Source organism: Eleutherodactylus coqui, chromosome 6, assembly GCF_035609145.1.
Source record: "Eleutherodactylus coqui strain aEleCoq1 chromosome 6, aEleCoq1.hap1, whole genome shotgun sequence".
NCBI classification, from domain to species: domain Eukaryota; kingdom Metazoa; phylum Chordata; class Amphibia; order Anura; family Eleutherodactylidae; genus Eleutherodactylus; species Eleutherodactylus coqui.
In genome coordinates, this window is record NC_089842.1 from 204,944,857 (window position 1) to 205,215,109 (window position 270,253).

Below are 270,253 nucleotides of genomic sequence, written 5' to 3' on the forward strand. Positions count from 1 at the left end.
AGATGGATAGATAGGAGATGGATGAATAGATAGATAGGAGATGGATGGATGGATGGATAGATAGATAGATAGGAGATGGATGGATAGACACATAGATAGATAGATAGATAGATTAATAGATAGCAGATGGAGAGATAGATAAATAACAGATAGATAGCAGATGGATAGATAGATAGATAGATAGATAATGGATATATAGATAGATAGATACTGGATAGATAGATAGGAGATGGATAGATGGATAGAGAGGAGATAGATGGATAGATAGGAGATGAATAGATAATGGATAAATAGATAGATAATGCATGGATACATAGATAGAAGATGGATGTACAGATACATAGATAGATAGCAGATAAATAGATAGATAATGGATAGATAGATAGATAGGAGATGGGTACATAGATACATAGGTAGATAGCAGATGGATAGATAGATAGCAGATGGATAGATAGATAGATAGATAGATAGATAGATAGATAGATAGCAGATAGAATGATAGGAGATGGGTAGATATAAGATAGATAGATAAATAGCAGATAGATAGATAGCAGATGGGTAGATAGATAATGGATGGATAGATAGATAGCAGATGGATAGATAGATAGATAGATAGCAGATAGATCAATAAATAGATAGATAGCAGATGGATAGATAGATAGATTCATAGCAGATAGATAGAATGATAAATAGATAGGAGATGGATAGATAGATAGATAGATAATGGATGGATAGATAGATAGGCGATAGATAGATAGATAGATACATAGTAACATAGTATGTAAGGCCGAATGAAGACAATGTCCATCTAGTCCAGCCTGTTTATCCTCCTATGTTGTTGATCCAGAGGAAGGCAAAAACCCCAAGAGGCAGGAGCCAATTAGCCCTTTTGGGGGAAAAATTCCTTCCTGACTCCCTAATGGCAATCAGACTAATCCCTGAATCAACCCCTAATAGTTTCTACCTGCTGTATACCCGGATTAACAATTAACCTCATATTTATCTCCTGTAATATCCTTCCGCTCTAGAAAGACATCAAGTCCCCTTTTAAACTCCTCTATGGATTTTGCCATCACCACATCCTCAGGCAGAGAGTTCCACAGTCTAACTGCTCTTACAGTAAAGAACACTTTTCTGTGTTGGCGATGAAACCTGCTTTCTTCTAGACGTAGCGGATGCCCTCTCGTTACCGTCGCAGTCCTGGGTATAAACAGATCATGGGAGAGATCCTTGTATTGTCCCCTCATGTATTTATACATAGTTATTTGATCACCCCTTAGCCGTCTTTTCTCCAGGGTAAATAATCCCAATTTGGATAACCTCTCTGGGTATTCCAGTCCTCTCATTCCATGTATTAGTTTAGTTGCCCTTCTTTGAACCCCCTCCAGCACTGTAACATGTTTCCTGAGCACCGGTGACCAGAACTGTGTGTAGTATTCCATGTGAGGCCTGACAAGTGCCTTATATAGTGGGAGGATAATGTTCTCGTCCCTCACCCCTATACCTCTTTTAATGCACCCCAAGACCCTATTAGCCTTTGCAGCAGATGACTGGCATTCGTTAATCTAGTTTAGGCTACAATCCACTAGTACACAAGTCACGGGATGATATAGTGAATCCTGCACTGAGCAAGGGGTTGGACCAGATGACCCTGGAGGTCCCTTCCAACTCTACCAATCTATAATTTTAGGAGTTCCAAGGACTATTTCCAGTAGTGTTGACTTACATTCTAAGTTATATCACAGTATTGAGTGATGGGGTATCTTTTGGATATTGTTACTGATTGGATTGTGGTGGACTGCTGCTTAACTTCACAAGCTCTGCTGTCAGTTCTTCTAACACTGCACTATATGTATATATATATATATATATATATATATATATATATGTATAAAGAGACAGAACAAATCGTGACACTAAGGCCTCGTTCACGCGAGTCATATTGCAGCATCCTCTCGCGGTGAAGCCGTGACTATGTTGTGCTACAAAGTTGCATGTGGTGCTACAAAGTCGCGCCACTTTGTAACTCCACATGCGAGGATTTTCGGGGGGGGGGGGGGGGGTTTGAAATAAAAGCCCTACCCCAAAAATAAGCCATAGCTGAAGAAGAAAATAGAAAAATAAGGTTGCATCTCCCACGCTGTCCGGTGTGCCGCTGCAGCTTCTTCTCTGTCCCCGGCACTGTTTCACTTCCTCATCTTCTGGCCGGGGATTGAAAAATCCCCGCCTCCTGGAAGTGCTGGCTGTGACTGGCTGACACTTAGCCAATTACAGACAGCACTCGATGAATGCCTGTGATTGGATCAATCACAGCCACTCATCGAGCGCTGGCTGTGATTGGCTGATGCTTAGCCAATCACAGCCAGCGCTTCCAGTAGGCGAGGATTTTTCAATCCCCGGCCAGAAGATGATGAAGAGAAACAGTGCGGGGAGAAGCTGCTGTGGCATCAGAGAGCGTTTGTAAGGTGATGTATGTGTATTTTTTTCCCTGCAGTTAGGGCTTAGATTATAGCTTTGACAGCAGGATTTCCTCCTGTCAAAGTTGCACCGCACCACACGAAAACTGCGTTTTCGTGCGATGCGATGCAACAGAGAGGAAGGCTCCATAGGGAAATATAGGCTACAAAACCACAGAAGTCGCGGGCACATCGCCGGACCCGAAAGGTTTTTGTGGCAGATTGTCGCATGCTACAAAATATCACATGTGTGAAGTAACCTATATGAAAGCACGGGCTTCTCATACATGTGATTTGTAGCATTGTAGCAACGCTACAAAATCGTGCGAGTTTGTCGCCTGTGTGAACGAGGTCTAAACAATACTAATACAAGAAGTACATAAATACGTGTAAATATCAACAAAATTATTAATTTTAATCTATTTTCCTATTCATCCTCATATTTTACTATATTGTAATAGAAATTATTAATGAGTACAAAGTCTTAGTGGTCTCAAAAATGTCCAAAGTATTTTAAAACATTGGATGAAGCCACCTGCAACAGTTGTCATGACTCTCCGACAGGCAGTTTTAACTTAGGGCTGCATCAGACGAGCGTGTGCATGAATATGCATGTTTCAGCACAATGTATTTGCACAGTGAACAAGGTTGATTTGTGAGCGTGTTGCCGAACCCCGACGCCCCCCGTAGCCAAGATTTAAAAGGTTGTTTAGCCTAATGAGATTCAGATGGGTTTTCTTTTTTACAGAATTGTGTAGCATATTGCGCATGTTCTTGTGTTTTGCGTGCGTATTTACGAACCTCCCATAGACTTCTGTGGGGTTCTTGGTGCGCAAATATACAGGAAAATAGAGCAGGTCCTATTTTTTTGTGAGAAATGCGTGCACAAAAAATGGAAATAAGAATGAACCCATTGAAATCAATGGGTTCTATTCTCTGTGTTTTGCGTGCACAAATACGCACGCAAATATTGGCTTCTGAAGAAGCCCTTATATTGCAAAATCTATTATTCTGAACTAGAAAATCTTTATTTGTGTAGCTATTAGTTAAATGTTTGTCACCAGCAATTAAAGATGTTTAAAGAAGTCTTGTGTGACTGAATAATGTCTTAGCTTTGCTGATTTGACCTTGTTAAATTAGAGTATGTCCTTGACATAATCCTTCTTTGCAAGACTGTACTGGCAAGTACAAAATCATTCCGTTACCCAAAATTTGTCATTAACGACAGTCCATAAAATAAGAAATGTACCAGGGCAGATCCACAATAACAATAATATACTTTACCAGTGCCTAATCTAGTTACAGATTTAGAGAGGATCAGAGAACCCATGTATCACTACATTCGGTGTATCACTGCACCGAAGTCAAAGATTTTTACACAAGAAAATCAATCTGTTAAAATTAATGCTGATCGAGGATATACAATGTGGCAAGTTTTAATATTTGAAAGTTATACATTTACACTGTTTGTCAAGAAAAAAAATCCATCCCCTAGAAGACGTTGCTTTGCTGCAAAACTTGGCATGCAGTTACATCTCAGGCAGACATGCAGATAATTAGAATTGTGGAGTGATTAGATGAATAGCCTTGCTATCTCAGGGCCCTTAAAGTGGTTTCCCTACGGCCTATAAAGGCTCTCAGAGTCTCCTTGTGTGTCGTGACCTCTTCTTTCGCTTGTATAGAGCTTGTTGGCCACTAGACACCTCTACGACACACAGAAGAGATTTGACCTTGTTACCAGAGTCTGAGAGGGGGCGCATTGTTGGGATGTGAGAAACTGGATGGTCATATCAATGAATTGCCCCCAATCAGGGCTGTTCTGACCAAACTGTTAGGGAGTGTTGGACCAGTGGATGCGTGAGGACACAGAAGAGGACAGGGCTCCAGATGCCCTTGCCAGACCACCAGTAGAGAGGATCATCTGATTGTCCGACAAGCATGAGCAGCTCCAACTGTTTTGTTATTCGTCATCCAGAGTCAGGTGGAACCATTGTTAGAGGCCCCTGTGTCCTTCGGAACCATTTCCAAGTGCTCAGGTAAAGGATATTTGGTCTCACAGCACCCATTACGTGTACTGCTGTGAACAACAAAACTGGACTGCTACAGAGTGGAACCAGGTTGTCTTCAGTGACGAATCCAGGTTTAGTTTGGGCACGGATGACGGCCGTGTTCATATCTGCAGACCTAGGGGTGGGCGCCTCAATCCTGCCTTTAATGTGTAGAGGCACACTGCCCCCACTGCTGGTGTAATGGTCTGGGGGCCATCGCAGACAACAGTCGGTCACTCCTAGTAGTGGTACAAGGGACAATGACAGCTCAGGACATCCTGCAGCCAAATGTGTTCCTCTCATGGCGGCTTCCAAGGGGCATTTTCCAGCAGTATAATACTCAGCTACACAACAAGGGGGTCACAGGAATGTCTACACAACATTATCACACTTCCTTGGCTGTCCAGTGACCAAATTTATCACCAATAGAACATGTATGGAATGATCTGGGGTTCCAACTTCAACAACCTATGAGTTTGCAGGATCTAGCGATTCAGTTACAATAAATGTGGACTGATATACAGCAGGATACCATACAGAACCTGTATGCCTCCATGTCCGTCTGTATCTCATCGTGCATCCAAGCTAGAGACAGCCTAACAGGGTACTAGAGCCTCCATGCCTGCCTGTATCACATCTTGTATCCCAGCTAGAGGCAGTACAACAGAGTACTAGAACTTCCATGTCCGCCCGTACCACATCTTGTATCCAAGCTAGAGGCGGTACAACATTGTACTAGAGCCTTCATGCCTGCCCGTATCACATCTTGTATTCAAGCTAGAGGTACTAGCTTGAATACAAGATGCAACAGGATACTAGAGCCTTCCTTCAAGGGGTCAGTTTTCCGCAATAAATTCTCCTTTTGCTCTGATATTGTAACTTATAACAATGTTACAATCACACAGAGAAAGTAACATTTGGTTCTGGCAACTCCTTTTGGGGAGGGGATTATTTTTTGTCCATCACTTTGATGGGAATAATAGTACTGCATTCTTCCCATCAAATGTGATACTCCGAAGTGTCAACTCTCATGTTGACTAAAACTGTAGAAGAATTTAAAATATCATTTGGAGTTTGTAAGCCTGAATGACGATTATGCAGAAAGGCGGCACGAGATGTGATTGTTTAATGGTTAAGTGTCCTTTAAATATACTCTCAGTAATGAGGGTTTTAGGTATCTCACCTTTGTTTGAGTTCATTTCAGGGTCGAATGAGATCATTCATGGAAGATTCATGAATTTCTGCCTCAGTAACAGCTGGCTTGACAACAGGGTCGGATTGGCTAGAGTGAAAATGGCGGGAAGAAGAGGACAGGAACAGCTGGTCTAGCAACAGGGTCTGATTGGACAGCAGTAAAACAGTGGGAAGGAGTGGGGCTATAAGAAGTTTGCAGTTCAGTGATTCATTAGCAGTTAAAGAATTCAAGTCAAAACTCCCCCACTCTCCCCTTTTGATTCATGCTGTTGCAGTATTCGATTACGTGGGACATCGCTCGCTATTGTGGGTGAATTTAGTGTCTAAATTTATTGGTTGGTATGTGGACTGGAGTCTTAAAGACTTTCTCATTTAAGTTATTACATGGTTACTTGAGTTTGAAAGACTAAGGCCCAATATCCACGGCGGATCTGATTTGTGTAACCCGCTCTGGAAATCCGCAAATCAAACCACCTATAGCAGTGATGGCGAACCTTTTAGAGACAGAGTGCCCAAACTGTAACCCAAAACCCATATATTTATGGCAAAGCGACCACGTCAGGGGGAGGGGCTTATCATGACATACTATTTTCCCCCCGTCATTCTAAAAAGGACAGGGCCGCTTCAAAATAGACAGCGTGCAGATTTTGACTGCTTTTTGGATGAGGAAAGGCTGCAGAATGTCCTCAGCAGAAATTTCTGTGGAAAATTCTGCAGCATTTCCGCATCCAAAAAGCATTCAAAATTTGCACCCGGTTTATTTTGAAACAGCCCTGCACATTTCTGCCACATGTAAACATACCCCAGCGGTAATAGTGGCAACCCCCACGCCCCCCCATCCCCAGCGTCCCCAGCGATAATAGTGACACCTCCCCCAGCGGCCCCAGCGATAATAGTGACACCTCCCCCAGCGGCCCCAGCAATAATAGTGACCCCCCCCCCACAGCGGCCCCCAGTATAATAGTGACATCCCACAGCGGCCCCCAGTATAATAGCGAAACTCCACAGTGGCCCCCAGTATAATAGTGACATCCTACAGTGGCCCCCAATATTATAGCGACATCCCACAGTGGCCCCCAGTATAATAGCGATATCCCACAGCGGCCCCCAATATAACAGTGACATCCCACAGCGGCCCCCAATATAATAGCGACATCCCATAGCGGCCCCCAGTATAATAACGACATCCCACAGCAGCCCCCAGTATGATAGCGACATCACACAGCGGCCCCCAGTATGATAGCAATATCCCACAGCGGCCCCAAGTATGATAGCAACATCCCACAGCGGCCCCCAGTATGATAGCGACATCCCACAGCGGCCCCTAGTGTAGTAGTGACACCCCACAGCGGCTCCCAGAATAATAGTGACACCCCACAGTGACCCCCAGTAGTAATAGTGACACCCCACAGCAGCCTCCAGTGTAATAGTGACACCCCACAGTGGCCCCCAGTGTAATAGTGACACCCCACTCTGCTCCTCCTCTGCACTGCGTTGCTGCTAGCACTGATCCCGGTGCACACTGTGACGTCAGTGTGCTGCCGGACGCCTCCTCCCCCTGCTCTTGCGGAACCAAGTAGTAGGAAACGTTGGGGCAGGATGGAGGAGGATCCCGGCTGCACACTGACGTCACAGAGTGCGCTGGGATCAGTGCTGCTAGCAGCGCAGCTGAGTGAATGCCATCAGGGCCCTGCCGGAATTCACAAGTAGTGAGCCGCTGATGGCGGCGCGTGCCAGCAGGGAGGGCCCTGCGTGCCGCCTCTGGCACACGTGCCATAGGTTCGCCACCACTGGTCTATAGGGATGCATTAGCATCCGCAAAATAGTTAAAAACTTGCGGATGTAATTTTTTCCCAGTGTGCGGATCGCACGTGTGGGAAAAAATTGCAGCATTCTACATTTTTCTGCAGATCCTACAGTGACGGCTTCCATTGAAGTCAATGGAAGCCATCCGATCCGTGGCACACCCGCAGCTGACACTGTGGACGTGCCACGGATCTGCGGGAAAGCAGATGTGCTGAAGAAAGAAGATCCAGCCAACACGCAGGAGATCCACACTGGATCTGGACAGGTAATAAAATGTCTTATTCTGTCCATGTCTGCGGGCACGGCTGGATTCCGTTGAGGGATTCAGCAGATGGAATCCGTGCGTGCAAGTGGACATGAGGCCTTAGTCTTGGTTTGAGTTATTACATGGTGATTGATATTTGGTTTATGGAGATACTTGGTTTATGGTAAATCGTGTTGGGAGAAAAACTTCCTTTTTCGGGACCTTTTAATGAAATCCCAAAATTGGTGTCTGGTGTCTTATTTCAATTAAGGTTAATTTGGTAATATGACAATAACGCATAAGATCCCATGTGTTTATATGGGTTTTAAACATTTTGAACTCTCCTTCACACCTCAGATGAGACACTTTTTTTGTATTTACTTTGTAGTCTTGCATCATACTGTCTACCTATAATCCTAGCCTTAACATTTTTAGCTTGGTGCATGGGAAATCTTTTTACCCTTATCAAAGCTTTTTGCAATAACTGGGTGACTCACTGAGAAAATGACAGACACACAAAGCACCTAACATTATCTCCTCTATGAGTAGCCAATCCAGTTGACTGGGCTCTGCCAGGTGTATATGACATATACTGACCTCAAAGTTCCTGAAGCAAAGTATGAAGGCGTGTAATTTAACCAAAGTCAAAACATTTACTAAAAATATACAAAAAGCTGGGAAAAAATGTCTCATCTACGCGGTCATAATACAAATCTGTGGGGTAGAGACAGGGATGGAATCCTTTTAAATTTCCTTGGTTCCCCAGACCAAGTTGCTCATGCACTGAATTGTATCCACATTCTCAGAACATGGATAGAATAGACCAGTCTGCTTCACACGGGTGTAGTTGCGTGCGTAAAAATTGCGAGAGAATAGAACCCATTGATTTCAATAGGTTTGTTAACATTTTCAAATTTACGCAAAAAAAACTGCAGCATGGTCTACTTTTCTGCACACAAAAGGTGCGCATAGAAGTCGAAGAGGGGGTGCAAATATGCATGCTGTATGCAAGGAGTTGCATAATACGCTGCGTAATTCTACTGGAAAAAAAAAACTGGAACTAATTAGCCTTCTCAAGCGGTGCGTCTTGTTTGCCACGCACAAATAAACATGCCCTGCGACCGGAACAAGTACAGTAAAATACGCCGCTACCCGTGCAAAAACGCAGCACTGAAGCGCAAATGCACATACACTCATGTGAAGGAGCCCTAACTGGTCTGGCAGGGGCAGAAGAATAATCAGTTCCCATCCCTGTCATTAAGATCTCAGGCTAGCGCCACTGGATATTTGTATGGGAATGGGAACAGAGGAGTTTAAAATTCTTTTAGTGGTGCTTCATTTTTAGGCAGCACAGACTTGTCAAGCATTATTATCAGGGAGCAAGAACTTATCAAGCATTATCACTAGTGGAAACTGTGTGTGTGGTGCTGCATTTTCATGGAGCATGATGTGCGCCACTATTTTCAGGGGACGCACTGTGTGTATGGTGCTTTACCTTCAAAGGGCAGTGTGTGGCACTATCTACAGGGGGCTCTGTGTATGGCAGTATTTCTAGGGGACACAGTGTGGGGCACGTTTTGTTGGGGACTCTGTGTAGTGCCTTATTTTCATGTATCAGTCTGTGGCAGAAATTTCAGGGGGCACAGCATGAAACATTTTTAAGGGACATTGTGTAGGTGGTGCATTATTTTCAGGGGGCACAGTGTGTGACATAGTGTAGGGTGTTAAATTTTAGAGCTCACTTTGTGACACCATGAGGATTTTCTCTTAATATAATGTGGTAAAACAGTGTCAGATATGGTCAGTAGAGGTCTCTATAACAGTATTTTGGCAGGGAAAGGGTGCATCAAATTGTTAATAAGGTGGCAGCTGACGAGGTTTGGTAAAAACAGCAACTACAAGCATATCTATACTATTGTTCAGGCCATACTAGGAACTTAAAGGGGTTGTCCCACGATAGCAAGTGGGGTTATACACTTCTGTATGGCCATATTAATGCACTTTGTAATGTACATAGTGCATTAAATATGTGCCATACAGAAGTTATATACTCACCTTCCCTGCGCTGGCGTCCCCGTCTCTATGGTGCCGTCTAATTTCAGCGTCTAATCGCCCGATTAGACGCGCTTGCGAAGAAGGGTCTTCTCCCTTCTGGTCAGTCCAAGCACGAGCTTCGTTCTGGCTCCGCCCCCTTCACCGCATCATCGCGTAGCTCCGCCCCGTCACGTGTGCCGATTCCAGCCAATCAGGAGGCTGGGATCAGCAATGGACCGCACAGAGCCCACGGTGCACCATGGGAGAAGACCCGCGGTGCATCGTGGGTGAAGATCCCGGCGGCCATCTTGGTGGCCATCTGAGGAAAAGAAGGAAGAAGTTGCAGAGACGGGATTCGGGTAAGTAAAATTTTTTTTTTTTATTTCACCACATCCCTTGGGTTTGTCCTGCGCTGAACAGGGGGGGCCTATGCAAAAAAAAAAAAACCCGTTTCGGTGCGGGACAACCCCTTTAAGTTTTATGTCATGCAAACTTATATAGCAGAAAGGTTAAAAATAGAAAAACAAGGCATAATTCCTTCTTTCGTCAAACCCTGCCTTAAAAACCATATAATTTTAAATGAATATAAAAACACAAACACACAGTTGTCTAATATTACAATTAAAATTGAGAATTATGTAAGGAAATCTTCTCAATGAGTCTCAAGAGCTCAATCACATCCCTCCTCCTCCTCATTCTTCTCACAATGATGTGACTGGCTGCAGCAGGAGTTTCCCTGCTTAGTCCTGTTTTCAGTTCAACAAAAAAATTATTAAGCCACACCCCCTTGACTAAGTTCTGCTCCTCAGCTGTGTCGGATGCAAGAAAAGAAAACATGAGTGGTCATGCAACTTTAGTAGGAGTAATAAACGTGACTCAGAGCCAAGACTAAAACTCGACTCCTCTTTTATTCTGTCCAGTAAAGACACGTTTTGAGGTAAAGAAAACTTTACTGAAAAGCAGACCTCTGTAGTGTAGGTGAGGACCTGGCTGAATACCTACTCCGAAAAGGTATTCTAAGCAGGCAATTATCATAGCCAGCACCTAGTAGTCAGAAGGCGGGGTTTTTGTCTCGAAACATGTAATTTATGGAAATAATAAGAGAATTCAAGTTTTACTCTTGGTTCACACTTATTCCTTCCAGACATTTTTATGCTGGTAAATTAGTTATAAAAGGTAGAACTAGTCGTAGCTCAGGAGTTTTGTCTTCTTTTAGTGTTGCTGAAATATTGTCCTACAATGGATTTCCCATTGTCTTATGTTAGTTCCAGAGAAGCAACTAGTAGGGTTCTCTGCGGCGCCCTCTTCATTGTACAGTAGTATCTGACCATACATGTATCTCTGGGTTCGGCAATGCAGCTCAATTCCATTCATTTGCATAGGACAACCTGTAGTACCAGATACAACCACATAACTAATGGTACCTTTATACGGGGCGATTATGACCCAAATAATTGCTGCAGAAATCAAATTTGGACGATAGTGATCCCATGCACACATGGCCACCAACAGGGCACTGGATGTGAAAAAAACCAAGCAACTATCAGTCCTTGTAAACAGGCAGTTGTTCATATATGAACAACCGCCTGTTTGCAGTGAATGGAGGCAGATGACCGGAAGAGATTTTTGGTGCGCTCCGTCTCCATTCTCTGAATGACTATCACTCCTGTGTAGTCGGTGGAACAGCTGTAGGACACTTATGTGCCTGACTGACAGTCATCCTGTGTATAGGTACCTTTAGACTGGGTTCCCTCGGGACGGAAATCCCGCGGCTTGGCCGCACCAAAAGCATTTCGCCGCGGGTTTTGGAGCAGTTCAGCCGCTGGCATTCCGTTGCGGCTTTCTCTCCTATAGAGAGCAGTGAGGCTGCAACGGGGAAAAAAAAGAATTGACATGCTGCGGCTGTCAATTCCACACTGCATTGCCGGTTCCGTCTAGCTTTGCAGCGACGGATTAGCCGCCCCATGTGGATGAGATTTTTGCAAAATCTCGTCCTGATGGCTGGCTAATCCCCGGATTAGGAGCCGCGGGCGGATTCGCTGCACAGAAATTCCGCAGTAAATCCGTCCCGTGTAATCTCAGCCTTAGGGCTCTTTCACATGAGCGACATTTTAACGCAGAGTAGGTGTCTTACAAAAATCGCATCTAAAAGAACCTATGGTTTCCTATTGGTTTTTTCAGACAAGCAATTTTTTGATGCGTCTAAAAACCATGCGTCAAAAGATAGCGCAAGAGGCGCAATTTTTTAACACCGAGTTTTGACGGCATAACGCTGGTGACTCCTATGGAAGACTATGCGAGCCGGCTGGTAAAGGGAGGGCGAGGGAGTTTACTTAACACTGTGGGAATGAAGGGAGTCCCCACGAGGATGAAGGGAGTCCCTTCATCCCCACAGAGACTCCCTTTATCTCTGCGTGGATTCCCTATATCTCCATAGGGATTCCCTTCATTGTTTTGGCGGCTGAAGGGTTTCAGCACTGCGGCTTCAGTGTACTGCAAGACTCCACAGCCAGCCTGGTATAATCAGAGCGCTAAAATGATGCTCGTGTGAATGATACCTTAGGATGTTATGGTGTTAGGTGCTATAGACAAGGGGCTGTTGTACTCCAGTGTGTACTGATGCCTTTTTACTCTGTTGTTTGGTGGGGCTATCACAATGCCGTACATTAAACGTAAAGGCTACCAATGTAAAATCCCAGAAAAAAAACTCTTTTGCCTTTTAATTTATGAACATAACATCCCATTCAAAAAGTGTAAATCTTGGCTTATTGGATCAAACATGTATTTTTGAATAGAAAATCTATAAATTATAACAATCGATCTATATTAAGGTTAATAATGTTGCATTTTGACGAAACAATTATCGTTCAAAAATTAATCAAATTAGCAAAAGTGAATGTGAAACACTGAAGGAGAAGGGAACTGTTCTCAGTGATGTACAGAGTAAACAGGCTGTACAAGTGCAAACAAGTTAGCGCTTGTTCGCTCGTTCAAACGAGAATCAGCTGTCTAATGGGGGCTTTAGTTGAATAGGTATTGTCTCTAGGATCATTTGATCTTCATATCAATATTGTTACATTGTATTGCTTTGAACCCTTTAGGTTATCTCTTTGCTACTCATTACATGTTGAAGATAACAGATAATGTATCAGTTTTTTGTGTACATACTAGTAAATAATTCATGCTTCGGACAGTCAGTCTACTGGTCAAGAATGTGCATTGCCAGTCCAGCTGTATACACCATGGTAGCCTCTGAACAGCTGCTAACTTGACATCTATTACCAACAGTTGTTGCAAAAAATGTGATGTGCAGAATGGGATATACAGTAGTAGGACATTTGTTTTCCTTGAGCACTCATCCTCACATTTCTCCAACAATGTTCTCTGGACCTTGCTTTTATATTCTAACCTCTTTGTCTGCTACTATAGTTTCAAAGTCCAGATCCGGCCAAGGGTCAGTTTATTTAGCAGACGCCTGATAGGTTTGTCATGGGTGGTTCCTGATAGCACTTGAATGATGAAATGAGATTTTAATTCCAGTGCACACAGAAATCATTGTTTAAATAAGGTAGTACTCCACCAAAATAGTGGACATGAATGTCAGCCCCTGAAAATGATACGAGTTCAGTTTCTGTCATCTTTGTGGGTAAGTACAAAAAAGATAAAAAGTTGTTCTTTCCACTCATAGTGCTTGAAATTGTCCAACGCCCAACTCAAATGCTCCCAGGTGCACTGATCACTGGTGGCAAGCAGTACAGGACCATAAAAGGAGAACATCCGATACAACCAGGTGAAATAAGAAAAAAAATGCCTTTATTCAACTTTATGAGTCTGTATAAAGTATGCAACTACCATGCGTTTTAGGTCTTGTTCACAGTAAGTGCAGCAGAAATATTTCTTAGTACCCTTCTCTAGATCTGTGCCTCCACACAAGCCTGTCTCTGAGCCCTACAAGCAGTTCTTTCCTCCTCATGGCTTCGTTTTGGCTCTGATATGCATTGTGAGCTGTGAGACCTTATATTTTACAGGGATGTGTCTTTTAACCCCTTAACGCTACAGGACATACATTTACATCCTGGAGGTTAGGAATTTGTATGGAGGGAGATTGGAGATCAATCTCACACCAAACAATGCTGGTGGCGGTATGTTTCTTACACCCACCCACAACAGCTCCGATAAGATGCACTGTTGACCAGAGCTGTTAACCCTTTAAATTCTGCCAATTCTGACAGTGTTATTTAAATGCCCAAACCGTTGTTCGGAGGTCCCGCACTACCCACCGCGATAAGATCGCGGGTTGCCGTACAATTGCCATGGCAGTTGGGGCCTTCTGAAAGGCCCCATGGCTGCTATTGCAGATTGCCCATCAATCTATGCCTGTGGCATGGTTTGATAGATTGCCTGTCAGATCTTGTATAATGTAATGCTATGGCATTACATCATACTACAGGAGTGATTAAACCATCGCAAATTCTTAGTCCCTCTGGGGACTAAAAAAAGTATAAAAATTATTTTAAAAAGTAATAAAACCACAAAAAACATTTGGTATCGCTGCATACGTAAAAGTCCGATCTATCATTATTTATTCTGAACACTGCAGAAAAAATAAATAAACAATGGCAGAATTGCAGTTTTTTTTGATCACCCCATCTTAAAGAAAAAATGCTATAAAAAGTGATCAAAAAGTCATGCACACTCCAATATGGTACCAATAGAAACTACAGGATGTCCCGCAAAAAATGAGCTCTTGCACAACTATGTTGACCGAAAATTAAAATCGTTATGGCTGTCAGAAGATGGCAGCAAACAATCATTTTTAAAAAATAAATATCTTTGAAAAAAATAAAAGGAGTACAGCAAAAAAACCTTTATAAATTTAATATTGTAGAAATTGTACTGACCCATAGAATAAAGTTATCAGGTCATTTTTGGTGCAGTTTGTACACCGTAGAAACAAGACGCATGGAAAGATAGTGGAATTTCATTTTTTTTCCATTTCACTCCACTTAGAATTTTTTAAAAGTTTTTCAGTAAAATATGTGGTACACTAAATAGTACCATTGAAAAATACAACTCATCCCGACATCTACGTCGATGGTTAAGTAAAAGAATTGTGATAGAAAAAAAGGGCTGCGTCTTCAAGTGGTTAAAATTATGTTCAATCAACTGAATTTACCACCTGTGACTCCATTCAAGCTGTAGAAACATCTCAAAGATGATGAAGAGAAATGGGAGGCCCCAGAGTTAAATTTCAAGTGTCATACCAAAGTTCTGAATTACTATGCAACAAATTTTAAAAAAATTTTCATAACAGAAAGTAATTGATAAGTTTCTGTAAAATTAAAACCTGCTGATTCCACCGGTAAGATTGAATACTAGCAGCACCTCTCATTTTCAAGTTACGAACCATTTCCTTTATTTAAGATGATGACAGTTTGGACGTGCTGTTATATAACTACTGTTTTTGGTGGAAAATGACGCTTGGATCTTGACTTTCCCTCTCCAAGAACTGGCAAAAGTCGCCCATCATATTCAGATTGTACTTCCCTTTGTAACGGTCTTCATTGACTGAGATGTCTTGGAGGAAGCGTTCTCCTTATTCATCACTGACATCACTTAGGTTAGAAGGAAAGATATCTATATGTGAATGACGAAGGTGCATTTTCAGTGACATTCGCGCTCCAACTTTCTCGTAATCAGCTAACATCTTTGCCATCAAATCTTTATAATCATCAGATTTCTTCTTGCCAAGAAACCCATCGACAACCGTTTTGAAGGAGAGCCATGCTTCCAGTTCCAAATTAGCCTCTCCTAAGGCCGGCTGCAGACTGCCGGGTTGGATCCGGCAGCAAGAATTCTCGCCATGGGACCCGACCCGAGCGCCTGCAGAGAGCAGCGCGTACTCACCCGCGCCCCGCAGCTCCAGATCTTTCATGCCCCGCACAGAAATAGAACATGCTGCCGTCTGCCTAGGATTGCGTTTGCTAACGCAATCCTATGGCAGCTTCCAAGGGCGGAAATCCCGCCGCGGAATTTCCGCCCGTCTGCAGGCGGCCTAAGAAAAAAAAAGATTGATTACATTGAACTTTATTTGTACCAGAGACATGTCCTCAGAGGCCAATTGCTACAGAGACTGAGTAGCTGCCCCACATTAAGTTCGAAAGGTCGATTCTCTTTTACGAGTTATGTTCTTTCTAAAATTAAGTGTTACACAAGTTAACCATTCTTCCTCTGTTGTGCCTCAATCTCTCAACCGGTATTTTAGGAGGGCGACTGCCATCATTTTTCCTTCTCAACCATACACCTGCACTAATCAAAGAAATTAAGGGAATATCACATTATAGCCCCAAGTCACTTAACCATTTGCCCCCCAATTTTGGCCTACGTGACCAAGCCCAAGTTTTCAAATCTGACATGTATCACCGTATGATTGGTGGGGGAATTTCAGCACCCAGATCTCCACCGATCAAAACCTCTGATATGTCACTATGACATGTCAGAAGTTTTTAAAAAGTTTAGTTATACTTAAGGCCCCCTGTCCACGAGCGTTGCGGTATCCTGCAGCGGATCTCCGCCGCAGGAGCCGCCGCTGAATCTCCACCGCGGGAGCCGCCGCCGAATCTCCACCGTTCAGCCCTATCTGATAGTTATTGCTTTAAAACTATTGGTAGTTTTAAAGCATTTGGAAAAAAGCATCATTGGATTGGTTTCTTCCACTTAGGCTTTGTTCACATGAGCGCTGTGGGCGCACAGTATAGGCGTGTGAAAAGATCGCAGCTATACTGCAACGAAGATCGTGTGAACAGGTGAATTCTAGCTATTTCAATTAGCAGTGAAATTACCCGTTCAGACGATCAGAGGTGCACGGTGTGTTGTCCAGCTCCCATAGCAATCTATGGAAAGCACGCACCAAAGATAGGTCAGGTCCTATCTTTTCTCGCACCACGGACCTTAGATGCGAGATTTGCAGTCGCATGTCCTATCTTTGTTAGGTATGAGTATTTGAAACGTCTAAAATTTATTCATTTGAACGGTTCTCTAGGAACGCATCGGTTCTAATAGAAGCTCTTTCTTTGCGCGCCTCTAATGCGCTAAAACAGCGCTCGTGTGAATGAGGCCTTAGGCTAACTTTGTATGGGCGAATTCACGGACTGATATCGTGCTCGCCAACATGCGATATCCCCCACCTCATATCATTTTGGGGAAGAAGCGATCCTTCGGGGAGACCTTGCATCGAACGAAGTGTGATGCTACCGCCGGAACCATTGAAATCAATGGGCGATGCGATGGCATGCCTGAAGATAGAGCATGCCGCAATTTATGTGATGCTATGCAGGAAAACATCACGCATATGTATGATCCCATTCAAAAGAATCGTGCTCATATTCGTGTGAGATTTGTCCATCTCATAATGCACAAAACTTGTGCGATTTTCTTGTTCATGTGAAAACCGCCTTAGACCGCGCTCACACGGGACACTTTTTACTCTGATTAGTACGGCACCCCGAACGCCATGCTAACCGCAGTACAACGCTAACATTGATTTCAATGAGGCCTCGCAGACCAGCGCTCGAACTTTTCAATTTTCGAGCGGGTTTAATGTACCTCATCACCATCACAATGATGAGGTGTCTTACAAAACGCTGTTGAGTGCTGTAACCTGTTTTCAAAAACGTTGATCAGAATCGCGGTAAAACAGCGCTTTACCGACGCCATATGTGAGAGTGGCCTAAGGCTCCATTCACACGGGGCAGCTCGGTTGCAATAAAAACCACACCAAATAGTTCATTTGTGTTTTCTGCTTCATTTTACGACCAACACAGTAAAAACACACAAGGTTTTACCAATGCACTTTTTGGTGCTGGTGCGTTTTTTATTGCAACCGAACTGCCGCGTGTGAATGGAGCATATAGAGTACTTTTAGCATCCATCGAAGTGTAAATATTCAGTGCTATTAACTGTTTCGGATACTTTTCAACAAGGACGTGGTGATTTCTACTGTGCGTGACTTGTTTCATATAACCAGACCATTTACTTCATGCTGGGAGACTTTTCTCAATGAAAGTACCTCCTGAGTCTTGTGGTTAGAACTTCTAACAGACAAACAAGACCGATTCTATTGAAAAGCCTTAATGTTGGCAAAGCAAGGTGTTGATCTTTGATAGGCTGTAAACTTAGTAGGTAGTTATTCATCTTCCGGAATTAAAGGAAAGAAAAAAGTAATCCTAAGGCCGGCCTCACACGAGATGCACAAATCTCGCACAAATATGAACCCCGTTCTTTTGAATCACAGCAAGGCCTATCTTTGTGTGTGCTCTCCCATCGCATCTCCCATTGTTTTCAATGGGGCCAGCAGCGGCATCACACCTCGTGCTAGGTGCACATGACGCGATGCAAGGTCTCCCCATTGAAAACAATGGGAGAAACTCAGTTATCCTGATGCAAGGCAGTTTTGATACAAAAACGGCTCGCATCTGCAGGGAAATTGCATGTTGACAAGTGCAAAATCAGGCCATGAGTCATGGCCCGATATCGCGCTTGCTCGTGTAAAGTTAACCTAAGGCCTTAGTCAGACAAGCATGGTTTACACAATGCTAAGCAACGTGTAAACCATGCTGCTGACATGCAGGAATTATACATGTGAACGGGGCTGCCCTTAGCTGCGCAAAGCAGCCCGGTCACACATCCAAGGTGCGGGCAGCCTGCCTCCATGCTTCCATAGTTTCCATAGGAGCCAGGTGAATTTCTTGTCTATCTCACACCTTTCTACAAACACGTCCAGAGTCCAGGCACCTCCATATGGTCTGACTGTTGGGTGCATAAATGCTTGACAACCGTTCCAGCAACTATCATTCATGTACTTTTCCAGAGAGACCGGAGATCTCTTCTAGCTGCCTGCCTCCATTCACAATATATAAGAGTTGCTCAACGATTGAGCGACTCCTGCTCACACAGCGAGCTGAAGCGGAACGACTAGTGACTACTGAGCGATTTCTTGCTCGGTGCCCTGTTAATGGCTCAATATGTACACGGGCCGATAGTCACCCATAATTGTGTAGTGACCCAGTACTTCATCCTGGTACCCTCCATAAATGTCATACATATATGTCTTATGTTGATGCACTGTGCAAACCGGTCTTGTTATTTCCAGTATGTGTGTTGCACAGCTGCAGCGCCAGAAGGGTTAAGTGTTTAATAAAATCCAAAGCCGGCATGTAAAGGTATCAAGTCTGTCATGTCATGTGGTATGAGAGGAGGTTATAAGAATGAGTGATTGAGAGCAGGAAAGAGTCCATGTCGTCAAGAGGGTGACTGTTCAGTAGGTCCAGGTATATGGGGGTGTGATAGACATGATGATTATTTTGTATAAAATGTCTATCGATTTGTATAACGTAAATGTATTTTGCTATTGTAATGACTTTTAGCTCTGAGGAGTTTAAAGGACACACACACAATCTAATCATGGTATTTACTAGACAATGGGATGGTGAAGGATGTCTGACCTAATGTTGGCTAAGTACATAGAAATTGCACAACCAGCCTCTAAGAGTTAAAGGCTATAGGATTATATGTATATACTTGTCCAACACTGAGTGTTTTCCTAGCCATATTACCCCCCACACAGAGACCTCTCAAAACAATGGGTTGCCACGCACACAGAAATGACTGGAGCTAGGACAGAGTCCATGCCACATCCTGGCTAGTAGAGGGTGGGCAGAGAGGTGGGGGATTCTATATGATCCGACAAATGAGAATCTTATATGTTACTGATGTAATCTGTTGCACGCCCATTGAAGGGCGGTTGTCATGTGTTACAATAAAAGGCTTGAGCCTCTATACATTGTAGAGACTCTCCCGGTTTTAGACCAGCATTTGTGTCTGATTCTGGTCGATGATGTGTGCACACGATACAATTCGGAAGCTACAAAATACCCCAAAACCTGCTGGAGAAAACTATAATCCAGAACAGGGGCACCTTCAGCCCTCATGTACTGAAGCATGGAAAAGGAGGAGAGATTTCCCGTGTTGTTTGTGAGCTGGATGTGAATGGAGTGAGCCCCTAAGAGTGAGAGAGCATTTGTAAGTAACTACTTCTTCTTAAGGCCAGTGCAGAGGTACTATCTAATGGTCTAATTTTCCTACGCGGCCGTCTGAGGTCTGGATCACTGCATACAGGTACACCCTTAATTGTCACACCCACATGTCTGCAAGACTGGGTGCAGGTACTGCAAGATAATAATCTTGTTCACACACGTGCGTCCTTAAGCTTATGGAAGCCGTGTGGAGGTACTAAGTTCTGAAGTCTAGTCATTTGCCTGCACTGTGAAGTCTATAAGGGAACTGCCTTGTATTGTCTGTTTCAAGTTTTCAAGTACAGTTTTGCCGGGATCTAACTGTTCCTAGAGACACCTGGTACTAAGAACTGTTTGTGGCTAAATTTATTATCCACCAAGGGTCATACCGGTGTGGGTAGGAATGGTGGCATCACCTGTGACAATTAACCCCCTGTTATCCTGTGTAATGGGCATTCCCTATCCTAGGGGTGTCTTAGGTGGACTGCAGTGCTACTCTAGCTTTGGCTGCATGTGTCCCTCCAGGAAGGAGCCTGGTACGTGCCGCCATGACAAGCCAACACTTTACCCTCCCAGCTCCCCACGTATGTCAGGTGTCCGGGGTCTCCCTATGGGATGCTGCAATTGCTCTTTAAGCAGTTGTTCAGCAACTATCAGTCCGTGTAAAGGCATCTTAACATGGTGAGGTGAGAAATATCATTGAAGGCGTTGCCTCACTTTCTGCTGTTTTGTTGCAGGCAACTCCATACATTGTGCAGTGGCTTGGGTTGGTACTGCAGTCTGAGTCCTATGGAAATGAATGAGACTGCAGCACCAAGCCAGGCCCCTGCACAAAGTACAGAGTTGTCTGCTTCCTGCAACAAAACAGCTACAAGTAGGATGACCCCTTTAAAGGAGACCTACTACCATAAGTAATGCCACAGACCTAAAACCTAAGAGTGAATTACTGCTAGCCTCCAATGGCAACTTCTTGAAGTGAATGGTGATGCTAAGCTGCAATACCTGTCTTAAGAGTGGTACAGTTTCTTTCAAAAAAAATTTTTTTCTAATCATATTGCCCTTATAATTCTCTTATGCCCCATAAAATCTCATATACACAGGATGGGGCTGATTTACTATACAAATACCAGAAAACTGACTTAACACACTTTGCATCACAATTATGATGTGTTTTAGACAGTATTTTTCGTCAAGTCCCAAAGAGGGCGTGGCTTCATAGGAAAGGGGTATAGCTTTGTGAAAAATTATGCATGACTTAAATATGAATTTTTCTGCCAAAATACACCAAAATTTGGCTTAAAACCTTTCGGAAAATAAAGCCAACTATTAGGTGGTATGAACGTAGGTTAATCTAAAGATACACCAAATTTATATTCCTGCAGAATCACTGTGTTAAACGGGCACATTTTAAGATTATCTAGTCTAGGTTTACACCGTCTACGATATATTAGTGAATCTGCCCCACTATGGCCAAAACTATGTGATCACCCCTACTAATTATTGAGTTCCAGTATTTACGCCACACCCATTTCAAATAGGTGCATTAAATGCAGTCTTCACAGGTGCGCAGTAGTATAGGTGCTACTGAAGAACTTAGGGGCGTTTAACGTGGCCTTTTCATAGACTGCCAACTTTGCCATAACTCTTTATAATCTGCTCGCTAGATCTTCTCTGGTCAACTGAACGGTAACTGCTACTATTGTGAAGAGGAAACATCTAGAAGTAATGTCCACTCAGACAAAAAAACAGGGACCACACAAACTCCCTGTGTGCTGAAGAGTGGATTGTGTAAAAATCACCTCTCCTCTCTTGCATCACTTTCTACAGAGTTCCAAACTCAGCACAAGAATTTTGAATTGGAGGTTTATGAAAGGAGTTTCCATAGTTGAGTAACTGTGCACAGCAGCCAGGCCAAGTCTGGAAAAGTGTAAAGCACACTGTGATTGGACTCTATACCAGAGAAAGCATGATAAATCTCATTTCACTATCTGCAATCTAAGGAATCTCCCTATTCTTATAAAAGTCCCTGAGAGTACCAGGGGACTCGGTCTCCTAGTCTAGAATAGAGCCCTGAGGGTCAAAATCACTGATGGGAACCACTAATGGTAAAACTTAACTTTTATTAATAAAAATATATTAAAATGCGTAACCGGATACTTGTTTAATTTTTAGAGATGAGCGAACGTACTCGTCCGAGCTTGATACTCGTTCGAGTAATAGCGTGTTCGAGATGCTCGTTACTCGTGACGAGTACCACGCGATGTTCGAGTTACTTTCACTTTCATCTCTGAGACGTTAGCGCGCTTTTCTGGCCAATACAAAGACAGGGAAGGCATTACAACTTCCCCCTGCGACGTTCAAGCCCTATACAAACCCCCCTGCAGTGAGTGGCTGGCGAGATCAGGTGTCACCCGAGTATAAAAATCGGCCCCTCCCGCGGCTCGCCACAGATGCATTCTGACATAGAGCAGGGAAAGTGCTGTTGGTGCCGGAGCTGCTATAGGGAGAGTGTTAGGAGTATTTTTGGCTTCAAGAACCCCAACGGTCCTTCTTAGGGCCACATCTAACCGTGTGCAGTAGTGTGGAGGCTGCTTTTTGCAGTGTTGCACTTTTTTTTTTTTGTATATCGGCCGTGCAGAGCATTGCGCCTTGCAGTAATTATACATACTCCAGGGCCAGTAGTGGTGGTGAGGCAGGGACAGAAGACAGATATTGTGAGGCAGGGACAGAAGACATATATTGTGAGGCAGGGACAGAAGACATATATTGTGAGGCAGGGACAGAAGACATATATTTATTGAATATAGGCAGTGGGCCTTTCCAAAAACATTTGGGAAAAAAAATCTATTTGGGCTGCCTGTGACTGTCCTCAGTGTACTGGGTCTGTGCTGGGTGTAGTTGTCCTCCTAATTCATATGCAGCCAGCTAAGTGTTACAGCAGGCTTGCGCAAAATTATTTCCTGGCTCTGTGTTGGCTGTTACATCACATTCCAGTCCACAGTGCAACAGTCTGCAGTTACTTTACATACTCCAGGGCCAGTAGTGGTGACGCAGGGACAGAAGACATATACAGTGTATATAGGCAGTGGGCCTTTCCAAAAACATTTGTGGAAAAAAATCTATTTGGGCTGCCTGTGACTATCCTCAGTGTACTGGGTCTGTGCTGGGTGTAGTTGTCCTCCTAATTCATACGCAGCCAGCTAAGTGTTACAGCAGGCTTGCGCAAAATTATTTCCTGGCTCTGTGTTGGCTGTTAAATCACCGCTGTATTCCAGTCCACAGTGCAACAGTCTGCAGTTATTTTACATACTCCAGGGCCAGTAGTGCTGACGCAGGGACAGAAGACATATACAGTGTATATAGGCAGTGGGCCTTTCCAAAAACATTTGTGGAAAAAAATCTATTTGGGCTGCCTGTGACTGTCCTCAGTGTACTGGGTCTGTGCTGGGTGTAGTTGTCCTCCTAATTCATACGCAGCCAGCTAAGTGTTACAGCAGGCTTGCGCAAAATTATTTCCTGGCTCTGTGTTGGCTGTTACATCACATTCCAGTCCACAGTGCAACAGTCTGTAGTTATTTTACATACTCCAGGGCCAGTAGTAGTGACGCAGGGACAGAAGACATATACAGTGTATATAGGCAGTGGGCCTTTCCAAAAACATTTGGGGAAAAAAATCTATTTGGGCTGTCTGTGACTGTCCTCAGTATTCTGGGTCTGTGCTGGGTGTAGTTGTCCTCCTAATTCATACGCAGCCAGCTAAGTGTTACAGCAGGCTTGCGCAAAATTATTTCCTGGCGTTCCGTAAGCGAAGTCAGCCTCCAACCACAGGCCAATAAGCGGCACATTTAATTACAGCGTTCTGTTTCTGCACTACTGGTAATACACCATGCTGAGGGGTAGGGGTAGGCCTAGAGGACGAGGACGCGGCCGAGGACGCGGAGGCCCAAGTCAGGGTGTGGGCACAGGCCGAGCTCCTGATCCAGGTGTATCGCAGCCGACTGCTGTGGGATTAGGAGAGAGGCACGTTTCTGGCATCCCCACATTCATCTCATCAATTAATGGGTCCACGCGGTAGACCTTTATTAGAAAATGAGCAGTGTGAGCAGGTCCTGTCGTGGATGGCAGAAAGTGCTTCCAGCAATCTATCGTCCACCCAGAGTTCTGCGCCGTCCACTGCTGCAACTCAGAATCCTCTGGCTGCTGCTCCTCCTTCTTCCCAGCCTCCTCACTCCATTACAATGAGACATTCTGAGGAGCGGGCAGACTCCCAGGAACTGTTCTCGGGCCCCTGCTCAGATTGGGCAGCAGTGGTTCCTCTCCCACCAGAGGAGTTTATCGTGACTGATGCCCAACCATTGGAAAGTTCCCGGGGTCCGGGGCATGAGGCTGGGGACTTCCGGCAACTGTCTCAAGACCTTTCAGTGGGTGAGGAGGCCGATGACGATGTGACACAGTTGTCTATCAGAGAGGTAGTAGTAAGGGCAGTAAGTCCGAGGTAGGAGCGCACAGAGGATTCGGAGGAAGAGCAGCAGGACGATGAGGTGACTGACCCCACCTGGTTTGCTACGCCTACTGAGGACAGGTCTTCAGAGGGGGAGGCAAGGGCAGCAGCAGGGCAGGTTGCAAGAGGCAGTGCGGTGGCCAGGAGTAGAGGCAAGGCCAGACCGAATAATCCACCAACTGTTTCCCAAAGCGCCCCCTCGTGCCATGCCACCCTGCAGAGGCCGAGGTGCTCAAAGGTCTGGCAGTTTTTCACTGAGAGTGCAGACGACCGACGAACAGTGGTGTGCAACCTTTGTCGCGCCAAGATCAGCCGGGGAGTCACCACCACCAGCCTCACCACCACCAGCATGCGCAGACATATGATGGCCAAGCACCCCACAAGGTGGGACGAAGGACGTTCACCGCCTCCGGTTTGCACCGCTGCCTCTCCCCCTGTGCCCCAACCTGCCACTGAGATCCAACCCCCCCTCTCAGGGCACAGGCACTACCGTCTCCTGGCCTGCACCCACACCCTCACCTCCGCTGTCCTCGGCCCCATCCACCAATGTCTGTCAGCGCACCGTCCAGCCGTCGCTAGCGCAAGTGTTGGAGCGCAAGTACGCCGCCACGCACCCGCACGCTCAAGCGTTAAACGTGCACATAGCCAAATTTATCAGCCTGGAGATGCTGCCGTATAGGGTTGTGGAAACGGAGTCTTTCAAAAGTATGATGGCGGCGGCGGCCCCGCGCTACTCAGTTCCCAGTCGCCACTACTTTTCCCGATGTGCTGTCCCAGCCCTGCACGACCACGTCTCCCGCAACATTGTACTCGCCCTCACCAACGCGGTTACTGGCAAGGTCCACTTAACAACGGACACGTGGACAAGCACAGGCGGGCAGGGCCACTATATCTCCCTGACGGCACATTGGGTGAATTTAGTGGAGGCTGGGACAGAGTCAAAGCCTGGGATCGCTCACGTCCTACCCACCCCCAGAATTGCGGGCCCCAGCTCGGTGCTGGTATCTGCGGCAGCGTATGCTTCCTCCACTAAACCACCCTCCTCCTCCTCGTCCTCCTCCTACGCAACCTCTGTCTCGCAATAAAGATGTGTCAGCAGCAGCACGTCGCCAGCAGTCGGTGTCGCGCGGCATGGCAGCACAGCGGTGGGCAAGCATCAGCAGGCCGTGCTGAAACTACTCAGCTTAGGAGATAAGAGGCACACGGCCCACGAACTGCTGCAGGGTCTGACAGAGCAGACCGACCGCTGGCTTGCGCCGCTGAGCCTCCAACCGGGCATGGTGGTGTGTGACAACGGCCGTAACCTGGTGGCGGCTCTGCAGCTCGGCAGCCTCACGCAAGTGCCATGCCTGGCCCACATCTTTAATTTGGTGGTTCAGCGCTTTCTGAAAAGCTATCCACGCTTGTCAGACCTGCTCGGAAAGGTGCGCCGGCTCTGCGCACATTTCCGCAAGTCCCACACGGACGCTGCCACCCTGCAACATCGGTTTAATCTGCCAGTGCACCGACTGCTGTGCGACGTGCCCACATGGTGGAACTCTACGCTCCACATGTTGGCCAGGCTCTATGAGCAGCGTAGAGCTATAGTGGAATACCAACTCCAACATGGGCGGCGCAGTGGGAGTCAGCCTCCTCAATTCTTTACAGAAGAGTGGGCCTGGTTGGCAGACATCTGCCAGGTCCTTGGAAACTTTGAGGAGTCTACCCAGATGGTGAGCGGGGATGCTGCAATCATTAGCGTCACCATTTCTTCTGCTATGCCTCTTGAGAAGTTCCCTGCAAAGCATAAAGGCAGACGCTTTGTGCTCGGAAACAGAGTCGGGGGAAGACAGTATGTCGCTGGATAGTCAGAGCACCCTCCTGTCTATATCTCAGCGCGTTGAGGAGGAGGAGGAGGAGCATGAGGAGGATGAGGAGGAGGGGGAAGAGACAGCTTGGCCCACTGCTGAGGGTACCCATGCTGCTTGCCTGTCATCCTTTCAGCGTGTATGGCCTGAGGAGGAGGAGGAGGATCCTGAAAGTGATCTTCCTAGTGAGGACAGCCATGTGTTGCGTACAGGTACCCTGGCACACATGGCTGACTTCATGTTAGGATGCCTTTCTCGGGACCCTCGCGTTACACGCATTCTGGCCACTACGGATTACTGGGTGTACACACTGCTCGACCCACGGTATAAGGAGAACCTTTCCACTCTCATACCCGAAGAGGAAAGGGGTTCAAGAGTGATGCTATACCACAGGACCCTGGCAGACAAACTGATGGTAAAATTCCCATCCGACAGCGCTAGTGGCCGAAGGCGCAGTTCCGAGGGCCAGGTAGCAGGGGAGGCGCAGAAATCAGGCAGCATGTACAGCACAGGCAGGGGAACACTCTCTAAGGCCTTTGACAGCTTTGTGGCTCCCCAGCAACACTGTGTCACCGCTCCCCAGTCAAGGCTGAGTCGGCGGGAGCACTGTAAAAGGATGGTGAGGGAGTACGTAGCCGATCGCACGACCGTCCTCCGTGACGCCTCTGCCCCCTACAACTACTGGGTGTCGAAGCTGGACACGTGGCCTGAACTCGCGCTGTATGCCCTGGAGGTGCTTGCTTGTCCTGCGGCTAGCGTCTTGTCAGAGAGGGTGTTTAGTGCGGCTGGGGGAATCATCACGGATAAGCGTACCCGCCTGTCAACCGACAGTGCCGACAGGCTTACACTCATAAAGATGAACAAAGCCTGGATTTCCCCAGACTTTTCTTCTCCACCAGCGGACAGCAGCGATACCTAAACAATACGTAGGCTGCACCCGCGGATGGAAGCATTGTTCTCTATCACCATCAAAAACGTGGACCTTTTAGCTTCATCAATCTGTGTATTCTATTCATCCTCCTCCTCCTGCTCCTCCTCCTGAGACCTGACGTAATCACGCCGAACGGGCAATTTTTGGATATTGGGATATTGCCCAATTTAGAATAGATAAATCACTTTAAGTCACCGAGCTGATAGCTCTGTGACTACCTAATTGCTGTCTAGCTCACACAGAAGGACTGATTCCATGCTTATATTTTTTTCCCAAGCAAGGATAGTCACTCCTAGGAAAGAGGGAGAAATGAACTATTTTATTTTTTAGAGTTCATCTCCCCTAATGTAGGCTGCCACCAACGCGTTTCCGCAGTATTAAGAAATTACTGCTTCATCAGGTTGGTTTTATCAGGACAAGCAGGAGCAGCCTGACGGCTGCAAGGTCATGAGCATAGTTATATCATATATTGGTTCAGTGTATGTACAACAGCAATTCTTGCTGTATGTAGATTGTCATAACTTGTCACATCTAACAATCAGCAGAGCTGAGTGCAAATTTATATATACTTTTCATCATAATATATCAGTGATTTAAGTGACAACTGGCAAGAACTACATAACAACATATATATTGAGCAAAAAACTATATCATATATTGACTCAATATATATAGTTCTTTGACTGATCGTACATTTACAAGTGACATAATCCCAACTTCTTGAGCGCATAGAAAATTAAACAAGTATCCGGTTATGCATTTTAATATATTTTTATTAATAAAAGTTACGTTTTACCATTAGTGGTTCCCATCAGTGATTTTGACTTTTGTTCCAGTGGGAACTTTTCTGCCTCAGTGGTAAAAAGAGTCCTGAGGGTGTCCACAGTCGCAGACCGCTTGAATCTCTTGCAGGGTAAATGATGTTATGACCCAGCTCCATTTCTAGTCGGCCTCACTGTCTATATGTTTGGGCATCCTGCCTGGCATAATTAAACTGTTATACACGACAGTACAGTAGAGAACGCTGCAGACACAGCTCAATGCAGCGCCCTCTACTGTTATACAGCTACCCTGTCTCCCCGAAAATAAGACTTATCCAGATTTTTTTCTGGATTTTCGGGGAGGCTTAAAATATAAACCCTACCCCGAAAATAAGCCCTAGCTGCATTACATTAAAAAAAAAAGAATACATTACCTAGCAGGCACGGTCCAGCACCCTCCCACTGCTTTCTTCCTGCCGTCCTCGGCCGCCCACAGAATATCATAAATCCCACCTCCAGGAAGCGATGGCTCTGATTGGTTCCCAAGATCTGCTCAGCCAATCAATGCAGCAGCTCAGCCAATTCATAAATTCTGCCTCCACAACACGATTGGCTGTGATTGGTTCTTCGACCGCTGCTCAGCCAATCAATGCAGCGTTCAATGAACCAATCACAGCTATCACATTGGTATATCCAGCATTGCATTGATTGGCTGAGCAGCACTCAAGAACCAATCAGAGCCATCTCTTCCTATAGGCAGTATTTATGAATCCCGTAACCAGGGAGTGATCTCCTGTGGGCGGCCGAGGACTGCAGGAAGCCCCTCGGAGCTCTGGAGAGCAGTGCGACGGACCTGAACACAGCCTGCTAGGTAGGTATAAGACATCCCCCGAAAATAAGACCTAGTGCCTCTTGGTATTATTGTATCTTGACGCCACCAGAAGCTAGGGTTTTGAGAGGAGAACACCCCTGTCACACCTCTAGCTTCTGATTGGCTAAATTCGATAAGGTCCTTGCAGCAGCGGCTGCACAGATTTTTGCATGCCCTGGAGGGTTAGGTTTAGGGATTTGTGTTCGTGTTAGGCTTACTTTATTAGCTGTTAATGCTTCCATGTTACAGCGGTAACATGGAAACATTTACCACAAATAATGTAAGGCTAACACGAACACAAATCCCTAATCCAAAACCTGCAGCCGAAGCAAAAATGCATGCACATGGTGGCCTGGGAACATGCACCCCGCCGCTGCTGCTAACAAGCTCCATGTTAGGTGGGTACAGAAGAAGCCTGGGAGTCCCTAAAAACCACCCACCCCTCTGACCCTACCTACTTGCCTCGCCCTGGCTAAACCCAGGGGGACAACTGGGCGGCGGTCCCTATACTGTCTAGGGAACCCTGACCCTAACGGGGAAAAGGAGCACAAAAACAAGGAGAAACTGGAGACTGAAAAACCTACAGCAAGGAGGGTAGAGCAAGGGTTAAGGCAAGGTTTGAAGCACGGTTTGAAGCAAGGTTTGAAGCAAGGTTTGACGACCAGAGAGACCTAGTTAACCTCACTAGGTACAAACAAACACTGGCAATGAACCTAGCCAGCTGCTGCCTTTTATGTCTAGCAAGGGGGCAGAGCCAATGACATGCTAGGGGTGGAGAAAGAAGACCCACCCACTCACATCAGAAAAGACTCTCAGAGCCGCGCTGCCGCCCTAAGGGAACCGGCGCCGGACCGGGAAGGAAGAATGTCGTGCCTGGACATCAGCAGCAGGTCTGGCATGCTGCTGAGACCCGACCGAGCTGCTGGTAAGTCTCCTCCTAACACTCCGCTCCTTACACTGTGCCTTGCCCTTTTCCCCGGCGGCGCTGCGGGCAACAAGCTCTGCTCCTGACACTGAGCTCCCAGCCCCGCTCACCACCGCTCCCGAATGTAGTCGGGCAGCTGTCATCTTCCTGAACGCCCAGCGCTGAGATCTCGCACAGCAGTGCTCACTACTGCCGAACGGCGGCTCTGCCCTTCCTGCACGGGCAGCGCAGATAAATGCCGATCGCTGGCTGTCAGGGACCACGATGCACCCGGCAGGCTGAGTCAGCGGAGGGAGCGCAGGGCTGCAGATTCAGCGCTGCAGGGAGCCCTGCTGCACCTACAGGACCTGTGAGGTTGGGCACAGGAAGACAGGCAGCCAGCCAATCAGTAACAGGGGGCGTCAACCCCGTCAAACACACGGTATCTTGGCTCCACCACTACTTCCGGTGGCGTCAAGATACAATAATACAGTCCCTCTTTGGGCGCGAAAATTAATATAAACAGGGTCCTATTTTCATTGAAACATGGTAGGTGGAGACAAATTTCTCAAACTTCTAGTTGCATAGCAGAAGAGGGCAGTTTTTTTTTAAGAAGGGAGAAAATGTATAGAACAGACTGATAAAACCTATTGAAAAATGCTTAGAATCGCCTATTCCATACATTAAATCAAGTTTGCTACCACCAAAATCTGTCAGAAAAACAACTGCTTTAACCACTACAAGCCACCGCCATCATATAGCAGAAATGTATAAACCACTGATCTGCTTGGATCCTGAGGGATCAGCGAGGTAGCACTGACTACAACACTGCAGGGGGTGCTGCCCATAGAAGCCTACATTGTATTGGATTGTGCCTTCTGTGGTGGAACGGTTTAGCCTATATTTTGCAATAGTCACAAGATAGTAGCAGTTATAAATATAGGATATGCATTCCCTTTTGGCAAATAGTTACATTTGCGTTCTTTGCTCACACAAAACCAGCCCCACGTTATACCATACTATTCTGTACAGAGCCAAAGCAGTGGACTGTCTACAGGGCCCGGGGACAGTGGCTGTCAGCGCAGTGCAAGCAAACTGTTGACTTAAGTTTCCAACTAAACTTTGAATGAATGCTCCTGTACTGCGCTGGAGTTATGATGCCCTCTTGTGGGTGCAGCCGGTAATGCTAGTAAGGTCTCATTTATTGTATTCGCTTTATTTGACAGCTTTTCAAAAAATAATAAAGCAGAACCTGCAGAAGACAACCAGAAGCTATACTGGGTATATGGAGGAATCGACAAAAAAATCTCAGGCGCTCTAAAAGAACATTCGTATCTAGATATAAATGCAGGAGATTCCTGCTAAATTTATTCAGGAATAAATAAATAAAACCATGGCACAGAAAAAATGCCTATGGCCAATCTTGCAAAGTATACAAATATGCAACGCGTTTCGTCGCCCCTATGGCGACTTTCTCAAGCATAAAGATAAACACTCCCATATAGCCATATATATACATAAAATCAAACACTTACATTTAAAAAGTGACCAATCCTGGTACATCTATCCATAACCTTCAGAGCGTCCTTGTGGCAAAGGGCGCGCTGAGACTTGCCGCCCCGCACGGTCCACACCCTTCATTGCTAAAAGTCACGCCATTAGAGAAAATATTTGTGAAATCGGTTAATGGTTTGAGGATAAAGGAGATGTTCTGGATTTTTAAAATGGGTACACTCATTCCCCATGGTTTAAACGAAGTCCTAGAAAAATTTTAATAATATCATGAGACATTTTATGCTAAGGGTCGGTGTATGTGTATGTTTATATATTTATATATTTATAGGTACATATTTCTATATATCTCTTGTATATATTCATATACTTATTATTTATTATTTCTTATGTATATTATTTTGGTATTTATATGTATGTTTATGTGCACGCTGGTGCAATATTTATTTTTTATGTGTGTATATAGATTTTTTAGGCCCAATTATGCATTCATAGAGTTTTAATATACATAGAGAGAAGTGTTTTTTCCTTTCTTCCCCCCCCCCCCCTCTTACACCCATCTCCTTTCCCCCCCCCCCCCCCCCCTCCTCTTCCTTTTTTTTCCCCCTTCCTTTCCTTTCTTTCTCTGCTTCTCCCTGGTTTTAGGTGCAGTCTATAGTAGGTCTGTGGGGATATAGAATTTTTCAAAATTGGGTGGAATATATTAGCATATGTGCCCCCCCACTGGCAGAAATGAATTACGGAGAGTTTTTTGCCTTTTATGCTTGAATATGTTTTGTAACCAGGCATGGGTGATGTAACTATAGTAACTGATACACTCTAGGTGCGGTCACATGACCGAGGACGCTAGGACGTCATTGGAACACACCTCTACATAGAATTCCGTGGGTTCACTAGCCTACGTACATCCATTGTATGCCGCTTGTGACCAGTCACGGGTGAGGTAACTATAGCAACCGATACACTTTAGGTGCGGTCACATGACCGAGGACGCCAGCACGTCAGTGCATCACACCTCCGTATGGAGTCACGTGGGTCTACTAGCCCACGTACATGTATTGGACGTTGGTCATGACGCTTCAGGCGTCATGACGTCTGCTACGAAGCAGCCACAACCCGGAAGTCCTATGGACCGTGCGGGGCGGCAAGTCTCAGCGCGCCCTTTGCCACAAGGACGCTCTGAAGGTTATGGATAGATGTACCAGGATTGGTCACTTTTTAAATGTAAGTGTTTGATTTTATGTATATATATGGCTATATGGGAGTGTTTATCTTTATGCTTGAGAAAGTCGCCATAGGGGCGACGAAACGCGTTGCATATTTGTATACTTTGCAAGATTGGCCATAGGCATTTTTTCTGTGCCATGGTTTTATTTATTTATTCCTGAATAAATTTAGCAGGAATCTCCTGCATTTATATCTAGATACGAATGTTCTTTTAGAGCGCCTGAGATTTTTTTGTCGATTCCTCCATTTGCATTCCTCGTTGAGGAGTTGCATCCCCTTTTTTTGGGGATACAACAAGCTTGGGCACGCTCCTCCTCGTTTTTACGGGGGGTCATTGAAGGAGTACATTCATCAGTTTATTGGCTTCCACTGACATTCGCCGTTTGAGTGTACGTGTTAACGAGGACTTGGAGGTGTGGAGTGGAAGGGTTTGCCGTCCAGGGGTAGCACCCTCCACTCACACCGGGTAAGTCATCTCTAATTTTTACTACACAAAATTGTGTCTTCTGGATATCTGCAAGAGGAGCGCTGTCCTCACTGTTTTTCTATACTGGGTATAGGCTACAATGACTTAGGGCTCCTTGACACGGGCATATTTGTATGCGCAAAAAATTGCATGTACAATACGCAGTGAATAGAACCCATTCATTTCAATGGGCTCGCTCTCACTTTTTTTCTCTCCCCGTGTGCACAAAGAAGAAACAGCATGCCCTATTTTTATGCGCAAAAAGGTCCCCCTAGAGGCCTATGGGGAGTACGCAAATACATGCGTGATACGCTGTGCAAATTCCACAGAGAAAACACATCTGGAACTCATTTGACTAAATAGCTATTTAAATCGGAGTATGGTTGTGGCCAGTGTACAAAAAAAACATGCTTTGTGTGTGGAAAAAGCACTGTAACATAGGCTAGTACGTGCGCAAAAAAACCCAACTGGTTTACGGTGCAAATATGTTACGCTGAGTCATGCACAATTGCACATATCCATTGTGAAAGAGCCCTTATAATAGTGTGAGCCATAGTAAAGGAATTGGAGCCTCTCCTGACATGTCTGCTTAGTATATAATTCTTTTCCCCATCTGCAAGGTATGATCCCTTTTTTCCCCTTAGCATTTCTGAATAAATTGACAACTGGGTCTTAACTTAGGTGCTCACTCTGTCACCCAATTATGTTATTGCAAGGTGCCAATAGGTTGCTATTGCCTCCGGTGGACCAATAAGGGCCTTTGGGCCTACCATGAACTCGAGTATTTTAGACGCTACCACTTCATGGTGAATGATGGTAAAAGGTGGAATTGCTGGGTCTTTTTTCTGCTCCTCCCAAAAAATGGGGAAAAAAAGTTATACAGGGTGATTCAAAAGTCAGGGCCAGCACAAATATCTTCTGAACAAAGATACAAGTAGGAAACTTTATAGAACACTTGGATGGGGATGACTTTTGGGCAGTATGGCGGTGCCTGTCAACCATCTTGGTGAGCCATCTTGGATCCTGCCCAAGAAACTTTAATTGGAAAAGGGGTCATGAGTTACACCATTAAGGCCGCTTTCACATGGCTGAGAAAATCAAGTGAGATTTGTGCGTTGCAAGAGGCACGAAAATGAACCCCATTCTTTTGAAGTCATATACATGAGCGACTTTTTCCCTGCCCTTCATCGCAGCATTTCCTATGTTGCATCACCCAGTGTTTTTAATAGGATAGGAAAACATATCGCACAGCGCGCACATGAGTGCAATGCAAGGTTTCCCATTGAAAACAATAGTAAACACTTGTCGATCCTCCAGCATGAATGAAAGTCTCGCTGGAGGATCGCTACTTTGCCTGAAGTGATGGAAGGGCCTTTTAACCCCTTAAGGACCAGGCTGTTTTGTTCCTTAAGGATGAGACACTTTTAAGGCCCCGTGCACGGGCTTAAAATCCGCTGCGTTTTTCCCGCACGCGGATACGCGCCCCATAGGGATGCATTGGACACCCGCAGGTAGTTAAATACCTGCGGATGTGATTTTTCCTGTCAGGTGCGGATCTGTGTGCAAGAAAAAAAAATGGACATTCTCCATTTTAGTGTGGGTCTTCCACTGGGACGGCTCCCGCAGGCTTCTATTGAAGCCTATGGAAGCCGTCCCGATCCGCAGAAGACCCGTACCAGAATTAAACTCACCTGCCCCGGAGAATGCGGTTTTTCCCTTCTTCGCGGCCGGATCTTCTTTCTTCGGCCCGGCGGATGTGCACGACGCATGCGCACGGCACGCCGCCTGCTTGCCGAGCACATCCTCCGGGCGAAGAAAGAAGATCCGGCCGCGAAGGAAGGAAGAACCGCATCGTCCGAAGCAGGTGAGTTTATTCTGATTTTTAGGCCTCATGTCCGCGGGGCAGGAGGGACCCGCTACGGATTCTACATGAAGAATCCGCGGCGGGCCTGATTTTCCCCGTGGACAGGAGGCCTAAGGGATTTTACCCATGTGGCAGTTTTTTGTTTCCTTTAGCTATCAAACTTATTTTTACTGCGTTTTTTTTTTTTCCGTGACATATAGGGCAATTTTTTAAATATCTTTTTCACTGCCTTTGTTTACGTTTTTTTAGTCTTATTGGGGGTAAAATGCTTAAAAAATGATTTTTTTTTTAAACTTTTGCAGTTCTGTTTTTATTTAGTATATTTATGCTAAAATAAAGTATGGGAACGGGTTCCTCTATTTGTTTCGGATGTTTTGATATATAGTATGTATGGTTTTGGTTTACAGGGAGCATACGGCGACGGTTTTGGTTGGCATCGGCTTTGTGTTGTTTTCTTTCTTATGTATATATTGTTGTTTTATTCTGTAATATTGTTCTACTTATGTATGGAATTATGTTTTTTACTATATATGTCCCCCATGATGTCATACAAGACCTCTGGGGACATTTTTTTTTTTAATTTGACACTCTCCCACTGTTGCTGGGGCGTCCATAGGAGCCCCAGTTACAGGGGAAAGCAACTCCTGCAGTGACATTAGTCACTCTCAGAGCTGGCCAGGATCTAGTATGACCCTCCAGCTCTGCTATAGCAGGGAATCCCGGCAGTCACATGACCCACCCGGCCTCCCAGAGTGAAAGTTACACTGTAGTTTCACTTTCTAGTACTCATTGAGCGCTGTGTACTCGGGGAAGGAAAAGGCAGGAAGGGTTAAAAACCCCTCCTGCCTTGTCCTCCGGGTTATCAGCTGTTACTAACAGGTGACAACCCGTCCTGCCTCTAATTGATTGCAGAGCCAGGAGGCTTAAAGCGCCGCCGTAATTTTACTATTGGCGCTACTTTAAGCCGAGGACCAGGCGCCATAAATTTACGGAGCCTGGTCCTTAATGGGTTGAAGAAAAACACCTCGCATCTGCAGGTAAGTCACACTTTGGTGAGTGCGATATCGGTTCGAGTTTCACAGCCCAACATCGCGCTTGCCTAAGGCCTCATGTCCACGGGGAAATATCTGCAGCAGATCACCCGCACGCATGATGCATGCCCCATAGGGATACATTGAACACCGGCAGGTAATTAAATACCTGCAGATGTAATTTTCCCCTGAGGCGCGGATTGCATATGCGGGAAAACACCCGCAGCACGCTCCATTTTAGTGCGGGTCTCCCGCAGGCTTCTATTGAAGCCTATGGAAGCCGTCCGTATCCGCAGCACACCTGCAGCTGAATTTCTGCTCTGCCGTGGGAGAGCAGGAGTTCAAAAAAGAATAAAAGGGTGCACAGCGCAGAAGAAAGAAGATCCGTCTGCGACGGAGGGCAGATCTGCAGCGTCCGGACAGGTAAGTAAGATGTTATTTTCAGGCCTCATGTCTGCGGGAAAGGAGGGACCCGCTGCGGGATTCTGCATGGAGAATCCCCGTGGGCCTGAATCAGATCCGCTGCGGATTTGGGCTGCGGATGCACTGTAATTGTCTTTTATTTTTCATGCGGGAGATCAATTGAGCTATGTGCTGTATGAGCTCCCGCACGCATGATCCACACCTAAATTGAGCATGTCCATTTTTTTTCATGCTCCAGAAATATTTAAATTTACTTTTATTCACCATCTGCGGGTACTTATCTACCCGCGGGTGGTCAATGCATTCCTATGGGGCGCGGATCCGCGGGCGGGAAAAACGCTGCGGATTTTAATTCTTAATTTTCCCGTGGACATGAGGCCTTAAAGGGGTTGTCCCGCGCCGAAACTGGGTTTTTTTTTATTCAATAGGCGCGAGACAAACCCAATGCATGTGTTAAAAAAAAAAAAAAAAACTGTTTAGTACTTACCCGAATCCCCGCGCTGCGGCGACTTCTTCCTTACCTTACTAAGATGGCCGCCGGGATCTTCACCCACGATGCACCGCAGGTCTTCTCCCATGGTGCACCGTGGGCTCTGTGCGGTCCATTGCCGATTCCAGCCTCCTGATTGGCTGGAATCGGCACACGTGACGGGGCGAAGCTACAAGGACCAGCTCTCCTGCACGAGCGTCCCCATTTACCAGGGAGAAGACCGGACTGCGCAAGCGCATCTAATCGGGCGATTAGACGCTGAAATTAGACGGCACCATGGAGACGGGGACGCTAGCAACGGAACAGGTAAGTGAATAACTTCTGTATGGCTCATATTTAATGCACGATGTACATTACAAAGTGCATTAATATGGCCATACAGAAGTGTATAACCCCACTTGCTTTCGCGGGACAACCCCTTTAAGGGTAGAATTTCATCAGAAATTGATTGGCTACAGGAATTTAAAAAATGACATTTTTGAGTTATTCAGTAAACACAGCATTATAATGTGCTCATCTGGATCAGCACGATTACTGCGATACCAGGTTTATCTAGATTTTTTTGAAACTATTTTTGCACAATAAAACACTTTTTTAAGGAAAAACAATTAAATCTGCATTGCCACATTCTAAGGCTTCATTCACACGAGCATATATTGGCCGCACTTTCACACCTGGCCGATATACGCTGCCCATCTAATGCGTTGGTTTACAATGCATCAGTTCAGATGGGCGTATTCCCCGCCGGCCAAGATAGCGCATATGAACGCATTTTGGCTGGACATTTTTAGGCTGGGTTCTCACAGGACGGAATCCCGGCAGAAATCTTGCGGTTTTACCACAGCGAAAAACCGCAGCTTCAAAATCTGTGGCACTTTGCTGCGGGTTTTGGAGCGGCATGGCCGCATGCTTTTCCATTGCTCCTATAGAAAGTAGCGCAACTGCAACGGGAAAAAAAAATAGACATGATGCGGCCGGGGAATCCGCGCTGCAGCACCGTCTTCCGCGGGCTTTACCATGACAGATTGGTTGCCCCATGTAGACGAGATTTTTGACAAATCTCGTTCACTTGGCTGGCTAATTCCTGGATTAGCAGCCACCGGCGGATTTGCCGCAGCAAAATTCCGTCCGGAATTTCTGTGGCAAATCCGCCCTGTGTGAACCCAGCCTTACGCCAGCCAGGAAAATTAGTTCAGGAACTATCTTCCTGGCCGGAATATGATGGTGGCTACATAGACTCCTATGGGAACCTATAGTAGCTGCCCTTGTCGGCTGTTTGCAATCGGAGGGTCAGGAGCCAGTTGCTAAGCTCCCACCCAATCCCATTGTTGGCAGGCAGCGAGGGGGCGGAAAGGCCATTTCTGGGCTTGGCATTAATGCGCCAGACCTGGGCCATCTGAACGGGCGCACAAACGGCAGACGTGTCCGCCCATTCATACGCTTTTCGGTCACGCTGTGGATGTGATACAGGTCGACCAAAAATCACTACGCTTGTGCGATTGAGCCATAAGACCCATTTCTATTTTTCCAGCAATGAAGCTATGTGAGGTTGTGATTTTTGCGGGAGGAGTTGCAGTTATTATTGGTACCATTTTGAGGTACATGTGGCCTTTGGATTGCTTTTTAATTATGTTTTTCGGAAGGGGTACATATAATAAACAAAAATATATACTTGGTATCGCTGCGTCCATAAAAGTCTAATCAAAGTAATAAGTTATTTACCGCGCACCATGAACGTCGTCCAAAAAAAATAAAGAGATGCGTTTGTTGGTCACCCTGTCTCAAAGAAAAATTGTAATAAAAAGCAATTTAAAAAATAGTACCGTGTTTCCCTGAAAATAAGGCACCCCCTGAAATTTGCAGAAGTCCCCAATATAAGGCACCCCCCAATAGTAAGGCATAGTAAAGTGTGCAGGCAAGTCAAGAGGCCTGTCCCCTGCTGCCATCCCCGTTGTCTCCTACCTCCAGATGTATAGGTAGATCTGCAGACAGTCTGCTGTTATCCTGTCCCTGCTGTGCTGTACGAGTGTGCTGTTGTGAGCTCCCCTTGCTGGCTGGAAAAGTCCATACTGTACGTTCTGTTCCTGCTGTACATGTCTGCTGTGATGATCTCCCCCTGGTGGCCGGAAGCTGCAATACCATCCCTGCTTACAAGTGGTACAGGAATTTCTGTCTGCAGACAGGTACGTTACTTTATAGCCCTTATTTTTTTATGGCTCAGTGTACGAGTCAGGCAATCTGTGTGTGATTCTTAAGGCTGGGTTCTCAGAGAGCATATTTCCAGCGGAAATCTCGCAGTTTGGCCACAGCGATAAACAGCGATATTTCCGACGGGAAAGCTCTGCTTCAAAACCCTTGGCACTCAGCCGCTTGTTTCTGTGGCTGGTGAATCCGCACCACAACACCGGCTTCTCCCAGCTTTGCCGTGACAGATTTGCTGTCCCATGTGGACGAGATTTCTGAGAAATTTCGTCGACAAAGCTGGCCAATTGAGGGATTAGCGGCCACAGACGGATTTGCTGCGGCGAAATAAGACACCCCCTGAAAATAAGACATAGCGCATATTTGGGAGCAAAAATTAATATAAGCCGCGTCTTATTTTCAGGGAAACAGGGTATGTAATGCAGAATGACTACAGAATGTACCGCACAAAAATTGCCCTCACACAGGTACGTAGACGAAAAAATAAATAAAATTTAAAAAAAAAAAAAGCTATTGTGTGCAGAAAATGGAGACAGAAAATAATTTTAAAAATTAAATGAAAAAAAACACAACAAAAAATGATAATGATAGTAATCGTACTGATGCATAGAATAAAGTTATGTCCTTTTTGTTGGTTTGTTTCCATTTCTTTCCACTGAAAAATTTTTAAAAATTTCTTCAGTACATTAAATAGTACCATTGAAAAATACAACTCATCCCACAAAACACAAGCCCTCGTACAGCTAGGGTGATGAATAAATAAAGGAGTTACGATTTTTTAAATGGGGTGAGGAAAAACAAAACTAGAAAAACCAAAAAGCTTCATCACTAAGGAGTTAAAATTATTTTTACAGCATTCACTGTGTATGATAAATAACATTTTTATTGTCAGCGTTGTTGCCAATTGCATTGTTGCCTATTGCTGTTGCTTTTTAAGTCATTTTATCCATTCAAAGTGTTTTTGGGGGGGGGGGGGAATGTGTTGTTTTTTAAAACTTTATAACTTTTTTTTTAGTCTATAAAATGGGCTGGAAGCTGTAATCATACGATCATTTGGATAGTACTTAACTAGTGCTTTTTACTAAGCCTATGACAGAACTATTAAACTGCAAGAAGTGGTGTCTAATAGGCTTAAAGGGGTTGTCCCGCGAAAGCAAGTGGGGTAAAGCACTTCTGTGTGGCCTTATTAATGCACTTTTTTTGTAATATATATCGTGCATTAAATATTGGCCATACAGAAGTTATACACTTACCCTTACCCCGGAGAGCTGGTCTGCGCATGCGCAGAAGACCTGTGCGGCGTGAGCACGCCGGAGCGGCCCCATTCAACAGAACAGAAGAGCAGTGCAAGCGCCATGGAGACGGGGACGCCAACACCGGAGGGGGTAAGTGTATAACGTCTGTATGGCTCATATTTAATGCACGATGTATATTACAAAGTGCATTAATATGGCCATACAGAAGTGCTTTACCCCACTTGCTTTCGCGAGACAACCCCTTTAAGCCCCATTTACACGGAACGAATGTCAGGCAAACTATACCTGACACTCATCCTCGCACATACTCGCTCCCCTGCTGCTGCACCGGAGCGAGTATTGCGGGCTCGCTCACAGAGCGGCGAACAGGGGGCCAGGGCAGCTGGAGGAGATGTAGAGAACGAAGTCTATATATTTGGCCCCTCCATAATTGTCATACATGTCATGTCTTCAATGTAGATGGACTGTTCAAAGTGTCTTGTCTGCTGTTATGTGTATTGTACAACTGCAGCATGCAAGAGGTTAATGTCTGAAGGTGGCTTGGACATGTCTGGGAAAGTAACAGTTCTGTCTAGTCATGTGATGTCTATCCTCTAAATTATGAGTGTTTGAGAGCAAGGTGTGGTCCTTCTACCTCAATGGCTGAGAGAGGAGAAAGAGTGGCGGTCACTTGGTGGTACCTTCAACCCTCATGTGGTAAAGTGATGGAAGAAGAGGGGAGGTATCCAGATTTCCAGCATTCTAGGAACCACCTCTGAGGAGTGCAAGGAGTCCACCGTGCAGCACTCTAACAAAGCAAATACTGAGGGACTGTCATGTTTCTCCTCCCAAGTTATTCAGAGTCCCGAAGTGTGTGTGTCCAGGAGCGGAGCACTACAGATAAATTGGACTGTGGGGGCGGTTTCATCCTGTGTTCTCCCTGACCATCTACTGAAACACTGTCCTTCCTGCACGTGAGTAAAATGCATTTCTGCAAGAAGTAAAGTTCCAGTCACTGCCAGTTCCCAGCAATTGAGGTATTTAAAGTTAAATGTGTGTGGACTCTTATTTAACCGCCCAGGATTTGCCGGTGTGAAAGGAGTGTGTGACATTTTCAAGTCCACTACACTTATTCAGGTAAATACTGTCCCAGCGTTACCTGGAAGAGGCCTAGCGGTGCCTTGACCGAGGTTGTGTGTCCCTATGGGGAGGGGTCTGATAGAGCCACCTTGACAAGTGCCATCTCTACCCCGCCAGTTCCTCAGTGTGGGCCTTGTGTCTTGGTTGCCAAGGGACACCACAGAGATTACACTCTTTGCACTCCCCCACCCCTTTACATTAACTTAACTCAGCGGCTGTTCAGTACTGAATGGCTGCTGTTTATACTCATCATTCAGGATTTTATGAAGCATAAACGATGGACGATGAGCTGATCGCTGATCGTTCAGTGTAAGTAGCAGCTGTTTAGTATTGAATGGCCGCTGTGTTAAGTCAATGGAGAGGGGTAGGGGAGCGCCAGGAGACATCTCCTCAGGCCACCCCGCTGCGAGCCAGAGATACTCGCTCCTGTCTAGCAGCACGGGAGCAAGTACATGCAAGGACGAGTGTTGGGCATAGTTTGCCCGACAGTCGTCTCGTGTAAATGGGGCTTTAGTCACATGGCTGACATGGAGTCCTTTGTCGGGCTTCCAGCTGCCACGGCAACCTATTGGTACCTTGTAAATTGCAGTGTGCAGTACCGTTTGAGGAGCTTACATACTACAGTGGATATTGATTGTAGCATGGAAGGGGTTAAACTGTCAAGATCCGAGGTTTCTCTGATCTTGGCAGTTAGAGCAGAAGACTGTCAGTCAGCCAAGCCACCGAATTTAGCCACGGTTTTAAGTTGGCCGAAAATCGTGACCATCTGAAGCATTGGCTTCCAATGTATTCGTCCAGATGACCGCTTTTTAGCCGTAAAGAAACGTCGTGCACATGTGCGACTGAATTTATACACTGCCGGAAAAGATAGGTCAAGACCTATCTTCTGACCGATATATGCTGGCGGCTCTCATAGACGTCTATGTGAGCTGCAAAAAAAGGGAGGGTAGGGGAGAAAATAGACTTCTATGGGACCTGAAAAAAAGGAGGGGAGGGAGTTTAGCAGTGTCTAATGCAGGGAAAAGCTTTCAGGTGCCTCTATTTAGGCTTAGAAGTCCTTCCGAGGATTTATGCCCAGCGAGGGTTTTTTGTGCTACGGAGTGTTTCTACACTAACATGTCACACCTGGCCCTGTGAATGGACGAGAAAACGCTAATTATGCTTGGGACTTGATCGCATCTTTTCTTCATTCATGCGATTTTATGGCGCATGCAGGCGACCGTAAACACGCATACGCTCGTGTGAAAGAAGCCTTAAAAGATGTGCCGGTTTAAAGCCCATTAGTGACATCAGTAAAGAGGTGTATTGGCCATAACCAAGGGGTTAATACTCAACTCAAAAACGGTTGCAGGCATTGAAACAGGGGAAAAAAAACTGCACCCATCCATTTCTGATAAAAAAAACTCTACCCTTAAATCATGTATTCTATGACTCCCTTTCCATTGAAGTTTCTTGGGCTGCCACTAAGATGGCTGACAAGCACCACTAGTGTGCCAAAAAGTTTCTCCTCCCCTCATCTAAGTATGTACAAAGTTTCCTACTTTTTGCTCTTTGTTCAGAAGGTATGCTTACTGGCCCTGACTTTTGAATTATTGTACAATACATCATATGCATTTCAAAATTGGTGCAATTGAAGAAAAAAAAAAAATTAACAAAAAAACAAACAAACAACCCTTTCTAGCAACGAGTGCTCATACGACTATGATGTTAGGTTTACCGAAAGAAGCTGTTGGAATGAGACAAAAATTGCTCTGTCATTAGGATTAGGACAATCGCTTAAACTTCTGAAAGCAATAGTGGATAATATGATTTGGCTTCATTATGGAAAACTCTCCCTATAATGAATTTAAAAAGCTGTGCCGTTTTCAATCTCATCTGTCGCATGTAGGTCAGACGTCTATCAGCCCATTATAACGAACTGCAAACTAACTTTTCAGGTTCAGTCTAATTCCAGGACAGTGCTGACGAACGTTATACTTTGTAATCCGTTGCAATGGGAGCAACTGAAACCAGTTTAAAATGGCATGAGGTCAATTTCATTAAATCTTGAATTCAAGCACAATTCTGTACCAAATCAACATTTACAGCGCTGCAGAGTTGCTCTTTTTATTTCACATTATGTTAATAGAACAGACAATACAATACTTTGGCTTTAAAGGCTTAAAAGAAAATAAAACTATACAATCTGTTTAAAAACACAAACTATATATTATGCAACTGCTTTCAAGCTTCAAATGTTAGCAGCACTTATGCTGGCCATACAAGGTAATGCGTAGTCCTAGAAGAACCATAGAGTCAACAATAAATCAGGAAATAATTAGGAGGAGTCATTATGGAGAAGATGTGATGAAGAGCAGCCTAATGATCTGGAATAGATTGGACCGTATTCAAGTTATTCTGAATCCTGCCACATGGCTAACATCCATTATCCATGGTTAAACATCTATTATGACTGCTTATATACGTGGCAAAATTGGGATAGGACTTGACGTAAAACATACCATTATGTCTAGTGCCAACTTCAGATATTTTGCCACAACAGGGAGCTTTAACACAAACTTCATCAAGCCTACCTACCCTCAAGTCCTGTTGTATTGCCTGCTTCTTCTCCATGAGACTACTTTCACAAGGACGTTAAAAAAAGAAAGTTGTGACCGCGATTATCCAGCACAACTCACATTCGATAGCCCATTGACATCCCATCCATGTGCTAGGAAAATCGGACAGAAGGAGAGTGCATGTGAAAGTAGTCTTACTGTTGTGTTACCATACAGAGATTTTACAACATGATTTGTGGGTTTTTTCCCAAAATACTTTATGGTTTGTTGAGTGCCTATTGTCAAAACTAGTCAATAGCATCACCTAGATGGCCAAGTTCCATTCCTGATCCTTCCAGGCAACCATTAATGTAGCATTATTAAAAATAGGACTGTAATTTCTGAAACTACAATAGTTACCAGTTGCCTTAAAGGAATTATTCAGGCATCTTCTTCAGTAAGACTAAGTAGAAAGTCAAATATATATGTGAAATCATTGTAGTCCATACCCAGATAAAAGGATATAGTACTTTCATTTAGATACAGCAGACTTGCCGATCAAACAAAAAAAGAAGAAAAAAAAAACTCTTCTTCTTTAAAAACTAGAGAAACATTACGAAACAAGACATTTCATTGCAATGCTATCTACATTACGTATTAAATAAACAACACAGTAATGGCGGGCAGTTGCATAGTTGGGATGAGTATTCAAACAATCAATGTATAACTTAAAAAGGTCCATGTGATGCCATTAAATCATGCGACAGACATGACTGCACTATCGCTGGGCACATGTCTAATATTGCAAGAGTCAGGGGCTCGGGTCACAAATGCCTGATTTTAGCAAGCAGTGGCCAGGTGCACAAAGCCATCAAATAGTGATATTATATAGCAAATAATGGTCGCTTAAACCCCTCCCCAAGGCAAAAGAAAAAAAAATTCTGCCTACACCCTTGGCTATTGGGTTTTGTGGCTTCCACCATTTCTCAATGGGAAGACTTAGTCTTTTCCTATTAGACTTTGTAAGAGTTCAGTGCACTAGAGCTCAGCAATGAGTATTGAATAAAGTCCAATGGTAAATTCATTTCTCCGTACGACGGCACCAGCCAATCAAACTGGTTTGGTGGTCCGATTATATACAAGGTGTTCTGTGTCTTCTGTTGGGGGAACAGTAGGATTGTTTACGTTTGCTTGCCGCTTTCGACTTCCTCTCTTCTTTTTTAAAATACAGTATCCAATCACAGCAAGGACAATCATGATGCAGATACCAAGAAATACCGCAATTGCTATCTGTGCTGAGCCTATAGAAGAAAAGCAAAGAGGTTTTTGACCTACATTTCTTTTGATCTTTTTTGCCTAAATAAATCCATAAATCCAAATAAAATCCATTTTATATGCCTAAATAAATCCATATTCATCACATATTATCAGTCTCTTAAAAAAAAAATTCTACTCTAAAAGGCACCTGTCCCTTGCACAAATGGCAAAAAAAAATAAAAATATTCTGCAGTTTTGGCTAATACAGCTCATTGGATCCTGTAATATGCTGCACAATGGTTCAGATCCACTAAATAGATCGTTTTCCCAGGCACAAATACTATTGATGATCTATCCAAAAGATACGTCATCAATAGTTGATCGGCCGTGGTCCATAACTCGGGAACTGCCTATACACAGGGTTGGAGCGGGAGCTGCTGCTCCAACCCCTGTGTAGTGGCCGGCACTTGTAATTGCAGGCCCAACTCATCAGCCAGGTTCCAGAGCGGCGGACCCGGCCGATCAACTATTGATGAGCTATGTTGAGGATAGGTCATTAACAGTATTTTTCCTGGAAAACCCCTTTACGTTTGTGTAGGATTTATATATTTAATAAAACAGATTATATATAACGTATAGGTTAAATAAACCTTGGCTAATATAGTGAATTGGAAAAAAACAACTCACCTGAACTTGCTTCATGTGCACTTGGATTTTCCATCTCTACTTTAAAAATATCAGCATCTGTTAATGAGAAAAACATTGGTGGAAGTCTAAAGAAATGAAGCTTATTAAGAGCACAGTCACTAGCCCTTATGATAAAAGCAGGAGATGCACAACATATAGGAAGTATGGCAGGTGAAATACTTTTTCCATCTCATTGGGTACTATGGATACAGCCACCCTTTAAACATCCGGTGTTTACTCAAAGTTTTTAGGTGTAGGGGCGACTACTTAGTTCATGTTTATTTAATAACTGTCCTGTGGATGGCCATATTGGACACAAAGTGTGTATGCAATGTTATACAGCTCCAGTAAGGCTTTCTGCATTGTCTGTTTGCCTCTGGTTTACCTCTGTTTGCCACAGGTTGCCTCTGCTTTATGGCAGCTACAATGAATTCATTAGTTGACAGAGTAAAGGCTGATTTACATGCAACGATTATCGCTTAAAATTCATCCAAACAACGACTTTTGAGTGATAGCTGTTGCGTGTAAATGTGCGCCCATCGTGCACTTACCATCACGGAGTTCAGCTCAGCATAAAATCAGTCATCCCTGATAAGAGGGACGGCATGCTGTGTTCTCCACGGGCAGCGCTGATGGCAGCAGCCTAGACACAATGCTGTCGCCAAACAAAGCAGAAGTATTTAGAGAACAGAGTACCCACTGTTCTCTAAATACATGCAAATGAAGCTAGTTAGCTACTAATGGGCTGATAAGCCCATTAGTATGTAATTCAAAATGATAGCTCAAAACTGTCAGTTTCTGACGAATTTTGAGCGATAATCTTTGCATGTAAAAGGACCTTAACATCAATAGACTTTAAGGGTGTGTTCACACGTGGATGATTTACTTCATTTTTTTATTCTGCAGAAAAAGCAAATTGCCACTCTGTAGTATGGATTTTGTCACAGATGCACAGCAGATTGCTACCCCTTTAACTGGAATACAACTGAAGGATTTGCAGAAGAGCCACATCAAATGAGCTCCATATGAACATACTCTTAAATGCAAGTCCACACACTGTAAACACTGCGAAAAATCCGTGTTTACAGTAACAGCATAACGGATGAGATTAAACCAAGTCTCATCCGCAACGAGAAAAAGTCTGCAGTGTAATTTTAGATGGAACGATTATCATTCACAAACACTGTTCAAATGAGCAAAAGTGAACAATAATCGTTCAGTCTAAATGTGAGCCAACAACCGAACGAGAATGGCTCGCCTCTCGTTCATCGTTTAGTTTCTGCAGGACTAAAAATAATCTCTAGCTCTTTCGCTTTACATTCCGTTTAAACACGTGTTCTGCGTTTCACATAAAGAATGTCGACACTGAGGAAGAAGTGAATAGAGATGAGCGAACGTACTCGCAAACGCCCCGCCACAGAGCGCCCCCGAGTACTTTTCACCTGAGTAGTGAAGTACTCGAAGATCGCGGTGCTCGATTGCGAAATTGGCCTTACCGAGTACGTTCGCTCATCTCTAGAAGTGAACGATTCTCATTGAGCAAGTCAACAATGCCTATCTGAACAGGCTGCACGAGCGCGGACAAGCTAGTGAGGTCACTCATGGAAAGGAGAATCTTGCAGGATAAAAAAAAAGGGGAGGACACACACACGCACACGAAAAAGGCCATCCACTTTAAAAATGCATATGGTTTTTGACTCCCTAACGACCCGGCCTTCCCAACCCCCACACCCCCACCCCTGCCGTCTTCTTTTCTTCACCACTTTCATAAAATCATAACTCAAATTATTTATCCATCAATGTAGCGGTCTGAGAATTTATTTTTTGCAGGACAAGTTGTATTTTTCAATGGTACTATGTAATGTAGTGAGGTGGGGGAAAGAAATAAAAATTTTTTTTAAATTCTCAATTGTGCCCTTTTTGAGGGTATCTTTTTTTTCTACGGTTTCCCCAGTCAGCAAAAGTGACATAACTATTCTATGGGTCAGTACGATTGCAACGCTACTAAATTTATATACGTTTTTTTTTCTGTGCCAAGTTTAAAAACAAAAAATATACTCTGTCACCATCTTGACAACCATAGATTTTTTATTTTTCCGTCCACATAGTATTTTTTGCGGGATGTCCTGTAGCTACCATTAGTAAAATTTCAAAGTACATACAGCTCTTTGATCATTTTATACTAAACTCTTTTCTTGGCGACAGGGTGATCAAAAAGTGCAATTGTAATATGGGGGGGGTTATGAGGGATAAAAAAAAAAAAATACACAACCAAAAAACGTTATTTTGATAGATTGGACTCTTACAGCTGAAGCAATACCAAATTTGTTTTTTTAGATTAGAAATATGGGAGGGGGGGGGCTAAACTTTTATTATTTTTTTTAAATAAACTCTTCTATTCATTTTACTATTTTTTTTTTATTCTCCATTGGGGGTCTATTTTGGTGCAGTTTTTTTAGTCCCATGGGGGACTTGAACTTTTGATCGCTCCTGCAGTATAACAGGATACCATTGTATCACATTACCCTGAGATACCTGTCTGTCAAGCCACATCACAGACATGGCTTCATAGGCAATCTGCAATGGGAGCCCTGAGAGCCTTCAGAAGGCATCCAACTGCCACGGCAACCAAAAAGACCCTGCAATTTCATTGCGAGAAGGCCATTTGGGACCTCTGAACTCTAATTGGGGTATTTAAATGCTGCGGTGTGGATTGATGGAGGCATTTAAAAATGTTAACAGCTACGATCCAGCTTCATACCAACCCCCGAACCTCCATAAGGCAACTGTAAGTCATGAAGCGTTAAGTAGTTAACATTCGGTTGCAGATTTAGATGGGCATTTTGCCACTGTAGTTTTCAGCACTTTCTTTTCCCCAACTTAGTCAGATATAGAAATGCAAAAAGCGCATTCAAGTTTTTGCATGGGACAGAATATTGCACAACAATGTTGCCCTCCTGTGGAATACTCAACACCAAAAACCATACTGTTAACGTGCGGATATTGATGCCGAATTGAAAACAGCAGCAAGGTGCCAGAAATTCCACATCAAAATTCGGCAGATTCTTATGGCCGCCTGCAGATGGGCGGAAAGCTGCCATAGGATTGCATTAGCAAACGCAATCCTAGGCAGACAGCTGCAGTTTGTCCGCGCGAAATCCCGCGCGGCAAACAAACCGCAGCATGTCCTATTTCTGTGCGGGGCTTATGAATGGACCTTGACCTCACTTTTAGACTCCTCAAGTAAGTGTACTACACCTAGACTTTTTGTAGCACATGGCAAAAGCTGGAATCTACAGGTATGCATTCAGCAATGTAAAAAATTACACAAAGATTTTTTCTTTCTAATTACTACAGTGCCAATTACTTATTTTTCTCCATAGACCATCTCAAAATGTCCTGCAATTCTCAGAGAGAAAGAAATAACAGGCTCGTGAACTGTAGAATGTAGGAAGCATTAGCTTATTGTGACTACTACTGGCCCTTGTGAAAACTGCAATATTTCAAGAAATCTACGCATAATCGTATCATACAGTATATTTTATTTTCCAATGATACCTTTCTGAAGGCAATATATCAGCAGATGTAGCCCCAAAAATACATACACAACAGCAAGGTACCAGTAGAAAACTTTAAAAAGGACCAAAAGATGGTGTTCCCAAGAGTCTATGAAAGGCAGGCTATATAGTTCTGGGCCACCTTTTTTTTTCGCTCTCCAAAACCGCTATGGCTGATACAGAGCCTGCTGCACCCCATCTATAAAATATCAAAACTCTGAACTGGATGGACAAGGTCTTCCTTCGGCCTAACACACTATGTTACGAATACTTACCATTAACTCCACTGCAAAACTCTTCACAGTCGTGTTCATGAACAAAGTTATTTCTGTTTCCCTTACAGCCCCCGTAAGTAAAGCCCATGCACCTCTTCTCTACAGGATCAAAGTACCACCGAGAAAAGCTGGCTCGGCATGGACCAGTATCGGGCAATTCCACACATCGAGCTAAAACAAAATGAAAAGTATTCTTTTGAATAAAATTGTTAATGACCTGGTAGAAGGATTGCACAGTAAAATATCAATATTTGCAGATAATGCAAAAAACTATGTAAAGTAATCAACATGAGTTCAGTATACGGTTGCAAATGGATCTGGATAAGTTGGGGGCAGAAAAGTGTCAAATGAGGCACCACTAATAAATAGAAGATTATGCACAATGGCAGAGGAAATACATGTCACCATTACGCACTAAATGGTAAACCACTTGGAAACACCGACATGGAAAAAGACTTGGGGATTTCACTTAACTGTAAGCTTAGCTGGCAGCAACCAATGTCAGGCAGTTGCTGCCAAGGCAAATAGGATCATGAGGGTGCATCAACAGAGGTCTAGGGGCACAGTGACTTTACAAGTCACTGGTCAGACCACACATGGAATATTGTGGACAGTTTGGGCAATTAAAGTAAAAAATGGAATGGGCGAACTACAATACCCAGGGAGTTTAAAAAATAGCCGGTTGAGGGGCGACCTAATAGGTATGTATAATATATCAGGGATCTCTCATATCTTTTTATACCCAGGACTGTGACAGCAACAAGGGGCCGCCCTCTATGTCTAGAGGAAAGAAAGTTTCTGCACCGAAACAGAAGGGGGTTATTTACTGTAAGAGCAGTGAGACTATGGAACACTCTGCCTGAGGACGTGGTGATGGTGAACTCACTAAAAGAGGGGCCTGGCCACCTTTCTTGACTGTAACAATATTACATGTTAGAGCACTAATTACTTCAGAAGGGTCGGTGATCCGGAGATTATTCAGATTGGGATCAGGAAGGAATTTTCCCCCCTTTTAAAAATGGTGAAAATTGGCGTGAACCTCTGGGTTTTTTTTACCTTCCTCTGGATGAACAATGGGGGGGGGGGGGGGGGGACATGATTCTTTTCTTCCAACTTACATACCTTTGTTGTTTGGAACGTCTAGTTCTTGCAACTTCTGAAATTCTTTATCATCTAGAAAAAAAAATTATTATGAATATGCAAAGAGTAAAGTGCCTGCGGGGTCAATGACACTATATGACGAGTATCACTAACCGAGCAAACAAAAGCCTCTTACAGTTCTCACTTTACACAAACCAATAGAGAAGTCAAACATCAAACAGTCAGAAATTCACCGTATTGCTGAGGTTTAACAGTGAAAAGTGGATAGCACATTTTTTTCAGCACATTAGGGAGTGGGTTTTCAAAGTGGGCCAATGACTTAATTACTTTTTAGCCTTCATGAAATAATCACCAAAGTAGAAAATGATACTCACAGTTTTCACAGGAAGCCTCATCAGAGTTATCATCGCAGTTTTGAGTATCATCACATTCTAATGCAGCATCGATGCAGCAGCCGTCAGCACAGCGGAACTGGGTCTTCAGACATTTACCATTGCAAACTGTAAAAAGAGTGTTTTTACGTTTTAGAGCTTGTGAAAGAGCATAACACGTTTTATACAACTACATAAAAATATATTACACATTATTGCATGTAGCAGACAAGTGTAGGAATACAGGAAATCATTTCCTCTCCAGTATGGGCCCATTGGCATGACAGTATTTTGTGGCCGTGTGCTGTCTTTGTACTGAACATTGTTAAGAAACGCAGATAGATCTCGCCTGCCCCAGTCACTGGGACCATATACAGAATCATCCCCACACCCTGGTGTCCATATGCTGGGAGCCCGAACCTCCTATTGAATGCAAACCCTGTTTTGTTTTCTAAACCAAACTGAGGAAGAGGCTTTCTCCTCAAAACAAAAAAAGTTCCTTCTACCTAAACTGTTCTTCAAGAAGTTTTTTTTTTTGGAGGGTTGGATCCCAACCTAGCAGTCCTCTCTCTGTACGGCTTACTACCAGTTTAATGCCCTGTCCATACAAGCACAAGTCATATTGGCAGCACCTCCCACGAATTTCTGGATATAGACTCTTATCAAGAAACTAAATAGGCCTCCAGTGATAATATCTAGTCTACATACACCACCACGGGGTTACTCCATCTTCTTTATCACTCCAGTTATTACTGAAGAGCTAGTTCATGGCTCAATATTAGCCTATAAGTAGAGAAGTCTGGAATCGTATAAGACCAGATATGTCACTGGAGGGCAAGATGACCGGACTCAGACTCACAGATTTTGGTCATGTAATGCAAGCAGAGTCGCTAGAAAAATCTATAATGCATGGACAGATCAGTGGAAAAAGACCTGGCCGCCAAAGGACACGATGGCTGATACTGTCAGAGCTGATACTGGCATTGATATCACACAACTGAAAGAAGCTGTGCAAAACTGAAAAACATGGAGGGAGCTTGCCTGTAGGGTCGCTGAGGGTCGTGAACGACTAAACAGCTAACGACAACAATACTCACATAACTTACTGGTCCTTGGATTAAAAAAAAAAAAAAATTGCTGCATGTTACATTCTCGTCAGTTTTTAGGAACTAGAGTAGTAGCACATGGAGTTCTGGATCATCATACTGCACACGAATAAATAAGGATACAAGCCCAACTTACACATGGTCTTGCGAATACAGCCCAAGGGCCAGCTTTAGGTAGTACGGTGCCCTGATAAGGTGGACTCTTATACAGTGTACAAATAAACACACCTTGCCTAATTATAACCAAACATTATGGTTTTATATGTTGGCCTAAAGACATGGTCATACAGTTTGCTAAACAATGCTATTCAGCGCCACCACTGCCATTCACTGCAAAAATATTTTGTACAGCGCCACACAATGCCTAAGCAAATATCACTTCTCAACTGATACCAACTTACAGTTGCTAAAAACGACAGCTCTAGATATGTTCGACGTACAAGGCATCTGTGCCACCCCCTTCAGCACACTGCCGTTGATATGCCCTATATGATTTCACAGGTCGCATACCTATAAGCAGTGCCACTAACCCATGGACAGCCAGGTAGTAATATCAACCAGTTTAACTTTATTACGGAATATAGTGGCAGTAAAAGATTTCAAAGAAATATTTACAGAAGTCATATAAAGGTAGCCGGACCAAAAAGTTATTTACCTGGCTCCAGTCTCCTTCCCATACCGGTACCATCTACAAAACAGAAATGAGTGGAAATAAGGGCTTGAATTTTTTTTTTTTTAAAGTTACAAAATACAAAAATGCTACTATTTCGAAATACAAAACACTTGTTAAAAGGGGATGTCCTCTACGTCTAGAAGAAAGAAAGACTATGGAGCTCTCTGCTACAGAACATAGTGATCTCACTAAAAGAGTACAAGAGGGGCCTACACACCTTTCTGGACTGTAATATTTTTTAGGCTGGATAGAGCACCGCCCCCTAAGCCTTTCTATTCAGCTACAAAAACTAATAGGGATGGAAACCTTGAAAAGAGACCAAAATGATGTTTTTTTTTCACATATTAATGGCAATAGTTCCATCCAGGTTCCACTCTCCATGCCACTGCTATGAAGTTAATTAATTAATTAACACAGAATTTTAAACCTATTAAGATATCTAAAAAAAATTATATATATATAAAAAATGGTTTGTAGGGTGAACATACCACAAAAGGGGGCTTTCAGTTGTAAACTATTGATTGCCTACACTCAAAATAAGTCATCAGTCATAGCTTGGGAGGGGGGGGGGGGGGTGTTGCCTGGGACTTCCATAGACCAACTGTTTTTCAGGCTAGCATGCTTGTGCACTGAAATGATTCCTTAAGGAAGCAGACAACTCCATTCCCAGTACAGTGGCCAGGCTTGGTATTGCAGGCAAAGTTCCTATTCATTTCAATGGGAACTTAGCATGTTATACCAAGCCCGGCCACTACAGTAAGAATGGAGTTGTCCGCTTCTGCAGAATTCAGTTCAGTACATAAGTGCGCATAGTTGATCGACAGGGGTCCCAGGCAAAGAACCACAGCCAATCTACTGTCGATGACCTATCCTTTATGGCGGCGCTTCCCAACTCCAGTCCTCATAGACCCTTAACAGGTCAGGTTTTCAGGATTTCTTTGGTATTGCACAGGTATTGTAATTGTCTTTGCCTCAGACATTGCCACAGGCGATCTCTCCATAGAATATCCTGCAAACGTGACCTGTTGGGGTCCGTGAGGACTGGAGTTTGGTAAAGACTGCTTTTAGGCAAAACATCACACGAGAGGGTAGATTTTTTAAGCTATACACATTTTTAGTTAAATTTGCTGCTTTTTATTGCTGCAAATTTACCTCCATGTTCACCAGAATTTACGCAGGTTTGTCTACAGTCCTCTTTTTTGACATAATTGTTCCTGTTTGGGTTGCAACCTCCATATACAAACTCTTCGCATTCATTTTGTGCCGGGTTATAATGCCATCGCAGAAAGGAGCCACGGCATCGACCAACTTTCTTAGGAGCAAGACAGTATTCTGCAAAATAGGAATTAAAAAAAAAAAAAAATTAAAAAAAAAAAAAAAAAAGATTGTTCGAAACTATCATTCTTTTCTACAGCAAGATTATCATTTCCTTAGCCATTATATGTATTTGCTGAAGTTTAATGCTATGATCTTCAAGAGAGTGAATGTAGACACCCGTGAAATGAACAGAATCAAGTGAAAAAAATATTGTACAGTCTGTCTGCCATGTGTGGTTTTGTGATTTTACTTATATGTAAACTCTACAACAATGAAGGACTATGGTTATATGTGTATATGAGAGACAGTAAAAGGCTCTTTTACAGGGAGCGATTGTTTAAAATCACTGGACCATTCGAATTTGAATATAACTCATTCAGTGTAAATACGGCCAACAATTAAAAGAATTCATTTACTTATCATTTATTTTATAAAAGCATAAAAATCATTGTAAGCTCCTTCGCTAACCGTTCAGTTCAAACACCAATCATACGATCCTGTTTAAATACAAAGATATAGATTTATTACACTTATTTATTATTTAAACTGACTGCCTGAGTCATGTGTGCCATCCTTTTCCAAGATGAACGATTTCTCGCTACATGTAAAAGTTCCCTTACAAGGAATGATAATGCTTGGAAAAAGGTTGACTCATACATGACCTGTCCATCTATGTTAATGACAGTGTACAAGCACGGAATAGTTGTAGCAAACGTCACAGGGTGTGACAGAGAGCAAGCATGTCAGTCAGCGCTCATTCCCTGCTGTACTGGAATGACCGATCAATAACACAATAGCTGTTTGTGAATGAACTGTCAATGATGGGGTGCACACTTTCCCCATCTACATGGAAAAGTGTGCAGCGAGTATTTTTATGCTTGCATAGACTAGCGTTTGCTCATTCGTCAGCTGATCGTTGCTCCCTTTACGCAGCCCGATTGTCAATCAAACAAGCGTTCATAGGAACGATCTGGCCTGATAACCAGTAGGACCACTAAAGTGAAGAGCACTTTTAACTTCCTGAAGTAAGGCAGGATCCACATCACCTATTGGACAAATCTATGTCCAATAGGTGCAGCTTCCACCTCCAGGGCCTTGCATGTTACTCCCTCCACTGAAGATTATGGGTGTCGTGGGTACAGTGTAGCATTTCAGAGATAACAGATCTGCACGAAAAGATCTCCAAATCTAATGCTTATACTCCTTTCTGGAGTGCCAAAAAGAGGTCAAGGAACCCAATTCTCTTGATATAAGGGACATCTAGATATGGTTACACATTGCACCATTCCATTGGTACTTGCCCATCCCTGCTCTTGACCTATGTGTCATTCCTTTTCTCTTTAGTATGGGAAGTATATGAGAGCAGAGACAGACACACAGACACACCTCTATCCAGATTGTGAGGGCTGCAACGAAGGGCATGGTGGGCCACGTGTATGTGCTAAATGCATCCATAGGGTTCCAATAACCAAATGAAGGCTAAGAGAACGTCCCTTTGCCTTGGCAAGAATACCGCAAAAAAAATATATACCATGTAGTATATACTTTATAAAAGTTACATAATTTTCTATGACTATAAAATGTACGCATGTACATTGGATTTTATCCTAAATTACAGAGGAGTTAAAACTAGTTAGGTGTTCGCTTTAAGATAGCTGCACACATTATGGAAATGCTGCTGCAGAGTTTGTTAGGGCTCATGGCCACCTAGCTCCATTTCGTATAGAACCATAATAAGGCTTTCATTGAGGTAGGGCATGACATACAGACTCACCCTCAGTCTCTTCCTGTGTTAGCACAGTGATGGTGACAGTGGCGGAGCTCTGTTGACTTGTAGTGTCTGTAACTACCAACACAAAGGAGTACTGTCCATTCAGAAGATTAGACACTTGTAGATATGCTGGTTGGTCTTCAACTTGCTGCAAAAGAATTAACTTCTATGAAAATAACCGTTAATAACACTAATCCAGATAGAGAGAGGTCCACTGTAAGTATTGCTGCTCACTCATGTTTGTATAACTGATATCACAGGTGAAGATTGCTTCTTTAAATTATGGTAGGCAGAATGAACATTTTCCAAAGGAAGCATAAGACCACCATTTTTACCATTTGCATACATTTCCCAGAGGAGCATGCAAAATACCACGGCAAATGACCCCAAAGATAACATTCTAAGTAGACCCAACATCCAGCCAGATAATAAAGACTACCTCCAAACATCTTACAGGGATGCATGCCCATGATGCATCTCCTCACCCAATTTAACCACCAACTCCAAGGACACCACTTGCAGCTGTTATGGCAAACCGACAAGACCCCCAACACCCCTATACAACATGGTCACTATCCCACACAATCCCCTGTGGCCCCATCTCTATCCTGCAGCCCCATCCTAATCCATGGGAAGAAAGCGGCAAGGAAGAAAACTCCATAGAGAGTATGTGGAGATGTTCCTCCTGTGCAGCCCTAATGGAGAGTAACCTGCAACTGGATTAACACAGTTCCAATACCTCTAGAATTTTCTTCCCATCCCCCCCTCCCCTCCCCCCCCCCAGTCCCCATCATGGAGGCCTCCCATGCACTATGCCGGGCAGTCCAACCTCTCCTTACTTGAGCTCTATGCGACATAACATGATATATGGGGACCTTTCATCCTGTGGCTTAACAGCTGTTGTGCAACCATACATTTCAGCATGTGTTGCTGAAGAAACACTGCTCTGTGCTAACCCATGACCACTGAACCACTAATCTGTTGTAGCTGAAGCATCTAAAATGTTGGTAAAACTATGCACATTATGGCATTGCATATAACAGAACTTGCGTATTATAGAATACATTATTGGAATCAAGCTCTTGAAAAGTAAGGCAGATAAAAGAGCAATTAAGGCATAGAAAGAAAAAAAAAAAAATTCGCACACACACACCTCCAGGTTTTCATGTAGGCAGAGATGGCAGATAGTGTTGTAACGATAGGAAGTATATAGACTGTATTTATGAGCCCTGAAGCCTCAGGAAACCCTATAAGGTTGCTCTACCACATATATGAAGACTAGTATATTAAAGACTCCTAACGTAGTTCGGGCCAGGTTACAGATTTTTCTCCAGGGCACAGGAGCTTGAATTTACACCACTAACGGTAGGCTGTATACCATCATAAATATCTTGCAGAGAATTGGATCTCTTCACCTCTGATGGGTGCAGTTTCGATCTCATATATTGTATATTATTAGGGAAATGCATGTAACAAAGTCCTAATATTTGAGCGCATTCAGAAAAAGTGAACTAGTCTTTAAATTGGTTCTTCAAGATGCATTAACTTAAAGTGTATGAGGTATAACCTCATTTCTAGCTATTATCTATCCTGTATTTGTTTTTTAATATGTTCCCCTCTGCAGGCTGTATCTCCAAAAGTTCAGTTCTCTAAGCAGGTGGGGGAAGCAGGTTTTTTGCTGTGTTCCATATAATATGCACAGAGAACTACAGATTTTGCCCCCCATCAGTGACACACAGACATATCATAGAGGACAGAAGAGAAGTACTGAGCAGTGGAGAGGTTATTCCAGTAGCTGTAACACAATAAACACTCACACAAATGTGCCTGCAACTGTCTCCCTCTCCCCTCCCCGTTACAGACTACAGACTTCACTTGACAGTCAGTAAACAGGGAATTAGACGGGAGATCCTCTGTTGGCCAACTTTTCAGAGGGATTTTTTTAGCACAAAAGTGTGATTTTAGCTAAATAAAAGGGATTTGCACTCCTGCTTATATTCCCATTGGCTATCATGGTTTGAAAAGTTAGTGACTAGAGATGAGCGAGCATACTCGCTAAGGACAATTACTCGATCGAGCATTGTCCTTAGCAAGTACCTGCCCGCTCGGAAGAAAAGGTTCGGCTGCCGGCGCGGGTGAGAGGCGAGTTGCGGCAGTGAGCAGGGGGGAGAGAGGGGAAGAGAGATATCTCCCCTCCGCTCCTCGCCGCCGGCACCCGAACCTTTTCTTCCGAGCGGGCAGGTACTCGCTAATGACAATGCTCGATCGAGTAATTGCCCTTAGCGAGTATGCTCGCTCATCTCTATTAGTGACCATTACATATTTTTGTAAGTTGCATGCAAGAAAATGTGGGTTATTGTATGTTCTGCTTTTAGCAAAAAATGTGTTGGAAATAGATGTTCTCTACAGACAGACAACCACGAAAAGTCCGTTTCTCAATCTTCTTCCTTCTCTCAGTCTGCTCACGCACACTGCCAGGTAGTTTCACATGTTATAGCGGAAGTGAAATGTACAGAGACACCACCATTCTCAGAGAACATAAGGATGTGCAGACAAGTGGTCTACTGGTGGAATAAAAATGTATAAAATTATATTTACAATAAAGCTAAATTTTAACACTTCTGTAGACACATAGCCCACCACATACTGCTTCACCACTGATAACAGTTGGTTACTTATATATAGGATATAGGTGTGCATTGGATTGCAATTACATTTTAGTGATATTTACCGTATAAACAACGTCAGGATCCCCGGAGAGCAGGCTCCATTCATAACTTACAATCCCCTCTTTATCCCAGCTTTCAATGCCACTCAAAGTGACTTCTTGGTTTGGCTGAGTTTTCACATCCCGGCTTACTCGGGCTAAAGGAGGATCATCATCTCCTAGATAAATGAAGGTTGACAAATACAAGGTCAATCACAACGTAGAATGGTTACAAATGTAAAGTGAAAATAGAAAGCCCATTTATAACAAGAAAGGATTAGAAATTCAGTTTAGGGACAGTCATACAAAAAAGTTAAAGCAAGAAGTAAGACTAGAGGTACTGATTTTAAGAGTATTAAAGTTTTACAAATTTGTCTCAAAGTTTCATTTTAAAATTAAAGTGAAAAAATTACGTCTGTAGGACTAAAGTCACACTTGCGGTAGGGATTCCGTTTACCTGGTGCATTATGGGAGCAGGAAAATGGTATCCCCTGGATGAACGGATCAGTTTTATAACGGAACCAAACTGTGCCAAACAGATCCCATTGACTATAAGGGGTCCATTTGGTTCCTGCACCTGTCCAGCATTTTAACTGGATGAAAAATTCCGGTATGCACAATTTTTTTGTCCAGTATTTCATGCCAGATCTGCACCAAAGACTATGGGCATATCCTTCGATGCAGGTGTGTATAGAACCTAACAGGGCATGACTCGAACCTGGTAGAGAGCTGTTAACCCCTCTACTCATCAGCTTAAGGCCTCATGTCCACGGGGAAAACAACATTTAACCCCTCCATGACGTGGCCCTTTTTTTCCCCCCCCCAATTTCGTTTTTTCCTCCCCCCCTTAAAAAATAAAAATAAAAATCATAACTCCTTTATTTATCCAATCGACGTCGTTGTATGAGGGCTTGTTTTTTGCGGGACGAGTTGTAGGTTTTAATGGGGCTATTTAATGTACCATGTGATGTACTGAAAAACTTTTAAAAAATTATAAGTGGAGTAAAATGAAAGAAAAACCAAAACACAACATTCTGCCATCTTTCAGTGCGTCTTGTTTCTATGGCGCACAAACTGCAAAAAAAACGACATGTAACTTTATTCTATGGGTCAGTACGATACCAAACTTGCTACGATACCAAACTTGTATAGTTTTTTTTTTTTTTTTTACTATACTACGGTACTCTTTTTTTTCAAAGACATTTAATTAATTTCAATTATTATCTGCGGTCATCTTGTGTGCGCAATTACTTATTTTTCCGTCAACGTAGTTCAGCGACAGCTCATTTTTTGAGGGATATCCTTTAGTTTCCGTTAGTACTAATTCAGAATACGTGCGTTATTGATCGCTTTTTATTGCGTTTTTTCTAGAAGACAGGGTGACTGAAAAAGTGCATTTCTGGAGTTCTTTATTTATTTATTATTTTTTCGGACAACGTTCACCGTGTGGGGTAAATAATGCGCTACTTTGATAGACTGGACTTTTAAGGACGCGGCGATATGTTTTTTTATTTTATTGTTTAGACTTTATTACAGATATGGCAAAAGGTAGGTGATTTAAACTTTTATTTATTTATTTTTTTTTAATTGTAAAAAAAAAAAAGTAAGTTTATTGCTCTTTTTTTCACTTTATTTTTAAGTCCCTCTGGGGTCTACAATATGCAATACTTTGATCGCTCCTGCAGTATGACGTAATGCTATAGCTATAGCATTACGTCATACTGCATTCTGACAGGCAGCCCAACAAGCCACTCCACGGGGATGGCTTGATAGGCAGTCTCTGAAGGCAGCCCTGGGGCCTTTCAGAAGGCCCCCGGCAACCATGACACCTGCACGGCTCCCCCGAGCATATTTCTGTTTTCAGCCGCACTTAAGCAGCGCTGCTGATTAGAGCCACCTGATTGGCTCTTCGGCACCACGTGACTACACAGCGTGCACGCGGATTGCCTTCAGCAGCCGTGTGCACTACACACTACAGTTAAGCAGACGTGCACTACACACTACACTTAAGCAGCACGGGGTTAGGGTTTAGGGTTAGTGTTTAGGGTTGGGGTTTAGGTAACCCTAACCCTAAACCTAACCCCGTGCTGCTTAAGTGTAGTGTGTAGTGCACATCTGCTTAAGTGTAGTGTGTAGTGCACACGGCTGCTGAAGGCAATCCGCGTGCACGCTGTGTAGTCACATGGTGCCGAAGAGCCAATCAGGTGGCTCTAATCAGCAGCGCTGCTTAAGTGCGGCTGAAAACAGAAATATGCCTCCCCCAATCTCACCCCTGTCTCAGATGCTTTTGGCCTCTGCCAAATCAATCATTTTTTCTGTACCATCTTTGGCACCACCACACCTAACCTCATTTGAGTGCATCTGTTCCCCTCAGGCTTGAGCCAACCAACAGGAAAACAGGAGAATACCCCGGTTGGCCAAGAGCATCAGTGGGACCCCAGCCCTCAGACCTCTGGAATCCTCACTTATAGGGGGTCCACCAATTCCCACCCGCTGAATTCTCCATATATTTTGGTGGAGCCTGGGCTGCACAAAAACATAGCAACCTTTCTATTGATGTATATGGGAGAATGCAGTGGCTGGGAATTTGCAAATGTGGATTAGGTAATATTTGTATGTCGCTGCAGGGCGGACCCCCAGAATGAATTTTACTCGTGGGCCCTGGGCACCCTAGTCTAACACCGGTTTCCATGGACCTCCTCAATAATTTCCTCTGTTTACATACCTATTTGATTGGGTATATTAGGTCTTGCCCCACAAACAAAGCTATGCAGTGAAATGGGAAAGGCGAGTGGGCAGGGAGCTACCCTCCGTTCTCTAGGAGACAATATAGTTCAGGTTCTTTTTGCACCCTTTTGAAATGAGGAGGTGGAATCCGAGGCAAAATCTTCATGTTACATATACACACATATTCATAAAGGGCTCAATACAAGTCATGAGCAGTACAAGTGTGTGTTATTAGTTTAGTTAGATTGTGGTTGTCTAGAACTGTGACAGATTACTTAGAGATGAGCGAGCGTACTCGTCCGAGCTTGATACTCGTTCGAGTATTAGGGTGTTCGAGATGCTCGTTACTCGAGACGAGTACCACGCGGTGTTCGGGTTACTTTCATTTTCTTCCCTGAGAAATTTGCGTGCTTTTCTGGCCAATAGAAAGACAGGGAAGGCATTACAACTTCCTCCTGTGACGTTCCAGCCCTATACCACCCCCCTGCAGTGAGTGGCTGGCGAGATCAGGTGTCACCCGAGTATTAAAATCTGCCCCTCCCGCGGCTCGCCACAGATGCATTCTGACAGAGATCAGGGACAGTGCTGCTGATGCCGGAGCTGCTATAGGGAGAGCGTTAGGAGTTATTTTAGGCTTCAAGAACCCCAACGGTCCTTCTTAGGCCATAGTCAGAAATCACAGATCGCACCTATCTGCGATTCCTGTTCTCTTCTCTATATGCGCTCAATGGGGCCGGCGGCAGCAGCGCCGACCCCATTGAGAACATATAGAAGACAAATCATTCTTCTCTGCCACAGCTGTAACAGCTGTGGCAGAGAAGAACGATGTTTGCCCATTGAATTCAATGGAGCCGGCAATACAGCAGGTTCCACTGAAAGCCAATCAGGGGGCAGGTCTGACTCACACCCCCTTCACACCCACTGTAGGCTGCGCTGAACTCCGTCTGCCGGGACAAGGTAAGTATATATATTTTTTTTATTTTTACACATTTCTGGATGAATTGCAGGGAAGGGCTTCTATATTTAAGCCCTTCCCGACAATTCATCCCGCGATCGCCGGAAGCCCATTGCTTTCAGTGGAACCGGCTATAAGCATGTAACCCAGGAGAAGTGGCAGCGGAGTGTCATGCAGGCAGTGATTGTGCTTTGTTGGAGGTAGTGTGGTGCTTAGCTAAGGTATGCATTGCTAATGAGGGTTTTTCAGAAGTAAAAATTGTTGGAAGGGGGGGGGGGGGCACTCTTGCCGCTATTGTGGCTTAATAGTGGGACCTGGGAACTTGAGATGCAGCCCAACATGTAGCCCCTCGCCTGCCCTATCCGTTGCTGTGTCGTTCCCATCACTTTCTTGAATTGCCCAGATTTTCACAAATGAAAACCTTAGCAAGCATCGGCGATATACAAAAATGCTCGGGTCGCCCATTGACTTCAATGGGGTTCGTTACTCGAAACGAACCCTCGAGCATCGCGATAATTTCGTCCCGAGTAACGAGCACCCGAGCATTTTGGTGCTCGCTCATCTCTAATTACAATCAAACCACATTTCATCACTAATCAATGCAGAAATCCAGGTACAAGAGTTCAAAAAGTGTGTTCACTTTTTCTTTGAAAAGTAGTATTTTATTTAGCATTAAAACATAAGTTGTACATTTAAAAACTATTTCAGACTATGTCCATACTACAGATTTTGACATGAAAACCACCCCAATTGTGAGCATATTCCATATCTCAGGTTTTCAATAGGTAAGTCCATGTCATTATCTGTATGGCACAGATCACAAAAAAAAAAAAAAAATTGGATCTCCCAAAGGAGAATTATCCGTAGCTCAGTGCAATTTTGTGGTGGACTAATAGAATTCTAGAACACATTGGAAAATTAGTAAAGAAAAATACAAAATGAATATATAAAAGAGGATGGAATATTGTTATTAGGGTTTGCTTAAATTGTAAGCATTGAATGCCTTTTTAATTATTTTCAATACTTTGCTCTACAAAGTCACAATAATTGGTCGGACTGTAGCCAGTAATAAATATAACTGAATCAAAAGATATGGAAAATATTAATGGGGCTGTCCCATCAAAAGACCTTCTCTTCTATCCTATGAAGACAAGCTTGGGGGCTAACCTTTTGGATTCCCGTCATTCATAAGAAAGGGTGTCCAGAAGGCTCCCACATGTATGGAATGGTGGTCCAATCTATTGGATAGGTGATTGGTTCTTTTCTTTGGCGGAGGAGGGGGGAAACAGCCCCCTTAAAAAGAATCTATACAAAACATTGCTACCCACCTGTGTATGAGGTCATAATCTACCACATTAACATGAGGAGATCTAAGCAAGGGTCAAAACAGCCAGAGGAGCAAAGCAAGTCTATGCCAAGACTTAATCTGTTCTGTGGAAGACGTCATAAGTGTCATTCACTTTGTGCTGGAAGGTGGGGGAGTTTTTCTAAGAACTGAGCAAGAGAAGATACTGTCCAGCCCACCCATTCGACCAAAGCAATTGCTATTAGCGTACGACACAGGAATTTTTAAAATTCAGTTTTCTAAGGTATGCGGCTACCAGTACTTCTACCATAAGCAGATTTGGAAATTGCTACACTTAACCGTCACGTTGGTACAGACGGCTCAACATGCTGGGGACTGCCGACAGGTTCCCTTTAAGAGCAGTTTCTGTAGAATGTGTAAAAAAAAAACACCCCAGATTGTAAGAGGCAATAGAGTGAATGAAGGTAGAAAAAGTGTCCCAGGATTTGGAGTTGAAGAGGGTATTAAAGGCTGGTCAGTAGTTTACGGCAGAGGAGGAGTCAAGAGACATTTTTTGGAGTACCAATATTACAACATGTTCAAAAGGGGAGGGAAAGATACCAAAATAATTTGGAGGACGACACATTTTACACCCAAAACAGGAGTTATGTTCGTTTAATATATTTACTTTTTCCTTTTCTGTCCTCCTTTCCATATGAAAGTGATTGTTTGTCTCACCACTAAAAACTAACCTACTGTAATCCCTTTAAAACAGGTCTCATGATCGAGGCATCTTGTGACTCTTGACTCAGATGACAGCAACAATTAGTGGACATAATCAAATACCTTCCTCCATACAAGTATAAAAGAAGAGTAACTACAGCTTTAAAATATTTGGGAACCACAAAAAGGTTAATCATTCAAGGACCAAAAATTAAATTCAACCAATATAATCATTCCAAATATAGTATCTCCCTAGCCAAATAGGGAAACAATCTGCATCATGTCTATAAGAAGCACCACTATCTGACACCTGATCTCCTCCCACTCTTAAGCCTTATTCACACAGTTGTGCCCATGTTGTACCTGGGAGGAGCAAGTGCAAACACAACAGGATGCCACACAGATGCTGTCCAATACTGCATGTGCTATCCTCGTCCACGAGCGTATAGCGGAATAGGACATTGGAGTGTGTATAATAAAATTTATACATACACAGTCACCTAATTGGCTATTGTAGGTTTATCGAGAATGCGGACAACAATCGGGTGAGATTTACTCCCATGTGAATAAAGCCTTAGCCAATAGAAAGCGGCTGTATCAGGCTTCCTGCCCACAGCCGGGTCGGATTCAGACTGCGAAATCTAGCAGCGGAATCAGACCTGGCGCCCTCCAGAGACCCTATACTCACTTCTCCGGATCCGCATGACGCGGATTCTTGTGCAGTGCTCACTGCCGGAGTAGTGGGAGACGGATGGATTCCATTGACTGCAATGGAAGCCGCAATTTTGCGCATAGAAGATGCGGTGATTCTTCAGGAGGGGGGGGGGTGAGATCTGATAAAATGCCAGGTGGCTGAACAGAAACCGAATGGACTGCATGATAGTCAATGGGGGGGTCGATTCGCCACTGGTCGGTTCCATCATAAGATGGATCCGTTCGGCCAGGGGATTCTACTTTCCAACTCCACGAAGTACGAAATAGAACCCCCGATGCAGAGGTTAAAACAACCTTATGGGCCATGTACATGTAACGATTATTGCTCAAAATTCATTCTAATGAACAAATTTGAGCGAAAATCATGCAGTGTAAATACGGAAAAAAAAAAGCGCACTATTCATTCACTTGTCGCATAAAAACCATTACTGGCTTCTTGTTCTGTGTAAATCCTTCTCACTCAGTACTTTAAATAGAAGGTGAAGCGCTGAGCGAGAAGCCTGCGATTCAGCGGTGATGTATGTCAGTGTAATCGCCGACGACCTTAGCATGTGCACAAGCGCTTGTGCAGTCATTTGGATGACTATCGGCCCGTGTTAAAGGAGCATTACATGGTCAAGCAGTGAACTTAATTGTCTTTATGCGATAGTACATTGTTTACCTGCCAGAAGCTTTCCTTTACAGCCAATTTAAGCTGGCCATTATGTAGTTGTTGGCCAAAAAAAACAGTTATTCCTCGCGAACCCCATGCACATGGACACTTTGCAGAACACATATGTTTGCAATATAGGAAGGGGAGTAAGCCATTGCAAGACACCTCTGGTGTATATCATGAGTTTCAAACTCAAACGCATTCAGCTCGTAAGACTTGAGTTTGACTAATGTGGTTTATATCCTCTGAAAACAAAAAGGATAGGGATACAACATCTCAATCCCACTTTCCCCTTACATTTGCCATCAGTGAAATATCAGGAGCTCCTATATAGATAAAATGGTCTGCCCATCCTGACGAAATCAGCAGGTTCGGCCAACAATCATCTAATGCGTTTGGCCAGCTCATTACTTCCACAAGACTGCAGCACTATGGAACACATATACGTACATTTATGCTGTCTGAACATGCACTATATAAATAAGAGCTGGAAAAAGTTGTCATGGTGGCCTGGGTCCACAGAGAAGAAAAATGAAAATGGAGGCCAGTCAGAAGATGCTACCTGTGAATGCTGGAGGTAACTATTATAATCTCTATCTCTGGTATCTGACATCAAATGGTGAGGCACAATTGATCATTAGCAGTTATGTCATATTACAGATCCATACAACCCTATTCTGTAATACAAAGTGCTCTTAAGGGATTAAATTAATAGTTCCTTATAAAAAGGCACCTTCTTGTCTTCCCAATGATGCATAAACGGGAAGTCATCATGTACTATTTGTTTTGGTTTTTATTTGTCGCTTAATTTCAGCCAGCATAAAAAAATCCTCGCTGTTCGCTGACTTCTCGCTGAGTCTAAACTCTCCCCGCTCTTATAGAATGTAAAGCATTAAGCAAGAAGTTAACGATTCTCAGCCTGTCGAAACATTCTTCAGGAGCGCTAACAACTAGCGGGGATGCCACCTACTCATGCACTCCTTTAGATGACAGTCATCCTGTGTAAATGGCGCATTACACACAAAGAAGGAAACAAGACTTGAGGATATCATCTTGCCATGTTCTTGCTCTACCTGCACAAGATTACATACTGGTACCCTACAGCAAGTGGACAAGAAGTCTTTAACCACGTTCGAGTTGGGCGATTTGCGGAGAATTGCTTGGCTGCTCAGAGTCATTCAATTTTACCACAAAGTTGGTCATACTCCTTATAAAGTTGTTCGGGCAGCTCTGTTCATGGAGCAAGGAAGGTAATAATAAAAAAAGTTTGGCACAGTGTTAACCAGTAGAGAAAAATCTGAGCGAAACCAAGTAATCTTGTAGATATGATACTTTTTAATGACTTACAAAAATACATAATGTTATAGCAAACTTTCACACCCATTTTTGGGTTTTCCTCAGGCTTATTCAGATCTATTCCATAAGGAGGAAGAACCCTGAGAGGTTGGAAAGCTCACTATAACATCATGTACTTTTGTTAGCCATTAAAAGGTATCATATCTACAAGATAACCTGGTTTCTCATGCTGAGAACAATCAGATGGAGCTCAGAACACACCAAAGAGACAATCATAGCAGCAATAGTGAACAGGAGGCGCATCTTTTTTACAAAGAAATTCAAAGAACAGAAGGCACTGGTATCTACATGGTTAACCCCAGCAGTGTTTAATGCATTGGACATAGGAAGAACATGTTCCCTCACAGAAAGGTAAGGTAAAGTCCCTTGGTCATGACTGACTCCTCGGGTGACGCCACATCATGACATTTTCTTGGCAAACTGTTTTTGCGGGGTGGTTTGCCTTCCCTAGTTATCTTTTACCCCCCAGCAAGTTGGGTACTCATTTTACCAACCTCAGAAGGATGAGACAAAGAAATATTCTTTCCGAAGAAAAAAATAAGGCGATCAAATCTCCAGCAGGAGCTGAAACACGTCCTTGTTTGTTTCTTAATTGGATATGTAATGGCACAACTTCATTAAAGCAAGGCATGTTCCTTTTTTCCCTTTGAGAAACCCGTATCCTAGGTTTTTCTTCGGAAAGAATATTATTTTTTGTCTGTTTCCGCTTTGGACTGGGCGGTGGAGCTGTGTTTGCAAAGGAAACCTTGCTGGAGTCAAGACAACAGGTTACGGGATCAAGGCAGTGAGCAATTTTCTTTCGGAAGGATGGAAGGATGAGTCAACCTTAAGCCTGCTACATGAAGCACGTGGGGATTGAACCCACAACCTTCAGGTCGTGAGTAGGGATGAGCGAGTATACTCGCTAAGGCACTACTCGCTCGAGTAATGTGCCTTAGCCGAGTATCTCCCCGCTCGTCCCGAAAGATTCGGGTGCCGCCGCGGGGCGGGGAGCTGCGGGGGAGAGCAGGGAGGAACGGAGGGGAGATCTCTCCCTCCCTCTCTCCCGCCCGCTCTGCCCCGCTCCCCGCCACAACTCACCTGTCAGCTGCGGCGGCCCCCGAATCTTTATGGACGAGCAGGGAGATACTCGGCTAAGGCACATTACTCGAGCGAGTAGTGCCTTAGCGAGTATACTCGCTCATCTCTAGTCGTGAGCGAAAGCTTAGGACTGCAGTTCTCCTGCCTTTAACCCACTTGCAATGTGAAGGGGAACTTCTGAAGAGTTTTAGCATTACTTTGTCTCAGTTCCTTATGGCGTAATTCTGTAGTATATAATTCCTAGGTTTAAGGAGACCGCTATGTAACGGCAAATAATCAGCACCAGAGACTTCAGGGAGCAGAAGCTTTGAGGCTTAAGGTGCATTTACACAGAATGCAAAAAAAAAAACAAAGTCACCGTTTCATTCAAATGTAAACGATAATCGTTCAGTGCGAACACAGCCAACGATCAAGCAACGAACGGGAATTTGTTTGCTTCATGCAGGCATGAAAATCATTGTTGGCTCCTTCGCTAATCGTTCAGTCGTTCTCATTCATGCAGTGAATGACTTGTGACTGAATAAGCCAACAATGTATCTGCCTGTATAAACAGGCCACATAAGTGAACTCTGAAATAGACTGCTAGTACGAGCAATAAATTGCTCCAACTACGGTAAAAGCAACCATAGGTTGTAATCACAAAAGCATATGTGCATTTGCGTGCATCGGGTATTGCATATTTACGTGCAAAACTGCGTTTTAACTGTACCTTTTGCACACCCAAGTGGTGCACAAAAAAATTAAAAATTCTGTGATGCTCCAATCTTTGCAATGGCCAATCAGTTTAAGGAGTTCAAAATGTGTTTTCCCCCTGCGCAAATACACAGTAAAATAGGGCATGCTGAGTATTTTTTTGTGTATGACCGAATTGCGCATGCCAAATACACACATGAATGAGCCCATTGAAAGCAACTGTTCTATTTTCTGCATATTGCGCACACAAATTGTGTAAATTTGCGCAACTTCCCCCCCCTCATTAGCTTTGATGGGGACCTTTGGTGCATAAATACGCAGAAAAATAGAACATGTTCTATTTTTTTTTTGCACTACCAAAATACATGTGCAAAATAGGCTTATGTTAACGAACCCATTCGAATAAATGAGTTCTGTTCTCTGCATATTGTGCGTGCAAAGATACCTGTGTAAAGCCGGCCTTAAGACAGGGTTTTGCGCGCAAACTAAGCAGTTGCTACAACACATTGTTTTCAATGGGTTCGTTCCTAGGGCAAAAAATTCGTAGCATGTGCGCTCAGAAAGTACCACTGGAAATCACAGCATTCTTACGCTTTTGAACAAATGTCACAGCGTTTGACGGTGCTTTTTAAGACATCCCATCTTTGTGAGGGGTGTTAAAAAGCACTAAAATGCGCAACGATAGTACAGACAGCACTCGAAAATTCTAGCGCATGTCTGCGAAGCCCCACCAGGCCAGTTTCACACAGGCGATAAAAATCGTGCCATTTTCGCGCTATGTGAGAGCGCGTGAAAATACAACATTTTGAAACTAACGATTTTCAATAGTTTGCTTCACCTTTGTGATGTCTTGACTCATGCGATGTTGAGATAAGAAAAAAAAATTAAAAGCACATGTTCTATCTTTCTGCATTTTTTACTGCATCGCACGAACTTGCGTTTTTCATGTGATGTTTTTAACATTAGAAAGTCCTATTGACTTTCACGTTTAAAAATAGTAGCAGAAATTGCGCAAGAGAAATTGCATGCAGCACCAATGCTTTTACAAGAAAAAGCACCCCTGACACTCAAAAATTGCAGGGAAAAAAAAAAAATAAATAAAAATGTTGCCACGTTATCGTGATCACCCGTGGTTGCGTTTTTTTTTTGTTTTTTTTTTGGGGGGGGGGGGGGGGGGGTTGAGCGTGCACAAAAGTACAGAAAAACATGCAAATATGCAACAACCATTCCGGCATAGTGCATGTAAATATGCTTACGCCCATGTGACACGCCAGTCTTACTCCTGGTGTATCCCAAGCAGCGCTCACCCCCACCTGTGTCCTCTGCAGAAGTCGCATGAACCTAAAAAGACTTCTACTATTGAAGCAAACTGAACTTTAACCCATCATTTGCTGGCTAAGAAGACAGTACATCCAATGTTTGTTGCTAAAACCAGGCAGGAAGTGAAGTTGTACACGTAATGCCTCCTCCTTCTCACTGAGTCACAGATTCCTTGGTTGTTAGACACTGTCACCCCAGGGAAAGAAGATGACGTATATGGAAACCAGCCGAGGCCGGGCTCCGACCAGCAGGATGCCTTAGTAGTAGTAGAGATTACTATGTAGCTGGAAGTATCACTCACTTTAGGTTTCAGGCAACAACAATGTAAACATAACTCCCAACTTATAAAGGAAGAAGAGTCCATTTCTACGGCACACGTAGTCCATGACGCTTTCACTCTAAGCAATGTAAAGTCCGTTAAGTCCTCTCACAGTATTAATCCTTAACAACAACCTTTATAAAACATGACAGCCTCAGATACAGCGGCTCAGCTATAGAACACCTCTAAATAGTCACAATATAGTCAGACACCAGCGATAGAGATTAGAATAGTTACCTCCAGCATTCACAGGTGGCGTCTACTCAGACTGGCATCCATTTTCATTTCTCTTGTCTGTGGACCCAGACCACCATGACAACTTTTTTTAGCCTTTATCCATCTGTGCACACTTTCTCCATCCTACTGTTATACCCCTGAACCTTAGTGACCCCCCTAACTCACTTATCATCCCACCTGCTGCTGTAACGCTCATGCATTTCATCCAGCAGCAATAAAAACTCAACTTGCATACAGGGTGGTCACTTGCTGTGCTCTTTAATGGAGGATAACATGACTCCTTTCTCCAGCTGTATGGGAAGGAGTCATTCTCCTTCACTGTAGAGGACACTGAGCAGCAGTCCTGTACAAGAGTTGAGTTTTTACTGCGGCCGAAATACATAAACGGGGGACAAATGGACAGGGGAGGGAAAATTGGGACGTTTCTCCAGCCTCAAAATTTGGGGACTGTGCCACCAAAACCAGATTGGTTGGTAGACATGGTGTAAGGAATGAAATATATATCAGACTATACAAAGTTAGAGGAGCTATCCGGAATGAACATTCGTTAAAGGATAGGTAATAAGTGTCGCACTACTAGATCCCCCACCAATCACAAGAATGGGGACCAGTGTACCCATTTCCTCATCACTACTCCCCTTTCTCCCATGCAGCGAGGAGGAGCTTGAAGGGAGCAGAGGCCAGGATGTGCTCTGCTATCAGCTCTATAGGGCAGTTAGACAGAAGCTGAGAACAGCGCTCGCCAACTCCAGTAGTCCCACAGAGAGTTGAATGGATGGCCTCTTACTCTCTGGTAGTTCATCATAGAGCACCTCCTTACAGCACTGTGTCTCTCCCCAAGGGTGCCTTCACAGGAGCAGGCCACTATTACGCTTGTAAAATTCTGATTTTGAATGCAAGTACAATGTGTTTTTACTTTAAAAAAAAAAAAAATTTTAAGACGAAAAACATATCGCCTCCAATCTATGCGCGCACGTGAAAAGATCATAAGTGTTACAATACTTTAACAGTAAAGATGGCATCATACTTGAATACAAATCACATGGCCTGTGAGTGCGTCCCCCCCACCCCACCCCCCCTCCCCTCCATAAGAAATAATGTTTGATTCCTTGCAAGGAATCACACCAAAATAGGACACATAGCGAATTTTCAATCTCACAGCAATGCTGCAAAAAACGCTCAGGTCAACACATTGAAATCAATGTATTAACAAACATGTATTATCAACCATATCGCTATGGGCCGGAACTCGTGCATGAAACTTACCCGAGCTATCAAATTCATCCTCTGTAGTGAAAGTACATATAGACCGGAGTAAAGATTTAACATTCGTAGCGGTCAATAATGATCATATGACATTAGTAGGGGACACGACATCAATGGGGTTGTCCCATCTTCACAACTCAATTGCATCAGCATGAAAAACGTATATTGGCAAGCATAATATCGGACCCAGTTTCTTGGCCTGATATTGCGCTCACCCGTGTGAATGTAGCCTAAGGCTGGGGCCACACTACCATATTTTCAGGGCCAGCTTTAGGTCATATGGCACCCTATTCAAAGTTTTCATTTGGCACCCCCTCCATTTATCCCTGGTGAGCAGACGTTGTACTGATTTATATGACTTTACAACACTCAGGTGAGAATACCTGTAATGCCTGGAAAAAAATTGATATGAGGTCTTTGAAGAAAACTTCTATATGTAGTTTTTGGATCTATAAACACATCCTACGGCCCCATCCACTTACTCCAATACAGTTGTACATTATGCCATATCCCCATCAACTGACCGGCGGCGCTGCACCCACTAGAAGCTGCCGGCAGCGCGAAGAATTTGGGAGGTGAGGGCGAGCGCTGTGTCTGCTGAAATCAGCTGCAAAGACGCAACCAATTTCTAGTCAAATTGCGCACATATGGTGCAGATTTTTACTCTATCCTTTGTGGAAATGCTGCGGATTTTGCAGCATTCTGCTACGTGTGAACATACCCTAACACACAGACACAGACACACATCCCCTCTTCTCTGGATATCTTCGTACTTCACTCACCATAGGAGACAGCTGGGGAGGGGGCTGGTCGCAGAGGAAGGGGAGCAAGCAGTCGTCAGCACAGCAGCTTTGCTGTCATCATCAGCCTGCGAGCTAATGAAGAGCAAAGCTGCTGCCGAAGCAAATCAGAAAAGCGCTCACCTAGTGTTCCTTTCTATGAGGCCATATGTACCTTACAGAAAGTATTTACCAAATGGACACTGAGGTCCCAGAGAAGAGGGTACCGGTGCCACATTTGTGTTCTCTGCTACTTCTATTTAGGGTGATTATGTAGGTACATGCGGCACCCTCTTCTCTGTGGGGTGGTGTGCCTTGTGCAGTCGCACAGCTTGCACACCCCTAAGGCTGGCCTGCAAGTGATCTTGTAAAACCACTCTACGAAATGTGATGCAGAAGTACATTCCGACGTGGGGTATGAGGCATTCTTTTGAGGGTTACATGGTGAGATAGTCATCCGAAGAACCACTTTAATAAAAGTTTATGGGTGACTGTCAGCCCGAGTGCTTAGTGGGGAGTCGATTACTAGTCGCTAGTTGTTACGTTTTAGCCCACTGAACAACTTCTCGCTAAGTGCAACCGGGAGTCATTTAATCTTGGAACGACCGGCTGCTTACTGTGAAAGAAGGTGGACAAGCTGGACTAGATCCTCCAGCGCGCTTCACCTCCATTCACTGAACGACTATTGCTGCTGTGTGGAAGCATAGAAGCAATAGTCGCGAGGCGCATAACTGTGCGATAGCCATCCTAACAGTTGTCCTAAAGCATGCGAGCTTTAGCGCGGGCCTTAGCACCACAGCATTGCACTGCGTGCGATGATTTTTTACGTGCGCATCATTGCATTTTACGCTCCCATAGGGCCTGTTCATATGCGTGCGCAACACCCCCACCACCACCACCACTGTGATTTGAAAGGCTAATTAGCCTAATGAGGTCCAGATGTCTTTTTCCTTTCACGGAATTGCGCTGCATTTCACACATCTCATTGCATATTGCGTGCATAGACTTCTATGGGGCCCTTTGTTGCGAAAATGGATAGCAAATAGAACAAGCTATATTTTTGGCACATGCAAAAAAAAGGGAAAGAGAATGAGCCCATTGATATCAATGGTTTCTATTCTCTGCGAATTGCACAAGGAAATACGTCCATGTGATGCCGCCTGTAGTAAATTAAAGTTTGCACTGCAATATCACATAGTATGCAATTTCAAAAGAGCACTAAGGGCTCATGCACATGAGCGTAAATATTATGCTGCGTAATATGCAGGAAATAGAGCTCATTGACTTCATAGGATCCGGTCACGTAGCATGTCCTATCTTGGTGCGTATTACACACCGTAATAACTAATTGAAATCAATGGGTGTGCGTAAATACCCAGTTAATATGCATAGAACCTATTGAGGCATGACATCAATGGAATTTTGTCCTTTTATTACACATGCAACCTTCCCCCCTAACGCCCACCCAAAAAAACATGCTCTATTTTCCTGTGTATTTGCGCACCCAAGCCCCCATAGAAGTCAACGGGGATGTACAAATGCGCTCATTACGCTAGGAGATGCATAAAACACTGCATAAGGGCGCCCACCCACTGGCGTTTTTTTTCACTGCGAAATTCGCAGGTTTTTTTTTTCTGCAGGGGGTCTATGGGACTTGTAATGTAAAAATCGCGATTTACCGCGATATCGCGATTTTGCGCGATCGCGATTTTAGCTTTGCATGTCCCATAGCCCAAAGACCCCTGCAGAAAAAAAACCGCTGCGAATTTCGCAGTAAAAAAACGCTAGTGGGTGGACACCCTAATTGTGAAGAAAAGTGAACACATCTGGAACTTATTAGACTAAATAGCCTTTTAAGCAGTGCATTTTTTAACTTTTTTTTTTTTTTTTTTGCTATGCTCAAATGAACATGTCTTGTGAACGCATGAAGTATAGTAAAATATGCAGATGTGCACACACAAAAAAAAAAAGCATTGTTCACTCTGCAAAAATGCTATCCTCAGGTGCGTGCCTACAATGCTATGAAGGGGGCCTTAAACGTGTAAAAAAACAAACAAAAAAAAAAAACGCAGATAGGCGTTTCAGCCCGTCAATGGTAGGTTAAAGGTAAAGTCCCTTGGTGCAGGCACTGAGTCATGACTGTCACCTAGGGTGATGTCACAGCGTGATGCTTTTTTGACGGACTGTTTTTTCGGGGTGGTTTGCCATTGCCTTCCCCAGTCATCTTAAACCCCCCCCCCCCTCCCCCCCAGCAAGCTGGGTACTCATTTTACCGAACTCGGGGGGATGGAAGGCCGAGTCAACCTTGTGCTGGCTACCTTGGAATACGCATACGGTGGTGTGAAGGCACGAAAACCGCAGGGGGAAAAAAAACAAAACCATGCAACCCAATAGAAATCCACTATATGCAAATATTACACTTCAATCTATTGTGCCAAGTAAGCCGGGCTCACACAAGCGTCATTTCACTGCGTATTACACACGCGATGTGCGGTAAATGGAGTCAATGAAAGAACATTTTCATTGATCCATTCACATTTGCGAATATTCTTTGCATGTGATACTTACGCAAAAGAAGAACGCAGCATGTTTTAATTTGCCGCGTATTATGCGCAATAGAAACCTTTGTTCTCTATGGGTGCATAATCAACGCTGTACATAAACAATTATATATGGCCGGCATTTATACACAGCGTTGCGAAGCGACAGAGTGGAAAATTTAAACAAAAAATAAATAAACAGGAAGACCGCGCGTGACAGCATACACGGGATACATTGTCATGCGCAGTCCAAAATCGCTGCCATACACAGAGACAGGCCAGCTCCACAGCGGTAATATCCCTTTAAAGCTGCGGTAAAAAACTTTTTCAAGAACCATATCCGAATTTTAACATTACATGCAGTTATTAATTATTGTTCAAAACCAAAAAAAAAAGTGAACGCAGCACAATATTCTGGTCTTCGTATACAAGGCTTATTTAGAATCCCAACAACTGAAGATACTTACCCCATAACCACCCTGCTAGCCTTTATATATCTGTATACAATAACATTTTGTCTCAGTACAGCCAATCCCTATTTGAGTTGTCCATTGGTTTGTTACTATGTTTCTGTTCACGAACCCTCAGAGTCGTTGCGGAATATCTTGGCACTATATAAAGATTATTATTCTCGACAGTCATATTAGACGAACAATTGTTTTTTTGTAAAATACTAACCTTCCTTGTTCTCCCAGGGGTGCAGAAACTTGCTGCTGACGTCCAACATGAGGTAATTGACGAATCCCTCCTTCCGGACAAACTTGCACACAAACTCCTTCTGGTAGACGCAGTTAAGGAGGAAACAAGATTTGATGATATCATCTTGCCCATGCTCTCGCTCCACCAACGCCAAATTACAGAACGGTACCCTACAGCAAGCAGACAGGCAGTCTCTGACCCGGTCCAAGTTGGGCGACGTGAGGAATGTCGCTCCACTACTTACAGAGTCATTCAGTTCCAGCACAAAGTTGGGCATGCCCCTTGTAAAATTGTCCAAGCAGCTCTGTCCATGGCGCTCCGAACACACCAACCAAAAAGAGCCCACCGTAGCAACAAGAACGACCAGGAAACGCATCTTGGGGCCAAGAGGCAAATAAAACAAGATGGAAATTGGAGTCGTCAACTTCTATAGGAGTAATATCTACAGCAATATCCAAGTTAAGAGCTTTGATAGGCTTATGTTCCCTTACGAGGAACCTTACATGTAGACCGAAGGTGAAATAGTGATGTTCCCCAATTCCGGTTCCTTACGCTGCGTGATTCTGTCTACCACATTATTACGTCCATAAGTTCCTAGGTAAGGAGGCGTCTCTGAAGGTTAAGAACTTCCCCTATAGCAGCACACGGTTGGCACAGCAGATGTCCACTCAGTTGGGTGACGCTTTGGGGTACATTTCCGGCAGATTCCAACAAGCAGACGTTACCCCCCTCTTTGTGTCCTCTATAGGTTTCACACGAAACTAAAATGGGTGTTTCCTATGACCAGGTATCCACCTTTAACCCCTCACCTGCCAGCAAGGTAGATGGAGTCCATCTGAAACCTGGAGTTCAAGGAGGAGCCAGGAAGTGAAACTGTACACCTGAGAACCCTCCTCCACCTCATACCTGACTCACACACAGAAGGAAGGAATGGGGCAGAGAGAAGGGTTCTGCTTTGTCCTCTTGTAATATGGTCACTTGGCTGTGCCTTCCTATTCATTGCTTGTGCAATAGGAAGAACTAGCACAGACATTTGTTAAGTAGTGAGACAAGCAGCTTGTATAGGAGGGGTTTATTTCTGAGGAATGTATCAGTGATTAGGGAAGGTTGGTGCTAAAGGAGTTAATGTTTTGCAGGGGCATGTAGCCTGCTGCTGCTATGGGGAGTGCCCAGGGCTGACGAGGTAATAAATGGGCTGTTAAGGACTTGCACTGCACAATTTGGTGACTTCACATGGGTTGTATTTACTGCAAGCTTTCAACAGTGTGGCTTTTCTGGGAGCTAATTCAACTTTGCCAGGGACTTTTAGCCCCTTGCATTTCAAAAGTTGCAATCTGCAGTATTGGCATTGTATTCCAAACATGCTGTGAATTCCAGGTAGATGTTTTCCAGGATGAGATTTTTTAAAAGATCTTGTTCATATAGCTTGAATTGTAGAGGCTATGGATTTTCCCCAGCAAACGCCGCTGTGACTAATTCTGCAGAGTTTAGGTTCTTGTGTGAATTCCCCTTTAGTGAGCAGTCCATTTTTTTGCCTTTAAGGACTAAGCAATTTTCATTGTTTCATTGCAAGGATCATAAGACATAAATGTATGATGTTTTTTTTTTAATTGGATGAGTTGTAGTTTTTAATGGTACATATAATGTGTTGTGTGCCTTTTATTACATTTTTTGGGATAGACGGGGGGGGGGGGGGGGGGAGAGAGTCCTAAAAATTCTGTCACTGTTTTTGGGTTTTGTTTTCACGGAGTTCACCATTCAGTAAAAATAACATGACCATTTTCTTTGTCTGGAGCAGCATGATTACGGCGATACCGAGTTTATATGGATTTTTTTAAATATTTTATTACTTTTGCACAATAAAAGCACATTCTTAAAGAAAAACAATGCAACCTGCATCACTGCGTTCTAAAACCCATGACATTTCTATTTTTCTAACAACGGAGATGTGTAGTCGTTTTTTTTTGTGGGAAGAGTTGCAGTCGTATTATGCTCTCGCTCCACCAACGCCAAATTACAGGATGGTACATGTGACTTCTGGATTGGCCTGTATTGTGGGGTTTTTTTGTTTTGTTTTTTTTTGTGGGGGGGGGGGGGGGGGGGAGGCAAACAAAATCAATTAAAATGATATTTTTGGTGTTCACTGTGTGTGAAAATTATTATTTGTTTTCCTTTTATATTAAACTTTGTTTAACTTTTGTTTGCTGTTGTTTTAGTGCCTTCACTGGACTCTGTGCCGGGTTGAATGTCGTCATAAATGATCATAGGAAGCAGGGGCAGTGCTGGCTTCACTCCCATTGAAATCAATGGGAATGCTGCGCTGCTTCCTGATGATGGAGGGGGAGGGGGGGGGGGTCGGGGGGTCCCCACTGCTTGAGTTCCCTGTCCATCAACTACTGGAGGATAGGTCATCAGTTAAAATAGACTGGAATATACCTTTAATATAGCCGTGAAGGGCTGAGGAGCATTATTAGTTAATTTAGGCCATGAGTGGCATTAATTATTACTTAATTTAGGTTGTGAGGGGGATTTTTACTTCAAAAGGTTTTCTGGGACTGTACTATTGCTGAATTATCCTCAGTATAGGCCACCCATAGTTGATCTGCGGGGGGGGGTTTCACTCAGGATCCCACCGATCTGCTAACTGATTGAAGTGATAGTGGTGTTTGGGTGAGTGCAATAGTTATTTCAGTCCATACGAGGCACAGTGTCATAGGTTGTAAAGTGACTGTGCCTGGTATTGCTGCTTAGTCTCATTCATATGAATGGTAGTGAGCTGCTCTCAGACCATGTGACTAATGAACGTGACATCACAGACCTGAGAAGAAGCCACAGCGCTCACTTGGGAGCCATGACCCCGTCAGTAGGCTGATTGGCATGGATTCCAAACAGCCACCCCACCCCAATCAGCTGTTGATGACCTATCCTGAAGATAGGTTGTCTATAGTACTGTCCCAAAAAAACCCTTTGAAAAACAAAGCCAGGTGCCAAGAAAAGTAAGGAGTCAAAGATGTGTGTGCCAACTTCAGCAGACAATTTGTGACCAGGAGGAGACGTCAAGGCACCTGGGCCAGATGCAGAAGAGAAAGTAAAAAACTCCAGTCAGAGAGGACATCACCTGTGATCACTGGATATAACAGTACTGTGATGATTGCGGCTACCTGTCCACGGGCGAGTTGTCATTGCATTATCTGCAGCGATAATCTGGCTGCGGGTAACGCAGTGAATGCTTTCCATAGGAGAACTATGGAAAGGGCAACCCGATGTCCACTAGTGGAGAATCATAGCGGCATGCTGCGATTTTCCGCAGTGAGCCTATCTATTAGATAGGCTCACTGCGGAGACCTGTCAATTCTCCCCCGTGGTGGAATATCGCTAGCGATATTCCGCTTTGGCTATGGACAAGAGGCTTTATACAGTCTGCAGAACACCTTGATGCAGATTTCACCAACTCTTTGATGGGTTGGAATCTGCACTTGAAATACGCAGTGTAAATTGACATGCTGTGAATTTAAAATCTTCACCCTCATGCTTATTCTTTGAGCTGCAGAAAGGCCATGTTAACAATGCATGTGACATAGGCTGAAGAAGTGGCTGAAACATTTTCCCCAGTATTGCATCTCCTTCAAACAGTTGATTGGTGAGGGTACTAGGAGTCAGACTGCTGCTGATATGATATTGATGTCCTATCTTTAAGATAAGTTATCAATGTTTAAAGGAGCTGTCCAGGATTAGAAAAACATCGTCCAAAAATAGCACCTCTCCTGTCCATAGGTTGTCAGTGGTATTACAGCTCAGCTCCATTGAAGTGAATGAACCTCGATACCAAACACAACTGATGAAATGATGAACAGATGTTTCTGGAAGAAAGGAGCTATGTTTTTTAAATTAATCTGGGAAAGCCCCTTTTAGTCTTGGAAACCCCTTTAATTCAGCCGAAACCTGCTTAAAGGGGTTGCAATGTTTCAGAATAAAACACACTTTAAAGTTTAACTAAGAACAGAGCTCTGAGTCAAAGAGGCAGGCCCTGCCGACTTCTCCCCACCCGCATCGTGTTAACCGACAGCTTCTCTCCATGCTTGTATATAGGGAGAGGGCTGCCAGTCAAAATGCAGCACGTGGGGAGAGTCCAGCGGAGCCGGCCTCATTGACTCGGAGTTCCGTTCCAATTCAAACTTTAAAGTGTGTTTATTCTTAAACGCCGCAGTGTTTCAGAATAAGACATACATAGGGCAATAGGCATACCTGTCCAAGGGTTCATGCCTCCCGTGGTTGAACCCAGTTGCAGGTTCCCTTTAAGTCTACATGGCTACTGCACTTTTAAAGAAAGCTCAGCACAGGATTTATTTACAGAACACTTCTCAAGGTACGAACAAGTTGAAACTTGGTCACTGCCAAACAATCTGTCCTGACGACATCAACCCCCCACCTCTTCCCACATACCTAGGTCTGTATTGATCTTTGTTAATGACGTATGATACCATTGATAGGAGCAGATGCTACACTTGATTTTAGCCGAAAGACAGAGAAACAATGAAAAAGACATTTGTATATCTGACCCCCGTTAATGTGTTTTGCTTGGAGTTTTTTTCTTCATAATATAAGAACTTGAATGTGGGTGGGACTACTGTGTATGTTCCTCCTGGTAGGCTCTAAAGGGGTTTTCCAGTTTCATTGCAATAAAGTTTAAAGTGTAACTTTTCTTTCCATGAGCTTTTAACCCTTTCCAATCCATGGTCTGGTGTCTTCCTACATTCTGATTGAAGCCTGTGCAGCTCCGATGTCTTAATATGTCCAGCAGGGTATTCTCTTACTATATATTGCCGGCCGATTTGTTGTCGGGGCCTCTCCGGCGTGTTACATACTGCAGTACTGGCTCTAGCCAGCAGATAGCGCCATTGTATAATGGTAGAAAGAGAAAGCCCCCTAGGAAGCCCTGAATCCAAAATTGGATTGCAAAGGGTTAATAAAACTTTTGACATGTCACTATGGTATGATTGCGAGGGGTTTGAGTGCTAGGACGCCCACTAATTGCTCTAATGAAGCAAATGAAGTGTTTATCCAAGCACTGTCACTGCTCACTAGCTGAAGACGGGCTCAACAGAAAGTCTTCAGCTAGTGAGCATTTAGTGCACATGTGTCAAACACAAGGCCCACAAGCTGAATCCACCTAATTTTATGTGACCCACCGCCCGTACAACAACCAAATAGGCAGTCCACTCACACAGCCTGCTGGGAAAGGCCAGCAGTTACAGGTTCAGGAGCTGCTGCCGCCAGACTGGAGATACAGGCCGGGTGAGTGGAATGTCTGTAGGAATGCTGGCCAGCCAGGGGCCAATTACTACTGAGGCTGATGTGGGGATCACTATTACTACTGTGGCCACTATGGGGGTCACTATTACTACTGGGGTCACTATGAGGGGAGTCTCTTATTATTGGAGCCACTCTGATTACTGTGGTCACTTACCACTGGGGCCATTATGGAGGTCACTATTATCACTGGGATCAATATGCAGGTCACTGTTACCACTGGGGCCATTATGGGGGTCACTAACACTACTGGGTCCACTATGGGAGTCATTGTTATTACTGGGGTAACTATGGGGGTCAGTCTTATTACTGGAGTCACTTACAACTGGGGTCACTATGTGGGTCGCTGTTACTACTGTCGCCACTATGGGGTTACTATCACTACTGGGGCCACTATGAGGGTCCCTATCACTACTGGGGTCACTATGGGGATCACTATTACTACTGCAGCCACTATGAACATAACCGTAGCATTAGGGGTCGCTGAGGTCGCCATGGCAAACCGTATAAATGAAAAGGCCTGGCTCACACGACCGTATCGTGATATGCAGCGTACAATTCACAGCGTTGTACCTGTGTATTGAATTGCGTATCGCCGTGCGTGCATGCATGCCTTTTTATGCGCGTATGCTTGCGTATGTACTGCAAATTTTAATCGCACAAAAACGAACGCAAGCAGGGAATGATGTTAGAAGTTGCTTAACCACATGGGAATGCCCTTCGAGCGCTGACATGATTGCACAGGCACCAATTTCTTGTGCTTTCTTGAGTTGATGAGAGCTGCTAGCAGCGCTCTGAGAACCGTTACTTCACTAGAGGATGAGACTTTTTTAGCTTGGCTGTTTTTTTCCACTTTTGCACAGCCACACCCGATGCATCACATTTATGAGTTTGCCCAAATCAAAAGCAGCCATGGTATTATTATTATGGCCTCCAATATGCACGGACAACAGCTTGAATGGGTCGGTGGTCTCTAGACGCTTCTGCACCGTCTGCCTATAACTTCCTGGTTTTCTATTTTAACTTCCTTCTCTTGTCTCCTAGCAATATGGGCAAAAAAATGTTACAAATACACAAAGTGATTGCGTATGCATTGTGTTCGGAATGCACCCATAGAGAATAATAGGGCTCTTACGTGCTTAATACAGGAAAAAATAGAAAATGCTGCATTCTTTTTTACGTGCATAACACATGCATTAAATGTATGCAACTGTGAGTTGAATAATGAAAATCAATGTACTTTCGTTTATGCTATTTTGCGTGTATTATACGCATGCACATTGCACGCATAATACGCAACCAAAATATGGTTGTGTGAGCCCGGACTAATCAAAACGGCCTGAACTACAGACTGATACATTGTTTCAAATGATCAGAAAGATCTGTACTACTGCTAATGTGCAATCATTGTAAAGAAAAAAAAACTATTTCTCCCCTAGAAGAAGTTGTCGGAATGGGACTTTCTGTGTAATTGTAATGTTGATATAAGTAAGTGATTATTACATATCAGACCATAAAGATCATTTATGACAGAAAACGGCCTGTGAATGGAGGCTCTAATACCCTGTTCTACCACCTCTAGCTTGGATACAAAATGTGATACAGGAGGGCATGAAAGCTCTATTACCCTGTTGTACCGCCTCTAGCTTGGATACAAGATGTGATACGGGTGGGTATGGAGGCTCTATTACCCTGTTGTACCGCCTCTAGTTTGGATACAAGATGTGATGCAGGCTGGCATGGAGGTTCTAGTATCCTGTTGTACCGCTTTTAGCTTGGATACAAGATGTGATACAGGCAGGCATGGAGGCTCTAGTGCCCTGTTGTACCGCCTCTAGCTTGGATACAAGATGTGATACGGGCAGGCATGGAGGTTCTAGTACCCTGTTGTACCGCCTCTAGCTTGGATACAAGATATTATACAGACGGGCATGGAGGCTCTAATACCCTGTTGTACCGCCTTTAGCTTGGATACAACATGTGATGCAGGCTGGCATGGAGGTTCTAGTATCCTGTTGTACTGCTTTTAGCTTGGATACAAGATGTGATACAGGCAGGCATGGAGGTTCTAGTATCCTGTTGTACCCCCTCTAGCTTGGATACAAGATATTATACAGACGGGCATGGAGGCTCTAATACCCTGTTGTGCCACCTTTAGCTTGGATACAACATGTGATATGGGCAGGCATGGAAGTTCTAGTATCCTATTGTACCGCTTTTAGCTTGGATGCAAGATGTGATACAGGCAGGCATGGAGGTTCTAGTATCCTGTTGTACCCCCTCTAGCTTGTATACAAGATATTATACAGACGGGCATGGAGGCTCTAACACCCTGTTGTATCACCTGTAGCTTGGATACAAGATGTGATATGGATGGGCATGGGAGCTCTAGTACTCTGTTGTACCACCTCTAGCTTGGATACAAGATGTGATATGGACGGGCATGGGAGCTCTAGTACCCTGTTGTACCACCTCTAGCTTGGATACAAGATGTGATACGGATGGACATGGATGATCTAGTACCCTGTTGTACCACCTCTAGCTTAGGTACAAAAAGAAATGTCACACGAGATGCGGGGGGATAAAACGAACCCCCCACAAAATATTACCTGCCTAACTGAGGAGGAAGTGCAGAGCCAGTTAAAAAAATATATTAAAATCAACAAATCGCCGGCCCAGATGGAATACACCCAAGGGTTCTAAGGGAACTAAATGATGTGATAGTTTCTTATATGTAGGCACACTATCAAGACTGGGTTGTACAAAAAAGGGGTATAGAAGGAAGCCTGGTAACTACAGGACGGTAAATTTCACTTCAGTACGTGGAAAAATATTCAAGGGAGTATTGAGAGATGCCATCCTAGAATACCTTAGTATAAACAACGGCATAACTCTTCATCAGCATGGGTTCACAAAGGCGTCGATTATGTCAGACTAATTTGATAAGCTTCTACTTCTTTTTCTGGGTAAAGAACTGGCTCAGAGATAGAAAGCAGAGGGTGGTAATAAATGGTTCATACTTGATTGGGCCACCGTCGCTAGTGGGTGCCACAGGGTTCAGTATTAGGCCCCATACTGTTAAATATATTTATCAATGACCTGATAAAAGGGACTGCACAGTAAAATATAAATATTTGCAGACGATACAAAATTATACAAGATAATTAATATAACAGAGGACAATATATGGCTGCAAATGGACTTAGATAAGATGGGGGCTTGGGTAGAAAAATGGCAAGTGAAGTTCAATTTTGATAAATGTAAGGTTATGCACATGGGCAGGAGAAACGGATGTCACCAATATACATGGGGTACTGCTAAGGAAAAGTGATCTGGAAATAGACCTGAGGGCGTGCTAGTTGACTGTCGATTTAACTGGGGCAGTCAACGCCAATCAACCGCTGCAAAAGCAAATAGTCTTGGGGTGCATTAAAAGAGGTATAGGGGCGAAGGATGAGAACATTATTCTACCACTATATAAGGCACTTGTCAGGCCTCACATGGAATACTGTGTACAGTTCTGGACCCCAGTGCTCAGGAAAGAAGTTGCAGTGCTTGAGGGGGTTCAAAGAAGGGCAACAAAATTAATAAGTTCTCTAAACCTGCTAGTTTTCACAGAAACATGGATACAGCAGACTGACCAGGCCTCCCCTGCTGCACTTACAATGGCCTGCAGTTCTTCCATACCCCAAGACCGGAAGACAGGCATGGTGGAGGAGTAGGTGCTCTTCTTTCCCCAAAATGTGCCTACAAAGTCATTTTCTCCGTACTATCACTCACTTTTCCATCATTTGAGGTACATATACTACTTTTCCGTCCGCTGTCCATGCTAATAGCAGTTATCTATTGCCCCTCAGGTGCTCCTCGCCTGTTTCTGGACCACCTCGCTGCCTGGCTCCCCCACTTCCTATCCTGTGAAATTCCAACCCTCATCTTAGGTGACTTTAACATCCCCATAAATTACCCCATCTGCCTCTCAGCTTCTATTGATCACCTCTTCCCTTGGTCTCTCACAACTCACAGCCTCTCCCACTCTTAAAGGGGTTGTCTCGCGGCAGTAAGTGGGGTTATACACTTCTGTATGGCCATATTAATGCACTTTGTAATATACATCGTGCATTAAATATGTGCCATACAGAAGTTATTCACTTACCTGCTCCGTTGCTAGCGTTCCCGTCGCCATGGATCCGTCTAATTCTGATGTCTTCTTGCTTTTTTAGACGCGCTTGCGCTGTGCGGTCTTCTTCCTGGTGAATGGGGCCGCTCGTGCCGGAGAGCTGGTCCTCGTAGCTCCGCCCCGTCAATCAGGAGGCTGGAATCGGCAATGGACCACACAGAGCCCACGGTGCACCATGGGAGAAGACCCGCGGTGCATCGTGGGTGAAGATCCCGGCGGCAATCTTGGTGAAGGAAGAAGAAGGAAGAAGGAAGACATCGCAGAGCGGGCATTCGGGTAAGTAATAAAAATTTTTTTTTTTTAAGACAACCTTTGGGGTTGTCCTGCGCCGAACGGGGGGCCTATGGAAAAAAAAAAAACCCGTTTCGGCGCGAGACAACCCCTTTAAGGATGGCAAAACTCTGCATCTGGTCTTCCTCCGTCTCTGCTCTGCCTCCCACTTCTCTAACTCCCCTCTCCCGCTCTCTGACCATAACCTCCTCTCTTTCTCTGTCAAGCTTCCTAGTATCCCCCCAGACCCTCCTACCTACAGGAAACTTCAGGCAGTTCACACCCAATACTTTGCTGAGTCCCTACAGTTCTCTCTGTCCCCTATCTCTCTTCCCTCCTGCCCCAACCTGGCTACTGCACACTACAACACCACTCTCAATCATGCCCTGAATGAAGCGGTGCCCCGTGACCCAAGCTATCTGATGCAGACCTCGGCAACCCTGGCTCACACCTCAGCCGTGCTTCATGTGGCGGTGCTCTAGATTTGTTGAACAGCTGTGGAAAAAATTGCAAGCTGTGGAAGAAGTTGCAAGCATCCGCAGACTTTCTCCATTACAAATTCATGCTCACAACCTACAACATAGCCCTCCACCATGCCAAACAAGTCTAGTTCACCTCTCTTGTCTCCTCAGGCAGGAAATAACTTCCCAATCTCAGACTAGCCCCGACCCTAGTCTTGTCAGTAACAGCGCCTGCTCACTGTCTGTACTTCAACGACAGAGGAAGAAGTCTTCAGATTGCTTTCCTCTGCTCGCCCTACCACCTCAGCTACCGACCCCCTCCCCTCACTCCTCCTCCGGTCCCTCTCCCCAGTAGTTATCTCCCATCTCACCACTATATTCAATCTCTCTCTTATCTCTGGCATTTTTCCCTCCCCTTTCAAACATGCTATCATATTCCCACTTCTAAAGAAACCAACTCTGGGCTCGACTGATACTGCCAACTACTGACCCATCTCCAACCTCCCCTTCATCTCCAAACTACTAGAACACATGGTTTACTCCCACCCTATAAGCTATCTAGCAGAAAACTCTCTTCTCGACCCCCTGCAGTCTGGCTTCTGTCCCCAACACTCATCAGAAACCGTCCTTACAATGGTGTCAAACGACCTCCTGACAGCCAAATCGAGGGGTGACTACTCTCTGTTGATCCTCCTCGATTTTTCTGCAGCATTTGACACTGTTGACCACAAACTCCTCCTCAGTATGCTATGCTCCATCGACCTAAGGGACACTGCTCTCTCCTGGTTCTCCTCCTACCTATCTGACCGCTCATTTAGTGTCTCCTTTGCTGGCTCTACCTCCCCTCCTCTTCCCCTTGCTGTTGGGGTCTCTCAGGGTTTGGTCCTTGGCCCCCTCCTTTTCTCTATCTCCACAGCTCCTATTGGACAAACCATCAGGAGATTTGGCCCCCAATACCACCTATACGCTGATGACACCCAGTTATACACCTTTTCCCGTGACATCTCTGCACCTTTCTTCCAAAACATCACTGACTGTCTGTTCGCGATCTCAAACACTATGTCCTCTCTCTACCTAAAACTGAACCTTTCAGAAAATGAACTACTGGTGTTTCCGCCCTCTACTAACCGACCTCATCCTGATATTTCCAACTCAGTGTGTGGCACCACCATAACTCCCAGACAGCACACCCACTGCCTTGGGGTCATATTCGACTCTGATCCCTCCTTTACCCCCCACATCCAATCTGTGGCCCAAAAAGTCAGCTGCACATCAAGAACATCACAAGAATCTCTCCTTTCCTCACCGTGGACACACTAAAAACGCTCACTGTTGCCCTCATCCACTCTCACCTCGATTATTGCAACTCACTGCTGATTGGCCTTCCCTACTCAAGACTCTACCCCCTCCAATTCATTCTGAATGCAACAGCCAGGCTCATCTTCCTGTCCAGCCGCTACTCTGATGTCTCTGCCCTGTGCCAGTCACTGCAATGGCTGCCTGTCAAATACAGAATTTAATTTAAACTCACTACCTTCATACATAAAACTCTCCACAGCACTGTGCCACCCTACATTGCCTCCCTCATCTCAATCCACCACCCAGCCCGTGCCCTCTGCTCTTACGAAATCAGACTGAGCGCCACTCTAATTCAAACCTCTCATTCCTGCCTCCAAGACTTCTCCAGAACAGCACCAGTCCTCTGAAATGCGCTACGCAAAACTATAAGCGCAATCCCTGATTCACAAAACTTCAGGTGAGCTCTAAAAACGCACCTCTTTAGGGAGGCATACCATATCCCCTAAACCAAACCCTTCTGTACTCCGCCTGATAACGTGCTCCCTGTGCTAGCGACTGCAGCCCCTGCTATCCGTAATCAACCGCCCCCTGAAGTCACACCGATTCAGCCACCACACGGCTTAATGTCTGACCATTGTTTGTGTATAGCATCCCACACTCTCCACCTCACCATACCATGCACATATCCAGCCCCTTTTTACCTTCTGTATCACCCCATTACTTGTAGTATGTAAGCTAATTGGAGCAGGGCCCTCACCCCTACTCTTTCCATCAACTGATTACTATGTAACCGTGGTTTTTGTACCTTTGTCTTTCTGTATCCCCCCAGGGTTGTTGATCTGGATCTTGGAGTCAGGTAGGAACTATCAAGCGTTGATCCAGGGATTATTCTGACTGCCATTATGGAGTCGGGAAAGAGGCTGAATTAAATTGACATTGTCTCTCTTCAGCCTAACATACTATGTTACTATGTTACAAGATGTGATACAGGTGGGCATGGAGGGTCTAATACCCTGTTGTGTTGGTTCTAGTTTGGATACAAGATGTGATCTAAGCAGGCATAGAGGCTCTAGTATCCTGTTGGACCGCCTCTAGCTTGGATGTAAGATGTGATATGGGCAGGCATGGAGGCTCTAGTACCCTGTTGTACCACCTCTAGCTTGGATACAAGATGTGATACGGGCGAACATGGAGGCTCTAGTACCCTGTTGGGCTGCCTCTAGCTTGGATACAAGATGTTATATGGGCATGCATGGAGGCTCTAGTACCCTGTTGGGTCGCCTTCATCTTGGATGCAAGATGTGATACAGCCAGGAATGGAGGCTCTCCAACCCCGTTGTACCGCCTCTAGCTTGGATACAAGATGTGATATGGGCATGCATGGAGGCTCTAGTACCCTGTTAGGCCGCCTCTAGCTTGGATACGAGATATGATATGGGTGGGCATGGAGGCTCTAGTATCTTGCTGTACCACCTGTAGCTTCAATACAAGACTTGATACGGGTAGGCATGGGAACATACAGGTTCCGTATGGTATCCTGTTGCATATGGCTCCACGTTTGCTTTAACTGACCCTCTCGATCGTACAAACTTGTAGGCTGTCAAATTTGGCTTCCCAGGGACACCATCATAATTGACTGCTCCACACTGCGGACAGCCTTAGGCCCCCTGCACACGGGCCGAAATTCTGCGGCGGGATTTCCTGTAGAATTTCCGCCCTTGGATGCTTGCATAGGATTGCATTGCAAAACGCAATCCTATGCAGACTGCTGCGATTTGTCCACGTCCAAAATACACGCGGAAAACAAATTGCGGCATGCGGCTGTCTGAATTTACTCTACTGGGGCTGGGAAGCCTGTAGATCTCATCAGTAAATCTAGTTGGTTGCCTGTCTAAGGGCTCATGTCCACGGGTGGGTCTGAATTGCGGAATCCACGGTTCAAGCCGCCCATAGGGAGACATGGGCATCCACAGCTTAATTAAAGCATGCAGATTTATTTGCAGACCATCTGTTCCAGAAAACAAATCGCAGCATGCTGTATTTTGCTGCGGATCCCGTGGTGATGGCTTCCATTGAAGTCAATCCTCGTCACACCCACAGCTGTCATTTCAGACAGGCTGTGGATCCCACGGGAAAGCAGGAGATTAAAAAAAAAAATCTCCACTGTGCATGTGCGGTGGCATGGTGGTTGGCTGGCCTGCCCACATGCCGACGCGCCCGCCCACAACCAGGAGAAGACAGAAGACCCGCACAGACACGCAGAGGATCCAGAAGGGTAAGTAACGACCTCTTGACGCGGGCAGGGTGGGATTCCACGGTGAGCTCCCGCCCACAGAATCCAACCCGCCCATGGACATGAGGCCTAACGGTGCCCATACATGTCAAACTAAAGATGATGAGAATATCAACCAAAATGATCATTCAGTTGGTCATCATTTGGAAAGAAATTTGCCATGCTTTAACTTTGCGTCCAATAGTCAGACGAACGATCTTTCATTCGCCAACGAACGATCTTTCATTCGCCAACGAACGATCTCTCTGAAAGAATATTCCTAGCAAAATGTTTCAAAATGTCATTGAACATGTATAGCCAGTTTAAATGACTCATGGCCAATAAGAAATAAAATGTGTATGACTGCTTCTGCTCACCAGACAATGGTTCATTCAGCTGTTGTTCAGCTAATGTGTATGGCCACCTTAAAGGGGTTGTCAGAGACATAATTTTTACTGTAAAACCAGTTCCCCATGTACTAACATAACAAACTAGCATATACTCACCTCTCCCCGCTCCTGTTGTGTCCTGCAACACTGCTCACTCTTGTTTGCGTGTAGTAGCAATCCTGCTCGGTTTAGAGGACGTTGCATATGCTACAGTCAATAATAGACAAGATAAGTCTTATGTTACTACTGCACACTGAGACAATTTCTGAAATTGAAAAGTCTCCCTAGATAATCCCTTTAACATTATCCTGACAACTAAGTCCACATCTCTTGGCAACCCCCTTTAAAGGGCCAAATTATGGTCAGCATGACTTTCTGCCCAAGTAGCTTCAGTGTCCTTTACATTTCCAGGAAGGAATGTACCCTTGCCTTTCACACCTTTTTGAGACCTACTCTTTCTACTATCCCTTAGCCAATCGCCGCACTGTAAAGGGTGAAAACTGCAGCAGGTCCATGGCAAATCCTAATCAAAATTTGGAACATAGGCAGATTATGCAGCAGCTTCACTGCAGGTAAATCCATAGTGGATAAATGAGTCATAGGTGTATCCAAACTTTGATCCGTCTGGAAGCAACCCTACTGTCATCACCTCCCTGTCTAGACCTAGAAAGAGCTACTATGACCTCAACATGATTCATCAACATATTTAGAGTTTCTATCAAGTGTTCATGTTTTATCATCTAAAAATGGCAAATAAATACAATATTGTAGAGTTTTGTTGGAGCAATTTTTTAACTGATACATCACAAAAATGTCCTACCTTTTTATAGGCAATTTCCATAGAATGCCTTTAATTTTCAAATGGGCACTTTACAGTAAGGGTCAGATGTTCTAAAAACTAATACATGTAGTGTGACTAAAAGCTGAGCATTATGTTTTTTTTCTTTTGTGGAAGAATGTATTGGTTGTACCGGGAACAAGGCCGTCTCCTAAACGGATGCATGTGGTTCAGTGTACTTCTCTACTAGTCGATCACATTTAGTAAAGATACATTGCAGCTTAACCGTGCAACTCCACAACTCCCTCTGCTGACAGATCTTTTTTCATTGGCAGTAAACAGATATACACTATGTTGCCAAAAGTATTGGGACACACATAGAAGGAGGTGAAATAAAATTTTATTCACAGTTTCCAACGCGGTGTTGGGCCACCTTTGGCCTCAATGACTGCGGTAACCCTCCTAGGCACGCTTTCTATCAAATTCCCATAGATGTCTGGAGGGATTTGCTTCCATTCTTGAGGAGAACTCCAGATAGTGATGTGGGGCCCAAAAAAGTATTTTGTCTACTGTATATGTAGGCATATGTGGAGTATTATGGCAACATAAAAGTAGATAAACATACTGACAATATTTCAATTTTCATTAGATAATCCAACATATTCAGGACTGGTAGGATGCCAATTTATCAGGTATTTTTGAAAAACTGAACATATTTTACATATATATGTATATCTATCTATTTATATGTATATATATGCTAATGATCCGTGAGTGTGTGTGTTAGTGCTTCACATTCTCTGCCCCCCGATCACATGACGGTGACGTCATCGCAGGTCCTAAAGCATATATAAAAGACAGAGCCTGACAGCAGCCATGTGCTCACAGAACCTGTGATGATGTCACATAGTCTCTGAGCTCTGCCCCTGATCACATGACAATGATGTCATCGCAGGTGCTAAACCAGCAGAGCCTGATCACATGAAGGTGACATAATCACTGGTTCATCATCCCTGTGCACTGAATGAGGGATTATGAGTGGACTAGATCCCCCAAAACCCCCTGCAGCCTTAGTTGCTATGGATACAGCAGTAGTCAGCCTGGCAGTTTGTAGCTGGTTGTGAGACAACTGGACACCTGTATGGAGACTCCAATAAATGACACCTCACAAATGTACACATACATAGCTGAAGGTGCATATCAACCAACATCATTGAAGCATAGTCCTTCACCACTATCTTCACATCTCCTGACCGTGATATCATGTCATCTCAAGTGCTCATGCCGCCAATACCAGTCCAGCCTTCATCTAATTGTCAATCGTTGTGCAGTATTGAAACTAACCGTAGTACACGGAAGAAGTTAACCAACAGCACACTATTACACCCAACAAGGGTGGGATCCTGAGTAAATGCAAAAGCCACAGAAAGAGGGACCTGAACCTGTGTACCCTCTAAACAACCGTATACTTAAACAAAAGATCCGTGGCAGCATAAAAAGGTGCAGAGATAGATGATAAGCGACTTTATTCCTTCATCATAAATGCTAAGTTTCGGCCAGAGATGGGCCTTTATCAAGCTTAAATGTTATACAAAACACTCACATATTTATATCCAAACCTAAAAACAACCTCACCAATCACCTTCAGACTGTGACGTATTCAATTAATCTCATCCTATTATACACAGCTGCAGTCTAATATTATCACATTATAAACATACCCCTGAATACAGGAGCACCCAAAATCAGGTGTGATTCCATCCACATGAGCTCCGTCCTCTACCTTGTGGCATCCTACGTCATAGGTCTGTGCTCCAAACCGGCAGAGTACCACACCCCTGACAAGTATATACAACCTCGCGATATCCTGGCCAAGTGTAATCTGGTATCAGAGGCAAGTGTCAGTGTAACACAGTGCCCGAAGTAAGGGGTGTATGCACATAGTTTCAAGTGGTATCGCGTTGCTTACTTGGAGATAGGTGTCAGTGTATATTAGTGCCCGATGTAAACAGCGCATAATCTTGAATGGTATTGCAGTAGTGAAGTCGCATGTTGCTTAGTGATGTGATACATTACACTATTATACATCAAGTATGCACGCACAGGCACAGCAGCACTTCCACTCTGCGCAACTCAGTGATAGCGAACCACACATACGCCAATCACAGAGTCTGGCATACCTCACTAATGATGATAATGTCATACTAAACGGCTCAATGTGCCAATGTTCATTCTCACCAACCACAACCGGGCACAAATTATAATATGAACTTTTTATTATACTTGCCCATCTCAATCCTATATTCTTCATCTGTGCATTAAAGGGGTCACAACTATTAGCAGATTTCTATATCCAATATGACTACTATTGTAGATACCCCAAAAAAATGGTGCGACTATAATGTAGGCTTTTAGTATAGATCACTATCATTAATCACTATCGTACTATATGAAAATCAAGACATTTCGTATTAGCTAAATAGAGCACTACCAAATAGGCAGAAAACTCAATCACATAAATCAATATATCCTATTTTTATTTCTAAATTTAAATTCAATGATTTGCTTTAAAATATAGTGTGGTGTTACAAGGTAAATACTCCATTACCATGTGATAGAGTTGAAGAGGCAGGGGAAGATGGAATCACATCCGATTGTACAAAAAATTATCTAAGGAGAAAAAGGAAAGTGTTAAAACCATAAAATATATGACTAAAATCTTGTACAGTACGAGAACATGTCAGCAGTTAAAGATACAGCTTATAATGATATTCTAAATTTAAACCTTTAGGTGTCATGGTATCTAATTAAAAGATCCACCTTAATTCCTTACGTTTTATTAATTTCAATCGATCTCCTTCCCTCGCGAGTATTGGGCATTGTCAATTATTCTAAATTTGAGCTGGCTAATTGAGTGATTTATATTCCAATAAGTGTTTAGGTATTGGTAAATCTGATGGTTCTCTTGGTACTTTTATGTTTCACAATACGTGTTCGGGCGTCCAACATATGCGAGCCCACATGTACATGTAATTAAATATATGATATACGAAGAGGTACAAGTATACCTTCCTGTGATGAAATAGTTTTTTTCCTAGTAATGGATACCTGAAGGTATCACCATTCTGTATATTTCTGTAGCAAAAACACCCTAAACACAGGAAGTTACCACTCCTAGCTGGCATCAATGTGCGTTGTGTAGACTCAGTTCTCAAGTTTACCAAAGGCCATACCAACTTGTCTCTGAGATTGGGGCTACTTTTGTATCCTATAATAGGGAAATCAGAGAATTCTGGAACCTTAGCACAGCATCTCATCAGCAGTGGCCAGTGTTTTTTAATGATACTCGTCACTTTATGACTCATATGTCTGTATGTTGATATAAACGGAATCCATCTATTTTTCTGTGTATGTATTCTATCAACCAATAGGTCCTATTGCGTTAGTCCCCTCACCTTACCTACAGTATCCCTCAACAAGTATGTTGGGTAACCTCTAGCTGCAAATTTCTGGCACATCTCATCTAGTCTTCTAGCAACTGTATCGTCATATCCATCTAACTTGGAGCAATTGGCTCCAAGGAATCGATTTGATCATCCACTTTGGCTAGTGGCTGTCGGACATAAGGAGGCTATTCCTATCAGTTGGTTTTGAATACAGGTCCGTCTTCAAGTCAACATCAGTGGCAATCACTTTAACATCAAGATATTGTATTTCACTCCTTGAAAATGACAAGGTAAATTTCAATTCTGCATGAATGGAGTTCAGGAAGGTTTGGAACTCAACCAATTCCAACTCTGTTCCCAGCCATATAATGACGATGTCATCGATATAGCGGTACCAACACATCACCTTTTCCAAAATGTTGAGGAATAGACATGGTCTTCTTCAAATATGCTCTTGACATCTATCAATGCACCTTTTTATGCTGCCAAAGATCTTGTGTTGAAACTAACCATCGTTGTTGTGCAAACATGTCACCACAGAACGTTCAACGCCACCGTGAAGCTAATGCAGCTTACATGACACAACGAAAAGCCACAATTTCACCTCAGTCACCAGCTGAAGTTTGTAAATCTCGTGCAGCAGATATGTGAAAGCTACAAGTGAACATCTCTCCTCAGCGGGCTGCTGAGGTTTGTAAATCTTGTGCAGCAGATATATGAAGGCAACGAGCTAACATATATATCTCTTCAGTGAGCTACTGAAGTTCGTAAATCACTGTTTGCAATATTTTGGAAAATTGTAAATAATGCCAATAGTTTACTATTTGCAGAGAAATATTTGTACCAACTCCAAATCTTTACAGTGTATATTAGTAAGTAAAGCATCGCGCCACCAGAAACACGGATTGTATCCCTTCGGAATGTTCACAGGTTTAAATGTTACAGTATCGGTATTGCTATTTTGGACATTTACTGACGTTTTCTTATTCATAGGTGTTTGCACTGTTCAGCAAAATTGCAAATAATGGAAGTAACTTACTATTTGCATGGAAATATTTTGACCAACTCCAATCCCTTTCACTATATATCACATTAGTAACTGGCACATTGCGCCACCAGAAACATTGATACTGTAAATAATAGCAATAACTAGTATATATAATATAATATACATTCAATATATATATTTGTTCAGTTTTTCAAAATACCTGCTAAATACAATTTATAATGTTCACAAAAATATGAAACTATATTTGACTATTCTACTAGTAAATTTTAACTATATCAAAAGGGCAGCTCAGTGCGGACCATCCTAATGGTCCGGGTGTTATCATGCGGCAGCTGCCGGGGCCGCGGGTGGCTGGTCGGCGCTGTGCGCGTGCTCGTGGTGCACAGGCGTCTGTGAGTGCAGCTCTATGCACGAGTCCCTGTCTTGAGATTCTGCTGGGAGGTGTCACCTCCTCCTCTCCGCCCCTGGGCGGAGGCTCCTGTTTATAAGGCTGGCAGTGAGGTCCATTCACTGCCAGTTATTCGTTTCTGTTCTGAGCATTTGCGTCCTGCCTCTGACAATCTCCACTGTTTCAGCTTGTTTGCGTTATCTGCCAGGTTATCCATCTGCCTCGGTCTGTTTATATTTCCTGGTGGTTTATTCATCTGCCCTTCCTGTCGGTATCCTACCCTGTTCCATCTTGGTACGCCAGCGTCCCTCCTCGGTCCCTAGCGAGTGTAGGGACCGCCGCCCAGTTGCCCGCCTGGGGTTAGCCAGGAGTGGAGGCAAGTAGGCAGGGACAGGGGTTGCGGGTAGTTCTAGGGCAACCCAGGCTGGCGTATCATCGGGTAGGATACCGTAACATAATAACTGGCCCTTAAAATTTCCCTACGGGTTTTGTTTGGTCTCCAATGGAGACTATGAGCGTCCTTGCTAATCATGTGCAGGAGCTAGTGGGCGTGATCCAAGACCTGTCCGGTCGTATGGTGGCCCAGGAGCAGCGGAGGTTGGCGCAGGTTCCTGCCGCCCCAGCTATTCCTGAACCCAAATTTCCTCTCCCTGAGGTGTTTTCTGGGGAGAGAAGCAAGTTTTTTGTTTTTCAGCAGGCATGTAAACTGTATTTCCGGTTGCGGCCCGGATCCTCCGGATCTGAGTCCCAGAAGGTGGGATTGATTCTGTCCTTGCTGCAGGGTCCCCCCCAGACATGGGCCTACTCCTTACCTGAGAGTTCTGCTTGCCTGCAGTCTGTTGATTTATTTTTTCAGGAACTAGTAGGTATTTTTGATGAGCCGGACCGGGCGGGGTTAGCTGTATTTCACCTCACGGCTTTGCGTCAGGGGCAGCAGTGTGCTGAGGACTACTGCTCTACGTTTAGACAGTATGCCGGTAAAACCTCCGGGAATGATGGCGCCCTCAAAGATGTGTTTTTGTTGGGCCTTTCCGATGCTGTCAAGGATCTAATTATTTCCCATCCCTCTCCCATAACACTTAATGAGGCGATGGTATTGGCAGTAAAGGCTGACAGGAGACTGAGATCTAGAGAAAAGGAATGTCAGTTCTGTAAAACTAGGGAGTCCTGTAGATCCGTTCCCATTTCCCCCATGCCAGCTCCAGGGGCCAAGCCTACGGAAGTGGACCAGCTAAGTCCCGGGGAACGGCAACGGTTCCGGATGACTCACCATCTTTGCCTCTACTGTGGGGAAGACGGACATCGCGTAGCAACCTGTCCACAGAAGCAACGGCAACATCAGTCTGAAGTGGCGGAAGAACTACCGATCCTAGGCGATTCTCTGAAGGGTCGCCTAGGGTCACAGGTACTCCCTAGGTTGTTGGTGCCTTGTCAGATTGGCTTCCGGAATTTTAGTCGGTCCGGTCAAGCCTATATTGATTCAGGTGCTGCAGTCAATCTGATTAATTTAAGTTTTGTCAGACCTCTAATAACTGAATTTTCCATGCTGAAGCCCCCCATGCGCTTCATTGGTATTGATTCAACCCCTCTCTCCGCAGGTGTTGTTAAATGGTGGACTCCCATTCTGCAGTTTACTGTGGGTGTTCTCCATTCTGAGAATCTGTCTTTCCTAGTTATGGAAAAGATGTCTGTTGATGTGGTGCTTGGTATGCCCTGGTTGGCACTGCACAATCCCCAATTTGATTGGTCCACCCGGGAATTGACTCATTGGGGGTCATCCTGTTATAATCACCTAACTACTATAGCCATGTGCTCCGCAGATACTGTGCTTATTCCGGAATATTTGTCGGATTTTCAGGACGTATTCTCCAAAAAACTGTCTGAGGCTTTGCCTCCCCATAGGGAGTGGGACTGTGGTATTGATCGGATTCCCGACAGTCCCATCCCTAAGGGAGCCATTTTCAATTTGTCAGGGTGTGAGCACGAAGCCCTTAAGTCCTATATCTCGGAGTCTCTGGTCAAACGACATATCCGGCCGTCCAAGTCCCCTGCCGGGGCAGGCCTCTTCTTTGTTGAGAAGAAGGATGGGACATTGAGGCCTTGTGTGGATTATCGGGCCTTGAATAAAATCACAGTGAAGAACCAGTGCTCCTTGCCCCTAATTCCTGACTTGTTGAATCAGGTGATAGGGGCACACTAGTTCTCCAAACTGGACTTAAGGGGGGCTTACAACTTAATTCGCATTCGAGAGAGAGATGAATGGAAGACAGCGTTCAACACCCCGTTAGGGCATTTTGAATGCCTGGTCATGCCCTTCGGACTCTGTAACGCCCCCGCTGTGTTTCAGGGTTTTATGAACGCAGTTTTTCACGACTTTCTGGGGGTATTTCTGGTCATATATCTCGATGACATTCTGGTGTATTCTCCTGCCTGGGATTCACATGTGCAGCACCTGAGGTTGGTTCTGACCCGTTTGCGCGAGTATCAACTTTTTGTCAAGTTGGAGAAATGTACATTTGGTTCTAAACAAGTATCTTTCCTTGGTTATGTGATTTCACCCACGGAGATTCAGATGGAGTCTGACAAAGTAGCAGCAATCTCCCAATGGGTCAGACCAGATAACCTTAAGGCTCTCCAGCGGTTCTTGGGTTTTGCAAATTTTTACCGCAAATTCATTAAGAATTACTCGGTTATTGCTCAACCCTTGACCGATCTGACTAAGAAGGGGGCCAACTTAGTAAAATAGTCGCCTGCAGCCCTAGAGGCCTTTAGTCATCTAAAAAGGGCATTTACAACTGCCCAGGGTGTTAATACAGCCAGACGCGCGACTACCCTTTTTCATTGAGGTAGATGCATCTGAGGTGGGGACAGGGGCAGTATTGTCGCAGGAAGTCAGTGGGAGATCTGGGTTTAGCCCATGTGCTTTCTTTTCGTGGAAGTTTAGTTCAGCAGAACGCAACTACAACGTGGGTAACCGTGAGTTACTGGCAACCAAATGGGCTTTAGGAGAGTGGTGACATCATCTTGAGGGTGCTAGACACCCTATTACCGTATATACTGATCACAAGAATTTGGTATATCTCGCCAATGCTAAAAAACTCACAGCTCATCAAGCCAGGTGGGCGTTGTTCTTCGCCAGGTTTAATTTCGTCGTGACATATATCCCAGGAGAGAAGAACGTGAAAGCGGACGCCCTGTCACGGAGTTTCGGGGTGCAGGAAAGTGAGACTATGACCCCCGAGAATATCTTGGCACCTGGCGTGGTGGTGGCAGCTGTAGAATCTAACTTCGTCCCTCAACTACAGAATGCTCAGCAGGACGGGGGGCAGATGGTTTGTGCCAGAGACCTTACATCTTAGAGTCATGGATGAATCTCACTCGTCGGTTCTCGTAGGTCATCCGGGGTTTCAGGGAACCATGGATCTCTGTTCTAGACACTTCTGGTGGCCAGGTATGTCTCAGGAGATCCGCAACCTTGTTAAGGGATGCTCTGTCTGTGCACGCAATAACAGTCGGCGGCGTCCTCCGGAGGGTCCTCTGAGACCGTTACCAGTACCTTCTAGTCTGTGGTCGCAGTTATCGGTAGATTTTATCACTAATCTACCAGAATCCCAGAAGTGCACCACTATCTTAGAGGTTGTCGACCGGTTCTCAAAGATGACACATTTTGTGGCATTAAAGAAGCTACCTTCGGCAAAAGAGTTTGCTCAGATTTTTGTAAAAGAAATAATTTGCCTACATGGGGTTCCCCAAAACATTGTATCTGATCGCGGGGTTCAGTTTGTGTCGCAGTTTTGGCGTGCCTTCTGCAGAAACCTGGGAACGTCGCTTTCCTTCTTCTCAGCATTCCACCCGCAAACTAATGGTCAGACTGAGCGGAAGAACCAAGATTTAGTGCAATATTTACGGTTGTTTGCTGGCGAAAAGGCTCATCTGTGGGCAGAGTTCCTGCCGTTGGCAGAGTTCGCACTAAACAACCGCACTTGTTCTTCCACTGGTGTATCTCCATTCTTTTGTGTATACGGTCAGCATCCTTGCTTCCTTACAGCGATCCCTACTCCATCTGTCTGTCCTGCAGCTGATGCCGCCACAGATACGCTGCAGGGAGTATGGAAAGAGGTACAGAAAAACTTGGAAGCAACGGGGGCTCGTATGCAGTTGCGTAGTGGGAAGAGTCTGTCTGTATCCGAACCTTACAGGGTGGGAAAGAAGGTATACCTGTCTTCTAAAAATCTCAAATTAAGGGTCCCATCTTTGAAGCTGGCGCCGCGTTACGTGGATCCCTTTGCCATCACACGTGTGGTGAACCCGCTGGCTTACGAACTGGATTTGCCAGCTACATGGAGGGTTCACAGGATGTTCCATAAGTCTTTATTGAAACCTTTTGTCCCTTCGGTGCCACATGATCACCTAATGCAAAAGTCGGCAATGAACAATGGCACCAACTACTAGCAGCCGGTGGGCAACAGAGGAGGTGAGTACGGACTGTTCCACACTGTTCTGTGCCCTGTGCGACCCCACAGGTTGCACATATTTAAGGCCGCCCATGACAGCCATATTGGATATCAGTCTTAAACCAGCAAAATGTTGCATCTGAGAACTCCTATAGACTTGGGTTGATAGAAGTGACCAGTAATACAGCCTGCAAGAACATCAATGTGAGTGGATGGAAGAGCAAGCTTGCTTCCGAGTATATTCTGAATTGGAGTAGTATTTATGAAGCTTAAGTTGAACCTCACTTTATCTAGCGACGCGTCTCTGATGTGAAAAGGTAATACGTGATCATTTGATCGCTATCTATACTGGGATAGTGAAACTGAAGAAGCTGGCAGGCAGCTTGCTTCCTTGTAACCTCTCCTGTTGTCGCAGTTGTTTTCTGTCCCCAGCCTGATCACATCAATTCTGTTCCTGAGCTATACCAGGAGATCTGTTTCATCCTGAGCAAGCTTCTATACAAAGCCAGTGACGGCCTTAGAAAAGGGTGACTATGGCTACTAGCAACAGCCGTCCAACACAGGTCACCTTCCTCGCTCCAGAAAAACAAGATGAAGATGTGACACCCAGGAAGCTTGGTAAACTAACAGTGAAATATAACCGCAAAGAGCTACAACGCAGGATTAAACTGGAGGAGTGGATTGATGCTCAAATTCAGGAGCTCTACCCGAGCCAAGTGAGTCTGAGAATGAAATGTTTGTTCTGGTGACTTTTATATAAGTTAATGAACTAGAAGCTTATAGTGCTAATACAATGATATGTTGACTGTATTATATTATTGGGGTCTTATCATTAATCACTGTAATTAGTATATTAAAGCTGGTAATGTAATAAAATTTGCATATTGCGCTGATGTGAACCTGCCTTGAATCAGTATTTCTAGTATCTGCATCATATAACGATTATTAAAATCTCTTTTGCCAACAAGAAAATTTATTATTATTATCATCATTATGTCTTAAATGTTTATCTCGGTTTATACCGGCACCAAGTGGTAGGCCGGACAATGGTCAAGGTAGAGCGAACAAAGCAATGCAGAAATTAAGCCTGTGTCCCATTATTATCTTTTGGCGCATCATTGATATTCAGTTTTATAAACTTTAGTAATTAAAATTATAAACTGGCATTTTTTCCCAGGGATTTTATATAAAGTCCCAGTAGGATATCATAATTTTAATGTGTATTTATTTTTCTTGTACATTTTTTTTTTTATTTTCTTGCTTTTTAAATGTGTTTTTACATTTAAACATTTTCAATTATAGTTAAGACAGATGGTTACGCTACATGTCAAAAACATGTAAGGCCGCCTGCACACGGCCGGGTTGGATTCTGCATACGAGATACCGCAGCAGAATCCGGCCCAGTGCCCAACCAGTGACCCTGCATACCTGTCTGGATCTGTATTGCGGATGTGCGACCTGCGCACATGCACAGCACAGGTACTGCTGCGTCATCACTGGTCGCAATCGATTTCCACTCGTGTAGAGGAAATTGCGTTTCGCCATAGCATGTTATGGACGGCATTTGCTGTGGAATCCAGAGGCAGATGACCGCTCTGGATTCCATAATGTAAATCCACCCATGTGCAGGCAGCCTAAGGTGTATAAAAAATTAAGAGTGCCCTATTTAAAGTTTTCTTTCCTTAATGTATTTTTTTTTTACACGGGGGTTTTTTGCCTTCCTGTGGATCAACATTGCAGGAAAATCGGCTGACCTGGATAAGCAAAAGTCTTTTTTCAGTTTAAAATACCATGTTACTTTAGCATTGCAGTGTATTGCGGAGGCTGAATCACATAGGCCACCATAGATGGCAGACTTGGAGTCCATCTTCAAGCCTCCGTGTGCTTAAGCAACCCATCAACACCCAACAATCACATTGTGAGGGTCCGATGGTTGACAGAGGCAGAAATATACATTGCGTATAAACACTGCACATACGTAATGTAATTGTGTATGTACAGCATTTTGTACGCACCCATAGAAAACAATAGGGCTCAATCACTTGTAATATATGGTAAAATAGAACATGCTGTGTTATTTTTTACTCGCATGTTATACGCTAAGAAAAAATGCTAGTGTGAGTGTAAGGCTACGTTCATACGGAACGGATTTCCAGCGGAATTTTTGCGCATTGGCAGCAAATCCGTCCCGTGTGAACCCAGCCTAACAGCCTAAATCAATGTATTTCAATTACTGCGGCGTACCGCATATTATACGCACGCGCATCACACGCGTAATACGCTATTCAAATATGTTCATGTGAGCCAGCCTTACACTAAACCAGTTACTGACCAACTTGCACACATTCTCACCCAGACCAAGCATTCTCATTTTATATACCAACCTTTTATATGGCTCAGTATCAAACATTTTGGAAAAGTCCAGATACACAAGATCCAATGACTCTCCCGATCCAGTCTAGAACTTACCTCCTCGTAGAAGCTGATCAGGTTGGTTAAATAGAACCAATCACTTGCAAACCCATGCTACTTGTTCATTTCGGTCACATATATCTTCATATAGTGTGCACTTTAAATAGAACTTTACATAAAGAGAAACCCCTCCCTCTTCCCTTTTTTCATGACTGCTTCTGAACAAACAGTAAACCTGTAAGCTAACTGCCCAGCCACAGCTTTCGTCCAACCAGGTCTCTCTAATTCCCACTAAGTCATATTTTTGCTCAGACATTCTTACTTCCAGTTTATCTGCTTTATTAGTCTGATTTCTAGCATTTGTCACCATACAGTTTAAATATTTTTAGTTATTTTTTATTTTAAGTGTATCTCTAGTAATTGTTCTGACATTTCTAAAGGCCAATTTACACCAGCCGATGATCGCAAAAAAAAACAAAAAACGCCAATCGGCGATCGTTTTAGCGATAATCGGTGCGTGTAAATGTGCGCCCATCATCCGCTTTTCAGGTACTGTTAGCTAATCCTTAAATTCAAACTAACCTACAAAACATCCTTCACTTTTATCAGTAGTTCTCCACTGGGGTGGGGGGGGGGAGTGCTGATAGTATTGTTTCTCTGTGAAGAAAAAAAGGATCTGAGCTCAGATAACAGCCTCAGGCTATTAACTTCATTCAGGGAATGCTTCATTTGCATACCTAATTAGTATTTAAAGGGGTTGTCTCGCGAAATCAAGTGGGGTTATGCACTTCTGTATGGCCATATTAATGCACTTTGTAATATACATCGTGCATTAAATATGAGCCATACAGAAGTTATTCACTTACCTGCTCCATTGCTAGCGTCCCCGTCGCCATGGTTCCGTCTAATTTCGGTGTCTTCTTGCTTTTTTAGACGCGCTTGCGCAGATCCGTCTTCTCCCTTCGGCTCCGCTGTATGGCTCATATTTAATGCACGATGTATATTACAAAGTGCATTAATATGGCCATACAGAAATGTATAACCCCACTTGATTTCGCGAGACAACCCCTTTAAGTAACTGAGTAGCTACCTAAATACCAATGATCGCATACCAATGATTTATGCAAAATGATCGCTCAGAGCTGTCACTCAAGCTGTCTTTGAGCAATCTTTGAGTGATCATCAGCCCATGTAAACCAGCCTTAAAGGGGTTGTCCCGCGCCGAAACGGGTTTTTTTTTTTTTCAACCCCCCCCCCCGTTCGGCGCGAGACAACCCCGATGCAGGGAGGTAAAGAAAGCTCACCGGAGCGCTTACCTTAATCCCCGCGCTCCGGTGACTTCTCTACTCACCGCTGAAGATGGCCTCTTCCTCCGTGGACCGCAGCTCTTCTGTGCGGTCCACTGCCGATTCCAGCCTCCTGATTGGCTGGAATCGGCACGTGACGGGGCGGAGCTACACGGAGCTACACGGAGCCCCATAGAAGACTGCAGAAGACCCGGACTGCGCAAGCGCGGCTAATTTGGCCATCGGAGGCCAAAAATTAGTCGGCTCCATGGAGACGAGGACGCTAGCAACGGAGCAGGTAAGTATAAAACTTTTTATAACTTCTGTATGGCTCATAATTAATGCACAATGTATATTACAAAGTGCATTATTATGGCCATACAGAAGTGTATAGACCCACTTGCTTTCATGGGACATCTCCTTTAACTGTGCTAACCCCTCCCACTTCCCCACCCAGGATCACTGACTACTCTATCTATCCTTCTATCTCTGTAGTTGTCCTCCCGCAGTCCTACATTCAAATACTCTTCCAACCTTCTAGCACAGCAGCACCCTCCCCATTGAGATGCAGCTCATCCCTATGGTAGAACCTGTAACCAACATCAAAGTTTGGAGCCACTTGTTTACCTCCCTAATCTCCCGCTGCCTTTCTGGTCTGGCACGTGGTAAATCTAGTATTTCAGAAAATACTACTTTAGAAGTCCTTGCGCTAACCTTATGGCCTAGGTCCCCGAGATTGTTTTCAAGGAACTTCCACCTACCTCTATCTTTGTCATTGGTGCCAAAGTGTACCATGGATGCTGGGTCCTCATCAGCCCCTCGCAGTAACTCTGTCAATTCGATCCATGATTTGTCAGTGCTAGTTTGCTTGTGGCACAGGGTCCTAATTTCTGCAAAACTAACTCTATGCGATATGTATGAAGTATTAAGGGGCAAATTTACCTAAGACCAGTGTTTCATGCTGCAGTGTTTCAAGATGTCAAAAATTTATTAAGAGGCATACACCTCTAAATACATTTGTTGCATTTCTGTCTATCTACACCAGCTATGAGTTGGCATGGATTTGCACAGTAATTTTTACCATTGTAAATCACAAGAAATTTGTTGAGCCATGGTGGCCCTTCCTCTTCCACTATTTCCCACCCAACCCGCTTTTTAAAAAGTGGAGGATAAAAAGTTTCAGGTTTTTTGGCAAGTACATTTTTACACCAAAAATTACCACAAGTACTACAATTCTGGTGCAAGCACCTCCGTAACGTCCCCCCTGAGTGTTGCAAACCATAGGATACATTAGATATCTATTAATATTGACACTGTGTGAGCAATATGCCAGTCTTTCCCCCAGTACAGCGACCACCATATTCTTCAATAAGACATATACTCTTCTAAAAAAATCTGGGTTAAATTTTGCAGTTATTTTAATGCCAAATGCTGCTCAAATTCATTGATTGTATATAACAATTTCTAAGAATCTAAATTTAGTTCCGCTGCTTTCTTACCAAATCTTCAACTTTGCCCTGGTTTTAAAAGATCATTATTATATTATGCGTGTTTCAATTTTCCTTTCTCTTTCTTATCTGGCATCAGAAATTATAGTGTTTTTTTCTATTTTGCTTCCTCATTACAGTTTTATTTACACTATAAAAGAATTGTAATCAGTGCAAAAATAAGATAAATGCAGCAGGTTATCTGCTCAGTTTATCATTCACAGGTGTATTATGTGGTGGTATAAACAGTAGACCATAAAGTACATTCACATTTCGCAGTTAAATTCCATTTTTCCCCCCTTCAACATTTCTGAAATCAGATGGGTAAGTATATCTCTTTATCGTGTGGCAAACTAAGCACAGGGCACACACAATCGCAACCAAAGGAGGACTGGGTACGCACACGGGTCACACAAGTTTCAAGCAGCTGGCCCTGGCTATAGGGAGGTTGACCTGGCCCTACCTAAGCGGGGACATTGCCCCAAAAAGGGCAGCCCAGCGGTCTTCGGATCTGGGCCATAGCTGATCCTAGGAGCCACGCACAAGAACAGGACACATTCACATGCCACATGACAGGGACTGAACAACAGGACACACAGAGCTAGAATACACAGCATACAACAGCCAAAATATAACACTAGTAACAGATAGGAAGCTGAATATAAATACCAGGCATTAGTTGACATTTTGTACAAAACGTGAAAGCTAGCAGGCTACTTCACGGCTCCTGGTTATACTGCTACTCCCTACACTAACCAGGAGTCCGGCAGAACCGGACAGAGTTCACAAAGAACGCTGCACAGGACAGGACACAGATAGCAGCTCACACAGCAAGCTAACACAAAACTGACAGAAAATAAACGAACAAACGGACATGAACCAGCAAGACACAGATCACACAGCAAACTTCAATAGACAAGGATTCATGACTGCTCACCCTGAACACCAGGCAGAGACTGACCAGGAGCTGGGTTTATATGAAAACACAGACCCAGGAGATTGGCTAGCAGGAAGTACCACACCCAGCCAGCTCAATCAATTAACACTGTGAGGGCTATGCTGCTAGGAAGCTTAGAACTACAGATTCCCAGCAGTACACGTAACATCTCTGTTTATTATTTTCATACAGGAGGTCCAGTAACCTACTGTTACGTGTGCGGCTGGGATCTGTGGTACTATGTACTCCTAGCAGGACAGTCAGGCGGTTGAGGGTTAATTGAGCTGGCTGGGTGTGGTACTTCCTGCTAGCCAATCTCCTGGATCTGTGCTCACATATAAACCCAGCTCCTGTCAGTCTCTGGCTGGGTTCCCTAGGGTGAGCACTCATGTTAGTTCTGTGTCCTGTAACTTGCTATCAGTCATGGTCTGTCTTGTTCCCACTCTGATCTGTGTTTGCAAGTAAGTCTATTGTGTGGCTCTGCTTCCCCAAGATTGTCTGGACACCTGTCGTCCTAGTCTGCAGTACATGCAGCCCCCTTTTCCTTCCCCCTGTTCAGGTGCAGCCTCTAGAAATCTTATGTCTTACTCTGGGTGTCAGTTGGTGTAACTGGACACTCCCCTATGTCAGCTTGTGTAGCTGACTGTCTGCCCCCCCCCCCCCCCGGTATGAGGACACATAGACTTGCGGTGAGTTCCTCCTGTGTGCATGTGATTTGAGTGGAGTCTGTCTCGCTGTTTGCCCTGTACTCTGTCCTGTTCCTGATGCAGCTGTCTGTGTGTCCAGTGCTCTGTTCTGTCCTGTTGCAAGCTTTGCTGAGTAATCTGTCTTGCTGGTTCATGTCCGTTTGTACGTTTAATTCTGTCAGTTTCTTGTCAGTTTGCTGTGTGACCTTCTATCTGTGTCCTGTCCTGTTTCAGCTTTCTGTGTGAACTCTGTCCGGTTCTGTTGGACTCCTGGTTAGTGTAGGGACTAGCGGTATAACCAGGAGCCGTGATGTGGCCCGCTAGCTTCCAACATCTTGTACAACATGTCAACTAATACCTGGTATTTATATTCAGCTTATCTGTTACTAGTAGTTGCATTTTGGCTGCTGTATGCTCTGTGTTCTGTCTCTGTGCATCCTGTCCTGTAGCATGTGTATGTCTCCTGTTCTGTGGCGTGGCTCCTAGGATCAGCTAGGGCCGAGTTCCGAAGACCGCTGGGCTGCCCTTATTGGGGCAATGTTCCCCGCTTAGGTAGGGCCATGCCATCCTCCTGGTAGACAGGGTCAGTTGCCTGAAACCTGTGTGAATCCTGTGTGACCGTGGTGCTACCTGTGTGCGTCCATTACATTTCCCATTTTTGGGTGCGATCGTGTGGGCTCCCGTGCTTAGGTTGCCCACACGATCGTAACACCTACAACCCCTTTAAGTCTCCCCCTGATGCAACTTCCATTGCGGAAATACACGGCACAAATGCACGCATTAATAACATTGGCCTTAGGATATGTTCACAGATTGCGAATATACTGTGGGAGTTTTTGCAGAGGAAAATCCATAGTGTATTACAGTAGCACCAAAGTGCATTGCGTTGCTGAAAAAAATCTATGAACTGCCTGGTGGTGCTGATTTTAACTCCATATCAATTTTAGCTGAGGGTTTTTACTTCTGATTTCACTTCTGCAATAATTGAGTAAAAATCTTCATCAAAATCCATGTGTTACATGCAGATTGTGACACAGATCTGCACCAAAATCTATTGCAGAAAATCCTCTACATGTGAATATAGCCTTAGCCTGTGAACTGCAGAAAATATTGTAAATTAAAATTAAAAAAAGGAAAAAAGCGGTACTCACCTACTCAATCTCCTTCCAATCTAACACATATGCTCCTGTAGATGCCCACTGGACTCCCATTACAGGCTACCAGCGATGTTGTACTGTAACGGCACATGACTAATGCAGCTAATTACTAGCCACAGTGCACATGCCATGCTTTCTGGCTTCATCCTCAGCAGGGAGGAGGTTTTTCTTTTTTAGGACAATTTGCTTTTGCTTTTTTGAACTGCTAGACAACTTCCCCAATTAGCACAATAGCTCCAGATGCCAAGCTGTACTCCATGGTTAGAATATAGGCTACCAAGTGTGCACCAGGCGTTGTTCTGGGAGCCGAGCTCTACCTTTCAAAGCCTTCAGAAAGACGGCAGTCGGAGGTAAAGCAAACATGGTCAGGGTCAAGCAAAGAAGAGCTCACCCTTGATCTGTCATTCATATATACATCCATGCCAGGGTCAGGGTCAAGCAAAGAAGAGCTCCCCCTTGGTCTGTCATTCATATATACATGCATGCCACCAAAGCTGTATGGAGCCATCACACCCACCGTACAAGGGGAAGGACAGCTAGAACACCTATCTGGCCTATAAGGAAAATTGTGTCCGGCGTCACCAGTTCACCCTGTTTCCCTGTAAATAAGACATATCCCAAAAATAAGACCTGGCATGATTTTTCTGGATTTTTGAGGATGCAGAATGCTTTTTCAGGATTTTTGAGGATGCTTGAAGTATAAGCCCCAGTCCAATATTGAGCCCTAGTTACAATTAATAAAAAAAAGACAATATAAATAGTGTCCAGGCAGCTATACATGTAAAGTAAAATCTATTGGAGCAAAAATTAATATAAGACACGATCTTATTTTCGGGGAAACATTATATATATAAAACTTTTGGGGAGGGCATGCTATTTCGTGTGATTGTGCAAATGCTCATTTGGGTGAGAGCAGGTAGAACCCCCTTGTCCTCACTAAATAAATATGCTGATAGAACGAGGTTGCACAGTGATTTTCTTTGAAAATATTAGTGTAATGGCAATGATACAAATACAAATACAGCAGCCGGCTCAACATAATTAGAACCCTTCTGCACGGAGAGCTCTTTCTACCAAAGAGTGCAGATAGAACCGTATTGCTCTAATGCTGCAGTTCATCTACGTAACATGAATACGAAACTATAACTAACCTCAGTTTTTATATACTGCTCCAAAACTAAGTTTAGAACATAAATATGGTACCAGAACCAAACTCAGTACATAAATACAGTTTCAGAACCAAGATCTATATACCTTTTCCATATGACCAATTTCAGTTGAACATACTACGGGCACATTTTTGAAACTATATGGATCTTTCACAATGTAAGTTCAGCGGTTGGGTCAGGGCACTTATCCATATTACAGGCACATTTGAGTTTGAATCAAACTGGCCTGACAGTAATTACAGTGCATTTATCCCCAGTGATCACAGGTGATGACTTCTCTGATTGGAGTTGTCCCTTCTCTTCTCTATATGGGTCCAAACTGCTGGACTTCTTCCAGCCACAACTCATCTCTGCATACTTTCCCCATCCTGCTGTGAACTTTACTGATCCTCTCAGTACACTCCCTATAGTTCTAGAGATACCTCTGTTGCCCCACTTTGTTATAGTGACCTCTCTGAAGCCCCACTTGGTAATAGTGCCCCCTCTGTGGCCTCACTTGATACTAGTGCCCCTCTATGGCTTTCCCTAGCCAATGGTTTCCCCTCTAGGTAATAGTCCCCCCTTGTGAAACCTCCTATGCATAATGGTGCCATCTTCTTCCGAACCTCCAGAAACATCATATCAATCCTCATAACTCACTCAATGATGTACTGACTATCTTGTGATGAATGCAGAGAATCTGACTCTTCCCCCATCTCTTGCTCTAAAAAGTACAGAGTATTCAAGAAACAGGGGAGGAGTCAGGTTCTCTGCATATAACCGCAGCATCTAGAACTACACTGAGTGACTTACAAGGATAGATGTAATGTGTGGTGGTGACAACAGCAGATATAGGTTTCCCCTGGTCCAGCAGCAGGGAGAGCAGCAGGCAGGAAAAAAACAAGTCATCCTCATAGAACTGTAGGAGTTTTTTAGACCAAAAAAAGTTGTGTCGATGAAAATTGTAAAAGTGTCATCATAAATTTCTTAATCGTTTCATCCAACAGGCATCTCCAAAAAGAAATGTGAGGCATATAATTAGTGGTCATGACTTATAGACATCATCATCAATCTATCGATTTAGTCGTGTCCGACTCTCGGTGACTTTATAGGTGAACAATAAAACATTATGATTATGTGATTGGCTGCTCTTAGGACTAGTTGTAATGTCTGCAACAGTCGCTTGATGATGACCTGTAGGAACTCATACTCTGTCCCATTCCCTAGATAACGCTGTTTGCCATGTAGGGGGAACACTTGAGCCTGTAGAATCTTAGTGTGTCTTGTCAGCAACTATGGGGACTAAAGAAAAGAAAAAATAGAATTAATAAAGTTTTATTTTCATTATTAAATTTATAAAATATTAAAAGTCCTTTACAGATTCCACTGATTAGTTAGGATGCTGGCAATTGTTACTCACATATGACTGAGCATAGAGCTGCTGGTGGTGGAACTGCTGCTGCTCTCCTCTGCCGGCTACTCCTAAACAGAAAGCACAAACATCTGTAGCTGTACAGCTTTTCCTTGGAGAAGGTCCATGCTTGGCTGTTCTATTCACCAGGTTGAATTTGTCATTCACAAACTTTATGATATTGCTTTTAAAACAAGCAGCACACCTGCTGTCTTGTATAGCTAAATTTTTGGTAACTGTACAGCTGTTCCTTGGAGCAGGCCCATGCTTGAGTGTTGTGTTCTTATTATGTTTTCAGTAACACACCTGGGCTACAATTGACCCTTACACCATTGTACACTGTTTTGACCAATTTTGGGGAGGAGGACAGTGTTCCTTGGATGTGTGGCTGTAATGCCATTAAATTTGGGGGGCTTTTGCTGCATTGTCGAGCAAATTAGTGAACCCAATTTTTACTCTCATTGACTTTAATGAGAGTCTGAACTGACCGTCCCAATTGACAATGATTTTCGTGAAATCAGCCCGTTAGTGAAACTGATGTTTCTACTAGTCGTTCATCACTTCTGAAATGAAGATGAGTCCGATGAAGCTCATACATATTTATATATACACACTCTCCCCACCTTTCTTTTTCCTCCAGATGCTGATTTTCTGGTCCCTCTGTGCACACAGTTGGATTTATGTCCAGTATGGCCCTGTAAAGCTTCAAAAGTAAGATTTGTAAAACTACTAAACTGATCAGTTTAAGTGTCAGACTGCTGATATTAGTGTGTCTGTCACTATACCCTGCTACCTGCATCTTAGAGGACCTGATGGGTTCTCTTAAAAAACACACCCACACCCACTTAGTATTGTCATATAGCAAAAACCGTAAACAGCGTAAAAAAAAGTCCAAATTGCTGTTTTTTTCATTTCCCCCCCCCCCCCCCCTCCAAAAAAGGAACACAATTTAATCAATAAACCCCGGAGTAACCTAAAAACTACAACTGGTCCAACAAAAATTTGCTCTCATATTAACTATGTCAAGAGAATAATCAAAAAGGTAAGCTCTCAGAACACAGTGATGAAAAAGCAAACAATTTCTGCGTTCTTAAGGCTAGAATAGCTGTGTACTTAATGGATTAAATATATGTATTATTGATGCTTTTCAGATCTAGATCGAATATAAAATGAAACGACCAAGATTATTTTTTTTTTCTCCAAGAAAAATCAGACTGCTCAAAGAAATCAAACAAAATGCTCTAATTATCTCATGTTTGCCCCAAATGTCCTACAACAGGATGAGCTCCGGGATGAAGCCGATGAGCTGGACATTGATGTCGATGATCTACTGGATCTTTCATTTGAGGAGCAAAAATCTAGACTTCAGGTACTGGATCTACAGATTATAATTCATAAGTAAGATTCACAAATGACTACCATGGGCCTAATCCCCAATGCAGACTGCCCAAGTTGCTTGATGAGTGCAGGCACAATCATGCATACGTTTTGGGAATGCCATGTTTTACAGACCTATTGGAGAGATATCCTTGAGTTTATGGAAGCGCACCTAGGGGCCCCCTGCATCCTAAAATTTGTCTCTTTGACCTTGTGGAGGACATTCCGGTTGACACAGTAACACGCACTTTATATAAATTGCTGTTCTTTTACGCTAAAAAACTTATAATATTATTTAACTGGAAACATCAAAAAAACCTACAAGGGCTGCTTGGCAGCGTAAAGTAAATGGGGTATAAATTGACATATACGGCCCGAGATTTCCCCGCCAAATTTGCTAAGGTATGGGGCCGATAGGTTGACTGCCCTAATACTGCATCAGACGTATCAGACTAGCTTCTTGGCCAAAGGGAAATTTGGAGGTTTTTATTTTTCCACTCCTCACAATGGGCAAGGATATTGAATGCTTGCTGTGATGACGGTCATGTCGTGGGTGAAACTTTTGTTTTTATATTTTAGTTACTACTATTTCTCAGGTTGGGAATCCTGGGTTCTGTTTTTAGGGGGAATTAAATAAAAGGTTATACGTAATTACAAAGGACGGGAACAGTATGCTGCTGCTATTTCTTCCTATGCATGTTTGTATTATATTGTATGAGAATACCACATAAACGTTCCTTTAAAAAAATTAAAAAAAAAAAAAGAATTCAAAATGACCTTTTTTAGTAACACTGCGGGCTTGTCTGCTTGTTAGATGATATTTACTTATACATTGCCAGTTGCATAGTTTTGGTAACTTATCCTGTGGTAAGTAAATAAAGGTGATTTATTGTAATAATTAGAGATGAGCGAGCACGCTAAGATAAGTCAGTTACTCGAGCGAGCCTTGCTCTTCTCGAGTAACTGCATTCTTGTTAGAGCGTGCTCGGGGGTGGGGTGGGGGGAGAGAGAGAGAGATCTCTTTCAATCTCTCTCCCGCTACCACCCGCTATTCCCTGCCGCCCCTACAAGCACGCTCTGACAGGAATGCAGTTACTCGAGAAGAGCAAGGCTCGCTCAAGTAACTGACTTATCCAAGCGTGCTCGCTCATCTCTAGTTATAATCTATTATAATGTGATTATCAAACTGTAATTTAAATTATCTGTTGTAATTTGATTCTGAAGAGGTATACTTAGAGATCGCTGTTACAAAAGAGGATGCTTGCTTAACTCGATAAGGACCAAGTGCTATAAATTTACGGGGCTTGCTCCCGTGCTTTAGTCCAGGCCGATAGTAAAAATACGGCGCAGAAGTAAGGGTCCTTTTACATGCCAAGATAATCATTCAAAAGGTTGAAAGATTAAAAGATTTAGTGATGTATTTGCATAAAGTATTAATGGATTCAATGGCTTTAAACCTCTTCATTTGCATGTAAGAGGACCTTTAATCACCTTTTTCTTCCATGAGTTGTTTGCTCAGCTGGGTGTGTATTAAACACACGCCCAGCTGAGTAAAAATCTGCTGGCAGATTCCATTGTTCTCCTCATGGCAGAGTACACTGTGTACTCATTATGTATGCAAAGCAAACACAATCAGTACACTGTTATCCTGCAGTCTTTTGAAAGATGAGCGAAATTCATTCAAATGAAATGATTTTGCTAAGTCTTTCAGCGGCTTCAACAATGGATTTATGCGGAGCTAAAATCCACAGTTCAAACAAAAAGCGCACAATGCCTGCGTTTACATGTTACGACTATTGCTCATTTTCGGCCGTTTGAATGAATTTTGAAAAATAATTGTTGCGTGTAAAGGAGCCTTGAAGCTCCTGCAATGTAGCAGGTCAGGTCCTGGGCTGTTTTAACCACTTCTGCCTTCTCTCTTGCAGGCTGATGATGAACTAATTCCTGTACTTTATTTTAGCACAAATTCTATTAATTTAAAAAATAAGCAACTATAAATTAAAAAAAGAATTCCTAGCTTTTTACCTCCAATAAAACAAAAAAACAGGAAACAAATTCAGTTAAAAAACATATTAAAAAATAGCCTCATATGTCATGGGAAAATGGTTGCTGTAAAACCATCACATGGGTAAAAGGCCTTAAAAGTGTCTGGTCCTTTTGGACTGAAACACCCTAATCCTTAAGGGGTTAAGGAAGACTTGCAGCTTTGGCCTCAGTTTCAATAAAAACAGAGTAGGGTTGTATCTAAATGCTGTTTTTAACATTACTGATAGAACTCCAGGATGAAGACCATAGACGGGGTACGCAACGCAATATGAGTGAAGCCAAAGTGTCTTGCATAGGTTCATATGAACGCATTGTTCTCCATAATAATCATATCACTAGTTTATATTTTTATTCTCAGGATATCCTTCATGAATGTACCAGACCAACAGAAGTGAGTAACATTCTATTAGAATGGAAAATATTGTTTGCTAAATCTATCATATCAACAGATTGCATCATATGCAAAACAATAGAATTTTTGGGATCTAAGGACCCTGACTGATCAACAGAACAATTGGGTCACGATGCTTGCTGGAGAGCTGCGGACCCTTTTCTGCAGTACCAGGCACAACTAAGTACTGCAACTCACACCTGTTCAGTAAAGACATATGTGTATAAACATCACAATGTTGGGTACTTTACAGAAAGGGCTGCAGTGATCCAGTGAGTATTAATTCTCGTGAACAGTTGAGCTCTGGAGATGGGAAAACCAATAATCATACATTGATAGCTTAATTCTAAGGCCATCTATTTAAGATCCCTTTAGGCTGGGTTAGGCATATCACCTCAGTTTTACATGGGTAGCATAGTCAGAAGGGAAGACAGAAGTCAGCAACAGGAGGTTTCGGTTTGCAGTACAGATTGATGACACGGGTAGTGTATTCAGAAGGGAAACCAGAAGTCAGTACCAGGAGGTCTTGTAGAGATAGCAGACGAGCAGGCAAAGTGGAGCTTGATCAATTAATCACACACACTGAGGGAGTAGCAGGGCCAGGCTTTTATAGGAAGTGCAATCAGGAACAGAGGTGGTGTCAGGATTGGGAGGCAGGGACTTAGATAACTGGGACCAGGGAGCAAGACTGAGAGTCATGCAAGTGAACTATCCATGGGCTGGATAGCTCAGTAGTGAGAGCTACTGACTGGAGTGCAGGAGGTCTCAGGTTTGATCCCTGACAGTGTTTTTCTCCCATCTGGCTAAAGTTACTTTTAAAAACTAGTACATTTCAATATATCTTAGTATGATAATCATGTAGAGAAGCTGTACGATAGGGACGCTAAATATCATGTTTTGCTTTCCAGGAATTTACTATGGAGCTGCTTGGGCGTCTAAAGGGATTGCGGAAACTATCGGACTTACAGCACAAATAACACAAGAAATTTTTCAGATTCAGATCATTATGGCAGGCAGGAGGATCAGCAATGTATTGCGTTATGGTGCAGTCCTGTTAACACAAAGCTAAAAGAAACACAAATGATAGACCAATGCTGTGATGCTCCCATTAGTCCTTCTCATCAGTACGTCAAAGTCATATTAAGTATTCAATTCATTTCAATCAATACAATATCAATATTACTGTTCAGTATACTGTGAAGACCTCAGAAACTGGCTAAACCAGGTCATCCAAGTCTTGGCATCATTTGTCACCTGCATTTCAATTCATTTTAATTTAAAGCTGATTTAAAAGGGGTTGTAACAAAATACAACCAGTCTTACTAAATGCCGCTGAGCTCAGTGTGTATGTACCAAAGAGGTCCCCATAGCAGTGGCTATGGGTCTACTGGAAGAGAGGATCATCCTTGGTTAAATTCATTCCCTATGCTATAAGGTGGCAAGTACCTGAGCTGGACTCCTTCTCGACTGCTAGCATACAAGCGGCCTAATGGAAGTGGTAAAGAGTATGGAGGAAGAAAGAAGACTTAGAACTTTCTTTCCAGGGTGATAAAACCTGACGCCATAATACGGGCCCTGTTTGAACTCTGCTATGAGACCACTGTGCGGATATGCAATACCAGACAAAGCTCATAGACAAAGATAGTGCTGTTTATGGGAAAATCATTTCTAATATACTGTATTACGGTTTTGCCTCCTTCAGTGGCTTTTGCTCCTTGGCTGTTAATGGGAGGTGGAGGCAGATAGGGCTTACACTGACATTCTTACTTACGGTAGTAAAAATTAAAAACTATTTAAGGCTATTATGTTAGAATCTGCTAAAATATTACTCACTGCGTTGTATAGCAGCATCCTAATGTAATTAGACATTTTAGAAAACCTAGGACAGAACTATAGGAAGAAGTACAAATAAAAGATAAAGGTGGTTTCACACCTGCGCTCCAGAGTTCCGGTTTCCTGCTCTGTTCGGGGAGCAGGAAAGGGGAGTCACCTGGCTGAACTGGTGAATCTGCAAGTCAAGTTGGTTGAAGATAGGGTTTTTTTTTTACAGACATCAGGCTTGTTCACACCGGGTCAATTTCTGTCCATAATAATCAGTTTGCATCATATGAATGTAAGTCTACATCCAGCTGTACTTCGGTTTTGTGGAGCATGGTGCCATAATAGGGCACTTACAGGGGTTCATTGCACCCTACTGTACCTCTATATGATTTCAGTTTTATACAAAGGCATATGGAGGAGAAGCTATACAGAGATTGTTGAATATTGCATACTGTATCTCCAGGGTAGAACATCTCCAAGATAGATCACTTGACACAGCCTAGGTCACAGCACATGGAGTGTCTGCAGTTGCATACCAGGAAATCTGACAATTAAATTTATTACTACAATTTATTGGCGGATCATTTTATTAATTCAGTAGGTGGGCAATTGCACAGAGCAAATTCCTGTCCACATTTTTTTTAGAATGTCAACATTACTGGAGTTTTTCCACTAATGATATTTATCTCCTATCCCCAGCAATCCTAAGATTTGTGCACCCAAGGTTCCCCATGAGAATGGAACAGTGATACAGTGGATGGAGAAGTGATCATGCATTGGCAATACCACTCCATTCACAGCTCCCACTAGTTCTAACCACCAGCGATCAGACATTTAACCCCTTTCCTGTGCATGCCATGTTTTGTAGGAAACCGACAACTCCTTCTAGGTGCTCGATTTTGTTTCTTACAGAGAGTATGCGTGTGTCTGTGTGTATATTATATATATACACACACACACCAATAAATTTGTCTGAACCGCTGTGGTTCCCTCATTCGAATTAACTCAGAATTATTTATTTGCCATGGGTGCCAGGTGATGTTTGTGCTGAGCGACATGTTCTGAAAGGTGCTCTGTCTTATATCACAACCCCTTTAAGTTTTAAGTTCAGTTCAGCTACCTTTTCCTCTCTTCCATACCCCCCCTCCCAAAATTATTTTATATACACACACACACGCATACACAGTGTTGATGTATAGCATATGATGTATCTACATATGGTAGATACCGGCTCTACTGGGACACTCTGTAAAGTAACCATATAACTGATTACAATCACAGAAATTGGCCGTTACTTACTGGGTGAGGAGTGCATATAGATGCATCCTCTCACCATGCAGGTAGCTGACTACCAAATGGAGGAGCCAATAATAATTTGGTAGTCAGCTACCTGCATGGTGAGAGGATGCATCTATATGCACTCCTCACCCAGTAAGTAACGGTCATTTTCTGTGATCGTTTTAAATTTTTTGTTTCCCCTTCTGTGACATATAACTGATTACAGTGCAGTTACCTCCAGTAATCATTGAATTTCTCCAATCAGCCCAGACCACCATGATGGCTTCCCCTAGTCAAAACCTGTTTCTGCAAAATGACACACAGACATATTTGGTTCCTTGCTTTTCTAGCATTCTCCTGACTTTTTCCACACTTCTACACGAGATAGTAATAATGCCACCTGTGATACCCCACGCAAGAAAAATAGTATCCCACTTTTTGTGCCCTATTCAGTAATAATTCCCTGTTTTGCCTCCAGTCAGTAATAATGACCTTTTTGTGCCAGTTAGCAATAATACTTCCTTTTGCCACCTTTTAGAAATAATGTCTCTTTTTGTCACATTTAGAGATAATGCTACCTATTGCCCACTTTTAGGTATAATGCTATTGTTTGCCTCTTTAGATATGTCATTTTGCCCCCATTTAGATATAAATACCACTCTGCCCCCTTTGGATATAATACTACATATTCTCCCTTTTAGATATATTGCCACTAGAGATGAGCGAGCACCAAAATGCTCGAGTGCTCGTTACTCGAGTCGAACTTTCAGTGATGCTCGAGAGTTCGTTTCGAGTAACGAACCCCATTGAAGTCAATGGGCGACTCGAGCATTTTTGTATATCGCCGATGCTCGCTAAGGTTTTCATTTGTGAAAACCTGGGAAATTCAAGAAAGTGATGGGAACGACACAGAAACGGATAGGGCAGGCGAGGGGCTACATGTTGGGCTGCATCTCAAGTTCCCAGGTCCCACTATTAAGCCACAATAGTGGCAAGAGTGAGACCCCCCGCACTGTCAGCGTAAAGATCGTTCTCCTCTGCCACAGCTGTAACAGAGCTGCCCCTGAGCCAATCAGAGGCAGCACTCACTCACCCATTCATGAATTCATGAATGGGTGTGAGTGAGACCTGCCTCTGATTGGCTCAGCGCTGAGCCAATCAGGGGCAGGTCTGACTCACACCCCCTTCACACCCACTGCAGGCCAGCCGAGCTGAACTCCGTCTGCCGGGACAAGGTGAGTATATATATATTTTTTTATTTTTACACATTTCTGAATGAATTGCAGGGAAGAGCTTATATATTTAAGCCCTTTCCGACAATTCATCCTGCGATCGCCGGCAGTCCATTGCTTTCAATGGAGTCGGCTGTATTGCCGGCTGCATTGAATTCAATGGGCTAACATCGTTCTGCCGGGACAAGGCAAGTATATATTTTTTTTATTTTTACACATTTCTGGATGAATTGCAGGGAAGGGCTTATATATTTAAGCCCTTCCCGACAATTCATCCCGCGATCGCCGGCAGCCCATTGCTTTCTATGGAGCCGGCTGTATTGCCGGCTCCATTGAATTCAATGGTCAGTGCTCGTTTAATCGAGACGAGTACCGCGTGGTGCTCGTCTCGAGTAACAAGCATCTCGAGCACCCTGAGGGTGAAGTCACACGAACGTATATCGGCTCGGTTTTCACGCCGAGCCGATATACGTTGTCCTCGTGTGCAGGGGGGGGGGAGGATGGAAGAGCCAAGTGCAGGAACTGAGCTCCCGCCCCCCTCTCTGCCTCCTCTCCACCCCTCTGCACTATTTGCAATGGAGAGAGGCGGGGCGGGGCTAATTCTCGGAACTTAGCCCCACTCCCACCCCGCCTCTTCCCATTACAAATAGTGCAGAGGGGCGGAGAGGGGGCCGGGAGCTCTTCCATCCTCCCCCCACTGCACACGAGGACAACGTATATCGGCTCGGCGTAAAAACCGAGCCGATATACGTTCGTGTGGCTTCACCCTAATACTCGAACGAGCATCAAGCTCGGACGAGTATGCTCGCTCATCTCTAATTGCCACCTTTTTTCCTCATTTAGATTAAATGCTACCTCATGCCTGCTTTTGGATATGCCACATTTTGCTCCTTTTACAATATAGATGCCACATTTTGCTCCCCTTTTACAGTATAGGCATCACCTTTTACCTACAGTTGCTACCTTTTGCCCTTTTTTTAAACTTACAGATGTCACCTTTTGTCCCTTTCAACCTACAGTGTACTCTTATATATATGGTAAAAAAAAAACAAAAAAAAAACAGTACATACTTCCCCTATTGCTGCAGTTGTCGTGCTGTCTCTAGTTAACTTTTGGGTTGTTCAATCACATAACACACACGATCACAGCACTCAATCCATAGTCTCAGCATTAGTGATGCCAGGGAATGTCTGCAACAACCATTTGTGTGTCACATGATCACAACCAGCAAGTCAGTTGCAGACTATGCGCCAACTACAGTGCCCGGGAAGCAACAGTAGGTGAGTATATACTGTTTTTTATTTCATTGATCAGGTTTTAACTAAAATAAAAATAGGGAAGGTGGGGGGGGGGGGGGAGGTAGAAGTGTGCCTGACCCAACAGTCTGGGACCCTTCCCCTTCTAGGATTCTATGCAGCTGATCTGATGTGGCATGTCCTCCCTATGCAGATTTGTTTGGTGACCTTACCCCCTCCTTTGAAGGTGTGAAATCCATTGTGAAAATCTTCATTATAGTGCCACTCTCATGCAGCCTGCTTTTTACCGTGATTAGCACAGTATTTGAAACGCAGAACTAAACGCGGTACAATGCCTCCATTGATTGCAATGGGGCTTCACAGTCTAGCACTTAAAGGGGTTGTCCCGCGCCGAAACGGGTTTTTTTTTTTTTCAATAGCCCCCCCGTTCGGCGCGAGACAAACCCGATGCAGGGGTTAAAAAAGAAAACCGGAGAGTGCTTACCTGAATCCCCGCGCTCCGGTGACTTCTTACTTACCTGGTGAAGATGGCCGCCGGGATCTTCACCATCGGTGGACCGCAGGTCTTCTGTGCGGTCCATTGACGATTCCATCCTCCTGATTGGCTGGAATCGGCGCGGGGCGGAGCTACGAGGAGCCGCTCTCCGGCACGAGCGGCCCCATTCAGAAAAGAAGACCGGACTGCGCAAGCGTGTCTAATCCGGCGATTAGACGCTGAAAATTAGACGGCACCATGGAGACGAGGACACTAGCAACGGAACAGGTAAGTGAATAAGTTCTGTATGGCTCATAATTAATGCACAATGTACATTACAAAGTGCATTAATATGGCCATACAGAAGTGTATACCCCCACTTGCTTTCGCGGGACAACCCCTTTAAACGTGGCATTTCTAACAAATGACGAAGCTAGGCTGCTATGTTGTGAAACTAGGCTGTCATTAGTAGTAAATCCAGGTTTACTTTGGGCATTGACGTGATCATGTCTGGAGACCTCGGGGTGAGTGCCTCAATCCTGCCTTTGCTGTGAAGTCGGCACACTGCCCCCACTGCTGGTGTGATGGTCTGGGGGGCCATAGCATATGACAGTCGGTCACCACTAGTAGTGGTACGAGGGACAATGACAGCTCAGCGATATGTTCAGGACATCCTGCAGCCACATGTGTTCCTCTCATGATGGCTTCCAAGAGGCATTTTCCAACAGGATGATGCTCGGCCACACCCACACACACACACACTCAAGGGGGTCACAAGAATGTCCCCACAACATTGTCACACTTCCATGACTGCCCGGTTGTCAGATTTATTACCAATAGAACATGTGTGGAACAATCTGGGATGCCAACTTCATCAGCCTACTACTTTGCATGATCTAGAGGCTCAGTTACAGCAAATGTGGAATGATTTACCGCAGGATACTATATGGAACCTGTATACCTCCATGACCAGCTGTATCTCAACTTGCATCCAAACTAGAGGCGTTACAAAAGAGTACTAGAGCCTCCATGCCCGTATCACATCTTGTATCCAAGCTAGAGTTGGTACAAAAGAGTACAAGAGCCTCCATGCCCGCCTGTGTCACATCTTGTATTCAAGCTAGAGGCAGTCCAACAGGGTAGTAGCTAAAGTACACGACAACTGCAGCACTTCAAGGATATAGCATACCCTCTACGTTCTTCAAGATTGCGGTTATTACAGCGAGGAGATCAATGCAAAGCCCAGTAGGGTCCGGATCAAGACCCAAGATCAAAGTCCAACAGGGTAGTAGAGCCTCCATGCCTGCCCATATCACATCTTGTATCCAAACTAGAGGTGGTACAACAGGGTACTAGAGCCTCCATGTCCGCCTGTGTCACATCTTATATCAAAGCTAGAGGTGATACAACAGGGTACTACTAGAGCCTCACACCTGCCCGTATCGCATCTTGTATCCAAGCTAGAGGTGGTACAACAGGGTACTAGAGCCTCCATGCCCGCCTGTAACTCATCTTTTATCCAAACTAGAGGCGGTACAACAGGGTACTAGAGCCTCCCTTCAGGGTTTCAGTTTTCTGCAATAAATGATCTTTTTGCTCCGATATGTAATCCCTTACTTATATCAATGTTACAATCACATATGGAAAGTTTCATGGGATTCCAACAACTTCTAGGGGAGGAATTTTTTGACAAGAAATGCATACCATATTAAACTTTTTCACATCCATTTGTATCTCGTGATTAAATATATTGGGCTGTAATCCTTTCACTGCTGGAAAGGTGACCTGTGCTCTGCATGCTACAGTGATGACAATTTCGACTTTAAGGCCACTTTCACAGGATCGTGAAAATCGTGCAATATTTGTGCGTTGTGAGATGCACAAATCTCACAGGAATATGATCCCCATTCTATTGAATGGGGTCATATACATGAGCAGGAAAAAAAAGTTGCATGTCCTATCTTTGAGCGTTTCCTCAGAACACATCACCCATTGTTTTCAACTGGACCGGAAAACACATTGCCCGGCGTGCGATGCGCGTTTTGCCATTGAAAAGAATGGGAAACACTCGTCAATCCTCTGACGCGGCTGAAAGCCACGCCAGAGGATTGTAAGTATACTGAAGTGATGGGAGGCGTTTTTCACAGAAAAATGCCATGCATCCGCAGGTACCTCACATGTTGGCGAGCGCGAGAGCATGCTTGTCCATGTGTAGGAAGCCCAAGGATTATTCAATGTAAACATTCTATGGCCACTGAGCCCTGTAGCAGGTAAAACACTACAACAGGGCTATGAAGGGGCCCCATTACACACTAAGTCTACTGGGGGATTTTCAACAGACAACAGCTCAGGGGGCTTGTACGGTGACAGGAAGAAGGCATCATATTGGCTGTCATTTGTAAATTCATGGCAGTGGTGAAAGGAACCCTTGGACTCTTCTAGCTTCTAGGTCCCGCAATTGCGACCCCTATTGCTATGCCACTGCTCAGGGAGGGTGTTGCAATCTGTTTGTACACTTGCACAATGGCAAGCCCAGTCACAGACTTGACTTGCCTGTGGATCCCCATGCCATATTCTTTCTAAACTTAATAACCCCAACTTTGATAAGTTCTCTGGGTATTGTAATCCAGTCACTCCATTTATTACTTTAGTTGCCCGCCTTTGTATCCGCTCAAGCTCTGATATGTCCTTCTTAAGTTCCAGTGCCAAAGACTGTACACAATATTCTATGTGTGGTCTGACCAGTGACTTGTAAAGAGGAAGAACAATGTTCTCGTTATGTGCCCCTAGACCTCTTTGACGCACCCCATGATCCTATTTGTCTTGGTAGCAGCTGCCTGACACTGGTTCTTTCAGCTAAGCTTACAGTTAACTAACCCCCCACCCCAATTCCTTTTTCATGTAAGTGTTCCCCAGTGGTTTCCAATTTAGTGTGTAATGGTGACATGTATTTCTTCTACCCATGTGCATAACCTTATAGTTAAACCTCATTTGACACTTTTCTTCCCAGCCTCCAACTTATCCAGATCCATTTGCAACTGTATACTGTCCTCTCGTGTTAATTACTTTAGTTTGTATCATCTGCAAACATTGATATTTTACAAAGTCATTAATAAAATGTATTAAAAAATACTACCCAGTACTGCCCCCCCCCCCGTAGTACCCCACTTGTAACCGTGACCCATTCAGAGTATGTACCATTTATAACCCCCTTCTGCTTCCTATCACTGACCAGTTACTTACCCGCTTACACACATTCTTCTACAGACCAAGCATTATCATTTTATATTCCAACCTTTCATGAAAGCAGGAAAACTAAAGACCCCCTCAGCACAGGTATGAGGGTACAGTATAGGACTAAATTTAAATAAATGTTTAGAAAAATAGGCCAGTCAGTATCTATCATGAAAAATATTCTTAGGATAATCCACAGATCCAACATTCTATCCCTTCAATCACCACATATATAAATCCCTAAAACTTTGTGAGCCTCAAAGTATCCATGATTATTAAAGAGCTAATGAATCACACGCTCATAAAATCTAGAAGCTACATTATATGAAAGAGAGTGACCTAATTCATGTCTGGCGATCCTATGACCAGTAGAGGCACCAGGTAGGGAATCGTCCTTTACTTGGCAGAAATTTGCACTGCTACCATCTAGTTAACAACTAACACTTTGTCTCACAGTAGAATATTCATAGCTGACTGCACACGTCACCATCTGAAATATTGAATGTTTTTATTTCTGTGATGTGTACTAATGAGCAACATGTATAAAGAAAAATGGTTGTGGAAGTGACTAAGCACTCTGGCCTGCCAAACATGTCCATGCGAATATTGTAGCAAATAAGGGAGATGGAACAATACCTCTGCAGCGCCACCTATTAGAAGGCAGCATTCCTCCAAGTCAATGTCAGACTCTTTATACAAGCCTTGTAACAATGACTGGGAATTGAAATCCATTGTCACAAGGCTTGTATAAAGAGTCTAACATTGACTTGCAGGAATGCTGCATTCTGATAGGTTGGATAAAAGCTAGCAGGCTAGTGGACATGAATCCGACCAAATTAGGACATGCTGCGATTATTTTCATGTGGACCATTGGTTCATGTGAAATAACACTCATGTGAATAGCCTAATTGGCTACAATGCATCCAAGTTCTGAACTTGAAATATACAGAAGCACTCAGATGGGAAAAATCTGCCCTCCGAATGGGTGTTACATGGACATGTGTTTGCCAATGGGTTGCTCCACATTTTGCAGTTATTTTGAGATGCTCAGTACCTTCCTAGAATTGCTCTTTGGGAGACAGGAATTCCTTCAGTTTTACACAATCTTAATTTTTGTTTTCGTTGTTCCAAAAGAAGGTAACTCTTGCACCCACCTTCTAAGATGCTTTAAGTCGTTCATGCACAGGTTGGATGTTCCAGCTTTCAAAGACAAGGCAGAAGGTTTGGTTTACAAGATATCATTCCCAAGTGTTGAGATCAATACCTTATACAGGGTGGAGCGCGGTAATTTGCTAATTTGGGAGTGAAATAAAAAAATAATGAACTTGTAAAAACTTTATTTTATATTTTATTTACATTGAACAGTAGTGGAATTTACAAATTATTTGGTTTTAAATATTGTATCTGGCAAATGTTGACCTTCGCTATCCACACACTGCTGCATACGTTTTCTGAAGTTCTCATGCACTCTTTCAAGCATGTCGACTGGTATTCTGGCAATCTCAGCGTCAATATCATTCCTTAGGTCTTCCAGGGTGTTGCTTTTTTGAGTTGCAGGTTGTGGCAGCGCTGTTGGTCGAAGAGAGGGGAGAGTGGGCGTTGCTTATAGTGGCTGACGGGAAGTTTGTCTGCAGCTGCTTTTCAGTTGCCATCATGCAGTGGACACGTGAGGAGCGTTCATTTTGTGTTGAAGCGTATTTTTCAAATAACCACTTGATCATTGCAATGCAACGTATGCAGCAGTGTGTGGATAGAGAAGGTCAACATTTGCCAGATACAATATTTAAAACCAAATAATTTGTAAATTCCACTACTGTTCAATGTAAATAAAATATAAAATAAAGTTTTTACAAGTTCATTATTTTTTTATTTCACTCCCAAATTAGCAAATTACCGCGCTCCACCCTGTACATGGATTTTAGATTACAGAAGATAAGCGATTAGATTTATTGCTCAGCATCGATCAGGTAGTCAGGGCAAAGGTGGTCATTAGAGATGAGCGAACGTACTCGGTAAGGGCGATTTCGCAATCGAGCACCGCGATTTTCGAGTACTTCACTACTCGGGTGAAAAGTACTCGGGTGCGCCGTGGATGAGCGGGGGGGTTGCAGCGGGGAGTGGGGGGGGGGGGGGGGGGAGGGGGAGAGAGAGAGGGCTCCCCCCTGTTCCCCACTGCTACCCCCCACTCCCCTCTGCAACCCCCCGCCCCACAGCACACCCGAGTACTTTTCACCCGAGTAGTGAAGTACTCGAAAATCGCGGTGCTCGATTGCGAAATCGCCCTTACCGAGTACGTTCGCTCATCTCTAGTGGTCATCTTGCGCCAGCTTCCATCTTTGTTGGTTTTCAGTTGTAGGAGCGTTCCCGTCTTTGCAGATACCGGTCTCTGGCAACAAAAAGAATTAAGCAGCTCAAATCATTTTATTTGGGTTAACAGAAATATGAAAGAAGATCTACTGGTTTGGCAATCCTTCTTGTTTAATTACAATGGGTCGGGCATTTTGCCAGCATTTTGAAGTATCTTACATCTAGTGACATTTGATCGCAGACATAGCTGGCTCACAGGTTTTGGTGCCATATTTGGTTCCATCTGCTGCAAGGCACTTTAGACAGAAAAATGGACCAATGTGGGTTTGACTAAAAATCTTTCCTTACCACAGTTCCTTGCTATTGTGATGGTAGTGGAATTATAGGATTACCATATGGCCAGTAAGAGGATATGTTTTTGGTTAGATAACATGGCTGTGGTGCAGCATTTTAACAGTATAGCATTAGGTTCTTTGCCAGTGTTGGCCTAGTTACGCCATTTAGTTTTGTGATGTTCAATACTTTATTGACATCTGAGACTTTTGGTCATCATTTGGCTAATGTAACCCTACGGACCTGTGTAGCATGTACATCGGGAACCTTTGTTGAATTTTATAGTACATTATTTATCCACCATCAGCAATTTGTGTTATAGCTGATAAAACTGGGTGGTGACATGACACATACTTTGATGCAAATCTTTCCATTACACTGTGTGCAATCACATATTTGTTACTCATAAATAATTACAGAACAGTAATTATAACACAACTTAAAAACTGTAGCCTTTTATTAAACGGTTACTAACACCAGAGTGTAAAATACAACAAATATTCTAAACAGAAAAAAAACTGCTTAAATGGGTTTTTCAAGACTACACCATTGAGGACCTATCCTTACGATAGGCCATGAAAAGTTGATCAGCAGGGGCCTGGTGCTCAGGATCCTCACCAATCAGCAAACTGAAGTGACAATGGCACTCAGGTAAGTACTGCTGTCACTTTAGACCATACCAAGCACAGCGCTGTACATTGTATAGTGGCTGTGCCAGGTACTGCAGCTAAGTCCCAGTCACTTGAATGGGACTGAGCTGCTCTCGGACCATGTGACATGCCTGAGATGAGACTAACGCTCAGCCCCTTCAATCAGCTAATTGGTGTGGATCCCAAGCAGCGGATCGCAGCCTGTAAATTATTGAGGACTTATCCTGAGGATAGGTCATCAATAGCATAGTGCTTGAAAACCCACTTAATGTAATCACATGACATTACTTCCTTCCAATTGGTAATATGCAGTAGTGAAACAGTCAAAATTTAGAACACCAATCCCCAAATTGTGATTCTTCAGCTGTTACAGAACTACAACTTCCGGAATGCCCTGATGATCAGCAACTACCAGGAGATGCTGGGAGTTGTATATTTGCAATTAGTAGGGAGCAGCAAAAGTTGGAGACAACCAAAGTATGTGTTTAGATTTCTTAAACAATAATAAATACATATATCTCTGTTCTTTTGAAGCCGGCATATATAAACCAAATCATGATTATGAGCAATAACTACTAATTCAGTCCCTTTTATTTTCCTTTCTTTTTTCGAGGAGGGCGATATACAGAGGTCTGATGCTCCTTCCGGTCAAATTCATCATGTCCTTCCCTTGAACAGAAAGGAACAATAATCACTTAGGTGCAGGCAGTAAAATGACTAAGCAGTCAATGGAAGGGTATTACCATTACGGCCATTTAAGCCATCACCATAGGACAGGACATATGAGTTTTAATAGGCAATACCTGAAGCATCTCTTACAGTACAGATCATCATCGCAGTCCTGACATCGTAAGGCAGCGTTCTCATTACAGATACAACACCAGGGCAGCTCTTCCTCATCACTGTCTGGCTCTTTCAGTTTTCCTGCCCTGCTTCTAGGAGGTTGGATCTGTCCTGCAGATGATTTCTATAGGAATAATAGGATATATTGTTAAACATAGAATAAGTGCCAAAAGACATACAAACAAGGCGTAAGGTCATCCAAAGGCTTCCTGTGCATTTCTAATAAACATCTCAGGAAATAATAAATGGAGGCTACTTTGATGCTAACGCTCAAATTCAATAGACAAGACAATGATTTACTCTTTGTGTAATAACAATACGTTTGAAGCCATACCAGTTCCTTTTGTCAGGACTACACAATATGCTGTGGATTACTTGGCAAGGGGCTCTGTACAGTCAAAAAACACATTAGTATTGTACAAAGAGAAAATAAAAGGACCTTTTACACAGACCTTTTAAACAGACACTAATCAGCCAACAAACAACGCTCAGTTATTGGCTTATCTGATAATTCCAGTAAACATAAAAATGCTTGCCGATAGTCTGTACATCTCCCCTTGTGAACAGTGAGATTTACAGCAAGCCTTTCTTGAAGAACACTTGCAACTACTATAGTTTTTTACCCCCGTAAGCAAATTCCCAATCTGGGTAAAAGAATATTACATGAACGCCAATCTGCGCTAGTTCCATAGGGCCAAGAATTTGGCCGGTGTAAAGACCTTAAATGATTATTTCTAGAGATGAGCGAACGTACTCGGATAGGCACTACTCGTCCAAGTAATGTGCTTTATCCGAGTACCTCCCCGCTCGTCCTGAAAGATTCGGGACGCGCTGCGGAGCGGGGAGCTGCAGGGGAGAGCGGGGAGGAACGGAGGGGAGATCTCTCTCTCCTTCTCTCCCGCCCGCTCTGCCCCGCTCCCCGCTGCGACTCACCTGTCAGCAGCGGAGCGCCCCGAATCTTTCAGGACGAGCGGAGAGATACTCGGATAAAGCACATTACTCGGCGAGTAGTGCTTATCCGAGTACGTTCGCTCATCTCTAATTATTTCCCCTTTCATATGAATTGACATCAGAGTCAAAGTACCCTCCATTACTTCTTATGGAGATACATTCATGAGAAAATGTATATATACACACTCTTTGAATTCTATAAGGGCATAAAAAAAAAAATCAGTTCTTTACAAGGTCTTAAAATTAGGTATATACAACATCAATTGAACAACCGCACATTACATTGATAGTTTTGAATGAAACAGCAGAAGCAGTGTGTGAACAATTAAGTACATCCCTACTGTTTCCATAGTAATTAAAAGGACACAAAGCAGTCAAGTTGTGCTAATCAAATTCACTTAATTAACTGATCATCAGCAAGTGTGGCCACCTTTAAAAAAGTAGAAGTTTTAATAGTTTGCTTGTCTGGAGCCTTCAGGCATGTGTTAATACAATACCAAGAAGGAAGGGCATCAGTAATGATCTCGGAGAAGCAGTTGTTGCTGCCCATCAATCTGGGAAGGGTTATAAAGACGAGACGAGCACTACGCGGTACTCGAGTCAATTCCCTTTCCTTCCCTGCATGTTAAGCGCCATTTTCTGGCCAATAGACATGCAGGGAAGGCATTACAACGTCCTCCTGTGACGTTCCAGCCCTATCCCACCCCCTGCAGTGAGTGGCTGGCGGCATCAAGTGACCGCCGAGTATTTAGAGCGGTCCCGCCCGCCCGCGGCTCGCCTCAGACACGCTGGCAGAGATTAGGGAAGGTGCTGTTGCTCATTCAAGCATAGTGTTAGCATCTTCAAGAACCCCAACGGTCCTTCTTAGGGCCACATCTGACCGTGTGCATTACTGTTGTGGCTGCTGGGAGCAGTTTTGCACCAATTTTTTTTCATCTCAGGCTCTACAGGCTATTACAGCTATAGCGTTCTCAGTCTGCAGTCAATTATACAGAGTATAGGGGCAGTACTGATGAGGCAGGGACAGTGGCAGCGTAGAATCCTTTCTACAAGAACCCCAACGGTCCTTCTTAGGGCTACCTGTGACCGTGTGCATTTTACTGCGTGGCTGCTGGGAGTTGTAGTGCTTCACTATTACGCAGCTAGGCCTTTTTGCAGCCTTGCGTATAATTTTTTTCTTTGCGTTACATAAACGCTGTCAGCCTCCAACTGTACGCCAATAATTCCCTATTTTTTTTACACCGCTCTGTGCCTGCCGTCAACTTCAGGCACAGCGTGCGGCGACAACCCCTGATAGAGGGAAAGTCATATACACGCTATATAGCCTGCATTCTTGTTCAAAAAAATTACAAGAAAAGCTCCTTCGTTGGGCTACCCCTGACCGTCAGAAATTGACTGGGTGTCTGGTGGGAGTTGTAGTGGATCACTATTGCACGGCTAGGCCTGCTTGCAGCCTTCTGTATTCTTTGTTTCTGCCTGGAGTTAGCGTTACAATACCGCTGTCAGCCTCCAACTGTACGCCAATAATTCCATAATTATTTACACCGCTCTGTGTCTGCTTTATTCGTAATCCACCATGCTGCGGGGTAGGGCTAGAAGACGTGGACGCGGGCGAGGATGCGGATGTCTAAGTGAGGGTGTGGACACAGGCCGAGTTCCTGGTCCAGGTGAATCGCAGCCGGCTGCTGCGGGATTACGAGAGGCAAGTTTCTGGGGTCCCCAGCTTCATATCACAATTTTTGGGTCAACGTAGTAGACCTTTATTACAAACAGAGCAGTGTGAGCAGATCCTGTCGTGGATGGCAGAAAATGCATCCAGCAATGTATCGACCACCCTATCTTCTACGCAGTCCACTGCTGCAACGCTGAATCCTCTCGCTGCTGCTCCTCCTTCCTCCCAGCCTCCTCACTCCATGAAAATGACACATTCTGATGAGCAGACAGACTCCCAGGAACTGTTCTCGGGCCCCTGCCCAGATTGGGAAAAAATGGTTCCTCTCTCACCTGAGGAGTTTATTGTGACCGATGCCCAACCTTTTTAAAGTTCCCGGGGTCCGGGTGATGGGGCTGGGGACTTCCGGCAACTGTCTCAAGAGCTTTCAGTGGGTGAGGAGGACGATGATGCTGAGACACAGTTGTCTATCAGTGAGGTAGTAGTAAGGGCAGTAAGTCCGAGGGAGGAGCGCACAGAGGATTCGGAGGAAGAGCCGCTCGACGATGAGGTGACTGACCCCACCTGGTTTGCTAAGCCAACTCAGGGCAGGTCTTCAGAGGGGGAGGCAAGTGCAGCAGCAGGACAGGTTGGAAAAGGGAGTGGGGTGGCCAGGGGTAGAGGCAGGGCCAGAGCGAAGAACTGTTTCCCAAAGCACCCCCTCGCGCCAAGCCACCGTGCAGAGGCCAAGGTGTTCAAAGGTGTGGATGTTTTTCAGTGAGAGCGCGGACGACCGACGAACAGTGGTGTGCAACCTGTGTCGCGCCAAGATCAGCCGGGGAGCCACCACTACCAGCCTCACCACCACCAGCATGCGCAGGCATATGATGGCCAAGCACCCCACAAGGTGGCCTGCACCCACACCCTCACCTCCGCTGTCCTCGGCCCCATCCAGCAATGTCTCTCAGCGCAGCCTCCAGCTGTCGCTAGCGTGAGCGTTGGAGCGAAAGCGCAAATATGCTGCCACGCACCCGCACGCTCAAGCTTTAAACGTGCACATTGCCAAATTGATCAGCCTGGAGATGCTGCCGTACAGGCTTGTGGAAACGGAGGCTTTCAAAAACATGATGGCGGCGGCGGTCCCACGCTACTCGGTCCTGAGTCGCCACATCAATCTTGCCCTCACCAACGCGGTTACTGGGAAGGTCACCTTAACCACGGACACGTGGACAAGTACTGGCGGGAAGGGCCACTAAATCTCCCTGACGGCACACTGGGTCAATTTGGTGAAGGCTGGGACCAAGTCAGAACCTGGAACCGCACACATCCTACCCACACCCAGAATAGCAGGTCCTTCCTCGGTTAGGGTATCTGCGGTGGTCTATGCCACCTCCTCTAGACCCTCCCCCTCCTCCTACGCAACCTCTACCTCTCAATTAAGAAATGTGAGCAGTACGTCGCCAGCAGTCGGTGTGGCGTGGCATGGCAGCACAGCGGCGGCCAAGCGTCAGCAGGCAGTGCTGAAACTCCTCACCTAGGTGACAAGAGGCACACGGCCCCCGAACTGGTGCAGGGTCTGACAGAGCAGACCGACCTCTGGCTTTCGCCGCTGAGCCTCCAACCGGGCATGGTCATGTGTGACAACGGCCGTAACCTGGTGGCGGCTCTGCAGCCTCACACACGTGCCATGCCTGGCCCACGTCTTCAATTTGGTGGTTAAGCGGTTTCTGAAAAACTACCCGCACTTGTCTGACCTGCTCGGCAAGGTGCGCCGTGTCTGCGCACATTTCCGCAAGTCCACCACGGACGCTGCCACCCTCAGGACCCTGCAACATCGGTTTAATCTGCCAGAGCACCGACTGCTGTGTGACGTGCCCACATGGTGGAATTCTACGCTGCACATGTTGGCCAGACTGTATGAGCAGCATAGAGCAATAGTGGAATACCAACTCCAACATGGGCGGCGTAGTGGGAGTCAGCCTCCTCAATTCTTTACAGAGGAGTGGGCCTGGATTGCAGATATCTGCCAGGTCCTTGGAAACTTTGAGGAGTCTACCCAGATTGTGAGCGGCGATGCTGCAATCATTAGCGTCACCATTCCTCTGCTATGCTTGCTGAGAAGTTCACTGCAAAGCATAAAGGCTGACGCTTTGCGGTTGGAACAGGAGACGGGGGAAGAGAGTATGTCACTTGATAGTCAGAGCACCCTCATGTCTATATCTCAGCGCGTTTTGGAGGAGGAGGAGCAGGGGGAGGAGCAGGAAGAGGAGGGGGGAACAGACAGCTGGGCCCACTGCAGAGGGTACCCATGCTGCTTGCCTCATCTGTTCAGCGTGTATGGCCTGTGGAGGAGGATCCTGAAAGTGATCTTCCTAGTGAGGACAGCGATGTGTTGCGTACTGGTACCCTGGCACACATGGTTGACTTCATGTTAGGCTGCATTCTGGCCACTACGGATTACTGGGTGTAAACACTGCTCGACCCACGGTATAAGGAGAACCTTTCCACTCTCATTCCCGAAGAGGAAAGGGGTTCGAGAGTGATGCTATACCACAGGACCCTGGCGGACAAACTGATAGTAAACTTCCCATCTGACACCGCTAGCGGCAGAAGGCACAGTTCCGAGGGCCAAGTAGCAGGGGAAGCGCGGAGATCAGGCAGCATGTTCAGCGCAGGCAGGGGAACACTTTCCAAGGCCTTTGCCAGATTTATGGCTCCCCAGCAAGACTGCATCACCACTCCCCAGTCAAGGCTGAGTCGGAGGAAGCACTGTAAAAAGATGGTGAGGGAGTACGTAGCTGATCGTACCACAGTCCTCCGTGCTGCCTCAGCTCCATACAACTATTGGGTGTCAAAGCTGGACACGTGGCACAAACTTGCGCTGTATGCCCTGGAGGTGCTGGCTTGCCCTGCCGCTAGCGTCTTGTCAGAGAGGGTGTTTAGTGCAGCTGGGGGAATCATCGCGGACAAGTGTACCCGCCTGTCAACTGCCAGTGCCGACATGCTTACACTCAAAAGATGAGCAAAGCCTGGATTTCCCCAGACTTCTCTTCTCCACCGGCGGAGAGCAGCAGAACCTAAAGATTCTTTTCGCTGCAACCGCAGATAAAAGCACTCCTCTCTATCACCGGGAAAACGGGGCATTTCTCTTTGTCAATCTGTCTCTGACATTAGTCCTCCTCCTGCTACTCCTCCTCCAGAAACAACATGTCATTGCGCTGAACGGCCAATTTTTCTGCAGCCCAAAAGGCTCATCTACCAATGTTTTTACAATTTTTAAAAGTTTCAAAAGTATTGATACTTTAACATGAACCAATTTTTTCAACAGGGCTGCCTACAGTCTGTTACAAATTAAGCAACAGTGAGCTGTATCTTTCCAAAAATATTTATGGGTTTCACCTGCCCTTTTGGTTGATAAATTTTACAGAGGTACACTTGTACTCTTGGTACACTTATTTTTCGGGCCCATGCCTACACTCTTATTCAACCAAATTTTCCGGCCTTCGCCTACGCTCATGGTACCCCAATATTTCAGAGGTTGGCCTATACTATTACTACAGAAATTTTACTGGGGTCTGCCTGCCTATACTTCTGCTACAAGAAAGTTACAGGGGTCTGCCTATACCGCTGCCACTTGAATGTTAAAGGGGTCTGCCTATACTTCTGCCACGTAAATGTTACAGGGGTCTGCGTATACTGCTGCCACAAGGAGGTTACTGGGGTCTGCCTATACTGCTGCCACGTAAATTTTACAGGGGTTTGCCTATACTGCTGCCACAAGGATGTTACTGGGGTCTGCCTATACTGCTGCCACGTAAATGTTACTAGGGTCTGCCTATACTTCTGCTACAGAAATGTTACTGGGATCTGTCTATACTGTTACTACAGAAATGTTACAGGGGTCTGCCAATACTGCTGCTACATAAATGTTACTGGTGTCTGCCTATGCTCCTGCTACATAAATGTTACAGGGTCTGCTTATACTGCGGCGACAGAAATGTTACTGGGATCAAAGAAAAGGAAGTGGCAGCATCCGTTGAGGGTTTTAAGTAAAAATATTGAAATTTTATTGCTCCATATCTAACAAACAGGTACAGGCAACATTTCGACTAAAGGTAGTCTTTATCAAGCCTGGCCCGATTCCTCCTCATGGCAGACGCACTTATAAATAGACATGAGGGTGGTGTGGCTATGAAGCCAGCGTGTGGCATGAGGGCAGCTGAAGGCTGCGAAGGGACACTTTTGTGTGCGCTGCGGACGCAGAGTCGCGTGGGGGGGTGGGGGTGGGGGGGTGCAGCATGTAACCCAGGAGAAAAGGCAGCGGTGTGTCCTGCAGGCAGTGATTGTGCTTGGTTGGAGGTAGTGTGGTGCTTAGCTAAGGTGTGCCTTGCTAATGAGGGTTTGTCCAAAGTAAAAATGGGGGGGGGGGGGGCACTCTTGCGGCTATTGTGTCTTAATACTGAGACCGGGGAACCTGAGATGCAGCCCTGCATGTTGCCCCTCGCCTGCCCTATCCGTTTCTGTGTCATTTCCACCACTTTCGTAGGTTTTCCAGATTTTCACAAATTAAAACCTTAGCGGAGCATGGGTCATATACAAAAAAGCTGGAGTCGCCCATTGACTTCGTTACTCAAAACGAACTCTCGAGCATCGCGGAAAGTTCGACTCGAGCAACGAGCACCTGAGCATTTTGGTGCTCGCTCATCTCTAATTAAGAGGAATTTATTGCATTAAATTGCCTTTTAATGCATTTATTGCATCTTGGGTGCCTGTGTTCCTACTTCTGAAATCTACAATAGGTTACAACCCAGTGTAAAATTACAGTGAATTTATGAGGCCCTGCCTCGTTCCAGCAATCCCAGACCTCTTTTAATACAAAAAAAAAGGGGTAAGGGCGGTGGAGAATTCCAAAAAGTTGCAAATGTTTAATGCCAGAATTTTGGCGTAAACCCCTTTTTTGAATTTCCTTATTGTATCCAGATTCCATCAAGAGCTGACTGGACTGAGCAAGAGAGACGGTGCTCTAATATACAATATAACACATTTGCCAGACTGTACAACCAAGCATGAGTTAAAAAAAAAATAAAAAATCAAATTGGTGATCGCTATAGCTAATAGAACCTAATAGCTGCATTATTCTGCTACGGATTTATGCCGAGGAAACCGCGGTGCAAATCTGTCCGCGGCATTAGCCCTAAGAGTTCTCGGACTGGAATGAAACTTTCTCTGTGCAATTGTAATGTTTATATAAGTAAGTGGTCTTTCCAGCCTATAATTTTAATTAGGCCATGCCCAACCTGGTTTTATATTTTTTATTACTACCTGCTATATATGGACATGCCTATATACAAAAAAAGGTAGATAAAAACAGATATTGCATTAATTTAAGCATTCTACAACCAGCACAAATAATGGCAACGTCAAGCGTGTCAGATGTTTTTCTGCAGTGAATCTGCTGCAAAACTCCATGTATTACATGTTTCGCAAATCAGCATCATGATAGACGTGCTGCGCAGCATGCCTTCGTGTGTGACCTGGGTGTTGAAAGCCTCATTCATATTGTGCTGTATGTTGTTGTGGACTTTTAGTGCATATTCTAAAATTCTCAACAAATGTGACCAACAGAAGAGAAAGCTCTGCGATTCCTGTCTACTTCACGTGAAATTAAGGAATGAAGCAATTGCAATTAATCTTCATTAATAGCAAATGTCTCATAAAAATAGGTTTACAATATACCGTTTGCATTGAGGGCAGTTTATTTCCTGGTTGCAGTTCTTTGCAGTTGATGACAGTTTTGCTTTGATCAGAGAGAACATTGTAGCCACTTGCTTCATCTAGAAAAACCTCTTCAGATAGCTGCAAAGAGCAATAAAGTCATAAAATGTGTTAGCTACGCGATCCATCATAAAAACATAATATGGTAATTTTAAAAACAATAAATCTTATAGATAATGTAATTGTGGCACATTAATAAGTCTTACTTATCACTAATCAGAAGGATTTAGAAGTTTAGACAGACTTTTGAGAGATTTGCACCATATCACAAGTATGGCTCAACGGTTTACTTGCATTCAGCTCCAAAGGAAGTCGTCTTAAAGGGGTTGTCCCTCGCCGAAACGTTTTTTTTTGTTTTTTTTTGCATAGGCCCCGTTCAGCGCAGGACAAACCCAAGGGATGTGTTGAAATTTAAAAAAAAAAAATTTTACTTACCCGAATCCCCTCTCTGCAACTTCTTCCTTCTTTTCCTCCAAGATGGCCGCCGGGATCTTCACCCACGATGCACCGCGGGTCTTCTCCCATGGTGCACCGTGGGCTCTGTGCGGTCCATTGCCGAGTTCAGTCTCCTGATTGGCTGGAATCGGCACACGTGACAGGGCGGAGCTACGCGATGACGCGTAGAAGGGGCGGAGCCAGAACGCCGCTCGTGCCCGGACCGACCAGAAGGGAGAAGACCCTTCTGCGCAAGCGCGTCTAATCGGGCGATTAGACGCTGAAATTAGACGGAGCCATGGAGACAGGGACGCCAGCGCTGGAGTGGGTAAGTGTATAACTTCTGTATGGCTCATATTTAATGCACGATGTACATTACAAAGTGCATTAATATGGCCATACAGAAGTGTATAACCCCACTTGCTTTCGCGGGACAACCCCTTTAACTATTGCTTACCCTCTATAAGCTTCCACAGTCACACTATACTGTCTTTTTGAAGTTTTTACAAATTTTGTTTAATGAAGTACATATGAAAGATGTAGATTTGGACTTTGGACTCTTTTAATGCTGGCCAAGAATTGGCCGATGCAATAACCACACTCAGTTAGGTTTTTTTCTTACACAGGACGGAAATTGCTGGAATGGAGACGAATCACCATTACTTCTATAGTTTATCACTATATAGTTGTCATCGGTTGGCTGCACATCTTCTCTTTCACACTGGAGATGTAAGCGTAACAAGTCTTACTGACTGTACATGAAAAAAAAAGTAAAACTAGCAGACTGAACGTTTGATCATTCTTCGACGAATCCTCTATCCTTTTATGTAGCCCAGCAATCTAGCAAAATACTTTTTTTTGGGCCAGATAATTGGGCTTTCTCTGGACAGTGATTTTTTTTTCCTCTTTTTCTTTGTGGCTTGAGAAAAAAATGGGAATTTGGGAGAAAGGAAGCCTGGTGTATATATTTGTGCCTATCGAAGACGGATATATATTACTATAGGCAGCTCTCGCCCGTCATTTATTCGTCGAGAGCTGCCTGTGATTGGCTGAGCACCTCAGCCAATCACAAACAGCTCTTTCAGCAGGCAGGGATTTTAAATCCTCGCCTGCTGATAGATCAGCACTACAGAGCCGGGGACAGCGAGGAGAAGACTCTGCTTATATTTAAAGCACTTCCCTGAAGTCAATTGATGGGGTGCCGGCAGCAGAATACTCTATCGCAGCTGTCATGTGCGACAGCTGTGGTAGAAAATTAAAGAATTCCTCTGCTGCATCTGTCACAGATGTAGCAGCAGGGAATTCTTTTTACTAGCGGGGATGAAGGAAACATCTGCCGCATGCAGCAGATGTGTTCTTCATCCCTGCGGGGGACACGGCAGCGGTGGACAGGTAAGTTTATTTTACTTTATTACTAAAATTTTTCTTTTTCAGGGAAGAGCTTATATGTAAAGCCCTTCCCTAAAAAACAATGCAGGGGTGCCGGCAGACCATTGTTTTCAATGGAGCCTACGGCAGCAGCCGCAGCGCCATTGAAAACAATGCGTGCATTCCCTATTGTGCACGCATGCCCTATCTTTGCAGGCACACACCTGTAAAGCACGGACATGTGCACACACCATAGGGAATGCATTGGGGCTAATAGACACGTGTTTTTGTGTGCGGGTATGCGAGCACAAAATACACGCTCGTCTGAAGCCACCCTTATCCTGTAACAAAGACAACTGTCAAATACTGCAAAGTATTAGACTGTACCATATAAGTTAGGAAATTGGCGCTGCTTCGTCCATGAATCAAACCAGTAGTCTGCAGCTACAGAATTGTCAAATTTTCCTTGGGTGGTCGGCAGGCTTAAACTTGTATGCAGCAGGATCCACAGATATGTAGAAGCTACCGGCAAGCATGCTCCAGCAATAAATGTCCTATGTTCACATCCTATGACTGCAACGTCTGTATACAGACTACAGGCAGTCGCTTATTGTTAGTTCTTCCAACACACAGACAGCAGTTCTTGAAGTTTAAATGTGATAAAGTGTGGAATAATGTGAAAGTGTAAGGCTGGGTTCACACGGGGCGGAATTGCTACGGAATTTTCATGCAGACTTTCGGCACGAAAATTCCGTCTGCAATGTTAAAACCCGAGACTAAGCAGCAAAGTGGACAAGATTTTTGGCGTGTAATTCACATTCACAGCATGTCAATTCTATTTCTGTTTCCGCTGTAGGCTCTCTTCTCTCTTTGGGGAGAGATTCCCGTAGCGGAATACAGGCGGACAAGCTGCTTCAAACCAGCGCCCGTTTTGAAGCTGGCTTTCTGCTGCGGAAATCTCACACAATTTTTCGTGCGGTCCCGCTGAGTATTCTGAGCATTCTGAGTACAAGCAGGATTGTAGATATTTAACAGTATCTCTTCAATTGGCTGATGTCAGGCGTCCTTGGTGGTTGTGATAAAAAGAGGTCAGGGGACACAGTGCATCACAGCTTCCTGTATGGCTGCAGAACGCTCCCTCTGACCACCTGCAACGGGCGCATGAGCATCAGAACTGGAGTACGGAGCAGTAGGAGAAGCGGTCCTGGTAGAGAAAAACATCTTTTCTTTAATATCACATGGACGGTCGGGCATATATGATGGATTCACTGGAAAATTAAATCTGATGCATGGAGGCCACCTCAGAGGTCTTATAGAGTCTTTTCCTCCCGTTATGAAAAGGTCAACATCAGCCCTACAACAGAGCAGTATTTTTATAAAACCACTTAAAGAGCCTGTGCTACTTTGCACCCATAAGCTAAACTTATGGGCTCAAAGTAGCTGACTTGCAGAGTCCAGGAATGTACGTTTTGCACTTACTTACCCGCCATCCCCCCAGTTGTCCGTGCTCAAACCAGTCGCTGGATGCCTTGATAGGCTTATATCCCTCAACACCAGATTATTCTAGTAGCGAGACCAAATAAAATAAAACAGGAGTCTGACCTGCTTTAGGATTCTCTGCACTGCTTCCTCCTCCGTTTCTTCATCACTATCAGGTAGTTTTAAAGTGTCCATTGTTACTGAAAGACATTATTTCACAACGTTTATAAAAGTTTATATTCTAAAACCACAGGCAACAACGTCACAGAAAGCAAACTTCAGGCACAGCCAATTCTAAGTGACATAGCTGGGCCCGTACACAGAGTCCCTGTGACTATGCACTGCTTTATGATGCCACTATATGGCACTGTATCATCGGGGTATTCTACCCTAGACGATACCAGGGAGAAATATATCTAATACAGCATCCCATTCGATTCTTTTCTGGTCTGTTAGATGAAAGCAGAAAACAACCTTCTCCCATTCACTTCAATGGGAGAGCAATGCACTACTATATACCATGGTACTACGGAAAATGTTTTGAGTCTTCCAGCTGGCCCGGGAGGCAGACTCCTACCGATCTACTACTGATGACCTTCTGAGGATAGCCATCAATAGCATTGAACTGGGTAAGAAACGCTATATTTTTTCCTTAGGTAGAAGAGTGAGTGAGACCATTCATGCTCCTCTGGGTAATACGCAAATAAGGGAAATTGAGCAATACTTCTGCAGCGCGACCTATTGGAAGGCAGCATTCCTACAAATTAATGTTAGATGCATTATACAAGTCTTGTAACAATGGCTAGGAATTTTTTTAACGCGAATGTCAATGGGACTTTCTAATGTTAAAAACGTATCGCACAAAAAAAAAAAAAAAATCCCAACTTTGTGCAATGCGTTTTTAATAGAGATGAGCGAGCATACTCACTAAGGCAAACCACTCGAGTGAGTAATGCCTTATTAGAGTACCTGCCCGCTCGTCTCTAAAGATCCGGGTGCCGGCAGGGGGAGAGCGGGGAGAGCTCTCTCCCCCTCTCCCCCCCCGCTTACCGCCGCAACTCACCTGTCATCCGCACCGGCAGCCAAATCTTTAGAGACGAGCGGGCAGGTACTCGAATAAGGCACTACTCGCTCGAGTAGTTTGTCTTGTCGAGTACGCTCGCTCATCTCTAGTTTTTAACATTAGAAAGTCCCATTGACATTCTTGGTAAAAAAAAAAAAATAAAAAAAAAAGCTGCGATATCGTAGTGTAAAAAAACGCAATTGGGTTGGCACCCTTAGTGTATCTATTAATAATATTATGGAACTGTAATAAATGCACATTCCTAATATTTACTGAACATGTGGACAAAGTTCCACCTTCAATCCCTCAGTGACAAAGCCGGTTTGCGCCTTAATGAATAACAAATTTTCCTGTTTTTTTTTTTTTCATAGTCGCATTCCAGGAGTCATAACTTTTTATTTTTGTCGTCGACATATGAGGGATTGTTTTTTGCAGGACAAGTTGTGCTTTTTAATTGCATAATTCTTGGGTACATATAATGTATTGTATAGCTTTACTTTTTTTTTTTCTTCTCTTTAGGAGCGTTGGGGAAAAACAAATTCTGCGGTGTCTTTTTTGGATTGTGTTTTTAGTTCAGAGTGCAAAATAATGAGATAACATTATCCTCTGGGTCAGCACGATTCCCGCGTTGCTAAGTGTATACAGTTTTTTTTATGTTTTGCCATTTTGTACACAAAAACCCACTTTTTTTTTCTTAAAGATTCACTTTTGTGTTGCTGCATTCCTAGAGCCGTAACATTTTTAATTTTCCATCGTCGGCGCTCTGTAAGGACTTGTGGGATGAACTAGTCTTCATTTATCCAATTTTTGGAAATATTTAACATTTTGATTGCTTGTCATTCCATTTTTTTCCTGGATGCAAGATTAACCATTACTTTTAACAGTATTCACCGTGCAGTATAAACCAGGGGTCCCCAACCGCCGGGCCGGGCCGTTGGGTGTTTAGCGCCGGTCCGCGGCACCGGCGGGAACTTTTGCTCTAAACACAAGGCCCGCGGGCCGAATCCAGCCCGCTGCCTTGTGCTATGTGGCCCGCGGCGTGCCGACGCCGCTGACCACTGAAGCGATTACCAGCGGGGGCGCCGCAGCTCCCCGCTGGTAATCGCGCTGATCCCAGCGCACACACTGACGTCTGTGAACCCAGGATTCTCCTCCCTGAGTCCCCTGCTCATTAGTTCCGCAGGAGAGGACTCAGGGAGGAAGCGTTCCGGGCTGACGTCAGGGCAAGCAGAGAGAGAGCGACAGCAGGGAGGAGGTAAGTATATGGGTTGGGGGGCTGCCTATTACGGGGGGGGGGGGGTTGGGGCTACTTATTACAGGGGGAAGGGGCTGCCAATTACTGGGAGGGCTGGTTATTACTGGGGGCTACTTATTACAGGGGAAGGGGCTGCCAATTACTGGGAGGGCTGGTTATTACTGGGGGCTACTGATTACAGGGGAAGGGGCTGCCTATTACTGGGGGGGCTGGTTATTACTGGGGGTGGGGGCTACTTATTGCAGGGAAGGGGCTGCCTATTACTGGGGGGGCTACTTACTACTGGGGGGACCCGCCTATTACTGGGGGGTTGCTTACTGGGGGGGATGCTTATTACTAGGGGGAGGGCTACTTATTACAGGGGAAGGGGCTGCCTGTTACGGGGGGGGGCTGCCTATTACTGGGGGGGGGGGACCTGCTTATTACTGGAGGGGTTGCTTACTGGGGGGGCTGCTTATTACTGGGGGGGGGCTGCCTATTACTGGCTGGGGGGACCTGCTTATTACTGGGGGTGTTGCTTACTGGGGGGGGCTACTTATTACAGGGGAAGGGGCTGCTTATTACTGGGGAGGCTGCCTATTACTTGGGGGGGGGGGGCGCTGCCTATTACTGGGGGGGCTGCTTATTACAGGGGGAGGGGCTGCTAATTACTGAGAGGTGGGGGCTGTCTATTACTGAGAGATGGGGGCTGTCTATTACTGAGGGATGGGGGCTGTCTATTACTGAGGGATGGGGGCTGTCTATTACTGAGGGATGGGGGCTGTCTATTACTGAGGGATGGGGGCTGTCTATTACTGAGGGATGGGGGCTGTCTATTACTGAGGGATGGGGGCTGTCTATTACTGAGGGATGGGGGCTGTCTATTACTGAGGGATGGGGGCTGTCTATTACTGAGGGATGGGGGCTGTCTATTACTGAGGGATGGGGGCTGTCTATTACTGAGGGATGGGGGCTGTCTATTACTGAGGGATGGGGGCTGTCTATTACTGAGGGATGGGGGCTGTCTATTACTGAGGGATGGGGGCTGTCTATTACTGAGGGATGGGGGCTGTCTATTACTGAGGGATGGGGGCTGTCTATTACTGAGGGATGGGGGCTGTCTATTACTGAGGGATGGGGGCTGTCTATTACTGAGGGATGGGGGCTGTCTATTACTGAGGGATGGGGGCTGTCTATTACTGAGGGATGGGGGCTGTCTATTACTGAGGGATGGGGGCTGTCTATTACTGAGGGATGGGGGCTGTCTATTACTGAGGGATGGGGGCTGTCTATTACTGAGGGATGGGGGCTGTCTATTACTGAGAGGGGAGATAAATTATTTGCTGCCCTATGTGTGGGGGGATTGGTTACTGGGGTGGGGGCTACTTATTACAGGGGAAGGGGCTGCCTATTACTGGGGGGGCTGCCGCCTAGTACTTGGGGGGGGGGGCTGCCTATCACTTGGGGGGGGGGCTGCCTATTACTGGGGGGAGGGGACCTGCTTTTTACTGGGGGGGGAGGGACCTGCTTTTTACTGGGGGGGGAGGGACCTGCTTTTTACTGGGGGGGAGGGACCTGCTTATTACTGGGGGGGAGGGACCTGCTTATTACTGGGGGGGGAGGGACCTGCTTATTACTGGGGGGGAGGGACCTGCTTATTACTGGGGGGGAGGGACCTGCTTATTACTGGGGGGGAGGGACCTGCTTATTACTGGGGGGGAGGGACCTGCTTATTACTGGGGGGGAGGGACCTGCTTATTACTGGGGGGAGGGACCTGCTTATTACTGGGGGGAGGGACCTGCTTATTACTGGGGGGAGGGACCTGCTTATTACTGGGGGGAGGGACCTGCTTATTACTGGGGGGGAGGGACCTGCTTATTACTGGGGGGGAGGGACCTGCTTATTACTGGGGGGGAGGGACCTGCTTATTACTGGGGGGGAGGGACCTGCTTATTACTGGGGGGGAGGGACCTGCTTATTACTGGGGGGGAGGGACCTGCTTATTACTGGGGGGGAGGGACCTGCTTATTACTGGGGGGGAGGGACCTGCTTATTACTGGGGGGGAGGGACCTGCTTATTACTGGGGGGGAGGGACCTGCTTATTACTGGGGGGAGGAACCTGCTTATTACTGGGGGGAGGGACCTGCTTATTACTGGGGGGAGGGACCTGCTTATTACTGGGGGGGAGGGACCTGCTTATTACTGGGGGGGAGGGACCTGCTTATTACTGGGGGGGGGGGACCTGCTTATTACTGGGGGGGGGGACCTGCTTATTACTGGGGGGGGGACCTGCTTATTACTGGGGGGGGGACCTGCTTATTACTGGGGGGGGGGACCTGCTTATTACTGGGGGGGGGGCTGCTAATTACTGAGAGGTGGGGGCTGTCTATTACTGGGGGGGGGAGATTATACACTGCCCTATGTGTGTACTGCCAGGACATTCTAAAAGTCATAACTAAATAAGAATGCACTAAACTCCAACGCCCTTCATAACCCCACCCCCTATAACCAAAGCCCCGCCCATGTCCAGCCCAACCCTGCCGGGCCTTGTAAAAATGGTCTTGCTTGAAGCCGGTCCCTGGTGCCAAAAAGGTTGGGGACCACTGGTATAAACGATATGCTAAATGAATTCTACAGGTCAGTAAGTCAATACCAAATTTATGTTATGTTTTCTTACAACTTCTTACCTAACACTAACAAAAAAAAAAAAAGTATTTTTTGTTTTATCGCTTCATTCAATGACCCCAAACATTTTTCTTTTTTTGTCAACTGTACTGTGACTTTTTTTTTTTTGCAGGAGGAGTTGTACTTTTTAATGATTCCATTCGTTAATCAATGTGACATTTTGATCACTTTCTGTTCTGTTTTTTTTATAAGGAGAGTTAGGCAAAACTAGTTATTTTCACCCTGTTTTTTTGATTTTTTTTTCCATGACGTGCATTGTGTGGGTTAAATAACGTACTAACTTTTTTCTCTGGGTCATAACGAACGCAGCAATACCACATGTGATTTTTTTTTAACATAGTAAATGGGGAAAAGTGGGGTTTGACAAACTTTTTTTTTTGAGGATTTCATAATAATTATCACCATATTTTATCATTCTTCTAACAGACTACTATACGTCAGTAAAGCAGTGCATCAGAAAGCCTATGACATTGGCCACCATAGCTGGCAGACCCAGAGGCTATATCCAAGTCTCCGGGTGCAACCCATCGGGACCCCATGATCACATTCTAGGGATCTGATGGGTGACAGAGGGAGCCCCTTCCGTCTGCCAAACTTTTAAATGCTGCAGTCGCAGAAACCATGGTGTTTAAAGGGTTACATTACAGGGATCAAAGGTTTCTTTGGTTCCCACTATTAGAGGAAGTGCCAGGTTGTCACCCGATAGCAGAGCACCTGCACCCTGCACAGAAGACCCACACCGGGCTTCTATTGCAGCCCTGTCTTTTGACAGTGCTGTAGAATAAAGTCCTTTAACCCATTCCCGCTGCAGGGCGTAAGTTTACGTCCTGGGAGCGGGGTACTTCCCGCAACAGGGCGTAAACTTACGTCCTGGAGATAGCGCTGGATCATATGTGATCCAGCGCTATCCCGCAGCGGGAGCCGGCTGTCAGTCACAGCCGGCGTCTCGCTGCAGCAGCGAGGGGACATCGGAGATGCGCCCGCCACTGTTAACCCCTTCCCTGCCGCGATCTAGGTAGATCGCGGCAGGGGAAGAGTTCACAGCGGGAGCGCGGCTCCCTCTGTGTCTCCGGCCAGAACTCGCGATGTCATCGCGAGAGCCCGGCCTGTCACCATGGCAACAGGACGCCAGACACTGGCGTCCTGTATTGCCTATGCCTGAGATCGCTGTATGAGCGATAAGGCATGGGAGAGCAGTAGCTCTGCCATGCCTTATGACAGCGATCATCAGGGCAGTGATTAAAGTCCCTCAGAGGGACACAATCAGTGTAAAAAAAGAAAGATTTAAAAAATGAATAAAAAAAAAATGTAAAAAAAAAAAAAGAGTAAAAAAACCATTTTTTATGCTTTTTCTCAGATTAGCATAAAAAAAGGTTAAAAAAAAATAAAACCCCACATATTTGGTATTGTCGCGTCCGTAACGATGCGTACAATAAGTTGCAAATGCTTTTGACTGTGCACCGAAAAAAACGCTAAAAAAAAAAGCTAAAAAACTGAGGCAAAATGCTCATTTTTAGCATTTTGCCTCACTAAAAACGCAATAAAAGTGATCAAAAAAGTCGTATGTACGCCAAAATGGTACCAATAAAATCTACAGCTCGTCTCGCAAAAAATAAGCCCTCAGAGAGCTCTGTACATCAAAAAATAAAAAAGTTACGTGACTTTGAATGCAGCAATTTAGAATAGAAAAAAGATTTCCAAAAAAAAAGGGTTTTTATTGCAGAAAAGTGGGAAAACCTAAAAAAAATGTTAGAATTTTGGTATCGTTGTAACCGTACCGGTCTGCAGAAAAAATGGAAAGTCTCATTTATGCTGCATAATTAACGGTGTAAAAAAAAAATAAAAAAATCTATGGCAGAATTGATGCGTTTTCTCTCTCTGCTATCATTAAAAAAAAAAATAAAAAATTTACAATATAGTCTATGTACCCAAAATTGGCATCGATAAAAACTACAGTTCGCCACGCAAAAAACAAGCCCTCATACGGCTGCGTCGACGGAAAAATAAAAAAGTTATGGCTTTTGAAAAATGGAGATGGAAAAATACCAAAAAATCGCTTGGTCCTCAACGCCAAAATAGGCCATGTCATGAAGGGGTTAAAGGACGCTGCCAAAATAAGTATGGGCTGCCATTTAGGGGTTAAGTCTTTACTTGAAATGATAAAAAGTTGTCTCACCTTCTTAGCTGCTTGCAATGCTTGTAGTCTGTGCATGCAGAGAAAATCATACTTACATCCGTTCTGCCATTCGGTCCTATGGCTTGTTTAAATAATAGTGGATACATGGGAATATGGACACATTAGATGATTTTTCTTTGCTTTTATTCTTCCATTATGCTTGTATGATCAGGTACATAATACAAACAAGAACGCGTTTCGGCGTAATGCCTTGTTCACCTCAATCTATGTTGTGTTACTTCCTGATTTACAAGTTAAAAACAATTCTCTCTAATTACAAACTACCTGATCAATTAACTCATTCATGATGTTTGGTTTGTCACTAGTTCTCTTCCCTCAGAACATGCTTCCATATTAAAACTTTCATGATGGTTAATAATTAGAGATGAGCGAGCACCAAAATGCTCGGGTGCTCGTTTCTCGGGACGAAATTATCGCGATGCTCGAGGGTTCGTTTCGAGTAACGAACCCCATTGAAGTCAATGGGCGACTCGAGCATTTTTGTATATCGCCGATGCTCGCTAAGGTTTTCATTTGTGAAAATCTGGGCAATGCAAGAAAGTGATGGGAACGACACAGCAACGGATAGGGCAGGCGAGGGGCTACATGTTGGGCTGCATCTCAAGTTCCCAGGTCCGACTATTAAGCCACAATAGTGGCAAGAGTGAGACCCCCCCACCCCCACCCCCCGGCACTGTCAGCATAAAGATCGTTCTCCTCTGCCACAGCTGTAACAGCTGTGGCAGAGAAGAACGATGTTAGCCCATTGAATTCAATGGAGCCGGCAATACAGCTAGCTCCATTGAAAGCAATGGGCTGCCGGCGATCGCGGGATGAATTGTCGGGAAGGGCTTAAATATATAAGCCCTTCCCTGCAATTCATCCAGAAATGTGTAAAAATTAAAAAAAATATATACTCACCTTGTCCTGGCAGAACGATGTTAGCCCATTGAATTCAATGGAGCCGGCAATGCAGCCATGAATTTATGAATGGGTGTGTGACTGCTGCCTCTCATCTGATTGGTCCCGCTGAGCCAATCAGAGGCAGCAGTCACACACCCATTCATAAATTCATGAATGGGTGTGTGAGTAGAATCTGCCTCTGATTGGTCAGGCTGTGACCAATTAGAGGCAGCTCATTCAGCAGGCGGGGATTTTAAATCCCCGGCTGCTGAATACTACTCACAGCTGTTCAGAGCAGTTCAGGAGGACTGCCGCTGGCCGCGCTGAACTCCGTCTGCCGGGACCAGGTGAGTATACTGTGTATATATATATATATATATATATATATATATATATATATATATATATATATATATATATATATTTTTTTTTTACTACACATTTCTGGATAAATGGCAGGGAAGGGCTTATATATTTAACCCCTCCCCGACAATTCATCCCGCGCTCGCCGGCAGGCCATTGCTTGCAATGGAGCTGGCTGTATTGCCGGCTCCATTGAATTCAATGGTCAGTGCTCGTTTAATCGAGACGAGTACCGCGTGGTGCTCGTCTCGAGTAACGAGCATCTCGAGCACCCTAATACTCGAACGAGCATCAAGCTCGGACGAGTATGCTCGCTCATCTCTATTAATAATACATAAATGCGACTCTCATACTCCTATTGTTTGATATAATTTCCTTACAATTAAGGGTGACTACCCACTGGAGTTTTTTTTCCCTGCGAAATTCGCAGCATTTTTTTTCCTGCAGGGGTCTATGGGACTTGTAATGTTAAAATCGCGATCGCACAAAATCGCAATTTACCGCGAAATCGCGGTAAATTGCGATTTTAACATTACAAGTCCCATAGACCCCTGCAGGAAAAAAAATGCTGCGAATTTCGCAGGGAAAAAAAAACTCCAGTGGGTAGTCACCCTCTTATTCAAAAAGGGTGATTATACCTACCCGACAATCGGGTTTCCAGGAGTCTCCACGACAGCACCCCCTGAGATCGCCTCCTCCTGATAGGACAGGAACACACCGAGAGGTTAAAATCCCCCCCCCCCCCCCTCCTCCCCTCCTCAGTGTATTATAACAAAACTGCCGGGGTAGGCGCTAACTAAAACTTTTTACCTATCTGGTATAATAAATTTGAGATTATATATATATATATATATATATTTTTTTTTATTTTTTTTTTTTTAGGGAGGGAATGTACGGGTGCTGTCGTGGAGACTCCTGGAAACCAGATTATTGGGTAGGTATAATCACCCTTTTCCCAGGTCGTCTCCACGACAGCACCACCTGAGACGTATCAACTAAAGTTATTTTAGGGTGGGATTGCCGCTGAGAGGACCTTACGACCGAAGGACATGTCCTCATCAAGCTGCACCTTTACCCAATAATGTTTGACAAAGTGTGGCTTTTTCCACACTGCTGCCTTGCATATCTGCTCTACTGACGCCGAGCTACACTCGGCCCATGAGGTCGCTACTGCCCTCGTGGAATGGGCTTTAAGAGCCAAGGAGGCCTCCTTCCCCAATGTCTTGTATGATTCGCTAATGGCCAGGCGGATCCACCTAGCTATAGAGCTTTTAGCTGCTTTTTTCCCCGTTAGGGCCTGAGAACTGGACAAACAGGTTGTCGTCCTGCCTCCATGGGCCTGTGGCCTTGATATACATCAGGACCGCTCTCCTGATGTCTAGGCAATTTAGGGCTCGCTCTTTCTTGTCTTTTGGGTGATTATAGAACAAGGGGATTACTATGTTTTGGGCCCTATGGAATGGGGATACTACCTTAGGCAAGAAGGTCGGGTCCGTTTTGAAGACTAATTTGGTGTCTGTAATTTTAAGGAGCGGGTGGCGGATAGATAGGGCTTGTAGCTCGCTGACCCGTCTGGCTGAGGAAATGGCCACTAGGAAGATTGTTTTAACTGTGAGCATTTTTATGAGAGCCCCTCAATTGGTTCCAAGGGTTCCCCTGACATGGCCCCAAGACTAAATTCAGATTCCAGTCTGGGCATATGTTGGTGGATCTAGGTCGCAGCCTATCTGCTGCAGTCAGTAATCTACTGATCCATCTGTCTCCTGCTAGCTTAGTGTCAAATAGGGCGCTAAGGGCTGCCTTTTGGACCCTTAGGGTGCTTGGGGGCGAGGCCCATATCCAGGCCCTCCTGCAGGAAGTCCAGGATCAATGGGATGTCAGCGCCGCTGCTCGAGGAGTCCCTCTCCTGTTTCCAAGAGATAAACCTCTTCCAGATTTTCTGGTATATGCGGTTGGTAGTCTCTTTCCTACTTGCCATTAGCGTCCTGACTACCTTGTCCGAGAATCCCCTGCCCCTCAGTATGGATTCTTCAGTAACCAGGCTGTTAAAAGGAGTCTGCTTATGTCGGGGTAGTTCAGGGGCCCCTGCGTTAGGAGATTCGATTGAGCGGAAGAGTGACTGGCTCCTGGATGCTCAGGTTTCTTAGAAGGCTGAACCAGCTCCTTCTTGGCCAAAAGGGAGCCACCAGGATCAGGGTGCACGCCTGTGACCTGAAGTGCTGCAACACCCTTGGGATTAATGGAATTGGGGGAAAGGCGTACGCCAGTTCTCCCCAATCCTGGCTCAGGGCGTCCTCTTGTCTGAGGGAGAAGAAGTTCTCCACCTTAGCATTTTGTCTTGATGCGAACAGGTCCAGTTGTGGGAGACCCCATTTGTCCGTCACAATCCGGAATGCCTCCTGGGATAGAGACCATTCCCCTGGGTCTATACGCCTTCGGCTGAGAAAGTCTACCCTCTGATTCAGGGATCCCTTCAAGTGTACTGCCGATAATGAGAGGATGCGGCCCTCCGCCCAGCGAAATATTCTGTGTGTGATGCTCTGTAGAGCTGGCGACCTCGTGCCCCCCTGGTGCGGAATATGGGCTACTGCCGTGGTATTGTCCGATAGCACTCTTATGTGCTTGTTTTTTTCAGTGTCCCCCAGGTGCTGTAGGGCCTTCCAGATCGCCTGTAGTTTTCTGTAATTTGAGGACTGATGTTTCATCCCCAGCAGCCATGGGCCCTGTAGGAGCTGGTCTCCGACGTGCGCACCCCACCCCCAGGAGCTTGCGTCTGACGTGACCTGCACAGACGGATTGAATATCCAGTGGACTCCCTTCCCAGATTTCCTGGGGACATCCACCATCGCAAAGATATTTTCACTGAGTTTTTGATCTGCATTCTCATTTCTAGTGAGGATTGCTTGCCGTCCCATGCTGAGAGAACTGCTGCTTGCAGAGGTCTGGTATGCGCCTGGGCCCATGCTACCCCCGGCATGCATGACGTTAGGCTTCCCAGGAGGGACATAGCCTCCCGGATTGAGCATGACCGTCTCCGAATGAAGGATTCTACTATCTGTCGGATTTTCTGCACTTTTGACTCGGGGAGGAAGGAGCATTGAGCTTCTGAGTTGAGTGTTATGCCTAAAAACACCTTCTCCTTGCTGGGGTTTAGGCCGGACTTCTCCCAATTTATTATCCAACCTAGGAACTCTAATAGGTTGAGCACCGTTGCCAGGTTAAGATGTCGTCCAGGTAGGGGATTATCAGAATCGACCTCTGCCTTAGGTAGGCTGCAACCTCCGCCATGATTTTCAGGAAGATGCTGGGTGCTGTGGAGATTCCGAAGGGCAGGCATCTGAATTGGAGATGTCTTGTCCTCTTGCCCATCTCTAGCGCGAACCTTAGGTACTTCCGTGAGTCCCTGTGGATTGGTATGTGAAAATAGGTGTCCTTCAGGTTGATCGATGCCATGTAGGCTCCCTTGGGGATCAACCTTACTGCTGAAGTGATTGATTCCATCCTGAACTTCCGATATTTAATGAAAATGTTCAGGGGTTTTAGATTTATTATCATGCGTGAGCCTACGCCAGGTTTTTTTTATTAGGAAGAGTCTGGAGTAATGCCCCCAGGTCTCCTCTCTCTGTGGCACAAAGGACACTGCTTTTAGATGTTGTAGGTCCCATACCGCCTGCTGGAGTGGGTGCAGTTGTTGCGCTGGACCTCTAGTGGTAATGTTTCTTCTCCTGGGGAGGGATACCAGCTTGATTCGGTATCCCTGCTGCAGGATCTCCGGGATCCACGGGCTCCTGCAAATTGAGGCCCATCGATCCGCGAAGCTCCGCAGCCTCGCCCCCACTGGGATGGCGTCAGGGCTTCTGCTTGGCTGGATCCCCCTGGTGCAGGTTGAAGAGGAAGTTCCTCCCTCTGCCCCCCTTGGGGTAACTCCAGCGGCCCGTCTTGCCTTTGCCCCTATACAGTTCCGGCTGTTGTGCTGGGGCCCAAAAGAAGGTCTTCCCTTTACACTGTTTTTCTTCCGGGAATCCTTTCTTTTCATCTGACGCCTTTTCTAGGATCTTGTCCAGATCCGGACCAAAAGAGGAACTGGCCATGAAAGGGGAGCGAGCATAATTTATTTTTTGATGCCAGGTCACACGACCATGACTTCAGCCACAGGACTCTTCAGGCCGAGTTGGTTAGGGCCGTTGTTTTTGCCAAGAGATTCACCGACTCCGCTGCTGCGTCCGCCAGGAAATTGGTGGCCATTTTTAGTATAGGGAAGGAATCTATAATTTGTTCCCTCGGTGTTTTGCTCGAGATATGCAGTTCCAGTTGCTCTAGCCATACTCCCAGGGTTCTAGCGACACACGTGGCTGCAACCCCTGATCTAAGCGTACTGGCAGCTGCCTCCCAGGATCTTCTTAATAGGCCCTCCGCCTTCCGATCCATTGGGTCTCTAGGCTGTATGGCGTCTTCAAAGGGCAAGGTTGTCCTCTTAGCCACCTTAGCCACTGGGACGTCCACCCTGGGTACTTCTTCCCAATTCGCGCATATCTCTTCCTCAAACGGATAGCTCCTCTTAACCCCCCTAGAGGAGAAGGATCCTGTGTCGGGTTTCTTCCACTCCTTGTGTATTAACTTAGATATATTGTTGTGGACCGGTAAGGTATGCTTCCGCCTTTCTCCTAATCCCCCAAAGACCTCGTCCTGTATGGTGCGGGGTTCCTTGGGTTCTTCCATCTTTAGCGTGGCTCTAACGGATTTGATAAGTTCCGTTAGGTCTTCTCTGTCGAAGAGGTACTTTTTGTATTCCTCTTCCTCTGAGGACTCCTCGAGCACCAGCTCTTCTGGTTCAGATCCTGAACTCTCTTCAGAGAGTGAGTGCTCCTCTGGGCTGTACCCTTTCTTCGGCGTTTTGCCCCCGATGCCCCCTTTGGTGGCGTTTTAGGAGTCATCAGGGCTGACCGTACTTCTTCTTGGACAAGCTTCCTGACGTCCTTGAGGAATCCCCCAGATTCCTCCTTGACCAGCTTGGCTATGCATGTTTTGCATAATGATCTTACATGCGAAGCCGGCAGTCTTGCGCTGCATTCTGCGCACTTTTTCGTTTTGGCTCTGGGAGGGGCATCTCTTTTATCCCCCTGGCAGATAAACAAAGTTTGCGTGTAAGGATGCAACATTTACCAATAACGTACATGAATATGCATGCCTTATTTTGCCCCACTGGCTACTTACGGTTCCTGCCGTGGTTGAACATTCCGTGACCTCCGGTGCTGGAGCACTCATTGCTTGTTACTGGTGCTGCAGACACTTTTGGGGCAGTAAGCCAATACTTACTGAATGGCGCTTAGTCGCTCAGCGCCATCTTCTCTCATGTTCATTTTACATTTTGTGAAATTGGTGCCTTTAATTTTAAGCCCCGCCCTCTCCGAGCGCCGGCTGCGCTTGCCGCGATGACGTCATTGCCGGCGCTGAGGAGAACTGGAGCCCCGCATTGAACCCCCCATGGGCCACCGCAGGAGGAACCTGGCCCGGGGAACCACCCCATGTGGCGTCCCGAGAGTCGCTCTGCAGGAAGGGAGGACAGGCTGGACCACTGCCCTCCGATCCGCTGGTAAGTTCTTCTGGCTGGCGTCTCCACCAGCCCCTCTCGGTGATCCTGCCTCCTGGACAGGAAAACACTGAGGAGGGGAGGACGGGGGGGGGGGGGGGGGGGATTTTAACCTCTCGGTGTGTTCCTGTCCTATCAGGAGGAGGCGATCTCAGGTGGTGCTGTCGTGGAGACGAACTGGGAAAAATCCATTAATTTTTTTGGTTTTCTGCTTAACGCAATATAATCGCATTACAATCGCATAAGAATCGCACAAAGGTCGAATGTAATGAAAATTCTCAGAATTTTCTCTGAAACAATCTCTATGTCTCAGTTTATCAATAGACATTTGTTTTTTTACTAGAGATGAGCGAACGTACTCGGTAAGGCCGATTTCGCAATCGAGCACCGCGATTTTCGAGTACTTCCCTACTCAGGTGAAAATATTCGGGGGTCGCCGGGGGCGAGGCGTGGCGTGGTGGAGCAGGGGGTAGCAGCGCGGAACAGGGGGGAGCTCTCTCTCTCTCTCACTCTCCCACTCCCCTCTGCAACCCCGCACTCACCCACGGCGCCCCCCGAATCTTTTCACCCGAGTAGTGAAGTACTCGAAAATCTCGGTGCTCGATTGCGAAATCGGCCTTACCGAGTACGTTCGCTCATCTCTATTTTTTACCAATTTTCTACTTGCCGCAATATAATCGCATGAAAATTAGATATAATGAAAATTCCCAGAATTTTCTCTGAAACAATCTCCATGTCTTAGTTTATCAATAGACATTTGTTTTTTGCTAATTTTCTGCTCATCGCACTATAACCGCATTATAATCGCATGTAAATTACATAAAGGTTAGATATGATAAAATTTATCAGACTCTTTAGAACCGTCTCTATATCTTAATTAGGGATGAGCGAGTATACTCGCTAAGGCACTACTCGCTCGAGTAATGTGCCTTATCCAAGTATCGCTGTGCTCGTCCCTAAAGATTCGGGGGCCACCGCAGCTGACAGGTGAGTTGCGGCGGGGAGCAGGGGAGAGCGGGCGGGAGAGAGATCTCCCCTCCGTTCCTCCCCGCTCTCCCCCGCAGCTCCCCGTCCTGCGCCGGCCCCCAAATCTTTAGGGACGAGCGGGGAGATACTCGGCTAAGGCACATTACTCGAGCGAGTAGTGCCTTAGCGAGTATACTCGCTCATCCCGAATCTTAAACTATCAATTTCCTGCTTAACGCAATATAATTGCATTAAAATCGCACAGAGGTTAAATATAATGGAAATTCTCAGAATTTTCTCTGAAACAATCTCTAGGTCTTAGTTTATCTATACTAGTTTTTTACTAGTTTTCTACTTGCTGCAATATTATCGCATGACAGTCGCATACAAATCGCATGGAAATTAGATATAATGAAAATTCCCAGAATTTTCTCTGAAACAAACTCCATGTCTTAGTTCATCAATTTTCAAAGAGCCCTGGTACAAATATAGTAGATCTGTTTTTATGTTTAACCCTTTTGGTTGTCTCGTATTTAGAGTGAGTATCCAATAACCCTCTCGTTTCAATACTGCTGAGCGATCAACTATCTGTTTTCTCCTTCTAGTTATCCTTTCTATCCCAAAATATATAAAATCTCTGATATTTCCACTATGGACTTCTATGAAATGTTTCGTTACTCCTGAATGGTTTTTATTACCCTTTTCTATGTTCCTGATGTGTTCTGTCATTGTTTTTAACTTCTAACTCAGGAAGTAACACAACATAGATTTAGGTGAACAAGGCATTACGCCGAAACGCGTTCTTGTTTGTATTATGTACCTGATCATACAAGCATAATGGAAGAATAAAAGCAAAGAAAAATCATCTGATGTGTCCGTATTCCCATGTATCCACTATTATTTAGGGGTTAAACAACCCTAAACAGGTGAGGCAGGTTCGAAAATTCTGCTGCAGATTCGGTTCACAATACGGTCTCAAGGCCAGGCAGCTGAGTGGAAACCAAGCGGACCCCATTAGAGTCAGTGCTGTATGGTTCTGTCCTAAAACTGCGCCAGTCAGCCATGGGGATTCCGAAATAAATATATACATTATATATGATAAATAATACAAAGGACGGCTTTTACACAACAGTTGCAGCCTCTCACACAATTTATAAAAACTAATTCTATTTAAAGAGCAAAACAACTTGAACTTGAGATCCACCGTGCAACCTGAGAATCAGTGAAACTAAAGGCTTGGTTTCTTTGTACACTCTGCAAACCTGTGGTTATGTGCAATTAGAGATCCTCCCGAGCATGGCAGAGCAATGGGCACAGAAGAAAGGAAAAATGTAAATTCGTTAAAATAAAAACAAAAGTTAAAAAAAAAAAAAAGGACGCATAGAACCTGAGCTCCGCAGCGACCTCACCATCCCGAGCTTATCCTGACTGCCTACACTCACAGAGGGGACGCAGATTACACTTACCCGGCGGTGATCATCTCTGGCCGTGCTGAGGGAGCCCTGGCGAGACATTCACAGCGGTCTCCGCTGGCTTCGGCGTGGGCCTGTTCCCGCCGACTCCGTCGGCCGCCATTTCCGGGCAAGGAGGAGGGAGAGAGGAGAGACCCGCGAGTCGCCCGCTTAGACCCACGAGCCGCTTGCTCAGAGACCAGCGGTGCCGCTGCCCCCGCAAGACCTGGGGAGAGGAGAGATCCTCACAGAGAGAGACCAGTGAGTGACAGAGCCCTCCAGACTGTGCCGCGACCATCCGGAAGACCCTGCTGCACCGGAGGAGATAGAGGAGGTGTGCAGGGGAGGAAAGGTCAGTGCTGGAGCCCTCCTGGTCGGCGCAGCAATGCTGACTCGGCTCCCCTGTTCGGGTGCTCCAGAGCTCTTCTGGGGCATTGGTGTGGAGCAGAGAGATTATCCTAAGGGAGGACTGCTTGGGGAGACCTTGCTGGCCGGCGCCGTGCTCCGGGACAGAGTCCCCCACCTTCACTCCATTCAGTGCACCAGAGGGACGTGTGTGGACCCCCCTGCCTCAGGAACTGTATAAGAGGCAAAGCACAACTGCTGCATGCCGTTTTTCCCACTTCTACAGCCCCAGCTAGTTACGTGGGCCACATACTGCAGCGACTTTGAAGCTTGGGGCAGACGGAGTGCGATCCCTCTCATTTGTGGACCCCCACACAAATGAGAGGGATCGCACTCCGTATTATGAGTCATAATACTCCCCCATAGCAGAACGTCTCAAGGCCTTTGTGCTACAGCTGCCAGCCGACACTTCGCGCCAAACTCCCAGCCCAGACAAAGACTCTGCTAAAGTGTCTGAGCACGGCCATGCCTCGGCCGAGGAGCCTACACTGCGGCAAGTCACAGCCCAACTTCTAAAGGCCATACATTCTAGCACTACTTCGTTGACAGAAAAGATTGAGGAGGTCAAAATAGACGTAGGCTTACTAAGGCAAGATATGCACAACCTCAGGGGCTGGGTCGGAGAGGCAGAAACACGAATATCCCAACTGGAGGACGCGGCAGCTCCCATACCGGGCAAGCTCACCGAACTGGACAAGGCAGCAAACGCTTGGGCCCAACGCGTAGATGACCTGGAGAATAGGCTGCGTAGAAACAATCTGCGGATCCTGGGCTTGCTGGAACGCGCTGGAGGGTCAAGATCCCTGCTCGTTCATGGAATCATGGCTAAAGGAGCTCCTGCCAAATGCCAACTTCTCCACAGCCCTCGCTATCGAGCGCCCATAGGGTACCAGCCCGCCCCCGACCCCCAGGTGCACCTCCAAGACCAATGTTAGCAAGACTCCTCAGCAGTAAAGACAGAGCCACCGTTCTTCAAGCGGCTAGACGCAAGAAGATTCTCCAGTACCAGAACACTAACATTTCTATTTTCCCGGACTTCTCTGCTACCCTTCAGAAAACCAGAGCGACCTTTGCGGCTGTCAAATGTCGACAGAGAGGTGTACCCAGCCAGGCTGCGCGTGGTCCACAACGAGCGCACCTCCTTTTTTACTCCGGAGGAGGTTGAGGACTGGCTTAACCGCATGCCGAGATCACCCAGATGCCAGTAAACTCACGGCAGGTATACCCGATGAGATAACTTGTCAGGACAGTGTTGATTACTAGTTCAAGCTCCATGTGGGGGAGAACTATGTTGCTTGACTGGCTATGATCTCTATTTGCTTATTCTCCCCCTTCTGTGTTTCGCATCCCTTCCCATCCTGCCTCCCCCACCTTCCCCACATGCCTCCTATTCGCCCTGCTTGTTGATAGTCTGGAGAAGGGCGGGATTAGTTACATAACATTTGTAATACTCTAGTTATCCTTAGTACAAATATTCGACCCCTGTTGGGCAGTCAAAAAATGAGTACCTGTGTTGATGGGGTCCTTGAGCTCACACAACAGACTTGATCGGTTTGACTGTGCCCATATTAGTCATCGTACTTTAGGTGCACAGTCTCCCCCGTTACCACACGTAAGTTTGTGTTCAAGTTAATGGTTACCAAGTTGTTTTTACTTAAGCAAGTCTTCAATATTAGTAATTCAAATTCAAAATTACATGGAGATACTTTCACAGCATATTGTTTAGATCTAACCTAAGAGATAATCAAGAGGCACAGTACTGGATTGGGAAACAAAAAAACCTGACCAGGAGCGACACGCAGGGCGTGCTCACTTCGAAATGGGAAATTCCCCAATCTATTAATATTAATCTCCGGGTCAATGACTTATATCACTATACTCTCCTGGAATGTACGGGGGATGGAAACCCCAGGGAAGCGGTCTATGATTTTTTTTTCTTATATTAGGGGCCATAACCCGCATATAATATGTCTCCAAGAGAGACACTTGATCCTGGAAAAAACTAGACTATTGCAGAAGGTTCAATGTTCCCTGCACTCCACTCATACATCCTATTCCAGAGGAATATCAATTCTGATCTATAAAAGACTTAGATAGGAGCCGGGTCGTACTGTCAGGGACCCAGAGGGCAGATTCGTCCTTATACAGGCGTGGATAGAATCTCTTCCTTACGTACTCATACGAGTTTATCTCCCTCCGCCAGCCAAAATTGCAATTCTCCACCAGGCGGCTCAATTCGCTACCCAATATCCCAATGCTTCTATCCTATGTATGGGAGACCTAAATACGGTACTAGACCCTGAAATCGACAGGTTTGGTGCATCGCGCGCTTCTGTGGCCCGGCCTCCCCCTGTTCCTATTTGTGCAGGAAGTGGGTTGGAGCGATGCTTGGAGGGATCTGCACCAGTTAGTGCAAGAGTTCTCGTGCCATTTCGCCAACAGGAACGTACTTTTCCGAATAGATTACTGTCTAGGGAACACCAGACTCTGCACAGCTATAACCCACATTGAACACCTCCCTAGCGGCGTTTCAGATCACTCCCCCATACGCGTTGATATCACCACTTCGGACGTACGAGCCCACAGGCATAACTGGAGCGTGCATCCATTCTGGTTAAGCCTGTTTGGCCCTAATGACAGGATCCCCGATCAGCTCACTGGCTTTCTAGAGGTAAACCTACCAGATGTTGACCCAGCGGTGATGTGGGAGACAATGAAGGCCTTTTTACGGGGTGCCTTAAAATCCACTATTTCATATATTAAAAGGGACTCGTCCCCAATCGAGCAAGAGATGGCATCCCAGTATACGCGACTAGAGGCAGCTTACGTGGCGGACCCATCTGATGAGTACAGGGAACAGTGGCTGGGGCAGGGGAGACAATATCTAATACTCCTGCAAGAGAAAGCCCGGAGAGCATCCTTATTTGTAAAGCAGCGATTCTATGAACTGGGCAATCAATCCAGTAGCCCATTAGCGCACTTCGTGCACCAAATCTCAGCATCTCTGTCGATACTCTGTATCAGATCTGAATCTGGAGAGATACTACATGAAAAGAAGCTGATAGGGGAGAGATTCCAACGCTATTACAATAAACTATATGCTACCGGATTCTAGGTCACCCAAAAAGAACTCGTGGACTACCTTTCGGATATCAATTTCCCGATGCTTACCCAGGGCCAACAGACCTCGCTAGACGCCCCATTCACAATAATGGAACTGACAGAGGCCTTTGCAGAAATGTCCAGTAGTAAGGCCCCGGGCCCCGATGGCCTACCGATTCAGATATATCTAAAATACCAAGAGATTCTCCTTCCTAAACTACTAGAAGCATATAATGCGGCTTATGATAGTGGGTCCCTGCCCCCTCCTTTTAAGAGGCTACAATTATACTTCTCCTTAAGCCAGGAAAAGAAGCTTTAGATTGTGGATCATATAGGCCCATCTCCCTCTTAAACTCAGATTATAAGCTCCTAACTAAAATGTTAGCCAGACGACTTAATACCATAATCTTAGATATAATACACCCCGACCAAACCGGATTTATGCCCGGGAAATCTACGAGAGAAAATCTACCACAGGTCCAAGTAGTAACGCAGATCGAGTCAACTTAGGGGAAGGATTGGGCACTGGCCTCCCTAGATGCTACCAAACTTTCGACTATCGAGTGGCCCTTCCTGTTTCAGGTCTTGGAGAGATTCGGATTTGGAGACAGATTTATCCAATGGGTCCCTCTAATATACAGAGCACCCCTGGCCGCCGTCTAAGTCAACGGTACCCGCTGCACATACTTCCCTTTACACAGGGGCACGAGACAGGGGTGCCCCCTCTCCCCACTCCTTTTCGCCCTAGCTGTTGAGCCGCTGGCTCTCATACTTCGAGCGAGCCCGACGTACCATGGGATTGTGGCGAGAGATAGAGAGGAACACGTGGCATTATATGCTCATGCTTTTTAGGTCTAACCCGGTGGTCTCCCTGCCTCGTGCCATGGATATCATTAACAAATTTGGGTCGTACTCAGGTTTACATATTAACTGGGCCAAATAGTCTCTAATGCCAGTGTCTGCGCAGAGCACCCTGAAACATATGGATCTCTTCTGCGGTCTTCAAATAACCAATGATTACAAATATTTAGGTATCCAGATCACCAACTCCATAGGCCGAGCACTGGACCTGAATGTATTCCCCCTAGTGGATTTGCTTAGGCCCAAGTTTCGTGTTTGGGGATCCCTACGATTTTCAGTGGCGGGCCGTATCAACCTAATTAAAATTATTGTTCTACCCAAATGCCTCTACATCCTACAACATGTCCCAGCGCCTGATCCGGGAAGTTTTTTTTGGAACATAGACTCCCTCATGTCCTCTTTTATATGGGGAAACTCCCGCCCAAAACTCAAAATCTCTATCCTTCAGAGACCCAAGAGAGCTGCCGGGTCGGCACTCCCAGACCTGCGTCTATACTACGTAGCCAGTCAACTGATTCACTTGAAATGCTGGCTGGGAGATAGCCCACTACCTAATTCTGAAGCCCACTTGGCGCATGTCCTTAACACACGGAGTCTTTGGCTGGTGCTGGAGTTCTCTGCTGCAGTGACAGGAAGGATGCTACCCATACACAGACTGGCGATACAGGTTTGGCACCAGGCTAAGGTGGCGGGCGGATTCTCTGACATAGTCGCATATGTGCTGTTGTGGGGGAATCCTGGGCTGCGGGGGCTATGGCCACTGGCTGACTGTGATTTGGGGACAACATGGTATAATGTGCCTGGGCGACCTTTACAACTCCAATGTACTGCTATCTTTCGAGCAACTGCAAAACCAGTACTAAATACCTCGATTGCATTTCTATAAGTACCTCCAAATTAGGCACGCCCTGCAGACGATATTTCCACCCGCGAACAGTAACATATACCACTACCCTCTAATAGGAATTCTGTTGTCCCAGGGGCCCCTGGGTCTTATTTCGACAATTTATTCCCACCTAATAACATCAAAGACCACCCGGGCAATTCCCCCTTCCTTGACCAAATGGAGATCCCTGATCCCAGCACTAACTGATGACACATTTCAAGACTTATTAGAATCTCCTTTATTTGTCTCCCCTTCAGTAAATAACAGAATGATCCAGTTATATACATAGTGCATCAGTGCTACCTCACCCCGGCGAGGCTGCAAAGAATGGGCAGGAACCCATCACCGCACTGTATCAGATGCACCTGTACCGTCGCTGATTTCTGGCATATGATCTGGGACTGTCCGTTGATCCGGTCGTACTGAGGTGACGTCAAAAGACTGTTGTCTGACATCCTCAGCATCCCAGTCCCCATTGTCCCAGAGGTCTGCCTTTTCGGTATCCTTGATGAAGAGCAATGGCAACACCATGACAGAATCTTTCTACGAGAGGTCCTGTTCCTGGCTAGGAAGGTAGTCGCGTTGATATATATGGACCCGAAGGGCCCTTCTCTGACGCTGTGGAGAGAACTCACCAACGCAACTATTCCCCTCAACAACCTGGTTTATAAGGCACGCAAATGCCCAGATAAATTTCAGAAAGTATGGGGCCGATGGTGTGACTCCTCGCTTACTCTATTCCCTCCACGATTGCTTTCCTCTGCCATATCAACCCTGCGAAGGGGATATCAGTAATTAGAGGAAGCTGGGGACAGATTTGGGAACGGAGAACCATTCTGTGAGGAGGGCCTGTGGTGAGCTGCGGACCGGTACCCGGGTGGTTTCACTTCTGTCAAGCCATGTCCCTTCCATATGTGTCTCCCTTTTTTCCTTCTTTTCTCTTTCTTCTGGGTTGTGCAGGAGTCACTATTCGCTGTGATGACAAGTTGTTTCTTGATGTGTTTTACTTACTGTATTTCCACTACTGATATGTGATTCTAAAATGCTATTGATTTGGCATGCTGTTTACATTTCAATAAAACAATTTAAAAAAAAAAAATTTATATGTTCCAAAAAATTTGATAAATGAAGACTAGAGTTCATCCCGCAAAAAACAAACCCTTCTAGAGCTTTGGCAATGGAAGTAATAATTAATACGGCTCTTGGAATGTGGCGACACAAAAGCAAACCTTTAAGAAGAAAAAAATGTTTTAAATGTACAAAAATAGCAAAATATATAAAATTAAAAAAAAACTGTATAAACTTGGTATTGCCGGAATCGTGTGACTCAGAGAATAATGATATCACACTATTTATTCTGCACGCTGAACGCTGTAAAAATGAAATCCAAAAAACAAAATGGCTGAATTTTCCCCCAATCTCCCTACAAATTTTTTACAAAAGTTATGCAATACATGATATATACCCAAAAATTATGCCATCAAAAAATACAACTTGTCCCCCCAAAAAACAAGCCCTCATATGGCCGTGTCAATGGAGAAATGAAAAAGTTATGGCTCTTTATACGTGACTGGAAAATTAGTTGAAATTAAAGGATTAGACCATTTAAAAAACCTGCCCTGGTGGGTCTGACAGGGTGCTAAGAAACCCGCCACTCAAGGGGTTAATGTTGCCTTCCAATAGGTGGCGCTGTAGAGGAGCATTGTTCCATCTTTCTGTTTGCATTTTTCCCAGAGCAGCATGAATGGCCTTACAAGTCTCCTCATACTTTTTAGACGCGCTCCCCAAGGAGAAACAATACTCATCCAGACCCACCTCTATTGGCCTCTCACCAGCCAAGCCAGAAACCTGCTGTACATTGTCCTGTAAAAATACACCCCAAACACAGCTGTCTGTATATGGTTATTCTGGTTTTGTCTCACAATTTCCAGTCATTGTTACAAGGCTTGTTTAAAATGTCTAACACTGACTTACAGGAATGCTGCCTTCCAATAGGTGGCACTGCAGAGCTATTGGTCCAGCTTCCCATTTGCAGTAATACATAGCAATCCACTACAAAATGGATGGATACTAACTCTTAATTGTGTTTTTATCGGGGTGTAGATTTTTTTTTTTTTTATTGTAGCAGTAAATTGAACCACATATCTCAGTATTAGTAAATACCTTTATCTGGATCTCTCCCTTGTAATATTGCCAGCCTCTTTGCGATCTCTAGCATTTTCTCTTGCCTTGTATTCTCATCCCGTAGCTCTATTGCTGCTTCGCTCAAAATCTTGTCTTTTTCCTTTTCCAGCTGTGTTGCATCTCGTTCAGTACAAAGGCCGGTCCAGCCATCGACGTTATCAGTTTTACTCAGGTCGTTTACAGGTTGAGAAGGAAATTCTAAAAAAAATCAAAATTATACAATACAGGAGAGTAAAAATAACTGTTCTGAAGCACAACCTTTAAGACAGTCCTGTCCGAATCCCAGAGTCATTATGACGCGTCAATAGTTATTTGAAATAGCAGAGACATAAAATAATTAGTAGGGGGTTCAAACACAGGGAACTCCACTGATTGCCAGCATGAAAGGGCTGCAACGGTCTGATCAGTGCTGCGCCACCAGCCATAAATCATTTCTGGCTCGTGTGAGCAGAGTTTCAAGATGCCATCAGAATAGATCATCAATAGTTGATCGGCCAGGGTCTGCTGTGCGAGCGCATGCTGTCAATGCCGCAATAGCAGAGGTCGGCGTGGAAGCCTCCACGCCGACCTCTGTGTAGTGGCTGGCACTTGTATCTGCAGGTACGGCTTTCATTGAAATCAATGACAGCCATGCCTGCAGTTACAAGAGCTGGCAACTATAAGGAGGTCGATGCAGAGGTTTCCGCGCCGACTTCTGTGTATTTAGAGTGGAAGTCTCCTTGCCGACCTCCCATGTAGTGGCCGGTGCTTGTAAGATTGCAGAGTGGTTAGGCCGGATTGACACGGCTGTTTTGTGACTTGCACCCAGTGACCATGAACATTGCAGTGAAAACGGATGAGAATAGAATATGAAGAGATTTTTTTTTACATGGAACATCAGTCTGTGTGAAAAAACTAAACAAACAAAAAAAAACGCTCATGTGTATTGCCTCATAGGCTATAATGGGGCTGTGCGATGTCTGTGGAAGACACAGACAAGACATAGAACAAAAATACAGCTATGTGAATAAGGCCTTACAATGAATATCTCATGCACTGAAGGATCTGTCTTACAGTAAACAGACAAAACATTGATTTTAAATGGGCACTGTGTTAAGGGATATTAAACACCGAGGGAGTGTTCTTCATTACGCTGTGGAATTCCATCTAAAGGTACCAAAAAACACCAGTGTGATAAAACCCCCTAACAAGACCATCCACTTTGGAGTCCCTTTGACAGGGTTTCCATTCATTTCCGTTATATTTGAAGTATAGAATAACGTAGCAATACGTTATTCCATACTCCAAATATAAAAGAAACCCAATCAAGGGGATTCCAAAGTGGTGTCCCTTTCACTAATGACAGTGAATGGTCCTGTTTCTTTCAGCACCTTTGATGTACCGCGAGACGGAATCCCACAGGATAGTGAAAAACGCAATGGATACGCTCCCTGGCCGTCAGTTTTCCTGAAGATCATAGATGATCACCAGGATACTAGCAAGGGAACACTTCTTGGTCAGCCTACAGACAATTATTTTGTTTATACTCCACTATGGTAAGGCCTCCTTCCCACGAACGGATTTCCGCCGTGTAATTCGCGGCGGAAATCCACTGCGTTGCCCGCAGCTATTAGGTTCTATTGAGCCTAATAGCTCAGTGCTCACGGTGCGGAATTCCACCGCGGAATTCCGCACCGTGAATTCACCTGTCCTCACCCGCAGCATGCTCTATTTGCTGCGGGTGTACGCGCGGACGGCTTCCATTGCAGTCAATGGAAGCCGTCCGTTCACGCTATCTTCCGCTGTAGCACAGCAGAAGATAGCGTGAAAACGCTTCCCCGCCCACCGCCGCCGCCGCATTATATGACGGAGGTGGGCGGGGAAGCGTCATGCGGGAGCGAGGACGCCGGATCCGCAGGTAAGTATAGGATCTCCTGGGGGACGCCGTGACGGGCTCCGCCGCGGAATTTCACAGCGGAGCCCGTCACGGCTGTGTGCAGCCGGCCTAAGTGAAATTGTGACAACCAAATCTACATATAAAGAGTTAAGCAACTTCCTTTCTTGACATATTTTGTGTCAATTTTCACTTTGTTTGTGTTTTCTCCATTTATAACTAGAACTACTCTCAAATATAGGACTTAAAGGGGTTGTCCCGCGATAGCAAGTGGGGTTCAGCACTTCTGTATGGCCATATTAATGCACTTTGTAATATACATCGTGCATTAAATATGAGCCATACAGAAGTTATACACTTACCCCCTCCGGTGCTGGCGTCCCCGTCTCCATGGCGCCGACCAAAGCTGCCTTCTCCCTGGATTAAACGCGCTTGCGCTGAAGGCACTTCTGTTTGGCCAATATTTAATGCACGATGTATATTACAAAGTGCATTAATATGGCCATACAGAAGTGTATAACCCCACTTGCTATCGCGAGACAACCCCTCTAAGGAATGACTATTCTCAGACTGTGGCTGTCATATGTACTCCAAAACCAGGAGAATTCTCAATTTATCTGTAGACCTTAATAAGGAAGTAAACCTGCAAGGCTATGTCCACACTAGCATCATAGAGTACGTTTATTAAGTGGCCATGACAGCTATGCTGGAACCATGTTCAAACGGATCCTGGCAAGTCCCAACAGACTTAAAATGAGGTTTGTTTGTGGTCCTGGTATTTTTCATGACAAAAATAGCAGAATGCAGACTGCTCTCATTTTGCTGTCACAAACTCTGACGGAATCCCCCATGGATACTTTAAAGAAATGTTACATTACACACTTTCTTTCATCTGGCGTATCAAATAATCTGGATTAAAATGTACAGAATTTAGGCCAAGAGGAAACTCACTTTTTAGGAAAAGAAAACACTCATAATAAAAACCTTGCTGCTATAAGTATGTTGTTTAATCAGATGACCTTCATATATTCTGTGAAGTTCTGTGCTAGGAAAAAGTGTGGGATTATTAAGTGTTCTGGATTATTTGATCCTACAAGTTAATGTGGACATTCCCGCTCTTCTTACTTACGTTGTTGAGACTCTGGGTTACACTGTTGATCTATGGCTACTTCATCTTTCAGTTGGCTTAGCAGGTCATCAGCTTTTTGCATTTGACTTCTGGTGTCAGGTGGTTGATGCTGCTACAAATTGAAACAAAAAAAAAATTTAAAAAAAAAAAAAAAAGACGAACAGATTTCTGGTTTCAGCGCCTTATAATCTCAAGACAATTAATCACAGGTGAATATTATGTTAACTCACCTGGTGCTCAGTGGGACTCCCGAACGTGGGGACTCACTGGCACCCGATATCCACCATCTCCTAAATGACCACCCTGGGTTCCAGATCCGGATAACTGGAGAGTCGTCTAAGGGATACAGCCCTCCTTGGGACTGTAGTTCAGTAGGCAGAGGAAAAATTGAAAAAATCCCCGCGCTTACGGATCCCGAAAGGTTTACAAATGACTTATTAGCCGTTAAAGAAAATTGTTAAAGGCTAATAAGTCATTTGTAAGCCTTTCGGGATCTGTGAGTGCGGGGATTTTTTCCATTTTGCTCTGCCTACAAAATAAAAAAAAAAAGACAATTTTTCTAAGCACTACAATTTATGCACACTCCAGCCCAATTGTAATGGCTCCATTGTGGCCTGGTTTTGCTAGGATGTCGATCTTGCACATCTACAAAGTTTGCGGTGAGACAATAGTTTAGGAGAGATGGGCGGCAATTGCAGGTATAATTCAATGGGCAGTAAATATCTGAACTGGACAACACTTTTAGGCCGGCTGCACACGAGCGTGACGGGCTCCACCGCGGAATATTCTGCGGCGAAGCCCGTCACGGCGCCCCCCAGAGACACCATACTTACCAGCGGATCCGCTGTTCTGGGTCCCACATGACGTTTCCCCGCCCACCGCCGCCGCGTCACATGACACGCCGGCCGCGTCACGTGACACGCCGGCCGCGTCACGTGACACGCCGGCCGCGTCACGTGACACGCCGGCCGCGTCACGTGACACGCCGGCCGCGTCACGTGACACGCCGGCCGCGTCACGTGACACGCCGGCCGCGTCACGTGACACGCCGGCCGCGTCATATGACACGGCGGCGATAGGCAGGAAAGCGTTTTTACGCTATCTTCCGCTGTGTTACAGCGGGAGATAGCGTGAACGGACAGCTTCCATTGACTGCAATGGAAGCCGTCAGCGCGTACACCCGCGGCAAATAGAGCATGCCGCGGGTGAGGACGGGAGATTTCACGGTGCGGAATTCTGCGGTGGAATTCCGCACCGTGTGCCCTGAGCTATTAGCTTCAATAGAACCTAATATCTGCGGGCAACGCAGCGGATTTTTGCCGCGAATTACGCGGCGGAAATCCGTTCGTGGGAAGGAGGCCTTAAATATAGGGCCTCTTATTAGTTAACCCCTTCAAGACCTGAGTTTTTCGGTCCTAAACTACCAGACACTTTTTAGTGATTACTATATTTACGTTAAAGTACTGGAATTGGTTTTGGACGTTCTGATATACAATACGTATAATCGTGGATTGCTTGTAAATATGGTGACCGTTTAGATAACCGTCAGCGATGGGTCTTTTTTTTTAGTTTGACTAATTTTTCTTTTTAACATCTATTTCCCCCCATGATGTCATATAACACCTCTGGGGGACATTCATACTGCATTTTATTTTATTGTAGTAACAGTAATCACTGGTAGAGCTGATGAGTCTGCCAAGACCTTGCAACTCTGACATGCCGAGGGTCACCGGCTGCCATGTAGGAAATGGCACTGCTACTCCCTGCACTCTCTACATAACGCTCAGCGAGTGCTAAGTAGCTTGTAAAGAAGAAGGCAGAGACGGTTAAAAAACGTGTTTGCATTCTACTTTGGGCCCTCAGCTGTGTCCGATAGCAGAGAACCTGTCCTGCTAGATGCAGGAGCTTTAATCTTGTGACGTATTTTTACTACTGGCTGGGATTAAAGCCCAGGACCAAGCGCCGTATATTTACTGTGCTTGGTATTCACGAAATTATTATGGTGCCTGATCAGAAGGGAAGTGGGCACGATATACTTTACACAGAGGAAGTTCAGAGCTTGAAAAGACAATTATTTTGAGGGGGGGGGGGGGGGGGGGCACGACAGTACGTTGTGTCTCACATGATTGGCACAGACTAATAACAAGTGTACTTTTTCTGTGTGGTAGTTAAAGGGGTTGTCTCGCGCCGAAACGTTTTTTTTTTTTTTTTCCATATGCCCCCCGTTCGGCGCAGGACAACCCCAAGGGATGTGTTAAAAAAAATAAAATAAATTATATTACTTACCTGAATCTCCGCTCTGCGACGTCTTCCTTCTTCCTACTTCTTCCTTCACCAAGATGGCCGCCGGGATCTTCACCCACGATGCACCGCGGGTCTTCTCCCATGGTGCACCGTGGGCTCTGTGCGGTCCATTGCCGATTCCAGCCTCCTGATTGGCTGGAATCGGCACACGTGACCGGGCGGAGCTACAATGACCAGCTCTCCGGCACGAGCGGCCCCATTCACCAGGAAGAAGACCGCACAGCGCAAGCGCGTCTAAAAACGCCAGACGAAAGCGAAATTAGACGGAGCCATGGAGACGGGGACGCTAGCAACGGAGCAGGTAAGTGAATAACTTCTGTATGGCTCATATTTAATGCACGATGTACATTACAAAGTGCATTAATATGGCCATACAGAAGTGTATAACCCCACTTGCTGCCGCGAGACAACCCCTTTAAGTTACTTGTGACCCATTAGCTGAGCAGCATTAAATCTGATATTATGTTGTCAATATGCCACCATAAGAAAATATTACTACCATCTTGGTTGCTTTAGTTGGCGGAACCCTCCCTTGTAATACAGCCAGCCGATCCTCCATCTCCTGCAAGGATGGTGCAGGCGCTTGTGTTTCCTGACGTAAAGCCTGTATCCTGGACTCTATTTCAGCTGTGGAAGGGATCGCTTCTATGGGGAAAAAAAAAAGGAACAAACATATCCATTATATCTATTTACAAAGCCGTCTAGTTAGAAAAGTATCTAATTTTAACACACCAGTTGTGTCTATTCAATATTGCAACGTGATGGATGCTCACTCTGCAGGATCAGTCTATACGGAGCAATGCACACGCCATCATCACACCTAGCCATCCTGATTACTGTGCACAAGTATTCTTCTGAAGAACTCCAATGTGATTGAGTCATGGAAACTTGTGCACTATTGTGTTATGCAGGTCTGACCAGTGGTGCATCGCACAGGAATCCTCTTTTGCTGTTCTTAAAATCTTTGTTTGGAAGGGTATCATTTCTGCTTAGGGAGAGCACTTAGAAGACTTATAAGACCATCCATGCTCCTCTGGGAAATAGACCACTACAATACCTCTACAGCACCACCTATTGGAAGGCAGCAATTCTGCAAGTCAATGTCAGACTTTTTAAACAAGCATTATAACAATGACTGGGAATTAAGCCAAAGCCAGAATAACCATACACAGACAGCTGTTTTGGGGCAATTTCTCATCATCAATGTGCAGCAGGTTTCTGGCTTGGCTAGTGAAAGGCCTATAGACATGGGTTAGGAAGGGTACCGTTTCTCCTTAAAGGGGTTCTGACATGAAAAAAAAAAAATTGTACTCACCTTGCCTGGCCTGGCCCGATCGCCAGGCATGTCCCCTCCAGCCGGCATCTTCTTCTGTGCCTTTAAAGCAGAGCAGGAGCGGTCAAAAAGACCGCTTCCTGCTCTGGTCCGTCCGTCAGGCACTTCCGAGGTCAACGGACGGACCGCCACAGCAAGCACGTCACAAGCAGTGCTTGCTGTGGGCGGCCCGTCCGTCCTGGCTGAACTCCGGAGTGCTGAGCATGCGCAGTGGAGACGCGGCCCGTCCTGACTCCTGTCAGAGAGCACCTCTCCACTGCGCATGCGCGCGATCACGGAGCGGCGCGGCTGCTGGAGGAAGAAGACTGCCTGCCGGGAGGCATACTAGCACTTTCTGCTTAGGTTAAGCAGCGCTGCTGATTAGAGCCACCTGATTGGCTCTTCGGCACCACGTGACTGCACAGCGTGCACCAATCAGGTGGCTCTAGTCAGGCTGCTTAACCTAAGCAGAAAGTGCTAATATGCTGCCGGGAGATGACCCCCCGATGTCAACAACAACAGGAGACAAGGTAAGTATAAGATTTTTATGCTTTAGCAGCCATTAACCCATGGGTTCCCTGGGTCCATTAGGCAGACCAGGGAACAATGGCTGCTAAAGCATAAAAAAATTATTTGTGTCAGAACCCCTTTAAGCACTTAGGAGGTGTATAAGGAGAATCATAGGCCATTCATGCTCCTCTGGGATAACATGCAAATGGAACATGCTTCGCTCCTTCATGCTTTTCTGCCACTTACATTTGGAGGGGCTTTTTTTTTTTTTTTTTTTTTTTTAAATACCAAAGTAGTGAAAAGTTAACCAGTTGCACATCTCGAACAGCTCCTGTGACTAATCAGGACATTTGCTGACTCAAAGACAAATGTTTACTGGCATCTTGATCATGGAGATTTTTGGAATACGTTCTGGCAAATATGCCAAGCTTTCTGCCTGTAGACATTGGCATGAGTGGCATGTATGACCCCTGCAAATCCTAAGCTTTCATTTTATGACACCTTGAAAGTCTTTGGGTCTGCCTGAGACACATTTTTCACCACAAACCTGAATTTTTAAGCATTTTTTTCCCACAAAACATTGCACGAAGGCACCCATGTTTGGAAAGTGCTGGATGGTATTTTTACAATGCTTTCAAAAAAAAAAAAAAGGATGGGTATTGGGGTGTAATAAAATATATCTTATTTCTGGTTTTATTTGTGTTTGTCAAGCGTGTGAAAACTGTCCTAGCAGAAAAAAAAAGGGTTAGACCTCCTGCACGCGGGCGGTTCGACCCCGCATGCGGGATTCCCGCAGCGGTGTTTGACCAGGAGCCGGCCGGTGACCCCCAAATTTACCTGTCCAGCCGCTTCTTCACACGCTGTGGATGTCGGCCGGCACTTTGTCGCGCATGTGCAGTAGCTGCCGACTCTGGGGTGTGTGGGGGATGTGTATCCTGCGATACTTCCGAAGTGCTCACTCCGATAGTACCGCGGGACAGACGGCTTCCAATGACTTCAATAGAAGCCAGCTGTGCATAACCTCCACAAAAAAAAACAAAAAACGCAGCATGCCGCGATTTATTCTTTGTGAGCGGAAAATCACAGTCAATTTCCACTTGTGGAGATGAAATGGCATTTTGCTGTTGAATACTCTGGGCTATATTTGCTGCGGAGTCCGGACGCAATCAAATACACCCGTGTGCAGGAGGCCTTAATTATGTACATATTACTGAAATTTACATATTTTCCATACTCATGAGGTTATGCAATGCTCCCTGGAAAAAAAGCTATGCAAGTGAGAGATGGAATAATCCTCCACAGTGCCAGCTATTAGAGTGGTAGATACCCTATAAGGCAATATCCTGTACTGACCAAATATTGATCTAGGCATATACTGTAGATCCAGTATTGTAAACCTACTTACTTGGTTTTGTTTCCTGTTTCAGTTTTGCCAATCGTTCTGCAATAGCTTGGTCTTCGGGCGATAACCCCTGATACCTAGTAGTGTTTCCAATGTGCAATTCCCCTTGACTTCTTTGTATCTCTTTATGCTGACTTTGTTTGGCTTCCAAGGCTGCCATTCTCCTGAAACAAAGATAATCATTTACAGTACCAGGAATATATGAATGTAGAGTCCCGAGCTCTGCTTTGGAGCCTCTTTAACCCCTTAATGACATGGCCTATTTTGGCGTTGAGGACCAAGCGATTTTTGGTATTTTTCCATCTCCATTTTTCAAAAGCCATAACTTTTTTATTTTTCCATCGACGCGGCCCTATAAGGGCTTGTTCTTTGCGTGGCGAGCTGTAGTTTTTAATCGGTGCTACTTTTGGGTACATAGACAATATCGTAAAACTTTAATTTTTTTTTTATGATAACGGAGAGAAAACGCATCAATTCTGACATAGAATTTTTTAAATTTTTTTTACAGCGTTAATCATGCAGCATAAATCACACACTAACTTTTTTCTGCGGGTCGGTACGGTTACAATAATACCAAAATTCTTATTTTTTTTAGGTTTTTACACTTTTTTGCAATAAAAATCCTTTTTTTTGGAAATCTTTTTTTTTCTCTATAGCTGCATTCAAAGTTCTGTAACTTTTTTATTTTTCTATGTACGGAGCTCTATAATGGCTTATTTTTTGCGACGAGCTGTAGTTCTTATTGGTACGATTTTGGGGAATGTACGGCTTTTTTTATCACTTTTATTGCATTTTTTGTGAGGCAAAATGCTAAAAATTAGCATTTTGCCTCTTTTTTTTAGCGTTTTTTGTCGTACAAAATAAAAAGTGCGCTCAACTTTTTGTACACGTCATTACGGATGCGTCAATACCCAATATGTGGGGTTTTAATTTTTTTTTACCTTTTTTATGCTAATATTAGAAAAAGCATAAAAAAGTGTTTTTTAAATTTTTTTTTTTTTTTTTTTTTTTTTTTTTTTTTTTACACACACAATTTGAGTCCCTCTGAGGGACTTGCAGCACTGTGCCTATGATCGCTGTGATAAGGCATGGCAGAGCTACCGCTCTGCCATGCCTTATCGCTTATACAGCGATCATAGGTATAGGCAATACAGGACGCCAGAGTCGTCCACTCCCCCCCCCCCCCCCGCTGTTGCAGCGGGACTCCGGCTGTGACTGACCGCCGGCTCCCGCTGCGGGATAGCGCGAGGTCAGTCATGATCTCGCGCTATCCCGATGCCGTACCGGTACGTCCTGTTGCGGGAAGTACCAGGCTCCCAGGACGTACCGGTACGTCCTGGGGAGGGAAGGAGTTAAAGGGAACCTGTCAGCACTTCCAAGGTAGAGTAGAGAAGCTTTCCAAATCTCATCCAGTTACAGATCCCATGGATATCAAGAAATTGCCTTTTAAAATGCTGCATGCAAGTCTCAGCTGACTGGTCCACTGGAAGGGCTGGACCATCTCTGCTGCCCAGAGATCCTTTAAGAACTCCATCTCTTTGACTGTGCAACATGGATGACATTTCCTACATCGTCCACAGGAGGATCGAAATCTTGCACATGCGTTGGTAGGCGCAGATTCAGCCAAGTCATCTGTACATGCGCTTGCATGGATCCCGCCGGGAGGATGCATCTCTGATTAGTAGGTCTGCTGATGTAGGAGACATCAAAGAGGGGTGGAGTTCTGGTTGGAACATCAAGGAGCAGAGAAGGTCTGGCCCACCCAACGAATCGGTCAGCTAAGATTTGCAAGTAACCAGATGAGTTTTGGAACCAACTCTACTTCAGTAATCTGTAGCTGTAGACGGTTTAACAGGCTTGGAAATGCTGACAGGTTCCCTTTCAAGTTTATATTTAACGTTTGCATCATACGAACGATCCCCCACAGCCCCAGGGGTCCATGAAACAGTAAGATAGTAATACTATATTAGGGAATTGCTGATAATGCAACTAATATCTTCATAATGGCTCTTAAGTTACGCATCACTGTATTATTTGAAGGTGTATTCCCATCTTAAGAAGTAGTACCAAATGGCTGGAATCACTGCATGGGAGTTTTACCTCTGGGATCTGTACAGTTTGGGTCTGTCCACCCGCTGCGAGATATACAGCCCTCAGGCGTCACTGCATTAAAAACAGGCATGATTCTGTAATGAAATCGCTGCGTGGGCTCAAGAATACTTCCAGGAGTCATTGACTGCGAACACAGTCACTGTGTAATCCACAAATACAAGTTAAAGTTGTATCATGTAAAGAAGAAGTAATAAATCACCTGCGCTAGCATCTTTACCTCTTCTTTCAAACATGACATCAAAATCCCCACTGCTAAGGAAGCCGACTCTTGACGTGACCGATGCTACCAACTACCGATCTATCTCTAATCTCCCTTTCATCTCCAAAGTATTAGAACGCCTGTTTTACTCCCGCCTTGTAAGCTACCTGTCAGAGAACTCTCTTCTCGACCCCCTACAGTCTGGCTTCCGACCCCTACACTCGACAGAAACTGCCCTTACAAGGGTGTCAAACGACCTCCTGACAGCCAAATCGAGGGGCGATTACTCCCTACTGATTCCTTTCGACCTCTCTGCAGCATTCAACACTCCCGCCTCGATTATTGCAACTCGTTGCTGATCGGCCTCCCCTGCGCCAGACTCTACCCCCTCCAATCCATCCGGAATGCGGCAGCCAGGCTCATCTTCCTCTCCAGCCGCTACTCGGACGCCTCTGCCCTGTGCCGGTCACTGCACTGGCTGCCTGTTAAATCCCAAATTCAATTTAAACTCACTACCTTCATCAAGCTCAAACTCAAGCCCTCCACAGCGCAGCGCCACCCGATATTGCCTCCCTCATCTCAATCCATCACCCAACCTAGGCTGTCTGCTCTGCTAACGAAACCAGACTGAGCGCCCCTTTAATTCAAACCTCCTATTCCTGCCTCCAAGACTTCTCCAAAGCAGCACTAGCCCTCTGGATCGCACTACCAAAGGCTATCTGGGCAATCACTGACACACTAAACTTCAGGCGTGCACTCAAAACGTACCTCCTCAGGGAGGCATACCCTAAACCAAACCCCTCCGTACTCCACCTGATAACATGCTCCCTGACCTACTGACTGCAATTCCTGCTAGCCGCCATCAACTGCAGCTGCAGTCATACCAATTCTGGCCTACACAGTAAGAAACTCTCCACTTCCCGCAGAAATCAGCCAAGGAAAACAGCAGATCTCAGAAGTAAGAAGACCCCGCCGATTTACTATTAATGACATATAGTGGGATTGATCATCCTATAGTAACCTATAGTCATCATCAGCATAGGCCACTGATAGGTTACAACTGGAAAACCCCTTTAAGTAAAGAAGAGGCTGAGACTAAAAGGCACTCTGATATTGCCCAATCAGTGCTGACAGTGTGGATGCTAATAGTAATTTTGGTGGGTATCAGACTAAAATCATTTTGCTACCATACAAGAAGAACCACCTACCTAACCGTTTACAAGGTGACGATGGATAGTACAGAAGTGCATCCTGGTAATGTGTTTATACCGATATTAATATGCTGAATCAGTCTCCAATTGTGAATCTATTAATTGATGTGAAAACAGGAGGCCATAAAATAGATGAAGGGTACAGATTTGTTTAAAGCCCATCTATGCTGAAATATCAAATTCTAGCTCTGTGGAGAACTCTTTGTTCCATAATGGTGTCCCACGTTTTCTTCCTACGTCAGAAAGTGCGATCTGGGGCTTTTTTTAAATCATCCTCTAGCTAGGCCAAAAAGTAGGTAAGTTACAGTACAAATGAAGTTAAGTTTGCAGATTTTAAATGCACTGGAGCAAAAACAAAAATGTATAATAACTAGAGATGAGCGAGCATACTCGGCCACGCCCCTTTTTCGCCCGAGCACCGCGATTTTCGAGTACTTCCATACTCAGGCGAAAAGATTCGGGGGGCGCCGTGGTCGAGTTGGAGCGGGGAGTGGGGGGGAGAGGGAGAGAGGGCTCCCCTCTGTTCCCTGCTGCTACCCCCCGCTCCGCCACGTCCCCCACCAGCCCCCCGAATCTTTTCACCCGAGTACGGAAGTACTCGAAAATCGCGGTGCTCGATCGAGTAATTACTCGAAACGAGTAGGTTCGCTCATCTCTAATAATAATTTTCTTAATCATTTCTGATTAAAAAGCTTGGTGTTCACACAGCTAATGTATCAACAGATCATGCAGCAGTGCACATCATCGCCATCTGCAACAAGCACAACAATTTACCCCAGGAAATATCATCTAGGCCATCATGAACCAATTGGATTCCGCATGTGGGGGGCCCACAGTGTATTCCGTCTGTGAGCTTGGCCCTGCGTTCTGCAAGTACCTGTATTGCAGATGGTCGCGGTGGCTCTCAGGCAGTCATAGTAGTACAGGGTTTTTTTATTCTTGGTTCATACCACCCATGCCGTTGCTTAGCGATGACTGGCACCCGCAGCCCATACAGCATGACTTCAATAAAAGGCCGTCCGTACAGATTCCTCAGCAAAATAGTGCATGCTGGGATTTTTGTTCTGCTTGCAGAATATGCAATTTGGTTGCCCAAATTGTACATGCCTTTCAATGTCTGCGTTTTACTGTGCGGACGGCGAGCGTGCAGTTCAAATCCAGTTGTGCGAGACCAGCCTTAGGTTTTTGCACATTTTCTGCTATGTATGCGCTCTTAGAAATTAGCATCAAAATCCTTGAGTATGGGCAGCTTAGGGCTAGGGTTACATGATAACTTTGGCCAAGACACAGGATTTTCGCCAAAATTTGCAGAGTAGCCTGGCAAAAATCGCTAAGCAATAGAAGTTAACGTGGTTGTCTTTCAGCTCACAGCTCATCATGACCACAACCTGAAGATTGCAATAAAAATCAAACACTCACTGGCTTTCTTGCAATTATTGGGCTGCTGTAACGTGCGCACAGCAAAGCGATTATCTTCCATTAATTTTTGATGTTGCCAGGCTGCACTGCGATCTTTGACCACTTGATCTGAGTCGGGGACAAAGTTGCAGTGTAGCCAAGGTCAAAAAACATAAAGCAGCAGAGAAGGGGGGTGACTGGAACCATTTTCATATTGTGCTTAGAAACCCATTCAGGGTTTCCATTCCGGATGGCTGAGAACGGTGTACAGAAGAAACCCTGAGCAGAAACATTGGCTGTTGCGTTTTAGCAGGCTTCCGTTCATTTCGGCCGAGTTGGATGGACAGAATAATGTAGCTGCCTCAATTAAAAATAATTAGGTTCACAGGGCTTTTTCCAACTACTGAATTTCATCATAATTCAGGCTACTGTGCACGGGCGGGTTTGATTTGCGGAACCCGCATGGGACACCCACGTGGGGGATCCGTAAATCAAGCCGCCCATATGGAATCATGGGCGCCCGCAAAATAATTTAAGTATGCAGATTTGTTTTGTGGACCTTTTGATCTGGAAAACAAAAATCACAGCATGCTCCATTTTTCTGCGGTTCCACGCTGACGGCATCCATTGAAGTCAATGGAAGCTGTCCGATCCGCGACACCCCCCCAGCTGTCACTGCAGAAGTGCCGCGGATCCCGCGAGAAAGCAGAAGTTTGAAAAAGAAAAACTCCTACTGCGCATGTGCGCCGAACACATCCACCATGCAGAAGAAAGAAAATCTGTCCAGGACACAGAAGACCTGCACAGACCCGGAACAGGTAAAATAATGTCCTTGGCCGCAGGTAGGGTGGGATTCCACAGTGGGCTCCTGCCGATGGAATCCGACCCGCCTGTGGACATGAGGCCTTGGACATGCAATAAAAGCATGATTGCCCACGTACCACGACCTGTGACAATGACTAATCTCAAGAGCCAAAGTTCCTTTCCCCAGTTCTTGCTGAAGAGATGGTCCATTGTGTGCAGCCCTAATTCACTGTAAAGAGTAAAGTGTAAGGGATGTATAGAAACATCTCAATGGTAGCGGTTCAGGAACGTTTAACCCCTTAACGACCAGCCCAAAGTGTTTTTACGTCCTTCCGAAGTGGGCTTTATTTTCTGAGGACGTAAAAACACGTCTCCTGCAGAGAATAAAGCCCCTCGGGCTGTGGACGTGACAGCTCCATGCGGTCGGTGTCCGCAGGTAGTCGACAGCATGGAGCTGTCATCCCGGGCTGCGGGGACCCCCCCTCGGCATTGCGATCGGCGCTATCCAATGGATAGCGCCGATCGCAAGAAAGTAAATAAAAGTTGAAAAAAAGTTACATATTCGGCTGCCCTGATGGATCGGATCCATCGGGGCAGCTGAAATTACTCACCGAGGTCCGCCGCACTGCTCCCCGTTCTCCCGATGCTCCGGGCCCCGTAGCCATCTTTCTGCGCATGCGCGCCAGGTGGTATTACGTCAGCCGCATGCGCAGAAGGCCCGGCGGCGCGGGAAATGAAAATCTCCTGGCTCCCGTAGGTAGCCGGGAGGCAGGAGATGTTAGCGGGGACCGTGGTGAGCGGTCCCCGGTACCGCGATCGCCGTTATCCTATGGATAACAGCGATCGCGGAAAAGTAAACAAAGATGCTAAAAAAGAAAAGTTTCACCTCCCCTCATGGATCAGATCCATGAGGGAAGGTGAAAATACTCACCCTGCTTCCTTCACGTCCTCCGGCCGGTCTCCGGACCCCCCCCCCCCCGCTGGCTTCTGCGATGTGCCGATGTGGCGCGCATGCGCAGAAGGCCAGCGAGCCCGGCAAATTCAAAATCTCCCTGCACTCGGCTGTCACAGATAGCCGAGTGCAGGGAGATATGACTGGGGACCGCTGTATGCGATTTCCAGTCATATGATCACCGTTATTCATCGGATAACGGTGATCATATAAAGTTAAAAAAGTTTAAAAAAAAGTTAAGTTTAAAAAGTTAAAGTTTCATCTCCCCTTACGGATTGTATCCGTAAGGGGGGATGAAATTACGTACCCAAGGTCCCGGATTTGTTCCCTGGTGGGATGTTCATCCGCGGACCTTACCCCAGCTTCTGCGCATGCGCCCGTCAGCATGATGGTGGACGCATGCGCAAAAGTGAAAGATTGCCCAAGAAATTTAAAATCTCCCTGCTGCTGGCTACCAAAGGTAGCCAAGAGCCTGGAGATGTCACGGGGAGCTGCGGTATGCGGTTACTGGTCACGTGATCGCCGTTATCCAATGCATAATGGCGATCACGTAAAAGTTCGTAAAAAAGTGGAAGTTTCATCTCCCCTCACCGATGCGATCGGTGAGAGGAGATGAAACATCTTCTCGGAGGCTTCCACATTTGAATCCAGATGCGATTATCCTCCATGGACCCGTCCGGCTGCTGCGCATGTGCATGCCGGACACATTCGCAAGAGCCAGGGAGCCCAGGAAATTTTAAATCTCCTTGCTCCCAGTGACCAACTGTCGCTGAGTGCTTGGAGCAGTGACCGGTGACCTCGTTGAGCGGGCCCCGATCACGTGATAAATTAGCGATATAACATTAGGCCGGTTACGCATGACCGGAGAGGAATTATGGGTTCTGCATGCGCTTGATCAGCGGTAATCCACGGATCAATCACATGCATTGGATTACACAATTCCCCCCAATTACTGGGTCGGAATTACGGAATCCACTCGCCGAAACAGAACACGGCATGCTATATTTTACCGCATATATCCGCGACCTAGAGCCCATTGTGCTCTATGACCGCGGATATACCCGCAGCCCATATGCAAACACATTGTGTACAGGCTGCGGGTACCCGGGTCATCTCTACGTGGCAGCGCGGGAAATAAAAACAAACAACGGTGTACTGCGCATGACCGCCTGTGTGAGTAGGCAGTTATGCGCAGTACATTACGCGGCCGTACGCAGGGTCACAGCCAGGCTCACAGATGGGATCCGCTGCGGGCCTCCGCAAGCGGATTCCACCTACGGCCGTGTGAGCCCGGCGTTATTCAGACCGCTACCTGTAATCCGTAATTTACAAGAAATCCCGGGAACGCTCGCCCGCATGCAGTTCCAGGAGCAGCTTGTTGAGCGCCTTCTGTGCGAGACCGCCGCACCGCAGCAAGCTTACGGAGACTCACGGAACGCCACTTTCTACACCCTATACCTGCCGCTGAGGTTACGAAATACCCCCCAAAAAGCATGAGAGGAGGGGGGATACTGGTTTTTTTGCCCCATGTGTCCAACGCAACCAGCCTCCGTAATTACCCCTGTCTTCGGACATAAAACGCAGTTTATATTATTACCTTTATCTAATATTTAGGGAATGCTAAAAAATGGGGATGGCGGGGGGGGGGGGGGGGGGATTATTTTTAGGAAGTCAATTTTTTTTCCGTATAAGTGGGCAATGGGGCCTGGAATTTATTCCGTTGTACCCTGAAATCCAGCGGGCATTCCCTCCATTATGGGCCTAGCCATGTGTCCTGTAAGTAGATTAGGGCCACAATGGATATGTTTCTGAACACGGGACAAACAGGGGGATCCATTTTGGGGTGAAAGTCTTCATTCCTATGTACACTGTACAAAAAAAACTGTCTTTAAATTGACAAAATTGCCAAAAAAATGAAAATCGTAATTTTTTCCTTCTGCTTTGCTTAGATTCATTCAAATACTGTGGGGTCAAAATACGCAGTAGACCCCTAGATGAATTTGTTAAGGGGTCTAGTTTTCAAAATGGGGTCACTTGTGGGGGTTCTCTATCGTTATGTCCGCTCAATGGCTCTACAAGTGGGCAATGGGGCCTGGAATTTATTCAGTTGTACCCTGAAATCCAACGGGTGCTTCTTCCATTATAGGCCTAGCCATGTTTTCTTTAAGTAGATTAGGGCCACAATGGGTATGTTTCTGAACACAGGACAACGGGGCTATCCATTTTGGGGTGAACGTCTTCATTCCTATGTACACTGGACAAAAAAAAAACTGTTTTTAAATTGACACAATTGCCAAAAAAAGGAAAATCATATTTTTTTCCTTCTGCTTGGCTTAGATTCATTCAAAAACTGTGAAGTCGAAAAAGTCATCGTACCCCTAGATAAATTCATTAAGGAGTCTACTTTTTAAAATGGGGTCACTTGTGGGGGTTCTCCATCGTTTTGGTCACTCAATGGCTCTACAAGTGGGCAATGGGGACCAAATCTCCTTCAAGCAAAATTTCTGTTCCGAAAGCCACCAGTTGCTCCTTTCATTTTGGGCCACATTGTGCATACAGACGTAATACTAGGGCCACAATGGGTATGTTTCTAAGCACAGGACAAACAGGGGTACCCATTTTGGGGTGCAAGTCTTCATTTATATATGTGTTGTACAAAAAAAAAACTGCTTTTGAAATAACAGAATTACCAAAAAAATGAAAACCGTAATTTTTTTCCTTCGGCTTGGCTTAGATTCATTCAAAGACTGTGAAGTCAAAAAAGTCATCGTACCCCTAGATAAATTCGTTATGGGTCTACTTTTCAAAATGGGGTCACTTGTGGTCGTTCTCCATCGTTTTGGTCACTCAATGGCTCTACAAGTGTGCAATAGGGCCTAAATCTCCTTCTAGCAAAATTTCTGTTCCAAAAGCCACCGGTTGCTCCTTTCATTTTGGGCCCCATTGTGTATACAGACGTAATACTAGGGCCACAATGAGTATGTTTCTGAGCACAGGACAAACAGGGGTATCCATTCTGGGGTGTAAATCCTCATTTTCATGTGTACTATAGAAAAAAGTCCTGTCTTTAAAATGACATATTTGCAAAAATATGAAATTTTAGTTTTTCTCTTCTAAATTGCATTGACTCCTAAAAAAAACCTGTGGGGTTAAAATACTCATGGCACCCCTCAGTGAATACGTTAAGGGGTGTAGTTTTTAAAATGGGGTCATTTGTGGGGGTATCTATCATTTTGACTCCTATGAGCCTTTCCAATCTTGGCTTGGTGTAGGAAAACAAAGTGTTCCTCAAAATTCTGAAAAGTAATGTTAAATTTGTACATCTCCTAAATGGTTAAAAAAAACGAAAGTTTTTCCAATGTGCGCCCAAAATAAAGTAAACGGATGGAAATACATATCTTAGCAAAAAATTCTATATTATGTTTGCACATATTTGAGATATTGCAGTTGGAAATGTGAAAAAATGACGCTTTTTTCAAAATTTTCCCAATTTTGGCGCTTTTAATAAATAAACACAAATTCGATCGGTCTTTTTTTCCGCCTAAATGAAGTACAACATGTGGCGAAAAAACAATGTCAGAATCGCTTGGATATGCAAAACCTTTCTGGTGTTTTTCCATGCTAAATTGACATGTGCAGGATTTGCTAAATTTGGCCTGGTCATTAAGGCGCAAACAGGCTTGGTCACTAAGGGGTTAACAAAAGGCTGAATGCAACAACTTCTTGAGTGGAAAAAAAAAATAATATACATTATATATTATAATTTTTTATATAAATAATCACAGAATCTGACTTACTTCTTGTAGTTCTCTGGTGGAGACCATTTATTTGCATTGTTCCTTGGTGGCGTGGCACTAAATAAAAAAGTGCAACACAAACGTTAGCGTGTGAGACTATTCAATGACACTACTTTTCCCCCCAGAAGAAGCACCAATCTTGTCCATAAGCTGGTACAGAGACTAATCCTCATTCACTTGATTATAGCTAAATTGTGATAATGTTTAACTGAGGGAGGGACCTAAAGGACTTGTCCCACTTATGGATGTTTTACTGCAGGAAACTGATAGTTCCATATACTGTGCAGTGGCCCGGGTTGGTACTGCAAGCCAAGTTCTATTCACTTCAACAGGACTCATATTGTGCTGTTGCCAGTGTTGGTACTGCAGTCCTACTGAAGTGAATGGGACTAGCCTTGCAGTATCAGCCTGGGCCACTGAACAATATATGGCGCTGTCTTCAACAAACCAGCCAGAAGTGGGATAATCCCTTAAACAGTGTTAGTCTCCTATTGCAGACAGTGCAATGGGGGGGGGGGGGGAGGCTCCTGCTGAAGCCACCTTGTGCTCATCTCCTACATTGCCAAGAGTAACAGAAAGGCTACAAAATCGCATTCGCCAACGTGCATTTTCAAGTCGATGTGAGGCATTTTTCTGGCAAGAACGCTTCCAATCATTTCTGCGAAATAGCGTCCTCTGTCGCGGCTTTCAGGAGCGTTAGAGGATGGGCAAGTTTTGAATGGGAGACTTTGCATCACACTCGCATGCACATCACACGGCATGGCATGCGATATGTTTTACTGTCCCACTGAAAACAATGGACGATGTGTTCGAGGAAAGCGAAAGGATAGGACTCCATTCAAAAATATGGGGTTCATATTTGCCCAAGTTGTGTGCTTCTTGCAACACACAAAAACTGCACGAGAGTCACAGCTGTGTGAAACCGGCCAAAGAGTAACATTACATGCCGTAAGGCCTCATGTCCACTGGTGGGTCGGATTCCATGGGTGGGTGCATACAGTGGAATCCCACCCTGCCCGCAGCAAGAGGACATTACTTACCCGTCCGGATCCCCTGCGTGGCTGTGCGGGTCTTCCATCTTATCCACTGCGGATGTGGGTGGGCGTGCCGTCGCAGTGTCCGCAGATTGGACGGCTTCCGTTGACTTAACTAGAAGCTGTCCATGCAGGACCCGCAGCACAATGGAGTATGCTGCGATTTGTTTTACGGACCAAAAGGTCTGCAAATCAAATCCACATGCTTAAATTCAACTGCGGGCACCCATCGGTGGCTGGATCTGCAATTCAATTCCGCCCGTGGACATTGTGCCTAAATATCTGATGTGTGCGGTTCCCACCCCTGGGACATGCACCTATCGCCAGATCAGGGGTCCACAGCCCTCCATCTTGCTGTCTACTCTATCTAGACAGAATGAATGGGAGAGATGTAGAGATGAGCGAACCTACTTGTTTCGAGTAATTACTCGATCGAGCACCGCGATTTTCGAGTACTTCCGTACTTGGGTGAAAAGATTCGGGGGGCGCCGGGAGGCGTGGTGGAGCGGGGGTAGCAGCGGGGAACAGGGGGGGAGCTCTCTCTCTCTCCCTCCCCCCCCCCCCGCACCCCCCCCCGAATCTTTTCGCCCGAGTACGGAAGTACTCGAAAATCGCGGCGCTCGGGCGAAAAAGGGGCGTGGCCGAGTAGGTTCGCTCATCTCTAGAGAGATGACCAAAAAAAGCACAAGATTGTCCGTTTTGCTGACTTCCGAAGAAGTGAAGGAAGGGACCAGCACACTTGCACCACGGCTACCTGTTAATTCTGCTTGCCCAGGTGTTCTAAACACAAGAGCGGGTTATAGGGGTGGGATCGTCATCCATCAGACGTTTAGGGCATAAACTGTGGATACACCAGAAATTTCTAAGATCTTAAAGTATTGTCTTGAAAGTGGTAAATAGCGGGTTTCGCTATCTCCATTCCTTAATAATGTTGCAGCCTGAACTAAGATACATTGTATACATACTCACTTGCTGATAGTGTCATGACATTTCTTGCAGACTTTCTGCTTGATGTTACCGTGTGCAGGTAAAAGAGCCGTGCATGCAAGGCATTCTGCACAGAACGAATGCCCACAGGATTTACAGCCACGCTTGGAAAGAGAGAAAAGACATCATTAATATCACGTTATTGACTTTATTTCAAGATTCCCTTTCTAAAACATTTTTTAGTTCAGTGAATGGAACCAATGGGAGTTCAGGTAGAAACCCCAGCTGGCGTGCAACGAGACTGTCTCCAGCCGCCTCCATGCTCATCTCTTTCCTCAGTTGGACTACTACTTGGCGCCTAGGTGGATAGACCAAAGGAAGTATTGCTAGAATACAAATAATTTATATATAAAAAGCCTACTGCTTGCTGCGCATACACTCCTGATATATCGTATACTATGTGTGGATTACGGGATCCATTCGCTGCTCTGCATGTGAATTCTGTATTACGCATTTTCGACACCACGTGGATGAGACCTCTTAAAATCGCATCACTTGGTTTGTATCCAGAGAAGACAATCGGCAGCCTTTACGCCACGTGGGAACGTACCTGGACACCTCCCCAAAACACGAAGGCTTGATGTCTTCAGGTTGGTGGCTTTATAAACCTGAGGCTGGCTTCACAGATGCGGTTCACGCGGGGCGGATTTGCTATGGAATTTACGTGTGAAACCCTCCGCATGGAAATTCCGTGGCATTTACAGTAGCAGCAAAGTGGATGAGATTTCCAAAATCTTGGCCACAAGCTGCGGAAATAACCTGCACAAAACCCGTGTGGAACTTGACATGTGATGTGGAATTCAATGACAGCATGTCAGCTTTATCGCCAATTCTGCTGCGGAATTCACCTCCCCTCAACGAGAAGGTAAATTCCGCACAGGAATACGCAACACAATCTGTGCCAAATGGCGCAGTTTGGAAGCAGGCTTACAGCTGCTGATCTGATGCAACATGCCCGCTGCTGGCATTCCATGGCAAATCCGCCCCGTGTGAACGAAGCCAGTCACACACCAGAAGTGGGGGCAGTGTGCCCCTCCAAGTGAGAAGTAGACAATAGGCGTCCTAATGTACTATCACAGAGCGTATAGTAGGTCCTGATGTGTGTAGATGCTTCTGATTGGCGAAGGCAGTGTAAACCGCACGCTATAGGGCACATTCATACAGGGTGGAAATGTGCGCTGAAAATCTACATTTATAGTAGCAACAGAGTAAATGGGATTTTACTAAGGGTCCGTTCACCCCAAACGATTCTCCTTTACACGAGCCTTCAATGTCAGCGATCGCTCGGCAGTCCGTTTATACAGCAGATACACTGTTGGCCGTTCCCACGAGAAATCGTTCACATTCGCTCTATTAGTGACCGAGAAGGACTGAATGAGCGCTGTTTAAACCGAATGATTAGTGAATGAACAAACATTTTATGCCTGCAAAAAATGAATGACAAATGAAAAGTGAACGATTTATCAATTGTCGGCTCACAATTAGAGTTTATTCTTCACTTTCGCTCATTGTAACGATTTTTTGAACGATTTTTTGAACGATAATCATTCTGTGTAAAAGGTCCTTAAATCCCATTCGCATCATTTGTCTATTTTCTATATTGCGAATGACCACAGACACACATATTAGAGATTTAAAAATATATATATATATATATTTGTCTTTCTCGCTAGGCAATAACGAGAGTACCTGCAACCTATTCACAATGACAATTGCAGATAGACTGCAGGTCAGACGGCTTCCATTGACTTCAATGGAAGCCGTCCGATCGGAGCCCGCACAAAAATAGAATGTGGTGCGATTTTTCCTCCGTTTGCGAACGTAGCACGTTCTAAACGGTATTTGCTGTGGATCCTCCATGCGGACGCCAACTGCAGATTCCGCAACAAATATCTACTTGTGTGCAGCCGGCCTAAGACCCCACTAAAATACTTGGCAAAGCTACACGTAACACCTGCGCATTTTACTGCAGAATTGCAGCGCAATCCATGGCGGATTTGTTTCCTGTGGAAAATGTGGATGTACAAATAGTGTCTCGGTAGACATCACGCTATAAACACGCAATTCTGCCCAGTTGGTGATGATAAAACTATGTAGCGTAATTCCATGCCCTGTGACAGATACGGACATGCGGAACATGAATGGTAATAATATAATATACCACTATGGAAACACTCACCTCTTTTTTGAATATAGAGAATTTGGAGGCACAGCCAAAGCACCTGCCGTCCATAGCGCTTATCTAAGTGCACCATGTACTGAGTTTACACCTGATAACTCTCCTTTCCACCAGCCCTTACAACTTTCAGGAAATCGCTTCTTCTACCCTTACAGCATAGCATATTGGGAAATGTAGTTCGTTCACTGTTCTGCCTCGACGTATGACACGTATGCTTAGACTACATTTCCCAGAATACACTGTGTGATTCGCTAGCAGCCAACGAACAACTCACAGCCGAATTGCTTCTTGGGAATTATAGTTTTTTGCATTAACGCCGTGTGCAGAAGGTAATCGGATTTGTCGCTTAGAAGAACTACATATCCCAATAGGCTGTAGGTACGGGAAGCTGGACGTTACTAAGATTCGTAACTTCATGTGGTATTAATTGCCATTTAGGAAAATAATACGATGGCTGCAGGAAAGATGTCGGCGTCTAAGGAGTTAATGCAGATGGACTTGTACGGGCTGCTGGGGATAGACACGGAGGCGTCTGTGAAAGAGGTGAGGAACCCCGAGGCTCAATGGTGGAGGGGAAACAGCTGTCCCTCTTCTGGGCTGGTTATCATCTCCCTATGGAGGACACTGGTTTAGAATTAATTGATAATCAAGGAATCTTCTATCTATCTGCGCAATCACGCAAACATATTGTATTTAGATCATGCAATACGCAGGAATGTGTGTATTCTCTGCATATTTTGGCCCATTTATGTGCGAAAAAAAAAAAAATTGCGCAAGAATGTGTGAGATGCATCGCCTTTCTTCCTGCGTAAATACGCAAACATTGAGCGTTTTTAATTTTTTTTCATGTGTGTGAAAACCTATATGCTGTACTGCGCATGTCTGACGGCGGTTCGCTGCAGCCATTTGCAATGCAGAATATACAAGGTACGCGCAGACGCCGGCGGCAACAGGGCCGGATACTGCTGCGGGCTCTCGTAAACGGAATGCCACCTGCCCGTGGGCATCGGGCCTAATACACAGACGTGTGAGTGAGCCAGGACGGTGTGCTCACTGCATACTACGTGTGCGTTACGTTGCGAATTGAGTCAATGAAGGTCAGCGGACTATAATTGCCCCGTGTACGTGAAAACACTGCGTCTAGGTACGTACGAGAAATAGATCGCAGCGTGTTCTATATCTCGGCGTAGCACGCAGCGTGAGCTATACACATTGGTATAGGCACCGTACACAAACGCCGTTCGTACGCAATACATTGGGGTTGGGCGGAGTCTTCATACGCACCCCCTTATGAAATGGTGGGAAATTGAGAAAAAAAATGTCACACTGCACAAGCCCGTGTGATACGCAGGCATACGCAGAGCCCTTAGGGCGCTCTCACACGGAGCGCTTTTTACCGTGATTAGCGCAGCGTTGTGACCGCCGCGGTACAACGCTCCCACTGATTTCAATGGGGCTTCGCAGACCTGCACTTAGAAACGCACTTTTTGAGCGCTGTCTGCCCTTTTTTGTTGCGTTTTGTTTTTAACGCGCCTCATCAACCATCATGGTGATGGGGTGTGCTGAAAGGCGCTGCTGAACGCTGTACAATATGTTCAAAAACGCAGCTTGAAGTCGAGGTAAAATGCCACGATTTCAAGCAGGGTTTTTTGGGCAAATGTGTGAGAGCCTGCATTCATGGAAAAGTACCCCAACGCCACGCTAATAGCTGTCTAAAAGAAAATCTGTCTCTGTTGCTCATAGCAACCAATCACAGCGCAGTTCTCATTTCTAATTCTGCTGAGGTACAATGAAAGCCGCGCCGCGATTGGTTGTTGGATCTTATACTGCTGAGGTACAATGAAAGCCGCGCTGTGATTGGTTGTTGGATCTTATAGTGCTGAGGTAAAATGAAAGCTGCGCTGTGGTTGGTTGTTGGATCTTATACTGCTGAGGTAAAATGAAAGCTGCGCTGTGATTGGTTGTTGGATCTTATACTGCTGAGGTAAAATGAAAGCTGCGCTGTGATTGGTTGTTGGATCTTATACTGCTGAGGTAAAATGAAAGCTGCGCTGTGATTGGTTGTTGGATCTTATAGTGCTGAGGTAAAATGAAAGACGGGCTGTGGTTGGTTGTTGGATCTTATACTGCTGAGGTAAAATGAAAGCCGCACTGTGGTTGGTTGTTGGATCTTATACTGCTGAGGTAAAATGAAAGCCACGCTGTGGTTGGTTGTTGGATCTTATAGTGCTGAGGTAAAATGAAAGCTGCGCTGTGGTTGGTTGTTGGATCTTATACTGCTGAGGTAAAATGAAAGCCGCGCTGTGATTGGTTGCTCTGGGCTACAAATATGTTTTTACAGACCGCTTTCATTAGAGTGTGGTGCCGGCTTATGACCCATCCTGTGCAACAATCTTCATTAGAATGTTGTTTTATCAGGAAATATTTTTATTAGAATTGCAAGAAATGAAAGCAAAGCCTCCGAGGCTTCCGGAAAATTCTACCAGTGTCTACAGTAGTCCAGTGGGGCAACATGCAAAGGGACCTCCACATTGGTTTCCTCCGGGTATTTAGTGTAGTCAAAACGGCTGATGTCTTTAATACGTGGCCATGGATATATATATGAGAAGGAACCGACAGCAGGGGCTGTTTACATGAAGGCAAAGTGGGAAATTGCTCGGCCCTGATGGGCCCCCCTTCATGTAGACAGAGGGGGTTACATCTTGTAAGTGGCCCTGCAGCAACAAGGGAGGGGGGCTGCTTGGTGCAAAAAAGCACTTTTTTGTAATTAATTTTTTTTTAACTTTTGGTGCAAAATATTGGTGTAAATGTAAGCGAGCCGTGAGGTGGCCAAGGAGAAAACGTTGTCTAACCTGCTGGGTGAGCTCTACAGAATTTATCTTGCCACATCTACCACTTTCATTTTCGTTGACCCCTAAACACGGTGCTGACCAAACTCCCCCGTTCTGTCCACAAAGACAAATGTGTGTTCATTAGACATCCCCGCAGTTGTGCTGGAGGTGATTTGGAGATCTGACACAAGTCAAGCCCATGTTCATCCTCTGACATGTCGGAGTGTTTCCCAAGGAGTACCTGTGGCCGGTGATGCAGGTGATACGGATGTGATGATGAATCCTACCGGTAAAGGCAATATTCTTGCGATGCGCACAAAGCCGAAATCCATTCTTTTGAGCGGGTTCATTTACACGATCGCTGTTTAACCCGAGCGATTAGTGAACGAGCCAACGATTATGTTTATGCCTGCAGAAAATGAACGAAGAGCCAACAAGGTAACATTCGTCATTGCCTGCCCATTTATCATTTATTTTTGGATGATTTTTTTAAACGATAATCATTCTGTGTAAAAGGGCCTCCTGACTATTTCAGTCCAGCTAATTGGTGGTGGACTTGAGCAGTGGACCCCCATCGATCAGATATTGGTGACCTATCCTGAGGATGGCCCATTGGCATCTTACTCCCTTTTAAAATGAGTACAATTTCATTTTAAATATTGTCGCATATCACAGCAGAAGCATTTACGGTTTTCCCTACTTTTTTATATTTTAGATTAAGAAGGCCTACAGACAGAAAGCTCTAACTTGTCACCCGGACAAGAACCCCGATAACCCACGAGCAGGTGAGAACATTGCACAGATTGTGAGCCCCCGGTAAAAGCCAGTTGTTTGTTTATAGATCACATTCCGCCAGTTTCTTCTTGGAATCTCCGTGCTGCTATACATATATACCGGCGTATAAGATGACTTTTGAACCCCCAAAAATCTGCTCTGAAGTCGGGGGTCGTCTTATACGCCGGTAATACAAAAAAAAGAAAGTGTCAAAAAAGAAAAATCATTACCTCCCCCGGCGTTCTGCGGCGCTGCTGCAGGCTGTCGCTCCCTCCTGGTCCCCGGCAGAGCATTGCTTTCTGAATGCGGGGCTTGAAATCGCCGCCTCCGGAAAGCTAATACTGTGATTGGCTAACACACGCTGTCAGCCAATAACAGCCATTCAATGACATCATTGAATGGCTGTGATTGGCTAAAACACACGTGCCATTCAGCGTCCAGAAAGCAATGCTCTGCCGGGGACCAGGAAGGAGCGACATCCTGCAGAACGCCGGGTGAGGTGAGTAATCTTTTTTTTTTTTTTTGCTCCGCTGTATTCCTGGCGTATAAGGTGACAGTTGGGGGGTTGTCTTATACGCCTCGTCACCTTATACGCCTGAATATACGGTAGGTATTTCTAGCTGTTTGATTGATTTTTACTCGTCGACAATCATCTGTATTGTAGGAAATATTGTGCCTTTACACTTTCTCAGGTAGGGAAATAAGTGATATAACATTTGCTACGGTACTTCGCGTGCTTGACAGTCATCCCAGCGATAATTACTTCTGTGCTTTTACCAAGGAGCAAGGATCGCTCAGTGAATGAGGGGGATTGGGCCGGAGGTCTCTTCCGCCCGCCTCCATTCCCGATTATTATCGTTCAGATTCCCGTGATCCAGCGAGCATCAAAACTATAATCATTCAGTGTAAAAGGGCCCTCACGTCTGAGAAACATGAGTAAATAAGTTGATAGGAGCAAATTTCTGTAAAGAAAACAATAATTACTAATAATTGTGATCAACTGGAATGGTAATTGGGTTCTGTGCAGAGCTCCATGCAGCAGCCATATATTCAGTGTCCGTGACTGGATCAGATCCTATTCTGTGATTTTAGGAGAGGTCTTCTTCTAATAGAGCATATCCCTGTGGCACCAGATTGTACGTAGCACAGTCTGAGGGGGGGAAAAGTTTGTCTATTACTGTGAAGGGCTCTAGATTTTGGTTATATAGACACTCTCTGCCTCAGTGAAAACATTACACATGGAGTCTGTTTTAATATGCGCTCAAGGTACTTTTAGACAAGCCAATTTCTCGTTTGAACCGGCGTGTGGCGTCACCGTTGGCTCGTTAGCTCTCGTGCAATCTGTTTTATACAGGCAGATACATTGTTGGTTCGTTTAAAGGAGCATCGTTCAGTGTTTCACATTCGCTATATTAACGAATGTGAAGGACTGAATGAGCGCTATTTAAACCCACTGATTAAGTGAACGAGGCAACAGTAGTTTTTATGCCTGCAGAAAATGAATGAAAAGCGAACGATTCTTGTTCATCTGTCGATCGTTGGCTCATGTTTAGACCGAACAATTATCTTTCACACATTTGAATAATCGCTCTAACTAAAAACGCCCTAAGGCTGCATTCCCACGAACGTATATCGGCTTGGTTTTCACGCTGAGCCGATATACGTCCTCCTCGTGTGCAGGGGGGGAGGATGGAAGAGCCCAGGGGCAGGCTGCAAATAGTGCAGAGGGGCGGAGAGGAGGCAGAGAGGGGGCGGGAGCTCAGTTCCTGCTCCTGGGCTCTTTCTCCCCCCCCCCCCCCGCACACGAGGAGCCGCCTTTTGAGCGATAATTGTTGTGTGTAACTACACTGACATCATGCAGTTTTCATTAAGCCATCACTCATCATTGTCTTTTTAATATGATCACACAAAGAAAAAATCCTCAGAGCTCCGTGAACTCCAAATATAGGAAAGATATTGAGGGTCTTACTTGTTTAGGGGTGCCGGCTCCATGGCACCCCACCCCTATCCAGGAGAACTTCTAAGGTGCAAGGAGATGCTTCTTTAATACACTTCTTTCTTTTATTGCAGTGTATTAAAGAATTTCCTTGCACCTTAGAAGTTCTCCTGGATAAGAGGGGTGCCACGGAGCTGGCACCCCTAAACAAGTAAGACCCTCAATATCTTTCCTATATTTGGAGTTCACGGAGCGCTGAGGATTTTTTCTTTGTGTGATCATATTGTTTCTTTCTCCATAACAACATTGGTTTTTGGAGCCCCTCAAAGCTGCTCTCCCTCAGGGATGTCATATTGTGACTGTTGATCTACTAATGAACAACACATGCCGATAAGCTTTTGTGGATAAGACGACTAACCGGTACCTCCCAGGACCGGTTTAGTCGGGGTGAGTCTGCATCCTAAACATTAAATATATATACAGTTTTCTATCTTACACCATTGGAGCGCCGCTTTCCTTTATTGTTGTTCTTCATCATTGTCTTTTAGCGTGCTGAAAGACAACAATGAGCCTCATCAGGGATTCACAGCTGGATACAGCTGATACTATTTTTTTCAGCTGTATCCTGCTCCCTGATGACAGGCTGGGTATGAAGAACAGAATGGTCCAGCTCTGTTCCCCATACTTAGCACGGAGTGTTCGGCTGTATAACAGCCGGGCGCTCCGTGCAGAAAACGGCGGGTGTCCCCGCTTGTCTTCTGCATCCTCCACTCAGAGCGCTCAGCTGTATAACAGCCAGGCGCTCCGAGCAGAGAACAGCTGGATGCAGAAGACAAGCGGGGACAAGCTTGTCTTCTGCATCCTCCGCTTCGAGCACTCAGCTGTATAACAGCCGGGCACTTGGAGCGGGAAACGGCTGGATGCAGAAGACAAGCGGGGACAACCCGCTTGTCTTCTGAGTCCTCCACTCGCACCGCAAGGTGATCGATCATCTTGTGCCGTAAATGACACAACGATTATCGCTCAAAAGACATCTTTTGAGCGATAATCGTTGTGTCTAAATAGGCCTTAAGATTCGACTCTGGTAAATTGGCATTCCTCTATTCTGTTCTGTGCAATGTGAGCTGTCACATGTGTAACTTGCTAGAAGGAATTCCAGACGATGCGAGATTGACCTAATAACTCGCTAACGTCACTGCTCTTGTTATGTTCCTGCTGTATTTCACATTGTGACTGCTATGTGTAATCTGATGAAGGCCCCGTTTGTGCTCCACTACTTCTCTGTAAAGCAGTGCTGAGGGTCTATTTCTCTATATGATCACATGGAAGTTATCCTGTCCATCCATCCCAGGATGGCAGAAACTGTATATACCATTTCTGCTGTCGTGCCTGGACTGCACAACCCGACCAGTGAGCACCACAGTAATTAACCCCATTATTTGGTGATATGCTACTCTAGAATGCTTATTTCTTTTGTATGTCAATATCTAGCTGTGTGACAATGGAAATAAGGACATTCCAACATTTCATTCTGTCAGATTGATTGATTGGTTTAAATATTTGTGATTTAATAAATGTAATTACTACCTATTAAATATCCTTTTTCTCTGTGCTTTATTGTTTTTAGCTGAACTATTTCACCAGTTGTCCCAGGCTTTAGAAGTATTGACTGATGGAGCAGCCAGGGTAAGCACGTATGAAATCACATTGGGGCTGGTGTATATAATGTTTGCAGGCTATAGGCCAAAATGTCCATTGACTATTTTCCTTATTGCTGCCCTTATTGGTTCCCTACCCTCAAAAACTTGACCCCTTTCCAAAATAGTGATGATATTTGGTTATGCTTTTCTTCTTCCTTCCAGTTCTTCTAGTTGATTAGGTCAGAGAAAATATATGGTTGTGAAGTTGTCATTCGATTAAATATTCCACCCCTCAGAACATAACCATTTTTCAACTGGGATCACTTTTTTTTTTTTTTTTTTAAATGATTCCAATTAAAAAATTATATTTTGCGTAATCTAACAGAGCGGTGTAATAGTTACTGGTGGAACAACTCCTTTTAGGCCCAATGTCCATGAGTGGTTTTTTGCTGCGGAATAGAGATCAGGCGTTCTGCTCAGGATTCTGCAGCAATAATCCTCTATAGCATGCTACGGAAAAATGATTTTTCATGTACATGAGTGGAAACCCAATTGCAGTTTCCGCTCTGGGATGAAAAATCGCACCATGCTTCATTTTACTATGAATCGCGCACGGACGGCTTCCATTGAAGTAAATGGAAGCCATCCGATCTGCGGCCCATCCGCGATTGACATTAACTCTGGGATGAAGAACACATCTGCCACATGAATTCATGAATGGGTGAGTGCTGCCTCTGATTGGCTGAGCGCAGGGACCAATCAGACGCAGCTCTCAGCTGTCATTCAATAGCTGAGAGCTGCCTCTGATTGGTCACAGTGCTCAGCCAATCAGAGGCAGCCCATTCAGCAGGCGGGCCTTTTAAATCCCCGCCTGCTGAATACTCCCCACAGTAGGAGTAGGAGAAGGGCCGGCTGGACGCTGCTGAGCCCTGGCAGCTGAAGAAAGGTGAGTATAGATTTTTTTTTTTTTTTTTTTTAAGAGCTGTTTGTTTCCTGTGCAAAACAGCTAGAATTGGGACAATTATTTTTTTTATATTTAACCCCTTAATGACATGGCCTATTTTGGCGTTGAGGACCAAGCGATTTTTTTCGTATTTTTCCATCTCCATTTTTCAAAAGCCATAACTTTTTTATTTTTCCGTGGACGCGGCCGTATAAGGGCTTGTTTTTTGCGTGGCGAGCTGTAGTTTTTATCGGTGCCACTTTTAGGTACATAGACAATATCGTAAAAATTTAAATTTTTTTTTTTTATGATAACATGGAGATAAACCGCATCAATTCTGCCATAGATTTCTTTTTCTTTTTTTTACAGCGTTAATCATGCAGCATAAATGGCACACAAAATTTTTTCTGCGGGTTGGTACGGTTACAACGATACCAAAATTGTTATATTTTTTTTTAGGTTTTTACACTTTTTTTTTGCAATAAAACCCCCTTTTTTTTGGAAATCTTTTTTTTTTCCTCTATAGCTGCATTCAAAGTCCTGTAACTGTTTTTTTTTCTATGTACGGAGCTCTATGAGGGCTTATTTTTTGTGAGACGAGCTGTAGTTTTTATTGGTACCATTTTGGTGAATGTACGGCTTTTTTGATCACTTTTATTGCACTTTTTGGGAGGCAAAATGCTAAAAATTAGCATTTTGCCTCTGTTTTTTAGCTTTTTTTTTTACGCTTTTTGTCGTACAAAATGAAAAGTGTGTTCAACTTTTTGTACACGTTGTTACGGACGCGTCAATACCAAATATGTGGGGTTTTCATTTTTTTCCCCTTTTTTTATGCTAATATTAGAAAAAGCATAAAAAAGGGGTTTTTTTCCTTTTTTTTTTTTACATTTTTCTTTTTTTTACATTTTCCTTTTCTTTTTTTTTACACTATTTGAGTCCCTCTGAGGGACTTGCAGCAGTATGCCTATGATCGCTGTCATAAGGCATGGCAGAGCTACTGCTCTCCCATGCCTTATCGCCTATACAGCGATTATAGGCACAGGCAATACAGGACGCCAGTGTCTGGCGTCCTGTTGCCATGGCGACAGGCCGGGCTCTCGCGATGACATCGCGAGAGCCGGCCGGAGACACAGAGGGATCACGATCCCTCTGTGAACTCTTTCCCTGCCGCGATCAACTTAGATCGCGGCAGGGAAGGGGTTAACAGCGGGGGCGCATCTCCGATGTCCCCCCGCTGTTGCAGCGGGACGCCGGCTGTGAGTGACAGCCGGCTCCCGCTGTGGGATAGTGCGGGATCTTATGTGATCCCGCGCTATCCCCAGGACGTACCGGTTCGTCCTGTTGCGGGAAGTACCAGGCTCCCAGGACGTACCGCTACGTCCTGGAGCGGGAAGGGGTTAAAGCCCTTCCCTGAAAAACAATTACTGGATGCCGGCAGCTTGATCCACTACCGCAGCTGTCATTTGTGACAGCTGCGGTAGGAAATTCTTTATTCCCTGCAGGGATGAAGACTTCCTTTGCTGCATCTTTCACAGATGTGACAGGTGCAGCAGGGAATTATTTATTCCCCGCGGGGATGAAGAAAGCATCTGCTGCATGCGGCAAATGTGTTCTTCAACCCGGCAGGGATTTTAAATTTCCATACTGCATCTGTGGCAGGTGCAGCAGGGAATTTTTTTTCATGCGGGGGTGAAGGACACATCTGCCGCATGCGGCAGATGTGTTCTTCATCCCCGCGGGGACACGGCAGTGGCGGACAGGTAAGAATTTATTTTTTTTACACTAAAATTGTTGTTTTTCAGGAAAGGGCTTATATGTAAAGCCTTTCCCCGAAAAACAATTACGGGGTGCCGGCAGACCATTGTCTTCAATGGAGCCACCAGCAGCAGCCACGGCTCCATTAAAGACAATGCGTGCATTATTATTATTATTATTATTATTTTATTTATTTTTACACTTATATTCGTTTTTTTCAGGGAAGGGCTTATATGTAAAGCCCTTTCCTGAAAAACAATTCAGGGGTGTCGGCAGACCATTGCCTTCAATGGACCCGCAGGCAGCAGCAGCCGCGGCTCCATTGAAGGCAATGCACAGACCTACATTCATGCGTGTTTTTGCACGTACATGGGTGCGCACTTATGTATGCACCTATGTACACGCACAAAAACACGCTCGTGTGAAGCCACCCCTAGAGTTTCCCTGCAGTTTTTAAAAAATAATTATAATGAAAATCTACTTATACAATTACATTTATGCTGGTTAAGGTGTAGTGACTTGCACACATATATGGATTTCTTTTTATTTTACTACCACACTTTAAACTAAGAACTGAAGATCATCTTTTCCTGCGTGTTTGCCTGATTTCTTCCAGGCAGCGTATGACAAACTTAGAAAAGCCAAAGAAGCTGCAGCAAAGAGAACTCAAAAACTTGACGAGAAAAGAAAGAAGGTGAAACTTGGTAAGCATATGTCTGGTTCTTTTAATCCAGGGGTGGACACTCTGTCTTTATTTTGGGGGGGGGGGGGGGGGCATGGGGGCCGTATTGTCATATTGTCTTACTCTAAGGGGTCGCAAAAAATGTTAGTTGCTCACAGAGCACAGTCCCCTGTTTCACAGAATTGTATCTCCCCTCCCAGCACAGTAATCTTCCCAGTGAACCATGTCTCCCCTCATATCAGAGTCCCTCCTTGCTATAAAACCACATAATCGTACTTATAAGGCAGCCCTCCCCTACAGTCCTGTTTCCCTAATACATTCACCGCTGCTCCATCTTTTGCTATTGATGGAAAGCATTCATTGGTTAATTAATACAGGCTCTCGCTCACAACCTGAAGGTTGCAGGTTCAATCCCTGTATGGTTCAGGTAGCCAGCTCAAGGTTGACGCAGTCTTCTATCCTTCCGGGTTCATTAAAATGAGTCCCCAGCTTGCTGGGGGGTAAAGATGACTGGGGAAGGCAATGGCAAACCATCCCGCAAAAACGGTCTGCCAGGAAAACGTCACGATGTGACGTCACCCTTGGAGTCGGTCATGACTTGGTGCTTGCACCAGGGGACTTTACCTTTACCTTATTACACAGACATGGCCTGTAAGTGTGTCACAGGAGCCTGTATTAACCCAGAGCCAAGAAGAGTGCTCATTCCAGCCTTCAATACAGCGTCCGGCTCCAGTGATCTTATACAGAAACACAGCTGATCGCACAGGCAGGCGCCCGGCCTTGTTTCTGCTTAGCAGGATGGGGGTCACAACCTGCTGTAGTGCTAGCTGTAGGCCGTGCAGCCCTGCATTCGTCTATTGGACAGGAACTACTATTGTGTAGGACTCCCTCTAGCCCAGCGCAGTGCAGCAACTCAGTGTGTCATCAATTCCGCAAGTGGACAGACAATGTCTGGAGGCATTGTGAGCCATGCTGTCTAAGTAACCACCTACAGCTCTGAGGATGCAGAATATCAGCTGCTCTCCACCACGTCTCATAAATGTGTGGTTGGGCTCATGTCAGGCGAACATGCAGGCCACACCATTCTTAGGAACTTTCCAGATTGCTCCTCAAACCAATTCTGAACAACTTGGGCCCGATGGTACGATGCATTATCCTGCTGTAAGTACACTAAGGGCTGCAAATGGTCAATAGGCAGTGAAATGTACTGGGCACTGCTCAATGACCCAGCCCATGCCATGAGAACACATCCCATACTAGTATGGAACCACCACAAACCTGCACAGTGCTTTGTTGGCAACTGGGATCTATGGCTTCATGGAGTCTGCACCACACACAAATCCTATTATCAGCCCGAAACTGTGACTCATTGGACCACCCACATGTTGTCAGTCCTTCAGGGTCCAGTTAGCAACCTCATGAAACCAGAAGTGCTGTGTCTGGTGTCAACAGAGGCACTCTGGTGGGTCATCGTCTTTCATATCCCACCGAATCTAAAGAGTGCTGCACTAAACTGCAGAAGGTGTATGGGGCCTCCTGTGTTGAATGTGAGTAGCTCATATATTCACACAGAGTTCTAGCCAGTTGCCACTAGTCATAATAGAGGGTTGTACCAATTCTAGCTGTTTTGCACAGGAAACAAACAGCTCCATATATTGTGTAGTGGCCAGGGTTGGTACTGCAAGATTTTTAATAGGACTCGGCCTGCAATAATGACTCGAGCCACTCCACAGTGTACGGAGATGTCTGCTTCCCACAGCCCCTTTAAGCACCCGTGGGGGTGACCACTGCGCTGTCCATCATGGTTGTTAAAGCCTTCAGTGATGTATTCCAGTGCACACGTGATACTATGGATTGAGGAATTGTTTATTCCCACACAACTTCAGCAATGGAATGTCCCATCCATCTGGAACCCAGTGGTGTTCAACTTCACTCGCAAAATAACCCTTCGCAAAATAGGGCGGCTTCATACAAGCGTATGTGCAATTGCACGCAACTCAACTACACTATGTATTTGCGCGCATATTGGCGTATTTCACTGTACCTTTTGCACCTGTTTTTTTTTTTTGCGTGCACCAGACGTAATCACTCCCCGACTTAAATGGCTTTTTAGCCAAATGAGTTCCAGATGTGCTCTTTCTCCAGCAGAATTGCGCATCTCCCATACACTTCTATGGGGACCTTTGGTGAGCAAATGCATACAAACGTAGAGCATGCTGTGTTTTTTTTGTTGTTTTTTTTTGCACGTGCAAAAAGAAGTAATATGAACAAACCTATTGAAATCAATGGGTTCTATTCTCTGCGTGTTGCGTCTGCAAATTTTGCAGATGTGAATGTTCTACTTACTAGTATCCCATTACTATTGGCATGTCACTAAACGTGCTCAAGTGTTAACATAAAACATAGTGTGTAATGCTGAAAATAGGTCAGAAACGCTATCTTTTCTTCTTAGGGAGAGCAATGAGTGAGGAGACTTGTAAGGCCATTCATGCTCCTCTGGGTAATATGCAAAGAAGGGAGATGGAACAATACAAGATGTGATACGGCCGGGCAAGGAGGCATACAGGTTCTGTATGGTATTCTGTGGCATATTGGTCCACATTTGCTGTAACTGAGCCTCTAGATCATGCAAGCTCATAGGCTGTTGAAGTTGGCGTCCTAGATGGTCCCATACATGTTCTATTGGTGATAAATCTGGCGACCAGGCAGCCACGAAAGTGTGACAATGTTGTGGTCACATTCCTGTGACCTCCTTGTGTGTGCGGCCAAGCATTATTCTGCTGGAAAACCCCTCTTGGAAGCCACCATGAGAGGAACACATGTGGCTGCAGGATGTCCTGAACATATCGCTGAGCTGTCATTGTCCCTCGTACCACTACTAGGGGTGACCAACTGTCTTATGCGATTACCTTCCCGGAACCATCACACCAGCAGGGGGCAGTGTGCCGCTTCACCACAAAGACAGAATTAAGACACTCACTCCGAGGTCTCTAGACACGAATATGGCCGTCATCAGTGCCCAAACTGATCCTGGATACACTCCATAGCAGTCCTGTTTCATCTTTCACAACACCACTGAAAACAGAGACAATGGTGGGTGTCAAAGGCCATAAATGTAATGGTTGCTATGAGACCAAATGTCTTTCAGCCAAGTGCCTGGAAATGGTTCTGACAGACACATGGGCCTGTAACGATGGCACCACCTATCTCTGGATGGTGGACAATGAAACCGTTTGAGCTGCTCGTGCTTGTTAGGTGATCCTCTCTACTGGTGGTCTGTAGGGGGCGTCCTGAGCCCGGATGCCTTGTGTGCCCTCACACATCCACTGGTCCCAACACCTCCTAACAGTCTGCTGAGAACGGCCCAGGTGCCTGCAGTTGGTCAATACAACCATCCAGCTTCCCTTTCAGGCTCTTGTAAGAGGGTGAAATCTCTTTGATTGCATTGGATAGACACGTCTAGCAGAAGAAGAGGACACTACACACAAGTAGCCTCTGAGAGCCTTTTTTATAGGCCAAGGGTGTAACCACTCGTAGGGCCTCAGGTGGCAAGACTGTTCATCTAATCACACCACAACTCTCATCATTTACATATCTTCCTGAGATGGAACTGTATGCCGAATTTTAGGCCTCATGTCCACTGGCAAAATCGAATTGCGGATTCCGCTGCGGAATCCGCATTCGATTTTGCCCATAGGGATCCATTAGCCATTAAATTGTAATTTGCACCCGCAGATGGCATCTTAATGGATTTGCGTTTTCTCCCACACGTGAGAGAAAATGCAGCATGCTCCATTTTCTGTGGGTCTCCCGCAGGCTTCCATAGAAGCCTGGGTGGGGGGGGAGGCACGGCGCATGCGCGTGGCACGCTGCCGGCGTGCCGGGCACAGAGAAAGAAGATCCGACCGCGACGGACAGGAACCTGCAGCGTCTGGACAGGTAAGAAAATTCTATTTTCAGGCCTCATGTCCGCGGGAAAGGAGGGATCTGCTGCGGAATTTTGCATGGAGAATCCGCAGGGGCCCAAATTTCATAGTGGACATGAGGTCTTACAGTAAAGCAATAATTTCTTCTAGGGGCAGAAATTTTTTATTTATTTTTTTTTTTTACAGAGAATGTGTGTGTATATTATATATTCATCATGCAGTGAGGTCAAATTCAGACATCCTGGGTTACTAGTGTGTAACTGGTTTTTGCATTGATCAGTTACCATGTCGTAGACTCCAATTGAACTCTGACTACCCAGGATTTCATTCTTCTTAGTCCTCTTTCACACGGGCGATGTGTCTTTTACCTGGCTTGCCTGTCCACTTGCGATGATCTGCAGGCGGTAAATCACCCATAGATCACGCTCTGTAAAGCTTTCCATAGCGTTGCTATGGAAAGTGCAGTGGCGGCGTCCATGAGTGGAGAATCAAAGCAATTCTCCGCTCGCAGGATTTAAATAGCGGCATGCTGCGATTGCCGTGATTCTCCCGGTGAGCCTGTCTGTTAGATAGGCTGATCTTGGAGACCTGTCAGTGCTCCCCCCTCCTCCCCCGTGGTGGAATATCGCTAGCGATATTCCACCTCAGCCGTGGACAGGGGGCCTTAATCTCATGTTTTCTCACACATTCACATGCCCATGTGTTGCGTATAAATGGTGCACCCCAGAATTCCTTTGGTCCGGAGAAAATCCTTCTAATGGCTCATAAGAGCCAGCTGACCTGTTTTAGCAGCACTAGTCGCTGCTGAACTCTTTCCCCCTCCCTTTGCCGGCAGTTCCCTTAGAAGCCTATGGGAGCCGCCAGCTGATCGCAGACTAAAGATTGGGCCAAACCTATCTTTTCCAGCCGCATCAAAACATTTGATCGCCAATGTCCTATCTTGGCCAGCCGGACGTTTTTACATGGCTAATTATCGCTTATGTGAATGAATACATTGGAATCCAATGCTTCCGATGGTCGCTCGTGTGGAAGTAGCCTTATACGGAGTGGCTATCCTACTGCTTAGCAATTCATCCTCCTTGGGCTTAATTCATACAAGGCAGAAATGCCATAACCTGAATAGAGTTTGCAGAAAACCATATACATGCTGCAAACATTAATGTAACCAATCTGCTGTATGTGAATATACCCTTATATAGTTGGACACTATAACTTAATGAGCCTGACCGCTCTACTGCTGCAGCACAATGTGGGAAAGGACTTGTGAAAACTGAATATTCTGCATTTTCTTTAAGATCTTGAGGCAAGAGAGAAAGAAGCCCAAACCCGTTTAACAGAGGAGGTAGAGGCGCAGGTTGCTCGCACGTTAGAACAAGAGGTAAAACTTTCAATCCATACCACTGAGCAAATGAATATGTTAATTATTTTTAATTGTTTTATTGAAATATGCAGATATTTGGTAAGTGTAAATAAAGCTTATAGAAGAGCAAATGGGATGTAATATATTGTGTGAAGCGCTTCAGTCTTCAAACTGCTGCCGCAGCTAATTCTCAGAAAGCTCTTTATGTGGAATTATGGATGCGCTCCATGAGATTAAATACATCCTTATCTCTAGTTGCAGTCCCCAGGATCTGCTCTCTGGGAGCAAAATGTTACACATAACCCTACAAACATGTTCTTCCCTTCGATATACCTTATGCAAACCCAATAAGGTTCCATTAGCACAAGCAGATCTCATGCTGGGTGACTAGCACTGATCGATGATTAGAATAGCATCTCCTATGATACAACATTCAAATGAAGCAATTATCTATAGCATGGGGACAAATGATTGTTTGTTCCCATACAACTGGGACATTGTCTGCAACTCAACTCTTGTTTATATGGGAGATGATGACAAATTTAAGGATTGCCATCTTAAACTCTTGCTTCTCACTACCACATTTACATGGGGCGATGATCAGGAAGGAACACTCTTGATTCATTTGGCTGGCTATCCATTTAAAAGGCCCTCATTTAGGATTACAAATCCAGCCTCTATACCCTGGCAAATGAATCTGTGTAAGGCCGGCTGTACACGACCGGGTTTGAATTGTGGAAAAATTGTAGCATGCTCCATTTTCATGCGGGCTCCTCCTGGGTGGCTTCCATTGAAGTCAATGGAAGCCGTCCAACCAGCTGCTCTTCTGCAGTAATTAAAAGGTCGCAGGACCCGTGTCATTGCCTAACGATGGTGTGGGAAAATCTGTACAGTGCATGTCCGACGGCTCACTGGCCAGACCATCCACAGTACAGAAGGCTGCTTGCACATGACAAGTACGTGGGGGCCACCAGCCGGGCACAGGGTCTGATTCCGGTGTGGAATCCTGCATCCGGAATTCGACGTGTGTGTGTGTGTGTACGAAAGCCCTCACTGACTCACTCGCCAAAAGTTCTCCAACTTCCCGATGTCGTAGAAACATGAATTTTGGCACAAGCATAGATTATCTCCAAAATAGGTAAAGTAATTGGGTCCCAACTCCATTATTCAATTCTAGCGCAAAAGAATTAGCGTCGAAATTTTACGTACGGAATCTAATTCTCTCACTTCCCGGTGTCATAGAAACTCGAAATTTGGCACGAGCATTGATTATGTCCTAAATAGGAAAAGCTCATGGGTCCCAACTCGATTATTCAATTCTATGCGCAAAAGAATTGGCGTCCAAATTTTACGTGCGGAATGTAATTTTCTCACTTTCCGGTGTCATAGAAAGGTGACATTTGGCACGAGCATCGATGTCATAAATAGGAAAAGTTCATAGGTCCCAACTCGATTATTCAATTCTAGCGCAAAAGAATTGGCGTCTAAATTTTACGTGCAGAATGTAATTTTTTTCACTTTCTGGTGTCCTAGAAACGGGAAATTTGGCCCGAGCATTGATTATGTCATACATAGGAAAAGCTAATGGTTCCCAACTCGATTATTCAATTCTATGCGCAAAAGAATTGGCGTCGAAATTTTACGTACGGAATGTAATTTTCTCACTTTCCGGTGTCATAGAAACGTGAAATTTGGCACGAGCATTGATTATGTCATAAATAGGAAACACTAATGGGTCCCAACTCCATTATTCAATTCTATGCGCAAAAGAATTAGCGTCCAAATTTTACGTACATAATCTAAATCTCTCACTTCCCAATGTCATAGAAACATGAAATTTGGCACAAGCATTGATTGTGTCATAAGTATGAGAAGTTAATGGGTCCCAACTCGATTATTCAATTCTAAGCGCAAAAGAATTAGTGTCCAAATTTTATGTATGTAATCTAATTCTCTCACTTCCTGATGTCATTTTATATAAAGGAAACGTCGCATGGTTACCTCCACGTGGTGTTTCCTGGGTAACGCAGAGAACTATGCAAAATGGTGAACATATGTTTTTCCTCAGTATCTCTAAAGTAACCACGACTTCATAAGATTTTCCGTTTGAACACCAGATAAACACCAGTACCAAATTAACTCGGGCGAAGCCGGGTATATCAGCTAGTGTGTGTGTGTATGTGTGTGTGTATGTATATATATATATGTATATATATATATATATATATATATATATATATACACACAATGTGTGTATGTAACTTTTTTTTTTCTTCTTTTTTTAGAATAATATTTTGTATAGTTAAAGATTTTGTTTTTTTCTTTGTAAGATAATGCGACTGCGTGAAGAAGGGTCAAGACAATTGGAAGAACAGCAAAGGTTGGTGCGAGAGCAGATCAAGTCGGAAAAGGTGCCGAATACACAAGGTACTAGAAATGATACTTTGGTGTATCATTGAAACATAGCAGCTATGTCCCCCTCCTTCCTGTATGGGGAGGGAGTTAGAGTTGACCGTGGAGGTTTCTAAACCTTTTTAGTGAGCCTGCAAGAAAAAGAGGCATTGGAAGATGCTGGTCAGGCAGATGCAAGTTTGCCTTGATAAGATGTATTCACTTGCACTAAAGATTTTTTTTAAAGTCAAATAACACGTGTAATGAAGCTTTAAAAAAATAAATAAAAATTGGTTGTCCCACTTCTGTTTTGCGTGAGGAAGCAGACAGCTCCATACATTGCATAATGGCCCCATTTGGGCTTTTTGAAGTACCAAACCAGGCAACTGCGCAAATGTACAGAGCTGTCTCTGGAGCTAACTTTGGATATTTAATTTGCCTTACCATTTTTTTTCACGTTTACTGAATGATATAACAAAATTGAATTGGCACTGGCCGTTAACCCTTTCCAATCCAATGTCGGGCCTGCCCCGACATCATAATTTCCCTCCACAGCTCCGATGTCGGGGCAGGCCCGTCACTGCAGTGCAGGAGTGCATCTGCACCCGATCGTCAGACACATCGGGTGCACATGCACTCCTGCACTGATCCTCATTGAGGACCCCCGAGTAGAGGGCAGAAAGGGTTTTTAACCCTTTCTGCCCTCTCCTTTACACATTACATAGCGCTCAATTAGCGCTATGTAATGCACGGAGATTCCGGCCGGCGATCATGTGACCGTCGGTGTCACCTGACCCCCAGCGGTCACATGAACGCCAAGCTGGGAGCCTGCACCGTGGGGGGGACCTGCTTACTTGTCCGGCATCTTCCGCATTCTCTCTTCTGTCTCCTGGCTCGGCGATCATGTGACTGCTGGGTGCCACCTGACCCCAGCGGTCACATGATCGCCGAGCCGGGAGACAGAAGGGAGAATGCGGAAGACGCCGGACAGGTAAGCAGGATCCCCCATGGTGCAGTGAGCACCTGCACCCTCCTGAACTCTGTCAGTTCAGGAGGGTGCAGGAAAATGTATTTTTTTTTCTCCCCCATTCTCCCCAGCTCCAATTTATTTGGAGCTGGGGAGAATGGGGGAGAAAAAATAATTGGATTGGAAAGGGGTAAAGAGAGATTTCTGCCAGAAGCATTTATCACCACCTATCCACTGGATAGGTAATAAATGCTAAATTGATGGTAGTCCGCCTCTTTGGACCTCCACGGATAACCAGAATGCAGTCAGCAGCATGTTCCGCTGTTTCCACCAGTGCCATTGAAATTTGAACAGGGCAGCAGGGTGCGTGCACGATCACCACTTAATTGAAACTCCTCCTAACCGCACTTTGGTGATCAGTGGAGTTCCCAGTGATCGGTCTTCCCCCACCAATTTACCACCTATCCAGCAGATGTATGATATGAGTTTGGCTGGAATAACCCTATAAGTGTGTTTGACACCTTTTTTCCCTATGTACTTGACAACATATGTCAATATATGTATTAAGTTTGTGTAATTATGATAATTTTAAATTCCCTGCGGCTGCCGTATATTTTTCAGGTAGCTGGAATAGTAGCACAGAAACTTCAGGACCTGCGAAGCTAAAGGTACATACTGCCATGTGCTTCTACAGACTCGTATTGAACACCCTGTAAACCCCTGCTCCAATACACTGTTAAGTACATAAAAGCCTCACATATTCTTCCTTCTGGAAATAGAAAATATTGGTTATTTTTTACTCTTTTAATTGAAACTCTTTATTTAGTTCTAACATAATTCCTATAAAGTGCCCAAATTACTTGTAATCAGCAGATGAGTCAGAGCATAAGCGTAGCCATTGTTCAATATAAGCTTATAGCTTAAGGTAACGTTAGAGCAAACCTGTTCATTCCTTGACAGCCAAGATCTTGAAAATTAAAATTTTTTTTTTTTTGTTTTACAAGAGTGTTTCACATAAAGCTGGCTAACTTAACCCTTTTCAACCCAATTTCCCTGCCACCTGCCCACTCCTCGACTCTTATTTACTTTGAGTGGGAAAGCGTGTTGTGGATTCCTTGGGATTACTCAACAGAAATGCATAAAAATGATATCACGATGATCTTATTAGCATTTTTTTAAATTAAACATGAATTAGTATAAATACATATATTCTTTATGTATTATATAAATTGCACTATATGTATTTAACACTATGTAGAAGAGAGCTCCAATGTCAGAGTTCTCTTCTGCATAGTGTTAGAAAGATGTGAAGCCCAACAGTGGATTGGAAATGGTTAATGCTAATTTGTAGACTTCCAAGTAACTTTTAGTTATGGCAACTATATAGTTTCAAGTGCCATCTACATGAAAAACACTGCTCAGTCAAATGATCACATAAGAAAAATTGCACATCACCAGGAAGGCGCACTCATATTACATGCAGAGAGGCTCCTAACTTTTGCTCAATTTTGGGTGTGTTGCTTGCATGCAGATCGAACTATGATAATGCATAATGTGTAGAATTCTATAACGTGTATCTGAACCAGCCGTTGTCCCCTTGGCCTTAGTGGTTCCTGCAATCACTGCTGCTTCTTAGATGGACCACTTAAGCAGCTGCCTGTTTGGCTTTAGGACATGCCATGTTGTTCATTTGGCTCAATAGTCTGAGATCATTTTCAGAGCTTGAAATCCGTTATTGACTTAGAGGTCTCCACAGCTGCTCAAATGCAAACTGTCCTGTTATTCCTTAATGGGTAACTGCGTCCATTTTGCCATCTTCAGGCCACAATTGTAGTTCTATATCATGGGGGAGTTGCGGTAATATTTGTAGTTGTGACAGATATGTGGGGCTTACCTGTAATTTATCATTAACAGCTGAAATGGAAATGCAAGAAGGATGACAAGACAAGAGGAGGATACACAGAAGATGTTCTTCAGGGGCTGCTACAAAAGGTTGTCATTTAAAAAAGAAAACCCTAATGTTTTGTATCATTGTTTTCTGACAAAATTGACGTTTTTCCCGTTTCCGCTGCGCCATTTTCTACTTCAGTACACTAAGGGCACTTTTAACCTGAACGATTACACTGTGCAACACAATTTTTGTAACCGATACGCAGATAGGCGCCTTGTAGTAACTTTAGTGCGCTGAATTCAAATATGATATCCGGGTTTTTTTCTGCCACGTAAGGTTTTCCGATTATGTGGAATAATTGTAATCCAAATGCCGTTGTATTGTATTTTTTGGAAATATGCCTATACAATTAATCCAATAGGCTCGCCATTAACCTTGACTAATAAAAAGAATAACAAAAGTGATTGTGTAACTATTTCGCAATCTCTGTTACGCACCGCTTGCTAACTAAACACTATAAGGGTAGGTTTATGTAACATATAGGGTATGTTTCCACGTGCTGCGGATCATCCACCAGTAAGTTGTAATTAATGAACTGTGTTTTTGCAGATCATTGGTTAAACTCAATAAAAGAATCAAAATCATTAAACAAAAATACATATTTGGTATCGCTGCGTCCAAAAAAAGTCCGATCTATCAAAGTAATGCATTATTGACCCCACACGGTGAATGTCGTCCGAAAAAAAAATTAAAGAAATCCAGAAATGCGCTTTTATGGTCATTCTGTCTCCAAGAAAAAATGCAATAAAAAGCGATTAAAAAGTTGTATGTATTCCAAAATAGCTCTAATGCACACTACAGGACGTCTCGCAAGAAATGAGCCCCTGCACAACTATGTGGACGGAAAAATAAAGCAATTGTGCCAGAAAATAATTAAACAAAAAAATTTAATGTCTTTGAAAAAAAAAATAGTACAGCAGAAAAAAAAACTACCTAAGTTTGGTATCGTAGTAATCATACTGACGTATAGAATAAAGTTATCGTGTCACTTGTAGTGCAGTTTATGGGCCGTAGAAACAAGACGCACCGAAAGATGGTGGAATTTCGGTTTTTTTTTGTTTGTTTTTTTCCATTTTACTCCACTTAGAACTTTTTAAAAGTTTTTCAGTACATTATATGGTACATAAAATAGCACCATTGAAAAATCCAACTCGGACCGCAAAAAACAAGCCCTCATACAGCGACATCGATGGATAAATAAAGGAGTTATGATTTTTTTGAAAGGAAGGAGGAAAAAACAAAAAAAAAGCTTTGTCACTAAGGGATTAAATAACTTGAAAACGAGCTGTGCAGCTATTACTCAGCTTTACCAGTGTAATCAGCAAGTTTTAATTTTAGGGAAACATATCAATTACTTTTTTTATTTGTTGCACAGTGTGATCATTAAGATTATTGCTGGATGATGCGAATCCTAACGATAATCGTTCAGTATAAACGCTGCCGGTGACTGAGCGGCGAACAATAATTCATTTGCTTATCGTTTGTTCAGCTTCTGCTGGCATAAAAATCAAATGACAGTCAACCAGTGTAAACAGGCAGTGGTTCATCCATGAGGCTGCTGGAAGGCGCTAACAGTACCGTGTATTCCGAGGTGAGGCGGAGCGATGTAGCTATTAAAATCAGCTGTGGACACATAGCTGATTCCTGGCCCAAATTCGCACTTGCAGTGCGGATTTTGACTTGGGTATTTATCCATATATTCCGCAGCTTTTCCACCTCACGTGGCCTAAGGCTGCATTCACACATCCATTGTGAACACATGGTACAGTGTTTGACAGCATTTTTTTAATGCACCCCATCATTGTGATGGGTGGGGAGGTGCGAAAATCATGGAGTTAGAAATGCTGCGTTTAAACGCTATTCTGTGAAGCTCCACTGAAATCAATGAAGGCATTGTACCGCGGTTAGCGCAATGTTTAAAACACTGCAGTAAAAAGCAGGCTGTGAGGGCGGCCTTAAAGAGGTATTCCCATCTCAGGAACCGTGTTGCAATGTGCTTCAAATCGGAAAATAAGATACTCCCGGATTTACATGTGCACTTAAAAAAATCCCCCCTTCACTTTAAAAGTCTCAATCTTCGCTGAAATTGTTTTATAACTTATTGCTAGGGTAACCAACCACCTCCGCTATGGGCTATTGGGCATTCATTCCAGCGATCCTGGACATCAGCAGATCATCTCACACTCCATAGCAGAGGTAGTCCGTTCCCCTAGCAATGAGCAGTGAACCACTTCAGTGAAGAATGATGCTTTTAAACAGAAGGGGGCATTTTTGATACACACATGTAATTGGTCAGTGCTCTATTATTGGATTGCAGCACATTGATACTTAAAAGGGTATTCCCCATTCCAAGGTCCGCCTTCACTCGCTTCACACCGGTGCCAAAGCTTCAGATTTTTTGGATCCCATTGAAATGTATGAAGATGGTAATGGAAACAAAGAGAAAACACTAGTGTGACTAGGGCCTTATAGCTTAAAAAAAACTAAATCTATATAGTTTTTATTGGTGCTATTATTACACCGGTGGGGGGGGGGGGGGGAATCACGGTGCCTGGAATTTTAGACCTTATTCTGGGTATTTTTGTGCTGCTGATTACGAAAATCCCATCCATATCGTTCTAGGAGCTCTAGTAGTTTTTGAGATATTTCTGATGTCATTATCTATTTTAGTCATATTCAATTTTCCCGCCAGCATTGGCCTACTATTAGTACATATGGTACATATCGCCACCGCTGCACATCAAACTAAGGTTGATGAAAAAATGTGTAAAGAAATGGAACGTGTTTTGCTACAAATGTAGAATATTCCTGCGATGAGCATGGAGAAGCTAAAAGCTTCGATGAAGTGCTCATGAAAGGCCGTCTTTTTTAGGATTCGGTGGATGGCTTTGCAGCACGTGCGCGGCCGTAGGGTTGTAGCATTTCCTTGGGAACCATAAGGCCATAAACTCCAGTGAACTTGTAGAGAATACGCTTACTTCTGTTCCTGAACACTTGGCTGTAACATCAGCATCAGAGTGCAGGACCTGCAGGCATTGTGGGTGGACTTCCAGATTGTCTTGGTGCAGAGTGAAGGATTTCACCAGGTAATAAGGACGGTGGAAGAACAGGACTGTGGACGAGGGGATACGGATATGATGGTGGACTACTGATAGCGCGAATGTCCAGGAATATCTCTTCGCAGGAAATCATGGAAATGTAGTTTCATCGACATCTTAATGAAGAAACTCTTGTGTTTATTCGTGTTCTCGGCTTCTTGGGATTTATCTTTGTACCTTCAGCTTTTGATTGGCCGTCATTACATGTACAATACAATATGTGTACATGCATACATTTATATGGACATATGTCAGATCTTGATAATCAGACCTGATGGAGAAAAACTAATGTCATTTTCACAATGTATAACCCCAAAATACCTCAAAAAAGTTCTAACATCTCAGTCACCAAAAATTGTGTTCCCGGTGTTATTGACCTTATTTTACTTATATTTCTATTGCAGTATGGGGAGGTGCTAAACATGGTTGTGTCCAGCAAGAAGAAAGGATCGGCGATAGTTGAATTTGCTACTGTTAAAGCTGCGGTAAGTTACCATGAATATAAAGCATTCATTTTTATCCTCATTGTGACGAAAGTTAAATCATGTTGATGTTTACAAGGTGTTTATTTTGCACAGACTGAACCACATAATTATTTACAGGGTAAAAAAAGTCACAATCACAGCTCTGACTCATGAACATTTGTCACTTGCATCATATTGCCACTTTTACACTTCCATATTTTAATCACTATATTGCATTAGTATTTGTAAGGCTACCTTCATATGGCATATTCAGCCCTGTTTAGGGTTATTGTTCCTGGGCTCCATCATCTGGATGACTCAAAATAGCACCTGGACAGCTTTATAGGCTTCTATTGGTAAAATGGAGACCAAAGCTGCAAGCTTCAGTTTGATTTTGGCATTTAGTCGGACATAATGATATAGTCAGCTAAAGTTCTTCTAGTTTATGAAAACAATGAAAGAGTTGCCTGCCACTATTCACCACTCCACATTTAATTTAATGCATGTAAGGCCACATTCAGACCAGCGCTCTGTTTCCGTTTTGGTTCCATTTTCGTAGCTGATCAATGAAAGTACCGGAATCGATGAATTCGGCAAGTACTATAGTGGGGTGCTTCCAGCTTGGCACGCTGCACTATGTTGTCCGTGATTCTGTGCCAGATCTTTTCTGGATCCTCCAAAGCAGACATAACAGTAGCTTATCAGAGAATTTCAGTTTTAAAAATGACTGAAAATGCTACAAGAAATCAGGGTAAGGTCTGTTCTGTAGTGTACAAGATCAAAATGACTAGTCTGATCAAATATGTTTTGTAGGAGCTAGCTGTAAGAAATGAAGCTGGCTTGTTAAATAATCCTCTGCAAATCTCCTGGCTTGATGCTTCTCCACCATCTGCTATGCCAGAGACTGTCAGCAATATGACCTCGAACTTCTCCAGCTACTCAGCTCAGGTAAGGGGGTTTTTACTACATCAGTAGTAAATCTTACTATGGCAGTGCTCCATTATCTGTTTAAAGAGGACCTGTCATCTCTCCTGACATGTGTTAGTGAATACTTACACTGTCTGCTTTGGTTGAAGTATGGCAAAGTGTAAATGCACACACCTAATTGAAATTTTGAACAGTAACTACCAGTTATGAATTTATTCATACTTTCTTGTCCTTTTGCATTGGGGGACACATTCTAGGACCATGGGTATAGTTACTGCCACTAGGAGGTAGACACTAAGCAAAAAAAAAAAAGGGTTTTCTCCTCCTACCAATTATTCCCCCTTCTGCAGGCATCAAGCTAGACAGTTTTAGCTTAGTGTCCGTAGGAGGCAGACCTCTACTTCCATTGATCTTCGGTGATTTCTTCTGACACTTGGAATACAGGGCTGACATTAGACTCTCCCTGTTACCCCATCAAGGAGGGCAAACTGACTGCTGTTAACCACTCTGTTTCCGGACTGGATCTCAGAAGACAAGGAGGCTTGTTAAGGTTAGTTTGGCCCTAAGCCACTAGTCATAGTAGCCCCAACTTTGGAGCAGTGTGTTTTACCTCAAAGACAGACGAGCACTGGGACAGTCCCTGCTGGACTCGAGGAGCTTCACCTCTTGCGGCAGATGGGTAAGTATTTCTCTGCTAAGGTAAGTATCCCTACGAGGGCATCCTTAAGGATGGCTGCGGACATCCGCATTTTTTTCCAGGCCTCCAGCCCTACCTTAGGCCCTGGCTTCAGGGCTAGTATCCAGCACTGGATGGGCAGGCTCAGACAGGGGAGGTCTTCCTGTCTTCCAATTAGAGCTTTCTTTGTCTGGGCTTCCTGTGTTCAGTTCCTCCTTGTCCAATCCCCTTCTTGGCGCTAGATCTCACTCCTCCGATTGGCTCCCGCCTTCCTCTCTTCTCAGAACCTTTTCCGAAAGTTTCAGAAAAGGTCCCGTTAGAGCCATGCATTTTGCATGTGCACGCTGTAGTACCAAATTCCCATGTAGACAGTCTGAGCCATTATGCCTCAACCGTCTTCCATGGAGTTGGGTGGCCAGTGACTCGCCTGCAGGCTCTGCTTCTGTCCTACCCCCACCATCTGCCATAGCAGAATGGGCATGCGCCCTCTCTGACAGTATCGGACCTTTATAAAGCATCCACTGCCATCCTGGACAGGCTGGATCTCTCTATCCTTCAACCACCATGTCTGACGATGATGTTTTTGTGACGCACGACCCTCCATGTGCTAGATCCCGCAGACTGCCTAGGCCTCCTCGCTCCAGATACTCTTCAAATTCTCCTGCCCCAGCATCTACCCCAATCCCTGTGAGGGCACCTTCTGAGCCCCCCTTCTAGAGGAGAAAGTCGCTGTGAGGGTGAATTTTCTGACTCATTTGGATTCTGACCTGGACGAAGATCAAGCTTCTAAGCTCTTCTTTCTAGGCGATGGCCTGATAGTGGTGGTGAAGGATTAGTCGCTGACTGCTTCAGTGTTTAAGCGACTAAAACATTCCTCAAAAGTCTTCCCTTCCTTTATGGAGTTAGAAGACCATTTTAGCCTGGGAATGGAATCTTACTGTCAAAAGCTTTACCAAGCTGAAGCATTTGGTTGTCATGTGTTCCTTTCTAATGATTTTAATAAGTCATTTTAGCACTTTGCGCCCCAGATGACAAGTTTTCCAGTTCATGCACAAACAGACAACGCAACAGGGGTCGCATACATAAATCACCAGGGCAGGATCCGCAGCTTGGCGTTCATGGACGAAGCAGCAAAGATCCTGATATCTGCTGGGAATCTAATGCCAGTGCTCTTGGTGATTTACATACCAGGTGTGGACAGTTGGATAGCAGACTTCCTGAGCAGAAAAACATTGAATTCCGCAGAATAGTAGTTACATGGGTTTCCAGCGCTGTCAGAAATGTGGCTGTTTAGATTCAACCACAAACTTCCGGTCTAAGTGTCCAGATCTTGGAACCCTCAGACTGAAGCAGTGGATACCCTAGTAATTCCGTGGAACAAATTCCAGATCCCATACATCTTCCCTCCCTTTCCACTCATACCTCGACTTCTGAAAAAGGTCAAGATGGAGGGCCTTCCAGTGCTTCTTATCATGTGTGGTCCGCAGACCTTGTTGACCGGCACAACGCTTTGTGACCCCTCCCTCTTCAGAAAGACCTTCTCTTACAGAAAAGGGACCCCTTTTCTAGCTGAGTTTCTCCATGTTTTAACAGCATGGCAGTTGAAGCCACGGTTTTGGGCAGGGCTTTGTGGAACCCGTTATTCAAACTGTGATGAATGCTAGAACGTCCCCCTCTTCCTGAGTTTATTATAGTGTCTGGAAGACATTGTTCCTCTGGTGCAAACAAGACCATTTCCATCCTATGCGCTACCTCTACTTCTGTCTTTCCTTCAGGAAGGGCTGGACATGAGATTGAGCCTTAGTTCCCTGAAGGGTCAGTTATCTGCGTTGTCCATTTTTTTTCTCCAATGCCTCCTGGCCTCAAAGTCAACTGTGCGTACCTTTCTACAGGGAGTCGCTCACACAGCTCCTCCATACAGTTTGCTTGTCCCTCCCTTAATCTGGGTGTGCTACATGTTCACCCCTTTAAGCTGTTGTGCAAGATTCCGGCTCACCTGTTATCCTTCAAATTGACCTTTTTAGTAGCGATCACTTCTATTCACATGGTTTCCAAGCTCGCCGCTTTGTCGGCTAAACCTCCATTCACTGTCTTTAATCAGGACAAGGTGATCCTCATGTACTGTCCGCTTTCCACATCAATGAGGAAATCGACTTGCCTTCCTTCCTTTCCTTCTGCCACGCACCCGATGGAATCCGTTCTCCATAAATTAGACTTGGTTCAACCTTAAGGATTTACATCTCCCAAACGCTTTCTTTCAGGTGCTCTGATGCTCTTTTTATGATTCCAGGTGGGCTGACATGTGGCCTAGCAGCTTCCAAATTCATTAGCTCTTGGATCAGCAGTGGTGGAGGCATATCGTGCCAAGGGCAGGCAGCCTCCCCTCTGGGTTACTACGCACTTTACTTGAGCAGTGGGTGCCTCTTGGGCGGTATGCAACGGTGCCTCTGCAAGTGTGTAAAGCCAATACATGGGCTTCTCTGCACCTTCTTTAAATTTTACTGGGTGCACATTTTTGCATCCACTGATGCCTCTCTCGGTCAAAGACTTTTGCAGATGACCATAAACTGACTGCATGAGTCTTGATCTACTGTTTGCCACCCTTGAGTGACTGCTCTGGCATGTCTCATAGCCCTAGGCTGCGACCCCCAATGCAATGGACAAGACAATAAGATTTTTGTACTTATAAAATGTTTCTCGTCTTGTTCTTTGAGGGACACAGCACCCAACTTAAAGGGGTTCTGACACAAATAATTTTTTTATGCTTTAGCAGCCATTGTTCCCTGGTCTGCCTAATGGACCCAGGGAACCCATGGGTTAATGGCTGCTAAAGCATAAAAATCTTATACTTACCTGTTCTCCTGTTGTTGTTGACATCGGGGGGTCATCTCCCGGCAGCATATTAGCACTTTCTGCTTAGGTTAAGCAGCCTGACTAGAGCCACCTGATTGGTGCACGCTGTGCAGTCACGTGGTGCCGAAGAGCCAATCAGGTGGCTCTAATCAGCAGCGCTGCGTAACCTAAGCAGAAAGTGCTAGTATGCCTCCCGGCAGGCAGTCTTCTTCCTCCAGCAGCCGCGCCGCTCCGGGATCGCGCGCATGTGCAGTGGAGAGGTGCCCTCTGACAGGAGTCAGGACGGGCCGCGTCTCCACTGCGCATGCTCAGCACTCCGGAGTTCAGCCAGGACGGACGGGCCGCCCACAGCAAGCACTGCTTGTGACGTGCTTGCTGTGGCGGTCCGTCCGTTGACCTCGGAAGTGCCTGACGGACGGACGGACCAGAGCAGGAAGCGGTCTTTTTGACCGCTCCTGCTCTGCTTTAAAGGCACAGAAGAAAATGCTGGCTGGAGGGGACATGCCTGGCGATCGGGCCAGGCAAGGTGAGTACAATTTTTTTTTTTTTTTTCATGTCAGAACCCCTTTAAGTATTTTTAATCTTTTTCCCATGTTCACATACTTGTTGGAGCGTTCTCCCTGGAGTTGGCACATGGTTCTAAATTCTGGAACTTTAGGTTTTTAACTGTTTCTTAACCCGTGTCTATCCTACTTGCTGCTCCTACTGCTTGCATAAAAAAATGGCTACCTTGGCACCTGCTTAGTATCCGCCTCTTAACGGCAGTAACTAAACCCATGGTGAGACGAGAAAGAAATTTTATGGTAAGTAAAAGATTCCCCCTTAAAGGGGTTATCCAGAGAAATATACTTACCCAGATCCAGTCTGGGTTTAGTAATGCCAACACTTCCACTTACATCCTGGTCTGACAATGGTTCATGTGATATAGAGCTTGCTGCCACCTCCTGCGGTCAGTGATGTCATAGTGCAGGGGGTTAGCTTACTGGCTCATTTCAATACCCGAGACAGCCCACTTCTGTCTCTGTATCAGCAATGACACAGAAGGGGACTGACTTGAGGCTCATTTAGACACAATGATTATCTCTCAAAATTCGCTCTAAAGCCATTTTGGAGCAATTATTATTGTGTGTAAATGCGCGCCCAACGTGCACTATTCGTTCATCTCTGACTTAACTCCTTCCCGCTATATGACGTACATTTACAGTTCTGACAGCGGCATTTAAATCCCCCGAACGACATTCAGAGGTCCTACTTAAAGGCCCCAGGGCTGCCTCAGCAAACTGCCCTATTAAGCAAAAGAAAGTAAAAATCAGATCAATGAAAGCTTTTCTAATTGTAAAAAAATAAATAAATAAAAGTTTAACTCGCCCCCCTTTTAGCCATATCTATAATTTAAAAAAATCTAAATCCTAAAACAAAAATACATATTTGGTATTGCCATGTCCAAAAAGTCCAATCTATCAAAATAGCGCATTATTTACCCCCGCACGGTGAACGTCGTCCGAAAATAAGTAAATAAAGAACACCAGAAATGCACTTTTTCAATCACCCTGTCTATCCCAGAAAAAATGCAATAAATTTTTGTTGCAGTTTGCGCGCCGTAGAAACAAGACGCACTGAAAGATGGTGGAATGTCATGGGTTTTTTTTCATTTTACTCCACTTAGAACTTTTAGCCACTTATGAGTTTATGCAAAGTGATCGCTCAAAACTGTCACTCAAACTGCTGTTTCAGTGAATTTTGAATGATCATCTTTCAGTGTAAATGGGCCATTAGTTATGGAAATGACACTGACAATCATGTCGCCAACCCTGGTAGGGGGGAGGTCTATGCCTCATGACAATGTGTCTAAACCAGGCTGCAAATTGAGGCCCTGGAACTGGACTGGGATTGCTAACTATGTTTATTTGGATAATCTTTAATATTATACTAATTAACATACAATCTTTTCTTTGCTTCTGTAGTTATAAATCAATATTTGTAGTCGTGTACTGATCTTTTTTTTACCTTTGCAGGACTCTGTACGGTCTGACCGGGACTATGAAAGTTTAGTGTTAATGAGGATGAGACAAGCAGCAGAGCGTCAGAGATTGATAGAACAGTTACAGCAAGAAGACGAAGAGGCCAATACATAACTTATATTTTTAGTAAAATTGTCTACTTTGTAATACGGTGTATTAAACTTCTATTCCTTTTTTTATATGTTGTAGCCATTCATGTTCACATGATCCGTTTATGTGCCCTGCAAAAGGCCATACTTGTCGGACGGCCACATGCGAGTTGTGCCGAGAATCTTTGGCACAACTCGCATCGGACAGCACACGGGCACCTGTCCATGTGCTGTCCGATCTGCGGGGACGGTGGGCATTGAATCTCCTATTCTTGCAGACGAAAATAGGACATGCAATAATATCTTTTTTTACATAGACAATCAGTTCATGTGAATAATGAGCCTATCAGCTGTCTGTAAAATACATGGACCAACAATACAACTGCCTGAATAAAGCCTTAATGATATAAACACACACACTATACATTGAGGGAGTAACTGCTTAGTTTTATACTTGCACATAGATAAGGCTTGTATAGAGTGCTAGTCCTACAGATGCAAGTAGTGCGCCATGCAGGCTTACAGCCCATTAGTTACACTTATACTATGAGACCAGCTGGGCCACCCCACACCTTGAGAGTATCACACAAAGCACCGACACACCGGGCTTCACCAGCACTTCTTGGCCAGACAGCTTCTGTAAATAAATGTGATATTGCTTGATATTTTGGTGCACTACACGTATCTTTGTGGCACCCTATATTGGCCTTATCTGTGTGCAAGTATAATAGTAAGCAGCCCCTTCCCTTCAAATACATAGTAGGTGTGTGAATGGTTTTGCAACAGTAATTTGCACCTGTGCTACTTCTCCCCTATAACATGTTGCCTGGGGAACATGGCCTGCTGATAGGAGTGAGGAGGCTTGATCTCTTTGCTCGCATTCCCGCTTAGGGTTTTCACCACCTTCCTTTGCATCTAAGGCATTTGTGCACCTCTAAATGGACAACCATCAGAGGAAAACCTCATGGCTTATCTCCTCTTTGTCAGACACACTGTTGTCCTTGGACATACAGTGGTTTCTTTCCGGTCTGCAGCTGCACAGCAAGCCTCTTCCAATATGGCGGCTGCAACAACTCCAACTCCACCACTGGCCTCTCCTGTGGGCGCTGCAGCCACCGGTGATGTACTGACATAGCCTTCTGTCTCAGTGTCGCCGGCATCACAGCTGCCTCGGATCTTCCTGACTTCTCCCCTGGTGCCAGCAGAGGAGACACTACCGCTTACAGTACTCAGCCAGTGCACAGGTACCGTGTGAGTTTCCCTTGTACTATCCTCCCTCTCCATGCAGTCTTCCTAACTGCTCATCTCCCCTGATGTTGGCTGCCACACGGGAGAGATCTACCAGCCTGGAGAGCGGGTCACTTTCTCCATCTCCAGTGGCTGACATGTTTACTGAGCTGGCGCAGAATATAGCAGCATTCGCAGAGTTTAGTGCTCACATTTAAGCTATACCTCCCAAAAATGACATGAAAGTTTATCTCTCCAGATTAGAGCATTCCTAAAATCTAATTTAGCTGCTTCTATTCATGCTGAGGTGTGTCAAGTCAACAAAAGGTTATCCTCATGGAGGCTTCTTTATCTGCTTTGTTGGCTCAGAATTGATCTATAGCCTCTCATACTCATCAATTGCAACTTTTGACTGATTCGCTTGACAATGCGGAGAATAGAGGGAGAACAAACAGATTGCAGGGTTTCCCCATGTTGGTGGAGCAGAAGAATCTTCAGGTGGGATCCACAGACATTCCCCCTGGAACTTGACCGTGTTCACTGGTTCCTGGGTCTCAAGCCCACTGACCCTTAACGACCTTGTGATATTATATGCAAAGTTCATCAGTATCAGCAGAAGGAACTCCTACTAGGAATAAAGCTTGGGGACAGTATATGGTGCACTATCAACTCAAATATTCATTTGCTTGACTTCTCTCACGCACCAGAAAGAGGAGCTTTTTGACACCACCCATAAGTGGTGCACCTTCGCAGTCCGTCATATTCGTGGGGATTTCCATTTGACTACAGGTTCGCCAATGATGGCCATCTACATGTGCGCCGGAACCCCAGAGGTTACCCTGCCTTCGCATCAGCTTTGGAACTCCCTGCAATGGCAATTCCTGATTGTCCCTCCCTCCCTGGGGCACCTCCAGAGATGTTGCCTCCTTGTCCAGAGAGCTAAGAGACGACAGGGGAGTGACTAAAATGGGCTAGGTGACGACCAAGCTATTCTCGGCTCACTGCCGCCATGAGTTACTTTGTTTTACCATACTCTTGTTGAGACCTTTAATACATCACCGCGGTCTTAAGCCCTTCTTATGAAGTCTTTCCCTTAAACTTGGCAACAGCAGAACTTTTCACCTCCTTTTGAATACATTTTCTTCTGATCCATTTCCATATAGGTGTGCACTGTATACGTTTTGCTCCTAGATGTTGTTGACCTGACTTTGTGGATGCTGAAGAGATTGTGAGAGTGTTAATTACTTAGATGATTTTTCAGTTTTGTACAATAGACCATGTTTAGTTCTTTTTGCCCATTCATGTTTGTGTTTTTTACTATTTCTATGCAATGAATGCCTTACCACTATTTTTCTATAACAATTGGTGGTGTCTAGATGTGGGGGGAAAGCTTCTATGATAGAAAGCCCATTATCCACCCAGAACCCTACACTTCTCTTTGCAGTGGTGTGATTATACTCCTTCTCCAACTTCCATTTTTCATGTCATGTGTTGTTCTGCTCAACGTTGCTCTAGAGCAGTGATTCCCAACAGGGTGCTACAGTACCCTGGTGTGCTGTGATAGCCCGCCAGAAGTGCCATAGGGCGGAAGTACTGGTCTGACCCCTGTGTAGCGGCTGGCACAGCTCGAAATCAATGGGAGCTATGCCTATAGTGGCCGATGCTCATAATTGCAGGCTGGGGTGCTTGCTATTGATTTCATTGAGACCTGCGCCTGCAATAACGAGACCCGGCCACCACACGCACAGCTTCCACTGATTTAGATGAGAGCTGCGCCTGCAATAGCCGAGTGCCAGCCGCTACCCAGGGGTTGGAGCAATGCTTCTGCTCTGATCCCGCTGTATCCCAGCAGGCACCGCCTACAAGACCCCTTTGCGCTGGGTTCACATGAGGCGGATTTGCAGTAGAATTTCTATGTGTACCCTCTGCACGGAAACTACACAGCATTACGCAATAGCAGTAAACTGGACAAGATTTTTTTGAAATCTTGTCCATAAGCTGCAGCAATTCAAATGTGGGGTGGAGTTTAATTCGCAATCAATTTTATCGCTGTTTCTGCTGCACATTTCATCTGTTCTCAATAAGGGGTTGAATTCTGCACAAAAATATGCCATAAAACCAGCACTAAATGGTGCAAGTTATGAGGCAGACTTTCAGCTGCTGCTCTGCTACAGTACGCCTCCTGCAGATATTCTGCAGGCAATTGGGCCACATGTGGACCCAGCCTTAGACTATGTTTACACGTAATAGAAATGCTACGAATTTTCCGTGGCAAAATCCACATTTCCACAAAAGACACACAGTCAAGATTTACAGTGTGGATTTTAACTTGAAATCATCTAACACCCCTAAAGCTCCTTTTTGGATCAGCTCAGTGACCAGGATGGGCTTCTTCCCTGTACACCCCTCCTGCAGAAGACCCTCAAGCTTTAGGACTCTAAAGTCCAGAGAAGAGAGACCCCTTAATTCTTCAATCTGGCATTCCTAACAGGTGAGACGCAGGGGCGCATCTATTGAAGAGCCGCAGACTAGATTAGTAGGGATTACGGTCCCTTTACACACAGATGATCGCTCAAAATGCGTCAGAAACTAACAGTTCTGGACGATCATTTTGCATAGATATTAATGGGCTAAATCAGTCCTTTAGTACTTTATTGCAGGTGTTTAAAGAACAGCGGGTCGTCTGTTTTCTAAATACATTGCTATTCTCCAGTGGCCGTTATCAGCTCTGCCCGCGAGAACTCCGCATGCAGTCGATCTTATCTTATTGTCCTGAGAGACAAGGATTTCAATCGGACCTGAACTCAGCGATGAACGTAAAGTGCACGATGGGCACACTTTCAGGGCTCCTGCACACTAGCAAAGCGAAAGCGGGATGTGATTGACACCCCAATATCGCTCTCGCAATCCTTCTTGAAGCCCTGGATATGAGGTGTTTCCACAGGGAAACAGCCTCCCATCCCACCAGGGCTGAAGGAATCTTCTGCTGTGGTTATCACAGCCACAACAGGAGATACTGTTCTTCTCCCAATGTGTCCCATGGGGCCGGCGGCAGCAGCGCCGGCCCCATTGAAATCAATGGGAGATGATCGTGATCCTCTGCAGGGGACTCACCGTGACATGGGTTTTCAGAGGAAGGAAGGGGGGGGGGGGGGCTCTTGAAATATCAGAGGCAGCGCTGAGCTGTCATTCAATGCTGAGCACTGTGACCAATCAGAGGCAGCGCTTCAGTAGGCGGGGATTTTCAATCCAGAGCAGCAGAAGAGTGTCGGGATCTTCAGGAAGACGCGCCGCAGATGACAGCGCTTCCCAGGTGATGTTTTGTTTTTTTTCTCCAACAGATATTGATCATTTCCACTCGTGGAAAACAATGCTTCTTCTGGCTCCCACCTGTGTTGTATGGGGGAACAATGTGCAGAGCATTCTAGTGGATCAAGATCTGGCAACCGTGGATAACATTGCGGTCTGTTTTCCTTGTGAGAGTCCCTAGGTGTCTCCAGTGGATTTTGCTGAGCAACTGGGTAAAAATTCACATGTACTATGCAGATTTGATGTGGATTTCACTCCCTCAATTAAAGATATCAAATCTGCACAGAAAATTCTCAGCATGAAATTGACATTTAAAATGCACACTACAGATCAATTTAGGTTGGCTTTACACGGATGTATGCGCAATCGCAAAAAACCTTGGCGCAACACTTTTGTCTTTTTTTGCATGTATCGACATATCTTACTGTGTTTTGCCTGCAAGGCATGTTCATTTGCGTGCATAACACAAATGCACCGATGGAAATGCCTAGTCAGTTTCAGGTATTCCTGCGCAGTTACGTAGTCTTTCATGCATCTGCTTGCGTATTCATTTGCCCATCCCTATTGACTTATATGAGGGCCTTTGAGGCGCAAATACGTAGGGAAATTGAACACGCTCGATCTTTTATTGCGCCTCCGAAATGCACAGGCAAAATACGCATAATTGAAAAAAAACTAATTGAAATCAATGGGTTCTATTCACTGCGCATTGCATGCAAATACATCTGTGTGAAGCTGGCCTTAGAGTATGTTCCCACAGGATGGAAATGGTATGGGTTCTACCTATGTATTCCGCAGGGGCATGGCATATAGATGAGATTTTAACAAGTGAGCCATTTTTCTGATGTATGCGGACTGTGCCAGAAATGGTATCAGACGGTGCTTGGTCCTGTGGTTCAATATCAGATTCATTAGCAAATTTTCTAAACTTTGAAAGAATTACTCATTACACTTCATTAAAACAGTCAAACTTTTCAAAAAAAACATCACTAAAGAAAATTTGTCATAATAATCAGCTTTATTAATTATTGGTGGCAGGACACTGAGGATTTATTCACCCGCAAGCAGATCCGTTACAGGGATTTCTGCGGCAGTCCAATTCATCTGAATAGGGGGGTGGGGGAGGGGGTGGTTGCGAAAATCTAAGCACATGCCTCCAGAAAAACCCCATTCGTATAAGATGGAACCGATTTTCGGTTGCAGAAATACCTGCAATAAATCTGCCATGTGTGAATGTAACCTGATAAAAGGTCTACAGCATAAGACTTGCACGGTGCCGTCACATTCACTTCCACTGGGTCACGGGAGTCGAGGACTTTACATGTACAGATGTCTTCCCAGAAAATGTACAGCAGACATGTCCTCCCTCCCTCTGTGTCCAATAGCATCTTTTCGGGAGCATCTTTGTACACTAGTGTGATGTACAACATGAAGCAGTTTTTCCTGGTTCGTCTGACGATGTATCTACTCTTTATGCAGGCACCATACGAGAGTTTGTCCAACCCCGGTCATGCTAATGACACGGTATCCAAGATTTTCAAGCTTGTCCAATGTCACTCGTGGGGGCTCGTTAACAACATATTCTGCACTGAGGAAAACAAATAAAGACATTATTCCATACAGAAGTCAGAATTTGGGTTTTAGCTACTGTCAAAATAGTTTTTCTGTAAAGTTTTACATACAAGTGCTTCTCAAGCTGCCCCTGACAATTGTATTCTTAGGACACGGCTGTTCATGGCCCCCCCCAAGTTACAAGCCCCCTTCACTCTGTACGCATTTACTTTTCACAACCCTCCCCTATTACCAACTTTCTCCAAAGTCAATATTAAAATGAGTGCGGGTATAGTGTTTATTTGATTACTTCAGAATTTTTAGACTTTCTTATTTCTATCCCCTTGCACTGTGGAAATTAAGTTTCATGTATGTATCGTATTTTTCGCTCTATAAGACACTTTTTTGCCCCCCCAAAAGAGGAGGGGTGCAGGAAGGGGGTCAGTGCCTCCTCTAAAGTAAGTGTGCCGAAATTCAAGCTGGCCAGCACTATTGCAGGATCACACGTCCATCTGGGTCCGCCCCATAGCAGGGGAAGACAGCACTTCTTTCTCCTCTGCACTGCCGCCTGTATGCACTGCTGATTGGTGGTGAGCGCCGGCAGAACTGCTGCTGCTCCCTGCCTCCACCAATCAGCTTCCTCCCGCTGTACATGAACCCACTGCTCCTGCTGTGAAAGAGAAAGAAAAGACAAAAAAAGTGTCCCTCTGTCACCCAGTACCATCCCCCTGCACTGTCATCTAAAGTCCCTGGGTGAGCTCAAAATATTTTTTTCCTATTTTCCTAAAACCTGCATGCAGATCTGTTTTGCGCACCTTCTCGTCCGGAAAACAATTCCCAGCATGCTCTATTTTGCTGCGGATCCCGCAAAGACGGCTTCTATTGAAGTCCATGGAAGCCGTCTGATCTGCGGCAAACCCGCAACTCTTACTGCAGGCGTGCCGCGGATCCTGCAGGAAAGCAAGAGATTTAAAAAAATTAATAAATAAAAATCACTGCACATGTGTGGGGGCGTGCCCACATCCATGGAGGAGGAGACTGACGACCCACAGGCAACGCAAAGGATCCAGGATGGTAATGTCCTCATGCCACAGCAGGGCTCCCCCCACAGAATCAGACCCGCCTGTGGACATGAGGCCTTGAGGATTCAGTTTAGTCCTTGACTAAGGCCGTCTGCAGACGAGCGGGTCAGATTCTTGCCGCCGGACCTGAGCTGAGCGCCTGCAGGGACGAGCGCGTACTCACCCGCGCCCGGCGGCCCCGGCTCTTTCATGTGCCGGGGAGCCGGCGGCCGAGTGAGTGACGTTTCTGTGCGGGACATGCCGCGGTTTGTTTGCCCGTGTGCAGGCGGCCTAAATGCGAGTTGAATGATTACATTTGTTTAGAAATAAACATGATTGATCAGAATATATCATACTCCTTGACCAAAATAAAATCCCAACTTCGAAACCAGTCTTAACTACGCAATGTGATTAAATAAAAGAAGTAAAAATATATCTATATATATATATAAAACTGAATGTATGCGTGTCTGTCTGACTGTCCTTTATGCGCTACTACACCATTCATCTGATCGCCATGAAACTTTAGGAAGTTGTTGAGTACACTCCTGGGAAGATTACTGGCATAGTACATCTATCCTATGATAAATGGCGCGCGTGCGAGCGTCGTCGACAGTTACGACCCCCCCCACATAGATCGTTCGATTTCCATCATTGCCACTAATTCTCTCACTTCCCGATGTTGTAGAAACTTGAAATTTGGCACATGCATTGATTATGTCATAAATAGGAAAAGCTAATGAGTCCCAACTCGATTATTCAATTCTAAGTGCAAAAGAATTAGCGTCCAAAATTTACGTACAGAATCTAATTCTCTCGCTTCCCAATGTCATGGAAACTTGAAATTTGGCACGAGCATTGATCTATATATATATATAAAGACGAAAGCACCGACCGACCGACCGACCAAAAGTTCTCCAACTTCACGATGTCGTAGAAACATGAATTTTGGCACGAGCATAGATTATCTCCAAAATAGGAAAAGTAATTGGGTCCCAACTCGATTATTCAATTCTAGCGCAAAAGAATTAGCATCGAAATTTAACATACATAATCCAAATCTCTCACTTCCCAATGTCATAGAAACTTAAAATTTGGCACGGGCATTGAATATGTCATAAATAGGAAAAGTTAATAGGTCCCAACTTGATTATTCAATTCTATGCGCAAAAGAATTAGCGTCCAAATTTTACATACGGAATGTAATTTTCTCACTTTCCGGAGTTATAAAAACGTGAAATTTGGCACAAGCATTGATTATGTCATATATAGGAAAAGCTGATGGGTCCCAACTCGATTATTGAATTCTATGCGCAAAAGCATTAGCGTCCAAATTTTACGTACATAATGTAATTTTTTCAGTTTCCGGTGTCATAGAAACGTGAAATTTGGCACGAGCATTGATTATGTCATAAACAGGAAAAGGTAATGGGTCCCAACTTGATTATTTAATTCTAGCGCAAAAGAGTTAGCGTTGAAATTTTACGTACATAATCTAAATCTCTCACTTCCCAATGTCATAGAAACATGAAATTTGCCATAAGCATTAAAATATGTCATAAATAGGAAAAGTTAATGGGTCCCAACTCGATTGTTCAATTCTAGCACAAAAGAACGAGAGTCCATATTTTACGTACGGAATCTAATTCTCTCACTTCTTGGTGTCATAGAAACATGAAATTTGGAACGGGCATTGATTATGTCATAAATAGGAAAAGTTAATGGGTCCTACCTCGATTGTTCAATTCTAAGCACAAAAGAATTAGCCTCCACATTTTACGTACGGAATCTAATTCTCTCACTTTCCGATGTCATAGAAACTTGAAATTTGGCACGGGCATTGATTATGTCATAAATAGGAAAAGTTAATGGGTCCCAACTCAATTATTCAATTGTAAGCGCCAAAGAATTAGCGTCCAAATTTTACGTATGGAATCTAATTCTCTCACTTCCTGATGTCATTTTATATAAAGGAAACGTCGCATGGTTACCTCCACGTGGTGTTTCCTGGGTAATGCAGAGAACTATGCAAAATGGTGAACATATGTTTTTCCCGGTATCTCTAAAGTAACCACGACTTCATAAGATTTTCCGTGTGAACACCAGATAAACACCAGTACCAAATTAACTCGGGCGAAGCCGGGTATATCAGCTAGTATTTTATATATTCGACAGTATTTATTACACAATAGAACTTTTAGGCTGGGTTCACACGGGGCGCAATTGCCATAGAATTTCCGTGCAGACTTTCTGCACGAAAATTCCACCTGCGTCTTTTTATCTCGGGATTAGCCAGCAAAGTAGACGAGATTTGCAAAAACCTCGTTCACACGCTGTAGCCAATCCGTTGCAGACAACTCATGCTGAAATTGACATGCTGCGCGGAATTCAAAGACACGGCATGTCAATTCTTTCCCCGTTTCCGCGGCGGCCTCTCTCCTATTGGGAGAGATGGCCACAGTGGAATGCAGGCGGCTGCGGTTTTTGAAGCTGCATTTCTCCTGCGGAAATCTCGCGGTATTTCTGTGTGATCATTCCGCAAGATTTCGGTCCCGTGTGACCCCAGCCTTAAGCTGCTTAACAGAAAAAAAAAAAAAAAAAAAACACACTAGGTCAAGATTTGAATTTTTCAATATATTGATGACAATTTATAGAACTAAAGAAGATACAATAACCGCTTGCTTAATTCTATTAGTCTATGGCGCTGCACTGTAAAAGGAGTTTCTCACCACATATGGCAATGAACTGATTTTTTTGAGAATACCAGGAGAGATCTTGAACTTGACCATGCAAGTGTTCATGAGTTACTTCGTCATACTTTCCAATCAGATCTAATATCCCCCAAAAAAACGATCATTGTGAATATTGCCGATTTTTGTATTTTCCCCTTGAAAAGCTAAACCTAGAAGCTAAATACAAAGTAGTGTCCAGGATTCTTTGTAACACAGCTCACCATGTTTCTGCCTCACACTGTATCACATGGTGGAGATTCTTATCAATGCCATGTCCTTGTATCGATGCCTCAAGAGTCTTCCATAACAAGTAATTCTTAAATACTCTGAAAGGAACATCACTATTCACTATGGATGAAAATTATTCTCTAAAGTTATTAACCATATCAAATTCACTTTACTGTTACAGTCAGATGAACCAACAAGTTAGCGACCTAAAATAAAGCAGTTCTACTAACCTCAACAGAAATAATAAAACGATTCAACTAACTAAAACAAGCAATTCACTTCCAAACTCAACAAAACTGAACATGCGTGTTATTAGATTCTCACTGGTTAATGGAAATTCAAAAACGGATATTGCGATGGATGAGAGAAGGGATGATCGCGTGACTATCTCCAGATGTAAAAGTGACGCCGCAGACAGTGTTACCAGATTCTCAACACCATTTATTCCCAACCACAGGTTAAAAAAAAATCCCTGAAAATCTTCACTCATGTAAGGTTCCCCCAAGTTCATACACAAGAAACATACCAAGTTTAGAAATTAGTTGTCTATGAACAACTTATTTCATAAGAATGTACTCTTGCAAAAAAAAAAAAAAAAGAATTGTTTAAAATAATTTTAAAATTTGTAAATATTACAAAATTTTACATTTTTGCTTGCCTGGTCAAGACTCTATGGAAAATTGTAACTAAAAAGATAATTCAGCACTTAACAACAATCATTTAAGCCAATCAATGACACAGTTACCATCTAAAAAAAAAAAAAAAAAAAAAACAATTTGTCTATTTAATTTTGGTTTGGTAAGGCTACAAAAGATGCTTTGTCCAAGAACAATTTTCCTTGAAAGACAGTTCCCAAAAAGATCATACGTCTTTTGCCCGATGTCACTGAACATAGCTACGTTGAACAACTCTAATAGCCAACATTGACTAAAATGTGTTCGGCTGTGTCGATACAACAATCATTCACTCAACAGTCAGCCTACTTCCATCTACGTCTATGGACACCTTTAAAGCTCATTCATACGGAGTGATGATCGCTTAAAAAAAACAAACTAAAAAGCGATCGTTTGAGCGATAATCGTTGCGTCTAAACGTGCGGCCATCGTGCACTGCTGGCTGATCGTTAAATTCAGGCCAACCTAAAAAACATTGTGCGATCTTATCAGGAGTTCTCCGCAGGTAGTGCTGATAGCATTGTTTCCCATTGGAGAACAAAGGAGCTGAATGGAGATAATAGCTGGCTATTAACTGCATTCAGCTAAAGGCTTCATTTGCATGCTAATAAGCTATTCAGTAGCTGAGTAGCTACTTAATAGTTTATGCAAAATGATTGCTCAAAGCTGTCACTCAAACTGTCGTTTGAGCGATCATCGCTCCGTGTAAATGGGCCTTTAGGTATTGTAGCTCATGAAAGCAGCGGCACTGAATAGCACTGTTCTTCAGATAATCGCATGGATTCGTTAACCCTGTTGCCACTATACTAGCATGTAAGCAACTTCCACCCTCATCTACTGTCTCCTTCCCCTATGGATAGTAACCCCTCGTGTACAGTGTCCTCCATCCCTCTGTACCAATTTGTCACTCATTTATCTTTATTATACTTCCTTTATGTATTGTAAGTCCTTTTATTCAGTACTTCACCATCAAATTTAGAGTTTGGACACCATATTGTGAATTCACTGTTTGACGGAACACTAGTTGAGGGGTGGGGGGGGGGGGGCGTCAATAGAAGGTCCCAGACATCTCAGCAAATAAGCCAAGACTAGACCTATAGGTGAACAATATTTTCAGTATATTATATATTTATTACCATATACAGTGACAAAATATGAGCAAACGAATCTTACAAGTTATTTCCCAGCACAGTCCTTTTAACTGCTCCAAGTTGCGCCATTAACAGTGGATCAGAGCATTCATCCCCAACGATTGTCGGGCCAATTTCCTGTGCAACAAGAAAAACAAAAACATTTCTGCTGTAGGAAGAACAGTTTATGTAAGAACACATTCATATGCATATATAGAAACAGAGGGGTGATCAATCTGGTTTTATCGAGATTACCCCCCTGTGAAATCAAGAACATGCAAGACTTGTTGCAATGACTCAATGGCTTTCGGTCACAGTTATATTGAAGACTACCACAACAATTACCAACCTTAACAGTTTTTTCTTTTATAGACAAAAATGCTCCTAGCACTTTGCGAGAATGGCCAGAATTTTTGAGAAGGTCATACAGCTTTCTCCCCCTAGGCCAAAGGCATACAAGCGCATAAGAACTTGTCCCTGTTGCATCCACCAAAAAAAAACCCAAAAAACAGAGGTTTGGGTGAAGTTCCGTATGCCATCCGTTTGTGGCTCGTGTGTCCGTTCTTTTTATCAGCATGTCATCTGTTTTTCACGCTATCAAAAAAAAAAGAAAATACAAAAACTGGCCTAATTGTTTTTTTGGTTTTTTTGCATTTCCTAGTAACAGATTCATAAAATACGGACAGCAAACAGGTGGCATTCATGTGGGTTTTTTTGTTTGCATCCTGATTGACTTGATGCGATACTCGGGTAATTGGATCAGAGTTGTGTATTCTGCATTTTTTCAAGTGATCTGTGAAAATACTGATTTGCGATTTGCACATAGACTACGATGGGTCCAAGTGCCGGCCAACTCGTCCGCTTTAGAACCCACAGACTGAAAATAAGCTTGTATGGCTTTGTCCTTGTGCCAAAGCCACAGTGCCATATTTTTGGGCTGTATGCCCCATTACAGCCTTTTGAGGGTATTCAACATTCATAATTTTTCACAGTATGATAAAATAGTGGCCGATCAGAGGTTCCATCATAAATCCACCACAAAAAACCCAGGAAGAAACAGCACTGCAGCGCTTCCAGTAAAATGCCGGGCAGCTGAGCAGAAACCGAACAGCCCTCATAATAGTCAATGGGGACCCTTCGGCACTGTTCAGTTCCGTCATAAGATGGACCTGTTCGACTGCAGGGATTCCCCTTTCCTGATCCCCGAACGGAGCAGAAAAACTGAACCCCCACCGCAGATGTGAAAGCAGCCTTACCTATGTTATGGCTCTGTGCCTTTGGCCTTAGGGAAACATTAAGGGCTAACACCATTTTTTTTTTACTTAAAAGGGAATATATCACCTATATTTTCTTTACTAATTAAAACCAGATAGATTGGAAAAATGGAAAAATGTTTCACCATTTTCTAAATTTTCTCACTTTGGGGCTGCCATCTTATGGCCCCTTTTACACCAAATGAGAACCTCACGATTCTCATTTGGGTTTAAAAAAAATATGGGTCTCAAAAAAAAAGGAAAAAAAAAAAAGGATCCAAAAGTTTCAGAGAGTGTGTGTGTGTGTGTGTATGTATATATAATAAATGTACACACACACACAAACAGGGGGGGGGGGGATACGTTCCGTCAGGAATGAAAAAACAAGTCACCGAACCTTTAAAAAGTCATGGAAATCGTTCAGTGCATTAAACCTCTTGGAGATGATCTGTGTAAATGCAGTCAACTGGGAAATAATCAGTTTATTGTTTTACAAAGACACAGCTGTGAGCAGAGATACATTTGATAGCTGGGACCGATCCTATATACAGATGTTCCTAGCACGCACCCCGACACTGGAGAATTAGTAAAGCGACAGTGTGTCATAGATCATAACAACAGTTGTTTATTGCCAACTATAGGACAAAGTAGAAGTCACAGAGGGACGGCCATTTAGCCTCGGGTCAACCCTGTCTTCTCTCGAGGAGTCTTTATTCTAATCTATATAGCTATCTGTTTAGTTCCAGTTGCTTATATAGCACCAACATACTCCATAGCACTGTACAGAGGCTGTCAACATCCCCCCCCCCCCCCCCCCAATCTTCCTAACTGCTGGATTAAAGCACAGACAATATTTATTCCATAACTGCCCGAGTTCTTGTGCTGCAACATATTGCACCGGAGTTTGTTGTAAATGCCAGAATTTAGCATGAATCACGCGGGTCCATTCCAACCCCTACCAAGGGTGCAGGCTGGTGATGGTATGAACTATGGAGACCATTTTCATGACACATAAAAGACTGGATTCATGAGCAGAAGCGTATTTGTGATAGGTTTTTGTGTGCACTCCGGCGTATTTTATTGTACTTTTTTGTGCGTGCAAGTCATGTGCAAAAAAAAAAACCAAAACATGCGCGACGCCCTCAGTCATTGAAATGTCCAATCTGTTTGGTCAATGAGTTTAAGATGCGTTCTTTTCCTGCGAATGCACAGGAAAGTAGAGCATGCTGTGGGTTTTCCTTTGCATGACCGAATTGCACATGCCAAATATGGGAATGTGTACGAAACCCAGTTAAATCAATGGGTTCTATTTTCTATATATTGTGCGCGCAAATTTTTTCCTTTTGCAAATATGTCCATGTGAACCCGGCCTTAGGCTGCGTTTCCATGTGATGTGGTTTTGCAGCATTTGAATGGCATTTTGTAGGCATTTGAGAATCTATGCTCAAAAAGCAGCATTACAGCTGACACTCAATATCTACAACAGAATAACTCCATTCAATGGCTTTTCAGTGCAGAATCAACTGCAATAAGGATTGTGCTTACTGTGGATTTTGTACTTATTGTATGGAACCTACAGGGGGGCACAGAACAGGGAATACTACCACTGTCTGGGGTACCACAAGTATCCTTTTTACCATATGGGGCACTATAGATGGAGAGATTCTTGTAGAGGTGTGGAAAATGAAGATAGATTGCTAAAAAAAATTCAGGAGCCAAATATGTGTGTGTCATTCTGTAGAGACAAGTTGTGACTGGGAGAAGTAATCATGACAGTCTGGGCCAGATGAAGAAGAAAAGGAAAAGTGAAATCTTGAGTCAGAGGGGACATCACCTGTTATCACTGGAGGCAGTGGCACTGTATTTGATCATTGTATGGTGCTTTTTTCTTTTTATTAACACTACAGTGGTATGGAGTGATCAAAGGCTCATGATACTGTTACGCCCTCATATAGTGTTATTAGTGGAAATACTGATCTTTGTAGCAGTCACTAACAGTATGGTTGTACTAGTCAGTCCCTATATGGTGGTAGTATATGATTGTGGCATGTCCTTTTTTTCATTGTTCAGACATTAGTAGGTATGTAGAGTTCTGAGCTTTGTCGCAATGTTGCTGTGGAGAGCGCTCTACTTTATAGAAATGTTACCCCTGAAAATGACTTCTCGTACTATCACAACAACTGTTACCTTATGAGCATACACAGATCCAGGCTGAAATGTAATAATCTACACTAATTGTAAGACACTGCCCGATATGTTCCATTTGCAGTGAAGCCCTGATGTAGATAGCGGTAAGTGGCTTTGACCATCATTTGCTTTTTAACTCTTTAAAGTTTTTCCTTTCTTCCTTCCCATCTTCCAAGAGCCATATCCCATTTCATTTTTCCACTGACAGTGTCACATGACAGCTTGTTTTTGGTGGTCCGAGTTTTTTATTTTTTATTGTACCATTTAGGCCTTAGTCAGACGGGCGATTTTTCGCGCGATTTGCAGATCGCATGACGGATGCGCATCCGCAAATCGCGTGATCGGTGCGCGCAAGTCGCCCACAAATCGCCCGAAAATCTGCTCCTAGCCGCCTTTCATTAGAAACGGGCCGGAGCTGTCCAGCGCATTGCATGCAATGGAGACGGCAATACAGCCGTCTCCATTGAAAGCAATGCGCTGCGGGCGAGCCCGGGATGAATTGTCGGTAAGGGCTTAAATATATAAGCCCTTCCCTGCAATCCATCCTAAAATGTGTTAAAATAAAAAAAAATTGTATACTCACCTTCTGCCGGCAGCCGGAGCTCCGCGTGGCCGTCCTGCAGTGGGTGTGAAGGGGGTGTGAGTCAGACCTGCCCCCTGATTGGCTCAGCGCTGAGCCAATCAGAGGCATGCCTCACTCACACCCATTCATGAATGGATGTGAGTCAGACCTGCCCCTGATTGGCTCAGCGCTGAGAGGCAGCAGTCACTCAACCATTCATGAATTCATGAATGGGGTGTGTGAGTGTTTTCAGCCTCTGATTGGTCAGGGCTGTGACCAATCAGAGGCAGATCATTCAGCAGGCGGGGATTTTAAAGCCCCGCCGGCTGAATAGTGCCGAGAAGCAGTTCAGGAGAACTGACAGCGGCCGCGGCTGGACTCCGGCTGCAGCGGAAAAGTGAGTATACAATTTTTTTTTATTTTAACACATTTTAGGATGAATTGCAGAGAAGGGCTTATATATTTAACCCCTTCCCGACAATTCATCCCACGCACGCCGGCAGCCCATTGCTTTCAATGGAGCGGCAGTATTGCCGGCTCCATTGAATTCAATGGGCAAACATCGTTCTTCTCTGCCACAGCTGTTACAGCTGTGGCAGAGAAGAATGATTTGTCTTCTATATGTTCTCAATGGGGTCGGCGCTGCTGCCGCCGGCCCCATTGAGCGCATATACAGAAGAGAACAGGAATCGCAGATCGCAGATAGGTGCGATCTGCGATTTCTGTTCTATAATTAATCGGACGAGCGCATAAAAAGCGCTCATGTGTCCGATACCATTGCAAAGCAATGGTTTTATAAAATCGCCGGACGCATGCGCAAATCGCGGCTAAAAACGCCCGTCTGACTAAGGCCTTAATGTACCATATAAGACCATTCTCACACAACCGGATTTAAAACTGCCGTGATCGGCGGTAAAATGTGGGCATTAAAAGGCATGCATTTTTGAGTTTTCCTTTACACTCGCAGCATCCTCTATTTTACCACAGAATCCGCACAGACGGCCTTCATTGATGTCAATGGAGGTGTGCGACCCCGCAGCCCTTTACGTAATTAGCACTGCATATGAGCTGCAGATACCCATGTCATCGCTTAGCGACGGAGGCAAATAAAAATCTGGAAAAAAAAGCTGTACTATGCATCACCGCCTGTGAGCCTCGGCGGTTATACACAATACAGTAAGGTTAGGTTCACACGGGGCGGAAATCTCGCGGTTTGGCCGCAGTTAAAAAACGCAAGATTTCTGCCGGGAGAAGCACTGCTTCAAAAGCCGCGGCACTTAGCTGCGGGTTTTAAAGTGGCCCGGCCACTCGCTCTTCCGCTGCGGCCGGTGCTTCCATAGAGGAGAGCGTGGCCACAGCGGAAGAAGAAAAAAAATGAACATGCTGCAGCCAGCGAATCCACGCCATAGCGCCAGCTTCAGCCGTGGCGGATTTGCCATCCGGGGGGACGAGATTTCTGAGAAATCTCGTCCACATGGCTGGCTAATCCCGGGATTAGCGGCTGCAGGCGGATTTGCCGCGGTGAAATTCCGGACGGCAAATCCGCCCCGTGTGAACCCAGCCTAAAGGATTGTATGCAGGGTCACCGGCCGGGCTCGCAGCTGGAATCTGCTGCGGGCCTCCTAGAATCTGACCGCTCGTGTGAACCCAGCCTAATGTATTAAAATTTTAGGGTTTTTTCATACATTTTAAAAATCCACGCGCTGCAGAGAGAATCTGAATGTAAATTGATCTTTTCTGCGGATTTTAAATCCACAGCATCTCAATTTATGCAGGTGAAAAAAAAATCTGCAAAACAAAAAATGCTGTGAATTTTTTTTCGCAACCTGTGAACATATCCTTAACATCTTTTTGTGGAGTATAAAACAACCACAATTGAGCGCATGCAGTGAATTTTTCGGGTTCCGTTTTTATAGTGTTCGCAGTGAGGTATTAATATTTCAGCTCTATTTGCTTAATTTTTTGCTGGGCATCCGTTTTTTTCTCAATAGTAAATAATACCAATGAATGCAAATCCAGATGAAATACGAATGAACCATCGATGTGTCCGCATTTTAATTATGAAACCAACGACTCTCAATGGTTTCCTTCACATTGAGGCCTCGGGCGATGTTTCGCAGCGATTTGCGCATGCGATCGCCGATTTTATAGAACCATTGCTTTGCAATGGTATCGGACACATGACCGCTTTTTATGCGCTTGTCCGATTAATTATAGAACAGAAATCGCAGATCGCACCTATCTGCGATTCCTGTTCTCTTCTCTTTATGCGCTCAATGGGGCCGGTGGCAGCAGTGCCGACCCCATTGAGAACATATAGAAGACAAATCATTCTTCTCTGCCACAGCTGTAACAGCTGTGGCAGAGAAGAACGATGTTTGCCCATTGAATTCAATGGAGCCGGCAATACAGCAGGTTCCACTGAAAGCAATGGGGCTGCCGGCGTGCGCGGGATGAATTTTCGGGAAGGGCTTAAAAATATAAGCCCTTTCCTGAAAATCTTCAAAAAATGTGTAAAAAGTAAAAATAAATAAATATATATATATATATATATACACATATACATATACATATACACTCACCTTGTCCCCGCAGACGGAGTTCAGCCGCGGCCGGCCGGCAGTTCTCCTGAACTGCTCTGAGTAGTATTCAGCAGGCTCCATTGAATTCAATGCGCTGGACAGCTCCGGCCCGTTTCAAAGGAAACGCGGCTAGGAGCAGATTTTTCGGCCCCGGTCACGCGATTTGCGGCTGCGCATCCGTCATGCGATCCGCAAATCGCGGCAAAAAAACGCCCGTGTGATTGAGGCCTAACGATGATTTCACTCATGCGATGTTGCATTTTTTAAATTTTTTTTTAAAATCTCCAATGTTTCCGTATGGTGCCTCCTTTTTATTGCATCAACATTAGAAACTCCTATTTACTTCTGCGCGAAAAAAATGGCAAAATCACGTGAAAAAAATGTCAGAATATTGCAAGTGATGTTTTTGTGAGAAAAAGCAGCGCTGACGCTCAAAAGTCACAGGAAAAGTCACAATTTTTCTCATGGCAATTATCGCCAGTTAAATACCCTTGTCTGAAAGCAGCCTAAAGGCTCCTCCTTCACACTGGCCATCTCGATATCACCGCGAGAAAGTTGCAGCAAAATTGCAACTTTTTTCCTGTGACTTTTGACACTTGCGCTTTTCTTGCACGTTTTTTTTCATGCGATTTTGCCACGATTTTTTTATGTGAAAGTCAAATAGGACTTTGTGATGTTAAAGACGCATCGCATGAAAATTGCAATTTTCATTTGCGAGGTTTTCTCTCCTGCAGGGCTGCGTGAAAAAAAATATTACATTGCAGCATTTCCTTTTTTTTTTTGTGATATCGCCTATTGTTTTCAATGGGTCGGCGGTAACAGTAGCAGCATCGACCCATTGAAACCAGTGGGGGAAGATGGCGATTCTGTGCCGCGGCTGTGCTTATCGCCCTCGCTAGTGTGCAGAAGCCATTAGGCGATAAAATGGTGCGATGCGAGAGAGAGTAAAAACGCTGTATTATGAAACAAATGATTTTCAATGGTTTCCTTCACATTTGCGATGTTTTCATTTCTGTGATATTAAGGTGGCGGGGGGGGGGGGGGGGGGTGGAAAAAAAAAATCCCACACAGTCTGCCCTATCTTTTTGCATTTTGCGATTTTTTATTTTTATTGCCCGTATCTCCCTAAGCAGAAATGTAAAAACGGCATCGCGCTTCTACATTCACGTTTCCTGCCGGTGCCATTTTTAATTTGTTCACAGCAAATAGGCGCGTTTTCTGCGATATTTGAGAAATATAGGATACGCTGCAGTTTTCGGTCTTGTAGGAGGAGGAAAAATGCGTGCGTAAATTAACCCATTGGAAACAACGGGCTAACACACCGCACGTGTTCTGTGTTGGATTCACACGGACGTATGTGTGCAGCGTGTAACGCGCACAATACGCAGAGAACAGAACTCATTCATTTCAATGGGTTCATTTGAACTCGCAACCCCCCCCCCCCCCAAAAAAAAAACACAGTATGATCTATTTTCCTGCGCACTAAAATAGCACATATTAAACTCATTACACTACTTGCCCCTTTCAGTGTATACAGTAAAACATGCACATGCGCACGCAAATATGCAATGCAATGCTCTCAGCACAAACGTGTGCAAAAATGCGCTTATGGATTTTTTACCTACCTCACCACGGCCGATCACTTGTTGCTGTGACCAATCCCTAGCCTTAGTGTTACTACGGCGCAGATCATGGGTAGACCGCAGCGATCACGTGCGGATGATAAGAGTCCTTGTACCCAAGAGTGAGCGAAGACCAGAGTAACGTGGACCAAGGAGGGACAAGCATATGGGGAGGTCAGTAGTCTGGGTTTTATTTTGCAGTATAAAGAAAGGCCTGTAGTACTGAGTAGGGGTATTATTAAAAAAGAGGGAATAAGAGGGGCATCTTAAAAGCGTGGGGTCATAAAGTGGGTATTATTACTGAATGAGGGCATAAAGGGGGCATTATTACTGTGTGGCAGCATACAAGAGAACACTTTACTGTGTGAGGGGTACTAAAAGAGGTACCTACAGGGAGTGAAAAATGGGGACAACTACCATACTACTGTGTGGGGCACCATTGGTGGCATTATTACTATCTGGGGCACTACAGATGGGGAGATTGTGTAGAGATGTGGAAAGCATAAGGCCGGTGAGTCATGACCATAAGAAGTCATCATGGTGGCCTTGGCTGAATGGACAAGTGGAAGTGAACGACTTCTCATACAAGTTCGGTTCTGGTGCCATATTTATGTATGGAGTTTGGCTCTGTACATTACATCTTGGTTCTGATACTGTATTTATGTTAGAAGCTTGGTTCTGGTGCCATAGTTATGTACCGAACTTGGTTCTGTATGTTACATGCTTGGTTCTGGTACTGTATTTACGTTAGGAACTTGGTTTTAAGTACTGAGTTTGGTACTGTATGTTACATGCTTTGTTCTGGTACTGTACTCATGTTGGGAGCTTTATTCTGGTGCTGCGTTTCTTGACTGAACTAAGTTCTGGTGCTGTATTGCTCAGCACACACAGGTGGCACCAGAACCAAGTTCGTAACATTAATATGAGCTTGGTTTTGGTCTTGTGTCTCTGTACTGAGCTTGCTTCTGGCATCTTGTCCTGTTTACAAGCTTGGTTCTGGTACTGTTTTTATGTTATGTCCTTTGCTCTAGTATTAATGATAATTAATATAATTGTGTTGTTTGAAAATAAGTTTAGGAAATTCTCTTCACCGATCTGCACTGTGGGCAGCTTGTCAGGCAACCAGGGAATCTATTGAAAAATTGAAACCAGCTCCTCTTCTAAGGGGTTATTCGTATTAAGGAAACCCCCAGTCATCAGGTTCACCATGCCTTAAAATAAGAAGTCAGCCATACCTAACCTAACCTAACATTAAAGACTGAACCCATCTACAAATAAGCTGCAGCAACCAAAGTGATCAGCGATCATGGGTGAGCGCCATCTCTGGCCGCTACAGTAGGTTTTCGAGACGTCACAGCTGACAAAGTAAACAGACAGAAGACCAGAGTCGGAGGTGAAGGAAGAACGGGGAGAAATAACTCCTCATTTCTTAATTTAATACATGGGGGAACTGGTTCCCTTAAAGGGGTTGTCCCGCGGCAGCAAGTGGGTCTATACACTTCTGTATGGCCATATTAATGCACTTTGTAATGTACATTGTGCATTAATTATGAGCCATACAGAAGTTATCAAAAGTTTTTCACTTACCTGCTCCGTTGCTGGCGTCCTCGTCTCCATGGTTGCCGTCTAATTTTCGCCGTCTAATGGCCAAATTAGACGCGCTTGCGCAGTCCGGGTCTTCTTCTCTTCTCAATGGGGCTCCGTGTAGCTCCGCCCCGTCACGTGCCGATTCCAGCCAATCAGGAGGCTGGAATCGGCAATGGACCACACAGAAGAGCTGCGGTCCACGGAGGTAGAAGATCCCGGCGGCCATCTTCAACCGGTAAGTAAGAAGTCACCGGAGCGCGGGGATTCAGGTAAGCACTGTCCGGTGATCTTTTTTAACCCCTGCATCGGGGTTGTCTCGCGCCGAACGGGGGGTGGGTTTGAAAAAAAAAAACCCGTTTCGGCGCGGGACAACCCCTTTAACTAGGACAACCCCTTTAAGGCCGGATACACACGTGTGTATGTGTATTTGCGAGTGCATAGGAGCAACATTTTTTACAGAATGAATGTTTGTTTTTTTTTAAATGCGATCATTAGCTATTAGTTCTATTCACTGTGTATTGTGTGCTCAAATTTCGCGTATACAAATAGACTTGCGTGAAGCCGTCCTTAGGCCCTCTGTCCACGGGCGTTGCGGTATGCCGCGGCAGAGATCCGCCGCCCGGGAGCAGGAGCCGGCAGAGGGATCTCCGCAGTCAAGCCTATCTGACTGATAGGCTGACCGCGGAGAACCGTGGCAATTCGCAGCATGCTGCGAATTGCCGTCCGCGAGCGGAAAATCGCAATGATTCTCTGCTCATGGGCCGGCGCTTTCCATAGCAACGCACCGATCAAAATAGCAAATAGTGAATTATGCAGTGCTTCACACACCTCCCTGCGTAGTCCCGTTGATTTCTATGGGGCCTTTGGGTGCACAGACTCAAAGTCCCCATAGAAGTCTATAGGGGGAGGGCGCAATTCTATGAAAAATAAAACATATAGAACCCCGCCATTTAAACCGCCTGCTATTTGTGAACATGTCCAGTAAAGCAAAATATGCCAATATGTGCGAAAAAAATCCTAGTACATCACGTGAATACATTGCACAGAGGCAGGCGCAAAGATGCATATGCCTGCGAGAAGGAGCCCTAACATAATGCAAGCTGCAGTTCACAATAAGCGTTACATAGATGGCAGACAGTAACGAGAACAAGACAGCGGCATGCAGGTGGGCACACGTGGGTGCAGCGGCGGGTGAGTGATGGCTGGGCAGGTGACCATAATGAGGATGCACGGATGGAGGTGCGCTCACCATGCGGATCTGGGTGCTGATCAGTATATAGGGCATGCTGCCTCCCGCCGCTGCCGCTGCTCGCTCTCAGCTGCCAACTCTCAGTCTCGGGCGGCACCATCTATACTATTGACCTTCTGCACCGTGACCTGCCTCCGCGTCTCCACCAATAGCAGGGCTAAGACTCCGTGACGTCATGGGGGCGTCTCCGGAAGTGTGAGAAGTAATCTGCATGCTTGCTGGAATTGTGACTCAGCCGACCCAAACAACCAATCAGGTTGTGAATCGAGCAGAAGTGTTGTGGAATATAGATATATGCCCCCGCTGGTGACATATACGGCTGCAGCCCCATTAGGGGGCGCTGTTGCTTTCTCACATGTCAGCTGACCACCATTCTTATGTGATTTCCTCAGTGTAGTGTGAGCCCAGTGTTTTGAGGTTATGTGAAGTTAGGTTGCACTCACATGTCAGTCTGGGATGGGATGGAATTATAATGCCACAAGTTGTGGTAAATTCCACACCCAAATCCTCAGGCTATCTCAGTGCGAAATGGCAGATGGCTTGCCTGCGATTCCTTATCACATTGCGCAGTTATAGATATGCTAATTTTGGTCGCCTGCACACAGGCGGATTTGCATTGCAGAATTCCGGATTACCCAGCAAATGCCACTTCATAGCATGCTATGGAAAGACACAATTTCCTGTCCACGAGCGGAAATCTATTGCAATTTTCCACTTCCGGAGGAGAAATCGTGGCATGCTGCGATTCTGTGCAGACGGCTTCCATTGAAATCAATGGAAGCCATCTGCCCTGCGACCCTTTTGCAGCGATCATTGCAGAAAAGTCACGGGATCCGCGTCACCACCTAGCAATGGTGCAGCATAATCAGTACCGCACATGTGCGCCGGTCGGCACATCCACAGCACAGATTAGTAGACTGCGGACAGGTACACGGGGGTCACTGGCTGGGGACAGGGTTGGATATTGCTGCGGTCTCCCACATGGGGAATCCGACCCTTGCCGTGTGCAGACGGCCTTTGGCGTGAAGTTCCGCAGCTGCAGATTTGGCTGTGTTCTGCCGCGTAGTTCCTTTACGTGTGAAAAGTCCCTTCTAATTCCATCTCTCTGTTCCATTTTTGGAGCAAAGAAAATAAATGAAAACTGAAAAAAAAGAAATAAACGGATTTTTTATTTTTTCTTCCATTGATTTCAAGGGGTTTAGGGAAAAAAAGACAGCTTGCTTCAGTCATGTTAGGCCTCATGCACACGGCAGGTCCCAATTCTGCCTGCGGAATCTGACCCTGACCATGGCGGGTGACCCCTGCGTACCTGTCGTCTTCTTTGTTGGCATCTGCACGGACCTCTCTTCTTCTGACTTCTCTATACTGTGGATGGTCTGCACGGCTCGCCATCGGACATGAGCAGTACAGATTTTAAAAAACTCCTGCTTTTCACACGGAATCAGCGGCCCATCCGCAATGTCAATGGAAGCCGTCCATGTGGGAACCGCAGGAAAATAGATCATGCTGCGATTTTTCATCCGCGAGCGAAAAATGCAATTGGTTTCTGCTCGTGTGCATAAAGAATCATTTTTCCATAGCATGCTATGGAGGATTATAGCTGCATAGCCCCGGAGGCGGACTCCAGACCCAGACTCCGCAGCAAAAATCCGCCCGTGTGCATGAGGCCTTAGTTTCAGATTTTTTAACGGAGCAAATAGCGCGGCAGATGATGTTTTTTTCACTGCGTCTTACAAAGGAATGCCGCTTCGTGGAAAGGGGTTCGCTTAAATGCAACATCATGTGCCCAATTTATACCAGAATTTTGACACAAAAGTTGTCCTAAACTAAGCCATCTAATAGGTGGTATAAACATAGTTGCAACTGTTCTAAAGCTGCGCCACATTTATCATCCAGCAGAGTCATGGGCGAGAAGCTTGCACAAGTTTTGTACGAGATGCACAAAACGCGCACGAATGTGAACTCCATTCTTTTGAATGGACTTTTTCAGATGAGCGTGTCTTTTTTCTGCGCGGCATGTTCTATCTTTCGACGTTCTCGCAGAACGCCTCACTCATTGTTTTCAATGGGACCTCAAAAGACATCGCATTCCATGCGAGTGCAATGTGATGTATCCCATTAAAATCAATGGGAAGGCTTTGTGATCCTCTGGCACGCGTGAAATATGCAGCTGAGGATCGCAATTTCACAGAAGCGATGCAAGACGCTTTTAAATAGAATGGCTGTATTTGGTTTATCGTGTGCTGCAGTGATTGGCTGAGCTGCGGCACTCGAGAACCAATCAGAGCCAGGGCTTCCTGGAGACGGGGATTTTGTATCTCCGAACCAGAAAGCACTGGCTGAAAACTACATGCAGTCTGCTGAAGCTACGGAGAAGAAGTGCGGCGGAGCAGACTGCGCCTGTTAGGTGGTGTATTGTTTTGTTTTTTTTAAAGGCAGATAAAGCTTATATTTCTGGCAAAAGAGCGCTACGAAGTCCGGCGACTTTGTAGCGACACAAAATCATGATATCGCCGTGAGAAAACAAAGCCATATCACACAGAACACCAATGGATATCCCTGCGATATTCTCATGTTGAAATTGCTGTCGCCCATGTGAAAAAGGCCTTAAGGCCCGTGTCACGCAGACATAAGCACATTTACGTGCACCTGTGTGTTTTTTACTGTACTTTCTGCGCAAGCAAATCATGCTCAACTGCGCACGCAAAAAAAATACAACGTTCATCGTTCACTCAAAATACGCCTTTGTGAACGAACCCATGGAAATGAATGGGTTCTATTCACTGCATATTGTGCATGCAAAACGCTGCGCAAATACATCCATGTGACACGGCCAAAGGGTCGCTTTACATCGGACCATTGTCAGGCATTTAAACGCCTAATACTTGTCCCAATGATTATCGCTTCTGTGCTTTTACTGCGCCAAAGTTGCCATGTAGCCCTACCCTAAACACCATCCAAATGTACGGGTGTTTCCACATCTGCTCCATTCGGGGGGGCAGGAAAGGGCAATCCTCTGGTTGAATAGGTCCAAATTATGACGAACCGTACGGCACTGAGTGAACCCCACTGACCATTATGCGGTCCATTTGGTTTCCACTCAGCTGCCCTGGTATTTTGTGCCAAATCTGCGACAGAAACTTCGAATGGAGGTTCCAACACAGATGTGATACCAGCCTTATTCACACAGGCGTGTTTGATTTTTAGATATATCCGTGTTGCATGTGTTGCTGGTGAAAGTATTTTGCATGTTATCCGTTGTTCTCCTGTGCAAAAAAAGACAGACCCAATTTTATTTCTAGCATTGCTCGAAGCGGTTGTCAGCTTAAAAACTAACTTTTGAAATGAGATCTAAATGAGTCAAAACAATAAAACAAAGTGTACTTACTAGAGATGAGCGAGCGTACTCGGAAAAGCACTACTCGCTCGAGTAATTTGCTTTATCCGAGTATCGCTGTGCTCGTCCCTGAAGATTCGGGTGACGCTGCGGCTGACAGGTGAGTCGCAGCGGGGAGCAGGGGAGAGCGGGCGGGAGAGAAGGAGAGAAAGATCTCCCCTCCGTTCCTCCGCGCTCTCCCCTGCAGCTCCCCGCTCCGTGCCGGCACCCGAATCTTAAGGACGAGCACAGCGATACTCGGATAAAGCAAATTACTCGAGCGAGTAGTGCTTTTCCGAGTACGCTCGCTCATCTCTAGTACTTACCCATCCCCAGTCCTGGCGATCCAGCACTGCCGCCCTGCCATTCTCCCAATCTCCGTTGTCAGCAGAAGTCCGCTGCCTGCCAATCAGAGGCCAGAACATCACCACCTGTTCTGCCATCAGTGCTCATATTCTGGGCGCCATGATGCTGGGAGTTTAGAAAGATATACCTGCCACACCCTCTGTATGTGAACACAGTCTGGCGGTCTGTTGGCTCAAAGAGTTTTATCCAGCCAATCTGAGGAAGGGGCTGTATGCCTGAAGCACATATTGTGGTGTTTATAATAAAGAGTCAGGTTTTAGCCTTCGGCCTCAATTTACGATTATTACCAGTTGTGCCATTAGGTCCAGTATAATCTTCACTATATTCTCACACCCTACAATTATGGGTGTACAATTATGGCATTTTTCCGGTCCAACCGCACCTTAGAAATTCACTCACCACCATATTTTCACCTCATCGTACCAGTTTGATTTATAATTGTCTGGAGTAGCTTCACTTTTTTTTTACACTTTTTGTATACCCTTCCTGACTCACATAATAGGCCTTTCACCCAGCCAAGCCAGTAACCTACTATATGCTTATGAGGGGCAAAACCCCCAAAACAGCTCTTTGTATGTGGGTATTTTTCATTCCGGTGAAGACTCTGTCTTTGGCTTAGAGTCCCAGTCATGTTACAAAGCCTGTGAGCGGGTTAGACATTGACTTGCAAGAATGCTGCCTTCTAATAGGAGACCTTGTGTATGTATTGTTACTGTCTTTCATTTGCATATTCAGATTTCTCAGAGAAGTCAACAGTGTGCTGCAGCAGCAAAAAAGCCAAACACAATTCTGGGATGTATTGAGAGAAGCATAGAGTCTAGATCACATGAGGTAATTATCCTCCTCTACTCTTCCTTAAAGGGGTTGTCCCGCGCCGAAACGGGTTTTTTTTTTTTTCAACCCCCCCCCCGTTCGGCGCGAGACAACCCCGATGCAGGGAGGTAAAGAAAGCTCACCGGAGCGCTTACCTTAATCCCCGCGCTCCGGTGACTTCTCTACTCACCGCTGAAGATGGCCTCTTCCTCCGTGGACCGCAGCTCTTCTGTGCGGTCCACTGCCGATTCCAGCCTCCTGATTGGCTGGAATCGGCACGTGACGGGGCGGAGCTACACGGAGCTACACGGAGCCCCATAGAAGACTGCAGAAGACCCGGACTGCGCAAGCGCGGCTAATTTGGCCATCGGAGGCCAAAAATTAGTCGGCTCCATGGAGACGAGGACGCTAGCAACGGAGCAGGTAAGTATAAAACTTTTTATAACTTCTGTATGGCTCATAATTAATGCACAATGTACATTACAAAGTGCATTATTATGGCCATACAGAAGTGTATAGACCCACTTGCTGCCTCGGGACATCTCCTTTAATCAGACTCAGACTTCATCTAGAACACTCGTAGCTGATTCAGGCACTAGGGTGGGGCCTCAGGTGTAGCAGCCGCAGGTCTGGAGAGTGAGTGGTCAGGGAAGAGCTAGGAGTCAGCAACTGGAGGTCTCGGTTTGCAGTACAAATGGATGGGGTGGGTAACGTAGTCAGAAGGGAAGCCAGGGGACAGCAAATAGAGGTCTTGCTGTAATAGTAGAGGAGCAGGCAGAAGTGGAGCTTGACTAAATGTTGTGGAGCAGAATAATCACACAAGAAAGAAGGGATCAGGGCCAGGTTTATATAGCAAGCCTAATCAGAGATACAGACAGGGTCAGAACCAGGAGGCAAGAACTGGATAACCGGGATTAACAGGGAGAGACGCCGGCTGGAGCACAGGAGGTCCCTGGTTTGATTCCTGACAATACTGTGCCCCATTCTTGGCACCCCAATTTTAAAAAGAGAAGAGAAGAGCTACCAAGATGGTGAGCGGTCTATGAGGAACAGTTAAAGAATCTGGGAATGTTTAGCTTGCGAAAAAGAAGGTTGAAAGGAGACCTAATAGCTGTCACAGTGCAGAGGCATCAGCCTTATTCTCATTTGTACAAGGAAAGACTAGAAGCAATGGGATGAAACTGAAAAGGAGGAGACACAGATTAGATATTAGACAGTGAGGGTGATCAATGAGTGGAACAGATTACCATGGGAGGTGGTGAGTTCTCCTTCAATGGAAGTCTTCAAACAGAGGCTGGACAGACATCTGTCTAGGATGATTTAGTGATACTGCATTGATCAGAGGGTTGGACCCGATGACCGTGGAGGTCCTTTCCAACTCTACCATTCTATGATTCTAGGTTGCATGGCCGGTATTATTGTACCCTGATGCCCCTGGAAATGGTGGTTGTCCACTAGGGTAAGGCTGTTTGACACCCAGGTGACTGGCTGCAGGGCTGCCTTCGCTTCCTCGGGCTCAGAGGTCCTGTGCAGTGCGATTTGGACTTCTCATCGTCGGCTGGCTATCTGCCTTAGCCGCAGATGTGTTTGTGTCCCATGGCATCTCCCCTCCCAAGGCCGCTGGCATTGTCCCCGCTACAGCATTTATGTGCAGCGGCGCCCCTGCTCCTGCTACCGCCCCCAGTGTAGGCTGTGGCACCCTGCCAGCGGCGTTCTGTCCGCTACAGCTAACTTTTGCTGATGCGGCCGTGATCCTGCCCCCGCTGTGAGTGTAGGCGCCTACAGGTTCCGTTGCAGCTGGCTTCTCCCCGCAAGAAAAATGTTGTGCAGAGGCGGCCTTCCTACCGCTATGAGTGTAGCCAGTATGAGCAACGGCGCCCTGACATGTCCCCTTTGCTGGTCCCTGAGGCGGTGTGCCAGCGAAAGACAAGTCAGACTGCAGTTACTAGTCTGTGGCAGGACCTGTGAGCTCAACGCCGGGAAGCATGCCCTGCAGCCAATCAGAAACAGAGGGTGTTACATGGCTGTCAATATGCGTATTATTGTATCTTGTCACCACCCGGAAGCTAGGGGTTTGACACGGCTTCCATGAAGGAATGCCTCTGTCACACCCCGAGCTCCCGATTTGTAGACATTTTTCAGGTCCTGGAAGGTCCTAGCAGCGTGGATCTTCACCCCACTGCTCTACAGCTCACACTCACCCCTTCCTGCAATCACCGATGTGCTCTCCTGGACTGCCCCCACCCCCAACCTGCTGTTGTAGCAGCTGTTTACCACTGCCTCTCCATCTACACGGCCGTCGGCATTGTTCTGCGCTATTGGCTAGCGGTGAATGAATGCCGCCGCTGGCACTCTAGCTTGCTCCGCAGTTAAAGGGGATGCGGCCGCTGCTGGCTACTCTGCTCCCCTGCCTCCACTCCCTTCAGCATGTGTCAGCGGCAACGCTGCTGAGAGGTAGCTGGGGAGCAGAGTAGCCCTCAGTGGCCGCATCTCAGCACTAGAGCACGGGGTACAACAGCGGCGTAAAACTGTGTTCCTGGGCGGCCGCCCAATATTCTCTGCGCTACACCATGGGCACATCATTGGTATTGATTGCACCATGCCCTGGAGGGTTAAGGATTAGTATTGCAGTTAGACAGATTATAAACTCTAAATGCTTCCATATTACCGCTGTAACATGGTAGCATTTACAGCACATAATGTTAGGCTAACTGGAATACTAATCCCTAACCCTCCAGGGCATGGTGCAATCAATACCGACGCTGGTAGGACCTTCCAGGACAGGAAAAATGTCTACAAATCAGAATCTAGGGGTTTGACAGGGGCGTTCCTCCATGCAAGCCCTGTCAAACCCCTAGCTTCCTGGTGGTGACAAAATACAATAATACTGGCCTTATATCTCCTTACACCTACTAGGGATGTATTCACATGGTTGATTTTCTCATGCGAGTTTTCTCTGATTCCGGGACGGACATAACATGCATGGCAAACGAACCATTCATTTGAATGGGTTAATTCACGTGAGTAATTTTTCTCTTGGATGGATGATCCGAGTTACAAGAATAACTGCATGTCCTATTCTTGTACAATTTTTCTCCAAGAATTGCCAATTTCCTTTCAATTGGAGCGTAAAAAACGCATTGCAAATGCACAAAAGTTGTTTTGAAAACAGTCAATTTTTCACTGACCAAAGTTGCCCTTGCTTGTTTGAATGTAGCCTCATAAGGAGAAACTATACACTTCCTGCCCCCCATCAAAGACCTCTCACCCAGTCAAACCAACAACCTACTGCACACTGATGAGGGACAAAAATCTCGAAACAGTCTGTCTGTACATGGTTATGTTTTCTTTCTGGAGAAGACTCTGGCTTTGGTTCAGATTCCCAGTAATGTTACAAGGCCTGCTTAAAGGTCAGACATTGACTTGCAGGAATGCTACCTTGCAATAGGTGGTGCCCTAGAGCAGGGGTCCCCAACTCCAGTCCTCAGGGACCACCAACAGGTCACACCTGTGGCCATGTCTGAGGCACCAACAATAATTACATCACTTGTGCAATTCTGAGGAAATCCTGAAAACATGACCTGTTGGCGGTCCCTGAGGACTGGAGTTGGGGAACACTGCCCTAGAGGCATTGTACGATCTCCTATTTGCAGAAATTTCCCAGAGGAGCATGCCTTATAAGTGTCCTCACATCCCTTGTAGGTGCTTTCCTGTGTATTTTTCACATGCAAATTATATCCGTTTTTCATAGCTCTGCACTTCCTGTATTTTTTTATGTGGTCTCCCTCGGAAAATGCGATAAAATCGCATCACACTCACATGCAAATCCCATGCATGCAATTCTAAGGCGTTTTTTATGCTCCCATAGAAAACAATGGGTAATTCTTGAAGAACGATTACAGAAAAATGTGACATGCAGTGATTTTTCTAATTCGAATTGTCAGTCCGAGAGAAAATTTGATTGTGTGAGTTAATCCCCAACAAGAAACCTGTATGATTTGTTTCTTGCTGTGATTGTCAGGACAGTTCTGTAAAGTAAAAATCTAGAATGTTCCTTCACCTGATTTTATACAAAATGCGGAGATGTGGGCACTGTGTGTTTGCCTCTCCAAAGACACAAAATATGTCATGTGTGAACCTGGCGTTACAGATGTTGTCCTATCTGGACAACCCCTTCTCTAGATGAGGACTCGCTGCGATCACTGATTATGACCCACACAACAAATTTGTTAGGCCGCACCTCTAACCACAACCAATCCCAGCCCAAACACACCGACTTCTGCCAAACTGTTGACTGACCACAGTATTTACACTAGACTGCACAGCAACCAGGCCCTCTGGGCATTGGGTATAGGTATTATTATTTATTCTGCATTATTTTTAGAAGTATATTGGAGCCACTCTATCTAAACCTGTCATTAACAGCTCAGCGAAGCTTCCAAAGTGCCATTTTTCAACACGACAATACCAGGCCGAATGTTGCTCGTGCAACTGTGAGCAGCCTGCATGACCTATTTGCAGTGTACAGAAGTTAATGTGCACATGTTTTGGAAGTTTCTGGATGGTCTATGTCAGTGGTGGCGAACCTATGGCACGTGTTCCAGAGGTGGTAAGCAGAGCCCTCCCTGTTGGCACGCACCGCCATCGGTTGTTCACCAAGTTAGTGAATACCGGCAGGGGCCGCGGCTCCCCTGCCGGCATTCACTCAGCGGCGCTGATCCCGGCGCACACTGTGACATCAGTGTGCAGCCAGGATCCTCCTCCCCCCTTCCCTGACGTCTCTTCTTAGGTTCCGCAAGAGCAGGGGAAGGAGGCGTCCGGCCGCAAACACTTACGTTACAGTGTGCAACTGGGATCAGCACCAGCAGCAGCGTCATGCAGAGGAGCAGTGGCGCTTCCACGAGGAGGATGGGGTAAATATGTGGGTCTCAGTGGGGTGCTATTACTACTGGGGCTGCTGTGGGATGTCACTATCACTACTGGGGCCGCTGTGGGATGTCACTATTACTACTGGGGTCGATGTGGGATGTCACTATTACTACTGGGGACCGCTGTGGGATGTCACTATTACAACTGGGGGCCGCTGTGGGATGTCACTATTACTACTGGGGCCGCTGCAGGATGTCACTATTACTACTGGGGGCCGCTGTGGGATGTCACTATTACTACTGGGGCTGCTGTGGGATGTCACTATTACTACTGGGGCTGCTGTGGGATGTCACTATTACAACTGAGGGCCACTGTGGGATGTCACATGGGGGAAATGCTGCAGAATGTCCTCAGCGGAAATTTCCATGGCAAATTCTGCAGCATTTCCGTATCTAAAAAGCAGTCAATATCTGCTTTCTGTCTATTTTAAAACAGCCCTGTCCTTTTTAGAACGATGGGGGTTATGATAAGTGTTGGCACTTTGCGATAAATAAGTGGGTTTTGGGTTGCAGTTTGGGCACTCGGTCTCTGTGTATGTGTATTGTACCTTTTCAGCACTGAATGGGTTACTACTATCTGAGCTATGTCTGGAAAAGTATCTATTTGTATGTCATGTGACCTTGTTTTATATATGTGGATGCAAGGCGCATGAAAGTGGTTGTTGTTGAGTTTAGTTTGTGGAGAGAGGAGTCAGTGGATAGTGAGCTAAGACTGGACTAGGCCAGTACTCAGATACCTTTAGTCTGAGTACAAGAAGAGATTGAAGAGGCTGAGCGGATATGCCTTTAGGCTGCGAACCCTTTGTTCAACTTCCTCTTTTTCTGTGGAATACAAGTGGAGTTTGCCCGCCGTGTGGTGTGAGGTGACAAGGTTGCAAAGATCCATGAGAGTGGACCGGTAGAGTTTTGGTGGAGTTTCTCAAGAGTCGGTGTTCGGGACCAGGGAACCACAGTTAACTAGGCCTGTGTAAGTTACCCTGCTTTTCCTGTGTTTCCTTCCTGTCGCTTCACGTATTCTGAACTCTCACTATTTTTGCCAGTGGATGTAAAGAGGACTGTTCTGAATTACAAGTTTCTCAATAAATGGCTTTTCCGACCGTTCCCGGTTGGGCCTTTTGAATTCTACCCCATGTATGGACTCTTATTTATTCTCCGCAGAGATCACCGTGGAGGAAGGAACGGTGGCGTCACGAGTGACAAGAAGGACTCAGGTAATCCACTCGTGGGTTTCCAATTTAATATAGTCTGCCCACGCCCCTTGGAAGTGTTCCTGGTTACCCTCCAGGTGGGAAATAGTAGGGCAACCGTGACAAGTGAACTACTCTACCCCTGATGTCTTCTAGGCTTGGGCCCGATCCTCGGATACTGCATAATCATTCTATCATGGCCTGCAGCATCTTCAGGACTTGTCTACAAGTTGCTCCAATTTCTCTGCCACCCGCATCCTCCACAGCTCTTGTTTATTTTGGGTGGGAAAGCGCATTGTGGATTTCTTGAAATGACTCAACAGAAACCCATGAAAATGATGTCATGATGATTTTATTAGCACTTTTTTTTACTATCTATCTATCATAATATACATATACAGCAGAGAACTCCGATGTCAGGCCACTCCCCTGCATACTGTAATCTTCTATATATTTGTCAATGCCTGTCTGTTTGTTTCAGCATCACCCACAAACTGTACGACCGATTGACATGAAATTTTGCACACAGTATAATCTCGACCCGGATACTCTATGTCAGAAATTGTTATAGTGTCACGACTAGAGATGAGCGACTAGAGATGAGTAACTGATAACTTGTTCGAGCAAATGTGTGTGTGTGGGGGGGGGGGGGGGTGGAGCGGAGGAGAGAGAGAGATCTCTCTCACTCTCCGCCCCCCACATTTCCTTGGACGAGTAATCAGTTACTTGAGAAGAACAATGCTCGCTCGAGCATCAGCCTTAAACGAGCGTGCTTGCTCATCTCTAGTCACGACGTGTCACCGCTGCTCAACCACTACTGGGGTTGAGGACTGATGCTGCAGATTTTTGTATGTTCTTCTGCCTCTACCAGTAGGGCTTGTGCACGCTCCTGTCCCTTTCCTAAAGGGCTAGCACATGCTCCCTAATTTCGTTCACCACCAATCATTAGCTATGAGATGAGACAAATGTATTGCGTCTCTAAAATACATTTGTCGTTCGTATCTGGGCAAACACCTTACTTAGACCGGTGTATGAAATGCCGGTCTAAGTAAATAGGCTCCAAAGGGTCTCAAACACATCAGAAATGTGATGCAAAGCATGCAAGACAGTTCTCTAATGCAATTTGTGCTGAGAAACTGTCATGTTTTCAATAGTAAATCGACCCCTAAAGTTTATTGATGCATTGTCCAGTTCTGCATAGGTTCTGAAGCCACACCCTCTTATTTGGGGCTTCCTAAGGTGGTAAAGCTGGAGCAGACGTGGCCAATTATCATCAATGGTAGTCAAGATGAACAAAAGTGCAGTACTCACACAGTGAGGTCATGACAACTATACACTTAGGCCGCCTGCACACGAGCGTTCCGGATTCCGCTAGCGGATTTTCACGAGCGTATGGTACCTAAATGTGCTTGCGGATAGGTGCGGATGCGTGAAAAATCACGCGCGGATATACGCGGATGTGTTGCAGAAAAAAACGCGCAGAAAAACCAGCAGACACCCCTTATTGTAAACCCAACCCCTAGAGAACTGCCCATTCCTTGGAAAACAACTTAAAAACCAACACCCAGACTCCGTTTTGTCCCTCTTGCTTGTGCGAGCACCGTTAAATTATTGATGTCTTTGTGGGCATGGTTGATCCATGTAACTTTTTTCGGGCGCTTCTCCAGCGTGACTTTATTTCAGTCACTGCAAAAAAATTCACAAGAGGAATTCATTACTACAGATTTTGCGTTCTTACATCCTGCATTGGCAAGAAATACTACCTATCTCCCTCTACACATTGCGGGTGTCTGCTGAACAAGGCTATTAACCCAATAAATGCCGCTTCAGTGGCACCAGTGGAAAATACAACTGTTCCCGCAAAAAACAAACAGGGAGGGCTTAGTAACTTGGGCGCATCCTGGCGGCTGATGCACCCGTCTTCCTGCACAAGACAGCCGCAATGCAGGATGGACGTCTTTCCACAGAGCTGGAGGAAAGAACACAAGTCCGGCAATGGAGCCGGTCATGTGCTCTTTTCTGCCAGCATTGCGGAGAGTCGTCCGTCCTGCAGTGTGGCCGTTTTAATATCGCTGCATCCGTAAAAGTCTGATCTATCAAAGTAATGTATGATTTACCCTGCACGGTGAATGTGGTAAAAAAAAATAAAGAAACTACGCCCGAAATGCACTTTTTCGGTCACCCTATTTCTGAGAAAAAATGTAATAAAAGGCGATCAAAAAGTCAACTGTATGCGAAAATGGTACCAACAGAAACATCAGGACATACCGCACAAAATGAGCCCTCACACAACTATGTCGCCAAAGAAATAAAAGTTATTGCACGCAGAAAATGGACACAGAAAATAATTTAAAAAAATTAAATATCTTAAAAAAAATAAATACAAGTACTACAGAAAAAAAATACTATATAAGTTTGGTAATGTAGTAATCGTACTGACCCATAGAATAAAAATATCAGGTCGTTTTTGTTGCACTTTGTGCGCTGCAGAAACAGGACGACCGAAAGATGGTGGAAAGTCTTTTTTTTTCTCTCTGATTACAATTTTTTAAAGGTTTTTCAGTAAATTATATGGTACAATAAATAGTGCCATTGCAAAATACAACTCGTCCCGCAAAAAAACAAGCCCTCATACAGCGACGTCGATGGATAAATAAAGGAACTACGATTTTTTAGGGAGTAGGGGGAAAAAAAGGAAAAAAGCAAAATGCTCCGTCACTAAGGGGTTAAAAGTGGAGATGGAAAAAAGCACAATAAAAATAAAAGTAAAACTGCTTGGCCACTAAGGGGTTAAAATGAAAAAAAAAGGACATTTGACGCAATAGCGAATAATACTCACGCAAGTTTTTCTTTTCCGCTTCTATTGCGTTCGTCCAGGCATCCCCATAAACCTGAGCGGAGAGTTGAAGCCAGGATTGTTCCTTTCGATTCTTGTTTAAGTACTCTGGGGAGTTACTGTCCCATATGCTAGGGAAGTCCTGCATCATTGCGACAAGTTTGCCCATGTCGATCATTATTCGTTACGCCTGGTGGCTGATGACTGGTGGCTGCAGGCTGGTGGCTGCTGTCTGGTGGATGAGGTGACTGGAAGGGCAGTGCTGCTGCTGAAATTTGCCTGTGAAGCTCTGTGCTGTGTGTTGGGACGCCTCCTACCACACCTACTTCCTGTAGTCATAGCAACCAGTGACTCTATCCGCAGCTGCACTGCGGATGTACTGCGTGAAAAAACGCACCCATTCACTTGTATTGGAGGCTTCACGCGCAGAATCCGACCCAAATTAGAACAGGTCGCAGATTTTTTCAAGCGCGTGAAAAAACGCGATACAAATCCGTCCGTCTGGGGACAACTGCGGATCCTCATAGGCCGCCTGCACACGAGCGGAAATCCCGCCGCGGGATTTCCCGCGGGATTTCCACCACTGAAAGTTTGCATAGGAGTGCATTACAATACGCACTCCTATGCAGACGGCCGCGGTTTGGCCGCGCGAAATCTCGCGCGGCAAACAAACCGCGACATGTCCTATTTTTGTGCGGGGCACGCACTCACCCGGCCGCCGGCTCCGGTCTGCGCATGCGCCGGCTGCGCCGCAGCCGGCACATGAAAGAGCTGGGGCCGCCAGGCGCGGGAGAGTACGCGCTCATCCCTGTAGGCTCTGGGGTCGGGTCGCGCGGCGAGAATTCTCGCTGCCGGATCCGACCCGCTCGTGTGCAGGCGGCCATAGGAGTATATTGGCTGCGGTCTGGGGCGGACAATGTGCGTAAAATAACGCGCTAGAAATTCTGTTCGTGTGCAGGCACCCTTAGGCCACCTGCAGACGAGCGGGTCGGATCCGGCGGCGAGAATTCTTGCCACGGGACCTGACCCAAGAGCCTGCAGTGACGAGCGCGTACTCACCCGCGCCTGGCGGCCCCGGCTCTTTCATGTGCCGGCTGCGGCGCAGCCGGCGCATGCGCAGACCGGAGCCGGCGGCCGGGTGAGTGCGTGCCCCGCACAAAAATAGGACACGTCGCGGTTTGTTTGCCGCGTGAAATTTCGCGCGGCTAAACCGCGGCCGTCTGCATAGGAGTGCGTATTGTAATGCACTCCTATGCAAACTTTCAGTGGCGGAAATCCCGCGGGAAATCCCGCCGCGGGATTTCCGCCCGTGTGCAGGCGGCCTTACTGTGGGTGGGTACCAAGGACCTTCTCTATAAGATCAATTCCTAACTCACAGTGTTGTAGCATTACAGCCCATTCGCTCGGCAAAGAGCTGGGAGAAATCATGTCCGGGCTGTGATAGGCACTGCAGGGATTATGACGTCACGGACATGTGTAGTGTGACTTTTTTTCTCAAATTCCCCGCTCTGTGCAGTGGGGCTCCGTATTAAATGCTGTGCATTTGCAGGCATTGCGAAGGGGCAGTGTTTCAATACACAGCCCTTCAAGGGCTGCATATAGGACGCAGAGAAATAGAGCATACTGCGATCTATTTCTCCTGTGTTTTATACGCAGTGTTCATTTGCAGTTCCAACACAGGTGTGCATGTAAGAATGAAAGTCCATAGACTTTCATTGCCTCTATTCGCCGCCTGTTACGCAATGGAAATACACCTGTGTGAATGAGCCTTTATGAAAACAATTTTTTCAATGTCACTAAGGCTGAATTCATTTGCTGCATGCGTATTTGATCCAAGAAACTTGGGTAAAGCCGGTATCACACAACACATTGACACCTATCCGTGTGCTATCTGATCTCCACGGACACTGGACATTGCATATCTAATTCTCGTATGTGACAAGGATAGAAAGAACATGCAGCAATTCTTTCAAATGGGCTATCGGTTTGTGTGAAAAATCATATATGTTAATAGCCTCATAGTGTATAATGCAACCATATGTCATCTGTGGAATGCATGGACAGCACACAACCCGAAAATTTGGCCATGTGAATTGGGCCGTAGCCTTCTTTGCATCTGGGTATTGCTGTATTAATTGGCAATGTAATATACTAGTTTAAGCAAGCATAGTATTGAGCCAACCAAACCAATTGAAGCCCGTTTTGGGTCAAACTTTGCTTCAGAAGGAAGTGGTTCTGTAGTGTACAGAAGTTGATGTGCATGCATTCTGGAATGTCTATGTTGTCTTTTGCTTATGTGTATTTCCACTGTCTTCTATGTGTATGAATATAATGTGTATTGCACCTTTGCAGCACTGAATGGGTTACTATCTGAGTTATGTCTGGAAAAGTATCTATTTGTATGTCATGTGACCTTGTTTTATATATGTGGTTGCAAGGTGCATGAAAGTGGTTGTTGTTGAGCTTAGTTTGTAAAGAGAGAGGAGTCGTTAGTGAGAGTTGGAGAATGAGCTAGGACTGCACTGGGCCTGTACTCAGACACCCTCAGTCTAAGTACTAGAAGAGATGGAAGAGGCTGAACACAGAGTCTGCTAATGCCATGAACCCCTTCTTCTTTCCCTGTGTGTGAAGAAGGGGTTCATGGCATTAGCAGTATGTGAAGAGTGTCGCAATAGGTATGAGTTTCCCGCCGTGCAGTGTGAAGTGCAATTCTACAAAATTCCGTGAGTGGAATGTTGGTGGAGTTGTTCAAGAGACAGTGTTCAGGAGCAGAGAACCACAGATAACTAGGCCTGTGTAAGTCACTCTGTTCTCCCTGTCGCATCATGTGTCCTCTGCACTATTGTACTGCCAGTGGATGTAAACTGGACTGTAATTGTTGGAACTGTTACCAGTTGATTTACAGTAAACCGCTTCTCTGATTGTTTCCATTTTGGCCTTTAAACCCTACCTCGTGTTGTGTACTCTGAGAGATCACCACGGAGGAAGGTACGGCGGTGTCACCCGTGACAAAAAGGACTAAGGTAATCTACCAGTGGGTTTCCCTATTTGATATAGAGTGCCCACACCCCTTTGACGTGTCCCCGGTTGCCCTCCAGGTGGGAGATGGTAGAGCCACCGTGACAAGTGAACTACTCTACCCCCGCTGTCTCCTAGGCTGGGGCCAGCTCCTCAGACTCTGCAATTCCATAGCTCAGCAGCTAGCACTGCTTTTTAAAAGTTCGCTTATCTCTATAATTCAGCACTCTAATACCATTATGTATATGAAATGAGGATGGTTTAGTATGTGTCTTTTTCTAGATTTTGAGTATAATTTGAAAAAAATATTCTACAATTTCCCGAAAGTACACTTTAAGGTATAGACAGGGGGAAAAAAAATTCTGAACTTATTTTTGTGGTTTGTCTTCAAATTCCCATAGGATTATGTCTGTGATGTAGTAGCGTGCGAGCAAGCTATAAAATATCTCAGAGGTGTAGTTTATCACATGGATCAACTCATTTCACTTGGCCGGGGCTCCTGCAAGTCTCAGACACAGCTGATGTGCGATTTAAAACTTTTGTAGCCAACAGAAACAGGATTCTTGGAAGGGGGTCTGTTTGCTTTGCTAGTTCGTTCTTCTCTTTCACAGCATTCCTAACAAGGGAACAAAGGTTATTTGGCTCTTATTTTGCTCATATTCAATGACCTATCTGTAAAAAACAGAACACTGAAATTAAAATGTTTTAGCAATTAAAACTGGATATTACTGTTCAATATAAATGTTCCTGCCATATCTTGATAAGTTTTATTGTGTAGTGTGTTTTAACCTCATACTGAGGTCTTCTTACTGCTTGAACAAACGTTGATCAGATCAACATTAAAATGCATTACACAATGAAGCCTTTATGTCTTTGTATTATTATATCTTTGCGTGGATCCATTTCTTTATGAGATTCCAGTTTAAAGGTGTTTTCCAGGGAAGATACTATAGATGACCTATCCTCAGGATAGGATGTCAATAGTGGATCTCCTGGGGTCCGATGCCAGCTGACAGTGCCACAAATACACAGGGATTGGAGTGGAAGTCGCTGCTCCAACCCGAGTAGTGGCCAGCGCTTGTAACTGCAGGCGTAACTCCCACTGATTTAAAGTGCCCCTATACTGTGACCTCAGATCCATCGTGGAATGCACAGTGATAACGGTAGTGAATCAAATGACTCAGAAATGATATCTTCTTTAATTGGAGTATGGCCTTTTCCATCTTGCCAAGACATTCAGTTTTGATGAGGCTCTGCAAGATTTGCTGCTTTGGCTCTTTAGGCCCCCTGTCCATGGGCGTGATTTAGCTGGCGGTAAATCAACGTCAAATCAGGCTGTCTGAAGCTTTCCATATGGAAAGCGCCGGCTCTGTGTCCACGAGCAGAGAATCATTGCGATTCTCCACTCGTGGCCGGCAATTCGCAGCATGCTGCGAATTGCCGCGATTCTTTGCGGTCAGCCTATCTGTCAGATAGGCTGACAGCGGAGATCCGTCTGCTGGCTCCAGCTCCCAGGCGGTGGCTCCTGCAGCGGAAATCTGCTGCGGGATACCACAACGCCCGTGGACTGGGGCCTTAGACCGCTCTCACACAGCCCGCTAATTACTGCGACTAATCACGGTACAAAGCTCCCATTGATTTCTAACGCAGCAATTTTCAAGCACTGTCTGCTGTATTTTTGAGCATTTTAGTGCACCTCATCACCCATAGCAATGATGTGGTGCGTTAAAAAAGCTGTCGAATGCTGAACAATGCGTTAAAAAATGGCGCTCAAAAATGCTGTAAAATGCTGCGATTTCAAACGCAACGTTTTGTGAATGCATGCCATGAAACTCGAACCGATATCTCGCTCGCCAATATGTGATTTTCCTGTGGATGCAAAGTGTTATTCTATCAAAATCAGGGAAGTAGCAATCCTCCGTTGCATCTGCTAGCTGAGGATTGTGTAGCGTTTCCCATTGTTTTCAATGGGGACACCTCGCATCGCACTCGCATGCACCAAGCACGCGGAGCAATGCTGCCCCTGGCCACATTGAAATCAATGGGCAATGTGAGGGCGTGCCCAAAGATAGGATGTGCCATGATTTGTTTACTTATGAGGTTTATATTCGTGCGAGATTTGGGCGTCTCGCAACGCAGAAATTCTGCCCGATTTTCTCACCCATATAAAGACGGCCCAAGTCCAGGAATTTACCTACATTATGGAGATGTATGGTTCATTCTGAAATGCTGTGTAGTTTCAGAAAAAACATATATAAAAAGTTACGAGGAATGTGGAGAGGAGTCATCTTGGATCGCCTAGATTGACAGGTCTGTCCTTGTTTGCATATAAAAATAGACCTGTTAATCTAGCTGATCCAGGCAGGGAGCCGCGCCTATCACTCGTCTCCCTGTTTCCAGCAGCTCTTTAACATATGTATTTTTCATAAATACCAGAGGACTTCAGAATAAAACATACATCTCAGTAATGAGGGCATCTGCTCGGACTTCATGCTGCCCCTGATTTGGGAAGGATCCCTTTAAGGACTGAGATGCAAAAATGTGGACTTTTTCAAGCAGAACATTATTAGAAAATTTAGTGGTTATTTTTTGGGAGTGGGTGGTCCACATATTAGGGCCCATTCGCACTAGCATTTTTGTTCCGTCCAGCTCTTCTGTTGTGGGAGCAGCTAGATGCAAAAAAAAAAAAACGCAAATGAAGAATGGAAGCAAACTGATAGATTTCCATTTGCTTCCATTTTCCATTGACAACAATGTTAAAAAAAAGAACAGAAATGTTGCAATCGGTGGTGTTTTGAAGTGGAAACAAAAGCAAAACCAAAATGAGCAATCTGCGCTTTTGCTTCAGTTTTAAAAGCAGAATAACAACAGAAATTAAGAAACCGATTGAAACTGGAAGATGAAGCTAAGTGAAACCAAAACATGGCCAAAAGATTGGTTAAGATTGGTTTTCGTGCCGATTCCAAAAAAAGGACTACCGCACAATAGTCCTAATATCACATGCAAGCAAAGTCCTACTGAAGATTATACAAAAACACATGACAGCGATAGTGGAACGGGAATTCTTTGATGCACAAGACAGTTTTCACAAAGGAAGAGGAACAAGAGATTGCAAATCACCGATGGATCATGGAAAAGGCCTGGGAATACAGGAAGGAGGTGTAATATGCTTTATCGATTACAGCAAAGCCTTTGATTGCATTGAACATGACAAGCTGTGGCCATGCCTAAGAGAAATGGGAGTCCCTGGACAGCTGGGGCAACTTATACAGTCGTATATATGTGAACCAAGAGGCTACGGTCAGGGCCTCCAATGTTAACCCAAAATGGTTTAGAATCGGGAAAGGCTACATTTTATTCTCTGAATTGTTCACCCTGTATGCAGAGCCAATCTTGACACAATGCAATTTAGATGATTCCAACATCAGAGTCAAGATCAATGGAAGAAACATCAACACTCTTAGATATGCAGATGATACAACCTTGTTGGCAGAAAGATCTTGAACAACTGATACTAATAGTTAAAGAAGGAAGTGATAAAGCAGGCCTATACTTGAATATCAAGAAAACTAAGATCATGACAACAGCCGGAAACAGTGCAGAAAAAATGATAATCAACAATGAAGAAATCAAAGCAGTTTAAGACTTTATTTTATTGGATCAAAAATCTATTGCAATGGAGAATCAGGACCGAAAATAGATGGCAGCCCAATGTTAAGTATGGATAAGATCTGGAAAAGAAAGACATAAGCATTGCAACGAAATGCCAGATAGTCAACACATTCATCTTCCCAATCACAGCTTATGGCTGCGAAAGCTGGACACTGAAGAAAATAGAGCGGAGGAAGATTGAAGCCTTCGAACTTTGGTGCTGGAGAATACATCCACGAATTCCTTGGCCAATATCATGAACGAAGCAGTTCTAGACCGTATCGAACCAAAGTCTTCAGTGGAGGGCAAAATTATGATATAGAGACTCTCATACTTCGGCCACATAATCCACACCAGTTCATTATAGCAGTCAGCAATGAAGTAGCAGCATCAATGGTGTAGTAAAATAGAAAAAAAGATTTATTGCTCCATAAAAATGGCGACGTTTCGACTAGGTGAGTCTTTATCAAGCCTAACACATTGCCATACATACAGGGTTTAAATAGCAACTGACATGACACTAATTCATTAGAAACATGGATAATGCTTGGAGTGGTCAGTGGCAAAAGAAGACAGCGAACGCCAAAGAACACACTGGCCTAATACTATCAAAAATGACACAAACATGCAAATGATAACACTGAAAGAAGTACAAAACAGAACAGCATGGAAAGGAGCAATCCATATAGTGTCTGAGAGTCGGCCCCAACTAAACGGATAAAGCTAGATATGGTAGAAGGGGACAGCTAGACAGAAACAAAAATCGCTAGTGTGAACTTAGCCTAATTGTTATAGATTTCCGTTTTCTTTTTTATATCAGTTGGCATTAGATACACTACATTAATATTGGATACCAACCATTTGGCAGACAGATAACCCTTTGCATCAAGAGAGATCTGGTTGCAGTAGTAAGAGCTGATTGCTCTAACCTGACCACACTTGAAGCGCTGATCAGGATCCCATAGGAAATATCTTTCTTTGGCAGGGAATAGGCTTTTGCAGTCAAATTGATTTAGTGTAATGTTACAATGTCTTGGTGCCGAAATTGTGGTCTCCAAAATTGTCAAAGCCTTGAATAATGTAGTGTGGCTTTATGCATGTCTTGAAACCGAATGCTTGTTATACATTGTTATTAATAACATGCATGATACAGCCCACACATTATATCTAGACTGTCGTGTGATTCCATGAACTGCTCTGTTTCATGCCAAAGAATAATAAGACAGTTCTGGCGTAAGAACGTCTGGCAGACAAGACATATACTGCATCTATCATGTTCATTTAAGGGAGTAAAGGCTGTATTTTGAACATTTTATATCTTGAAAAGTCCTAATTGAAAACCCAATACAGGATCTTAAAGAATACCTGCACTTTCACCTTCGGAGCAATTCTTCTTTTTTGGCTGTATAGAGCTATATGGGGTCGTCTTCAGCTGTCGGAAAGAGCTGAAAACATCCGATGGAGCAGAAGCGCTCTGAAGGTGAAAGAGCAGGTACTCTTTAAAGCTGTGCAACAAATACATGGTCACCATTACCTTTGTTAACTTTTAGGCTGGATTCACACAAGCGTATGTGTATTTGCTCCACAATTTGCGCATCAGACGTTGCATATTTGCATACGCAATTGCGGTTTTTACAGCACTTTTTGCCCTCACAAACAAGCACCGATGCGCTTAGCCATTGAAATGACCAATTAGTTTAATGAGTTCAAGATGTATTCTTTCCCTGCGCAAATGTGCAGGAAAATAGAGCACACTGCACAATTTTTAGCGCAACCGAATTAAACAAGCCAAATATGCACTTCTGAATGAACCCACTGAAATCAATAGGTTTGACGTTTTGTGGATTGCGTATGCCAATACGCACAAATATGTCCATATTAGTCCGGCCTTGATAGGAACCCACCTGCCAATAGCCTCCAACCGCTACTGGTGCAAATTGTCTCCACCAGCAGAATGGCTGGAGACATGGGGTGTGCGCCATTACATGCTCACAACTTATGATTGGCTGGCTGGGCAACACATTGAGGACTCTGGAGACCGGTGCACTGTGCCTCGAGGATGGGCTTTTTTGAAGCAGCATGCCGCTCGTTGGCTGGCTCCTCCAGCTGTGCCATAGTGACACTGGCATGCTGACAGCTATAGCACTCCCCACAATATAGGGCAGCACACTGCTGAAGCAGTCTGGCTGTCTACACCAGGGGCTCTGACACTCACCCTCTGCCAGCTGTAAAGCCTCAATGTGCCCGCTAGCAGACATGGCAGTCCAGCGGCGCCATGTATTAGCGCGGCGGCAGGGGGGATTCTGGCAAAGGGGGAGACATGTGTGCGGTTCTCAGGGAGATGGGCAGGGTACACAGTGCCAGTGGTGGACGGGACGGACCACAGCCACAAGAGTGACAGCGGGGCTGGCTGATTGGGGCGACAGGAGCGGACATGTCAGTGCGGCGACAGGGAGCTGTGTGAGCGCAGTAGCGAAGGGTGAGACTGACAGTGGGACCGGTTGATCGGGGCGATGGGAGTGGAGATGGAACTCGGCCAACGGAGACATGTGTGAGCTTCTCAGGTCTCAGGGGGATGGGTGGTACATCTAACTGTGCACGCCTAACCCATATCTTCACCCTTACATCCGGTGGAGACAAGATGTAGTAATACCCTCCAACCTCCCTCCCAAGGTTCTAAATACACCTGTAATATGCATCTGTTATGTGTTTCTAGACCTTGTATCTTTTTATGCCTCAAATTCTGTGCTTCCCTCCTTTTACTTGCTTTATCCTGGCGTCCAACAGATCATGCCTCTCAGAAGACCTCTGAGGACAATTGACACCTTTCAGGCACAACCTTCCATGTACAGTTGCAAAAATAAGTGAAACCCATGGAATTAATTGTTAACTAATAAAATGTGGTCCTATTGTTATCTTAGTTATAGACAAAAAAGTTGAAACGTTCATGTCTTCTACTGAGAAAATATTCACAGGGCAGAGAAAGAAAATAAGGGAACTCTTGAATTTAATGACATGTAGATCTCTCTTTATCTGCATAACTTCCACTAAATGTTTATTGTAGGTACAAATAACATTTGTACAGCGTTGAAGAGAAATTTTGGACCATTAGGAACTAATCTGTAGGAGCAGGGTCTAGGATAAGGTTTAGCAGGGGAGCTGTCCAGAAGGCTGAATAGCTCAGTAGGGAGAGCTGCTGCTTGGAGCACAGGAGTTCCTGGGATTGAGAACTGACAATAGATTTGTCAGGAACCAGGCATTGTGTGCCTTTATTTAATGGACAAAACACCTGTAAAATCCACACTTCCAATCTCATGTTTTTAATTTATAACACCTTTTGTCAATTAATCTTGGAGTTTTTGGTAATGCAGGGGTTCTCTCTGCACTATGAAGGTTTACTTAATGTGCTCAATAAACGACATGAAAGGTACACTTGTTTGTTTGTTTAGATAAATTTGTATTTGCTTATAATTGTGACTTAGATAACAACGAGACCACATTTTATTAGTAATCAATGCAATGCAACTGTAATAAAAGTACTATAGATGTTGAAAGGAGGTATATCATTAGAACTCGCATAAACTTAAAAGCTTAGATGCCTCAAGTGTGCATGTTTATTTCAGATGAAGACAATGCGAAGCATCTATCAGATACATTTGGCACTGCTTGTCTTTTAGGTAAAAAAACAATATGGCATGTTAAAAACTAAACATGCTTGATCTTTGTTTCTACAACAGCTGACATCAGAGAACACATTGATCACCAGCTTTACATCATCCTTACTGCTCAGTACCAAATTTTGGCCTTATTTAGAGGGACATTAATTATGTAGGCCATGCCTTCACTTCATGTCCCTCTACCAAGAACCATCGCAAATAAGATCATGAGGTGCATCAAGAAACACATACATGTATAGGACAAAAACATAGCTCTTCCATTTTGCAAACCACTCGTCAGATCACACATAGACTTTTGTATACAGTTTTGGTTCAGGTATTTAAGAAAGACATATCAGAGCTTGAGCAGGTTTAAAAGTGGGCAAGTAAAATAACAAATGGAATGGATGGACTACAATACCCAGATAGATTATAGAAAAATGACAGCTCAGGGATGAGCTAATAAATATATCAAGGGTCAATGCAGAGACTTCTCCCAAGATCGATTTTTACAAAGGACTGTAACAAAGAGCCGCCCGCTAAATTTACAGGAAAGAAGGTTTCTCTACCAACATAGAAGTGGGTTCTTTACGGTAAGAGCAGTGAGACTAAATTTCCATTTGTTATAAACCACATAGGCTTATATTAAAAATGTTGTACTTGCTTCCCATAGGAATTAACTAACTAGGGATCTAAATCTATTTGAAATACCATGCATGCTTTGTTCAGTCTTGCTTCACTGGCAGGTGCAGTGAAGCAAGGAGTACTTGCCTTAAATACACCTGATTTCACTGCACGTTTGGGAAACTAGAATACAGAATAAAGAGGAAATTTATTAAACCTGGCATTTTTGACGCTGGGCTTAGTACAGTTTCCTCCAGTGCACCATACGCCTAAGCACATCTCCAAGCACCTGCATGTTCCTTTAGAGAAATAAACGCTAGGTCCAACCTGGCGTACATTTCGTGTATAATTTGCACCAATTTCTGGCATAATTTACTAATAAATCTGCTGGTATGTGCAGCCACGCCCCCTACTGAAAGCCCTGCCCACTTTTTTAAAAAAAGTACCAATGCTGGTGCAAAAAGAAGAAAAGTTGCACATTTTTGCACAAATAGTTTAAGTATCTGAGACATGGCACACAGTAAATTTGATTTTTTTACACGAGAAGCTGGCATAAGTAGATTTATAAATGTGCTCCTGTGTGCGGTATTTCAGCAGTGAGTCTGATTATGTCAGACCCTGTTTGGGACAGTGGTATCACCACAACCAGCATTATTACAGCCTAGATGACTAGTCTTACAGGAATGGCACCGCCCAGATGACTAGTTGGGGTAATTTGTATACAGTGTGTACATGATTAAAACTTTAGTACATTATTTAGTATCAGGCAGTTTATCTAAAAGTATGATGATAAAGCTATTAGAGAACTGAATAATGTGATAGGAGCCTGAGGCGTAATTATAGGGGATGCAGTTGTACCCGGGCCCAGGAGCCTTAGGGGGCCCATAAGGCCTATTTTCTCTATATAGGGAGCCTAGTAGTATGAATAAAGCATTATAGTTGGGGGCCCTGTTTACAGGTTTTGCATTGGTGCCCTGAATCTTCAAGTTACGCCTCTGGTAATAGCGCTTCTTTCAGTGCTTTTACGCGGAACGATTATCGTTCAGATTTCCACAATCCAGCGAAAATATGAAGGATTATCATTCAGTGTAACTGCATGCACCGACTAAATGACAAATGAGAGGCGGATGGTCTGGAACAGCTGTTCCGTGTAGAAGCACTGGAACGATTATCGCTGAAAAGACCTGTCCAGAATCTGTGACCGACATAGAGTCCAATGTAAAAGCACTCTAAGAGGAATCAAGCCAATTGTATTTAAAGGGGTTGTCCCGCGCCGAAATCGAAATTTTTTTTTTCCACTTCCCCCGCATTCTGCCCTGTTAAAAAGAAAGCATTGGTTAGTTTTTAAAAATAGCATTTCGCTTACCTGCATCAACGTTCTGCAGCTTCTTCTTTTCTTCTTTTAAAGATGGCGCCGCGGGTCTTCTTCCACGGTGCACCGCGGGTCTTCTCCCATGGTGCACCGTGGATTTTCTTCTCCTTCCTTGCGTTCCATTGCCGATTACAGCCTCCTGATTGGCTGGAATCGGCACACGTGACGAGGCGGAGCTATGCGATGACGCGTAGAAGAGGGCGGAGCCAGAATGCCGCTCGTGCCCGGACCGACCAGAAGGGAGAAGACCCTTCTGCGCAAGCACGTCTAATCGGGCGATTAGACGCTGAAATTAGACGGAGCCATGGAGACGGGGACGCCAGCAACGGAGCAGGTAAGTGAATAACTTCTGTATGGCTCATAATTAATGCACGATGTACATTACAAAGTGCATTAATATGGCCATACAGAAGTGTATAACCCCACTTGCTTTCGCGGGACAACCCCTTTAAGACTAAACATATGTTGCTAGGTATTGTATAGTTACTAAAAAAAAACATGCTTCTTAGAGAAAACAATTCCTGCCAAGTTTAGAGTTGTTCTAATAAAGTAAGTCTGAACTCATAGATACAATCTTTAATATCCGCTAATATTACAGCTACAATATACCATTTTCTTGACAACAATGTGTCCTGCCCCTCTGTCTGAAAGGCTGATTGCATTTCATATCTTCACAATTTTATTAGATTAAGATCAGCACATTTAGGACATTTCTTAATAACTTGGAATCTAAATAGCAAGCAGATAGGAAAGAAAATTACATTTTTATCCATTGCACTGAAAACAAAAGGATCCTGTGCAGGGATGGAATCATCATCTTGAGGATGTTTTTTCAACTTTTGGAGCCATTTGAAATCCCACTATTTATGGAAGAACGTATTCTGTAGCCTTGTACACAGAACCTATTCCTTTTCATTTATATGGATTTCAGTTTTAAATGTTAGATGTGTAATTAAAACGATTGTATGAAGATATATATGATTGATTTATCACTAGAATATGCCACCAATGTCCATTCTCTGACCACTGTGAACCTTGATGATCACTAGCGTAACAGTAATCTAGCAGTTCTGTCTGCACTTTATCCCTCGAGGTTAATAAACTTTGCTTGACTTTTGGAGATTATCCCCCAAGGTTCATATAGTTTACTTAAAAAACTCATGAAAATGGTCCAAAGTAAAATAGACTGGCTAGAACAAGTTTGTAGGGGGCATATAAAATGAACTAATATATGCAAATGTCATAGAAGACCTTGTTTGTGATTTGCAACAAATAGTAACATTGTAACATAGCATGTAAAGCTGAAAAAAGACACATGTCCGACGAGTTCAGCTTATTACCCCACCAATGTTGATCCAGAGGAAGGAAAAAAACAATGAAGCAGAAGCCAATTTTCCTCATTTAAGGGAAAAAATTCCTTCCTTACTCCAATCTAGCCATCGGAATAATCCCTGGATCACCGACCCTTGAAATGATTAATGATTATAACATATAATATTGTATCGCTCAAGAAAGGTGTCCAGGCGCGTCTTGAACTCTTTTATCAAATTTGTCATCACCACGTCCTCAGGCAGAGAGTTCCATAGTCTCACTGCTCTTACAGTAAAGAACCCCCTTCTATGTTGGTGTAGAAACCTTCTTTCCTCTAGACGTAGAGGGCATCCCCTTGTTACAGTCACAGTCCTGGGTATAAACAGATGATGGGAGAGATCTCTGTATTGTCCCCTGATATATTTATATGTAGTTATTAGGTCACCTCTCAGTCATCTTTTTTCTAAACTAAATAATCCCAATTTTGATAACCTCTCTGGGTATTGCAGACCCCCTATTGTTTATTACTTGAATTCAATGAATGGCTGAGTGTTGCCTCTGATTGGCTGAGCACTGTGACCAATCACAGGCAGCGCTCAGCTGTCATTCAATGAATGGTTGAGCGCTGCCTTTAATTGGCTGAGCGCTCAACCAATCAGACCCAGCACTTTCTGGAGGCAGGGATTTTTAAATCCCCAGCCAGGAGAAGAAGCTTCAGAACCGTGACAGGGAGCCACCGAGAAGACGCGCTGGAATGCTTACAGCGGCAGAAGCTGATGTATATATTTTTTTATTTTTTACAGCAGCCAGGGATGATTTTCAGGGAAGGGCTTATGTTTCAAGCTTTTTCCTGAAAATCACTGCGGAGGTTGCCTTCATCTCATTGATTTCAATGGGGCGGCCCCATTGAAAGCAATCGGCATGGAGCTGTGGTCCTGCGCATTTTTAACATGTGTGGAGTGCATTTTTTTGCGCACATAGGCTTTCAAAAGAAATTGCTCGTCTGATTGAGCCCTTAGTGTGTAATGGTGACATGTATTTCCCTGTCCATGTGGATAACCTTACATTTATCAGTGTTAAACCTCATTTGCCACTTTTCTGCCCAAATCCCCAACTTATCCAGATCCTCTTGTAACTGCCTTGTTTCCTCTCTTGTGTTAATTTCTTTACATAGTTTTGTGTCATCTGCAAATATTGATATTTTACTCTGCAATCCTTCTACCGGGTCATTAATAAATATATTAAAAAGTATATTAAATACTATATAAGCATTTTAAAAATATAATAAAAATGCTGGAGAAAAATATTACATTTATGTTATGTATGATAGTTGGATGATTATTATCACTGCTTTGAATTTCTCTATATAAACTATGCAAATAATAAAACGCTTCAGAAGAGTTAGGAAACATCACCTGAGTGTTTCTCAGTGTTTTTTTCTCCGATGCATCGAAAAATAATCAGCATACCTGATTCATTACCTGTTGTGTATCACCTAAATTGAACGTAAACTCTAACAGTAGTACAACAGCAGCTCTAGGAACTCAAAGTGCCATTAACCTCTCCAATTAGCGCTGCTTGGCTTCTTTCAAGGTTTGAATATAATAGACTGACCAAGTGGCTACCAAAAAAAGCTGAGCAAAGCCATCAAAAGACAAAGTACGGTAGCCCATTACTTTCCTAGTGCCACTAACACTTTGTTCTTGAGACTGTCAGGGTCAGACATTGGTAGAATATCCATTAAATGTTAGGATTTGAAAAAGCAATTTCCCATTGCTTTCTATGTGAGATGTGAAACTAGTAGGGTCTCTCTCACATAAGCATATGCTTACTACAGATTACGCATAGGGTTTTGCGCGTGTAATATGTGGTATGGATCTCGCATTCACTTTTGAATATGTCTTTCACACACAGTGCGCAAAATAAAGACTGCACATTCACTATTTTGGCGGGTATTATGCATGCAGACATGCCAAGATCGTGTACGGGGATTGTCAGCACACAGCAAGTACACGTCATTGCGTGCTCCCGCGCAGGAGATACAGTGCAAAAAACCGTTTGTGTGAGAGAGCCATGGTTCTACAAATATTTGCACATTGGAAAGTAATGGAGCAGAATCAAATGCTGCATATATCATGGTCAGTAGCACCTCATGCCATG

The 270,253-nt window shown here is 44.8% G+C and overlaps 5 protein-coding genes across 6 annotated transcripts; 2 read left to right on the forward strand and 3 right to left on the reverse strand.

The window, feature by feature from the left end:
- Positions 1 to 43,352: 43,352 nt before the first annotated feature.
- Positions 43,353 to 76,892, reverse strand: SPINT1 (serine peptidase inhibitor, Kunitz type 1). Its single transcript, XM_066608646.1, has 10 exons — positions 75,944 to 76,892; positions 58,644 to 58,798; positions 55,916 to 56,060; positions 53,977 to 54,156; positions 52,807 to 52,839; positions 51,049 to 51,174; positions 50,696 to 50,746; positions 49,574 to 49,744; positions 45,742 to 45,798; positions 43,353 to 45,098 (listed from the first exon to the last, which is right to left on the reverse strand). The coding sequence occupies exons 1-10, from the start codon at positions 76,338 to 76,340 to the stop codon at positions 44,908 to 44,910; spliced, it is 1,506 nt and encodes a 501-aa protein (XP_066464743.1). The 5' UTR covers positions 76,341 to 76,892; the 3' UTR covers positions 43,353 to 44,907.
- Positions 76,893 to 100,669: 23,777 nt separating this feature from the next.
- PPP1R14D (protein phosphatase 1 regulatory inhibitor subunit 14D) lies at positions 100,670 to 116,452 on the forward strand. Its single transcript, XM_066605856.1, has 4 exons — positions 100,670 to 100,933; positions 112,021 to 112,110; positions 114,523 to 114,555; positions 115,464 to 116,452. Exons 1-4 carry the CDS (start codon positions 100,751 to 100,753, stop codon positions 115,530 to 115,532), a joined length of 375 nt encoding a protein of 124 aa, XP_066461953.1. The 5' UTR covers positions 100,670 to 100,750; the 3' UTR covers positions 115,533 to 116,452.
- A 10,478-nt stretch (positions 116,453 to 126,930) lies between these two features.
- ZFYVE19 (zinc finger FYVE-type containing 19) lies at positions 126,931 to 186,876 on the reverse strand. 2 transcript variants are annotated; one of them, XM_066608648.1, is made up of 11 exons: positions 186,718 to 186,876; positions 184,521 to 184,642; positions 182,518 to 182,574; positions 172,048 to 172,208; positions 169,320 to 169,465; positions 166,517 to 166,625; positions 163,494 to 163,712; positions 139,767 to 139,843; positions 136,323 to 136,442; positions 127,945 to 128,108; positions 126,931 to 127,810 (listed from the first exon to the last, which is right to left on the reverse strand). In XM_066608648.1, exons 1-11 carry the CDS (start codon positions 186,769 to 186,771, stop codon positions 127,732 to 127,734), a joined length of 1,308 nt encoding a protein of 435 aa, XP_066464745.1. In that variant the 5' UTR covers positions 186,772 to 186,876; the 3' UTR covers positions 126,931 to 127,731. The 2 variants fall into 2 exon arrangements, with proteins under 2 accessions (XP_066464745.1, XP_066464744.1); XM_066608647.1 differs by having other exon boundaries at positions 166,517 to 166,628.
- Positions 186,877 to 187,099: 223 nt separating this feature from the next.
- On the forward strand, positions 187,100 to 218,091 carry DNAJC17 (DnaJ heat shock protein family (Hsp40) member C17). The gene is made up of 11 exons (XM_066608649.1): positions 187,100 to 187,260; positions 190,264 to 190,333; positions 193,886 to 193,944; positions 197,213 to 197,300; positions 202,500 to 202,582; positions 204,895 to 204,991; positions 206,544 to 206,590; positions 207,837 to 207,914; positions 211,376 to 211,456; positions 212,249 to 212,383; positions 217,907 to 218,091. The coding sequence occupies exons 1-11, from the start codon at positions 187,168 to 187,170 to the stop codon at positions 218,024 to 218,026; spliced, it is 951 nt and encodes a 316-aa protein (XP_066464746.1). The 5' UTR covers positions 187,100 to 187,167; the 3' UTR covers positions 218,027 to 218,091.
- Positions 218,092 to 223,536: 5,445 nt separating this feature from the next.
- Positions 223,537 to 241,108, reverse strand: GCHFR (GTP cyclohydrolase I feedback regulator). Its single transcript, XM_066608650.1, has 3 exons — positions 240,956 to 241,108; positions 229,957 to 230,051; positions 223,537 to 224,125 (listed from the first exon to the last, which is right to left on the reverse strand). Exons 1-3 carry the CDS (start codon positions 240,989 to 240,991, stop codon positions 224,002 to 224,004), a joined length of 255 nt encoding a protein of 84 aa, XP_066464747.1. The 5' UTR covers positions 240,992 to 241,108; the 3' UTR covers positions 223,537 to 224,001.
- Between the last annotated feature and the right edge of the window lie 29,145 nt (positions 241,109 to 270,253).

What these genes read in the sequence shown, in the direction of transcription:
- DNAJC17 (XM_066608649.1), top strand. Translation starts at nt 187,168, where the DNA reads ATGGCTGCAGGAAAGATGTCGGCGTCTAAGGAGTTAATGCAGATGGAC. An exon ending in AAGAAAGAAGGTGAAACTTG is followed by an intron (nt 197,301 to 202,499) that starts GTAAGCATATGT and finishes ATTTTCTTTAAG; the next exon opens with ATCTTGAGGCAAGAGAGAAA. An exon ending in AAAGGTGCCGAATACACAAG is followed by an intron (nt 204,992 to 206,543) that starts GTACTAGAAATG and finishes TATATTTTTCAG; the next exon opens with GTAGCTGGAATAGTAGCACA.
- PPP1R14D (XM_066605856.1), top strand. Translation starts at nt 100,751, where the DNA reads ATGGCTACTAGCAACAGCCGTCCAACACAGGTCACCTTCCTCGCTCCA. An exon ending in AGGAGCTCTACCCGAGCCAA is followed by an intron (nt 100,934 to 112,020) that starts GTGAGTCTGAGA and finishes GTCCTACAACAG; the next exon opens with GATGAGCTCCGGGATGAAGC. An exon ending in AGCAAAAATCTAGACTTCAG is followed by an intron (nt 112,111 to 114,522) that starts GTACTGGATCTA and finishes TTTTATTCTCAG; the next exon opens with GATATCCTTCATGAATGTAC.
- GCHFR (XM_066608650.1), bottom strand. Translation starts at nt 240,991, where the DNA reads ATGCCCTATATACTGATCAGCACCCAGATCCGCATG. An exon ending in TCAGCACCCAGATCCGCATG is followed by an intron (nt 230,052 to 240,955) that starts GTGAGCGCACCT and finishes CTTGTTGCACAG; the next exon opens with GAAATTGGCCCGACAATCGT. An exon ending in ACTGTGCTGGGAAATAACTT is followed by an intron (nt 224,126 to 229,956) that starts GTAAGATTCGTT and finishes TGTTTTCCTCAG; the next exon opens with TGCAGAATATGTTGTTAACG.
- SPINT1 (XM_066608646.1), bottom strand. Translation starts at nt 76,340, where the DNA reads ATGCGTTTCCTGGTCGTTCTTGTTGCTACGGTGGGCTCTTTTTGGTTG. An exon ending in AAATTCTGGTGAACATGGAG is followed by an intron (nt 52,840 to 53,976) that starts GTAAATTTGCAG and finishes TCTGTTTTGTAG; the next exon opens with ATGGTACCGGTATGGGAAGG. An exon ending in TGAGGCTTCCTGTGAAAACT is followed by an intron (nt 50,747 to 51,048) that starts GTGAGTATCATT and finishes TTTTTTTTCTAG; the next exon opens with ATGATAAAGAATTTCAGAAG.
- ZFYVE19 (XM_066608647.1), bottom strand. Translation starts at nt 186,771, where the DNA reads ATGGACGGCAGGTGCTTTGGCTGTGCCTCCAAATTCTCTATATTCAAA. An exon ending in CCACCAGAGAACTACAAGAA is followed by an intron (nt 172,209 to 182,517) that starts GTAAGTCAGATT and finishes TCTTTGTTTCAG; the next exon opens with GAGAATGGCAGCCTTGGAAG. An exon ending in CAACTAAAGCAACCAAGATG is followed by an intron (nt 166,629 to 169,319) that starts GTAGTAATATTT and finishes TTCAATTTGTAG; the next exon opens with CAGCATCAACCACCTGACAC.